This window comes from Hemiscyllium ocellatum, chromosome 12, assembly GCF_020745735.1.
Source record: "Hemiscyllium ocellatum isolate sHemOce1 chromosome 12, sHemOce1.pat.X.cur, whole genome shotgun sequence".
In the NCBI taxonomy this organism is placed as follows: domain Eukaryota; kingdom Metazoa; phylum Chordata; class Chondrichthyes; order Orectolobiformes; family Hemiscylliidae; genus Hemiscyllium; species Hemiscyllium ocellatum.
Genome location: NC_083412.1, coordinates 12,261,811 through 12,550,168, shown reverse-complemented (window position 1 = coordinate 12,550,168; position 288,358 = coordinate 12,261,811). Strand labels below are relative to the sequence as shown.

The 288,358-nt window shown below is 45.4% G+C and overlaps 5 protein-coding genes and 1 non-coding gene across 19 annotated transcripts; 3 read left to right on the top strand and 3 right to left on the bottom strand.

The window, feature by feature from the left end:
- The first annotated feature begins 17,788 nt into the window (after window positions 1-17,788).
- mtrf1 (mitochondrial translational release factor 1) lies at window positions 17,789-46,932 on the top strand. Of its 4 annotated transcripts, XM_060832893.1 has the most exons (10): window positions 17,789-17,824; window positions 20,445-20,910; window positions 22,661-22,752; window positions 28,656-28,737; window positions 30,803-30,910; window positions 35,944-36,116; window positions 42,580-42,697; window positions 44,221-44,357; window positions 45,906-46,004; window positions 46,708-46,932. In XM_060832893.1, exons 2-10 carry the CDS (start codon window positions 20,490-20,492, stop codon window positions 46,810-46,812), a joined length of 1,335 nt encoding a protein of 444 aa, XP_060688876.1. In that variant the 5' UTR covers window positions 17,789-17,824; window positions 20,445-20,489; the 3' UTR covers window positions 46,813-46,932. The 4 variants fall into 4 exon arrangements, with proteins under 4 accessions (XP_060688876.1, XP_060688878.1, XP_060688880.1 ...); XM_060832895.1 differs by lacking the exon at window positions 20,445-20,910 and having other exon boundaries at window positions 17,791-17,824; XM_060832897.1 differs by lacking the exon at window positions 17,789-17,824 and having other exon boundaries at window positions 20,880-20,902.
- A 4,234-nt stretch (window positions 46,933-51,166) lies between these two features.
- On the bottom strand, window positions 51,167-56,393 carry kbtbd7 (kelch repeat and BTB (POZ) domain containing 7). Its single transcript, XM_060832892.1, has 2 exons — window positions 55,929-56,393; window positions 51,167-54,059 (listed from the first exon to the last, which is right to left on the bottom strand). Exons 1-2 carry the CDS (start codon window positions 56,358-56,360, stop codon window positions 52,551-52,553), a joined length of 1,941 nt encoding a protein of 646 aa, XP_060688875.1. The 5' UTR covers window positions 56,361-56,393; the 3' UTR covers window positions 51,167-52,550.
- A 4,900-nt stretch (window positions 56,394-61,293) lies between these two features.
- On the top strand, window positions 61,294-61,366 carry trnar-ccu (transfer RNA arginine (anticodon CCU)). The gene has a single exon. It is a non-coding gene; the product is annotated as a tRNA-Arg (tRNA).
- Window positions 61,367-113,743: 52,377 nt separating this feature from the next.
- On the bottom strand, window positions 113,744-181,647 carry tmco3 (transmembrane and coiled-coil domains 3). Of its 3 annotated transcripts, none has more exons than XM_060833333.1 (13): window positions 181,394-181,647; window positions 172,181-172,697; window positions 168,564-168,743; window positions 163,772-163,963; window positions 157,973-158,101; window positions 151,545-151,637; window positions 150,288-150,474; window positions 147,339-147,456; window positions 144,676-144,871; window positions 137,432-137,582; window positions 134,487-134,566; window positions 115,844-115,993; window positions 113,744-115,727 (listed from the first exon to the last, which is right to left on the bottom strand). In XM_060833333.1, the coding sequence occupies exons 2-13, from the start codon at window positions 172,625-172,627 to the stop codon at window positions 115,614-115,616; spliced, it is 2,037 nt and encodes a 678-aa protein (XP_060689316.1). In that variant the 5' UTR covers window positions 172,628-172,697; window positions 181,394-181,647; the 3' UTR covers window positions 113,744-115,613. The 3 variants fall into 3 exon arrangements, with proteins under 3 accessions (XP_060689316.1, XP_060689317.1, XP_060689318.1); XM_060833334.1 differs by lacking the exon at window positions 181,394-181,647 and adding an exon at window positions 172,946-173,085; XM_060833335.1 differs by lacking the exon at window positions 157,973-158,101.
- Window positions 181,648-182,570: 923 nt separating this feature from the next.
- Window positions 182,571-200,453, top strand: wu:fc50b12 (uncharacterized protein LOC103911624 homolog). 7 transcript variants are annotated; one of them, XM_060832888.1, is made up of 5 exons: window positions 182,571-182,869; window positions 184,072-184,117; window positions 186,999-187,072; window positions 194,414-194,577; window positions 200,134-200,453. In XM_060832888.1, the coding sequence occupies exons 3-5, from the start codon at window positions 187,052-187,054 to the stop codon at window positions 200,360-200,362; spliced, it is 414 nt and encodes a 137-aa protein (XP_060688871.1). In that variant the 5' UTR covers window positions 182,571-182,869; window positions 184,072-184,117; window positions 186,999-187,051; the 3' UTR covers window positions 200,363-200,453. The 7 variants fall into 7 exon arrangements, with proteins under 7 accessions (XP_060688871.1, XP_060688872.1, XP_060688870.1 ...); XM_060832889.1 differs by lacking the exon at window positions 184,072-184,117 and adding an exon at window positions 183,843-183,990; XM_060832887.1 differs by lacking the exon at window positions 182,571-182,869 and having other exon boundaries at window positions 184,023-184,117.
- A 14,770-nt stretch (window positions 200,454-215,223) lies between these two features.
- Window positions 215,224-260,153, bottom strand: ptchd1 (patched domain containing 1). Of its 3 annotated transcripts, XM_060833332.1 has the most exons (5): window positions 259,531-260,153; window positions 237,911-238,571; window positions 223,205-224,610; window positions 219,829-221,002; window positions 215,224-215,839 (listed from the first exon to the last, which is right to left on the bottom strand). In XM_060833332.1, exons 1-4 carry the CDS (start codon window positions 259,933-259,935, stop codon window positions 220,946-220,948), a joined length of 2,529 nt encoding a protein of 842 aa, XP_060689315.1. In that variant the 5' UTR covers window positions 259,936-260,153; the 3' UTR covers window positions 215,224-215,839; window positions 219,829-220,945. The 3 variants fall into 3 exon arrangements, 2 of the variants coding, with proteins under 2 accessions (XP_060689315.1, XP_060689314.1); XR_009645258.1 differs by lacking the exons at window positions 223,205-224,610; window positions 237,911-238,571; window positions 259,531-260,153 and adding an exon at window positions 222,186-222,794; XM_060833331.1 differs by lacking the exons at window positions 215,224-215,839; window positions 219,829-221,002 and having other exon boundaries at window positions 222,893-224,610.
- Between the last annotated feature and the right edge of the window lie 28,205 nt (window positions 260,154-288,358).

The following is a 288,358-nucleotide window of genomic DNA, read 5'->3' as shown; positions in this document are numbered from 1 at the left end:
CCTTACCCCCTCCCCCTACCCTTTCGCTTTTATATATAAAAAAAATCAATGGGGCTCAGTGGTTAGCAGGGCTGCCTCACAGCACCAGGGTCCCAGGTTCGATTCCAGCCTTGGGTGACTGTGTGGAGTTTGCACGTTCCCCCCGTGTCTGTGTGGGTTTCCTCCAGGTACTCCGGTTTCCTCCCACAGCCTAAAGACGTGCAGGTCAGGTGAATTGGCCATGCTAAATTGCCCATAGCGTTAGCTACATTAGTCAGAGGGAAATGGGTCTGGTTGGGTTACTCTTCGGAGGGTCGGTGTGGACTTATTGGACTGTAGGGTCTGTTTCCATGCTGTAGGGAATCTAATCTAACTCTTTCCTAGCCACCATCAATTCTGAGAAAGAGCCACTGGACCTAAAACATTAACTCTGATTTCTCTCCACAGGTGCTGCCAGACTTACTGTGCTTTTTTGAGCGATTTCTGATGTTATTTGTGAGATTATGACCCTTTGATAAGAAGATTAGAGGCATAGATGATTTTCTAAATGGGGAAAGATTTTGGAAATCCGAAACACAAAGGGAATTGGGAGTTCAGCTTCTCTTCAGGTTAATATGGAGCTTGGGTTGGCAGTTTAGGAAGGGAACTGCAACATTAGCCTTCATTTCAAGAGGGCTAGAATACAAAGAGCAGAGATGGATTGGTGACGCTGTAAAAGGTTCTGGTCAAATTGCTTTGGGAATATTATGAGCAATTTTGGGTCCCATATCTATAGAAAATGCGCTGACATTGGAGGGGAAGTTTACAAGAATTATCTCAAGGATGAACACAGTTAAAAATCACACAACACCAGGTTATAGTCCAATAGGTTTAATTGGAAGCACACTAGCTTTCGGAGCGACGCTCCTTTATCAGGTGATTGTGGAGGGCTCAATCGTAACACAGGATTTATAGCAAAAATTTGCAGTGTGATGTCACTGAAATTATACATTGAAAAACTGATTGTCTGTTAAGCCTTTCATCTGTTAGAATACAGTGATAGTTTCACTTCTTTCATGTGTAAATCACAAAACCCTTTTTAAAGTTGCATTCTCGGGTTAGCTGTTAACAATGGTGATAGCTAGACAATATGTTGAAGGTGTTAGCCCCCTGTGTTCTCTGTCTATGACCTGATGTTTAGATTGATTCTAATCTAATAAGTGAGATAACAGTGTTTTACATAAATTCCTGCAGTTTTTGAGCTCAGAATTCTACATGAATGTATGCAGTTTTTTGAGCAAAGTACAATGTAACTCTGCAATACAAATTCACCACACAAAATATATGTGTACATGTGGGTCTTTGTCTGTCTGTGTGTGTGTGTCTGTCTGTCTGGGGTGGGGGTTGTGAGTGTGAGAATGTGTGTGTGTGTGTGTGTGTGTGTGTGTGTGTGTAGTGAGTGCAGAGTGCCTTAAGTCTGTGAGGGTGTGTGTCTATAAGGGTGTGTGGGTGTCTGTGTGTACCTGTGTCCGTGTGTATGTGAGAGTGTGTGTGTGTAGGAGTATCTGTGTGTGTGTGTATGTGTGTGCGTCGCTCTGAAAACTAGTGTGCTTCCAATTAAACCTGTTGGACTATAAGCTGGTGTTGTGTGATTTTTAACTGTGTACACCCCAGTCCAACACCGGCATCTCCAAACCCAGGGATGAAGGATTTGTCATATGAGGAGCAGTTGAGGACTCTGGGTCTGCGCTAAATGGAGATTAGAATGATGAGGAGGATCTCATTAAAACTTACAGAATACCAAACGGTTTGGATAGAGTGGACGTGGGGACAATTTTTCCAATAGCAGGAGTGACAAGGACCTGAGAGCACGGCCTCAGAGTAAAGGAGTGACTCTTCAGAACTCAGTTGAGGAGGCATTTCTTCAGCTAGATGGTGGTGACTCTGTATCAAGAACACAAACTAATGATCCAGTTCTGGTCACCCTGTTACAGGAAGGTTACTGTTAAGCTGGAGAGGATTCAGAAGAAATTTCCCAGGATGCTGCCAGGAATGGAGGGTTTGAGTTGTAAGGAGAGGCTGGAAAGACTGGGACTATTTTCACTGGAGTGTAGGAAATTGAGAGGTGATCTTATAGCATTTTATAACATCACAAGGGGTATAGATAAGGTGAATACCATATGTCTTTTCCCTAGGGTGGGTGATTTCAAGTCAAGGGGCATCTTTTTAAGGTGAGAGGATAAAAACTTTGAAAAGACATGAGGGGCTATTCTTTTTGCAGAGAGAGAGTGATACGTGTGTTGAATGAACTTCCAGAGGAAGTGGTGGATGTGGATATAATTGCAATGTTTAAAAGACATTTGGATAAGATCATGAACAGGAAATGTTTGGAGGGATATGGGCCAAGCACAAGCAGGTGGGACTAGTTTAGTTTGAGATTACAGTCGGTGTGGACTGGTTGAACCAAAAGGTCTGTTTCCATGCTGTATGACTCTATGATTCTATAACGGTTAATGGAAACATATAACGGATGAATGGAAACTTATTAGGTCAAAATTACATTGGGGGTGATGATGCATCTCAACCGTGTCCACCAGTCTCTATCATGCTAGCAGACACTGCATGCTCCCCCTCCACAGACACCCAAGCGCAGACAGAATCACAAAATAGGGGATTTTCATTTCTACTCTGAATCGAAGAGCTGTCTGATTATAACCAGCAGAGGAAATACCCATGGTGAGTTTTAACAAGAAGAGGCACTTGTCATACATAATGAGCCAATTTATTGCATGATCAAAATAGATACAAATTACATTAATGAGTTAATCATAATTACATGTGCTGTACTGCTCAATTCTCCACTCAAAGGCCACATGACATCATCAGATTGGGGGGGGGGGAGGTCAAAGCAAGCTCACATTAACTGTTTCAGAACCATTACCTTATAAAACAGGGAGCACTCTCAATAGCAAGTTTTGAAACAAAATTGGATAAATGCACGAAGGGGAATTATTGTAGGATTGAATGGTTTCCTTCTCTATTGCTTTAATAATTGCTCCATGGTATTAATTGCTGTCTGTGATTACACGGCAAGATTCCAATACTGTGTCACCGTAACCATCGTTGGGATCAGTGGCAGATTAGTTTGCCAATTCCAATTTTCTATTTGCTGTTTTAACCTTAAGTTGGAGTTATGTGCCTGACTTTGCTTCTTCAGTCACCTTGCACAATGTTGACCTTGCTTGCTTCTAGCCTTTGGAGAAGCAAGCAGGTAATGCTTGTTGGATCATGAAGAACACACAGTTGGTCAGTGATATGTATTGTGCCCACAGTTGTAATGATATGTCCGATTTTTAATAAACCTCTTTAACATATTTGTCATTTACATAAATAATTTGGATGCAAGCATAAGAGGTACAGTTAGTAAGTTTGCAGATGACACCAAAATTGGAGGTGTAGTGAACAGCGAAGAGGGTTTCCTCAGATTACAGATGGACCAATAGGCTGAGAAGTGGCAGATGGAATTTAATTCAGATAAATGCGAGGTGCTGCATTTTGGGAAAGCAAATTTTAGCAGGACTTATACACTTAATGGTAAGGTCCTAGGGAGTGTTGCTGAACAAAGAGACTTTGGAGTGCAAGTTCATAATTCCTTGAAAGTGTAGTCACAGGTAGTTAGGATAGTGAAGAAGGCGTTTGGTATGCTTTCTTTTATCAGTCAGAGTACAGGAGTTGGGAGGTCATGTTGCAGCTGTACAGGACTTTGGTTAGGCCACTGTTAGAATATTGCGTGTAATTCTGGTCTCCTTCCTATCGGAAAGATGTTGTGAAACTTGAAAGGATTCAGAAAAGATTTACAAGGATGTTGCCTGGGTTGGAGGAATTGAGCTATAGGGAGAGGCTGAACAGGCTGGGGCTGTTTTCCCTGGAGCGTCGGAGGCTGAGGGATGACCTTATAGAAGTTTACAAAATTATGAGGGGCATGGGTAGGGTAAATAGGCAAAGTCTTTTCCCTGGGGTAGGGGAGTCCAGAACTAGAGGGCATAGGTTTAGGGTGAGAGGGGAAGGATATAAAAGACATCTAAGGGGCAGCTTTTTCACACAGAGGGTGGTGCGTGTATGGAATGAGCTGCCAGAGGAGGTGGTGGAGGCTAGTACAATTGCAACTTTTAAGAGGCATTTGGATGGGTATATGAAGGATATGGGCTGGGTGCTGGTAGGTGGGACTAGATTGAGATGGGATATCTGGTCAGCATGGACGGGTTGGACCGAAGGGTGTGTTTCCATGCTGTACATCTCTATGACTCTATGACTCTAAATCAAGATCCTCGCCAGTCTTGAGCACTGTTTGTTGAGGAGAGATTTCTCAGGTATATTCCAGGTATGTGTGAGCAGATGGACAGCACCATAAGATATATTCTTACCCCCTCCAACCACTCTGTAGTCTGCATAGACTTCCTCCAGGTGCTCCAGTTTCCTCCCACAGTCCAAAGATATGCGGGTTAGTTGCATTTACCATGCTAAATTTTTATATACATCTATGTTAATATCATTTATCTTAGAGTTTAGATTTTGAACTATTGCCATGTGGGTTTTCACCTATGTGAAAAATGTTTAATAACAATTAGTCAGTGTTTCTGGAGCCATAATTTTGAACCAGCATGTATCAGAGATTTGGGTCCTCCTAGTCCAACAATGTGTATTTGTTTGCATTGTGGAGTTTTATAACTGGAGAGAGAAAACATTAATGGTTTAGGACAATCAATAATTGATTTTTGATTTGGAAAGAAATTTTTTGTTTCAATTTGTAGAAGATCTACCTGGAGAAAACAATTAGTTCACAACAGTTAGGTTCCTTGATGTAAAGGTTTTAGTTTGAAATCCAAGTCCAGAAATGTTGGGTTAAAACACTGAAGGAGTTTTTAGATTAGACTAGATTAGACTTACAGTGTGGAAACAGGCCCTTCGGCCCAACAAGTCCACACCGACCCGCCGAAGCGAAACCCACCCATACCCCTACATTTACCCCTTACCTAACACTACGGGCAATTTTAGCTTAGCCAATTCACCTGACCCGCACATCTTTGGACTGTGGGAGGAAACCGGAGCACCCGGAGGAAACCCACGCAGACACGGGGAGAACATGCAAACTCCACACAGTCAGTCGCCTGAGTCGGGAATTGAACCCGGGTCTACAGGCGCTGTGAGGCAGCAGTGCTAACCACTGTGCCACCGTGCCGCCCGGTGGCACAGTGGTTAGCACTGAAGCTAAGAAAATTTAAGCTCAGTTGTATCAAAAAGGAAAAGGCTATCAATTTCTGAAGACCAGAAATAGGAAGAAATGTTAAATAAAACCTACAGATTTGACAGAGAAGGGAACTATCTTGTTGGGATTTGAGTATGGTAGTGATAGTGACAGAAATGGATGGGATATTATTTTGCTGTGTGTTCTGACATCTTTTAAGTTGTGTTAAATAAGTAGCTGCATTTATTTTATCTTCAACTCTGTTGAGTAATGAACTTGTGTTTTATTCTCAAAATCAAAAATGCTGCATTGCGTGCTTATGTTTTGCTGAAAAAGCAACACATCAAATTTTTAAAAAAACATGATCTATCAAGCCAGATTTCTGTCTAGGCTCTGATTTGTCCAGTCATAGCATCAACTGGGAACATAACAGTATCCAGGTGCTGTCTGAGAAATAAGGAACAGAAGGGGCATGATACAAGCTGGGACAATCCCTTAAAATGCAGGACAGCCGGTCCCTCTGGAAAGAAAGCAAGGCTCCAGAAATGGTGCAGCCCTGTCACTTGAACTCTGCCTAGAATGATGAACCATCAAGAAGAAAAATTTTCAAATTGAATCAATTTTTATTAGCAGAAGTCTAATCATGTGCTGATATTTTATAAGTGTTTAAAATTGTGAAAGAATGGGACATCATAAAAGTAGCAGATTGTCTTCAGTATTTGAAAGGCCTAGACTGAGAGTCACTGATGCACGATTGAAGGTAAGAGTGAAGTATTAGCGCAGAGAGGTGAAACTTTGCAAGGCTGTGGAGCAAATTCCAGGGTTCGCATTTGAGATAGAAACTGTGTCAACATTCAAGGTTAGATTGTTGGGGTGGCTGAAAGGCAAGGGAATGATGGATTGTGGGTACAGGCTATGTCAACGTGATCAGGACTATTTGCTCAATTGGATGATACACAAAGGCACAGACTGATTAGTTTGTGTGTTGTGTGTTATAGGCCACGTTCAACGCAGCCTGAGCAATTACAGTCAGAGATTAGGAAATTAATTCAAGAACAGTTAGGAACACTTCCCCCTCTCTTACTTCTCTCTCGATCTCCTCCTCCAGTGGGCGGCATGTTGGCTGAGTGGTTACTGATTCTGGCCTTGGGCAACTGTCTTTGTGGAGTTTGCATGCCTCTCCCCATATCTGCATGCGTTTTCATTGGGTGCTCTAGTTTCTTCCCATAGTCCGAAGTTGTTCAAATTAGGTGAATTGGCCATGCTAAATTGCTCACAGTGTCCAGGAATGTGCAGGGTAAGTGGGTTAGCCATGAGAAATGCAAGGTTACAGGGATAGGGTAGGGGGTGGGTCTGAGTCGGATGCTCTTTGGAGGGTCGGTATGGACTTGGTGGGCTGAATGGCCTGCTTCCACACTATAGGGATTCAATGAATCTGATGTCTCCACCATTACAGATGCCAATCTAAGTCGATTTGCTCCACGTGATATCAAGAAATAGTTGGAGACATTGGATATCACAATGGCTATGGGCCCTGAAACATTCTGGCAACGGTACTGGAAACATCTGCTTCCGAATTTGCTACTCCTCTAGCCAAGCTGTTCCAAAACAGCTACAATGCTGACATCTACCCGACAATGTGGAAAAATACCAAGGTATGTCCTGCATACAAAAATTAGGAAAAATCCAGGGAAGACAATTACACTCTCATCAGTCTACTCTCAAAGATCAGCAAACTGATGGAAAGGATCATTGACAGAGCTATTAAGTGACAGTTTCTCAATGAGTTTGTGGTTCACCAGCGACATCCTGATTCTGAACTCATCACAGTTTTTGGTCCAAACAAAGTACAAAAAGCTGAATTCTAATGGTGAGGTGACACCCCCTTCTTGCAGCATTTGACTGAGTGTGGTGTCAAGGACCCCTCGGAAAACTCGGATCAATGGGATTGAGGGAAAATCTGTCCCCGGTGTGAGTCACAACACAAAGGAACATGGCTGTGGTTACTGGAAGTGTAAACCCTTGAGAGACACAAGGAATACCTTCAGCAACACTGAGCTTAAGATATGTTAACTGTACTTCCCCCAACATCCACTTACACGCCATATTTGCACAGACCATGCAAGATACTGAGACTGGCACTGAGAGAATACTGCCACTGAAGATGGGACGGGCTACCAAATCTGTACCTTTCAAACTAAATGGCAGCGCTGTCAAAAGCAGCGCATCAAAAATAAATCCTCTTTGGTTGTCAGTACAAAAAAATCTTGACAGTGAAGCTATAAAGATCCTTCCACCCAGATATCCTGTAGATAGAGTGTACAATTCTCTTTACTAACACCCTAGCAGGAGCCTGTAACCCATTGCAAAGAGCTGCTGTTTTACCCAGTGTCATTAAATTAGTGATAAAGTAATACTGTCTGTAATCCAGCTAAAGACACTGAATGAAATCAAACAGACAAGTTCAAGGCTGTGGATGAGTGTGTTCTTCTCTTACTGTGGTTTTTGGAGTGACATTATAATTTAATTGATTGGGTTACTGTTGTCACATGGAGTCATGCAGCACGGCAATAGACCCTTTGGGCCAACCAGTTCATGCCGAACATAATTCCAAATTAAACTAGTCCCACCTTCCTGCTCCTGGCCTACACGCTCTAAACCTTCCCATTCGTGTACTCATCTAAACGTCTTTTAAATGTAACTGTGCCCACATCTACCACGTCCTCAGGAAGTTCATTCCACACGCAAACCACCCTTTGTGCAAAACAATTGCCCCTCACATCTGTTTTAAATCTCTCTCCTCTGACCTTAAAAATATGACACCTTTTCTTGAATTCCTCCATTCTAGGGAAGAGACATCTACCATTAACTTAACCTATACCCCTCATGATTTTATAAACCTCTGTAAGGTCACCTCTCAGCCTCCTACACTCCAGTGAAAAAGGTCCTAGTCTTTCTTTCAAACTTAAACCTTCCATACCTGGTGACATCCTGGTAAATCTCTTCTGAACTCTCTTTAGGTTAATAATATACTTCCTACAACTGGGTCACCAGAAATGGACACAGCACTTCAGAAGAAGTTAAAAATCACACAACGAGCTTATTTGGAAGCACTAGCTTTCAGAGCACTGCTCCTTCATCAGGTGGCTGTAGAGTATAAAATCATAAGACACAGAATTTATAGCAAAAGATTACAGTGTAATGCAACTGAAATGGACAAACCAGGATTGGTAAGTCTTGCATCTTTTAGAATGGGTCGCAGGTTTCGGTTGCAGCCCCAGGAATCCTGATGAAGGGCTCTTGCCCGAAACATTGATTCTCCTGCTCCTCGGATGCTGCCTGACTTGCTGTGCTTTTCCAGCACCACATTGTCAACTCTAATCTCCAGCATCTGCAGTCCTCACTTTCGCCATGAAAATTCTAGAACTTCTTTAAAGTCACCTTCTTGAGACAACTTAAGGTTTTATAACAAAAGTTGACAGCTCAGTTCAGACAATGCATTGAAGGTGTGAGGTTAGAGTCTGTCTGTATCCCAATCTTGAGTCAGGCTGGTTCTATTTCCAAAATGGAATTTACAAAATAATACATGTATTGCCAGCCTGCATTGACTACCTGCAGATTGTGCATTTTTTGAGCAAAATAGAATGTATCTGCAAATGTAGTTCTGCAAATACAAATTCACCCCATAGACTTATAAGTGTGTGTGCCTACATGAGAGAGAGAGAGAGAGAGTGTGCGCATGTGAGTGTGAGTGCACGTGAGAGAGTGTGTGTTTGTATGTGTGAAAGCTTCGTAAAGTGTGTGTGGGTGTGATGGAGTATAAGCCTGTGAGAGAGTATGTGCGTGCGTGTGAGTGTGGGGGGTGTCTGTATGTGTGTGTACGAGAGAGAGCATGTGTATGACAGAGGGTCTGCGTGAGTATGTGTGTACGTGTGCTTGTGAGAGAGTGTATAGTGTAGTGGGGTCACCTGTAGTGTGACATGAATCCAAGATGGTTAGGCCATCCTCAATACTGAACTTGGCTATCAGCCTCTGCTTGGCCACTTTGCATTGTTGCCTGTTCCGAAGTCTGTCTTGGAGGATAGTCACCAGAAGATCAGTGGTCAAATGTCTTGGACTGCTGAAGTATTCACTGACTGGGATGGAACACCCCTGTCTGTTGATTATTGTGCGGTGTCCATTCATCCATTGTCATAGCGTCTGCTTGGTCTCGCCAATGTACATGCCTCAGGGCATCTTTGCCTACAGATAGGCAACATTGGCTAAGTCACATGAGTACCTGTCACGTACACAGTGGGTGGTGTCCTCACAGGTAATGGTGATACTCCAGAAGAGGCCCCACTAATGTTCTGTAAAACCTCAATTTGACTCCCCAGCTCCTCTACTCAAAGGACCGAGCAATGAAATCAAGCGTGCTAAATGCCTTTTAACCACCCTGTCTGTTGTGGTTCTGTTCGCCGAGCTGGGAGTTTGTGTTGCAAACGTTTCGTCCCCTGTCTAGGTGACATCCTCAGTGCTTGGGAGCCTCCTGTGAAGCCAAGCTACAAATCTTCTCCCAAACTTTGAACACCTACGGGCGGGAGACGCTAAGACAAACCACCCTGTCTATATGTGACGCAAACTTCAAAGAATTATGTACCTGAACTCCTAAGTCTCTCTGTTCTACAACACTACCCAAGGCCCTACCATTAATTATACAAGTGCTGCTCCTGTTAGTTTTACCAAAATGCATGTACTGAGATGCAACAAAAAGTGTTGGTTTGCGTGCTATACGGGTAAGTCATACCGTACAAAGTGCATTGGGGTAGCGCAGCATTGTGATCTAATTTTCTAAAATTCGATGGGGAGTTTGATGGTTGTATAGCAATGATTGAGGGTGTTTGGACATTTGGTGGGACAGGAGATGTATTGATGGTATTTTGGTATTCTAGATGCTCAGGTTCCTGGTTAGAAACTGGGTTCTATCTGTGGCTTGGCTTCCTGGAAAACCTTTAGAGGATGGCAGCATAGTGGTTAGGTCACTGTCACAATGATTGAGAGGCCCAGGCTAATCCAGAGAGAAGAGTTCAAATCCCACCAAGGCTACCTGGGAGAGTTTAACTCAATTAAGTAATAGAATAAACTCGTATTAAACATTAGCCTCATTATAAAACTACCAGATTGATTCGAAAACCATCTGGTTTTCCTCTAGTTCCCCTCATGTCCTTCAGGGAGGGAAATCTTCTGTCCAAGCCTAGTCTGGTCTTTGTGGGACTTCAGAGACAGGGCAATATGGCTGACTCTGAGTTACACTGCAAAATGGCGCAGAAAACCACTCAGCTAGGTAGCTCACTACCACGTGGTGAAGGTCAATTATAAACGTGGGCAATAGATACTGTGTTCACCCTGAATGAATAAGCCTGAGGAGCGCAAGTACCCAAAGCACTTTTTCAGTGATTCAGGGTTGCTTTGCTCACAGTGCCAGGGACCTGGGTTCGCTTCCACTCTTGAGCGACTGTCTGTGTGGGTTTTGCACATTCTCCTGGCACCTGTATGGGTTTATTCTGGGTGCTCTAGTTTCCTCTTACAGTTTAACGTTGTGCAGATTAGGTGGATTGTCCATGTTAAATTACCCATAGTACCCAGGGATGTGTGGGTTAGGTGGATTATTCGTGGGAAATGTAGGGTTACAGGAAATAAGGCTGGGGAAGCGGGGGGGGGGGGGGGGGGGGGGGGGGGGGGTGGGGGAGCAGGGGGATGGTTCTGGGTGGGATGCTCTTTGGCGGGCTGCATTGGACTCAATAGGCCGTATGGCCTGCTTCCCCACTGTTGGGATTCTATGAAAAGGTTCTAGGAGAAAGTGAGGACTGCAGATGCTGGAGATCAGAGCTGAAAATGTGTTGCTGGAAAAGCGCAGCAGGTCAGGCAGCATCCAAGGAGAAGGAAAATCGACGTTTCAGGCATGAACCCTTCTTCAGGAATTTTTTGCGGGATTAGTCGGTTCCGTAGGCAGGTGCTGAGGAAGGAGATGTGGCTGTGGTAGCGAGTCTGTTTGAGAACGTGGCTGAAGAGCTTCTGAGGAGATAACCTGGGGGGTGCAGCGAGAGAGGGACTCACTGAAATCCTTGTAGAGGGAGGAAGAGAGCTTCTTCAAGGAAGGCATCCTTGCAAGATTCCTGAAGAAGGGCTCATGCCCAAAATGTCGATTCTCCTGCTCCTTGGATGCTGCCTGACCTGCTGCGCTTTTCCAGCAACACATTTTCAGCTCTTCTATGAAAAGGTGACTGTTTTTGGAAAGAGGGCAGAGGAATCAAATTCAAATCTCTGAACAGGGCGGGGTTCCAACACTGCTCACAACTTACAGTAGGTTGGTTAACACAACACTGCTGTTATACTGAACTAAGTGTTGTCAAACTAAGTGGTAACTTCTGTACTCTGCATTTAATGTTACAGTGCAGGTGAACCACCTGTAAAATATGCTGTGGTTTTAATCAATCTGGAACAATGACATGCAAGATCAAACTAGAAGCTACAAAAAAAAACACTGGCTCTGTTTTGTGGGATCATTCTTCACACATGATAGAAATTTGGCAATAGTTTGACTGGCCTGAGGAAAGCTGCCTGGTTCATAGCCTAAACCTTCACACAGTGACTGCAGTAACTCAACAATTTGGTTTATTTAATGCTCTTTGTTGCCCTTTTCTCTAGCCCCTCCAGATTAATTCTGGACCAACAATCTGTCCCAGTCCAAATATGTCAAGACAACAGTTGAGAAAACACAACAATGTCTCCACTTCCTCAGGTGGCTAAGGAAATTCAGCATGTCCTAACAATTTTCATACATGCACCATTAGGATGCTTTCTCAGTGTGGTATGGCAACTGCTCTTGCCAAGATCGCAAGAAACATAGCGGGTTGTGAACATAGCCCAGTCCATCACACAAACCAGCCTTCCATCCATACTTCCCTGTGCCTTGGGAAAGAAGCCAGCATAATCAAAGACCCCTTCCACCCCAGTTATACTCTCTTCCACTCTCTCCCATCAAATAGATTCAAGAACAGCTTTTTACCCACTGTTATCAAACTTTTGAATGGATCTCTCAAACATTAACTCTGATCTCTGTCTGTCTCTGCACCTTCTGAACAGCTGGAACACTGTATTCTGATAACCCTGATGCACCTTGTACGGTGCGAGCTGCCTGTGTAGTGTGGAAAACAATACTTTTCACTGTATCTCGGTACATATAAAAACAATCAATTACTCAATCAATAATTGAAGCACCACTTTGAGATTTATTGTGAGTCATTAACACAGTTACTCTGCTGTCAGCCAAAATCTGTTCTATACTGTTCAATGTCCCAACCCATCAGATTCTAGTGCATGATTTTCTAAATCATCCATGCCCTACCAACCCAGTCCCCAGGAGCCTCATCTTCCCTCCACAAGAACTCATCCCTTCATCGCCAATCTACTTCTCCCCAGCCAATGCCCCCCCCCCACAAGACTGACCCAATCACTCCCCCTTGTCACTGACCCAGTCCTACTGTGTTGAGCCAGCAAACACCACTAGTCAATGAAAGCAAAAGATGCTGAATATTTGAAATAGAAACAAAAGTCTGCTGGAGAAATTCAGCTGGTCTGGCAGCCATTGGAGAGAGACAGGGTTAAGGTTTTGAGCCCAATGACTTTTCCTATAGATTCAGAGTGCAGCAAAGGGCGTTTAGCCCATCAAGTCAGAACCAACATAACTACCACAAAAATTGTGCTAATCCCGATTTTCTGCCCTTGTTCCATATCCTTGAACTTCTCATCCAAATATTTTTGAAGATTGTAAGGTTTCCAGCCTCCATTACATTCCCAGGCAGTGCATTCCAAATTCCGACCACCTGCTGAATGGAAAGGTTTTTTTCCCCAAACTCCTTGTGAATCTCCTGCCTGTTATCCTAAAACTATGCCCCCTTGTGATTGACCTCTCAATCAGCTGCTCTCTATTCACCCTGACTATACCCCCTCATAAACTTATACACCTCAATCATGTCCCCTGTCAGTCTTCTCTGCTCTAAAGAAAACAATCCAAGCCTATCCAGTCTCTCCTTATAGCTCAATTTCTCCAACCCATGCAACATCCTGGTGAACCTCCTCTGTACCCCCTCCAGTGCGATTACATCCTTCCTGTATCACATCCTTCCATCCTTCTTCTGACTCTCCATTGTCAAGCCAGCCCAGCAGAAAGCCACCTCCCTTTCTCTGATGGGCTAAGGGTCCACACATCCACTGCAGACATCCAGCTCGATAGCTCCACCATCTGCCTTGACCCATCAACTGCATCTACTGCTAGACAGCTGACCTGATATACTATTTTGAATGAATGGCAATTTCCTCCAATTAAACATTTGGAAAATCAAACCCATTACCTTAAATTCCCTGCCACCAAATTTGTAAAGTTGGAATCATAGTCAACATCGGGCTCAGTTAATTCAGATCTAGGATCTTGTCTGCCGTTAAAACAGCCTAATCCAAACACTATTCCGCCTCAGAAGTTTACAGCCCAAAGGCCTTAACATAGAGTTCACCAGCTTCAAAATCTCCCCACTCCAACCTCATCCCATGTCCAGCCTTCCATCTCTTCTCTGCCTCCTTGACTGGACCTAACCTGTCCATCTTCCTCCTCACCTATCCGTTCCAGCCTTCCTACTGACCAATCACAGTAACCCCTTATCTGCATCCACCCACCACCATCCCACCCACACCCCTCCTCCCTCTACTCATTTCTGAGCTCCCTTCCCCCTCCCCAGTACTGATGAAGGGCCCCGACTCGAAATGTTGACTTCCCCGCTCTTCTGATGCTGCCTGACCTGCTGTGCCTTTCCAGCTCCACATTTTTATCAAATTCAAACACTGTCACATTACATAAGTGGTGTTACCTTTAGATTTAGATTAGATTTAATCCTTATTGTCACATGTACTCAAGTACAAAAGTACAGTGAAGAGTTTTCAATGTCACCACACACGGCACCATCTTAAGTACAAATACCCAGGTTCAAAAACTTAGGAACAAGGTACAAAGAAATAAGGAACAAAGTTAAAAGTCAGCCTTAATATAGTGTAAAAAAAGTAAAGAAATAAAGTTAAAGTTAAACATTACAGTCCTTCTTATGATTTGGAGATGCCGGTGTTGGACTGGGGTGTACAAAGTTAATAATCACACAACACCAGGTTATAGTCCAACAGTCTTTCTTAGTGTTAAGTCAAAAAGTAAAGAAATGGAACTAAACGTTCAACCATTGCAGGCTTTCTGAAGTGCTTTGCCATGATGAGAATGCACTTCCTATGAGGGCTTGATCTCCTCTGCTTTGGTACGCTTTCATCTGCACCGGCTCAATCTCCCCTGCTCTTGTCATCGCTGCAGACGACTGGGGACTGCCAATGTCATGTTGGACCCGCTCGTGGGATCTCAGACCCGATCCAGGTGTTGTTCCCGCTAGGCCTCAGTCTCACCTTCAGTCCAGGCATCAGGAACTCACCAAGAATCCCGGGTCAAGCCCCCAGCTGCTGCCACCAAACAACCACCAGACAACCACCAAATTCAACAAGCCTGATACTGCTAGCACCATAGAATATATGGCACAGAAACAGGTCATTTATTCGACCAATCCATGCTACAGCTTGTACTGCACTAGTGTCTCCCATCATCTATAATGATTGCCATCTATTCCCTTCTCCTTCATGCACTTGTCTAATCTCCTGTCAAACGCATCTGTACTATCCACACGAACAGCTGCTCTCTCTTACCCACAAATCTTGGAGCCATTAAGTCTATTCACTGTTGTTCCCTGGTGTGAGAACCTCACACTTTGCTTATAGAAAGTCAGGCTTAATGTTGGTCAGAATTTGGAATAATCGCTTGACCCCCTTTTTTAAAGTCGAGAGTGTGGTGCTGGAAAAGCACAGCAGCTCAGGCAGCATCTGAGGAGCAGGAAAATCAACGTTTCAGGCAAAAGCCCTTCATCAGGAATTCCTAATGAAGGGCTTTTGCCCAAATTCAATATTCCTCTTCTTAGGGTGCTGCCTACTCTCGATTCTAATCTCCAGCATCTGCAGTCCTCATTTTCACTCCTTTTTAAAAACCTAAATTTAAAGTCATGGTCCAAATTATAACATCTCTTTAAATCTTAACATTAATAAAGCTTTTTCTACTGTTGAATGCATCAAAATCCCTCATAATTCTAACTTCTCTATAAATATCTTCAGAACTTTCTGCCAGGGGAGGTTGTGGAGGCAGGTATAATTCCAACCTTTAAAAGGCATCTGGAAAGGTGTATAACTAGGAAGAGTTTAAAGGGATAGGCCCATTTTCTGGAAAATGGGACCGAGTCAGATTGGGATGTTTGATTGGCATGGATGAGTTGGACTGAAGGGTCTGTTTCTGTGCTGTATGACTCTATGACTCTATTCAACCTCTTCAATCACTTCCTGTGGTTGTAAGTTCCAGATTCTCAACCATCTTTGGGTAACTGAGTTTCTCCTGGATTCCCTGTTGGATTTCTTGATGACTTTTATGATGGCTCAGTGGTTAGCACTGCTGCCTTACAGCACCAGGGACCCAGGCTTGATTCCACCTTGAGTGACTGAATGTGTAGAGTTTGCACATTCTCCCTGTGTCTGCGGGGATTTCTTCTGGGTGCTCCAGTTTCCTCTAGCAATGCAAAGATGCGCAGGCTAAGTGGATTGGCCACTCTAAATTGCCCATTGAGTCTAGGGATGTGCAGGCCAGGGGGATTAGCTGTCAGAATTGCAGGATTATGGGCATGGGGGGTGGGGTGCGGAGGGTGGAATGGTCTTTGAAGGGTTGCTGTAGACTCAAAGGGCCAAATACTGCTTCCATGTTGCAGGGATATTATGATTCTCTGGCTATCTTCTAATGAGGGTCTCCAACATCTTCCATTGCTGCCCTTGCCTTAGCTCTTTGTGTTACCAGTGATCACAATGTACCCAGTGGTTGCCTCCACTGGAAAATTCTACCCTCATCTCATTCCCAGTCCAGCTCACACAGCAATGCCAATCATACAACATCTTGAAGCTGTGAGAAGGATAGTGTCAAATTTTGAAAGGACATAAACAAGTAGGTTGAATAAGTGGCCAAGTGACAGCTTAATTTCAATGTGGAGAACTATAAGGTGATTCATTGTTGTAGGGTGAAAGTGCAGAGACAATATAGAATCATAAAATCCCTATAGTGTAAAAGCAGACCATTTGATTCTTTGAGTCCTTGACCCACTGAACAGCATCCTACCCAGACCTACCCCTTACCCTTTACCTGTAACCTCGCATTTCCCATAGCTAGTCCAACTAGCCTGCACATCCCTGGACACTAATGGGCAATTTAGCACGGCCAATCCACCTAACCTGCACATCTTTGGTCTCTGGGAGGAAACCAGAGCACCCAGAGGAAACCCACACAGACATGGGGAGAATGTGCAAACTTCACACAGTCACCCAAGGGTGGAATCAAACCTGGGTTCCTGGTGCTGTGAAACAGCAGTGCTAACAACTGAGCCATTGTATAAAGTAAAGGGCTGGCAGATCAGAAGGGGCAGGGTGTATACTCTTTCAAATAATTTAACAATAAAAAAAATCAGTAAACTATTCAATGCAAAAAGGACAGGAGTACAGAGGAACCTCGATTATCCAAACAACACGAGCGGGGAATGTTTTGTTGGATCATCAAACGTTTGGATAATCGAGTGCCAGATAACACAGTTTAGTCAACAAACGGGACCTTGTTATCTTGCAGGTTAATCCAAAATTCGGATAATTGAATGCCGGATAATCGAGGTATCTCTGTACAGAAATGAAACGAGAGCACGGTTAACAAAGTATACAGTATCCTGGGCTTTATTAAGTGGACATCGATTACAACATCATGAAATTCATACCAGCTTCTCTACGACAACTAGAGATAGTCAATAAATGATGGCACAGCCAGCCATGTCTACATCTCATGAATGAATGGAGCAACTTGAATTCAACTTCAATAAGATACTAGTTTGTCCTCAGGTGAAGTATCATGACTCCACACCCTCCAAGATGCTTTGAAGCTTCAGGAACTTCAGTATAAAGATAGGTCGGAAATGTTAGGACTCTTTTCCTTGGACGACAGGAAACTTGATTGACATATTCAAAATTACTGGACAGAAACAATTCCCATTTGTGTCTGAGACTTTGAGGCAGAATCACTTGAATGGTTAGGGTTTAGAATGTCCTGTCTGAGAGTGTTGGGGGGAGTATGGGGGTTGGTGTAGGTTTAATCGAGGCTTTCAAAAAGGAATTAGATTATTATCCAGTAAGAAGCAGAGTGTGGAGTTATAAGGAGTATATTGCTGATTCACTGATCTGGTGATTGATGGGTGTAGATCGCGTTCCACTTGAACAACACCCCAAATGTCACCATGGCCCTGCTCTCTCCAGGATCTCATTGACCTTGGCACTGCAGCCTCTCTGGTACTGCCATTCCTGAGAGGAGCTGGTCTGGGCTGAGGTTCCGGAAGTAGACTCCCGTCGCACGGCCTGCCGGGACATGTAGTTTCTGAGAACATTTCCCAGCGTGCTCCGGGCTTCTCGAGCTGTGCGCATACTCCTGAGGTAAGGAGCAGGGGGAGGGGGTCTTGGGGCCCTGTTGTGAAGGTGTTGACAGGGTGTCGGGTTTGAGTGTGTGCTGTATACAGTATTTGTTGACGCAGAGTCTCATTGTGTACACAAACAGTCACTATGATGAACTGCTGGTGCTTCTGTTCCCGACCTTCCCCCTAAAGTCACCCCCTGATGTTCCTTACCTCCTTCCCCTAAAGTCACCCCCTGATGTTCCTTCCCCCTAAAGTCACCCCCTGATGTTCCTTACCTCCTTCCCCTAAAGTCACCCCCTGATGTTCCTTCCCCCTAAAGTCACCCCCTGATGTTCCTTACCTCCTTCCCCTAAAGTTACCCTCTGATGTTCCTTACCTCCTTCCCCTAAAGTTACCCTCTGACGTTCCTTCCCCCTAAAGTTACCCCCTGATGATCCTTACCTCCTTCCCCCTAAAGTCACCCCCTGATGTTCCTTCCCCCTAAAGTCACCCCCTGATGTTCCTTACCTCCTTCCCCTAAAGTTACCCTCTGATGTTCCTTACCTCCTTCCCCTAAAGTCACCCCCTGATGTTCCTTCCCCCTAAAGTTACCCTCTGACGTTCCTTCCCCCTAAAGTTACCCCCTGATGATCCTTACCTCCTTCCCCCTAAAGTTACCCCCTGATGTTCTATCCTTCCTTCCCCCTAAAGTTACCCTGAAATTCTGTCCCTCCTTCCCCCTAAAGTTACCTCCAGTATTCCCTCTCTTTCACCATAGAATTACCTCCTTGGGATATGCACTGAACACATGATAAATTCAAGTTTTGCTCTCCCTCTCTATTATCTCTCATTAGGAAAACAACATTGGGAGTGTCAATCTGTAGTTGACTAATTGCACATGTAACTCCCTAAAAGCTCCTCATCCTGCTTTCACGTCAGTTAAAATCCAACACACTTGGTTAAGATAAAAACTGCCCATTTCTTAATACGTCTTGAGAACTCATTTTAAAGGTAGATCTTTAGGAATGGTCTTTAGGACATTTTTATTGACCATTAGTGGCCCTCCTTAAACTGCAGCAATTATCAGGACCTCCACAAAACTACATGTTATAGCAATTCCCAGAGTCAATGTGACACAACACCTACAAAATTTTATACTTTGGATAGTTTAATGGATCACAAAGCAGTTAAAAGATGTTAATAGTCAGGATGAAAAATTAACATGTTTTTCTGGTAAATTGCCAGTCTGATTTCAATTCATTATTTCTGTTCAGTTATGGTCAGATGAAAAATGAAGGACTTGCTAAAGTTCAGTAATTTTATGATTGAAATAATAGTTGTGCTGCATTTCAGTATTTAAAAAAAACACTTTCAATACTGGTATAATCCAGGTATTGGCAGAGTTTATTAGCAGAAAGGGATGGATCGATTTTATACAGAAAAATCTTCAGTACGTTAAAATGTATAGCTTTGTGTGCATTTTCACCTGCCTTATGCGTGGTACATTTTTGTTAAACATACTTGCCTTGATTATTGAAAAGAAAAATAAAATTTTTGACTCCTTGCTAAGGAAGGATATACCCACCATTAAAAAATAGCAATAGAAGTTCACAAAATCTCTTCCACGTTAAGAATGCCCAGTGAGGAGGTTTTGAAGAGAGTGGACCTGTATTTTCTGGAGTTGAGAAGAATGAGGAATTATCTCGTTGAAGAGTACAAAATGTTTGTAGGACTCGTAGGGTAAAGGCACAAAGGATGCTTCCCCGGCTTTGTGGTCTAGAACCAGATATATTGTCTCACAATAAGGCACAGGCCATTTTGGACTGAGGTGAGGAATTTCTTCATCCAGAGGAAGGTGAATCTTGGGAATTTGTGGAGGTTCATTTATTGAATGTACTCAAAACTGAGGTCAGTAGATATTAAGGGATATGGGTAAAAAGTTGAGGTGGGTCAGCCATGATCTATTTGGATGGTGGAACAGACTCAGGGAGCAAATGGCCAAACTATATTTATCTGGTCCCATGTCGATAGTTACTGTGTGAAACATACTTTCATTAGTGACTGCATTAAAGATCATAAGACAGTGGAGAAAAGAACAATAATTCTCCACTTAAGTGCTGACTTTTCGGGACTTGCACATTTGATACAGAGGTGGGCAGGTGTTCCTTCTCTCAGATGGTGGTGAATCGGTGGATTTCTTTACCACCGAGGGCTGTTAAGGTTGACTCATTAAGTACATTTAAAGCTGAGAGATTTTTAATCAGTAAAGGAATCCAGGGAAATGACAGGAAAGCGGAGCTGAGGATGATCAAATCAGCCGTGATCTCATTGAGTGGCAGAGCAGACTTAATGGGCGAAAGGCTTATTTTTACTCCAATCCCTGAAGATTTTTATAACTGTCCCTTCTGATTACTGATACTCTGGAAATGGAAACTTTTTCTTCTTGAATATCAACCCCCTTCCTTATTGTGAACAATGAGGTTAAATCTACCATTAACCTTCACTTTGCAAGGAGACCAACCCAGCTTCTCTTGACCATTTTGATGATAAACCTCCACTCCAATTGTGAGGTTTTTCAAAATGTTGCATGCCAGGTATATGTCAGTACGCTGTTTGCGTCCAGCCCGCAACTAATCTGCTATCTCTCCTGACTCTCACAGATGACCATACCCTCCTCTTCCTGAGCTTGACAGCTTGTTCAGATTATGGAACATGGACTCAGTTGGTTTATCATCAACTCCTTCCGGAGGCAGGGTCGCCTTGGGAGGACCTGCAGATGCTTTTGCCGGCTGACGCAAAACGTAACGGCGCGTAGACGGACCGCCAGATTTTGGTGGTGGCATCTCCCCAGAAATGTGCCAAGCCCCATTTACAAGCCCCAGTCAGAGAGGCACCATCATAATGACTTCAGTGAACTACTTCAGCTGGAAGCTGTGACGAAGTACATTGATGGTCTGAAAGATGAATACAAAGAAGTCAAGAACAGATTGAATTGCATCCAGCTACGTGGGGAAGATGGAAAGTTATTAAGTAGACGTCACGTCACCCTGGCTCCACTTGCTTCACTTTTGGAAGAGCTGCAGTCGTCAGAAAAAGATTTGTTCGAGTTGGAATCAATGTACAATAGTAATCAAAGTTCTACTTTTATATTTGGCATTGATATCATTTTGTCGATCTTTGGCATTTTTTTTGTGTTGCTTTTAACGACCTCCAAGTGTGGGCTATTTTAAACCAACCTGTGGGAGAGTCTAAAATGAGGTGCCACTGATAAATTCGATAGGGGATTAAAGAGGAAGTTGGAAGCACATAAAGTGTTTGATACCTCAACAATATGGTACAACCTCCCTTGAGAAGTTGTGCAAGTGTGGCATTTAATTTTCAACTGGCTTCAGATTCCAGAATGTGATCTCTGCTTGTGAAGTACTCCATATTTCTGTATCCCTGTGCCCATGGCCCATCGTCAGTACCAGACCCACCAGCCATCAGGTACTCCCTTCCTGAAACTCTTGTCCTTTTTACCCTTTGCTGTCTTTCCCAACACCCTCCTGACCAATCTTTTATCTAACCTTGCCTTTGTACGTCTACCTACCATTCCGACTCCTGCTGCTGAATGCCCATATCTCCTCAGGGAATTGCAAAGGCCTTTTTATTTTGCTTTGATTCAGACACAGTATGAAAGGTGGAACTTGAACCCAGACCTTCAGGCCTTGTGGTGGGAACACTACCACCATCCCACAAGACTCTTGGGTCCTCTCTTATTGAGGAGTCTATATAATTACAAATTGTCGCAGATTAATTGCTAGTGCATCAAAGTCAAAATATTCAACAAGAGAAGGCTGACCTCGAGACTTCATAGAGGGATCTATAAAACCATGAAAGGGTTTGATTGAATAGATAATTTACTGCAGAGACCAACTCGGAGTTTCATAAATATGAGATCGTCACAAAGTATTCCATTAGAGAAATCAGGAGAAATGTCTTTATCTGGACAGTGTTGAGAATGTGGAACTCGATAATGCAAAATAATTGAGGCCAGTATTTTAAATGTTCTAATCCAGGTCCTTTTTTTTGATAGAATAAAGATAAAATTGCTATAGAAGGGAGTGCAGCAGTGGTTCACCAGACTAATTCTGGATGGTGGGATTGTCCTTTGCAGAGACAGAGAGACTGCACTACCCAATTCTGTATTGGAATTCTCTACCCCAAAGGGTCTTGGAAACTCAAATCATTGAGCTGGTTCAAGTCAGAGATCAATGCTACCCAGATACCAGTGCTATCAAGGGATAAGCAGATAGCATGAGAAAATGGTGGAGGTAGGTGATCAACCATAACCTAGAATGGCAGAGCAGGCTCGTGGGACTGAGGCTTACCTCCGCTCCAGTGTTTGTATGAAAGGAATAAAGGGATATGAGATGAAGTGAGGTGGGAGGAAGCTTACATTGGTTAGTTGTGGAGTTCTGTGTGCAGTTCTGGTCACCACATTGTAGGAAGAATGTGTTTGCATTAGAGAAGGAATGGAGGAGATTCACCAGAATGCTATCTGGGCTGGAGGGCCTGAGCTATGTGGAAAGGTGAAGCACGAAGCTAACCTATGGTCTGAAGAGTTGGGTTCTGTGCTGTAAACTTCTGCTTAAAAGCTGAGGATGGTGACAATATGAGTGAGTCAAGCAGAAGTGAGTGAGATTGAAACATTGTGGGAAGATACTGAGCACTTCATGTTTGATATAGCCCTACAAATTTGTGGACTAGTTAGAACTGCTATATTCTGGCTATTGGACAATTTAATTAACCTGAAACTAAACAAAAAAGCCTCTGAATTTCTTGGGTAGTTTTAAAGTGTTTATTTATCACTAAGTTTTAACCAACTTGCTTTCAGATCTGAAGGCCCGCGATGACCAGGAGTTGATACCATTGGTCCTTGAAGAACGCCAGCGGCTGAACAAAAATATGACGGTTTTACAGGGAAATGTGAGTGTAACTGGGCATCCAGGAAATTGTTTAAAAACTGGTCCGGTTGATTTGTTGGATAGCCTGTCCAACTTCCACTATTGAAGCAGCAGAGGTTTTCTTTAACTAAGTGGATTCAAACACTTAGACCCCAGAGGAAGCCCGTTGGGCCCATTGTATCTGTGTTGGTTAAAGATCTGATCACAGGAATCCCATTTTTCAGCTCTTGGCCTGTAGCTCTGGAGACTATGGCAATACAAGTTAACATCTAAATACTGTTTAAATGTTAGGAGAGTTTCTGATTAAAACACCCTTACAGGCAGAGTTCTCTTTCACTCTCAGCATAGCCTTCTGCATTTTACTTTAAATCTATGCCTCCTGTTTATTGACCCCTCTACTAATGGTTAGATTAGATTCCCTACAGTGTGGAAACAGGCCCTTCGGCCCTCCGAAGAGTAACCCACCCAAACCCATTTCCCTCTGACTAATGCGCTTAACACTATGGGCAATTTAGCATGGCCAATTCACCTGACCTGCACATCTTTGGACTGTGGGAGGAAACCAGAGCACCCGGAGGAAACCCACACAGACACGGGGAGAATGTGCAAACTCCACACAGTCAGTCGCCTGAGGCTGGAATCGAACCTGGGTCCCTGGCGCTGTGAGGCAGCATTGCTAACCACTGAGCCACAATAATCGATAGAAGTGTCTTCCTATTCACCCTATCTATGCTCCTCAAACCTATATGCCTCAATCAAGACCCCTCCAAATTAGATTAGATTAGATTAAATTACTTACAGTGTGAAAACTGGCTCTTTGGCCCAACAAGTCCACACCGACCTGCCAAAGCGCAACCCACCCAGACCCATTCCCCTACGCCTAACCCTACGGGCAATTTAGCATGGCCAGTTCACCTAACCTGCACATTTTTGGATTGTGGGAGGAAACCCACGCAGACACAGGGAGAATGTCCCTGTGGGCAGCACGGTGGGCAGCACGGTGGCACAGTGGTTAGCACTGCTGCCTCACAGCGCCTGTAGACCCGGGTTCAATTCCCGACTCAGGCGACTGACTGTGTGGAGTTTGCACGTTCTCCCCGTGTCTGCGTGGGTTTCCTCCGGGTGCTCCGGTTTCCTCCCACAGTCACAAAGATGTGCGGGCCAGGTGAATTGGCCATGATAAATTGCCCGTAGTGTTAGGTAAGCGGTAAAATGTAGGGGCATGGGTGGGTTGCGCTTCGGCGGGTCGGTGTGGGCTGTTGGGCCGAAGGGCCTGTTTCCACACTGTAAGTCTAATCTAAAAGGTAGAATGTGCAAACTCCACACAGGGTCGCCTGAGGCAGGAATTGAACCCGAGTCTCTCACGGTGTGAGGCAACAGTGCTAACCACTGTGCCACCGTGCCGCCCAAATCTTCACTGCTGCAAGGAAAACAACCCGAGCCTATCCAACCTTTCCTCATTGCTCAGGCCCTCCAGCCCAGGTAGCATTCTGGTGAATCTTCTCCATTCCTTCTCTCATGCAATCACATCCTTCCTAGAATGTGGTGACCAGAACTGCACACAGAATTCCAGAACTAACCAACATTTTATACAGTTCCAGCATAACTTCCTGGCTCGTTTATTCTCTGCCTCAGCTAATTAAATAAAAGTATATTATATGCCTTCTTAACCACCTGATACTTTCAGGGATCTGTGGATATGCATCCGAGGTCTTCAGTACTTTCCAGAGCCCTATCATTCACAGTATAATCATTTGCCTTGTTAGCCTGCCCAAGTGCATTACTTCACACTTTTGTGAGTTGAATTTGATTTGTCACATCTCTGCCCACCTGACCAATTTGCTGATAGCATCATGCAGATTACAGTGGGTGGCACGGTGACTCAGTGGTTACCACTGCTGTCTCACAGCGCCAAGGACTGGGTTCGATTCCAGCCTCCAGCAACTGTCTGTGTGGAGTTTGCACATTCTCCCCGTATCTGTGTGGGATTCCTCTGGGTGCTCCGGTTTCCTCCCATAGTCCAAAGATTAGATGTATTAGATGTATTGGCCATAACAAATTCCACCCCCCCACGCCCCATGCCCAATAGTGTCCAGGGATGTGCAAGCTGGGTGGATTTAGTCATGGTGAATGTGGGATTAGGGGATAAGGTGGTGTTTGGATCTGGATGAATGCTGTTCAGATGTTCTGTGAAGACTCAATGGTTGAAATGGCCTCTTTCCACACTGTATGGATTCCATGATTCAATTCTATGCGATTACAGTCATCCCCCTCAATATTTACCACAATACCGACTTTCCTGTCATTCGCAAACTTATTAATCATATAGATTTAAATCCAAGTCATTAATGTACGTCATAGTTTTAAGCTGTTTGGCGGAAAGTATAGAGGGGATATCAGAGGTGGGTTCCTTACACAGAGAGTTGTGAGAGCTTGGAATGCGTTGCCAGCAGCAGTTGTGGAGGCCGGGTCATTGGGGATGTTTAAGAGACTCCTGGACATGCATATGGTCACAGAAATTTGAGGGTTCGTACATTAGGTTTACCTTACATGAGGATCAATAGTCGGCACAACGTCGTGGGCTGAAGGGCCTGTTCTGTGCTGTACTGTTCTGTTATCAGATAGATCCTGAAGGACCAGGATCTTGATCAGCTGGGGAATTGGGCCGAGAAATGGCAAATGGAGTTTAATATAGATAAGTGTGAGGTCTTACATTTTGGAAGGTCAAATCAAGGTAGGAGTTTCAGGGTGAGTGGTAGGGCCTTAACGAGTACACTGGTACAGAGGGACCTTGGAGTTCACATGCATGGTTATCTGAAAGTGGAGTCACAGGCAGACAGGGCAGTGAAGAAGGCTTTTGGCACTGGCCTTCATCAGTCAGGACAGAAGTTGGGAAATACAAAGTTAAAAATCACACAACACCAAGTTATAGTCTAACAGGTTTAATTGGAAGCAGTAGCTTTCGAGTGCTGCTCCTTCAGGTGGTTGGGAAGTCCTGTTGCTGTTGTACAGGACATTGGTGAGGCTGCACTTGGAGTATTGAGTTTAGTTCTGGTCACCTTGCTATAGGAAGGATGTTATTAAACTTGAAAGAGTGCAGATGAAATTTACAAGGATGCTGCCAGGACTCAAGGTTCTGAGTTATAGGGAACAGGTCGGACAAGCTAGAACTTTTTTCTTTAGAGCGTAGGGGATTCGGGTGGGGGGAGCGGAATCTTCTAGAAATTATAAGATCATGAGAGGCATGGATAGGGTGAATGCGCTCAGTCTTTCTTGCGGGGTTGGGGTATCGAGGACTAGAGGGCATCAGTTTAAGGTTAGAGGGGAAAGAATAAAAGGGAACCCAAGGGGCAAACTTTTTATACAGAGGGTGGTACACATATAGAATGAGCTGCCAGCTGAAGTGATTGAAGGGGGGGTTCATTAACAACATTTAAGAGGCATTTGGACAAATACATGGATAGGAAAGGTTTAGAAGGAAATGGGCCATGTGCAGGGAAATGGGATTAGCGTGGATAGACATTTTGATCAGCATGGACCAGTATTGGCCAAAGGACCTGTCTCTGTGCTGTAGGCCTCAATGACTCTATGACGGTGTCCATTTGTTCTTACAGACTATATTCTCTAGCCTTTGACCCAACCTCAGTCACTTGCTTCTGAATAGGACACGACATCATGTTTGGTCTAAAGATTATCTGGGAGTTCAAAAAGATATTTGCTAAGGTGCGATATAAAAGGTTAATGCACAGCACCATCTGATTTATTTATTTATCTGTGACATGTGGGCATCGCTGACTCGGCCAGCATTTATTGCCCAGAGGACATTACTGTGGGTCTGGAGTCACATGTAGGCCAGTCGAGATGAGTACAGCAGATTTCCTTCCCTAAAGAGATATGAATGAACCCGGTGGGTTTTATAATATTGACAGTGGTCACATGTTTGCTATTAGATCATTATTATTATTATTATTATTATTATTATTTATTATAATATTCAGATTTCTCCACATACCATGATAGGATTTGAAACTATGTCCTCAGGACATTGGGCTGGGGTTCCGGATTGTTAATCCAGTGATATTACCACAATGTCACTGCCTCCCCATGCATTGGGGAAATACGTTCGTGTGGATAGAGGATCAGCTTACACCAAACATCTTCCAAACTCTCAGCCAGTACCACCGAGAAGGGCAAGGGCAGCTGGTGTGGGAGATCACCACTAGCAACATGTTCTTGCCCAAGCCCCACACCATCCTGAATTAGAACAATAACACCATTCCTTAACTGTTGCTGAGTGAACATCCTGCAGTACCCTTCCAAACAGCACCATGGGTGTACCCATACCAGGTGGACTGCAGCAGTTCAAGAAGACAGCTCAGTGCCAACTTACCCAGGGCAATAAAGAGTGGGCAGTAAATGCCTACCCAGTGATACCGTATCCAATGAATGAAGAAATTAAAAAGAAAAGTTGGGATGAATTTGTTGTTTACACATTGACAACTTGTGGTCTGCTGCAAAGCTCGTTGCTCAGTCCTCAGCTATTCGTGACCGAAGTTGATGACTCGCTGAAGGGCTAGATTACATTGTAGTCAAAGATGGCACAAAGATCAGAAAGCATATGTTGAGGGGAGCACAGGATGTCTTCAAGTGGATATAAATTGAGGCTAAGTGAGTGGGGTAAAATGTGGCAAATGTATGAGATCCAATTTCTCAGGAAGAATAGAAAAGCAGAATATTATTTAAACAGAGAGAGATTGTAGGATGCTGTGGTGTGGAGAGATTTGGACGACCTTGTGCCTGACGTACAGTACAGGGGCAGTAGGTTATTAGGAAGGCAAATTCAATATTGGCTTTTATTGTAAAAGTTTAGAAGTAGGGAAGTCTTGTTACAACTGTACAGACTTAAGTCAGACTGCACATGGAGTACTGTGGACAGCTCCCTATTTGAAGAGGGAAACTTGAATATTGGAAACAGATCAAAGAACATTTATGCAACTGATTGCTTGGCTAAAGGGATTGTCTTATGCACTAAGGTTGAGATTAAACCTGTATCCATTGGAGTTGAGAAGGAGAGGTGTTCTTATTGAAACATTTATTTGCATTTGGCCTATATTCCTCTGAAGCTTTCGTATTTATGTACGTGTCTAAATGTCTTTTAAATGTTGTAACTTTACCTGAAACTACCACTTCCTCTGACAGTTCATTCCACTTACAAGCTACCCTTCGTGTGAAAAAGTAGCCCCTCAAGTCCCTTTTAAATATTTCCCCTCTCACCTCAAACCTATGCCATCAAGTTTTGGACTCCTGTAGCCTGGGCAAATGATTTTGGCCATTCACCTTATCAATGCCCCTCGTGAATTTTTTTAAACTTGTATACGGTCACCCCTCAACCGCCTTCACTCTGGTGAAAAAAATCCCAGCTTATCCAGCCTCTCCTTAAAACTCAAACCCTCCAGTCCTGGTAACATCCTTGTAAATCTATACTGCACCTCCTCCAATTTAATAATATCCTTTCTATAGCAGGGTGACCAGAACTGTGCACACTCCTCTAGAAATGGTCTCACCAATGTCCTGTCCCTGACCCCAACACCCTAATCTGAGGCCTGTACCTGACCCCTTCAGCCACACACACACACACACACACACCTCTCGATTTCCCCCGGTCAAGTCCCGAAACCTCTTTCCCTCCAGTGTGTCTGTGCACTCTATAGCAAGTTTGTGTGTAATTGTAGGATTGCTGATGTCTGCGTGTTACAGTGCGATCTGTCGATCAGAGGCTGAGGTGGAAATGTAATGATGTAACTACAATTTTTAAAGAGCATTTCTGAAAGCCCATCTTTCTGCAAACAAAATAAACAGCGTGTCAGTGATGTTTTAAGCGTCTTCATTCCTTTCAGCGAATTGCTTCCTGTCCTACACCTTTAGATCCTACGGATGCTGGTGCAAAAGGAGAAACATGACGAAAGCAACGTGATCCTTGAGGTGACAGCAGGAAGAACAACAGGAGGTGAGAATCTGTGCAATTTACAATTGCCATTAAATGCCTCACTGCATGGAGTTCCCTCTGACTCCACATTCACATGTGGTCAGAGACCTGAGTAACTACCACATGAGATGCTCCAGTCTTTGCTGTGCCAGCAGTTAAGGTACAGTCAATGCAGGCAGGTCCTCTGCCAGGAAATGTTGTCAGAGTTTGCTTTGACCACTCCTCCACTGACTGGTGTGCAGGGAACAGCAGACCCTGGGGTTGGGCACGGTCACAGTGGCACATACAGTGAACAATGTTTCAGCATTAGCTGATTAGTGTGATCTCCAAATAATATTCACCTAAGAGGGTGAATAGAGCCTGTGGAATCATGCAGTTGTGAATATTCATGCCTCTGGTCTAATATCTATCTTCAGTATTCCAGTCACTGGATCGGAGTGATTGAGCTACTGGGATAAGCTGAATAGTCTGGGGCATTTTTTTTCCCCTGGAGCATTGGAGGCTGCGGGGTGACCTTACTGAGGTTTATAAAGTCATGAGGGTCATGAATAGGGTGAACAGCCAAGGTCTTTTACCTAGGGTGGGGGAGTCCAAAACTAGAGGGCATAGCTTTAAGATGAGAGGGGAAAGATTTAAAAGGACCCAAGGAACAACTTTTCCACTCAGACGGTGGTACGTCTATGGAATGAGCTGCGAGAGGAGGTGGTGGAGGCTGGTACAATTACAACATTTTAAAAGGCATCTGGATGGATATATGAATAGGAAGGGTTCAGAGGCCAAGTGCTGGCAAATGGGACCAGGTCAGATTGGGGTGTCTGGACAGCATGGATGAGTTGGATTGAAGGGTCTGTTTCTGTATAGACTGACTGTATTGACTCTGCTGTAATGTTCATTATAAGTATTCCGGTCTTTATTGTGATGTACAATATGAAGATTTCAGTCAGTGTCCATCTGTAAATATCCAGTCTCTACAGTCCTGTGTTATGGGTCCAGTCACTACAATACTATCCAGCTACGGAGAAACAGCAGGAGGCTAGAGGCCTTTTGAATTGCTTTTAAGGCTTTAATATATTTGAACCTTTTCCCATTATTGTGAAGAGCTGGGAATATTTAAACCTGAGCAGAAGCAGTTTTTCTTCATGTCAGAGCCATATAACAGTTTGTGTCTTTGTGCTCATTTTTGAGGGACTAGTGGACATCTTTTCTCATGTGTTTTCAGTTTGGATCCAAGGCAATAAGTGAGGCATAAATCAAGTTCCCCCTCCTTTATGGATAGAGTTTATTAACTACTCAGTCCCACAGCTCCTTCTAACTCCTCCCTCCCCTGTGTTATAGGTGCTCCTAACACATGGGTATTCGGACAATTAATAGCCACAGCCTGTTATTTCTTAGCCTTAGATAATGACATTAATAAACTTTATATGGTGACCAGACATTAGTCCAAACAACAGTCTAATGTGGGTGAACCGATAATTTGCAGAAAAACGTTGCTGTGTTTGCAGTCTATGTCTATCTAAAGCACACAAATCTATTAATCATTTCACAGCTATATCTAGATGGAAGTTCAAGGAATTTTGTCCTTATTTGTCCACGACTTACATGTCCTCTCACTGAGTTTATATTTCCATTCTGTGCTTTACTTTTTCCCACAATGTCATCTTATCTCTCACTTGCTCAATTTACAGACTCTGATAGTTTACTGTTCTCTGATACCATTCATCTCCTCATTTGCATTGAAAAGTGACTGCTGGACATTCTCCCCATGTCAGTGCTTTGCTGCTGAACTATCGCATAATTCCACCAAATCAAGAGGTTTTGGATTTTGTTCCTGCTCTGTGCTTCACTCATATGGCAGCAATTGCAACATCCTCAAGCCCTGCATTCGAGATAAGGAGAATCACTGGAGGTTCCTAGACTTGATGTCCGTGCAGTGAGCTGTGCTGGAAAGTTCTAAATTTCTGATGGGACCACACCCTCTAGTAAACTGCTGTTGATTATCTTGGTTGTTCTCAGGTCAAAACTGGAGCAATTCTGCTGCGTGTGGGCTGCTCACAGATGGTGTTAACTCTTGATCTTATTTTTCCAGGTGACATTTGCCAGCAGTTTACAAGGGAGATTTTCGATATGTACAAACACTATGCAGGCTTCAAGGACTGGAACTTTGAAGTGCTGAACTACACTCCTTCAGACTATGGTAAAGTTTCTTCACTGTGTTTCAATTCTTGTCATAGAGACGTCCAGCACGGAGACAGACCCTTCAGTCCAACTCGTCCATGCCGACCAGATATCCTGACCCAATCTAGTCCCATTTGCCAGCATTTGACCCATATGTTTCTAATTCCTTTCTGTTCAAATACCCATCCATGTGCCTTTTAAATGTTGCAATTGTACCAGCCTCCACCACTTCCTCTGGCAGGTCATTCCATACACACACCACCCTCTGCGTGAAAACATTGCCCCTTGGATCTCTTTTATATCTTTCCCCTCTCACTCTAAACCTCCAGTAGTTCTTGACTCCCCCACGCAAAGGAAAAGACTGTGTCTATTTACTCTATCCATGTCCCTCATGATTTTATAAACTCTATAAGGTCATCCCTCAGCCTCTGACGCTGCAGGGAAAACAGCCCCAGCCTATTCAACCTCTCCCTACAGCTCAAATCCTCCAACCCTGGCAACATCTTTATAAATCCTTTCTGAACCCTTTCAAGTTTCATAATATCCTTCTGATAGGAAGGAGAGCAGAATTGAATGCAGTATTCCAAAAGTGGCCTAGCAAATGTCCTGTACAACCACAACATCACCTCCCAACTCCTGTACTCCATGTTCTGTCCAATAAAGGAAAGCATACCAAATACACTCTTCACTATCCTATTTACCTGCAACTCAACTTGCAAAGAACTATGAACCTGCACTCTATATTTGTTCAACTGATCTATGATCCTCTGGCTTGTCCTTACCGCCCTTCTTAAATAGTGGCACCACGTTAGCCAACCTCCAGTCTTCTGGCACCTCACCTGTGACTATTGATACAAATACCTCAGTAAGTGGCCCAGCAATCACTTCCCTAGCTTTCCAGAGTACCACAGGGTGATCAAGTCCTGGGGATTTATCCACTTTTATGCATTTCAAGACGTCCTCTGTAATATGGACATTTTTCCAGATGTCACCATCTATTTCCCCACATTCTTATCTTCCATGTCCTTCTCCACAGTAAACACTGATGCAAGGTATCTCCCCCATCTCCTGCAGCCTTGTTGATCTTTGAGGGGCCCTATTCTCTCCCTAGTTACCCTTTTGTCCTTAATATATTTGTAAAAACCCTTTGGATTCTCCTTAATCCTATTTGCCAAAGCTACCTCATATCCTCTTTTTACCCTCCTCATTTCCCTCTTAAGTATACTCCTACTGCCTTTATACTCTTCTAAGGATTCGCTTAATCTATTCTGTCTATACCTGACATGCGCTTCCTTCTTTTTCTTAACCAAACCCTCAATTTTGTTAGTCATCCAGCATTCCCGATACCTACCAGCCTTTCCTTCACCCTGACAGGAATGTCTTTTCTCTGGACTTTTGTTATCTCATTTCTGAAGGCTTCACGTTTTCCAGCCGTCCCTTTACCTGCAAACATCTGCCCCCCCATCAGCTTTTGAAAGTCCTTGCCCAATATCGTCAAAATTAGCCTTCCTCCAATTTAGAACTTCCACTTTTAGATCCTGTCTATCCTTTTCCATCACTATTTTAAAACGAATAGAATTATGGCCGCTCCCTCACTGACACCTCTGACACCTGCCCTGCCTTATTTCCAAAGAGTAGGTCAAGTTTTGCACCTTCTCTAGTAGGTACATCCACATACTGAATCAGGAAATTGTCTTGTACACACTTAAGAAATCCCTCTCCATCTAAACCCTTAACACTATGGCAGTCCCAGTCTATGTTTGGAAAGTTACCATAACCACCCTATTATTGTTACAGATAACTGAAATCTCCCACTGACTATTAGAGGGGTCTATAATACAATTCCAATAAGGTGGTCATCCCTTCTTTATTTCTCAGTTTCACCCAAATCACTTCCCTGGATGTATTCCCTGGAATATCCTCCTGAAGTACAGCAGTGATGCTATCCCTTATCAAAAATGCCACTCCCCCTCCTCTCTGCCACCCTCATCCCCACTTTGTGGGGTCAAATCTGCTAAGTCCTGATCTTGGAGGTTTTTGCTTAAATGCAGAACACATGCCCAAGGAATATATGTAAAGGGACAATGTTCTCCAATATTCCCTGATGTTCCAGAAAGATCATTTGAACTACATTATCAGGAAGAAATAAGTTTTGAAAAGGGTTAGGAGAAACCTTTGGCACCAGAGAGAAGAGAAAAAAGGTGAGGTAAGACGAAATACGGACGCATATAATCCAGGTTTACGTGCATTAAATATGACAAAGGAGGTTGATGAGCTATCAGCTCAAATAACCATGTGTAGCTATGATGGTCTCGCAATAACAAGGATCTGACTGAGAAAATAGGATGCTAATTATTCTTAAATACAAAGTGTTCAGGGAAGGTTGAGAAGGAAAAAGTGCAGCAGGAATGGCATTATTAATTAAAGAGAATGTGACTACTAAAGAGAGAGGATGCCGTAGGATGTTGGAAATCCAAGGCTTAAAAGGGAAAATGGATACAGAATTTGCCAAGTGGCGGGAAACAAAGAGTGGTGAATGGTTGCTTTTGGGGCTGCAGGAAACTTTACAGTCAGCCTTCCTAGGGGTTGTTATACAGAGTCATACAGCACAAAAACAGACCCTTCGGTCCAACCAATCCTAAACTCAACTAGCCTGCTCCTGACCCATATCTCTCCAAACCGTTCCTTTTCATGTATTTATCCAAATGCCTTTTAAAATTTTTAATTGTACCCGCGTCCACCACTTCCTCAGGAAGTTCATTCCACATGTGAACAAGCTGCTGTATAAAAGTGTCTCACGTGTAGATTAAATCTCTCCCCTCTCACCTTAAAAGTGTGCCCCTCCCCCACAGTCTTGAAATCCCTGTCTGTAAAACATTTGTCACTTACGTCATTTCTAAATCTCTCTCCTCCCAACTTAAAAATATGACCCCTTGTCTTGAAATCCCTCATTCTAAGGAAAAGACACCTCCCATTAACTCTATTGATATCTCTCGTAGTTTTATTTTTCTTTCACACACACTAATGACTTGGGTGAATACTGTACAATTTCAAAATTTGCAGCTGACAAAACTCGTCAAAGAATGGTAGAGCATAGCTTTAGACTCGAGTGATAGCTGGGCACATGGTAGATGAAGTAATGCAGAGATGACACATTTCGGTTAGGCAAACCAGGGAAGGCAATAAAACCTAAATGATACAATTTGAAAGATGTTGCTGGGACAACTTGAGTGCACATGGTGCACACATTCTTGGAGGTAGCAGGGTAGGCTGAGAAAATTGTTAAAAAGCAAGTTCACACATGGCCACAGACCCACACACTGGTTGAAGACTCTGGAATGTACAAGCATCAGATGAACACCATGGAGGAAGTGGAGAAGACAGCTCAGGCCACCCGATCCAGGCACCGTTCTCACAAGGCCTGACTGACAAAGATAAATATCACATGCATGGTGAACATTTATAAAACACGGGCCTGGCTTCAACTGGAATTTTGTGTCCAATTCTTGGCAAGTGGCAGTTCTTGACAAATACTTGGGTCCAGATGGGTTTCATCTTGGCGCTGCAAAAGAAGTAGCAAGTAAGACAGTAGAATTTTGCGAAATTCCCGAGAATCATGGCTCCATTAGATTGGAAATAGTGAGTGTAACTCCTTTGTTCTAAAGGGAGGCAGACACACAGCAGGAAGTGACATGCCAGTTAGCTTAATATCTGTCCAAGGGATGATACTAAAAACTTATTATTAAAGATTTTACATCTTTAAAATAGATTCAAGGTAACCAGGCAGAGTCAACATGGTTTTTGTGAAAGGGAAAACATTTTTCACCAATGTATTGGAGTTCTTTGATAATTTAAAATACTGCAGATAAACTGTGATGTGATGCTGTGATGTCCTGAACTTAGATTTCCAGAAGATATTTGGTAAGATGTCACATTAAAGGTAATTGCAGAAATAAATACGTGTTGGTATAGGTAAGAGATTGGCATGAATGGGTCATTTTCTGTTGGCAACATGTAAGAAGTCATATATAAGTTATATAAATGATTTGGATTGGGGATCGAAGGTATGTATGACTGCTAAGTATGCTGATGATACAAAAACAGGAAGGAAAATGAATTGTGAAGAGAACATAAGAAAGCTACAAAAGCGATGCAGATAGGTTAGGTGAGTCAGCAAAGATCTAGCAGACAGAATATAACGTGGGAAAATGTGCAACTCTCCATTTTGGAAGTAAGAATGAACAAGTGTATTATCTAATCAGTGAGAGATTACAGAGCTTTGACATGCGGAGGGGGGTCCGGATTTCTGAGTGCAGAATCACAAAACATTAGTATGTAGTTTCAGCAAATGATAAAGAAAGCTAGTAGAATATTAATGTTTATTCTAAGGGAAATTGAATACGTAAAGATTATGCTTCATTTATGCAGGGAATTGGTAAGACCACATCTGGAGAACTGTATAAGTTTAATCTCGTTATTGAGGCAAAGATGTAAAATGCCTTGTGAGTAGTTTGGAAAACCAGACTCGTACATAAATAGGAGAGTTTTCTTACGACGAAAGTTAGACAGGCTAGGGTTGTATGCTACTTATTTGTAAGATCACATGTATAGATACGTGTTAACATTCGTACGGACAAGAGTCTGCATATATCCGTGAATATCAGCACACATCCATGTACACACACGTCCACGTACATGTTCACACAAGGACACAGACATACTCCAAACTCGGAGTGGATTGTGGTCAGGCTTCAGAATGTTGGTTGATTTTCTTCTCCTTTGTCTTGCTAGTTGGGTTACACCAATCAATGCATTGCCTGCTCAGCTAATGCAGCAGGTTAGAGGCAGCACTGAAACTTCACCATGTTGCTAGTACAAACTGATTTCAAGTATTTCAGCAGAAGAATAGGGTTAAAAGTAGCATTTCCAATTTGGAATAGATTCCAAATCTTTGTCGCGCTTCATCCATGAATAAAACGTCCAACTGCTTCATCTCTCCCCGCAGTCGATTCTTTCATCCAAGCTCTTTTTTTTTGTGTTCTCCCTGTGAAGGAGGATTGCATCATGCATCAGCAAGTATTTCAGGGGAGAGTGTCTATCGCTTTTTAAAAAATGAAGGTGGGACTCACAGAGTTCAGAGGATTCCTGAAATGGGCCTATCATCGCGAATGCAACGGATCCATACTGGCACCATGACTGTCATCGTTCTCCCCCAGGCTGATAAGGTAAGATAGACAGCACATCGATTCTGTCAGCACCTGCCCTGCCACCACAGTTTGCCTGATATTGATGAAGAGAGGGAGAAAGTACCTCTGAAATGAACTGACAGCCAACAGTACTCTGTTTAATATACAGGAAACATAGAAACATAACAGCCAACAGTAGAAGTAGACCATTTGCTCTTCAAGCCTGCTCCACCATTCACTAGGATCATGGCTGATTCTCTATCTCAATGCCATATTCTCACCATCTCCCCATGCACATGAATGAACTTAAAGTCTAAAAACTTATCTATCTCTTGCTTGAATTTCACAGTGAAGAAAATTTTCCTCATCTCAGTCCTAAATGGTCCTCTCCAGATCCTGAGAGTGTAACTTCTAGTGTTAAACATCCTCCCTGCATCTCATCCGTTAGAATTTTGTATGTTTCAGTCAAATTCCCCCTCTCATCTTTCTTAACTCCGGTGAACACAGGCCCAGTCAAACCAATCTCTCCTCATAGGACAGTCCTGCCATCCATAGTATCACCCTGGTGCTACTGGGGGTTTACAGTCCATGAGATCTGGCACTACTCCCTCAGATATCCTGGCCTGATAACAATCAATGAGACCCAACTGGGTCTCGGTGATACCACATGCTCTGTGTCACTAATACCTTTTAGAACAAATCACGCATGAAGATGCCCTGGAGACATCCAAGATCGGTCTGGACTAGACATTATTTTCTGAACAATATTCTCAACACCTTGAGCTACCAAGCACTGGCTGTGATGAAGATCACTACCTAGTGTGCACCAGCATGAGGACACAACCCTGGAAATTAATTAATTCAAGGCAAAAATGTCATCCACCTATAACATCAGCCATACTGCCTTCCCAGATAAAATCCAGCAGTTCCTGGGATTGAATAGACACATTCTGTCCAGCAGTCCCACATAATTGCAGAAGTAAAATGGACCGGACTTCAAAACACTATCTACAAAGGAGCACTTCTAACATGTAATAAGCAAGAGGGGAAAAATGTTGACTAGTTTGAGGCCAACTCTGCTGTGCTGAAATCTGTCATCAGAACCAAGTTGTCTGCTGTCATCAATTACAAGAGAGATCTGAGCAAGAAGACTGAATGCACTAAAATGCACTTAAAGTAAAGTCCAACAGATATCTAGGTGGTGCACCAATGACTACTGATTACAACTTTGCCAGCGAGTCTGCCATGGCCACTCAGCTCCTGACCTCATTGCCAAATATGGACAGGAGCTGATTTCCAGAGGTGAGGCGAGAGTGACAGCCCTTGATGTCAAGCGTGCATTTGACCAGGTGTGGCAAAACTGGAATCATTGGGTTCCAGGGGCAAACGTTCTGCTGGTCGGAGTCATTCCTGGAACATAGGAAGATGGTTGTGGTTATTGGAAGTCAGTCGTCTCAGCTCCAGGACATCTTTGCAGGAATTCCTCATGGTAGTGACATAGGGGCATCTTCATCAATGACCTTCCCTCCGTCAAAAGATCAGAAGTGGGAATGTTCGCCAATGAATGCACAATGTTCAGCATAATTCATGGTCCCTTGAATGCTGAAGTCCATGTTTAACTGCAACAAGATCTGGAAAATATCCAGGCTTGGGCTGACAAATGGAAAGTAGCATTCATACCACATAAATGCCAGACAATAACTATCTCCAATAAGAGACAATCTAACCACTGCTCCTTGACATTCATCATCAGTGAATCCATGAAAAACATCCTGGGAATTACCATTGATCAGAAACTCATCTGGACTTGCCTTATAAATACAGTGGCTTCAAAAGCAGCTCAGAGGTTAGGACTACTGCAACGTGTAACTCATTCCTGACTCCCCAGAGCCTGTCCACCATCTGTCCTTAGACAGCACATTCAAACCCATGACCATTTCCATCTAGAAAGACGAGAGCAGCAGGTACCTGGGAACACCACCTCTTGCCAGTTTCCCTCAAAACCATCCTGAATCAGAAAAAAGTCATCATTCCTTCAATGTTGCTGGATCAAAATTTTGAATTCTGTCCCTAATGGCACTGTGGGTCAATCTTTAGCACTGGATTGCAGTGGGTCAATGTAACCTTCACAAGAGAAACTAGAAAAGGGCAATAAATCCCGACCCAGCCAGCAATGCCCACATTCCTTGAATTAATAAAAAAATCCAGATGTCCTTCAGCACAGGTAATGATAGTGAAGCGCATGAAGGGATCAAAACATATCGTGTCCACTAGCAAAGAAAAAAGAAAGTGCAGGGGAGGTCATCACCAATTGCAAATAACAGTCTGAAAAATGGATGGAATGTGTTGTCTTCCCTTCATAAAAAGCCCGCCTGTCATGGAAGTGCTGGATATCAAACCCACAATGAAAGAGCTTAGCAAAGCTATTGCCTCACTCACCTTGGGCAAAGCTCCAAATACTAATTTTACAATAAGAACGTGGAACATTACAGCTCAGTACAGACTCTACGGCCTTTGATGTTGCACCGATCTGTGGAACCAATCTGAAGCCCATGTATCCTACACTATTCCATTCTTGTCCACATGTTTATCCAATGACCATTTAAATGCCCTTAAAGTTGGTGAGTACTGTTGCAAGCACTACACTCTCAGTAAGGAAACTAACTCTGACATCTGTCCTACATCTATCACCCCTCAATTTAAAGCATTGTCCTCTCTTCCGAGCCATTGCCTTCCAAGGAAAAAGGATCTCTCTATCCAACCTGCCCAATAACTTAGAACATAGAACAGTACATCACAGTATAATCCCTTTGTTCCTCTATGTTGTGCTGGCCCCTACTCTAAGATTAGACCTAACCTGCATATCCTTCATTGTACTATCTTCGGTGTGCCTATTCAAGAGTCGCTTAAACATCCCTAATGTCTCTGACTCTACTGTTACTGCTGGCACCCACCACACTCTGTGTAAAGAACATACCTCTGACATTTCCCCAAACCTTCCTCCAATTACTTTAAAATTATGTCCCCTAAGACAGACATTTCTGCCCTGGGAATAAGTCTCTGGCTATCCACTCTATCTATGCCTCTCACCATTTTGTACACTGCTATCAAGTCACCTCTCATCCTCCTTCACTCCAAAGAGAAAAGCCCTAACTACCTCAACCTTTCTTCATAAATCATGCCCTCCAGTTCAGGCAGCATCCTGGTAAATCTCCTCTGCACCCTCTCCAAGGCTTCCACACTTATATTTATACAACCTAGAACTGAAACTGGTGTTTCTGCACAAACTTGTTTCTCTCTGCTTGGGGGGGGGGGCAAAAGAGGAATGGGGAGGATGTGGTGGTGGGGGTGTGGATGGGGTAGAGGGTGAGTAGATGGGGTGGGGTGGTGTGGGTCAGGTGGTGGGTGGGAGTGCTGAATGGAAAAACTGTGACCCTGTCAAAACACATAGGGGGTTGCAATACTCACAACCATTATCTCCCTGTTCATCACAAATGTGTGTGTTCAGATCTGCAAAATCTACAGTTAACATATCTCCTCTGTCCAGCAAGAATAAAAGAGACCACTTAATAAATCTCACTGAGAAAAGAGGTGATCTACTTTGGCAGATAACTGGTTGTCCACCAAAGGCTACACAATGCCATATCCTCCTACCATGATAACCTGATGGGTAAGGTCAGCTATAACAGGGCAACATTGAATCCCTTTGAAATTTGCAATGGGGTCAAATGTGGTTGTGATCTGTGATCTGACACCAACACTATTTGGCATGTTCCTTTCTATGTTGATGTCCTATGCCTTCAGATCTACACAGGCTGTCTACTCTCAAATCAGGACTGAGGGAAAGCTGCTCACATCATCAAGACATCACCGGAGATCCAAGTCCTTATCAGAAATTTACTGGTCACTGATTAGGTTGCACTAGCGTTCCATACTGACAAACACCTTCAGTAGCAACTGGACAGACTCTCTCAGGTCTGTCAAGAGTTTGGTTTAACCATCAGCACCAAGAAGGCACAGAAGATTGTCACAATGCCATGTATCAGCATGAAAAATGTATTGCTGCAGGTGCTTGATATCACACATATCTAAACTTTAGTCACCACCACTGTCAGTCAATGTTAAATTCTGCATCAACCATGAAAGCTGTAATTCTGTCCAAGTGAGACTGTGTTAAACCTGACTGAGAACTAAGTCTCCATAAACCTGTGTCCTCAGTGCACTCCTGTATAATGGCGAGACCTGGACAGTGTACACTGAGCAGGGGAAAAGGCTGCTCAGTTTTTTTTAAAATTCAGTCGCTGGTTAGGTCAGCATTAATTGTTTAAGAGTCAGCCATATTGCCATGGGTCTGGAATCACATGTTCATTTCCTTCCCTGAAGGGCATTAGTGAACCAGATGTGTTTTTCCAGCAATGGTTTCGTTTAGCACTTGATTCCAGATCAGTGGCTTTGTGCGAGGGAAATCATGTCTCACAAACCTGATTGATTTTTTTTGAAGAAGTAACAAAGAGGATTGATGAGGGCAGAGCAGTAGACTTGATAAAAATGGACTTCAGTAGGACATTCGACAAGGTTCCCCATGGGAGACTGGTGAGCAAGGTTAGATCTCATGGAATACAGGGAGAACTAGCCATTTGGATACAGAACTGGCTCAAAGGTAGAAGACAGAGGATGGTGGTGGAGGGTTGTTTTTCAGACTGGAGACCTGTGACTATTGGAGTGCCACAAGGATTGGTGCTGGTCCTCGACTTTCCATCATTCATATAAATGATTTGGATGTGAGAATAAGAGGTATAGTTAGTAAGTTTGCAGATGACACCAAAATTGGAGGTGTAGTGGACAGCGAAGAAGGTTGCCTCAGATTACTGTCTGTGTGGAATTTGCACATTCTCCCCGTGTCTGTGTGGGTTTCCTAAGGGTGCTCCAGTTTCCTCCCAGTCCAAAGATGTACAGGTTAGGTGAATTGGCCATGCTAAATTACCCATAGTGTTAGGTACATTAGTCAGAGGGAAATGGGTCTGGGTGGGTTATTCTTTGTAAGGTTGGTGTGGACTGGTTGAGCCGAAGGGCCTGTTCCACATTGTATGGAATCTAATTACAATGGGATCTTGATCAGATGGGCCAATGGGCTGAGGAGTGTCAGATGGAGTGTAATTCAGCTAAATGTGAGCCCAGAACTAGAGGGCATAGGTTTAGGGTGAGAGGGGAAAGATATAAAAGAGACCTAAGGGGCAATGTTTTCATTCAGAGGGTGGTACGTGTATGGAATGAGCTGTCAAAGGAAGTGGTGGAGGCTGGTACAATTGCAACATTTAAGAGGCATTTGGATGGGTATATGAATAGGAAGGGTTTGGAGGGATATGGGCCGGGTGCTGGCAGGTGGGACTAGATTAGTTGGGATATCTGGTTGGCATGGACGGGTTGGACGGAAGGGTCTGTTTCTGTGGTGTACATCTCTATTAATTAAAATTCCACTATTTGCTATCGTAGGATTTGAACCCATGTCCCGAGAACATTTAGCTGGTTCTCTAGATTAACAATCAAGTGATAAGGCAGAAGTGGGTACTGCAGATGCTGGAGATTAGAGTGAAGATTAGAATGGTGCTGGAAAAGCACAGCAGGTCAGGCAGCATTGGAGGAGCAGAAGAATCAACATTTCGGGCAAAAGCCCTTCATCAGGAATGAGAATCAAGTGATAATACCACCAGGTCATCACTATTTCAGTGTATCCTCATCATCCCTTGGCAGGAAAAGGTCACGAGTTCAGATCCTGCACCTTGCTAATTTTATCGGCAAACATTTGTTACTAAGCCAACGATGTCTGTACTGACTTGGTCATGTTCATCAGACAAGATGACAGCTGTACACCCAAAACCAAATGTTCACTAGGTCATAACCTCCTCCAGGGCATCCATATCTCTGCTCCAAGGATAAATGTAAATGAGATATGACGACTGCAGAGATTGACACTGCCAAGCAAGTGACAGTCGCTGTCACTGGACGCTGAAGGAGGATGTTGGAAGAACAAATGAGAAAAACACAGTGCCTGAGGAGAGGGCCTAGAGGAAAGAGAGGCCAGCAAATTGTGCAGCTCACTGTCTTCCTCTGCAGCAAATTCAACCGAACCTCTACGCCAGAGTGGGGCTTCTCAGCCACAACCAGATAATGCTTCCCATAGATCCGATCACCACAGCACTAACCATTATCTTATGAGACAGAAGCTACCACCACCACTTTCAAAACTAGTTAAATAGAAGGTGACAACAACTTTGCAAAGGGCAGGAGCAGATTGATTTCTTGCCTGTGTCCATTTCTGAGCACCTAGTTTTGCTCAGTGCAGAGATTCATGCATGACACTTGATAGAGTTCCTGATAATTTAAACAACTGCCAAAACGTGTATAAAGAAAACTTTTTGGGAGTATGCTGTAACTGGGATGCTACAGTCAATTCAGAACCACAAAGGGTTAATGTTTTGCTTTAATCTGTTACCTGTTTCAGGTCGACATTAAAGTAGATACCAACGATTTGAGGATTGATACCTTTCGAGCTAAAGGAGCAGGGGGACAGCATGTGAATACAACAGACAGCGCAGTGAGAATTGTTCATATTCCAACAAGTGAGTGACTGTCCACTTTACTTCTTTTAAGTGCACATGTTTATCTGTGTAACAATATGTGTTTACTCAGGTAACAAAGTGCCACTAATGTTACTGTCACTAGTGCCATTGACTTTTGGACGTTTTAACTATTCTCCCACACTGAGGTAGTGATGGGTAGGATACAGTCTTGGAATAAGGGGTTGGTTATTAAGGACTTAGGTGAGGAGGTGCTTATTCATCAAGGGGGAGATGAATCTGTGGAATTCACCATCTCAGAGGCCTTTGGAAACTCAAGTGTGTTCAAGATTTGCAGAGGGATAGTGCAGAGGAGTAGCGTTGACGTACAGCAGATTATCCATGATCCCATTACAAAATGGAGTGACCTATTCCTCCTATTATTCATGTTAAGGGATCAGATATTGGAGGTAGATGTTAACGTGTGTGAGACGTTCTGGTTTATGTTGAAATTCAGGCAGCAGTCTATTGACTCATTGCTCATGATATTTGGTGGTGGGTGAGGCTGCAACTATCTGAGAATCCCACTGAATTTAAACAGAAGGACCACATCCACACTTCCTGTTTCCATTTCTGGGCTGATTGGGTGCAGCCAGGAGGGGAGACCAGCAGCAGGAAACCACAACTGAGGACTATCGGTAAGGTTCCTGGGTTATCAGGAAGATCTACGATGTTGGGGGGCTTGGGAGATATCAGTTGAGTTAGGCTGGGCTAGGCAGCAAGACAAGACTATCCACAAGGGGCTGGGCTGATGTCAGAGAAGTAGACCAAGAAAGAGTACTCCTCCATCTCCTGAATTGGGAAGTTCTGTAAAGAACACTGGACTTGCGGAGCCTGCAGCACCCACTTCCTGTGGCACCTTTCCCAAGCCCTGGAATACCTGAACCGCAGCGGTTAAATTCCAGTTGGTTTCCCATTTGCACAGTGGAAGTCTGGTACACACTCAGTTGCCATTTTTTTTTCAACCCATCAGCGCTTCTGCTAGTGTTGGGCAGAGGGCTAGGGAAGCTCGACATTGAGGCTGTTAGCATGGTTCATGTTCAGCTGAGAACAAGCAGCTGAGCAAGGCAGAGGAAAGACAGCTGGCTTTGGCAGGTCTACGGAATAGTCATTAAATGGGGAAGATGATAATGAGAACATAGAACATTACAGCGCAGTACAGGCCCTTCAGCCCTCGATGTTGCACCAATGTCAGAATGTCAGTAAACCACCAAAGTTAGATTTTTTAAGAGTGCCTGTTACTCTCTGTTCCCAGCAATCTGCAAGACAAACTGTTTATACGAGGCCTCTGCTTACTGCGAGCAAGTTGGAGTTGGACATAAGCAAACATCCTGTGGTCCACCTCAGATTACAAGGATAACCTGGTGTTAGACACATGATGTGCCTGTTATGACATGCCAATCCTGAACATACTCAGTGATCCATACCATTACAGTGCCAAAGGGGATATGAAATTTGTAATGCTCCTGAAAAATGTGTTGTTTATGATATCCAAATTGTCATTAATTTCAGTGTGACCTTTCTAGGTTTAACAGTAGAATGCCAACAGCACCGATCACAGTTGGAGAACAGGAAGCTTGCCATGCGTATATTGGAAGCAAAACTATATCAGCAGGTTGCAGAGAGAGGGCTGGAGCAGAGGCAGAGTACTCGGAAATTACAGGTTAGTTCCTAAGGAACACAGTTCAGTCTCATCAACCAAATCATCAGTGGATGGCAGGTTTTGGATGAGTCCAGTTTCTTGAAATCTGACACTCTGGATTCACTCGAGTAATTACCTCAAGTTTCTGATTGTACTGCTTAAGAGAGTACAAACTGCTGGAGGGATAGCTTTTAACTTGGTCATTGGCTTTGCTGTGACTTGTCCTGTGTCTGAGGTCAAACCTCAGTTGGAGTATTGTGTCTAGTTCTGCCGCCACACTATAGAAAGAATGTGAATGCATTGGAAAGAGTGCTGAAGAGGTCAGTTCCAAGGATGAGAAATTTCAATCGTGAGGATACATTGGAAAGGTTGTGACTGGGATTTAGGTTTCCAAAAATATCGAGGGGGCTGCAAAGAGTCAATAGGGAGAAACTGTTCCCACTCGTTAAAAGGATTGAGACTGAGAGGGCCCAGATTTAAAGTTATTTGCAAAAGAAACGAGCATTTTCTTGCTATATATGGTTCAAATCTGGAATGTGCTGCCAGGAGGTGGTGTGGAGGCAGTTTCAATTGAGGCATTCAAGAGGGCGTTGGATATTGTTTCTATTAAAACAATGTGTAAGGCTGTGGAAAAACGGTAGGAGATTGACATTAAATCATAATGCTCATTGGAGAGCCTGGAGGTCAATCAGCCTCCTTTTTCACCATAACACCTGTTGTATTGATGGTGCAGGGATTTTGAAGTATCTCAAAGCATTCCCAATACAGGCTTATAGCTCAGCAAGTATAGCCTAGTTTGAGAACATGCTCGGCTTGGACTGGTTGTTTCGAAGGGACTGTTTCCACATCACAATGCTGTCACTTTAAGAGGGATTATTTTGTCCTGATTGTTTTTATTTAAAGAGAGTTTGTGAGGGCAGAGGCACCAAGCTGTCTCTAAGAAAATAAACAATTTGTGAGGCTTTGGGGTTATTTTTAAAGTTGGAACTATGGTAGCAGCCTGGGTGGAGCCAGGCTCAAAACAAAACTTTCTAGTTTTTTATAAGTTTTTAGGTTTAGTTTTGAGCAGAAGCCTTGGGTGTCTCAAAAAGTTGGAAGCTTCAGTGAAGTCTCCTAGCTGCTACTTTCTCTCAATTTTCTCTGTTTTTCCTTCTCGACTGGAAAACTGTATTTGAGGATCTGTGTAAGAATTTGCCTTTTTGCTGAGGGGTGTGTTCTTGGGATCTTACTATATTGAAACAATTAATTAGTAAGAGGTATTCTATCTATTATTTAGCTGTTTTCTAATAGTTGTTATTTTAAATTCTTTTGTTTGTATTTTTATAATAGTGTTTAAATAAATTGTATTTTGCTTGATGTCAGGTTGTTTGGCCAGTCGCATTGCATGTGGGACATGTATTTCACATTTACCTTTAAAATAAGACAATGTTAGGGTCTAGGCTCCTTCTTAAAATATACTGAGGGGGAAATCTGGTCCATAATACACGCTGTATGACTCTACAATTACTTTGATCAAATGAAATGAATCTTTCAGCTGGGAGATTTACTTGAACTGTGTTTTCACTATAGGTTGGAACAAGAGCACAATCAGAGAGAATTCGAACGTATAACTTCACCCAAGACAGGGTGACTGACCACCGGATTAACTACGTTATCAGAGACATTAAGGTGAGGGAGTGGTCATTAAAGCTTGTTTAAAATTGTTCAGGAAATAAATGTTTATTCCGACAGATTTTAAGTTAGAGGCCCCATATGAGATTTCTAGTCTTATCCTGTGCTGTCTTTCATCCATCCTTTAATTCGGAGTACGTGACACAATCTTACCCCACAGTTTCATTCTCTGCTGTCCTCACTGTCTGTTCACATTTTGATGTTGTCCATTTGTGTCTATCTCTGGTCTTCCTCGTGCAGATATTCCAGAGTGTTTTGTCTTGCAGAACCTCTTTTTCCAAATGGCTTGATTATATGTCCAAATTATTTGAGCTTTCTTGATATCACTACCTCAAGTAAGTTCCTCTCACCAGCGGCTTTGTTCATTTAGTTGGCTGTCCATAAAAAAAATGTAATAGGAGTCCTTTCAAATACCTAGTTTGTTGCCCCCTCATTTCAAACACTCGTTTGGTTTAATCACTCTTTTGGATTGGTCTGACCTACAGAACTATGAATTCTGTCTGCAGACAAAATTTTGAGTCTCCAGTTCCAGACTGAGTGCTGTTGTTTAATTGTTTAACTTGAACAATTTTAAACAAGATCCCGTAAACCATCGACTGAATTATCAGTAGCAGCATTTAACAAAGGGGTTCTTCAACACAGTTTTCAGTTACTTCAAATAGCACCATGTCCTGTGGCTTACACTTCTGTTCTGTTTTAGGAGCTTCTGAATGGTGGGAGACAACTGAATGAATTGATTAATAAGCTTCTGGAGGCAGCAGAAAACGAAGCTGTTCTGGAACTTATAGAAACTAGAAATAAATGAATTACTGATGCGAGGTAAAGCTAAAATAATTGTAGAATGAAATATTTGAAAGAAACAATGCAAACTAATGTATGATTTTCTAAAAGCAACCTCTTCGTATTAAAATTCAACTTCTGGCTATGTTGAGTTGTAAATTGTGGATGCTGTCATTTAGTTGAATCAATTAAAACCAGGCAGCAAGTCTGTTTGCAGTGTCCCGGTTCCTTTGACACGAGTTTCCTGGGAAGGATGCAGGAAGGAATACTTCAGTGACATTTACACTGACCCAGTACTTTGTATAAAAGTTAGAAATACCACATTTTCAAAAGTGACATGAAATATTACAACTGGAACATCAATGATGATCTAAAAGTGTATGTAATTATTCAAGCAGTTTTAAATGCCTTTCCATCTGAAACAATAGAAAAGTACCGTGTCCTCAGACTTCATTGTGTATCAAACAATGAAATAGCAGACTCAACAAAAAGGGACTAAATTAAGGGATTGAAGGAAAAAGATTTTGCAGGGATTTAGGGCTAATTGGATAGCTCTTCAAAACAGCCAGCATTGTTCTTCTATTCTACAATGTATGAATTGAAACGTAGAAACATAGCTAAGGGGGGTAATTCATTTGAAGCCTCAAGCCTGCTCCATTAATCAAGCATAATACCCTAATCCTACTCCCCCCCCCCCCCCCAATCACTGGATCCCTTCAGCCACAGTCTACCTCTTCCTTGCAAAACAAAAGACTTTGGCCTCAACTACTTTCTGTTGTGGTGAATTCCACAGGCTCACCATTGATGAGGAGAAATTTCTTCACCCAGACACAGTCCTTTAAACTGTGACCCCTGGTTCTAGACACCCTCACTATTGGGAGTGTCCTTTTCTGCATCTAATCTGTTCGAATTTTATAGGTTTCTGTGAAATTCTTCCCCCTGCCCCACACAATTCTTCTAAACTCCAGTGAATACAATTCTAACTGACTCAACCTCTCCTCATACATCAGTCCTGCCACTCCAGGAGTGCCAACTTCATCAGACCCATTTGAATCAAAGACCTCTTGCACCTTCTTCCATTGGGCAGAAGATTATAAAAGTTTGGATACATGTGCAAACAGTTTCAAGAATACCCTCTTCCCGCTGTTACCAGACTTTTGAATAGACCTCAACTGTTAATAGTACAGAGAGAAAACAACTTCTGCATTCTGTTGTTACCCTGATACACTTGTAAGGCAAGACAACACTTTCACTGTACCTCAATACACGTGCCAGTAATAAATTTAAGTACGGTGGCTCAGTGGTTAGCACTGCTGCCTCACAGCACCAGGGACCCAGTTTGATTCCAGCCTTGGATGACTGTCTGTGTGGAGTTTGCACATTCTCTGCGTGGATTACCTCCCATAGTCCAAAGATGTGCCGGTTAGGTGAACTGGCCATACTAAATTAGGTACATTAGTCAGAGGGAAATGGGACTAGGTGGGTTACTCTTCAGAGGGTCGGTTTGGACTGGTTGGGCCGAAGGGCCTGTTTCCACATTGCAGTGAATCTAATCTAATTTTTTCCAACCTTTGTTATGCCTTAAAGCCTGAAACCTAGATTTTTCAATTGAAAGAGAACAGTTTTGAGTATTTTACCATGTTGATGAAAGGTGCTGTACAAATGCAAGCTGTATATTTATTAAATACTCATGAGGTTAGAGGTATGGGGAAATGATGATAGCCTATTTATCATAAAAGCTGTTAAATGGCATTATCATATTACATGACAGTGTTGTAGAAAAACAATTGCTGGAAAAGGAAAGCAATTTGCAGGGCTTGATAAAGAAGGACGTTTGCTACTTAAAGCTTCCATTAAAAGGAACCACTGTTGGCCATTTTCTCATCACAAACACATGTATCCAAAGTCAGTTAAATATAAGTGCATTCAAACCACCACAATCAAATCTTATTTTCAAACTGTAGCTTTTCCTTAACTCGTACCCCAAAAGCCAGGATTAACTAACTCTTGAGTTGAATCATACACCCACAGGCCAGTAGCTAGCTGTCATACCATAAAGAAGATAAATACAATAGTTTTAGAACTAGATAATGAACCAGTCTATTATTACCTCCATGTTCACATGCACAGAGTAAATTGCAAAGAATTTGGGGCTGGAAGGCAGCGCATCATTTTTCGTCACAATTTTACAGCCATACATATAGATAATATTATTGTCTGTGAATAATAGACCTGGATATTGCAAACATTGAAGGCAGCAATGCCCATTTAAAATTGATGTGGAGGAGCTGATGTTGGACTGGGGAGGACAAAGTTAAAAATCACAACACCAGGTTATAGTCCAACAGCTTTATTTGGAACCACTAGCTTTCAGAGCGCTGCTCCTTCACCAGGTGGTTGTGGAGAATAAGACCATAAGACACAGAATTTATAGCAAAAGATTGCAGTGTCATACAACTGAAATTTTATATTGAACAAACGTGGATTGTTAAGTCTTCCATCTTTCAGAATGTTTCCATTCATAAATAAGTCTGGGATTTACATTATTAAAGTCACCTTCTCGAGATTAAGTTAAAGTTTTATAGCAAAAGGTGACATCTCTGCACAGACAAAGCATCAAAAGGTGTGAAGTTAAACTCAGTCTGTGTCCCAATCTTGTCAGACTGGTTTTATTTCTGAAGTGGAATTTACTAAATATTTGCAGAATTACATTAGCAGATACACAAAATAGAAATGTATCTGCAAATGTAATTCTGCAAATATTTAGTAAATTCCACTTCAGAAATAAAACCAGTCTGACTCAAGATTGGGACACAGACTGAGTTTAACCTCACACCTTTTGATGCTTTGTCTGTGCAGAGATGTCACCTTTTGCTATAAAACTTTAAGTTAATCTCGAGAAGGTGACTTAAATAAGTTCTGGGATTTACATTATTAATGAATGGAAACATTCTGAAAGATGGAAGACTTAATAACAATCCACGTTTGTTCAATATATCATTTCAGTTGCAGGACACTAATCTTTTGCTATAAATTCTGTGTCTTACGGTCTTATTCTCCACAGCCACCTGATGAAGGAGCAGCGCTCTGAAAGCTAATGCTTCCAAATAAAGTTGTTGGACTATAACCTGGTGTTGTGTGATTTTTAACATTTTAAAATTAGAACAGTTTATATCCAAGTAAGTTCCAAGTAAATAATTTCAATACTTGGACAAATGCAAAAGATAGTGTTTATTGAAAATATTACAAAAAAAGCAAAATTCTGAGTGTGGGTTAGCCATCTATCACGTAAACAATTTTACAGAATATAAAAACGTTGTGGCATGTCTTGCAAAACATTTGCTCCCTAATCTGTACTTTAAATATACTGCACATTACTAATATGTATTTTCACTCAAGTTATTTAACTCTCCAGTGAAACCTATGAAGGCTAGTGATGATTTTGTAAACCAGAGATTGTTTCTATCTTGTGGAGTGAGGGAGGATGCTTTCAGGAAACAGGCCTTTAAATCAGTTCACAAAGTTTAGTTCATTTACTGGTAATCAAAAGGCAAAAATGATTTATTTTAAACCCACTTGTCCAAAATGCTGACAGGATCACGTGCACAGAAAGAGGTCATATCTTCTGCTTCCATGTCTGTTCAGATAAATAAATGGAAATGACACTAAAATCAAATAGTGTTTAAATGTGTTGGGCCAGAAGGTAGTATTTCTAAACATCTAGAAAATTCCTTTTGTTCACTGTAATAGTTAACAAAAATATTTAAAAAGCCAGTTTGGAACATCACTTATTCCATTTGTCCAAATTTGAACATCAAGGTTTAGCAGAGGGGTGATTATGGTTTATTAGTAATGTCACTCAACTGATAAAGTAGAGGCCAAGGATAATGTTTTGGATGTGGAATCAAATCTCAGCATGACAGCTGAAAGTAGAGAAGGAAATTTGCCATCCTGCCCAGGCCAAGCCTACATATGAGGATAAAAAGTGAGGTCTGCAGATGCTGGAGATCACAGTTGAAAATGTGTTGCTGGTTAAAGCACAGCAGGTTAGTCAGCATCCAAGGAATAGGAAATTCAACGTTTCGGGCATAAGCCCTTCATCATTCCTGATGAAGGGCTTATGCCCGAAACGTCGAATTTCCTATTCCTTGGATGCTGCCTAACCTGCTGTGCTTTAACCAGCAACACATTTTCAACAAGACTACATATGACTCCAGCAACGTGGTGGACTTTTATTTGCCCTCTGCAATGATTACTCTTGAACTGAGTGGCTTGCTCAGTGAAGGACAGCTAGCAAATGCTGGCATTTTCAGTAACACCTACATCCCAAGATTAAGACAAGAATGAATGACAAAAATAAAAATCAACAGGTCAATCAATTGATTCAGCTATTTAATTCAAATTACCATAGAATTCAACTTTCTTTTTAAAGCATGGACGTGGCCTCGTCAGTTCTTTTATTCAAAAGAAGGGAGGTATCAATTCAGTTTCAATCCCACACAAATTTTTGAAGCTTTTTTTTCCAATGGCACAGAATGTAGTGACTGGAGAAATCCCTACTTTTGGTGACCAGCCTCACAGAATGTCACCCAGAAGCTAACTGAAGAGTTCTAAAACATTTTTTAAAAAATGTCTAGCAACTGATATCGCTGTTCTTTGTTCTTCCATCAATTTCAGAAATTTTTAAAATTTCAAATGGTCCAGGAAAGTTAGCAGAAATTAAATTACATGTGATAAGCTTCAAAGATCAAAGGGTTATCTCAGAGGACAGTGCAGACCTGAGAGAGTCAGCAGCGGGGGGGGGGATTAATTCTGAAGTGTCCTTGTGAAAAACAAATAGTGACACAACAGGCTTCTCCTGTGCCCTGATTATCCACATTTCATTACTTAGAACTTTATCTTTTGTTGTACTTCATGCAGCCCGGCTTAGAAGGACCAGCACCATTATCACTGGCCATCATTTACATTGTTACTTGCAGCAAAACAAAATAAAACAAATAGATAAATTTATACAGAAATACACGAAAAGATTTTCAAATGTGATAAATTTCTCAAGCATGTGAACACTACCAAAGTTTTAACGACCAGCTTTACAGAAGAATTCACATTGACGTTAGGGTATATGAAACACAACTACTCAACCCACCAAGTCTGCTTTCTTCCAATATGCACCATCATGAAGCTGCCAAGTTACTTAACCTCATTAAAGAGATGGCAAATAAACCAGAGGAAACTTGCAGGATAAAACTTTGGATTTCTTCGTGCTCTCAGAAATAAAAAGTTCTCCTTCAATAAGCCAGAGCTGGCAGTTCCTGTAGGCGAGTGCAGAACAATGTCACTCTGTCTCTTCAAATCAGCCAGTTGAAATTGCCTATTTAATTACCATCACTTCAGCAACTTCCAAACTACAATATATCTTCTGAGTTTTTTTTTAAAGATTTCACGAAGCAGTATAGCAGCTAAAAGACTGAACTCTCCACTGTTGCTAAGAAGAATACTGAATCTATTTAAACTACCCTAATCATTTCTTTAAAAAGTGAGGCCTACGTGCAGAAGGATAGAACAGAAAAAAAAAGTATATCTGCCAATGAGGGGAAAGATATTTTCAAAGCAACTTTTATTTTTTTCAGTTCCTCCAAAGACTTTAACACATACTGCAAAATATAACTGTCTATATTTGTCCAAAACTACCATATCTGCAACAATCAGAAAAAAAATACTAGTTTTCTTTTATGACTTTTGATTCGTCTCATTAATGGCCATTTAAGACGGCGCTCGTGAGTTTCCCAATTGGCCATTGATATGAGACACTCTGTTCTCTGCTGGTGCCAAGTGGCCATTTCGCTGTATTCTTTCAACTCGGAGACCTTCTGGTGGCTGCCAGTCATCATCTGAAAATGAACTCGAGCTCCCCGACTCAGAGTCAATATCACTGGAGCCTTCGAAATCCCAGTCTGCACTCGACTCACTGCGCACATCATCCTCCTCACTAATAAAACTTTGGCCCGGCTCCAGGCACGAAGGATATAGACGTGCTGAAAGACATATGAAGTCACTGTCATAGTGCAGCAGTCCCAACATGGTACCAACATTGACCCACTGATCCCCAGTTGTATCATACTGATGAACTGTCACCCTGTTCTTCTTCCACTGTGGAACAGTGGTGGTGATGAGAAGCAGTTTATTCCCGTGACACACAATTTGAAAGTTGTGGATGTTGGCGTCAATCGGGATATCGCTAATCCTTCGCCATTCTCCCTTGGAGGGGTTATAAACCTTGATAACTGGAATGTCACATATGCAATAGATTTCATCATTGAAAACACACGCCTCCTGGAACTCGCTCCGTTTGAGAGAGGCACAGTTCAGCCACTGATTCCTTTCTGGCACATAGCACAACATTCTCTTGTTATTAACAGCGTACAAACAGTCTCCAACTGTGATCAGTTCAAACAAGTGCAATGCATGAGGCAGGGGTGTCACAAATATCCACTGATTTCTCTGAATACTGTAACACTCAACCTCCTTAATTTTCAGGCCTGTAGATGGATCACGACCACCAAGGATGTAAATATATCCATTGAGATAAGCAACATCCATCCTCTCTCTTGCCAGCAGCCGCTCGGCCAGTTGTTGCCAGCTGTTCTGAACTGCATTGTACACCCAAAGCTGCTTGGTCGGCTGTGCTGCCAAAAAGACATCGTTGTCTGGTGAAACACAAACAGCCAGTGAACTGATGGACTTGGTAAGTGCAGGACTAGTCAAAGGTGAAGCCATTGTATAAATGTCACCAGAGTAGGGATCATAACAGAGGAAAGGTTCCTTCCGATGGCCAAAGAATATAACCATTTCCTTAGCACTGAATCCAATCCTCTTGGAAGAGTTTTGTATCGTCATGGGCACATCAGCCCCCTGGGATGCAGAAATGTCTTCTATGATGGAGCAGAGAGGCTTGTTTTTGATAAAGAGCTGAGATTTAAGATCATCAAGGTACATTCTGTCCTTCTCAGTGAAATGATGCCACCGGACACACTTAAGTACATCCACTGCATGTGCAGCACGTTCACTGGAATTTGCTTTAATCCACTGAATTGCAGCCATACACACTTTCCTCTCGTTGTCCACATCCAGCGTGTCCAAACTGAGGATTTCTTTTATCTGCTCAGGTGACAGCTCACACAATTCCTCCATCCTGCATAGATGTTGCAAGTTGCGTGCAATGAAAGCACGTGCCTTCTCTTTCAGTTCCACATTATCAAAGGCATCTGCAAACTAAGACACAGAATAGTTGAGTCGGACAAGCACTTCTCATGTAAGGAACTGTATGGGTAGACAGTTTTGAAATTGCTGTGATAAATACATGATACAACCTAACAAGTACTTTTTTGAACAGTAGTCACTGCTGTCACATAGGTGTGTCACTGGCACACAGCAAGGGTTCACAATGATAGAAATAATTTACGGTGGAGTTGGTAATTTGATGGAAAGATTAGAATAGATTACTTACAGTGTGGAAACAGGCCCTTCGGCCCAACAAGACCACACCGACCCGCCGAAGCGCAACCCACCCAGACCCCTATATTTACTCCTTACCTAACACTACGGGTAATTTAGCATGACCAATTCACCTGACCCGCACATCTTCGGATTGTGGGAGGAAACTGGAGCACCCGGAGGAAACCCACGCAGACACGGGGAGAACGTGCAAACTCCACACAGTCAGGTGGCAGAATTCTTCAGTACAGAGGGTCTTGGATATCCCAGCACATGAAATCATACACCACTACTGGGCAGGTACAGGAAGTGATTAGTAAGGCAAAGAGACTGGTCATTATTTCAAGGTGAATGGAATATTTAGATGTGCCTCTCCCGCCCACACCTTGCCACGCCCCCTCGACCTCCTTGACCATCCCTTGCCCCGCCCCCTCCTCTCCACGCCTCACCTGTGCCCCGCCCCCTCCTCTCCACGCCTCACCTGTGCCCCGCCCCCCTCCTCTCCACGCCTCACCTGTGCCCCGCCCCCTCCTCTCCACGCCTCACCTGTGCCCCGCCCCCTCCTCTCCACACCTCACCTGTGCCCCGCCCCCTCCTCTCCACGCCTCACCTGTGCCCCGCCCCCTCCTCTCCACGCCTCACCTGTGCCCCGCCCCCTCCTCTCCACGCCTCACCTGTGCCCCGCCCCCTCCTCTCCACGCCTCACCTGTGCCCCGCCCCCTCCTCTCCACGCCTCACCTGTGCCCCGCCCCCTCCCCTCCACGCCTCACCTGTGCCCCGCCCCCTCCCCTCCACGCCTCACCTGTGCCCCGCCCCCCTCCTCTCCACGCCTCACCTGTGCCCCGCCCCCCTCCTCTCCACGCCTCACCTGTGCCCCGCCCCCCTCCTCTCCACGCCTCACCTGTGCCCCGCCCCCCTCCTCTCCACGCCTCACCTGTGCCCCGCCCCCTCCTCTCCACGCCTCACCTGTGCCCCGCCCCCTCCTCTCCACGCCTCACCTGTGCCCCGCCCCCCTCCCCTCCACGCCTCACCTGTGCCCCGCCCCCCTCCTCTCCACGCCTCACCTGTGCCCCGCCCCCTCCTCTCCACGCCTCACCTGTGCCCCGCCCCCTCCTCTCCACGCCTCACCTGTGCCCCGCCCCCTCCTCTCCACGCCTCACCTGTGCCCCGCCCCCTCCTCTCCACGCCTCACCTGTGCCCCGCCCCCCTCCTCTCCACGCCTCACCTGTGCCCCGCCCCCCTCCTCTCCACGCCTCACCTGTGCCCCGCCCCCCTCCTCTCCACGCCTCACCTGTGCCCCGCCCCCCTCCTCTCCACGCCTCACCTGTGCCCCGCCCTCCTCCTCTCCACGCCTCACCTGTGCCCCGCCCCCTCCTCTCCACGCCTCACCTGTGCCCCGCCCCCTCCTCTCCACGCCTCACCTGTGCCCCGCCCCCCTCCTCTCCACGCCTCACCTGTGCCCCGCCCCCCTCCTCTCCACGCCTCACCTGTGCCCCGCCCCCTCCTCTCCACGCCTCACCTGTGCCCCGCCCCCCTCCTCTCCACGCCTCACCTGTGCCCCGCCCCCCTCCTCTCCACGCCTCACCTGTGCCCCGCCCCCTTCCACATGCCCCTCTCCCTCCTCACCCCTCACCTTTGCCCCCTCACCTTGAAGATGCCGGTGCAATTGTAGAGGTCCAGCCTGCGGGCCATGAAGGCGGCGCACGCCTGCCGGACATACTCGAGCTGCAGCATGTTGGCGGCGACGTAGAGTTTCTGGACGCTGGCCTCGGAGACGGTGACCCGGCCGGTGTAGCAGTAATCAATGATCAGGGCCATGGAGTCCGAGTCCACCTCGTGGATGGTGATTCTCTGCTGTTTACTCTCGAACAGGCCGCCGGTGAACATGCTCCTGAAATACGGGCTGGCGGCGGCCAGGACATTGCGGTTACACAGGAAGCGGCTGCCGCTCTCCACCTCCAAGGTCACATCCACCAGCAGCCGGGCGTCATAGAAGGATTTAAGCTCCCGGAGTAAGGCCCGGGCGTGCGCCGCGTCCTCCAGCAACTCCGGTCCTGACAGGCCGCTCACCGCCGCCATCTTGACCCTGTCCCTGCCGCCGCTACCCGGCAGACCCCGCCCCAGCGCATCGGCCACTGCCATTGGCTGACACCGCCGGGTAAGACGCGCTCTCGTCACCACCATTGGCTGACTCTGCCCGATAAAACCAGCCAGTGTCGCTCCCATTGGCTGGCTCTGTCAGCAAGCTCCGCCCTGTCGCCTCCATTGGTCCACAATGCCAGGGTTGTCCCTCCTCCATTGGCTAACACCGCCAGGTAATTCCCGCCCTTCTCACACCATTGGCTGACGTTGCCCGATAAAACCAGCCAGTGTCGCTCCCATTGGCTGACTCTGTCAGCAAGCTCCGCCCCATCACCTCCATTGGTCGACAATGCCAGGATTGTCCCACCCCTCCAGCCCCATTGGCTAACACCGCCAGGTAATTCCGGCCCTTCTCATACCATTGGCCGAAGCTGCCATGTAATCCCCGCCTCCCTCTCTCCCATTGGCTAACATTGCCAGGTAATCTCCGTCATTCAAACTCCCATTGGCTGCCACGTGAAAGGTAATCCCGCTCCTTTCAGCCCCATTGGCTGATGCTGACAGGTAACCCCGCCTCCATGGGCTCGCATGCGCCCCCTCATTTCCAGTGGTCGACATTCCTGAAGAAGGGCTAGTGCCTGAAAGGTCGATTCTCCTGTTCCTTGGATGCTGCCTGATCTGCTGCGCTTTTCCAGCAACAACTGATCTCCAGCATCTGCAGTCCCCACTTACTGAAAGTTTAAATTAGAGTGGTGCTGGAAAGGCACAGCAGGTCAGGCAGCATCCGAGGAGGAGGAAAATAGACCTTTTGGGCATGAGCCTTTCATCAGGAATAGAGGCAGAGAGCCTGCAGAGTGGAGAGATAAGCTCAGGGAGTGTGGGGGTGGGGAGGAAGTAGCATAGAGTACAATGGGTGAGTGGGGGAGGGGATGAAGGTGATAGGTCAGGGAGGAGAGGGTGGAGTGGATAGGTGGAAAAGGAGACAGGCAGGTAGGACAAGTCCGGACAAGTCATGGGGACAGTGCTGAGCTGGAAGTTTGAAACTAGGGTGAGGTGGGGGAAGGGGAAATGAGGAAACTGTTGAAGTCCACATTGATGCCCTGGGGTTGAAGTGTTCCGAGGCAGAAGATGAGGCGTTCTTCCTCCAAGCGTCTGGTGGTGAGGGAGCGGCAGTGAAGGAGGCCCAGGACCTCCATGTCCTCGGCAGAGTGGGAGGGGGAGTTGAAATGCTGGGCCACGGGGCGGTGTGGTTGATTGGTGCGGGTGTCCCGGAGATGTTCCCTAAAGCGCTCTGCGAGGAGGCGAGCAGTCTCCCCAATGTAGAGGAGACCGCATCGGGAGCAACGGATACAATAAATGACATTGGTGGATATGCCACGTAAACCCCACCCTATCCTTTCCATTGGTTGACATGGACGGGTAAATGAAAGCCAGAAGTGCTGGAGAAAGCCCTCCAGTCTGGCAGTATTTGTGGACAGAGACTCTATTTCTACCAAGCCAGGCAGCTCCTGAAGTGATGAGAAAACCTGTAAATGTCTCAGCGATGGGAAAATGTGACGGGTTTGACGTAGGAGAAACTAGAGAAAAGATCAAAAGGGCAGGTATCAGAGTAAAATAATTGACAATCAGAAACTCTACGTCACCACCAGGACCTATGTGACTACACAAAGCAATGCAGTTTATTTAGAGGAGAAGAGTGGAGTTGAGAAAAAAAAGTTCAATGAGAGAACAAGTTCAGCCAGGCAAAAAATAGATGGTGGTGGATGGGGAATGGTTGGACCTCTGTTCAATGTAGAAATGGAAAACTTTCAGACCATTCTTGTGTCAGTACCATTTGTGAGTCCTCAGAAGGTGAAGCGGTCTGGACAACATCAGGCCTGGCCAGATAAGTGGCAAGTAACAGGTCTGTCATTAGAATGCCAGGCAATGACCATCTCCACCAAGAGACAACCTAACCATTGCCCCTTGACAGTTAATGGCGTTACTCATGCTGAATTACCAACGATCAGCATTCAGAAACTGAACTGGACCAGCTATGACTATATGAATGGCCAGAGGCTGGGAATTATGCAATATGTTACTACCCTCCTTTCTTATCAATGCCTAGCTGATGCACAGTATAACTATATGCAAATGTAATCAAACAACTTACCAAACTTTCCCCAACACCAGCTTCTAATCCTGTGATATCTACCACCTAGAAGGAAAATACCAGCAGATGCATGGAACACATTCACATGGAAATTCCCTTGAATCAATGCTGCATTCTGACTTGGAACTATATTACTGTCACTTGGCCGTAATCCTAGAATCGTCTCCCTAATAGCACTATGGATGTAGTTACCCCTCTGTACTGCAGCAGTTCAAGAAAGTGATACTCCACTACCTTCTCAAGGGCAATTACGGATGGACAATAAATGCTGGCCTAGCCAATGATGTTCTCATCCCATAAGAACAAACAGGCGTTTTTGTAAAGTTTTACAAGTTCAAAGACAAGTGGTTAAACACGGTAGCAATTTGAAGGAGAGCATCCACCAAAAGGCATTCTACTTGCTTTTCTCTTTCAAGGTACAGTCATAGAGAAGGAACCCACCACTCATGTCATTCATTTATTGGAGGCAAAGTATTTAATCATTAAGTCATAGAGTCATACAGCACAGAAACAGACTTTTCAGTCCGATCCGTCCATGCTAACCATAATCCCAAGCTAAATTAATTCCATCTGCCTGCGTGTGGCCCGTATACCTCCAAACATTTCTTGATCATGTACTTTTAAATGTATTTGTACCTGCATCCACCACTTCCTCTGGAAGTTCATTCCACACACACTCCTTGAATTCTTGGATTTGAGCGGCACTGTCCTAGAATTGTCTACATTCACTTTTGAGGGGAATTAGATTTCACACCTTACAGTGTGGAAACAGGCCCTTCAGCCCAGCAAGTCCACACCGACCCTCCGGAAAGTAACCCACCCAGACTCATTCCCCCTAACTAATGCACCTAAGTCTATGGGCAATTTAGTATGGCCAAATCACCAAACCTGCACATCTTTGGACTGTGCGAGGAAACCGGAGCACCTGGAGGAAACCCACGCAGACACGGGGAGAATGTGCAAACTGCACACAGACAGTCGCCTGAGGCTGGAATCGAACCCGGGTTCCTGGCACTGTGAGGCAGCAGGGCTAACCACTGAGCCACCATGCCACCCAAAATGATTCCTTTTGAGGGGAATTACTAATTTATTAAAGAAATTATTTTTAAAAAGAGTTTAAGTTGTCTAATTATTTCACAAGAATTTTACTAAGAAAGTGCAGCAACTGTAATGACATTTAAATAAATAAGTTCATTCATGTAAATAAAAGTAAAACACTAAAGGCTTAGAAATGCGTAAGGAAGTAACCCAACTTGCAGAGCCACATTGGAACAGCTCATCGATTCTGGTTGTGAGTTATATTTCCTCACCTATTAGGATACAATTCTACCTTCTGATGGAGTTCCATAAATGTTCATGTTAACAGAGAAGGTGGAATTCTACTCTAACCTTGTCCGCATCCTACCTGATGACAACAAGGGAGTGCATACATCCTATATGTTCTCTAAGGGAGCTGAGTATGCTGTTGGAGATTGAGTTTGATTTATTGTTATCACATGTACCGAGACACAGTGAAAAGTGTTGTTTTGCATATTTGCATATCTGCAGGTAGATTTGACCATACAAAGTGTATCAGTGTGGCAGAACAGAATGCAGAATGAAGAGTTAGAGAGCAAAGAAGGATGCAGAGAGAGATCAATATTAAAGTTTGAGAGGTCAGTTCCCCATTGGTAACAATGGGGAAGTAGCTATTCTTGAATCTGTTCATACGTGTAATCAAACTTCTATATCTCCTGCCTAAAGGAAGAAGGTGGAAGAGAGTGTAACCGGATTGGGAGCAGTCTTTGATTATGTTGGCTATTTTCCAGAGGCAGCAAGAAATAAAGATGGAGTCAAAAGGCTGGCTTGCCCTATGGACTGGGCTGTGTTCACCACTGTAGTTTCTTGCAATCTGAGACTTTGTTAGAGGTCTGGGGTGGCTGGTAAGCCAGAATAAAATGCTGAATATTCATAGTTAAATGGGATACTGTGAAAGAACTTGGGGGCTGGAATGGAAATTTAAGGGTTAATTATATCTTTGAAAATAGCACCGAGTCTGTGCAAAAGGAGCTTTGTTGGTGATTTCAGAGTCTGTAAGGTTCCAGCAGGATGACCCCTCTCACCATCTCTAATAAATGGTTACGTTCAATAAAGCATGTTAATGTTCACTCATCAGAATGGACCTCACATCACTACAAAGGGAGGGAACATGTCCAGTAGTAGAACCCTAATCAACGTGGTAGTGTTTTTCAAAGTCAAAGGACAGCTGTTTAATGAGCTCTTTTTCCTAGTGATCATCGGTTGTAATGTTCACAAGAGGGTAAAGCTTATCATTGAACAAATGGCTTCCGAAAATTAGATCCATCCACACTGCTACAGTCATTGCTCCATGGAATTGGTGATAAGCTGCTGCAAATAAAGTGGGTGGTCACAAGTACAAGTGGGATTTAAAATGAACCCACAGCAAACACTGAGTGCACAAAGGATGATGTGTTCCTGTAGCTGAATAAATAAGGTACTGCCTTCAGGAGTGTTTGCATTTGTGAGGTTCAGCCCCACTGGGAATGTGGTTAATCTTTATTCTGTGAATACCTGCTCTTTATTCCTCATTATGAAACACACTAATGAAGCCCAGTTTCCATGCTGTAAGTGACTGAAACATTGAGGTGGGTCAACACTTCACATCCCATCAACATTTTACACAGTGATGAACAATGCCAATGACTAAGAATCTGGAACAAATTGAATCATTGTTTGGATCTTTGGTATTAATATAATGTGATTGAACTCATTGCTATGGCCTCAGTGGCCTAATGGATAAGGCACTGGCCTCCTAAGCCAGGGATTGTGGGTTCAAGTCCCATCTGGGGTGGTTTGTTTTGCTCTGAAACACTTTGTTACAGGAAATTTTTCTTGTCATGATGTAATCTTGACAGTTCCTGTTCAGCATCCCAATTCTCACTGACACTTCCTTTCCTAGATCACAATTATATGAATGGGGTATGGAAAATATATCATTTTTGGAGGATGACTTTCAAATTAGTTACAACTATCTTAGAAGATCGGGGTTCATTCATTCTAAAGCAGTAAAGACCTTTTAACCTTCACTATTCTTAACTTGTCGCTACTTAAAAATACTCAAAGCAATCCTGTTTGGATTAGCACATACTTAGGTGCAGTGAAGTTCCCCTGACACAGTCTTACCCATTCACTTGAGTTCGCAACATCTCTTTGCAATCTGATTGGTTTTTTGGTCAGCTTGCTGACATCACTGAAGCTCCATGTCTGGAATCCCCATGAATGAAAATGTGAAAAAGAGACAGAGATCACTAGATCTCTCAGAGACATATCTTCAAGGTCACTGGAGAGGAATCTGGTTTCATGACTAACCACAAGATTCAGACTGATATGGTTGCTAATAAAAGAAAACAACTGGCCCACAAAATGATATGAACGATGATCATACCAGTGCAAAGGGATGAGTCACAAACAGGAAAACTGCAACCAGAGCAGCTCTAGTGGCTTAATGGGCAGGGTAATAGCTTTGAGAACTGGAGCTCGTAGGTTCAATACAGTAGAGAAGATTTTGTCTGAGCTGAGGCTTTGGAAGAGCTAATAAACTCAAACCATTCCACTGTTTTTTCTCAATGACCCTCACATGTTTTTCAGGAGAACTCCTTATCCAGTTTCCTTTAAAATAATTCTGTTCAATCTGATCACCTCTGGTATACTGATTGGAGCAAGTTGACCTTAGACATCCCGAGGCAGTGCTGTTACCTCAGTGCAGCAGGTTTCAAGAGGTGGCTATAGCAGGTGACCCTAGCTCACTGATAACCTCAGAACTTCACACATTCTCCTTAGAAAGGACGACAGAGTGGTGTGATCGAAATTGGGTGATGTACTGACTGCAGTGTCCCAGTAATCTCTGCTGGGTGATGCAGTGACTGCAGTGTCCCAGTGATCTGTTATGGCTGATGTGCTGATTGCAGTGTCCCGATGATATCTGCTGGGTGCCTGAACTGACTACAGTGTCCCAATGATCTCTACTAGGTGGCTGTATTGACTACAGTGTCCCAGTGATCAATGCTGGCAATGTAGTGATTGCTGTGATCCAGTGATCTCTGCTGGCTGATGTACTGACTGCAGTGTCCCAGTGATCTCTGCTGGGTGGCTGTACTGACTGCAGTGTCCCAGTGATCTTTGCTGGGTGCCTGTACTGACTGTAGTGTCCCAGTGATCACTGCTGGCTGATGTACTGACTGCAGTGTCCCTGTGATCTCTGCTGGGTGGCTGTACTGACTGCAGAGTCCCAGTGATCTCTGCTGGGTGCCTGTACTGACTGTAGTGTCCCAGTGATCTCTGCTGGGTGCCTGTACTGACTGTAGTATCCCAGTGATCTCTGCTGGGTGCCTGCACTGACTGCAGTGTCCTAGTGACTTCTGGTGGCTGATGTACAGACTGCAGTGACCCACTGATCTCTGCTGGGTACCTGTACTGACTGCAGTGTCTCAGTGATCTCTGCTGGGTGCCTGTACTGACTGCAGAGTCCCAGTGATCTCTACTGGGTGTCTGTATTGACTGCAGTGTCCCGGTGATCTCTGCTGGGTGCCTGTACTGACAGCAGTGTCCCAGTGATCTCTGCAGGCTGATGTACTGACTGCAGTGTCCCAGTGATCTCTGCTGGGTGCCTGTACTGACAGCAGTGTCTCAGTGATCTCTGCAGGCTGATGTACTGACTGCAGTGTCCCAGTGCACTCTGCTGGGTACCTGTACTGACTGCAGTGTCCCAGTGATCTCTGCTGGCGGATGTACTGACTGTAGTGTCCCAGTGATCTCTGCTGGGAGACTGTATTGACTGCAGTGTCCCAGTGATCAATGCTGGGTGATGTAGTGACTGCTGTGACCCAGTGAATTCTCTGGGTGATGGAGTGGCTGCAGTGTCCCAGTGATCTCTGCTGGGTGGCTGTACTGACTGCAGTTTCCCAGTGATCTCTGCTGGGTGGCTATATTGACTACAGAGTCCCAGTGATCTCTGCTGGGTACCTGTACGGACTGCAGTGTCTCAGTGAACTCTGCTGGGTGTCTGTACTGACTGCAGTGTCCCAGTGATCTCTGCTGGTTGCCTGTACTGACTGCAGTGTCCCAGTGATCTCTGCTGGGTGCCTGTACTGACTGTAGTGTCCCAGTGAACTCTGCTGGGTGTCTGTACTGACTGCAACGTCCCAATGATCTCTGTTGGGAGGCTGTATCGACTGCAGTGTCCCAGTGATCTCTGCTGGGTGCCGGTACTGACTGCAGAGACCCGGTGATCTCTGCTGGAAGACTGTATTGACTGCAGTGTCCCGGTAATCAATGCTGGGTGATGTAGTGACTGCTGTGAGCCAGTGAACACTGCTGGGTGATGGAGTGACTGCAGTGTCCCAGTGATCTCTGCTGGGTGCCTGTACTGACTGCAGAGTCCCAGTGATCTCTACTGGGTGTCTGTATTGACTGCAGTGTCCCGGTGATCTCTGCTGGGTGCCTGTACTGACAGCAGTGTCCCAGTGATCTCTGCAGGCTGATGTACTGACTGCAGTGTCCCAGTGAACTCTGCTGGGTACCTGTACTGACTGCAGTGTCCCAGTGATCTCTGCTGGCGGATGTACTGACTGTAGTGTCCCAGTGATCTCTGCTGGGAGACTGTATTGACTACAGAGTCCCAGTGATCTCTGCTGGGTGCCTGTACTGACTGCAGTGTCCCAGTGATCTCTGTTGGGCGGCTGTACTGACTGCAGAATCCCAATGATCTCTGCTGGGTACCTGTACGGACTGCAGTGTCTCAGTGAACTCTGCTGGTTGCCTGTACTGACTGAAGTGTCCCAGTGATCTCTGCTGGGTGCCTGTACTGACTGCAACGTCCCAATGATCTCTGTTGGGAGGCTGTATCGACTGTAGTGTCCCAGTGATCTCTGCTGGGTGCCTGTACTGACTGCAGAGACCCAGTGATCTCTGCTGGGAGACTGTATTGACTGCAGTGTCCCAGTAATCAATGCTGGGTGATGTAGTGACTGCTGTGAGCCAGTGAACACTGCTGGGTGATGAAGTGACTGCAGTGTCCCAGTGATCTCTGCTGGATGGCTGTACTGACTGCAGTTTCCCAGTGATCTCTGCTGGGTGGCTATATTGACTGCAGTGTCCCAGTGATCTCTGCTGGGTGCCTGTACTGACTGCAGTGTCCCAGTGATCTCTGCTGGATGGCTGTACTGACTGCAGTTTCCCAGTGATCTCTGCTGGGTGGCTATATTGACTGCAGTGTCCCAGTGATCTCTGCTGGGTACCTGTACTGACTGCAGCGTCCCAGTGATCTCTGCTGGCTGATGTCCTGACTTCAGTGTCCCAGTGATCTCTGCTGGGTAGCTGTACTGACTGCAGTGCCCCAGTGATCTCTGCTGGGTACCTGTACTGACTGCAGTGTCCCAGTGATCACTGCTGGGTGTCTGTACTGACTGCGCTGTCCCAATGATGTCTGCTGGGTACCTGTACTGACTGCAGTGTCCCAGTGATCTCTGCTGCCTGATGTACTTAATGCAGTGTCCCAGTGATCTCTGTTGGGTGCCTGTACTGACTGCAGTGTCCCAATGAGCTCTGCTGGGCGGCTGTAATTGACTGCAATGTCCCAGTGATCAATGCTGGGTGATGGAGTGACTGCAGTGTCCTAGTGATCTCTGCTGGGTGGCTATATTGACTGCAGTGTCCCAATGATCTCTGCTGGGTGCCTGCATGGACTGTAGTGTCCCAGTGATCTCTGCTGGGTGGCTGTACTGACAGCAGTGTCCCAGTGATCTCTGCTGGGTGGCTGTACTGACTGCAGTGTCCCAGTGAACTCTGCTGGGTGTCTGTACTGACTGCAGTGTCCCAGTGATCTCTGTTGGGTGCCTGTACTGACTGAAGTATCCCAATGATGTCTGCTGGATACCTGTACGGACTGCAGTGTCCCAGTGACCTCTGCTGGGTGCCTGTACTGACTGCAGTGTCCTAGTGATCTCTGCTGGTTGCCTATACTGACTGCAGTGTCCCAGTGATCTCTACTGGGTGCCTGTACTGACTGAAGTATCCCAATGATGTCTGCTGGATACCTGTACGGACTGCAGTGTCCCAGTGACCTCTGCTGGGTGCCTGTACTGACTGCAGTGTCCTAGTGATCTCTGCTGGCTGATGTACTGACTGCAGTGTCCCAGTGATCTCTGCTGGGTGCCTGTACTGACTGCAGTGTCCCAGGGACCACTGCTGGGTGTCTGTACTGACTGCAGTGTCCCAGTGATCTCTGCTGGGTGGCTATATTGACTGCAGTTTCCCAGTGATCTCTGCTGGGTGGCATTATTGACTGCAGTGTCCCAGTGATCTCTGCTGGGTGCCTGTACTGACTACAGTGTTGCAGTGATCTCTGCTGGAAGTCTGTACTGACTGCAGTGTCCCAGTGATCTCTGTGGGGTGTCTGTAATGAGTGCAGCCTCACAGTGATATATGCTGGGTGGCTGTACTGACTGCAATGTCCCAGTGATCTCTGCTGGGAGGCTGTAATTGACTGCAATGTCCCAGTGATCAATGCTGGGTGATGGAGTGACTGCTGTGACCCAGTGAACTCTGCTGGGTGATGGAGTGCCTGTAGTGTACCAGTGATCTCTGCTGGGTGGCTGTACTGACTGCAGTGTCCCAGTGACCTCTGCTGGGTGCCTGTACTGACTGTAGTGTCCCAGTGATCTCTGTTGGGTGACTGTACTGACTGCAGTATCCCAATGATGTCTGCTGGATACCTGTACGGACTGCAGTGTCCCAGTGACCTCTGCTGGGTGCCTGTACTGACTGCAGTGTCCCAGTGATCTCTGCTGGTTGCCTATACTGACTGCAGTGTCCAAGTGATCTCTGCTGGGTACCTGTACTGACTGCAGCGTCCCAGTGATCTCTGCTGGCTGATGTCCTGACTTCAGTGTCCCAGTGATCTCTGCTGGGTAGCTGTACTGACTGCAGTGCCCCAGTGATCTCTGCCTGGTGCCTGTACTGACTGCAGTGTCCCAGTGATCTCTGCTGGGTGTCTGTACTGACTGCGCTGTCCCAATGATGTCTGCTGGGTACCTGTACTGACTGCAGTGTCCCAGTGATCTCTGCTGCCTGATGTACTTAATGCAGTGTCCCAGTGATCTCTGTTGGGTGCCTGTACTGACTGCAGTGTCCCAATGAGCTCTGCTGGGAGGCTGTAATTGACTGCAATGTCCCAGTGATCAATGCTGGGTGATGGAGTGACTGCAGTGTCCTAGTGATCTCTGCTGGGTGGCTATATTGACTGCAGTGTCCCAATGATCTCTGCTGGGTGCCTGCATGGACTGTAGTGTCCCAGTGATCTGTGCTGGGTGGCTGTACTGACAGCAGTGTCCCAGTGATCTCTGCTGGGTGGCTGTACTGACTGCAGTGTCCCAGTGAACTCTGCTGGGTGTCTGTACTGACTGCAGTGTCCCAGTGATCTCTGTTGGGTGCCTGTACTGACTGAAGTATCCCAATGATGTCTGCTGGATACCTGTACGGACTGCAGTGTCCCAGTGACCTCTGCTGGGTGCCTGTACTGACTGCAGTGTCCCAGTGATGTCTGCTGGTTGCCTATACTGACTGCAGTGTCCCAGTGATCTCTACTGGGTGCCTGTACTGACTGTAGTGTCCCAGTGATCTCTGCTGGCAGATGTATTGACTGCAGTGTCCCAGTGATCTCTGCTGGGTACCTGTACTGACTGCAGTGTCCCAGTGATCTCTGCTGGCTGATGTACTGACTGCAGTGTCCCAGTGATCTCTGCTGGGTGCCTGTACTGACTGCAGTGTCCCAGGGACCACTGCTGGGTGTCTGTACTGACTGCAGTGTCCCAGTGATCTCTGCTGGGTGGCTATATTGACTGCAGTTTCCCAGTGATCTCTGCTGGGTGGCTATATTGACTGCAGTGTCCCAGTGATCTCTGCTGGGTGCCTGTACTGACTACAGTCTTGCAGTGATCTCTGCTGGAAGTCTGTACTGACTGCAGTGTCCCAGTGATCTCTGTGGGGTGTCTGTAATGAGTGCAGCCTCACAGTGATATATGCTGGGTGGCTGTACTGACTGCAATGTCCCAGTGATCTCTGCTGGAAGGCTGTAATTGACTGCAATGTCCCAGTGATCAATGCTGGGTGATGGAGTGACTGCTGTGACCCAGTGAACTCTGTTGGGTGATGGAGTGCCTGTAGTGTCCCAGTGATCTCTGCTGGGTGGCTGTACTGACTGCAGTGTCCCAGTGACCTCTGCTGGGTGCCTGTACTGACTGTAGTGTCCCAGTGATCTCTGTTGGGTGACTGTACTGACTGCAGTATCCCAATGATGTCTGCTGGATACCTGTACGGACTGCAGTGTCCCAGTGACCTCTGCTGGGTGCCTGTACTGACTGCAGTGTCCCAGTCATCACTGCTGGGCGTCTGTACTGACTGCACTGTCCCAGTGATGTCTGCTGGGTGCCTATACTGACTGTAGTGTCCCAGTGATCTCTGCTGGGTACCTGTACTGACTGCAGTGTCCCAGGGACCACTGCTGGGTGCCTGTACTGACTGTAGTGTCCCAGTGATCTCTGCTGGGTGTCTGTACTGACTGCACTGTCCCAGTGATCTCTGCTGGGTGCCTGTACTGACTGCAGTGTCGCAGTGATCTCTGCTGGGTGCCTGTACTGACTGCAGTGTCGCAGTAATCTCTGCTGGCTGATGTACTGAATGCAGTGTCCCAGTGATCTTTGTTGGGTGCCTGCACTGACTGCAGTGTTCCAGTGATCTCTGCTGGGAGGCTATAATTGACTGCAATGTCCCAGTGATCAATGCTGGGTGATGGAGTGACTGCAGTGTCCTAGTGATCTCTGCTGGGTGGCTATATTGACTGCAGTGTCCCAATGATCTCTGCTGGGTGCCTGCATGGACTGTAGTGTCCCAGTGATCTCTGCTGGGTGGCTGTACTGACAGCAGTGTCCCAGTGATCTCTGCTGGGTGGCTGTACTGACTGCAGTGTCCCAGTGATCTCTGCTGGGTGGCTATATTGACTGCAGTGTCCCAATGATCTCTGCTGGGTGCCTGTACTGACTGTAGTGTCCCAGTGATCTCTGCTGGCGGATGTATTGACTGCAGTGTCCCAGTGATCTCTGCAGGCTGATGTACTGACTGCAGCGTCCCAGTGATCTCTGCTGGGTACCTGTACTGACTGCAGCGTCCCAGTGATCTCTGCTGGCTGATGTCCTGACTTCAGTGTCCCAGAGATCTCTGCTGGGTAGCTGTACTGACTGCAGTGCCCCAGTGATCTCTGCTGGGTGCCTGTACTGACTGCAGTGTCCCAGTGATCTCTGCTGGGTGCCTGTACTGACTGCAGTGTCCCAGTGATCACTGCTGGGTGTCTGTACTGACTGCGCTGTCCCAATGAGCTCTGCTGGGAGGCTGTAATTGACTGCAATGTCCCAGTGATCAATGCTGTGTGATGGAGTGACTGCAGTGTCCTAGTGATCTCTGCTGGGTGGCTATATTGACTGCAGTGTCCCAATGATCTCTGCTGGGTGCCTGCATGGACTGTAGTGTCCCAGTGATCTCTGCTGGGTGGCTGTACTGACAGCAGTGTCCCAGTGATCTCTGCTGGGTGGCTGTACTGACTGCAGTGTCCCAGTGAACTCTGCTGGGTGTCTGTACTGACTGCAGTGTCCCAGTGATCTCTGTTGGGTGCCTGTACTGACTGAAGTATCCCAATGATGTCTGCTGGATACCTGTACGGACTGCAGTGTCCCAGTGACCTCTGCTGGGTGCCTGTACTGACTGCAGTGTCCCAGTGATGTCTGCTGGTTGCCTATACTGACTGCAGTGTCCCAGTGATCTCTACTGGGTGCCTGTACTGACTGTGGTGTCCCAGTGATCTCTGCTGGCAGATGTATTGACTGCAGTGTCCCAGTGATCTCTGCTGGGTACCTGTACTGACTGCAGTGTCCCAGTGATCTCTGCTGGCTGATGTACTGACTGCAGTGTCCCAGTGATCTCTGCTGGGTGCCTGTACTGACTGCAGTGTCCCAGGGACCACTGCTGGGTGTCTGTACTGACTGCCGTGTCCCAGTGATCTCTGCTGGGTGGCTATATTGACTGCAGTTTCCCAGTGATCTCTGCTGGGTGGCTATATTGACTGCAGTGTCCCAGTGATCTCTGCTGGGTGCCTGTACTGACTACAGTGTTGCAGTGATCTCTGCTGGAAGTCTGTACTGACTGCAGTGTCCCACTGATCTCTGTGGGGTGTCTGTAATGAGTGCAGCCTCACAGTGATATATGCTGGGTGGCTGTACTGACTGCAATGTCCCAGTGATCTCTGCTGGGAGGCTGTAATTGACTGCAATGTCCCAGTGATGAATGCTGGGTGATGGAGTGACTGCTGTGACCCAGTGAACTCTGCTGGGTGATGGAGTGCCTGTAGTGTCCCAGTGATCTCTGCTGGGTGGCTGTACTGACTGCAGTGTCCCAGTGACCTCTGCTGGGTGCCTGTACTGACTGTAGTGTCCCAGTGATCTCTGTTGGGTGACTGTACTGACTGCAGTATCCCAATGATGTCTGCTGGATAACTGTACGGACTGCAGTGTCCCAGTGACCTCTGCTGGGTGCCTGTACTGACTGCAGTGTCCCAGTCATCACTGCTGGGCGTCTGTACTGACTGCACTGTCCCAGTGATGTCTGCTGGGTGCCTATACTGACTGTAGTGTCCCAGTGATCTCTGCTGGCTGATGTCCTGACTTCAGTGTCCCAGTGATCTCTGCTGGGTAGCTGTACTGACTGCAGTGCCCCAGTGATCTCTGCTGGGTGCCTGTACTGACTGCAGTGTCCCAGTGATCACTGCTGGGTGTCTGTACTGACTGCGCTGTCCCAATGATGTCTGCTGGGTACCTGTACTGACTGCAGTGTCCCAGTGATCTCTGCTGCCTGATGTACTTAATGCAGTGTCCCAGTGATCTCTGTTGGGTGCCTGTACTGACTGCAGTGTCCCAATGAGCTCTGCTGGGAGGCTGTAATTGACTGCAATGTCCCAGTGATCAATGCTGGGTGATGGAGTGACTGCAGTGTCCTAGTGATCTCTGCTGGGTGGCTATATTGACTGCAGTGTCCCAATGATCTCTGCTGGGTGCCTGCATGGACTGTAGTGTCCCAGTGATCTCTGCTGGGTGGCTGTACTGACAGCAGTGTCCCAGTGATCTCTGCTGGGTGGCTGTACTGACTGCAGTGTCCCAGTGAACTCTGCTGGGTGTCTGTACTGACTGCAGTGTCCCAGTGATCTCTGTTGGGTGCCTGTACTGACTGAAGTATCCCAATGATGTCTGCTGGATACCTGTACGGACTGCAGTGTCCCAGTGACCTCTGCTGGGTGCCTGTACTGACTGCAGTGTCCTAGTGATCTCTGCTGGTTGCCTATACTGACTGCAGTGTCCCAGTGATCTCTACTGGGTGCCTGTACTGACTGAAGTATCCCAATGATGTCTGCTGGATACCTGTACGGACTGCAGTGTCCCAGTGACCTCTGCTGGGTGCCTGTACTGACTGCAGTGTCCTAGTGATCTCTGCTGGCTGATGTACTGACTGCAGTGTCCCAGTGATCTCTGCTGGGTGCCTGTACTGACTGCAGTGTCCCAGGGACCACTGCTGGGTGTCTGTACTGACTGCAGTGTCCCAGTGATCTCTGCTGGGTGGCTATATTGACTGCAGTTTCCCAGTGATCTCTGCTGGGTGGCATTATTGACTGCAGTGTCCCAGTGATCTCTGCTGGGTGCCTGTACTGACTACAGTGTTGCAGTGATCTCTGCTGGAAGTCTGTACTGACTGCAGTGTCCCAGTGATCTCTGTGGGGTGTCTGTAATGAGTGCAGCCTCACAGTGATATATGCTGGGTGGCTGTACTGACTGCAATGTCCCAGTGATCTCTGCTGGGAGGCTGTAATTGACTGCAATGTCCCAGTGATCAATGCTGGGTGATGGAGTGACTGCTGTGACCCAGTGAACTCTGCTGGGTGATGGAGTGCCTGTAGTGTCCCAGTGATCTCTGCTGGGTGGCTGTACTGACTGCAGTGTCCCAGTGACCTCTGCTGGGTGCCTGTACTGACTGTAGTGTCCCAGTGATCTCTGTTGGGTGACTGTACTGACTGCAGTATCCCAATGATGTCTGCTGGATACCTGTACGGACTGCAGTGTCCCAGTGACCTCTGCTGGGTGCCTGTACTGACTGCAGTGTCCCAGTGATCTCTGCTGGTTGCCAATACTGACTGCAGTGTCCAAGTGATCTCTGCTGGGTACCTGTACTGACTGCAGCGTCCCAGTGATCTCTGCTGGCTGATGTCCTGACTTCAGTGTCCCAGTGATCTCTGCTGGGTAGCTGTACTGACTGCAGTGCCCCAGTGATCTCTGCCTGGTGCCTGTACTGACTGCAGTGTCCCAGTGATCTCTGCTGGGTGTCTGTACTGACTGCGCTGTCCCAATGATGTCTGCTGGGTACCTGTACTGACTGCAGTGTCCCAGTGATCTCTGCTGCCTGATGTACTTAATGCAGTGTCCCAGTGATCTCTGTTGGGTGCCTGTACTGACTGCAGTGTCCCAATGAGCTCTGCTGGGAGGCTGTAATTGACTGCAATGTCCCAGTGATCAATGCTGGGTGATGGAGTGACTGCAGTGTCCTAGTGATCTCTGCTGGGTGGCTATATTGACTGCAGTGTCCCAATGATCTCTGCTGGGTGCCTGCATGGACTGTAGTGTCCCAGTGATCTGTGCTGGGTGGCTGTACTGACAGCAGTGTCCCAGTGATCTCTGCTGGGTGGCTGTACTGACTGCAGTGTCCCAGTGAACTCTGCTGGGTGTCTGTACTGACTGCAGTGTCCCAGTGATCTCTGTTGGGTGCCTGTACTGACTGAAGTATCCCAATGATGTCTGCTGGATACCTGTACAGACTGCAGTGTCCCAGTGACCTCTGCTGGGTGCCTGTACTGACTGCAGTGTCCCAGTGATGTCTGCTGGTTGCCTATACTGACTGCAGTGTCCCAGTGATCTCTACTGGGTGCCTGTACTGACTGTAGTGTCCCAGTGATCTCTGCTGGCAGATGTATTGACTGCAGTGTCCCAGTGATCTCTGCTGGGTACCTGTACTGACTGCAGTGTCCCAGTGATCTCTGCTGGCTGATGTACTGACTGCAGTGTCCCAGTGATCTCTGCTGGGTGCCTGTACTGACTGCAGTGTCCCAGGGACCACTGCTGGGTGTCTGTACTGACTGCAGTGTCCCAGTGATCTCTGCTGGGTGGCTATATTGACTGCAGTTTCCCAGTGATCTCTGCTGGGTGGCTATATTGACTGCAGTGTCCCAGTGATCTCTGCTGGGTGCCTGTACTGACTACAGTGTTGCAGTGATCTCTGCTGGAAGTCTGTACTGACTGCAGTGTCCCAGTGATCTCTGTGGGGTGTCTGTAATGAGTGCAGCCTCACAGTGATATATGCTGGGTGGCTGTACTGACTGCAATGTCCCAGTGATCTCTGCTGGAAGGCTGTAATTGACTGCAATGTCCCAGTGATCAATGCTGGGTGATGGAGTGACTGCTGTGACCCAGTGAACTCTGTTGGGTGATGGAGTGCCTGTAGTGTCCCAGTGATCTCTGCTGGGTGGCTGTACTGACTGCAGTGTCCCAGTGACCTCTGCTGGGTGCCTGTACTGACTGTAGTGTCCCAGTGATCTCTGTTGGGTGACTGTACTGACTGCAGTATCCCAATGATGTCTGCTGGATACCTGTACGGACTGCAGTGTCCCAGTGACCTCTGCTGGGTGCCTGTACTGACTGCAGTGTCCCAGTCATCACTGCTGGGCGTCTGTACTGACTGCACTGTCCCAGTGATGTCTGCTGGGTGCCTATACTGACTGTAGTGTCCCAGTGATCTCTGCTGGGTACCTGTACTGACTGCAGTGTCCCAGGGACCACTGCTGGGTGCCTGTACTGACTGTAGTGTCCCAGTGATCTCTGCTGGGTGTCTGTACTGACTGCACTGTCCCAGTGATCTCTGCTGGGTGCCTGTACTGACTGCAGTGTCGCAGTGATCTCTGCTGGGTGCCTGTACTGACTGCAGTGTCGCAGTAATCTCTGCTGGCTGATGTACTGAATGCAGTGTCCCAGTGATCTTTGTTGGGTGCCTGCACTGACTGCAGTGTTCCAGTGATCTCTGCTGGGAGGCTGTAATTGACTGCAATGTCCCAGTGATCAATGCTGGGTGATGGAGTGACTGCAGTGTCCTAGTGATCTCTGCTGGGTGGCTATATTGACTGCAGTGTCCCAATGATCTCTGCTGGGTGCCTGCATGGACTGTAGTGTCCCAGTAATCTCTGCTGGGTGGCTGTACTGACAGCAGTGTCCCAGTGATCTCTGCTGGGTGGCTGTACTGACTGCAGTGTCCCAGTGATCTCTGCTGGGTGGCTATATTGACTGCAGTGTCCCAATGATCTCTGCTGGGTGCCTGTACTGACTGTAGTGTCCCAGTGATCTCTGCTGGCGGATGTATTGACTGCAGTGTCCCAGTGATCTCTGCAGGCTGATGTACTGACTGCAGCGTCCCAGTGATCTCTGCTGGGTACCTGTACTGACTGCAGCGTCCCAGTGATCTCTGCTGGCTGATGTCCTGACTTCAGTGTCCCAGAGATCTCTGCTGGGTAGCTGTACTGACTGCAGTGCCCCAGTGATCTCTGCTGGGTGCCTGTACTGACTGCAGTGTCCCAGTGATCTCTGCTGGGTGCCTGTACTGACTGCAGTGTCCCAGTGATCTCTGCTGGGTACCTGTACTGACTGCAGTGTCCCAGTGATCACTGCTGGGTGTCTGTACTGACTGCGCTGTCCCAATGATGTCTGCTGGGTACCTGTACTGACTGCAGTGTCCCAGTGATCTCTGCTGCCTGATGTACTTAATGCAGTGTCCCAGTGATCTCTGTTGGGTGCCTGTACTGACTGCAGTGTCCCAATGAGCTCTGCTGGGAGGCTGTAATTGACTGCAATGTCCCAGTGATCAATGCTGTGTGATGGAGTGACTGCAGTGTCCTAGTGATCTCTGCTGGGTGGCTATATTGACTGCAGTGTCCCAATGATCTCTGCTGGGTGCCTGCATGGACTGTAGTGTCCCAGTGATCTCTGCTGGGTGGCTGTACTGACAGCAGTGTCCCAGTGATCTCTGCTGGGTGGCTGTACTGACTGCAGTGTCCCAGTGAACTCTGCTGGGTGTCTGTACTGACTGCAGTGTCCCAGTGATCTCTGTTGGGTGCCTGTACTGACTGAAGTATCCCAATGATGTCTGCTGGATACCTGTACGGACTGCAGTGTCCCAGTGACCTCTGCTGGGTGCCTGTACTGACTGCAGTGTCCCAGTGATGTCTGCTGGTTGCCTATACTGACTGCAGTGTCCCAGTGATCTCTACTGGGTGCCTGTACTGACTGTGGTGTCCCAGTGATCTCTGCTGGCAGATGTATTGACTGCAGTGTCCCAGTGATCTCTGCTGGGTACCTGTACTGACTGCAGTGTCCCAGTGATCTCTGCTGGCTGATGTACTGACTGCAGTGTCCCAGTGATCTCTGCTGGGTGCCTGTACTGACTGCAGTGTCCCAGGGACCACTGCTGGGTGTCTGTACTGACTGCAGTGTCCCAGTGATCTCTGCTGGGTGGCTATATTGACTGCAGTTTCCCAGTGATCTCTGCTGGGTGGCTATATTGACTGCAGTGTCCCAGTGATCTCTGCTGGGTGCCTGTACTGACTACAGTGTTGCAGTGATCTCTGCTGGAAGTCTGTACTGACTGCAGTGTCCCACTGATCTCTGTGGGGTGTCTGTAATGAGTGCAGCCTCACAGTGATATATGCTGGGTGGCTGTACTGACTGCAATGTCCCAGTGATCTCTGCTGGGAGGCTGTAATTGACTGCAATGTCCCAGTGATGAATGCTGGGTGATGGAGTGACTGCTGTGACCCAGTGAACTCTGCTGGGTGATGGAGTGCCTGTAGTGTCCCAGTGATCTCTGCTGGGTGGCTGTACTGACTGCAGTGTCCCAGTGACCTCTGCTGGGTGCCTGTACTGACTGTAGTGTCCCAGTGATCTCTGTTGGGTGACTGTACTGACTGCAGTATCCCAATGATGTCTGCTGGATACCTGTACGGACTGCAGTGTCCCAGTGACCTCTGCTGGGTGCCTGTACTGACTGCAGTGTCCCAGTCATCACTGCTGGGCGTCTGTACTGACTGCACTGTCCCAGTGATGTCTGCTGGGTGCCTATACTGACTGTAGTGTCCCAGTGATCTCTGCTGGGTACCTGTACTGACTGCAGTGTCCCAGGGACCACTGCTGGGTGCCTGTACTGACTGTAGTGTCCCAGTGATCTCTGCTGGGTGTCTGTACTGACTGCACTGTCCCAGTGATCTCTGCTGGGTGCCTGTACTGACTGCAGTGTCGCAGTGATCTCTGCTGGGTGCCTGTACTGACTGCAGTGTCGCAGTGATCTCTGCTGGCTGATGTACTGAATGCAGTGTCCCAGTGATCTTTGTTGGGTGCCTGCACTGACTGCAGTGTTCCAGTGATCTCTGCTGGAAGTCTGTACTGACTGCAGTGTCCCAGTGATCTCTGTTGGGTGGCTGTACTGACTGCAGTGTCCCAGTGATCTCTGCTGGGTGATGTACTGACTGCAGTGTCCCAGTGATCTCTGCTGGTTGGCTGTACTGACTGTAGTGTCCCAGTGATCTCTGTTGGTTGCCTGTACTGTCTGCAGTGTCCCTCTGATCTCTGCTGGGTGCCTGTACTGACTGCAGTGTCCCAGTGATCACTGCTGGCTGATGTACTGACTGCAGTGTCCCAGTGATCACTGCTGGGCACCTGTACTGACTGCAGTGTCCCAGTGATCTCTGCTGGATGCCTGTACTGACTGCAGTGTCCCAGTCATCTCTGCTGGGTGGCTGTACTGACTGCAGTGTCCCAGTGACCTCTGCTGGGTGTCTGTGCTGACTGCAGTGTCCCAGTGACCTCTGTTGGGTGGCTGTACTGACTGCAGTGTCCCAGTAATCTCTGCTGAGTGCCTGAACTGACTGCAGTGTCCCGGTGATCTCTACTGGTTGAAGTTCTGACAGCAGTGTCCCAGTGACCTCTGCTGGGTGTCTGTACTGACTGCAGTGTGGCAGTAATCTCTGCTGGGTGGTTGTACAGATTGCAGTGTCCCAGTGATCTCTGCTGGCGGATGTACTGACTGCAGTGCCCCAGTGATCTCAGCTGTGTGTCTATACTGACTGCAGTGCCCCAGTGATATCTGCTGGCTGATGTACTGACTGCAGTGTTCCAGTGATCTCTGCTGGCTGATGTACTACTTCAGTGTCCCAGTGATGTCTGCTGGCTGATGTACTGACTGCAGTGTCCCAGTGATCTCTGCTGGGTGCCTGTACTGACTGGAGTGTCTCAGTGATCTCTGCTGGGTGCCTGTACAGACTGCAGTGTCCCAGTGATCTCTGCTGGGTGCCTCTACAGACTGCAGTGTCCCAGTGATCTCTGCTGGGTGCCTCTACTGACTGCAGTGTCCCAGTGATCTCTGCAGGCTGATGTACTGACTGCAGTGTCCCAGTGATCTCTGCAGGATGATGTACTGACTGCAGTGTTCCAGTGATCTCTGCTGGCTGATGTACTACTTCAGTGTCCCAGTGATCTCTGCTGGGTGCTTGTACAGACTGCAGTGTCCCAGTGATCTCTGCTGGGTGCCTCTACTGACTGTAGTGTCCCAGTGACCTCTGCTGGCGGATGTATTGACTGCAGTGTCCCAGTGATCTCTGCTGGGTGCTTGTACAGACTGCAGTGTCCCAGTGAACACTGCTGTGTGGCTGTACTGCCTGCAGTGTCCCAGTGATCTCTGCTGGGCGCCTGTACTGACTGCAGTGTCCCAGTAATCTCTGCTGGCAGATGTACTGACTGTAGTGTTCCAGTGATCTCTGCTGGGTTGTCTGTACTGACTGCAGTGTCCCAATGATCTTTGCTGGGAGGCTGTTTTGACTGCTGTGTCCCAGTGATCAATGCTGGGAGATGTAGAGAATGTTGTGACCCAGTGAACTCTGCTGGGTGATGGAGTGACTGTAGTGTCCCAGTGATTTCTGCTGGGTACCTGTACTGACTGCAGTGTCCCAATGATCTCTGCTGGGTACCTGTACTGACTGCAGTGTCCCAGTGATCTCTGCTGGCTGATGTATTGACTGCAGTGTCCCAGTGATCTCTGCTGGGTACCTGTACTGACTGCAGTGTCCCAGTGATCTCTGCTGGGTGCCTGTACTGACTGCAGTGTCCCAGTGATCTCTGCTGCGTACCTGTACTGACTGCAGTGTCCCAGTGATCTCTGCTGGGTGCCTGTACTGACTGCAGTGTCGCAGTGAACTCTGCTGGCTGATGTACTGAATGCAGTGTCCCAGTGATCTTTGTTGGGTGCCTGTACTGACTGCAGTGTCCCAGTGATCTCTGCTGGGTGGCTACATTGACTGCAGTATCCCAATGATCTCTGCTGGGTACCTGTACTGACTGCAGCGTCCCAGTAATCTCTGCTGGCAGATGTACTGACTGTAGTGTCCCAGTGATCTCTGATGGCTGATGTACAGACTGCAGTGTCCCACTGATCTCTGCTGGCTGATGTACAGACAGCAGTGTCCCTGTGAACTCTGCTGGGTGCCTGTACTGACTGCAATGTCCCAGTCATCTCTGCTGGGCGCCTGTACTAACTGCAGTGTCGCAGTGATCTCTGCTGGGTTGTCTGTAATGACTACAGTGTCCCAGTGATCTCTGCTGGATGACTGTACTGACTGCAGTATCCCAGTGATCTCTGCTGGCTGATGAACTGACTGCAATGTCCCAGTGATCTCTGCTGGCTGATGTACTGACTGCAATGACCCAGTGATCTCTGCTGGGTGCCTGTACTGACTGCAGAGTCCCAGTGATCTCTGATGGGACTCTGTATCGACTGCAGTGTCCCGGTGATCGCTGCCGGGTGCTTGTACTGAATGCAGTGTCCCAGTGATCTCAGCTGTGTGTCTATACTGACTGCAGTGCCCCAGTGATATCTGCTGGCTGATGTACTGACAGCAGTATCCCAGTGATCTCTGCAGGATGATGTACTGACTGCAGTGTTCCAGTGATCTCTGCTGGCTGATGTACTACTTCAGTGTCCCAGTGATCTCTGCTAGGTGTCTGTAATGACTACAGTGTCCCAGTGATCTCTGCTGGGTGCCTGTACTGACTGTAGTGTCCCAGTGATCTCTGCTGGCGGCCTGTACTGACTGCAGTGTCCCAGTGATCTCTGCTGGGTACCTGTACTGCCTGCACTGTCCCAGTGATCTCTGCTGGGTGCCTGTACTGACTGCAGTGTCGCAGTGATCTCTGCTGGCTGATGTACTGAATGCAGTGTCCCAGTGATCTTTGTTGGGTGCCTGTACTGACTGCAGTGTTCCAGTGATCTCTGCTGGAAGTCTGTACTGATTGCAGTGTCCCAGTGATCTCTGTTGGGTGGCTGTACTGACTGCAGTGTCCCAGTGATCTCTGCTGGGTGATGTACTGACTGCAGTGTCCCAGTGATCTCTGCTGGTTGGCAGTACTGACTGTAGTGTCCCAGTGATCTCTGCTGGGTGCCTCTACTGACTGTAGTGTCCCAGTGATCTCTGCTGGCGGATGTATTGATTGCAGTGACCCTGTGATCTCTGCTGGGTGCCTGTACTGACTGTAGTGTCCCAGTGATCTCTGCTGGCGGCCTGTACTGACTGCAGTGTCCCAGTGATCTCTGCTGGGTACCTGTACTGCCTGCACTGTCCCAGTGATCTCTGCTGGGTGCCTGTACTGACTGCAGTGTCGCAGTGATCTCTGCTGGCTGATGTACTGAATGCAGTGTCCCAGTGATCTTTGTTGGGTGCCTGTACTGACTGCAGTGTTCCAGTGATCTCTGCTGGAAGTCTGTACTGATTGCAGTGTCCCAGTGATCTCTGTTGGGTGGCTGTACTGACTGCAGTGTCCCAGTGAACTCTGCTGGGTGATGTACTGACTGCAGTGTCCCAGTGATCTCTGCTGGTTGGCTGTACTGACTGTAGTGTCCCAGTGATCTCTGCTGGGTGCCTCTACTGACTGTAGTGTCCCAGTGATCTCTGCTGGCGGATGTATTGATTGCAGTGACCCTGTGATCTCTGCTGGGTGCCTGTACTGACTGCAGTGTCCCAGTGATCACTGCTGGCTGATGTACTGACTGCAGTGTCCCAGCGAACTCTGCTGGGTGTCTGTACTGACTGCAGTGTCCCAGAGATCTCTGCTGGCTAATGTACTGACTGCAGTGTCCCAGAGATCTCTGCTGGGTGTCTGTACTGACTGCAGTTACCCAGCGAACTCTGCTGGGTGTCTGTACTGACTGCAGTGTCCCAGTGATCTCTGCTGGGTGGCTGTACTGACTGCAGTGTCCCAGTGATCTCTGCTGGGTGTCTGTACTGACTGCAATGTCCCAGTGATCTCTGTTGTGTGGTTGTACAGATTGCAGTGTCCCAGTGATCTCTGCTGGCTGATGTGCTGACTGCAGTGTCCCAGTGATCTCTGCTGGATGCCTCTACTGACTGTAGTGTCCCAGTGATCTCTGCTGGCGGCCTGTACTGACTGTAGTGTCCCAGTGATCTCTGCTGGGTACCTGTACTGCCTGCACTGTCCCAGTGATCTCTGCTGGGTGCCTGTACTGACTGCAGTGTCGCAGTGATCTCTGCTGGCTGATGTACTGAATGCAGTGTCCCAGGGATCTTTGTCGGGTGCCTGTACTGACTGCAGTGTTCCAGTGATCTCTGCTGGAAGTCTGTACTGACTGCAGTGTCCCAGTGATCTCTGTTGGGTGGCTGTACTGACTGCAGTGTCCCAGTGATCTCTGCTGGGTGATGTACTGACTGCAGTGTCCCAGTGATCTCTGCTGGTTGGCTGTACTGACTGTAGTGTCCCAGTGATCTCTGCTGGGTGCCTCTACTGACTGTAGTGTCCCAGTGATCTCTGCTGGCGGATGTATTGATTGCAGTGACCCTGTGATCTCTGCTGGGTGCCTGTACTAACTGCAGTGTCCCAGTGATCACTGCTGGCTGATGTACTGACTGCAGTGTCCCAGCGAACTCTGCTGGGTGCCTGTACTGACTGCAGTGTCCCAGAGATCTCTGCTGGCCAATGTACTGACTGCAGTGTCCCAGAGATCTCTGCTGGGTGTCTGTACTGACTGCAGTTACCCAGCGAACTCTGCTGGGTGTCTGTACTGACTGCAGTGTCCCAGTGATCTCTGCTGGGTGGCTGTACTGACTGCAGTGTCCCAGTGATCTCTGCTGGGTGTCTGTACTGACTGCAATGTCCCAGTGATCTCTGTTGTGTGGTTGTACAGATTGCAGTGTCCCAGTGATCTCTGCTGGCTGATGTACTGACTGCAGTGTCCCAGTGATCTCTGCTGGATGCCTCTACTGACTGTAGTGTCCCAGTGATCTCTGCTGGCGGCCTGTACTGACTGCAGTGTCCCAGTGATCTCTGCTGGGTGGCTGTACTGACTGCAGTGTCCCAGTGACCTCTGCTGGGTGTCTGTGCTGACTGCAGTGTCCCAGTGACCTCTGCATGGTGTCTGTGCTGACTGCAGTGTCCCAGTGATCTCTGTTGGGTGGCTGTACTGACTGCAGTGTCCCAGTAATCTCTGCTGAGTGCCTGAACTGACTGCAGTGTCCCAGTGACCTCTGCTGGGTGTCTGTACTGACTGCAGTGTCACAGTGATCTATGCTGCGTGGCTGTACTGACTGCAGTGTCCCAGTGACCTCTGCTGGGTGTCTGTACTGACTGCAGTGTGGCAGTGGTCTCTGCTGGGTGGTTGTACAGATTGCAGTGTCGCAGTGATCTCTGCTGGGTGTCTGTGCTGACTGCAGTGTCCCAGTGATCTCTGTTGGGTGGCTGTACTGACTGCAGTGTCGCAGTGATCTCTGCTGGGTGGTTGTATAGATTGCACTGGCCCAGTGATCTCTGCTGGCTGATGTACTGACTGCAGTGTCCCAGTGATCTCTGTTGGGTGCCTGTACTGAATGCAGTGTCCCAGTGATCTCTGCTGGGTGGCTGTACTGACTGCACTGTCCCAGTGACCTCTGCTGGGTGTCTGTGCTGACTGCAGTGTCCCAGTGATCTCTGCTTGGAGCCTGAACTGACTGCAGTGTCACAGTGATCTCTGCTGGGTGGCTGTACTGACTGCAGTGTCCCAGTGACCTCTGCTGGGTGTCTGTGCTGACTGCAGTGTCCCAGTAATCTCTGTTGGGTGGCTGTACTGACTGCAGTGTCCCGGTGACCTCTGCTGAGTGCCTGCATTGACTGCAGTGTCCCAGTGATCTCTACTGGCTGAAGTTCTGACAGCAGTGTCCCAGCAAACACTGCTGGGTGTCAGTACTGACTGCAGTGTCGCAGTGATCTCTGCTGGGTGGTTGTACAGATTGCACTGGCCCAGTGATCTCTGCTGGCTGATGTACTGACTGCAGTGTCTCAGTGATCTCTGTTGGGTGCCTGTACTGAATACAGTGTCCCAGTGATCTCTGCTGGGTGGCTGTACTGACTGCAGTGTCCCAGTGACCTCTGCTGGGTGTCTGTGCTGACTGCAGTGTCCCAGTGATCTCTGCTGAGTGCCTGAATTGACTGCAGTGTCCCAGTGATCTCTAGTGGCTGAACGTCTGACAGCAGTGTCCCAGCAAACTCTGCTGGGTGTCTGTACTGACTGCAGTGTCCCAGCGAACTCTGCTCGGTGTCTGCACTGAATGTAGTGTCCCACAGATCTCTGCTGGGTATCTATACTGACTGCAGTGTCCCAGTGATCTCTGCTGGGTGCCTGTACTGACTGCAGTGTCCCAGTGATCTCTGCTGGGTGCCTGTACTGACTGCAGTGTCGCAGTAATCTCTGCTGGCGGATGTATTGACTGCAGTGTCCCAGTGATCTCTGCTGGCTGATGTATTGACTGCAGTGTCCCAGTGATCTCTGCTGGGTACCTGTACTGACTGCAGTGTCCCAGTGATCTCTGCTGGGTGCCTGTACTGACTGCAGTGTCCCAGTGATCTCTGCTGCGTACCTGTACTGACTGCAGTGTCCCAGTGATCTCTGCTGGGTGCCTGTACTGACTGCAGTGTCGCAGTGAACTCTGCTGGCTGATGTACTGAATGCAGTGTCCCAGTGATCTTTGTTGGGTGCCTGTACTGACTGCAGTGTCCCAGTGATCTCTGCTGGGTGGCTATATTGACTGCAGTATCCCAATGATCTCTGCTGGGTGCCTGTACTGACTGCAGTGTCGCAGTAATCTCTGCTGGCGGATGTATTGACTGCAGTGTCCCAGTGATCTCTGCTGGCTGATGTATTGACTGCAGTGTCCCAGTGATCTCTGCTGGGTACCTGTACTGACTGCAGTGTCCCAGTGATCTCTGCTGGGTGCCTGTACTGACTGCAGTGTCCCAGTGATCTCTGCTGCGTACCTGTACTGACTGCAGTGTCCCAGTGATCTCTGCTGGGTGCCTGTACTGACTGCAGTGTCGCAGTGAACTCTGCTGGCTGATGTACTGAATGCAGTGTCCCAGTGATCTTTGTTGGGTGCCTGTACTGACTGCAGTGTCCCAGTGATCTCTGCTGGGTGGCTACATTGACTGCAGTATCCCAATGATCTCTGCTGGGTACCTGTACTGACTGCAGCGTCCCAGTAATCTCTGCTGGCAGATGTACTGACTGTAGTGTCCCAGTGATCTCTGATGGCTGATGTACAGACTGCAGTGTCCCACTGATCTCTGCTGGCTGATGTACAGACAGCAGTGTCCCTGTGAACTCTGCTGGGTGCCTGTACTGACTGCAATGTCCCAGTGATCTCTCCTGGGTGCCTGTACTAACTGCAGTGTCGCAGTTATCTCTGCTGGGCGCCTGTACTAACTGCAGTGTCACAGTGATCTCTGCTGGGTTGTCTGTAATGACTACAGTGTCCCAGTGATCTCTGCTGGATGACTGTACTGACTGCAGTATCCCAGTGATCTCTGCTGGCTGATGAACTGACTGCAATGTCCCAGTGATCTCTGCTGGGTGCCTGTACTGACTGCAGAGTCCCAGTGATCTCTGATGGGACTCTGTATCGACTGCAGTGTCCCGGTGATCGCTGCCGGGTGCTTGTACTGACTGCAGTGTCCCAGTGATCTCAGCTGTGTGTCTATACTGACTGGAGTACCCCAGTGATATCTGCTGGCTGATGTACTACTTCAGTGTCCCAGTGATCTCTGCTAGGTGTCTGTAATGACTACAGTGTCCCAGTGATCTCTGCTGGGTGCCTGTACTGACTGCAGTGTCCCAGTGATCTCTGCTGGGTGCCTGTACTGACTGCAGTGTCGCAGTAATCTCTGCTGGCGGATGTATTGACTGCAGTGTCCCAGTGATCTCTGCTGGCTGATGTATTGACTGCAGTGTCCCAGTGATCTCTGCTGGGTACCTGTACTGACTGCAGTGTCCCAGTGATCTCTGCTGGGTGCCTGTACTGACTGCAGTGTCCCAGTGATCTCTGCTGCGCACCTGTACTGACTGCAGTGTCCCAGTGATCTCTGCTGGGTGCCTGTACTGACTGCAGTGTCGCAGTGAACTCTGCTGGCTGATGTACTGAATGCAGTGTCCCAGTGATCTCTGTTGGGTGGCTGTACTGACTGCAGTGTCCCAGTGATCTCTGCTGGGTGATGTACTGACTGCCGTGTCCCAGTGATCTCTGCTGGTTGGCTGTACTGACTGTAGTGTCCCAGGGATCTCTGCTGGGTGCCTCTACTGACTGTAGTGTCCCAGTGATTTCTGCTGGCGGATGTATTGACTGCAGTGTCCCTGTGATCTCTGCTGGGTGCCTGTACTGACTGCAGTGTCCCAGTGATCACTGCTGGCTGATGTACTGACTGCAGTGTCCCAGTGATCACTGCTGGCTGATGTACTGACTGCAGTGTCCCAGTGATCTCTGCTGGGTGCCTGTACTGACTGCAGTGTCCCAGCGAACTCTGCTGGGTATCTGTACTGACTGCAGTGTCCCAGAGATCTCTGCTGGCTAATGTACTGACTGCAGTGTCTCAGTGATCTCTGCTGGGTGTCTGTACTGACTGCAGTGTCCCAGTGATCTCTGCTGGGTGATGTACTGACTGCAATGTCCCAGTGATCTCTGTTGTGTGGTTGTACAGATTGCAGTGTCCCAGTGATCTCTGCTGGCTGATGTACTGACTGCAGTGTCCCAGTGATCTCTGCTGGATGCCTGTACTGACTGCAGTGTCCCAGTGATCTCTACTGGTTGAAGTTCTGACAGCAGTGTCCCAGTGACCTCTGCTGGGTGTCTGTACTGACTGCAGTGTGGCAGTGACCTCTGCTGGGTGTCTGTGCTGACTGCAGTGTCCCAGTGATCTCTGTTGGGTGGCTGTACTGACTGCAGTGTCCCAGTGACCTCTGCTGAGTGCCTGAATTGACTGCAGTGTCCCAGTGATCTCTACTGGCTGAAGTTCTGACAGCAGTGTCCCAGCAAACTCTGCTGGGTGTCAGTGCTGACTGCAGTGTCCCAGTGATCTCTGTTGGGTGGCTGTACTGACTGCAGTGTCCCAGTGATCTCTGCTGAGTGCCTGAATTGACTGCAGTGTCCCAGTGATCTCTACTGGCTGAAGTTCTGACAGCAGTGTCCCAGCAAACTCTGCTGGGTGTCAGTACTGACTGCAGTGTCGCAGTGATCTCTGCTGGGTGGTTGTACAGATTGCAGTGGCCCAGTGACCTCTGCTGGCGGATGTACTGACTGCAGTGTCCCAGTGATCTCTGCTGGGTGGCTGTACTGACTGCACTGTCCCAGTGACCTCTGCTGGGTGTCTGTGCTGACTGCAGTGTCCCAGTGATCTCTGCTGGGAGCCTGTACTGACTGCAGTGTCACAGTGATCTCTGCTGGGTGGCTGTACTGACTGCAGTGTCCCAGTGACCTCTGCTGGGTGTCTGTGCTGACTGCAGTGTCCCAGTGATCTCTGTTGGGTGGCTGTACTGACTGCAGTGTCCCGGTGACCTCTGCTGAGTGCCTGCATTGACTGCAGTGTCCCAGTGATCTCTACTGGCTGAAGTTCTGACAGCAGTGTCCCAGCAAACACTGCTGGGTGTCAGTACTGACTGCAGTGTCGCAGTGATCTCTGCTGGATGGTTGTACAGATTGCACTGGCCCAGTGATCTCTGCTGGCTGATGTACTGACTGCAGTGTCTCAGTGATCTCTGTTGGGTGCCTGTACTGAATGCAGTGTCCCAGTGATCTCTGCTGGGTGGCTGTACTGACTGCAGTGTCCCAGTGACCTCTGCTGGGTGTCTGTGCTGACTGCAGTGTCCCAGTGATCTCTGCTGAGTGCCTGAATTGACTGCAGAGTCCCAGTGATCTCTACTGGCTGAACTTCTGACAGCAGTGTCCCAGCAAACTCTGCTGGGTGGCTGCACTGACTGCAGTGTCGCAGTGGTCTCTGCTGGCTGGTTGTACAGATTGTAGTGTCCCAGTGATCTCTGCTGGGTGTCTTTACTGACTGCAGTGTCCCAGTGATCTCTGCTGGCTGATGTACTGACTGCAGTGTCCCTGTGATCTCTGCTGGATGTCTGTACTGACTGCAGTGTCCCAGCGAACTCTGCTCGGTGTCTGCACTGAATGTAGTGTCCCACAGATCTCTGCTGGGTATCTATACTGACTGCAGTGTCCCAGTGATCTCTGCTGGGTACCTGTACTGACTGCAGTGTCCCAGTATCTCTGCTGAATGCCTGTACTGACTGCAGTGTCCCAGTGATCTCTGCTGGGTGGCTGTACTGACTGCAGTGTCCCAGTGATCTCTGCTGGGTGCCTGTACTGTCTGTAGTGTCCCAGTCATCTCTGCTGGGTGTCTGTACTGACTGCACTGTCCCAGTGATCTCTGCTGGGTGCCTGTACTGACTGCAGTGTCGCAGTGATCTCTGCTGGCTGATGTACTGAATGCAGTGTCCCAGTGATCTTTGTTGGGTGCCTGTACTGACTGCAGTGTCCCAGTGATCTCTGCTGGGTGGCTATATTGACTGCAGTGCCCCAGTGATATCTGCTGGCTGATGTACTGACAGCAGTGTCCCAGTGATCTCTGCAGGATGGTGTACTGACTGCAGTGTTCCAGTGATCTCTGCTGGCTGATGTACTACTTCAGTGTCCTAGTGATCTCTGCTAGGTGTCTGTAATGACTACAGTGTCCCAGTGATCTCTGCTGGGTGCCTCTACTGACTGTAGTGTCCCAGTGATCTCTGCTGGGTACCTGTACTGACTGCAGTGTCCCAGTGATCTCTGCTGGGTGCCTATACTGACTGCAGTGTCGCAGTGATCTCTGCTGGCTGATGTACTGAATGCAGTGTCCCAGTGATCTTTGTTGGGTGCCTGTACTGACTGCAGTGTTCCAGTGATCTCTGCTGGAAGTCTGTACTGACTGCAGTGTCCCAGTGATCTCTGTTGGGTGGCTGTACTGACTGCAGTGTCCCAGTGATCTCTGCTGGGTGATGTACTGACTGCCGTGTCCCAGTGATCTCTGCTGGTTGGCTGTACTGACTGTAGTGTCCCAGTGATCTCTGCTGGGTGCCTGTACTGACTGCAGTGTCCCAGTGATCACTGCTGGCTGATGTACTGACTGCAGTGTCCCAGTGATCACTGCTGGCTGATGTACTGACAGCAGTGTCCCAGTGATCTGTGCAGGATGGTGTACTGACTGCAGTGCCCCAGTGATATCTGCTGGCTGATGTACTGACAGCAGTGTCCCAGTGATCTCTGCAGGATGGTGTACTGACTGCAGTGTTCCAGTGATCTCTGCTGGCTGATGTACTACTTCAGTGTCCCAGTGATCTCTGCTGGGTGCCTGTACTGACTGCAGTGTCCCAGTGATCTCTGCTGGGTGCCTGTACTGACTGCAGTGTCCCAGCGAACTCTGCTGGGTGTCTGTACTGACTGCAGTGTCCCAGAGATCTCTGCTGGCTCATGTCCTGACTGCAGTGTCCCAGTGATCTCTGCTGGGTGTCTGTACTGACTGCAGTTGCCCAGCGAACTCTGCTGGGTGTCTGTACTGACTGCAGTGTCCCAGTGATCTCTGCTGGGTGAGGTACTGACTGCAATGTCCCAGTGATCTCTGTTGTGTGGTTGTACAGATTGCAGTGTCCCAGTGATCTCTGCTGGCTGATGTACTGACTGCAGTGTCCCAGTGATCTCTGCTGGGTGCCTGTACTGACTGCAGTGTCCCAGTGATCTCTGCTGGGTGGCTGTGCTGACTGCAGTGTCCCAGCGACCTCTGCTGGGTGGCTGTACTGACTGCAGTGTCCCAGTGACCTCTGCTGGGTGTCTGTGCTGACTGCAGTGTCCCAGTGATCTCTGTTGGGTGGCTGTACTGACTGCAGTGTCCCGGTGACCTCTGCTGAGTGCCTGCATTGACTGCAGTGTCCCAGTGATCTCTACTGGCTGAAGTTCTGACAGCAGTGTCCCAGCAAACACTGCTGGGTGTCTGTACTGACTGCAGTGTCCCAGTGATCTTTGTTGGGTGCCTGTACTGACTGCCGTGTTCCAGTGATCTCTGCTGGAAGTCTGTACTGACTGCAGTGTCCCAGTGATCTCTGTTGGGTGGCTGTACTGACAGCAGTGTCCCAGTGATCTCTGATGGGTGACTGTACTGACTGCAGTGTTCCAGTGATCTCTGCTGGATGCCTGTACTGACTGAAGTGTCCCAGTGATTTCTGTTGGCTGATGTACTAACTGCAGTGTCCCAGTGGTCTCTGCTGGGTGGCTGTACTGACTGCAGTGTCCCAGTGTTCTCTGTTGCCTGAAGTACTGACTGCAGTGTCCCAGTGATCTCTGCTGGGTGCCTGTACTGACTGCAGTGTCCCAGTGATCTCTGCTGATTGGCTGTACTGACTGCAGTGTCCCAGTGATCGCTGATGGGTGACTGTACTGACTGCAGTGTCCCAGTGATCGCTGATGGGTGACTGTACTGACTGCAGTGTTCCAGTGATCTCTGCTAGGTGGCTGTACTGACTGCAGTGTCCCAGTGTTCTCTGTTGCCTGAAGTACTGACTGCAGTGTCCCAGTGATCTCTGCTGGGTGCCTGTACTGACTGCAGTGTCCCAGTGATCTCTGCTGGGCACCTGTACTGACTGCAGTGTCGCAGTGATCTCTGCTGGGTGTCGGTACTGACTGCAATATCACAGTGATCTCTGCTGGGTGGTTGTACAGATTGCAGTGTCCCAGTGATCTCTGCTGGCTGATGTACTGACTGTAGTGTCCCAGTGATCTCTGTTGGTTGCCTGTACTGTCTGCAGTGTCCCAGTGATGTCTGCTGGATGCCTGTACTGACTGCAGTGTCCCAGTGATCTCTGCTGGCTGATGTACTGACTGCAGTGTCCCAGTGATCACTGCTGGCTGATGTACTGACTGCAGTGTCCCAGTGATCTCTGCTGGGTGCCTGTACTGACTGCAGTGTCCCAGCGAACTCTGCTGGGTGTCTGTACTGACTGCAGTGTCCCAGAGATCTCTGCTGGCTAATGTACTGACTGCAGTGTCCCAGTGATCTCTGCTGGGTGTCTGTACTGACTGCAGTTACCCAGCGAACTCTGCTGGGTGTCTGTACTGACTGCAGTGTCCCAGTGATCTCTGCTGGGTGATGTACTGACTGCAGTGTCCCAGTGATCTCAGCTGGGTGCCTGTACTGACTGCAGTGTCCCAATGATCTCTGCTGGGTGTCTGTGCTGACTGCAGTGTCCCAGTGACCTCTGCTGGGTGGCTGTACTGACTGCAGTGTCCCAGTGACCTCTGCTGGGTGTCTGTGCTGACTGCAGTGTCCCAGTGACCTCTGCATGGTGTCTGTGCTGACTGCAGTGTCCCAGTGATCTCTGTTGGGTGGCTGTACTGACTGCAGCGTCCCAGTAATCTCGGCTGAGTGCCTGAACTGACTGCAGTGTCCCGGTGATCTCTACTGGTTGAAGTTCTGACAGCAGTGTCCCAGTGACCTCTGCTGGGTGTCTGTACTGACTGCAGTGTGGCAGTGGTCTCTGCTGGGTGGTTGTACAGATTGCAGTGTCCCAGTGATCTCTGCTGGGTGCCTGTACTGACTGCAGTGTCCCAGTGATCTCTGCTGGCGGATGTACTGACTGCAGTGTCCCAGTGATCTCTGCTGGGTGTCTGTGCTGACTGCAGTGTCCCAGTGATCACTGCTGAGTGCCTGAATTGACTGCAGTGTCCCAGTGATCTCTACTGGCTGAACTTCTGACAGCAGTGTCCCAGCAAACTCTGCTGGGTGGCTGCACTGACTGCAGTGTCGCAGTGGTCTCTGCTAGCTGGTTGTACAGATTGCAGTGTCCCAGTCATCTCTGCTGGGTGTCTTTACTGACTGCAGTGTCCCAGTGATCTCTGCTGGCTAATGTACTGACTGCAGTGTCCCGGTGATCTCTGCTGGGTGTCTGTACTGACTGCAGTGTCCCAGTGATCTCTGCTGGGCACCTGTACTGACTGCAGTGTCCCAGTGATCTCTGCTGGATGCCTGTACTGACTGCAGTGTCCCAGTGATCTCTGCTGGGTGGCTGTACTGACTGCAGTGTCCCAGTGATCTCTGCTGGGTGTCTGTACTGACTGCAGTGTCCCAGTGATCACTGCTGGCTGATCTACTGACTGCAGTGTCCCAGTGATCTCTGCTGGGTGTCTGTACTGACTGCAGTTACCCAGCGAACTCTGCTGGGTGTCTGTACTGACTGCAGTGTCCCAGTGATCTCTGCTGGGTGATGTACTGACTGCAGTGTCCCAGTGATCTCTGCTGGGTGTCTGTACTGACTGCAGTGTCCCAGCGAACTCTGCTGGGTGGCTGTACTGACTGCAGTGTCCCAGTAATCTCTGCTGGGTGTCTGTACTGACTGCAGTGTCCCAGCGAACTCTGCTCGGTGTCTGCACTGAATGTAGTGTCCCAGAGATCTCTGCTGGGTATCTATACTGACTGCAGTGTCCCAGTGATCTCTGCTGGGCACCTGTACTGACTGCAGTGTCCCAGTGATCTCTGCTGGATGCCTGTACTGACTGCAGTGTCCCAGTGATCTCTGCTGGGTGTCTGTACTGACTGCAGTGTCCCAGCGAACTCTGCTCGGTGTCTGCACTGAATGTAGTGTCCCAGAGATCTCTGCTGGGTATCTATACTGACTGCAGTGTCCCAGAGATCTCTGCTGGGTGTCTGTGCTGACTGCAGTGTCCCAGTGACCTCTGCTGGGTGTCTGTGCTGACTGCAGTGTCCCAGTGACCTCTGCTGGGTGTCTGTACTGACTGCAGTGTCCCAGAGATCTCTGTTGGGTGGCTGTACTGACTGCAGTGTCCCAGTAATCTCTGCTGAGTGCCTGAACTGACTGCAGTGTCCCAGTGATCTCTGCTGGCTGAAGTTCTGACAGCAGTGTCCCAGTGACCTCTGCTGGGTGTCTGTACTGACTGCAGTGACGCAGTGGTCTCTGCTGGGTGGTTGTACAGATTGCAGTGTCCCAGTGATCTCTGCTGGCTGATGTACTGACTGCAGTGTCGCAGTGATCTCTGCTGGGTGTCAGTACTGACTGCAGTGTCGCGATGATCTCTGCTGGCTGATGTACTGACTGCAGTGTCCCAGTGATCTCTGCTGGGTGCCTGTACTGACTGCAGTGTCACAGTGATCTCTGCTGGGTGGCTGTGCTGACTGCAGTGTCCCAGTGATCTCTGCTGGCTAATGTACTGACTGCAGTGTCCCTGTGATCTCTGCTGGGTGTCTGTGCTGACAGCAGTGTCCCAGTGATCTCTGTTGGGTGGCTGTACTGACTGCAGTGTCCCAGTGACCTCTGCTGAGTGCCTGCATTGACTGCAGTGTCCCAGTGATCTCTACTGGCTGAAGTTCTGACAGCAGTGCCCCAGCAAACACTGCTGGGTGTCAGTACTGACTGCAGTGTCGCAGTGATCTCTGCTGGGTGGTTGTTCAGATTGCACTAGCCCAGTGATCTCTGCTGGATGATGTCCTGACTGCAGTGTCTCAGTGATCTCTGTTGGGTGCCTGTACTGAATGCAGTGTCCCAGTGATCTCTGATGGGTGTCTGTGCTGACTGCAGTGTCCCAGTGACCTCTGCTGGGTGTCTGTACTGACTGCAGTGTCCCAGAGATCTCTGTTGGGTGGCTGTACTGACTGCAGTGTCCCAGTAATCTCTGCTGAGTGCCTGAACTGACTGCAGTGTCCCAGTGATCTCTGCTGGCTGAAGTTCTGACAGCAGTGTCCCAGTGACCTCTGCTGGGTGTCTGTACTGACTGCAGTGACGCAGTGGTCACTGCTGGGTGGTTGTACAGATTGCAGTGTCCCAGTGATCTCTGCTGGGTGTCTGTACTGACTGCAGTGTCCCAGTGATCTCTGCTGGGTGATGTACTGACTGCAGTGTCCCAGTGATCTCTGCTGGGTGTCTGTACTGACTGCAGTGTCCCAGCGAACTCTGCTGGGTGGCTGTACTGACTGCAGTGTCCCAGTAATCTCTGCTGGGTGTCTGTACTGACTGCAGTGTCCCAGCGAACTCTGCTCGGTGTCTGCACTGAATGTAGTGTCCCAGAGATCTCTGCTGGGTATCTATACTGACTGCAGTGTCCCAGTGATCTCTGCTGGGCACCTGTACTGACTGCAGTGTCCCAGTGATCTCTGCTGGATGCCTGTACTGACTGCAGTGTCCCAGTGATCTCTGCTGGGTGTCTGTACTGACTGCAGTGTCCCAGCGAACTCTGCTCGGTGTCTGCACTGAATGTAGTGTCCCAGAGATCTCTGCTGGGTATCTATACTGACTGCAGTGTCCCAGAGATCTCTGCTGGGTGTCTGTGCTGACTGCAGTGTCCCAGTGACCTCTGCTGGGTGTCTGTGCTGACTGCAGTGTCCCAGTGACCTCTGCTGGGTGTCTGTACTGACTGCAGTGTCCCAGAGATCTCTGTTGGGTGGCTGTACTGACTGCAGTGTCCCAGTAATCTCTGCTGAGTGCCTGAACTGACTGCAGTGTCCCAGTGATCTCTGCTGGCTGAAGTTCTGACAGCAGTGTCCCAGTGACCTCTGCTGGGTGTCTGTACTGACTGCAGTGACGCAGTGGTCTCTGCTGGGTGGTTGTACAGATTGCAGTGTCCCAGTGATCTCTGCTGGCTGATGTACTGACTGCAGTGTCGCAGTGATCTCTGCTGGGTGTCAGTACTGACTGCAGTGTCGCGATGATCTCTGCTGGCTGATGTACTGACTGCAGTGTCCCAGTGATCTCTGCTGGGTGCCTGTACTGACTGCAGTGTCACAGTGATCTCTGCTGGGTGGCTGTGCTGACTGCACTGTCCCAGTGACCTCTGCTGGCTAATGTACTGACTGCAGTGTCCCTGTGATCTCTGCTGGGTGTCTGTGCTGACAGCAGTGTCCCAGTGATCTCTGTTGGGTGGCTGTACTGACTGCAGTGTCCCAGTGACCTCTGCTGAGTGCCTGCATTGACTGCAGTGTCCCAGTGATCTCTACTGGCTGAAGTTCTGACAGCAGTGCCCCAGCAAACACTGCTGGGTGTCAGTACTGACTGCAGTGTCGCAGTGATCTCTGCTGGGTGGTTGTTCAGATTGCACTAGCCCAGTGATCTCTGCTGGATGATGTCCTGACTGCAGTGTCTCAGTGATCTCTGTTGGGTGCCTGTACTGAATGCAGTGTCCCAGTGATCTCTGATGGGTGTCTGTGCTGACTGCAGTGTCCCAGTGACCTCTGCTGGGTGTCTGTACTGACTGCAGTGTCCCAGAGATCTCTGTTGGGTGGCTGTACTGACTGCAGTGTCCCAGTAATCTCTGCTGAGTGCCTGAACTGACTGCAGTGTCCCAGTGATCTCTGCTGGCTGAAGTTCTGACAGCAGTGTCCCAGTGACCTCTGCTGGGTGTCTGTACTGACTGCAGTGACGCAGTGGTCACTGCTGGGTGGTTGTACAGATTGCAGTGTCCCAGTGATCTCTGCTGGCTGATGTACTGACTGCAGTGTCGCAGTGATCTCTGCTGGGTGTCAGTACTGACTGCAGTGTCGCGATGATCTCTGCTGGCTGATGTACTGACAGCAGTGTCCCAGTGATCTCTGCTGGGTGCCTGTACTGACTGCAGTGTCACAGTGATCTCTGCTGGGTGGCTGTGCTGACTGCAGTGTCCCAGTGATCTCTTCTGGCTAATGTACTGACTGCAGTGTCCCTGTGATCTCTGCTGGGTGTCTGTACTGACTGCAGTGTCCCAGCGATCTCTGCTCGGTGTCTGCACTGAATGTAGTGTCCCAGAGATCTCTGCTGGGTATCTATACTGACTGCAGTGTCCCAGTGATCTCTGCTGGGTACCTGTACTGACTGCAGTGTCCCAGTGATCTCTGCTGGATGCCTGTACTGACTGCAGTGTCCCAGTCATCTCTGCTGGGTGGCTGTACTGACTGCAGTGTCCCAGTGACCTCTGCTGGGTGTCTGTGCTGACTGCAGTGTCCCAGTGACCTCTGCTGGGTGTCTGTGCTGACTGCAGTGTCCCAGAGATCTCTGTTGGGTGGCTGTACTGACTGCAGTGTCCCAGTAATCTCTGCTGAGTGCCTGAACTGACTGCAGTGTCCCAGTGACTTCTGCTGGGTGTCTGTACTGACTGCAGTGACGCAGTGGTCTCTGCTGGGTGGTTGTACAGATTGCAGTGTCCCAGTGATCTCTGCTGGCTGATGTACTGACTGCAGTGTCCCAGTGATCTCTGAATACTGATGTACAGACTGCAGTGTCCCACTGATCTCTGCTGGCTGATGTACAGACAGCAGTGACCCTGTGAACTCTGCTGGGTGCCTGTACTGACTGCAATGTCCCAGTGATCTCTCCTGGGTGCCTGTACTGACTGCAGTGTCCCAGTGATCTCTGCTGGGTGTCTGTAATGACTGCAGTGTCACAGTGATCTCTGCTGGGTATCTGTATAGACTGCAGTGTCCCAGTGATCTCTGCTGGCCGATGAACTGACTGCAATGTCCCAGTGATCTCTGCGGGCTGATGTACTGACTGCAATGTCCCAGTGATCTTTGCTGGGTGCCTGTACTGACTGCAATGCCCCAGTGATGTCTGCTGGGTGGCTGTACTGACTGCAGTGTCCCAATGATCTCTGCTGGGTGCCTGTACTGACTGCAGTGTCCAAGTGATCTCTGCTGGGTGCCTGTACTGACTGCAGTGTCCCAGTGATCTCTCCTGGGTGCCTGTACTGACGGCAGTGTCCCAGTGATCTCTGATGGATGACTGTACTGACTGCAGTGTTCCAGTGATCTCTGCTGGGTGTCTGTACTGACTGCAGTGTCCCAGTGATGTCTGCTGGCTGATGAACTGACTGCAATGTCCCAGTGATCTCTGCTGGGTGGCTCTGCTGACTGCAATGTCCCAGTGATCTCTGCTGGCTGATGTACTGACTGCAGTGTCCCAGTGATCTCTGCTGGGTGCCTGTACTGACTGCAGTGTCACAGTGATCTCTGCTGGGTGGCTGTGCTGACTGCAGTGTCCCAGTGACCTCTGCTGGGTGTCTGTGCTGACTGCAGTGTTCCAGTGATCTCTGCTGGGTGATGTACTGACTGCAGTGTCACAGTGATCTCTGCTGGTTGGCTGTACTGACTGCAGTGTCCCAGTTATCTCTGATGGGTGACTGTACTGACTGCAGTGTTCCAGTGATCTCTGCTGGATGCCTGTACTAACTGAAGTGTCCCAGTGATTCTGTTGGCTGATGTACTAACTGCAGTGTCCCAGTGGTCTCTACTGGGTGGCTATACTGACTGCAGTGTCCCAGTGATCTCTGCTGGGTGTCTGTACTGACTGCAGTGTCGCAGTGATCTCTGCTAGGTGTCAGTACTGACTGCAATGTCACAGTGATCTCTGCTGGGTGGTTGTACAGATTGCAGTGTCCCAGTGATCACTGCTGGCTGATGTACTGACTGCAGTGTCCCAGTGATCTCTGCTGTGTGCCTGCACTGACTGCAGTGTCTCCGTGATCTCTGCTGGGTGTCTGTACTGACTGCAGTGTCCCAGTGATCTCTGCTGGCTAATGTACTTACTGCAGTGTCCCAAAAATCTCTGCTGGGTGTCTGTACTGACTGCAGTTACCCAGCGAACTCTGCTGTGGGTCTGTACTGACTGCAGTGACCCAGTGATCTCTGCTGGGTGATGTACTAACTGCAGTGTCCCAGTGATCTCTGCTGGGTGCCTGTACTGACTGCAGTGTCGCAGTGATCTCTGCTGGGTGTCAGTATGGACGGCAGTGTCACAGGGATCTCTGCTCGGTGGCTGCACTGACTGCAGTGATCTCTGCTGGGTGGTTGTACAGATTGCAGTGTCCCAGTGATCTCTGCTGGCTGATGTACTGACTGCAGTGTCCCAGTGATCTCTGCTGGGTGCCTGTACTGACTGCAGTGTCCCAGTGATCTCTGCTGGGTGTCTGTACTGACTGCAGTGTCCCAGTGACCTCTGCTGGATGTCTGTGCTGACTGCAGTGTCCCAGTGAGCTCTGCTGGAAGTCTGTGCTGACTGCAGTGTCCCAGTGACCTCTGCTGGGTGTCTGTACTGACTGCAGCGTCCGAATAATCTCTGCTGAGTGCCTGAACTGACTGCAGTGTCCCGGTGATCTCTGTTGGGTGTCTGTACTGACTGCAGTGTCCCAGTAATCTCTGCTGAGTGCCTGTACTGACTGCAGTGTCCCAGTGATCTCTGCTGGCTGAAGTTCTGACAGCAGTGTCCCAGTGACCTCTGCTGGGTGTCTGTACTGACTGCAGTGTCGCAGTGATCTCTGCTGGATGTCAGTACTGACTGCAGTGTCGCAGCGATCTCTGCTGGCTGATGTACTGGCTGCAGTGTCCCAGTGATCTCTGCTGGGTGCCTGTACTGACTGCAGTGTCCCAGTGATCTCTGCTGGGTGGCTGTGCTGACTGCAGTGTCCCACTGACCTCTGCTGGGTGTCTGTGCTAACTGCAGTGTCCCAGTGACGTGTGCAGCGTGTCTGTACTGACTGCAGTGTCCCAGTAATCTCTGCTGAGTGCCTGAACTGACTTCAGTGTCCCAGTGATCTCTACTGGCTGAAGTTCTGACAGCAGTGTCCCAGTGACCTCTGCTAGGTGTCTGTGCTGACTGCAGTGTCCTAGTGATCTCTGTTGGGTGTCTGTACTGACAGCAGCGTCCCAGTGACCTCTGCTGGGTGTCTGTACTGACTGCAGTGTCCCAGCGAACTCTGCTGGGTGTCTGTACTGACTGTAGTGTCCCAGAGAACTCTGCTGGGTATCTATACTGACTGCTGTGTCCCAGTGATCTCTGCTGGGTACCTGTACTGACTGCAATGTCCCAGTGATCTCTGTTGGGTGGTTGTACAGATTGCAGTGTCCCAGTGATCTCTGCTGGCTGATGTACTGACCACAATGTCCCAGCGAACTCTGCTGGGTGTCTGTACTGACTGCAGTGTCGCAGTGGTCTCTGCTGGGTGGTTGTACAGATTGCAGTGTCCCAGTGATCTCTGCTGGGTGTCTGTACTGACTGCAGTGTCCCAGTGATCTCTGCTGGGTGTCAGTACTGACTGTAGTGTCGCAGTGATCTCTGCTCGGTGGCTGCACTGACTGCAGTGTCCCAGTGATCTCTGCTGGGTGGTTGTACAGATTGCAGTGTCCCAGTGATCTCTGCTGGCTGATGTACTGACTGCAGTGTCCCAGTGATCACTGCTGGCTGATGTACTGACTGCAGTGTCCCAGTGATCTCTGCTGTGTGCCTGCACTGACTGCAGTGTCTCCGTGATCTCTGCTGGGTGTCTGTACTGACTGCAGTGTCCCAGTGATCTCTGCTGGCTAATGTACTTACTGCAGTGTCCCAAAAATCTCTGCTGGGTGTCTGTACTGACTGCAGTTACCCAGCGAACTCTGCTGTGGGTCTGTACTGACTGCAGTGACCCAGTGATCTCTGCTGGGTGATGTACTAACTGCAGTGTCCCAGTGATCTCTGCTGGGTGCCTGTACTGACTGCAGTGTCGCAGTGATCTCTGCTGGGTGTCAGTATGGACGGCAGTGTCACAGGGATCTCTGCTCGGTGGCTGCACTGACTGCAGTGATCTCTGCTGGGTGGTTGTACAGATTGCAGTGTCCCAGTGATCTCTGCTGGCTGATGTACTGACTGCAGTGTCCCAGTGATCTCTGCTGGGTGCCTGTACTGACTGCAGTGTCCCAGTGATCTCTGCTGGGTGTCTGTACTGACTGCAGTGTCCCAGTGACCTCTGCTGGATGTCTGTGCTGACTGCAGTGTCCCAGTGAGCTCTGCTGGAAGTCTGTGCTGACTGCAGTGTCCCAGTGACCTCTGCTGGGTGTCTGTACTGACTGCAGCGTCCGAATAATCTCTGCTGAGTGCCTGAACTGACTGCAGTGTCCCGGTGATCTCTGTTGGGTGTCTGTACTGACTGCAGTGTCCCAGTAATCTCTGCTGAGTGCCTGTACTGACTGCAGTGTCCCAGTGATCTCTGCTGGCTGAAGTTCTGACAGCAGTGTCCCAGTGACCTCTGCTGGGTGTCTGTACTGACTGCAGTGTCGCAGTGATCTCTGCTGGATGTCAGTACTGACTGCAGTGTCGCAGCGATCTCTGCTGGCTGATGTACTGGCTGCAGTGTCCCAGTGATCTCTGCTGGGTGCCTGTACTGACTGCAGTGTCCCAGTGATCTCTGCTGGGTGGCTGTGCTGACTGCAGTGTCCCACTGACCTCTGCTGGGTGTCTGTGCTAACTGCAGTGTTCCAGTGACGTGTGCAGCGTGTCTGTACTGACTGCAGTGTCCCAGTAATCTCTGCTGAGTGCCTGAACTGACTTCAGTGTCCCAGTGATCTCTACTGGCTGAAGTTCTGACAGCAGTGTCCCAGTGACCTCTGCTAGGTGTCTGTGCTGACTGCAGTGTCCTAGTGATCTCTGTTGGGTGTCTGTACTGACAGCAGCGTCCCAGTGACCTCTGCTGGGTGTCTGTACTGACTGCAGTGTCCCAGCGAACTCTGCTGGGTGTCTGTACTGACTGTAGTGTCCCAGAGAACTCTGCTGGGTATCTATACTGACTGCTGTGTCCCAGTGATCTCTGCTGGGTACCTGTACTGACTGCAATGTCCCAGTGATCTCTGTTGGGTGGTTGTACAGATTGCAGTGTCCCAGTGATCTCTGCTGGCTGATGTACTGACCACAATGTCCCAGCGAACTCTGCTGGGTGTCTGTACTGACTGCAGTGTCGCAGTGGTCTCTGCTGGGTGGTTGTACAGATTGCAGTGTCCCAGTGATCTCTGCTGGGTGTCTGTACTGACTGCAGTGTCCCAGTGATCTCTGCTGGGTGTCTGTACTGACTGCAGTGTCCCAGTGATCTCTGCTGGGTGTCAGTACTGACTGTAGTGTCGCAGTGATCTCTGCTCGGTGGCTGCACTGACTGCAGTGTCCCAGTGATCTCTGCTGGGTGGTTGTACAGATTGCAGTGTCCCAGTGATCTCTGCTGGCTGATGTACTGACTGCAGTGTCCCAGTGATCTCTGCTGGCTGATGTACTGACTGCAGTGTCCCAGTGATCGCTGCTGGGTGCCTGTACTGACTGCAGTGTCCCAGTAATCTCTGCTGGGTGGCTGTACTGACTGCAGTGTCCCAGTGATCTCTGCTGGCTGATGTACTGACTGCAGTGTCCCAGTGATCGCTGCTGGGTGGCTGTAGTGAGTGCCCTAATTATGATGCAAAGTTAGGGCCTTCATTGGATTGCCATTTGTTGCATCTGTTTGAGAACGCAATTTCCGAACATCTCATATAGAAATCTATCATTGAGGATTTTACAGCCGCTCACTTACAAAATCTGAAGGCAATCACGCTGAATCAACATTGATTTCTGGAAATGATGTTGTCTTTGAGTGATTCATTACAATTTTTGTTTTGGTAGTGGTAGATTAGGGAGCCTGTCAATGTACTGTACTTGGATTTCCTGAAGGCTTTTGTCAAGGTGCCACATCAATGGTTACCTCGTAAAATAAAGTTACTGCATCCTATACCACTTGGTAAAACAAAGGTCAATTCACCAGTTTCAGCATGGTTTCATGAAGGATACATTTACTCCACAAACTTGTTGGAATTCTTTGAGGATGGAACCAGCAAGGTGGATAATGGGGAACTGGTGGATATGGTATATCTAGGCTTTCAGAAGGTATTTGACAAGGTGCTGTGTAAATGTTTGATTCTGGAGGTTAGATCTCTAGGGGTTAAGGGTAGATTATTGGCTTCGATCAAGGATTAGCTGACATACAGAAAGCAGAGGTTTGGGATAAATGGATGGTGAACTCTAACTAGTGGGCTCCCATAGAGGGTTCAGTTCTTAGACCTCAACTATTTCCAATTTAAGCATATGGTCTGCAAATAGGGCTAGTGTGTAACATAGCAAAGTTTGCAGATGATACTAAAATAGGGCATATGTAGGTTGGCACAGTGACTAGGAACCCAGGTTCATACTCCACCCTCAGGCAACTGTCTCTGTGGAGTTTGCTTGTTCTCCCCTGGTTTGCATGGGTTTCCTCCCACAGTCCACAGATGTGCGGCTTAGGTGGATTGTTCATGGGGATAGGGTGGGTCTGGGTGGAATAATCGTCAGAGGGTCAGTTTTGACTCAATGGGCTGAATGGCCTGCTTCCACGCTGTATGAGTTTCTATGACTCTATGACATTATAAGAAAGGCAAATGGAATCCTGGGATTTATTGTAAAACATCTTGATCATAAAATAGTGATCTGAAGCATTGGTGACACTCTATGTAGATTATTGTATCCAGTTTTGATCTCCTTACTTGAAGGATACATTGGCACAGGAGACAGTTCAGAGGAGGTTCACCAAGTTGATGCCAGGGATGAAAGGGTGGCACGGTGCCACAGTGGTTAGCACTGCTGCCTCACAGCGCCAGGGACCCGGGTTCAATTCCCGACTCAGGCGACTGACTGTGTGGAGTTTGCACGTTCTCCATGTCTGCGTGGGTTTCCTCCAGGTGCTCCGGTTTCCTCCCACAGTCCAAAGATGTGCGGGTCAGGTGAATTGGCCATGCTAAATTGCCCATAGTGTTAGGTGAAGGGGTTAATGCAGTGGTTGAATATCTTGGGCTGGTATTCCCTGGCGGTTAGAAGAATGGGGAGGGATATTAAATGCAGAAGGGGATTGATAAGGAGGACGCTGAACAGATGTTCCCTCTTGAGGGACAGTCTGAAACAAGAGGTCAGAGATGTGGAGTGAGAGGAGGTAGGTTCAAAACAGAGGTGAGGAGAAACTACCCCTCTCAGAGGGTTGTGAATCTGTGGAACTCACTGCCCCACTCACTGTGAATCAATCAACACATTCAAGAAAGAAATAGGTATGTTTCTGATGAAAGGTGAGATAAAGTTCCTACAGGAAAGTGGACTTGAGCCCAGAATAAGAGCAGCTGAGATCATGTTAAATGGCAGAGCGGACTCGAAAGCTCTGAATTGCTTACTCCCACTGCAAAGGGATATGGATAAATTACGCAAGTAGCAAAAGTGTGGCGGATGGTGCATTACACGGGTAAGTGTGAACTCTTCAGCTTTGACAAGAAGAATAGGAAAACAAGAATATTATTTAAATGGAGAGAGAGATTCCAATCTCTGATGTAAAAGTTTCTGGCTGTCTTGCCAAAAGAATCACAACAAGTATGTCCAATGTACATACAGCACATGGTTAGCAAGGCAATGGAATGTTCTCACTTACTACAAGGGAAGTACAAAAAGGGAAATAAAGAAGGAAGGACAAAACAAAAAGTCCCCAAAGAACTGCAGATGCTAGAAATCAGAAACAAAAGCAGAAAGTGCTGGAAAATCTCAGCAGGTCTGGTAGCATTTGTAGAGAGAAAGCAGGGTTAATGTTTTGGGTCCAGTGACCCTGCAGAACCGATGTTATCTGGGAAAAGCTGCAAAATACATGCTGAAGATAGGTTGGGGGGGGGGGGGGGGGGGGGGGGGAGTAAATGAGAGCCTAGAGAGAGCAGTTAGGTGGACAAAAGCAGAAACAGAAGTTGCTGGAAAAGCTCAGCAGGTCCGGCAGCTTCTGTGAAAAAAAAAATCAGAGTTAACGTTTCGGGTCCAGAGACCCTTCCTCAGAACAAGGTGGACAAAAGAATGGATAAAGGTCAGTCTGGGAGAATGAATAGCTACTAACAGGAACCATTAGTAGTAGCTGACAAGGGCTTTGTGGTAGCAGCCCACGTAATAACTGAAAAGGGTTCAGAAAATATTTACCAGGATGTTGTTGGGAATGGAGGGTTTGAGATTGTTATGGGGAAAATCACCATAGCAGAGTCAGCATCGTGATTCAGTGATAGAGATTATTGTACAAAGAAACCGGAGCTCCAGGGAGAGAGAGAGAGAGAGAGAGAGGTCCAGCAGCATGGCTGTCAGCTGCAAGCCTTCTCTCACCCTCGGAGCACATGGCATGATATTTTATACATTTCATGGTATAGTGGTCCAGGTACTGACTCTTTGTTTGTGCAGCATGGTTTGTTTACAGAGAACATTACAGAATCATTGTCAATTTCCGAGGAATGTTACAGAGTCATTGTCAGTTTCAGCAGCTACGCAGAAGTCCATAGAAGGTGGTGGCTGGACTCTCACACTTCGGCAGGCAGTAGATGTTACTAATGTGCATTCTCTACACCACCCACCTTAAACTAATTATCTATGTTCTGTGTCTATTGTGTTGATACCCTGTTGCCCTCAGGCAGTATCTGTGTATGTTTTGCTGTACTTTTCCATGTAATGGCTCGTTGGCCATCTTGTGTCTGCGTATCCAGTGTCAGCATGCGCCATGTCAACTCCCACTTTCAGATATAAAATTGGACTGGAAAGGTTTATAAAATAAAATCATAAGGGGTATAGGTAAGGTGCATGACAAGAGGCTTTTCTCTAGGGCGGCAGAGTTAAAACCAAAGGGGCATATTTTTAAGGTGAGGAGAAATATTTAAAAAGGTCATGGGGCACACAGTCCTATAGTCCCACAGTCGCACAGTTCCAACGGTGTGTGTGCAGAATTAACTACTGGTGAAAATGGCAGATGCAGGTACAGATAACATATTCAAAAGGCAGTTGGATAAGTTTATGAATAGGAAAGATTTGGTAGGATATGTGAGAAGCACAGGCAGGTGGGACTAGTTTAGTTTGGGAACAATGTCAGTGTTGACCGGTTCCATGTTGCATGACTCTATTTTCTTAGATTACTTAGTGTGGAAACAGGCCCTTCGGCCCACCAAGTCCACGCCGACCCGCCGAAGCGCAACCCACCCATACCCCTACATTTACCCCTTACCTAACACTACGGGCAATCTAGCATGGCCAATTCACCTGACCCGCACATCTTTGGATTGTGGGAGGAAACCAGAGCACCCGGAGAAAACCCACGCAGACACGGGGAGAATGTGCAAACTCCACACAGCGAGTCGCCTGAGGCCAGTCTCTTCCCTTGTCCAGTCTCCTCCCACTTTGATACAATGTCATTTTCAGAATTTCCAGCTCACAGGTTCTAACTGCCTCCTCTTTACCATGGATGTGCAATCTTTTTATACATCCATCCCCCATCAGGATGATCTCAGTGCTCCCCATTCCTTTCTGGAAAACAAATGCCTGAATCATCCCTAGCCACCACCACCACCACCACCACCACCACCCAGCTGAGCCTGTCCTCACTTTAAACAACATCTCCTTCAATTTTTTTTCCACTTTCTTCAATTCAAAGGTGTGGCCATGGGTACCCGCACAGGGCCCAGTTATACCTGTCTTTTTGTGGGGTATGTGGAACATTCAAAGAGCAGATAAGCTATCTATTTCCCTTGGCAGAGGTGTCAATAACATGAGGAATCAATAAATTTGATGTGATTTGAAAGAAATATGAAAAGAATCTTGAGAACAAATCTTTTCATCATCTAAATCCAAAGTAAATCTTACACTTCCAGAAATTGAATCCCAACAGCTGCAAATTTGCTAATTTTCTTTTTATACTGTGATGTGGGAATCTCAGATTGGGCAATACCTTCAAGAAGATGGTGATAAGCTGCCTTCTTGAACCACTACATCCATGTGGTATAGGGATGCCAACAGTACTGTTACAAAGGGGGTTCCAGGACTTGAACCTCATGCCATTTAAGGATTGGCGATATAGTTTGAAGTCTTGATGGTGAATGACTTGGAAGGGAACTTGCAAGTAGGAGTATTCCCATATATCTGCTGCTCTTGTAGTTTTAGATGGTAGAATTGGTGGGTTTGGAAGTTCCTGTTGAATTATGCTTGATGAGTTGTTGCAATGCATCTCTAAGATGCACCACATGTCAGTCAGGAAGTTAACATGTGGATGGGGTGCTGACCAAATGGGCTCCTTTATCTAAGATTCACATTGATGAAGGTAGAGCAGTAGATGTGGTGGATATGGATTTTAGCAAGTTGTTTGATAAGGCTCCCCATGGTAAGCTCATTCAGAAAGTAAGGAGGCATGGGATACAGGGAGGTTTGGCTGTCTAGACATAGAAAGAGATGGCCCATAGAAGACAGAGGGTGGTAATAGATGAAAAGTATTCAGCCTGGAGCTCGGTTACCAGTGATGTTCCGCAGGGATCTGTTCTGGGACCTCTGCTCTTTTTGATTTTTATAAATGACTTGGATGAGGAAGTGGAAGGGTGGGTTAACAAGTTTGCCGATGACACAAAGGTTGGTGTTGTCGTGGATAGTGTGCAGAGACTGAAGGTAGACTTTGAGAAAAACAGGAGGTGAGTTACTAAACTCGAATTCCCAGTCTCTGACCTGATCTTGTAGCCACAGTACAGTGATCCAAGTCAGTTTCCAGTCAATGATAATCCTCAGGAAGTTGGTGGAAAGAAATTCAGTATTGGCAATGCCAACTATACATGATTAGATTCTCACCTGTCAAGTCACAGGTAGATAGGATAGTGAAGAAGGTGTTTGGTGTGCTTTCCTTTATTGGCCAGAGTATTGAGCACAGGAGTTGGGAGGTCATGTTGCGGCTGTACAGGATTTTGGTTAGGCCACTGTTGGAATATTGCATGCAATTCTGGTCTCCTTCCTATTGGAAAGATGTTGTGAAACTTGAAAGGGTTCAGAAAAGATTTGCAAGGATGTTGTCAGGGTTGGAGGATCTGAGCTACAGGGAGAGGCTGAACAGGCTGGGGCTGTTTTCCCTGGAGCGTCGGAGGCTGAGGGGTGACCTTATAGAGGTTTACAAAATCATGAGGGGCATGGATAGGATAAATAGACAAAGTCTTTTCCCTGGGGTGGGGGAGTCCAGAACTAGAGGGCATAGGTTTAGGGTGAAAGGGGAAAGATATAAAAGAGACCTAAGGGGACAACTTTTTCACGCAGAGGGTGGTACGTGTATGAAATGAACTGCCAGAGGAAGTGGTGGAGGCTGGTACAATTGCAACATTTAAGAGGCATTTGGATGGGTATATGAATAGGAAGGGTTTGGAGGGATATAGGCCGGGTGCTGGCAGGTGGGACAAGATTGGGTTGGGATATCTGGTCAGCATGGACTGGGTGGACCGAAGGGTCTGTTTCCATGCTGTACATCTCTATGACTCTAAACGGTCATTGTTGACTGGCACTTATGTGGCTCAAACCTAATTTGCCACTTATACTGGAGCTGTTCATGGGTGAATAACTCAAGAATTGTGAATTATCTTAAACATTATGTAATCATTAGTGAATGTCCCTATTTCTGACCTTCTGATGCAGATAATTATACTTAACCTATGGTCCTTAGTAATGTGATGCCCTCATCTACATTACCAACGAATGGAAAAAGCTATAAATTACCTCAACTAGTTCAGCTCCATTGCGGCAGTTATTAGTTTCCATTTTTTTTTACACGTGTGAATTACTTAGTTTATTTTTAAGAGCTACCACATTAAATGGAAATGTGGCTGTCTGAAACCTGGAAACAGGACATTTTGGAAAAAGGTGTACCAGCCGAGATCTAGGGTCTGCATCAGTTTCAGTGTCTTTATGACACTCAAGCACTGCACAGGTGGAATATCGAAAACCCAGGAATATTCAAAATTCAGTATAATCATGATGCTACCAGTATCAGCTTTTAGATATCCAATCTGTACTTACAGTATATGCTACTTATGTCAAACTTGGTATATAATACTCCTTCAAAGCCAATAATAGATAGTGAAAAGTTGAGGTTCCAATAGAGATCTTTGGGGAACACTGCTTGTACACTCTGTCAAGCAGAGAAAATGGCTTTTAGCTATGCTCTTTCTGTCCAAACAATACTAACACAGCTAATTCTATCCTCTCAGTTTGCTTATTATCTCATGTGCAGGACATTATCAAATTCCCTCTGAGTGTATAAACAACCTCTGATGACTCTATTTACCAAGACGTTAAGCTCATCCGAATTCATTTATTCTTTACAAAGCCATGCTGAGAAATGCAATGGACAATCTTCGAATGCCAGGGAGTAGTTTACGGCACTAATAATGACAGGCTCCAGATTAGGTCTGCCCTCAAAATAGAAATCTCTTAATGGTATTAAATTCAACTGCACCATCTGATAAACTGCTTATGCTCCTCATTATAGCATTAACAAATAAGATACAAATAAAACAAATCTTTCAATTTTCACACCCTCCTGTCTCAAGTGCTAGTTGACAACAATTCCATTGATCACACTACCGACAAAGTTATACTGTTCAGATCTTCTGCCCCAACACATTCACTTCTTGAGGCCATCCAGTTGGTCACAGTTAGTCCTTACCTCGGAGCCAGGAGACTCAGGTCCAACTCCAACTGCTCCAGCAGTCTGTCATAACATACCTGTACAGGTTGAAGAAAAATATTGACACAGTATAGGGATTTCTGTTCTGGTTGAGATGTGCAGTGTTCTGGTGGAGCTTGTCTTATCAATTCAGGGCTTGACCTACTCAATTAAGGGAACTGAATTTGATCAGTGCCAAACTGAGCTTCACATAGATTACACTTCAGTGATCTTCCCTGGTCACAACACTGAGTACAGGAGTTGAGGCATTAGGTTGTGGCTGTACAAGGCGATGGTGTGGCCACTTTTGGAATACCTGTACTGCATATAATTCTGGACACTACTATAGAATGTTGTTAAACTAGAAAGGGTACAGAAAAGTTTGCAAGGGTGTTGCCAGGATTGAAGAGTACGGGCATAGACTGGGACCTTTTCCCTTGGAGTGTCGGAGGCTGAGGGGTGACTTTATAGAGGTTTATAAAATCATGAGGGGCGTGGGTAAAGCCTTTTTCCAAGATTAGGGGAGTCCAACATTAGAGGGCATATGTTTAAGGTGAGGGGTGCATTATTTAAAAGCGACCTGAGGGGCATTTTTGAAGAGGATGGTACATATAATGGAAGGAGCTGCCAGAGGAGGTGGCAGAGCTAGAGTACAATTCCAACATTAAAAGACATTTGGATCGGTGCATGAACAGGAAAGGTCTTAAGGGATGTGGGCCAAATGCAGGCAAATGAGAATGCTCCAGTTTAGGAAACCTGGTCTGCATGAATGTTTTGGACTGAAGGGTCTGTTTCCATGCTGTATGACTCTCTAACAGGTTTCATATGGTTAGAATGAGATTGTATTGTCATATGTACTCAAGGAGATACACGAGTACAGTGAAAAATGTACAAAGTCGCCATTCCTGGCTCCATATTAGGTACAAAGTCGGGAAAACTGAAGAAAAAGTTTAAGTTCAACATTAAAAGTGCTTTTGAAGTGCTTAGCGATGCTGGCCTCACAACCCCCACAAGGGTTTGATCCCCTCTGTGCTGGACTCCTCTACCTCAACTGAGCTCGATCTCCCCTGCACTCAATGTCACCACAGATGCTGAGAGACCTCAGGCTTCCTGCTCTCACTGCCGCTGCACATGCTGGGGGGTGGGGGGGGGAATCTCTCACTGGCTCAAACCCCTCCATGCTGCACAAACTCACTCTCCACCGAAGGCAAGTCTAAAAATTGCCAGGCAAACTGCACACATACATATTTATCAGGGCTGAATGGCCATTTACTCTGACTGTACCCCTCAGCCTAACCATGACGCTGGGGGATCATAATGAACTGGGGTGCCTGCTCCATTTCTGGAGTTGTCAGGGTGGAGGACAGCGCAGCCATCTTTGGCAGTCTATATCGAGATTAAGGGGAAGGATCCAGCTTTACCTAACTTTAGGCAGCGGTAATTAGCCTGAGCAGCAAGTGACAGAATATGTTGGATTGTGAAGTGTGATTCAGGAGCAGAATGGAGGATTCCAGCAATTTAGGTAGGGTCTTAGCTCATGTCACAGTCAATGTGGCGTGGATGGAAGAAGTGATCCTCTTTCTTTTTAAATAAACAGCTCCATCATGAAAGATTGCAGTGTGATTGTTCACTGGTTGACAAATTGAATGGTGGAAACCTTCAGGTTAATTTATGAACTGCTATCATGAAACATTAATCGCTTAGAAGTGTCATATGAGGGGGATCTAAGATGGCGGCGATCTGAGAAGATCACACTGCAGAGCTTTGCATTGCAGTAGGAGCAGGATGGTCCTTTAACCCGCCCAATCCAGGTCATCAGGATTTCTTGGGAAGTTGGAAAACATTGTGGAGCCCCAAGAAACATTTAAAAATTGACTTACCTGTATTTTCCAGAAATGCCTAAAACGGGAGGAGGAGCATCTGAGGCCGGGCCTGCAGCTCAGCCTGCAGCAGTCTCGGAGCCGACTACTCTCCAGGACCTGGTGAACCAGCTCTCAAAATCTCGCGAGATGTTGGGGAAACAGATTGAAGAGAAGCTGGCTCCTGTCTCTCTCATGCTGCAGAAGCATGAGCAGCAGCTAGGAGACCTGGAGAAGAGGTCGGATGAGGTGGAGCACAGGGTCACAGTGGTGGAAGCTGGTGCCAGTTCATTCAAGGAAGAGATCCAAGCCCTGAAGATGCAGGTTCGTAATTTGTGTGACCAAGTGGATGATCTTGAAAACAGGGGCAGGAGAAAAAACATTCGGATCATCAGTCTGCCCAAGGGTAAGGAAGGTGAGCGGCCTGCGGAATTTGTTGAAGATTGGCTTCCGAAATTCCTTGACTTGGAGACTGGTATGAGGGGATTGAAGATAGAGGGCTCATCGGGTTGCAGAACGGAGGTCAGGTCTGGGTCAACGTCCTAGTCCTTTCCTGGTGCGGTTCCATTATTACCGGGATAAGAAGAGAGTCATGGAGGCTTCCAGACTCCAGGGGAAGGATCCAAAGGCCCTAATTTACGAGCGGTCTAAGTTCATGTTTTTTTGCGGCGGTGATCCAGAAACGAAAATCGTATGATAGTGTCAAGAGAAGATTGAAGGAGCTTGGGATTCAGTACTCCCTGAGATATCCGGCAGTGCTTCGGATCACCTTAGATGGATCCATGCATCTCTTTGACACATCGGAGAAGGCAAGAGACTTTGTGGACAAACTAACCTAACTTAAACAATTGCAGCATGTATAAATATTGTTGCTTGGGTATGTGTTGATCATTCTGTAAAAGAAATGGATGAAATCCAGTTGGACCTTTGCTTTTCCCCCTTTTTTTTCCTCTATTGATAATAATTTGGTTCAAATTATGTCTGGCAGTGGTTAAGATGCACATTTTAAATTTCTAAGTTAGGACATACCAAAGGATGGGTGGGGTATTTATTCCCTTTTTTTTAATAAAATAATTTTTTTTATTCATATTGATATTCTATGGGGTGTTTATTCTTTTTAGCTTGTGCTTGCGATGCGGCTCTAGCTGGGAGAAGTGAAGGTGGTTGAGATGGTTAGATGCCTATTTATGGGCAGTTCGGGACAGGTAGTTGCTCCCTCCAGGCAGAGGGTGAGTTTCCCTACTCAGCACTATTGACGCTTTATATGTTGGTGTGTTTTCTGGTTTTTGTTGTTTTTTATTTTTAATAATTTTGTATGTTTGTTAAATGTAGTGGTTTTAGTTTATGTAGTTTTTATATTTGGTGGACCATGCGACACTAAGGCTCAGCAATTTGTGGTTCAGGTTCCTCCTCTCTGGAATTTAAATGTAATTGCAGAAGATGATGGCCAATGATTTGATTAAATGGTGTACCTGGAATATCAAGGGAAGTCACTTACCAATTAAGAGGAAGAAGGTACTTTTGAGTCTTAGAAAGGAGAAGGTGGATATTGCTTTGTTACAGGAGACGACACATTTGGATGACAAGGAGCATCTGAAATTACAACAGAATGGCTTTGACCAAGTTTATTTTCATCATTTAATACCAGAAGTAGGGGAGTGGCTATATTGGTTAGGAAAAATCTCTCATTTAAATTGTTGGAATGTGTTAAAGACACACACGGGAGGTTTGTAATTCTTAAAGCCTTGATAAATGGGGAAGAATATAGCACTTTAAATGTTTATTGTTCCCCAGCTCATCCTCTTAAATTCTTGGTAGATGCTTTTTCTAAACTGATAAGTCTCAAGTCTTGGCACATCATTATAGGGGGGAGATTTAACTGCCTCATGGACCCCACAGTAGACAGGTTGCCTAAAGGTCCCTCGATACCCTCTGCACAAACTAAACAGTTATTGGGTTTGTGTGGGGAATTAGAGTTGGTGGACGTCTGGAGGTGTCTCCACCCTACAGGTAGGGATTTCACATTTTTCTCCAATCCATATAGATATCACACGAGGATTGATTTTTTTCTGACCCTTGCAGTAATCCTGGTGGCATCCTGTACGATTGGTAATATTGCCATCTCTGATCATGCTCCAGTGTACCTCATGGTTAAGATTAAGGATGTTACAGTGGATTCAAGGTACTGATGAATGGACCCCTTTATCCTCACGGACAGTAAGTTTGTGGAGTATTTCTCCAGGGAATTTCAGGCATTCCTAGACATCAACATACGCTTGGTTGATAGCTCATCTGTTCTTTGGGAAACTGCCAAAGCTTATGCCAGGGGGTTAGTTATTCCATACTCCACCAGTAGGAAGCGGCAGAAGAGTGAGCAGCAACGTCTCCTTGAAGCACGGTTGAAGGCAGCCGAGAAGGCCTATTTGAACAGACCCTCATTGGTCAAACTAGAGGATTACGGCACTACGGTCTGCACTAAATTCCGTTCTCACGCAGACGGCAAAGAAGGAGCTGGCTTTTGCTAAGCAAAGGTTATACGAGCATGGTGTCAAGCCAGGCAGATACTTAACATACCTGGCCAGAAAGAGAAGTGCCCCACAAACCATTACAGCGATTAGGGAAGGGGCTGGGAACCTAACATGTGATTCTAAAATGATTAATGTAGCGTTCCAGAGATTCTACTCTAAGTGATATCAGTCTGAAGCTCCTGGGTGTGACTCCTGAACAACTGTCCTTTCTCAATGCCCCATTATCAGAGCAAGAAGTGCAGGAAGCTGTGAGGCAGCTTCAGAGTGGAAAGGCGCCCGGTCCTGATGGACTTCCCAGTGAATTCTATAAAGAATTTATAAGTATACTGTCAGGCTCGATGCTGAATATGTTTAATGATTCATACAGTCATGTTTGTCTCCCACCATCTCTGAGAGAGGCCAATATTTCACTTATCCTTAAAAAAAGGGAAGGATCCGGAAGACTGTGCTTCACACAGGCCCATCTCACTCTTAAATGTGGACTTTAAGATCCTCTCTACGGCTCTTGCGTTAAGGCTGGAGACTGTGTTACCCTCTATTGTTAAAGAGGATCAGACGGGCTTCATAAAGGGTCACAGATCCTCCAATAACATTAGGAGGCTGCTTAACGTAATTCAAACATGCCAACAACAGTCAATACAGAGACTGGTGATTTATTTAGATGCAGAGAAGGCATTTGACCGAGTTGAGTGGCCGTACCTTTTCTATACTCTAGACTGGTTTGGTCTGGGCGAAGTTTTCATAAGATAGGTAAAGGTTCTCTACGGTGTACCTCTCACAGCGGTCATTACCAATGGGGTACGATCAAGCAATATTTCTAGGTGCAGCCAGCAGAGCTGTCCCCTTTCACCATTACTTTTTACGTTGGTGATTGAACCGTTGGCAGAGACCATTTGTGGGGATCTCAGTATATCAGCTCCAGAAGTGGAGTCAAAATTACATAAAATCTCGCTGTATGCAGATGATGTTCTAATTTTCTTGACAAATCCAGCAGTCTCAGTGCCTTACCTGATACAATGCATTCACGCGTTTGGCACTTTTTCAGGGTATAAGATTAATTTTGCTAAATCAGAGGCTACGAAAGAGTTGGCTCTTGAGTGTGACTATAGATTCCCATTTAGGTGGTCACAGGGGACTTTTGTATATTTGGGCATATTCATTACTCCAGTTCTGGATTGGCTGTTCAAAGCCAATTTTACTCAATTATTTGAAAAAATTAAACAAGATCTCCAAAGATGGGAGGCACTTCCAGTCTCATGGTTGGTTCGGATAGCACTTATTAAGATGAATATTCTCCCTCATTTGATATACCCTATACGGATGCTCCCCCTGATTTTCAATAAACAAACACTCAGGAGACTGAACTGTTGGTTCAGCTCCTTTATCTGGCACCGTAAACGGCCCCTCATTAAATTAGCCAAACTGCAGTTGTCTCACAGATTGGGGGAGTAGACTTTCCGGACATTAAAAATTACCAAGTAAGTTCACTCTTGACCTACGTAAGTTGTGGGAACCCTCTTTCAATATGGCTAGATATCGAAGTCTCCCAGGCAAGGTGCCCCCTGACCAGTTTGCTGTTTTTGGACAAGGTGAGGACAGTTAGGGAATATTGCCATAACCCAGTAGTCATCAATACTGTTAAAGCATGGAGGGCAATTCGGCAGAGAGAAGGTAATATTGGCAAAACATCTTTGTTTACACCTTTAGTGGGTATGCCGAGTTTTCAACCCGGTATGATAGATTCAGGGTTTAAATGTTGGGCAGCTAGGGGTATATCTTGCATTGGTGAGTTATTTGAGGGAGATGTAATGATGTCCTTCGATCAGTTAGTATGGAAGTACGAGTTACCTAACAGAGACCTCTTTCGTTTTTTTCAAGTTAGGGATTTTATTCAAAAAAAAAGACTGATCCCTACAAATCTGACATAGAAAGAGGGGTACTAAGGGCTAACAGTACACTCTCTGTCAGTACTCTATATCACCAGTTGGGAGGTGCCACCTCAGATGAGTCTGATCGACTCTGCAAGATGTGGGAAAGAGAGCTGGGTGTTGAAGTTTCTTCAGAGGCATGGGAGGATATTTGGGAGAATGCAAGGAAGATATCAATTTGCAATAGGACCCATGCTTTACAGTTGAAGTTTACAGCATGTACCAAGTGCAAGGTCTGTACACGTACTCTTAGCCATGGTCTTTGGTCTTGTGACAGGCTTCAAACATATTGGAGCGCTATGGTGGGTGCAATGGAGAGGATTTTAGGTGGAGGGGTGGAGAAGGACCCTATTTCTCTCCTTTTTGGGCCTACCCATTGTATTTCCTGCAGACTCGCATAAGGAAAAACTTTTCAATATTCTTACATTCTGTGCAAGGAAGAATAGCTTGCTAGGTTAGATATCAGAAAATCCCCAGGCCTGTCGGGTTGGCGGAAGATTGTTATGGAGCATATTTCCCTGGATTTTCTCACAAATATGGTACACCACCAAACTGAGAATTTTTACAAGACATGGCAACCCTTTTTGAAATACCTGGACACAGATTTATCTGCCAAACTAACAAGGGCTTTTATATAGCTGTAACGATTGTAGTATCCAGGGAGGAGGAACTGTGAATGTATGAGTGTTTTGTTTAGCTGGGCTGAGTTATTACTATTTATTTGTTTGTTGTTAGGTATTTATTTATTTAGTTAAATAGCTAGTTTAGGTTTTTTTTAAATTTTATACTTCTCTATATATGTTTATACATTCGTATAGGAGGGTGGGTTGGGGAATTTTTTTCATTATTTGGGTTTAGTTTTGTACTATTTTTGTCCTGTTTTGAATTGCATTTTGTTGTAATATTTAAAAATCTATTTTTTTTCTTAATAAAAATATATCATAAAATAAAAGTGTCTTATACTGGAAAATAAAACTGACGATACAGACTTATCATATTTCTATTGTCACAGAAGTTCCACAGTACTGAAAGTTGCTCGAGATAGGAAGTTATATTACTTTATTTACCTTAACAATGAAAATGCAAACATTTACAGCCCAGAGCTTCCTCAAGGTTCTACCAAGTGGTCACAACTTCAACAGACAGTGCAACTAGGATTTCAGTCAAAGCTTCAGCAACCAATCAGAAGAACCAAAGAGGTACCAAGCAAACAACTTCAACGTCAGTGCAGTATTAAGAACTGGTGGTTGTCACTGGGAAATGGCATAGCTCAGTGCTTGCTAATACTAAATCAAAAGGAATTACTGAAGGTTACAATAGAGATGACCATTCAGCCCGTTAAGACTCCGTACAGGCTCGCCGTATTCACCCATTTGGTGCCACTCCCACTTTTCCCCCAAACCACTGCAAATCTTCCCTCTTCAGAAAGTCATGACTGAATTTACCTTAAGCATGCTCACAGGTGGTGCACTCCAGCTAAAACTAGATTCATACTTGATTCAAAGAGTAAGTGTATTAGGAACACTACAATTTGTTGGGAGTAGAATGATGATGCTGAAGAATGGTGTTTAAAGTGGGGTACTAAAGAAATAAGACATTACCCTATTATAATTTCTAGACAGAACAGATGCAGCTTGAAGCATGTCCACAACTTGACTTTGTCCACCAATGAGTTTTGGGCCCTTGAATCACATGATGGCTCCTTTAGAAGTGCCAGAGAGAGCAGCCTAAATCTCACACCTACCTTTCTACATGGAAGTGACAACAATACAATGGCCAACAATAAAATGAAGCTTCCAGGAATGTTTACGTAATTTCTTTACAGGGTATGGTGCTGGTCCCAAACAAGTCGAACAGCAGAATCTGTTCCTGTTGTTAAGTGATCGGATTTTGAAAGAGTATGTACCCATAGAAGTAACCTTCTCAGATAAACAACTAGCAGCATCACAGCGCACATGTAATTTTATGCACTGACCAGCTTCACCAAAGTACCAGGCTCCAAGACTTTCTCTGCCAGTCCCACACAGCCAAGGTATTCGAGCAAAGGCCCTGGGAGCTGAAGTCACTGCCACCAATGGTGGAACAATTAAAACCAAGGACATGTAAGAGGTCAGAATTCAATGATAGGAGGTATAGGAGGGTTTTTGGAGCCGCAAAAGATTATGCAGACGGGGAGGGGAGAAGCCATGGAAATACTTAAAACAGGAATGGGAATTTTAAAATCAAAAAGTTGTTTGACAGTGATATTCACTGTAATATTTATCCCTTTATGACAGAATACCAAAACTCTGCAGCATTCAAAAAACCTACACTAAAATGTACTGGGTCATGTCATAGTTCAGAAAGTGGTTGACAGATCGTTAGTGTGAAAGCCAGTCATAGAGATTTTTTTTTAAAAAACAAAGTGCGGAAAGTGGCCCTTTGGCTAATCAGTCATCAAGAACACATTTATTCTCATCCCATTTTCCAGTCTGAAATATATAGTTGATCTGAGGCACAGAGCACTGCCATCTCTCAATGGAAACATCACCCACTGATACTCATAAATCATCACAATCTGATCAAAAACTACATCTTAATTCATCCCTTCATTGTTTGCAAAGAAAGTTCTTATCTTGAAGACAGTCAATGCATTTCATGATCATTTTTATTCATCTGAATGCCAAAAAATTGATATGAAATGCTTTTGTAATAAGATTCAAAAAGTAATGAATGCCCCCCTTTCCAAATTCAGTTCTCAGTCAAAGGAAAAGGCATCAGGAGATAATGTAGAGTATAACTGAGCAAGTCTATTTAGTAGAGAAAACCAAGTTGTGTACATCTGTCAGTATGGCTTATTGAAAGGGTGAGGAATTAGGATTTCACACCACGTGGAATCTAATAAACAAAGTAACTGGCAAACCACCATCTTCTGTTAGGAGCTCAACCGCTTTTCCGGCTTTGGAACGCATTTCAGAATTGCTGCTCTCCACAATGCTGGGGCAAGTAGAAGGCTTAAGGTAGTTACACTAAGGATGAGGAGGTAGACCTGCAGAAAGAACGAGTATTATCTTAGATTCTGTGGCACAACACACCAGAAATGCATTGTGGAATACATCAAGTTGTAATGTTAACGGATGCTGAGCAATTACAAAGCGCCCTCACCTCTCGGGAGACAATCCCCGACTTACGAGCCCGACTACTCAGAACAAAGGAAAACTCACTGACTTGGGCTAACCCAGCAGAAACTATCCATCTGATGTACTTGCTGTTCCTTGGTAGGATCACAGAGAGGACAAGGACTGCCAGGATAAACTATAAGAGGAAAAAATTGCTCATTTTGTTACTCTCATTTCTTGACAATAATGTACATTCAGGAACATTCAATGAATGGCAGAGATTTCCAAAACTTATATCCCGACAATATCTATAGGCACAGAGGAGAATTTGTTTTATTTTAGTAACTTGGACAAGTGGAATTTATGGATTGGCAGTCAAATTACCACCTTGAAATCCCATTCAATTTTGATCATGCAGTGATATTACTCTGCGTGCAGTACAGTTAGTGTCAATGATTTGATTCAGTTGCCAAAATGGTCAAATTATCACTATGTATTACTGTTACCCAAAACAAGAGGTCACCATCAGATTCCTTCAATAAACTAAATTATAAACAAACCTTATCTTTTAAACAACAGCAAAACTGATTAACAACCAAGTATATTCTGGAACTAAACCATACTCTCTTATTTGCAAACAAACATTCACACGACAAACAATACAACTCAGATGATAATTTTTTAAAATAAAATTGAAAACTACTCAAAGAATAAAAATGGAATGATTTCTCACAGTTCTCCAAAACTTCTGTCAATGAATCATTATAAATGACTCTAAGTACTTCAGCCCAGACAGAGAAACTGTGCAGCTTGTTCTGCTTTCAGGCTTCCTCTTGGAAAAACTAAGAGTGGGAAATAGTTGGTCACTGAACACCATGATCTTCATTCGTCTAAATAAGGTCTCCAGGAAGGCTCTAGGAGAAAGTGAGGACTGCAGATCAGAGCTGAAAATGTGTTGCTGGCAAGGTGGAGCAGGTCAGGCAGCATCCAAGGAGCAAGGGAATCGATGAAGGGCTCATGCCCGAAGCGTCGATTCTCCTGCTCCTTGGATGCTGCCTGACCTGCTGCGCCTTTCCAGCAACACATTTTCAGCTCTAGGAAAGCTCAGCAAGTTTGGCAGCTTGTGTGGGGACAGATGCTGTCAAACCTGCTGAGTTTCTCCAACAGTTTCTATTTTTTTTATTTCAGATCTCCAGCATCCACATTCCTTTGTTTTTATTCCAAAACCGTGTTCCTAAGCAACCTTTAGCACACATAGGCCCCACCTTTTCCAAACCAAATTTATCCAGCAATTAAAGCCGTAAAGCTCATCTCTCATAAAAGCTTTGCTTGTGTATTTCCAGTTTTTTGACTTTTCAGCAATGAGCAAGTCACAGCTCATTTTACTTCTAAATCATTTTTAATAGATACTTTTATTAAATTTTTCTTTCTTTACAACATCATTTACAACAGACAATAAATTACAACACCAGCAGACTTTATTCTATATACATATGACAACAAAAATTAAAAAAAAACAACACCAACAACAATACAACCAAAACACTACTATACCCATGTGCAAAATAGACAAATCAGTAAAGGTAGTTAATGAACAAATAAACAACACAGCCCAGCACAACAAAACATTAGCTCTTGACCTCCAAGATTACCAAGTGTTACACACAAAATATTCAGAATTCTTCCTTCAACGATATCAAGTATGCTAAATCAGAGCGCCATGGCTACACGAAAGCCCGAGTTAAAATGGCAGATAAACCTGCATCCAAGTACTCCAGAAAGGGCACCCATAGCCTGTAAACATTTTCTGCTTTCCGGTGCAACATATTCGTAAGAAGGTCCAGTGGGATGTGTTCCATAATAAGTCTATGCCAACCCGACAGGCCCAGGGTGGTTACAGAAACCCAACATGTTAAAATATTTTTCCTAGCACAGAAAGTGAGGATATTAAAAAGATTTTTCCCGTGAGCATCCAAAGAGGGGATACTGGGTAGGCCCAGGAGGAGATGGATAGGGTCCATCTTAACCTTGGCTCCCAAGACCCTCTTAATAACCCCTGCCACAGAAGTCCAATTCAAATTCCTGTAGCAAGACCATAAACAATAAGAGTACCGATGTTTATTGTACACTTCGGATGTAGGGGGATGATCACACCTTAAAACTTTGAGACACTACCTGGGGTCAGATGGACCCTGTGCAGAATCTTTAGAAGTGTGGCATTGGTCCTATTACAAATCGATCTTCCTTGCATTCTCACAAAAGACCTCCATGTTTTCATAGAGATTCCTGAACCCCTAATTCCATCTCCTGAATCCTGCAAAGCCATTCGACATCTTCTGAAGGATCACTTCCCCCCCTCCCCCCAGCATATGATAAACCATACTAATAGAGAGAGCACTTTTAACATAATCTTCTCCATAATAGATCTGCAGGGGTTGGTTAAGAGCATGGTCCCTTTCTGAACAAAATCACTGACCTGAAAAAGTGGAAAAGGTCTTTGCCAGCTAGACCATATTTACGGATTATTTGGTCAAAGGAGATTATTTCACCTTCAAATAAGCTGCCCAAACAGGGGCTTTCCCTAGCTGCCCAAAGCTTAAATCCAGGATCCCTTACCCCCTGTTGAAAACCCAGCATACCCACTATGGGATAAGAAATAACATTTTGGACATATTACTCTCCCTCTGCTGCATTATCCTCCATACCTCAACAGTATTAATAACAATCGGACTTCAGCAATTTTCCACAACCATTTTCATTTTATCCAAGAAAAAATAATACTGAGAAGGGAACATTTTGTCTGGGAGCCTCAATATCTAACCACATTGATGCCAGATCTTTACAGGCCCAATCACTAACAAATGATAGAAGAGAACCTAACTGATATTGAGTCACTAGTGATTAGAATGGATGGCCTTGAGGTATGTAGGGAAGAGGTCTGGGGAATACTGGAAAGGATGAAAATAGATAAGTCCCCTCAGCCTGATGGCATTTATCCTAGGATCCTCTGGGAAGCTAGGGAGGAGATAGCGGAGCCATTGGCCTTGATTTTTATGTTGTCGTTGTCTATGGGAATAGTGCCAGAAGACTGGAGGATAGCGAATGTGGTCCCCTTGTTCAAGACGGGGAGTAGGGATAGCCCTAGTAACTATAGGCCAGTGAGTCTCACTTCTGTTGTGGGCAAAGTCTTAGAGAGAATTGTAAGGGATAGGATTTATGAACATCTGGATAGGAATAATGTGATCAAGGATAGTCAGCATGGTTTTGTGAAGGGCAGGTCGTGCCTCACAAACCTTATTGAGTTCTTTGAGAAGGTGACCAAGGAAGTGGACGAGGGTAAAGCAGTAGATGTGGTGTATATGGATTTTAGCAAGGCGTTCGATAAGGTACCCCATGGTAGGCTAATGCAAAAACTACGGAGGTATGGCATTGAGAGTGAATTAGAGGTTTGGATTAGGAATTGGCTGGCTGGAAGGAGACAGAGGGTAGTAGTTGATGGTAAAGGTTCATCTTGGAGTGCAGTTACTAGCGGTGTTCTGCAAGGATCTGTTTTGGGACCATTACTGTTTGCCATTTTTATAAATGACCTAGAGGAGGGGCTTGAAGGCTGGGTGAGCAAGTTTGCGGATGACACGAAAGTCGGTGGAGTTGTGGACAGCGAAGAAGGATGTGGCAGGTTACAGCGGGATATAGATAAGTTGCAGAGATGGGCAGAAAGGTGGCAAATGGAGTTCAATGTAGCTAAGTGTGAAGTCATTCACTTTGGTAGGAGTAACAAGAGGATGGATTACTGGGCTAATGGTAGGCTACTTGGTAGTGTGGATGAGCAGAGGGATCTTGGTGTTCATGTACACAGATCTCTGAAAGTTGCCACCCAGGTAAATAGTGCCGTGAAGAAGGCATATGGCGTACTGGGTTTTATTGGTAGAGGAATTGAGATCCGGAGTCCTGAGGTCATGTTGCAGTTGTATAAGACTCTGGTGCGGCCTCATCTGGAGTATTGTGTGCAGTTTTGGTCGCCATATTATAGGAAGGATGTGGAGGCATTGGAACGAGTGCAGAGGAGGTTTACCAGGATGTTGCCTGGCATGGTAGGAAGATCGTATGAGGAAAGGCTGAGGCACTTGGGGCTGTTCTCATTGGAGAAAAGAAGGTTTAGGGGAGATTTGATAGAGGTGTACAAGATGATTAGGGGTTTAGATAGGGTTGACAGTGAGAACCTTTTTCCGCTAATGGAGTCAGCTGTTACTAGGGGACACAGCTTTAAATTATGGGGTGGTAGGTATAGGTCAGATGTTAGGGGTAGATTATTTACTCAGCGGGTTGAGAGTTCATGGAATGCCCTGCCAGTAGCAGTGGTGGACTCTCCCTCTTTATGGTCATTTTAGCGGGCATTGGATAAGCATATGGAGGTTATTGGGCTAGTGTAGGTTAGGTAGGCTTCGGTCGGCGCAACATCGAGGGCCGAAGGGCCTGCACTGTGCTGTATTTTTCTATGTTCTATGATATCTCCTAGTATCCAGGAGATCCACCCCCCCAGTCCATGAGATAACTGTAATTTAAACAAAATGGTAACAGGCCACCCATGGCGCCAAATAAAAGAGCTAAACCATCCATTAAGTCTCTGGTACATTTTGCTTTGGGAAAATCAAAGGAAGCTTTCATATAGGATAGAGAAAATGGGTGAGAACATTCATTTTGATAAGAGATACCCAGCCTAACCAGAATATTGGAAGTGCTAAACCATTGCTGAAAATCTTGCTTAATCCTGTCAAGCAAGTGAGAAAAACTGGCCTTAAACAGTCAAAGGCAGGAGTAATAAAGATGCCTAAATCAGAAAAACCCTCCTGGGACCATTGTACGGGAACTGTAGTTCACCCTCCACCTCAGACATTCTCTTAAGACACCCCACAGGCATAGCCTCCGATTTAAAGAAATTGACCTTGTAGCCCGAAAAGGAGCCAAATAAGTTGATGCACTGTAGAAGGTGTGATATAGAAACCTGTGGATTTGATGAAGAAAAAACAGATCATCTGCATACAATAAAGTCTTATGCAACTTAGATCCTACTTTTGGGGCAGCTATATTAGGGTCCCTACAAGCCTCTGCCAGCAGCTCCATCACCAACATGAAAAGTAGTGGCAAAAGGGGACAACTTTGCCAACTGCCACTACAAATATCAAAATTGCTAGGCCTCACACCATTGGTGAGAATCACTGCCAGAGGATCAGCATAAAGGACCTTCACCCACTTAATAAAAACCTCTCCCAGTCCAAATCGCTCAAGGACAGAAGAGAGGTATGGCCACTCAACCCAATCAAATGCTTTATCAGCGTCTAAGACTAATCCCTGAACCAAATGCTGCTGACAAGCTTGAATCATATTCAGCAATCTCCTGATGTTATTGGAGGATCGATGGCCTTTTATAAAACCAGTCTGATCATCCCGAACAGTGGAAGGCCGCACAGTTTCCAATCTTAGCGCAAGAGCCTTGGACAAAATTTTAAAATCAGAGTTCAAAAGTGAGATGGCCCTTTGAGGGGCACATTCCTCTGGAGTTTTCCCCTTCTTAAGACGGGGAGAAATATTAGTCTCTCTCAGGGATGGTGGGAGACCATCATGGCTGAATGAATCATTATACATGTCCAAAGTTGGTCCCATCAATATACTTATAAATTCCTTCTAAAACTCACTGGGGAGACTGTCAGGGCCAGGCACCTTCCCATTCTGCATCACTTTGACAGCCTCCTGCACTTCCTGTGCTGTTAAACGGGTGTTAGAAAAGACACTTGTTCAGGAGTGAAACTTGGAAGATCCAAGTTCTTAAAGACAGACTCCATTTTAGCCCATCCATCCACACTAGAGCTTTGGAGGAAGAGGGGTGACCTTATAGAGGTTTACAAAATTATGAGGGGCATAGATGGGAAAAGATTTTGTCTATTTATCCTTGGGGACGGGGAGTCCAGAACTAGAGGGCATAGGTTTAGGGTGAGAGGGGAAAGATATAAAAGAGACCTAAGGGGCAACTTTTTCACGCAGAGGGTGGTACGTGTATGGAATGAGCTGCTAGAGGAAGTGGTGGAGGCTGGTACAATTGTAACATTTAAGAGGCATTTGGATGGGTATACGAATAGGAAGGGTTTGGAGGGATATGGGCCGGGTGCTGGCAGGTGGGACTAGATTGGGTTGGGATATCTGGTCGGCATGGACAGGTTGGACCGAAGGTTCTGTTTCCGTGCTGTGCATCTCTATGACTATGCTCAGACTGGTAGAATTTCTGAAATGCTGCATTGATCACTTCAGAGTCACAAGTGACCATCCTATTCCCATCCCCGATTGGAGCAATGGACTGAGGGGGAGGAGATTCTTTCTAGCAAGATACACTAGGTACCTACCTGGCTTGTCATCATGTTCAAACAGTAGCTGTTTAGCAAAGGAGAGTTTCTTCCTTGCTGTCTGTGTAAGCACAGAGTTCAAAGTGGACCGAAGAGCCATAACCTGCTGCAACTTAACTAAAGATGGTTAATCAAAATTCACCTTCTTAGCTGTCTTTAACTGCGCCTCAAGCGGGCGTTGATGTTCCCCTTTCTGTCATTTCTGATTAGCACAGTAAGAAATGATTATCCCCCTGGTATAAGCCTTAGCCATCTTCCAAATACTGACCATGTCAGAGTTGATGGATAAAAATACCTTAAATTTGTTAATAAATTATCCTATGAACCTACTATCCCTAAGAATAAAGGGATTCATTCGCCAACGTCGAGAGTCTACCACACTGCCCTTAACCTCACTCTCTAAATAAACCGCAGCATGATCCGAGGTAGTGATATTTCCAGTTACACAGGATGTTACCAAATCCAGGGGTTAGGAAAAAAGATTCAATCCTGATCGGAAATTTGTGCAAGTTAGAAAAGAACGTAAAGACACCTCCAAACATCCACCAATCCAAATTCTGTACTAAGTCTATCAGCTGTTAAGACTGTGAAGAATGTGTTGAGGGGCCTCTCGGTATTTTATCCACCGCAGGGTCCATAAGGCAATTAAAGTCTCCCCAATAATAAGCTGCCACAGTGTAAGAGCCATCAGCTTAGAGAGTGCGTCTGTCAAATCTTAGAGAGTGCGCCGGGGGACAATACACATTCAGGATGCCATCCTCTTCTCCATATAATGATACCTTAATGACAAACTGGGGATCCAAGATGGCGGCAACCCAGCAAGTCTGAGTCTACAGTGCTCCTCTCAAGACTTGGGCAAAGTGGGTCACCCACCCCCACCACACTCACCAAATCATTTAAAATAGTTGTTTAATGTAATTAGTTGTTTAGTATTGAATTTAAACAATTTAATCCCCAGTAAAAATGACTAGGGGGAAAGGAGCCCGCAGTTCTCATCAGGCAGGAACCCCTCCCCCACCTTCTCCAGCTGCAGCAGAGGCGTCCGCAGCCGCCCTGGGGGACTTACTTACGGTGGCGAGCCTCGCGGAAATAATCTCCAAACTGGATGCGAAGATCGACGCTTTTATTGAAGAATCCCGAAATCGATGGGACTCACACTCAGCCATGCTGCAAAAGCACGACCGAAACATTAAGGAAATCGAGTGCCGGGTCGGAGGGGCGGAGCTAAAGGCCGCGACCTCCGAAACTACGGCACAATCGGCCGTGGGTTGGGTCCGGACTCTCGAACAGAGAGTCTGGACCTTAGAGAATCACATTGACGACCTCGATTCTCGAGGTCGTTGAAAAAATATTCATTTGCTGGGCCTTCCCGAACGTGAAGAGGAAGGCCAGCTTACAAGGTTCCTTGAACAGTGGCTTCCACAGCTGTTAAATCTGCATGCTGGATCAGGCCAGGTAAAGGTGGAATGGGCCTACCAGGTTGTAATACGCAGGCCCGGCTCAAACCAGCGCCCCTGCCCGGTCCTGTTCTGGCTGCAGAGCAATAAGGAGAGGCAGATACTCCTAGAAGCCTCTAGAAATCTTGGAAAAGATCCCCAAGCCCTTGGAAAAGATCCCCAAGCCATGATCTATAAAGGATGCAAGATCATGTTTTTCCAGGAATTTTCCCCAGCTCTGGTCCAAAAGAGGAAAGCATTCAATGAGGCGAAGAAGTGTTTAAGGGACTTAAATACTCAGTATTCCTTACGCTACCCAGCGACATTACGCTTTAACCATGAAGGATCAGTGTATAACCTCGGATCGCCGGAAAAGGCTAAGGAATTTTTGGACTCTCTTAGATGAATTGTAAGAGATAATGGATGTTGGTTTGCCTTTCCCCCTACTCTGGTTTATATGCCCCTGCTTTTTTTTTTACCTTACTGTTTAATATTATCTTGGGGGGGTGGGGAGAGGGATTTATTTATTTGTTCTCTACTTAACGATTTTCTCCCCCCCCTTGGTTTTTTTTTATTATTCTATATAGGCCGGGGGGTCTAGTTTATGTTGGTGGGGGGAGGTGGTTACCTTATTCTATTTTACCTCTGTCTTTAGGAGCGGAGTTGTTTTCCCTTGTTATTTTGTATTACTATATTTAATTATTATTTGTTGAGGTTGTAATTTTATAGTTATATAGTTTTATACATGGTATTAACATTACCAAATATATCCAGGTGTGTGTGTGTGTGTGTGTGTGTGTGTGTGTGTGGGGGGGGGGGGGGTGCTCACTGTTAACTCTAGCTCTGTATTATATTTGAATTTTCCTCATCCTATTGAGGAGCACCTGGGTCAACAGTGGGGTACTGGTTGGGAGAGGATACAATGGACCTTTGGAAAGTAAGCGATACCCTCTGGGAACAAGGGGGAAAATCTCCATTTAAATACTTTTTTAAAATTTAGAAATAGTTTTTTATTATACTGTTGTGAGTGTATTAGAGAGCCTTTATTTTTGTGAATTTTATATGCTCCATGCTCGGGTTGTTCAGGATAGAGTTTCCCCTCCCGAGGGTTCTCGGATTTGCACGGACGATTATGGTTGATCAGTCGGTTAAGTGGTGCACCTGGAATGTCAAGGGGAGTAATTCGCCAGTCAAAAGGAAGAAAATATTATCAAATCTCAAGAAAGAAAGGGTTGATATAGTTCTCCTACAGGAGACACAATTGTTGGATAAAGAACACTTGAAATTACGACAGGGTGGATTTGATCAGGCCTTTTTTCTTCTTTTAGCTCAAAAAGCAGGGGAGTTGTTATTCTTATTCGGAAGAATTTCCCTTTCAAAATCCTAAATCAGATAAAAGATGAATCTGGACGATATATTCTGATTAAAGCCCTTATAAATAGAGAGGAATATGGGATCTTAAATTTGTATTGCCCCCCTGGCACATCCTTTTAAATTTATAACGGAAGCCTTCTCAAAATTGATGGCTCTTGGTGCCTGTCATACAATTATAGGGGGAGACTTTAATTGTATTATGGATCCGGAAATAGATAGGATCCCAAGAGTGCTGCCGGAGTATCTCCCAGATCTAGACAATTGGTGGATTTGAACAAAGAATTAGGATTAGCAGATGTATGGAGATGTCTTCATCCACAGTGCAGAGATTTTTCTTTTTACTCTAATCCACATAAATGTCATACCAGAATTGATATGTTTTTTGCCCCCTCGATTTTTTTAAATTCCATATCATCCTGTAAAATAGGTAGGATATCAATTTCCGATCACACTGCTGTATATATGGAAATCAAGGCGAGGAACAATGGGACATCCCCTCAGCATTGGCGTATGGACCCCTTCCTGATGAAAGATAGTAAATTTGTAAAGTACTTCTCTCAAAAATTTAAAACTTTTTTAGAAATTAATTTAGGTACACCTAGCAACCCATCAATGATGTGGGAGACCATCAAAGCTTACGCACAAGGTTTAATCATCTCCTACTCAGTGACCCAGAAAAAATTAAAGGGAGAACAACAGCGTCTGCTTGAAGCCCGCTTAAAAGCAGCTGAAACAGCATACGCTGATAGACCTTCTATTATTAAACTGCAAAGGATTACGGCCCTTAGGACAGCTCTAAACACTACGCTTACCCAAACAGCTAAGAGGGAAATATTATTTGCAAAACAAAGATTATACGAATGTGGCGACAAACCGGGTAGATACTTAGCAGTTCTTGCAAAGAAAAAAAGGCCCCTCAAACTATCACGTCTATCAAGGAAAGCATGGGTATTTTGACTCATGATCATAAAAGGATTAACGCAATCTTTAGAAAATTTTATTCCAAGTTATATAAATCGCAGGATTGTGAAGACAGGACTAGGAGGATGCAATCATTTTTTAAAAAATTTGACCTTTCTGGACCTAACTCCGGAACAGGTATCGGTCTTAAATGCTCCCTTAACAGTCTAAGAAATACTTGACGCAATCAGGCAACTTCAGAGTGGTAAGGCACCTGGCCCAGATGGCTTTCAAGCTGAATTCTATAAAGAATTTACAGAAATATTGGCTGGCCCACTTATGGACATGTATAACTATTCATACAGTCAGGGCTGTCTCCCGCCTTCATTGAAAGAGGCAAATATCTCTCTTATCCTTAAAAGAGGAAAAGACCCAAAAGATTGCGTGTCATACAGACTAATATCCTTGCTAAATGTAGATTTTAAAATCCTTTCTAAAACGTTAGCATTGAGACTAGAAAGGGTATTGCCACATATCATAAAGGTGGATCAGACAGGGTTTATTAAGGGCCGTAGATCATCCAATAACATTAGAAGGGTTTTGAATATGATTCAAGCCTGCCATCAAGGAAAGATACCAGGAGTGGTAGTCCCATTAGATGCAGAAAAGGCATTCGATAGGGTTGCATGGTCATATTTGTTTTACACATTGGAAAGGTTTGGCGTTGGAAAGGTGTTTACCAAATGGGTCTCAACATTGTATCGTGATCCAAAAGCAGTTGTGGTTACCAATGGATTAGGTTCGGATAGCTTCAGTGTGGATAGGGGCTGCCGTCAGGGATGTCCTCTCTCGCCATTGTTATTTACGCTAATAATTGAACCACTAGCAGAAGCTATATGGGCTGATCCGAATATAACGGCCCCGAGGATTGGTACAAATAAGCATAAAATTCCCCTTTATGCAGATGATGTTCTCCTATTCCTCAGTAATCCTCTGATGTCCGTGCCTTGCTTAATCCAAGTTATTAATACATTTAGTGCGTTCTCAGGCTATAAAATTAATTTCTCAAAATCGGAGGCTATGTCAATGGGTGGCCTTGCTATGATACCCCACTTAGTGGATGGATCCCACTTTCCCTTTCGATGGTCCCTGGAGGGTTTCTTATATTTAGGCATTTTTACTACTCCAGTATTTGGTCAGTTGTATAAGGCGAACTTTGTGCATTTACTGGAAAGGATAAGGCAGGACCTCCAGCGATGGGGAGACCTTCCAATTTCCTGGTTGGGTAGAATAGCACTAATTAAAATGAATGCTCTGCCCCGTCTCCTATATCCTATGAGAATGCTCCCGGTGATGCTGCCGAGACTGGCACTACGTAAATTATATGGCTGGTCGAGTTCCTTTATCTGGAATCATTGACGGCCCCTCATTAAGCTGAAGAAGCTACAGCTTCCACAGGCAAGGGGAGGATTGGACTTCCCAGACTTTAGGAAATATTAGTTAAGTTCCTATTAAGTTACATAGCTGATTGGGTCTTGTCTGATCCACAATCAATCTGGCTGGACATCGAAGCTTCTCAAGTAAAATGCCCACTTATTAACCTTTTATTTTCAGACAAGAGGAAAATCATTACGGATCACTGTAAAAACCCTATGATACTAAACACAATTAAAGCTTGGAATATAATGCGGCAAAATGAGGGTAATTTACATAAAACATCCCCCTATGCTCCGATAATGGGAGCATGGGGATTTCAACCGGGGTTTACAGATGCCACTTTTAAACTCTGGAGATCCAGGGGTATCTCCTGTTTAGGGGACCTATTTAAAGAAGGGGTCCTGATGTCTTTTGAACAGCTGCGTCAGAAATTCGGATTACCTAATGGAGACCTCTTTCGATACTTCCAAATTCGAGATTATGTACAGAAGACGACTACGTTATTAGAGAGTCTTTATAAATCAGATAGAGTGTAGAGTACTACGACCAATGGGGGTACCTTCTGTCAGTACTATTTATCATTTACTAGATGAAGTATCGGGAGATATGGACAATCTGCTTAAAAGATGGGATCAGGATTTGGGACTAGAAATCGCTATAGAAACGTGGAATGACATTTGGAAAAACGCCAGAAGAATCACCATCTGTAACAGAACCCAGGCTATCCAGCTGAAGATACTTCATACGGCCCATATAGCACCGCATCAATTGGCAAAATTTAAGGCAGGAACATCTCCAATGTGTCCCAAATGTAAAATAGAGGTGGGCACTCTTGTACATTGCCTATGGACTTGTCATAAGATCCATAGATACTGGACTAAAGTAGCAAGCACCCTGACTATTGTCCACATCCTTTCAGTTGTCCAATCCACTTTGTCATGTCCAAAAAATTTCACTTTTTCTGGGGAGTCAAAAGAATGCGTACATCCATCATACATAAAGCAAATCACTGCTGGGTACCTTAGGAAATACTGAATGCTAAAGTCTCTCAGTCTTCTCTTGGCTTCATCAAAAGGTCTTCCTTTTCCAGAGTACAGTTTTAGAGAAGTGCTGAAAGAACATAATTTTTTAACCTTGGTAGATTAAAGCCTGTGGATCTTTACCTTTTAATCTGGAGGCTTCCATAACTTTATCTTTATAGCTCGGGAGTCACACTAGGACCACACGAGGGTGCTGTTCTGAGCCAGACCTGCGCACAGCAACTCTATGGGCCTTTTCCACTTTAACCCAGTCGGACGCAACCTCCAGGCCCAGAAATCGAGGCAGCCAGTTTTCGAAGAAAACCTCCTTCCCCCTCCAGCAGCCCCACAACGCAGATGTCTCTATTGTGGAGGTCGTCGACCTGCTCCTGCAAGGTAAGTACCTGTTACTCCAGTATTCAAATTCTTTCTTTTGCAGAATCGATCTTAGTCTCAGAGATAGTGGTCCTCCTTTCAACTTCTTCTGCTCTTCGTCTTCGGCCGTCCAGATGCTCCTTGTGTTTCTGGGGCATGGCTGAGATCAGGTCCAGCCTGGTACAGAACTCCTCTTTGATCAGAACGCCTTGATCATCTCTTGCTGCTTTGGAAACTCTGCAGCCAGGGCCTGGTGACAGAATAACTCCGAGGGACTACAGGAAGGAGTTGCAGCTGCGGAAGCGGAGGTGTCAGATTCGGAGGCGAGTGTCCCGTGTATTAGGACTCCCTGGGGCAACCTTTAGTTGTGTTTCATTGAGAAAGCAAACTTTGTAAAAGAAATTGTACAGGATATACAGGCTCAGAAACTCTTTAAAGATGAAGTTATGATTTAAATGGGGAGGTGAGAGTGCTACTTTGCCTGAACTGAGATGCAGAGCTCAGCAAAGCAGTCCTCTCAGATCACCGCCATTTTGGATCCCCTTTAAACCATTTCAAGTAATCACATCCCCTTAAAAATCCCAAATAAACCCCTTTTAGTAAAGTGTCACATTCCAGCTCCTTGTGGTCCTTAAATACATATTCCTAACTCAAATTTCGATCCTGCTTTCCCTTATGGCAGGGACAGGATCACTAATATATGCCAACAATGCCTACCTGGCAACTTGTTGGTGAAAAGGTGTAGGAATTAGCAACAATTGACGATAGATCATACAGGTTTAAAGATGGCTAAAGACCAGAGAAACATGGATTGCATATGCACAAATCTTTGAAGGTGGCAAGGTAGGCCATGAAGCAGACAGGATCCTGAGCTTTACAGAGAGAAGCACAAAGTACGAAGAGCCAGCAAGTTGCACTAAATGTTTACCAAAGGTAAGTTCAGCCTAGGCTGGAGTATTGTGGCCAAGTGGAAAGCACCACCACTTAAGGATGGAAGTCAAATTCTAGGATAGAGTAGAGATTTGTTAGAATAGTACTAGGGTCATAGGACAGCAGAACAGACTGGAGAAACTCAGATTATTCTGCACAGGAACAGAGGGGAATTGATAGAGTACTCAAAAATCTGCAGAGTTCAGATATAATAAGTGTTTCTAACGATAAGAACAGTGTAGGGAGATGACAAAGAGCAGGACGAACTGGACAGTTCTTCAGAAGTGTACATATCTGATGGACTGGACAGTGCAGTACTATTCTCTGAATTGATCAGGCAGTTAGGTTGGAAGATAATACCACTGCTTTATCCACTTAAGACCATCAATTGCTGAAATTCTCTTTCCTGTTTACAGCCTCGAATCTTCCAATGCTCTCCCCAACCTCCCATCCTGTACTCTCCTTGAATAGGTCATTCTGCTATAATGCAGCAATTGTGTCCTTCTACATCCTCACGCTATAGAAAACCACTGAAGAAAATTGAACAGAAGATCGCTAATAGGAAATCGCTATATCCATTCAGTAGAAAGCTTGCGTTATCCAAACAGTGTCCACAATTCATTAATCACATTACAGCCAAAACACTTGCTATAGCGGAACAACCTGTAGATTTCACTTATATAAGTACAGCTTGCAATCTTGAGAGGAGATGACTCCTCCATATGATTACCTCCATAAAAAATTGTAACACCACAAGTTTGTGTCGATATTTTGTGCAGAACATTGCTGATTCATTGGGTCACACAATGCAGTATCTAGCTTCAAATCCAGGCTAGATGGTTGACTGTCTGAGCCCACATGAAGTGAGCTCTCTGTTCAAAAGTGAGACACAGCAGAAATATTGCCACACATGCACATAAAAGGAGAAGTTTCAAATCACAATACTAAAAAAACAAAATAATGCAAACACTGAAAATCTGAAGTAAATGTCAACTGCTGGTAAAACCCAGGTAATATCTGTGGAGAAAAGCAATTGCTGTTTCAGGTTAATGAGCATCCATCATAACAGTTCTGATGAATTCATTGACCTGAAATGTAACTGTTTTTCTCTCTACGGTTGCTTTCTGACCTGCTGGATATTTGCAGTATTCCCTTCATTGAATAGTTACAGACAAGCAGCTATCCAGACCTTTGTACCCAGGCTCACTCTACAAGAGCAATTCACCAAACCCCATTCCAGTACATGTTCCCCCCTTCCACAACCCCCCCACACCCGAAAGCCTTGCAAATTTTTCTTCTACCAATAATGAGCTAAATGTCTTTTGAAAAGCACAACTAAGTTTTCCTCCACCACACAGTGAACCAGGACATTCCAGATCACCTAAATAGTTGCAGCACAAAGATATTCCTCCTCATGCTGCAAGTGTCTCTTTAGCCAATTACCTTTACTCTGTGCCCTGTTTCCCAATCCTTCCGTCAATGAGAAAACTTTCTCCCTATCTACGCTATTCAGGACTTTTAAGAACTTCTATCAAATCTCCTCTCAACCTTCCCTTCTCCAAGGAGAACAGTTCACGATTATTCCAATCTATCTACATAACTAAAGTCCCTCTTCCCTGGAATCATTCTCATCATTACTTTTCTGCACTCTCTCTTATACTATTCACACCCCCCTCGGTGTGTGTTGCCTGAACTGGACCCATTGCTACAAAAAGGAGAAAGTGAGGACTGCAGATGCTGCAGATCAGAGCTGAAAAATGTGCTGCTGGAAAAGGGCTTATGCCCGAAACGTTGATTCTCCTGCTCCTTGGATGCTGCCTGACCTGCTGCACTTTTCCAGCAACACATTTTTCAGCCCGTTGCTACAAACTAATGTTTCATACGGGTTAACACCATAACTACCTTACTTTTGTACTCAATGTGTAAAAAGTGAGGTCTGCAGATGCTGGAGATCAGAGCCGAAAACGTGCTGTTGGCTAAAGCGCAGCAGGTCAGGCAGCATCCAAGGAGCAGGAGATTTGACGTTTTGTACTCAATGCTCCTGTTTGTAAAGCCCAGGTCTCCATACAATTTTAAAAAATAAATCACGCTTTCAAGCCACTACTGCTGCCTGCAATAATTTGTGCATATTTACACAGTCGTTCTGTTCCTGTAATCCCTTTAGAATTATACCCTTTATTTTATATGGTCTCTTCATGTTCTTCCCACTATTATTAATCACTTCACACTATGCTGCATTAAAGTTCAACTGTCAACCCATTCTATAAACCCATGTCCTTTTAAAGTTCACTAGCCTCCTCACAATTCACCATACTCCATATTTTGTTTAATTTGCATAGTTTGAGCCTGTACTCTGTACACAAGTTCTACATTCAGCCTCCAGACTGCAACAGAGAAAGTCTCTGTCTCTGCAGTGAAGTAACCAAAATCTGGAAGATGGCCAGCTATTCTCCCACCGTTTGCTATAAGCTGCTGCTTCTCAGCAGCGACTCAAAGTCTGAATAATTAATGCGTCAATTATGCCATATCTTTCGCAAAGAACTGAAAGAATCTGGATAGAAGGTGACTGGAGATCAGAAGGTCTTGGAAGAAGCAAAATGACCTCATCGAATCCTGTGGACTAGTAGTATCAAACTGCGTTTTTCTGGTTTTTTTCCCTCTACTCAGAACACCTTTGTTTTGTTTGTCTGTCTCTGCGTGTAGAGGACGAAGAGGGACTACAGCTTCAGTTGGGAGATAGAGTGAGGTCTGCAGATGCTGGGGATCAGAGTCGAGAGTCTGTTGCTGGAAAAGCACAGCACCGAGGAGCAGGAGAATCGACGTTTCAGGCAGAGCCCTTCATCAAGAATGAGGCTGGGAGACTCAGGGGGTGAAGTGATAAATGGGAGGTGGGGGGTGGCTGGGGAGAAGGTAGAGTGCAACAGTTGGTGAGGATAAAGGTGATAGGTCAGAGAGGAGCATGGAGCGGATAGGTGGGAGGGTAGATTGGCAGGTAGGACAGGTCATGAGGGCGGTGCTGAGCTGGGAGGATGGAACTGGAGTAAGGTGGGGGAAAGGGAAAATGAGGAAACTGGTGAAGTCCACATCGATGCCCTGGGGTTGAAGTGTTCTGAGGCGAAAGACGAGGCGATCTTCCTCCAGGTGTCGGGTGGTGAGGGAGCGGCGAAGGCGGCGGCCCAGGACTTCATTAAAACGTTCAGCCACAGGCAAGTGAGGTTGATTGGTGCGGGTGTCCCAGAGATGTTCTCTAAAGCACTCTGCGAGAAGGTGTCCAGTCTCCCCAATGTAGAGGAGACCGCATCAGGAGCAACGGATACATTAAATGATATGTGTGAAGGTGCAGGTGAAACTCTGATGGATGTCGAAGGTTTATTTAGGGCCTTGGATGGAGGTGTGGGTGCAAGGTTTGCAATCCCTGCGGTGGCAGGGGAAGGGCGGCTTATTAGGGGGCATGGACCTGGCCAGGTGGTTGTGGAGGGAACGGTCTTTGCGGAAAGCGGGTAGGGATTCAGTTAGTAGAGTTATAGGGTTGATAATTCATATTTGTGCTTGCCTTTGGTTAGAATGACTTATTTTAACAAATTGCAGTGCCTGGGAAGAACCAAAACCTCGTCAATGTTTCCTGCTAACATGAGTCTGTCAGACAGATACATTTAGGGACATTGAGTAACTTGCTTGAATTTGTGAATTTTGTGATGGCCCCAACAGTTGTGGGGCTCGAGTATCAGTGCACTTTCCAAAGTGAATCATGGCAAAACCAGGTATCCTAACATCATTTGTAGATCTGCCCCATAAACCCTCATCCAGTCTGAGAAACAACACTCACCACTCTTCTGCTTCCTGTTATTCAATCAACTTCTTTTACATTTATTTTTCTAATTATTCCATGAGCTTTAACTTTACTCAAATCTGTTAGGTGGTACTTTAACGTTTTTTGGAAGCCCACATCAAACAGCATTACCCTCATCAACACACCTTATCAAAAAGCTCAAGTGAACTAAACATAAGAAATAGGAGAAGTAAGCTATTTGATCTGTCAACCCTGCTTTGTCATTCAATAAAGTTTATGACTGTTGCGACTCGGACTTAAATACAATTTTTCTGTTTTCTCTTTTATAGACCAAAGAACTATCTCAGAACTGATTATATCTAACGGCCCAATCTTCCCTGCTGTCAGAGAAATTTATAAAAGTCAACAACTCGGAGAAGAAATTCTTCCTCATCTGAGTCTTAAATGGGAGACACAATTTTTAAACTACACCACACACACAGTTTTAAATTCTGCATCGGAGGAGGAATATCCTCTCACTATCTACTCTGTCAGTTCCCTCAGAATCTTATATTTTAATAATAGGACCTCACATTCTTCTAAATTCCAATGCATAGAGGCATAAATAGCTTTGTCCTACAATTCCATGCTTTTTTTAAAAAAAACCTTCATTTGTTCTGGAAACTGTTCATTAACAGTTTCCTGAAATTCTGATCTTAGACATTTTCCCATCACCACGGCCTCAAACTGACTGGGCTGTATTTGCTGGGATCTCATAAACCATTTTTGAACAAGGGTAATTCTCCAGTCCTCTGGTACCAATTCTAAGGAAGTTTACAAACTTAATGGTTGTGCCTTTGCAATTTCCATCCTTCTTTACTTCAAAAACAAACTTGAAAAAAAAAAGAGCTAAGTACTTTGGGCGCTAGAAGTCCAAACGAGAAGCTGGAAATACTCAGTGGGTCATTCCCACTCTGGAGAAACAGAAATCAGTCAGTCAACATTTCAGAACTATAGCGCCTTCCTTCCTCAAAAGTGACAGTAAGCACATTACCTTGGACACCACAACCGCCAGTGTAAGGCACATGAGGACTGTCAGCTCATAAAGCACAAATGTTGGGAAAACATGAAGACCTGTAAAGGGCAAAGGAATAATAATTACCATTCCTTAAAACACAGTAAATAGTAAAGTCAGCTCATATTAGGCTCCTGTTATCACGGAGACTCATTTGCCCATCATCTTATAGGGAGCAAAGGGATACAGATCCTTGGAAAATAGGCAACAGGTTTAGATAGGGGATCTGGATTGGTGCAGGCCTGGAAGGCCGAAGGGCCTGTTCCTATGCTGTAATGTTCTTTGTTCTTTATGAGCTAACAACTTCTATGTCCTTCGTAAGCAATCCACATTATCATTTGTGGATAGTTAACTACCTCACTGCTGACTCAGTGTGATCTGGACTGTGTTATTCTAATTTAAGTTATAAAATGTTATCCAGAAAATTACTAAAACCTGATTCACAAGGAAAACAAAGTTCCAAAAAGACAAGACAGGTCAATGCTTAACTGTATTTAAATGGCACTGGAGTACAAAAGTGAAGAAGTTATGCAAGCAAGGAAGCAAACCTTTGACCCCATCTGGAGCACTGTGCTCAGTTTTGGACAGTGAACTCCAGAACAGTTACACTGGACTTTGATAGGAAAAGTGCACTTTTTCACGACAACAATTTCAGACTTACAAAATGTAATTATAGGTACAAGTTGCATAAACTTGACGAGTTTAAATGGTGGAGGAGCAATTTCAAAAATATATCGAACTTGCCAATTATTGATATATGAACCTCTTGCCATTAGCTGAATACTGAAGGATGGATGGATCATGGTCCTGTCAAATGGCACCTACTCAACACTCAATGTAGGTTCCACAAGAAACACTCAGCTTCTGACCCACCAGGGTTTTGATTGAAGACATGGATGGTGGGCTAAATGATACAGGGTATAGAGATGTAACTACCTTGGTACCAATGCAACATTCTAAAGTCCAAAAAAAATCAAAAGTCAATAAGGGCCAAGGGATAACCTTTTTAACTGGTCAAATTGAACATGTGAAGAAACGGTGATCTGAGAGCAGGCCAGACTTCGCTGGAGAGACTCATCAGGGATGCATCTCCCACCACACCATTTTCAGCTGTTTCAACAATAACTTTCCCTTGGTCATAAAGAGGAACTGTTCACTGGGAAACACACCCAATAATGAGAAAGCTCGTGCTAGTTTATGACACCAAAGTTGGTGGCATAGTGAACAGCCAAGGTTATCTCAGTCTACAATAGGACCTAGATCAGGTCAATGGGTCAAGGAGTTGAGTTTAATTTCAATGTGAGGTGCTGCATTGGTAAGGCAGGTCAGGGTAGGACTAAGACACTTAATGATAGGGTCTGGGGAGCACTGCTGAACACAGAGAACTTGGGGTGCAGGTTCATAGCTCCTTAAAAGTGGAGTTGCAGGTAAACAGGGTAGTGAAGGTGTTTGGTATACTTTCCTTTATTGGACAATGTATTGAGTATAGGAGTTGGGAGGTCATTTTGCAGCTGGATAGGACATTGGTTAGAACAATTTTGGAATTCTACATTCAACTCTGGTCTCCCTGCTATAGGAAAAATGTTGTTAAACGTGAAAGGGTTCAGAAAAGATTTACAAGGATGTTGCTGGGGTTGGATGGCTTGATCCACGGGGAGAGGCTGAATAGGCTGGGGTGAATTGCCCTAGAGCTTGGGATGCTGAGGGGCGACCTTACAGATGCTCATAAAATCATGAGGGCACGAATTGGGTAAATAGCCACGAGGTAGGGGAGTTCAAAACTACGAGCCATAGATTTAAGGTGAGGAGGGGTAAGAGTTTAAAGGGATCGAAGGGAAAACTCTTTCTTGCAGAGGATGCTGTGTATATGGAATGAAATGCCAGAATAAGTGTTGTGGGTTGGTACAATTACAATATTTAAAACAAATCTGGATCTGTACATGAATAGGAAGGACTTAGAGGGATATAGGCCAAATGCTGGGAGATCAGACTAAATTAATTTAGTGTCTCCAGTCAGCATGGATGAATTGGACCAAAGGATCTCTTTCTGTGCGGAGCAACTCTGAATGTATAACAGAATCCAGTTTATAATGACTGGAAGAAGCTAATACTTGCATTTCTTAAGAGCTAGTTAAGGACCATCTTCAACAAGAAAAAAATCTACTTGCCTTCCTTCAATCTTCTACTTCACTGTAATGGCAGAATCAACACCAGAAACACGGATTATCAGTGACCATGGGAACAAGATAAAGTTTGGATACACGGCAAAGTATCTCTAACACTTACATGGTCCAAAGATGATGCCATACTCAACACTTGTTTGGATTTGATACAGCCACAATAGTGCTCAAACACTCAAAATAAATCAAGACAAAAGCACTTTATATAACTGACGTCTGTGCCATTGGGCTAATTATTCTAATTTGAAAGTACACCACTGTTACTACTTTGAAACTCCCGGCCTAACATAATTAAGCAATGCCATTGGCATACAGGGTAGAGTCGTTCAAGGAACAGTCCAATGTCACCTTCTCAATGCAACATGGGATGGACAAAAATATGACATTATAAGAGCGAAAAATGTGAACTTATTTTGGGAAAAAATTATTTTGCTGTAGACACTGATCCCAAGGAAGCAAATATTCAGGCTTAAGAAATCTAAGGCAAAGGTAAACCCAGTTCATGTTGTAGTCGTATTAATTTATAGTTTTATCTAAATGCCCAGCTTAATGGGAGTTAATATTTGTATCAATGAAGTTACTCTGGCTGATAAGAAATTTCCAAAATGCTGTCTTTATTGGGTCCACTTTTGTAAGGACTGGAACATTCCTTAAATTCCCATATAATTTATTTCCTCGAGATATAATGCATAAACCTTATTCGTACAAGAAACAATTCTCCAGCAGCTTCAAACTTTTAATTACCAATTGAAGTGAAGAAAATGATAGCCAGAAAATCCCGTATGGGCTCCATGCACAACATAACTTCCTCCGTAGCAACGTGGCCTTGTGATGAAATCAATGCCCCAGCCAAGAAACAACCCAGCTCCATGGAGACATCTAACATCTCAGTCGCCTGTGAAAACACAAAAATAAAATTAACAAACCATGAACACTGCAAAAAGATGATCTAAATACACATTAAAGTCAGTACTACAATCACAAATGATGAATAGAATAAAAATTGGAATCGCTGCACTGATGTAAACAACTCATACTCAAGGTAGTTATTCCCCCAGTATTTGTGTTGATGCTAAATAATTATTCATGTTATTCTGTTAAAGGCAACACTATTTTTATCTAATGAATCTCAACCGAGCATTTAACTTAATTCTTGACAGATTGGTATTAAAGGAGAAAGTGAGGACTGCAAATGCTGGAGATCAGAGCTGAAAATGTTCAGGAAAGTCCTGAAGAAGGGCTCATGTCCGAAACGTCGATTCTCCTGCTCCTTGGATGCTGCCTGACCTGCTGCGCTTTTCCAGCAACACATTTTCAGATTGGTATTAAATGCAACACCAAATATGACTGACAGATGAAGGACATTAATAGTCACGCTCTAGAAATGATCAGTTTGTGGAGTATGGATGCTGCTGATTATAGAAAAATGTATAATTTATTGACAAGAGTGCAGAATTTAATGTGTAAACAGGCATCATCTAGATGGGTGTACATTGCCATTTCTTTTGGCCAGAAGCTGCCTAGATGCGTGCCACTCCAATTGTTCAGACAATTCAATACCATTCAGGACAAAGCAGTCCACTTGATTGGTAATCTATACATCACCTTAAAAGTTCACAAATATACAAGACTCCTTCAACAGCACCTTCCACTCAGAAGAGAAGGACAACAGATACACGGGAATACCATCTCCTACAAGTAGCACAATCAGCAAGTTCTTCTCCATGCCATATTCTACCGTCACTTGGAGTGATATCACTGCTCCTTCATTGTTGCTGGATCAAAACCTGGAATTTCCTTCCTAACAGAACGTACACCACACTGACCTGCAGTGGTTTGAGAAGGCAACTTGCTTCCAAGATAATTAGGAATGGGCAACAACACCGAGCCAAAAATACCTACATCTCATGAAAAAAAATCAAGAACTCCTGAAATCCAGGAATACCAGTTGTTTAAAACCTTTCCAGTAGGACTAGCAGCACTCCAACCAATAGTTCACCTGTGACATCTTACATTACAATCAGGTTTAAATAATAAGTAATGACCTACATACTCTCCCAGATTTCACCCAGAAACTAAGACTAAAATTTTCTACATAACATGCGGTGATTATAAATTTTGTTTGCATGGCTCAACTGGGAAGATGAATTGTCAAACACTCCCAGAAAGTTTACTGCCGTGACCTTCCTTATGCCACAATGAGCAAATATGGCAAAGATCATCTCCACTTGCTTGGAAGAATTAAGTTGCCAATAAATTGAGATAGTGGTGATCTTAGGTAGGACAGGCAAAGCTATCCCCTAGGACAAGTGGACAGCATTTGTTCACTCACACGTTCAGACAGTCAATGGCGTATTTTCCCAGCAGCATCCGACAGAAGCACAGCTTTGAGGCAGCAATAGTAATAAACAGTTAATTGCCAGATAATCTGTAAACTCTGGGAACTGAGTATTGGTGAGGGATACCGTGTGTGATAGTACCTCCAGTCCCTATCCTATCATAGTAGAAGTTGAAAGTACACCAGTTGGCATTTTAGTACAGTGCATCACTTAGGAAACACAGAAGTTTCAGCTTTTGGATAGATGCTGCTTTATGTCAGAAGGATATAGTTTTAAATCCTGTTCCCACTTTATGGTTAGATATTCCATCGCTATTTTATAATCTGGAAAAATCTGAAATTCAGTAAGGTCTTCAGTCCAAACTAATGAGATTACAGCATAGTTGTATTGAAAGCAGTTCAGTTAAGGTTCACTGAGTTGATTCCTGGTGTGAGGGGATTTTGTTGAGGAATGGTTGAGCTAATACTCATTGGTTTTAGAAAGACTGAAAGGTGGTCTTGTTGAAACATAGGTTTCTGAAATGAGCTTAATTGGGTGGATACTTTTTTTTCAACTTCACTCATGAGAGGTGGGTGTTTCTGGCTAGGCAGCATTTATTGGCCCACCCCTAATTGCCCAGAGGACGGTTAAGTGTCAATCACATTGCTATGGGTCTGGAGTCACATGTAGGCCAGACCAGATAGGAAAAACAGATTTTCTTCCCTAGAGGATATTAGTGAACCAGATGGATTCTTCCAACAATCGACAATGGTTTCATGATTATTAGGCCCTTAATTCTAGATTCGTAATTGAATTCAAATTCCACTATCTGCCTTGGTAGTACTTGAAGCCAGGTCCCAAGAACATTAGCTGAGTTCCTGAACTAACAGTCTTGTGATAATACTACTACGCCATTGTCTCCCTAGTTTGAGAGGATATTTGCCCTCACGAGGGAATTTAAAATAGGCATACAACTTGGCAAGATTTCTTCCAATTTGGTAAAGCTTTTAAATCTACGTTTGTGGAAGAGATGGGAAAGGAAGATACAGTTTACACAAATTTTCATTCATATTGTTAGTTTTACATCTGTCAACATTTTTATCAATTGCAGGAAACAGCAATCACACACTCCCACCTCATCCCGGTTCACACAGCCCCTCAGACATTCCCACCGCCCCTCATACTCTCCCACCTCATCCCGGTTCACACAACCCCATATACTCTCCCACCTCATCCCGGTTCACACAACCCCATATACTCTCCCACCTCATCCCGGTTCACACAGCCCCTCATACTCTCCCACCTCATCCCGGTTCACACAGCCCCTCATACTCTCCCACCTCATCCCGGTTCACACAGCCCTCAGACACTCCCACCTCATCCCGGTTCAGATACTCCCACCTCATCCCGGTTCACACAGCCCTCAGACACTCCCACCTCATCCCGGTTCAGATACTCCCACCTCATCCCGGTTCACACAGCCCCTCATCCCGGTTCACACAGCCCCTCATCCCGGTTCACACAGCCCCTCAGACAATCCCACCTCATCCCGGTTCAGACATTCCCACCTCATCCCGCTTCAGACATTCCCACCTCATCCCGGTTCACACAGCCCCTCAGACATTCCCACCTCATCCCGGTTCACACAGCCCTCATACTCTCCCACCTCATCCCGGTTTACACAGCCCCTCAGACAATCCCACCTCCAGAATGGGATTTGTTTTCTTTTCCCCTCTCAGGCCAATCCACTTTTCTGAATCCAGAAGAAGCAAACAAAGTCAATAGTTCAGAATGAAGGGACACCTTTAAAAAATGTAAACAGCACATTCCTCCTCGACTTGCTGCCGTCCAACCTCCTCTCCCCCCAACCAAGAATGTCTGTCAATATATTGAGGTCACAGTAAATGTGCCATTAACTACAAAAGAAATTACAAAAAAATACTCTTTTTCCAAAGTGACTGTCATATTACAAGCATGTTACCTATTTGTTCAAGGAGGCAGCCTGTTTTTCTCTCCATCCTTGAAATAAAGGTGATGGTATTATTTTCCATCCTATTATACCCGTGGAAGTGGTGGCGAACTCTCTCCTTAAACCACTACAGTCCTCAGTGTATGGTGCTCAAGTAAGTATGTGTGAAGAAACCCAGGATTCTGATCCAAAAATAATGGAACATGGATAGATGTATATGTTAGGACTGTGAGACACGATGAAAACTCAGAGCTAATGGTAATTTTTGGTGCTAAAAGCCATGAGGCAGGAATTTATTTGTCAGCTGAGCTACGCTAGCAGTGTTTATGAAGTCCTGTGATAGGGAGTACTGATCAAGTGAACTGCTCTGTGTTGGATGATATTGAGGATCTATTACATCCTTTTGTTAGAAATAGTAAAGCCTTCTATTGCAATCCTACTGCAGTCCAACATTCTTAAAGATGGGATATTTATGAAAATGCCTCCTTTTGTTAGTCACCTCATTTCTGACCATTCTCAAGTAGATCTTTTACAGCTTGAGGGACATCTAAGTTGGTGACTGTCAGACCACTTTCTGGTTTTGCTGTCTTACACCTTCACTAGGCAATGTTACGTAGAAGTGAAAGTGAGGACTGCAGATGCTGGAGATTAGAGTTGAGTGTGCGCTGCTGGAAAAGCACAGCAGGTCAGGCAGCATCCAAGCAGCAGGAAAATCAATGTCGATTTTCCTTCTCCTTGGCTTCTGCCTGACCTGCTGTGCTTTTCCAGCACCACACTCTCTAATGTTATGTAGAGGACTGGAGCAATAATCCAGAGAAAAGTAGTTAAAAATCCATCGTGGCTGCTTGACATTGTTTTGCAATTGAAGGGGCATTCAGTAATAAGTGACAATGAAGCTGCCAGAAAGTTGTAAACATCCAACAGGTTCATTAACATCCTCTAAACAAAAAGACCTAGTGCTCGTACTCAGACTATACAATAATCCAATAATTCAATATATCCAATCCTATACCACCGCAGTTTTCTTCAAAGCAGTCTAGCAAGTCAGTTAGTTCCATCACTGCCTTCTCAGAGCATCCAGAGATGGACATGATCAACCTTGCCAATTACAGCTACATTCTAATAATAAACAAAAACCTAACTAGAACACAGACACTCCCTGCTAAACCAAAATTTGTCTTCCCGTTAGGTGATCAAAGACTGTGAGATACACTGGGTAATAAAGGTTAAAGATTGGGATGGTATGAAATTCTGATGTGGTTGATGGCTCCAGTGCCTCATGAATGGCAACTTTGAGCAGCTAGGTCTGTTCTTAGAGTCATACAGACGTACAGCACGGAAAGAGACCCTTCGGTCCAACCTGTCCATGCCGACCAGATACCCAATCTAGTCCCACCTGCCAGCACCCGGCCCATATCCCTCCAAACCCTTCCTATTCATATACCCATCCAAATGCTTTTTAAATGTTGCTAGTATACCAGCCTCCACCATTTCCTCTGGCAGCTCATTCCATACACACACCACCATCTGCATAAAACAGTTGCCCCATCGGTCTCTTTTATATCTTTCCCCCCTCACCCTAAACCTATGTCCCCTAGCTCTGGACTCCCCCACCCCAGGGAAAAGACTTTGTCTATTTATCCTATCCATGTGCCCCTCATGATTTTATAAACCTCTATAAAGTCACCCCTCAGCCTCCGACGCTCCCGGGGAAACTGCCCCAGCCTATTCAACCTCTCCCTACAGTTCAAATCCTCCAATCCTGGCAGCATCCTTGTAAATCTTATCTGAACCTTTTTACGTTTCACAACATCTTTCCGATAGGAAGGAGACCAGAATTGCATGCAATATTCCAACAGTGGCCTAACCAATGTCCTGTATAGTCGCAACATGACTTCCCAACTCCTGTACTCAATACTCTGACCAATAAAGGAAAGCATACCAAACACCTTCTTCGCTATCCTATCTACCTGCAACTCCACTTTCAAGGAGCTATGAACCTGCACTCCAAGGTCTCTTTGTTCAGCAGCACTCCTTACCATTAAGTGTATAAGTCCTGCTAAGATTTGTTTTCCCAAAATGCAGCACCTCATATTTATCAAAATTAAACTCCATCTAATCTGCCGCCCTTACCAGGACTGGCCTACGTGTGAATTTAGACCCCACAGTAATGTGGTTGACTCTTTTAATCCCTTTTGAAATGGCCAAACTAGCCACTCAGTTAAGAGGGTACTGAGGGATGGGTAACAAATGTTGGCCTTTGCCAGTAAAATGCACATCCCACTCTGCTGCTCCAAATCACATCGAAGAAATTCCCCTCTATGTTGCCATGAGCCCACACTGTGAAAATATAACGGTCTTCACAATGACTTAACAGGAATCACTTCTGCTAACACTGTCACAAATCTGCACAACATACTTGGGCAATGACGAATAGGTTGCTCCAAGTTTGTCTTATTACAATTTGAAGATGTTTATTCTGTAGTTGTATCTTTCAACCTCATCCAATCCACACAGTATATATTAAAAATTTCCCACCAAGAATCCATTTTGTGCTCTTAAAGAAATTCTGCCAGAGATATTTAACATGGCATAATGCCAACTGAAGGGAGAGGCTTTACAGGATCCAGAGTCCTTACTGAGGGCACCTATAAGCACAACCATGTAACTGCACTGCATTTGGTCAATGTCCATTTGGAATGTGGATTCTGTCCAGTATGACCAGACAAAGCCACTAACAGAAATAAGCTAAAAGTCATACAACACCAGGTTATAGTCAAAAGGTTTACTGGGAAGCACTCTCTTTCGGAAAGCTGCTCCTTCATCAAGGAGCAGTACTCCGAAAACTAGTGCTTCCAATTAAACCTGATGTACTATAACCTGCTGTTGTGTGATTTTTAACTTTGTACACCTCAGTCCAACACGGGCATATCCAAATCATGAGTAACAGAAATGTGTTTCTCACATAACTATCAGTTCGAAATAATGAAGTTCATCAGCATAGACAAGTGAGAGAGACACCGAAAGCACAGGGACACACGTTGAGAGAGAGCGAACGAGAGAGTGAGAGCGAGAGCGAACGAGAGAGCGAGAGCGAACGAGAGAGTGAGAGCGCGAACGAGAGAGCGAGAGCGCGAACGAGAGAGCGAGAGAGCGAACGAGAGAGCGAACGAGAGAGCGAACGAGAGAGAGAGAGCGCGCGAGAGAAAAGACAAAATAAAAGAGGGAGAAGTCCCAATTAGTGACTTTGATCAGGTATGGCTCAAGAGCAAAGTGTATTTAATCTTCTGCTTTGCCATTGCGGCACACTACTAGTGTCATCTTTACATGCTCTTTTTTCATTTTGAGGGACAAACATGATACAAAGAATATGGTGCTTTGAGAGATCTATTGGGAGCAAGGGGTATGATTCCAGTTGGCCCAGTCATTGGAGCATAGCCATATTGCAGAACTATGTTGATTGGGGAAGGTGGTCAGGATTTGTCCTGGGACAACTGAGAATTACCACTCAAACGTACAGTTCAAGATGAAAATATGACATGAAAGCAGTAGAATATGCAGCTGTAGGTGTGATCCAGGCATTTGGCTTTTGATGGAAGATTTAGATTGCATGACTCGAGACCGAAAATGTCACCATTTCTACCTTTTCCGAAACGAGTGCTACAGTGCTTTAGCTTGATTCAAAATAAATATATTATTACCATTAACATAAGAAAGATAAATGCTGAAATTCCTAGGACAAGTTTCTCTCTATTTCCTTTACCCTCTGTGTGTAGTTTTCTGTAAAATGGTCCAATGAGGTATGTCTTCACCACAAGAGATATCAGAAGAATTGCCGCCAACGAAAACAGAATTTGACCAATAAGAGCAAAAATCCGCAGTATTTCTAAAATTATACTGTAGAAAAAGAAGAAAGGCAATATTGTGAAAATATATCCCAAAATAATCTGAAACATGACACTAATACGTACATTACATTTATTAGCTTGGGTCTTATCTTTCAGGTAATGATTGTTAGCAAATTAAAATACGTTCATCTTTCTCATTTGTTCAACGTCCACTTGATGCATGGGATATTGCTGCTGGTCCATAGAAGACAACAAATTTACAACGGGCATGGTCACTGGTCACACAGCTATAACCACCCAGACAATTACAAAGCCTCATTCGGAGCCTTGCTGAGATCCTTTGTTATTACAATTGAGAACTGTGGCTTCAACTGAAAAATATGTTTAGACCACTTTCAATGGTTTCATTCATTCGCATGACCCATTTGGCTTAATGGCCATCAAATCTTCAGCATCAGTCTGAATTAAATCAGTGCTGTCCAAAATCAAACCTACCTCAAGTAATGAACAAACTATCAAACAAATTTATGATTAGAGCCATATGTTCTGCAATTGCACCGTCTGGTTTATTGAGAGTTGTGCCAATGGGATTTTACTCTTTCACATGCATACCCACATGCAAGAGTGTGTTTGGACAGTGATGCTGCTGAAATGCTGGCAAAATGTTGATCTGTGAAGAGTGCATTGCATCTAAGCAGGCAGATATAAAGTTGTCAAGAGAAATGTCCGAATTCTTGTATTTGCAGATGATCGATCCCACCAAAGCTCTCAATAGTATTTTCCTCATTGCCTGTTAGAATTAAGATGGACGACCATTTTGTAGAATACCTTCACAGAATACTCCTTACACTGAAAAACACCTCGACTTGTCTTCAGGTGAGACTGACCGTGCAAGAGTTTATTCTCTGTGCACAAACATCAAGTGTTTTTGATCACATAATTGCAAACCTTGCAAACTTATCCACAGGATCCTCATTTGCTAATCATGATTTGGAGATGCCGGTGTTGGACTCGGGTGGACAAAGTTAAAAATCACACAACACCAGGTTATAGTCCAACAGGTTTAATTGGAAGCACTAGCTTTTGGAGCGCTCCGAAAGCGGCTCCAATTAAACCTGTTGGTGTTGTGAGATTTTTAACTTTGTATATTTGCTCATGTTACCTACAGGAACTTCTCTGGGCAGAAAAGCATACAAATGAAGAAAACCACTATCCTTGAGTATATAAAATGAGCTCCCTAATTTTTGTGCAATGGGCGTTGCCCCATGTGGAAGCAAAGCGTGGAACGGGTTCTTCAATGGATGAGTAATGACCTCTCTCTGAGGGAAGGGGTCCAGTAGAAAAGCAGAGCGAGCCTCTTCAATCACCAGCAGCTCAGCATTCCGAGCAGCCGAGAAAGTTGTCTGAATGCTAGCTGAAGTAGTCCTTCCCTCTAACTTGCAAGAATGTCAAAAAGAAATCAAGAAACCATTAATTTGTAGAAAAAGCATTCATTTTCACTTTAAAAAAAAACAAAATCTGCAGAGTGCACAGGTACCTGAGATTTGTTTGGTTCAGAGTAGAATGTGGCCAAAGTGGCAATACTTAAGAACAGTTTGTCTATCTTTCAACACTAGTGACACCAGATGGCCTGATGCTAAAGAATAAAAACACAGCAACAAACAGAAAGAGGAGGATAGAAACAACCAGTACGGGAAGAGTAAATGAAGCAGGAATAAAAGAAAACACAGGTATCAGCAGATGATAGAGGGGGAGACATAACCTTAATGACTGTGGAAAGACGAAAAAAAAATCATGGCAACGCAAGTTGAGATGGAAACAGAGAAATTGCACAGCCCAGGTTAGGCAACTGCCATATCTACCACTTGCAGGGGGTGGCACAAATCAACAACACTTCTATCATGTGTCAAAGATAACGAAAAAGAAACAAACAGTGTCTAAGGTGACGAGTACAAATAAACCATGGAGCTGACAGTCTCAGCACGCTGGCCTGGAGACTATATAGACAACTTAGTGGAAGAAAAAGGAAATGGTAGCAAAATCCTGACTTGCTGCATACTTCTTAGTGCATGGAAACTATGAAAGAAATGGTATCAAACGTTTGAAAAGAACATGAACAAGTAAGAGTAAACTTGAATCAATCTACCATTTGTTAAAGTAATTAAATTATCACAATTAAGTTGATTATTGCCAAGGAAACACATCAATGTCACTGAGTCAAAATCCTGCAGCTCCCTTCCTAACTACATTGGTACCGACAACACATGGACAGCAGCAGTTTGCCATCAGTTTATCAAGCACAATTAAGGATGAGCAATAAAATTCTAGCCAAGAAAGCAATGCACATATACCATGACAGAATAAATTTAAAACAAATTTGCTGCTTTGCATTATCGCATTCAGTATCCACTTGGAAAAAAGATGTTGACAGTTACAAAATAACAAACTTTTGAAGGACAAAACGGAATTAAAACCATTCCAAGTGACATTCAATTTGGTAGCCAATAAGAATTTACCTGTTAGATGTGCTACTGCCTGCCTGAGTTAGCATGGGCATCACGGCAATGAATAAACTCAGCTGAACATCCTGCATCACCAGTGTTCCAAGCAGCACACTGCTATAATCTCCATCACCTATTCAACAATCAGAAAAATCAAATGGAAACTGAATATCCATGGGCAGTATCTACACAAATTGAGCAGATAGGTCAATGTTTTACTTTTAAGCTAAACTGAAAGCACATCAAGTGAATGTCAGTGTGAAAGTACGGTAAATAGAGAGCACCACTGCAATTTAACAAAAAGGAAACCCCCTTGTTACAGTAAATATTCTCCCTCTCTGTGATTCTGCATGGTACTGTGAAGCTGATTATTATTCAATTCTAGCTTCAAAACAGAGTCTGCACCCTGAAGCCGGCTATTTCCAAATCAAACTCCAGAAATCCTCAAGTACCCACGGGTCATTACGTGTAAATGTTTACATAAAATGTTTAAAATACCAATTACGCAGAAATCACAGAGCAGAGAGTATGGATTCAGACAACCAGTATTAACAAGTCATATATAGTCTTCATTGCTAATAACCAGGTATAGGTCTAGCTGCTGCAGTATGATATTTTCAGCAGAGTGGGACTTTCAATTGATCTTTTTTTATATATAATTTTTAACACATTGAATGCAAAATTTGAGTCTGCAGCTAAAATTAGCCTCACCTGCAAGGTCATGGCAACAGACATAAGTGTAAAGTTCAACATCAACCTCGAATCTGACATCTAACTCTCCACTATCTGTCCATCTGTATGTGTTGAAGAGATGGACAACAAATATCTCAAATCCCTGGAGTAATTAATTTCACGAGTGATGCCCCTGCAAAATCCTGAAAATCCACTGGCAGGGTTGATGCTCCACTATCCATGGCCTCTTTCAGGCCAAAATCCACAGTATCAAAGTACTGGTTGTTATCAACCAGATCAGACTGTCACATTTGTCAAGCATGCAGAGAGATTTTCAAAACAAGCTCTCTACTCACAACAAGTGGTTATCAGGAGGCTCAGTGAAAATACTTTGAGGAGACCCCAAAGTTTTCAGAAAAGAAAAATGCAATAACTCACTGACGCACAGGAATATCTTGCCCAATCCCACCCAGACTGGAAAAGCATCATCCACTAAGGTGCCAACAATCTCAGAAAGGCCCAGGTGGAGGCAAAGCATAAAGAGTGGAAGAAGTGTGCCAAAAACCCAAGCATTCCACTCACCCGTCACTTCAGATACCCCCTGCTCCACCTATGGCAGGGCATGTGGATGCAGCATTGAACTTTTTATTCATCACAGGGCTCAACCCCAGAGTAGAAGAAAGTCATCTCGGACTAAAAAGTAAGAAGGAAGTTCTAATACATAACGAGAGCACTTGCGGCAATTATTGGCAATCAGGGATCACAGTCCTTGGCAATGTAACTTGATGACATTAGCACTCACACTTCTTGGCTTCATTTCTTAATAAAATGTCAGCATTATTATGAAACAGACTGGGAGGATTGCACAGCAATTCAGCATCATTCTAGACTGCAAGAACGGACCTGAATGAGACTTGGGACAACATAAGGGTAAGATCTTTCGAGACAACAGTCCAATCTGATTCAGGTGTGAATTGGAGTGGCAGTGGAACATAGCACATCGGGGGCTGAAAGGTAGCAGCGGAGCTTCCTTATAAAAGCCTGAGGGGGAGAGCCCCAAACTGGGGAGCTTACTTGGAGTAACAGCTAAACCCCAAAAGGAATCCTGACAGAATTTTACAAGGTTGACAAAACACACATCAGCACAAAGCAGTGAACTTACTTTGGGTAAGGTTTACGTTGTTTTTGTCCACTTTAAAGATGCATGAAGGTCAGGCTAGAGTTGTAACATAAAACTTGATTCATTTTCTACTTGGCTTGAATTTAAGGCAAAATCTTTTTAAACAGAAGGTCTGGCGGGGAGCCCATTCCCGTATGTTGCATGGCTTGTTGTAGGTTTGAAGTCTTAAAAGTATCCGGCAGTCTGATTGACTACATTTGTAGGAAGTGCCACCATTTGATCAGTTTGAGCAACAGGACTGAGAATTATGTAATTAGCACAGACACTGTCACCCTGCAGCTTAAGGAAGTGCGGTCAGTGAAGGAATGGGTAGCCATAAGTCAGAAGAAAGGAGGTAGGCAGGTAGTCAGGAAAATCCCAGAGTGTGACTCATTCAAGAACAGATTGCATGTGTTGGAAACTATGAGAGTAATGGTACCTCCAAGGATTGCAATCAGACCCTATCTGCACAAGTGGGGATAGGAACAGGGAACTGGTGGGAGATTCAACAGTCCTTCTACAAACCAGGGATGAAATGCAAAGATGGTGTGCTGCCTACCTGGGGACAGAGTCAAGAAAGTCACTAAATGATGTCAGGCATTCTGAAGGAGATAGCGAGCAGAGATCATGGTTCACATTGGTACCAACTGGACTTACCCACTGGCATTACTGTCATCGTCACCACTGTCCTAGTTTAGAGGCATTATCCATGCAAATGGATTCCTGCCGCTAACAGAGAATATGCTGATGCCAGAGGGAAACATTAGGTATGCTGTAACATCTAGAAGAGTCCCCAAAGATCAACATTAAAAGTGGCGAGCATGAGTGGAACAAGAAATGGCCACCCTGCCTGCTACTTCCATTTGTGGCCATTAATACCATTTACCCAGCCTGTTAACATCCGAGGAACAGGGGTAACAGCCAGGCCAGATACCAAGCCACATCTAATATCAACCATCAGGCAGTAATTATCATAGGAACATTCACCGATCCCTCCTTAAATTGTTTGATATCAGTTCACTCTCCAGCAGCTCCCAACTAGTTTCTCCCTCACTTCAGCCCCAAGGGCAATTCGTTATCATCTTCACAAATACACAACAATTCCACATCGGCTAAACTGCTTAAAGACATACCTTCTTTGTCTCCTCTGGCACCAAGTGCAAGGAATCTGGATACTAATGGGGTACTTGATAGAGATAAACATGTGGAAATAAAAATACTTTGCGTTGGCCTGATATTCAACAGATGTCCCCAGAGTAATCCAAATATAACCATCAGAACTGTCATATAACTGGTACCTTGCAAAGAAATCTTCCAGACCTAAGGACAGAGAAAACAATGTACTTTAACACCAAAATAAAAACTATTAATGTTACAAATGTTTCTTTTCAAAGCATGACTAACTCAAGAATGTGTTTTACCGTGATTTAAAATGAAAACTGTACAAGGTATTCCGTAATCATGAGATCACATTCTAAAACATAGGAGGACCACTGATTGCAGTGTAGACACAACCAACTCAACCAATTCAAAAGCTTCAATTGTGGTTTTCTTTTTTTGGGGTGGGGGCGAGGGGGGGAAAGGTGCGCGGGAGGCATGTGCAGAGATTATGTTCACTTAGGGTATCAGGAGCCTGGATAGTATAGAAAGGAAGAATCACTTAAAGAAATGACAGAGACATCTGGGACCAGTTGGAAGTCTACAGGCAAGTCAGAATGTTCCAGAATCTAAAAGGAATTGAGAGAAATCAAAGAACAGGTCAAACTACACCATGCAACGGGTACATAGTCTTAATATATTCAAACTTCAATAAAAAAAATTGGACCTCCACATTTCAAGGGGGGAGAAAAGGGGGCAATGCTTGAATTAAGGTTTTGCATATCTGGATTCGACCCAGCAAGAGGTTCACTTTAATTTCGAGTGATATCTTGCTGGGCCTGTAGTCACTGGAATCTAGAAAAATGAGACCAGAATTTATTGAAATTTACAAGATTCATGGAGTGGGGATGGGGGGGGGGGAAAGAGAGCCTGACAGGGTCGATGCTAAAAGGTTGCTCCCCCTTATGGGAGAGTCAAGGACCAGAAGGCATTCTCTCAAAATAAAGAGTCACCCATTTAAGGAGGAATTTCTTCTCTCACAGGATAGTGAATCGGTGGAACTTACTGTAGAGGGCTGTCGATGCTGGGCCATTAAGAATATTCAAGGTTGAGATAGACAGATTTACTATAGTAACGGATTCAAGGGTTATGGGGAAAGGGCAGGAAAGTAGAGTTGAAGGTTTTCAGATAAGCCATGATCTCACTGAATGGCAGATTTGATGGGCTAAATGGCCTACTTCTGCGCCTATGTCAAATGGCCTTAATCTCTGAAAAGGGGTGAAAAGTCATACCTTTCTGAGCCGATCAGGAGAAAATTCCAGGCCAACAACAAACAGGGTGAAGAACACACCAAACTCGCCAAGTGTTTCTACTTGCACAATGGACTGTGGGGAAACAATTTTGCAAAACATGACCATCCTCTGAAATCAGAGCAATTAAGAAATATTACAAAGCACTTTCAGCAGAGGTAAACTTCATTCAGTCCAAAAGATCTAGAGTCACCGAGATGTACAGCACAGAAACAGATCCTTCGATCCATGCTGACCAGATATCCCAATTCAATCTATCCCACCTGCCAGCACCCAGCCTATATCCCTCCAAACCCCTCCTATTCATATGCCCATCCAGATGCCTTTTAAGTGTTGTAGTTATACTAGACTCCATCACTTCCTCTGGCAGCCCATTCCATGCACGTACCATTTGCATGAAACAGTTGCCTTTTAGGTTCCTTTTATATCTTTCCCCTCTCACCCTAAACCTATGCCCTCTAGTTCTGGACTCCCCGACCCCAGGGAAAAGACCGTTTATTTATCCTATCCATATGCCTCATGATTTTATAAACCTCTATAAGGTCACCCCTCAGCATCCGACGCTCCAGGGAAAACAGCCCTAGCCTATTCAACCTCTCCATAAAGTTCAAATCCTCCAACCCTGGCAACATCTTTGTAAATCTTTTCTATACCCTTTCAAGTTTCACATCTTTCCGATTGGATGGAGACCAGAATTGCACGCAATATTCCAATAGCGGCCTAACCAATGTCCTGTACAGCTGCAACATGACCTCCCAACTCCTGTACTCAATATTCTGACCAATAAAGGCAAGCATACCAAACACTGCCTTCACTATCCTATCTACCTGCGACTCCACGTTCAAAGGAGCTATGAATCTGCACTCCAAGGTCTCTTTGTTCAGCAAAACTCCTTACTATTAAGTGTATAAGTCCTGCTAAGACTTGTTTTGCAAAATGAAGCACCTCGCATTTAACTAAATTAAACTCCACCTGCCACTCCTCAGCCCGTTGTCCCACCTCAACACTAACTATACCTCTTATGCTCAATTCCAAACCATTTATATAAATGATGAAAAGTAGTAGACCCAGCAAAGATCCTTGTGGCACTCCACTGGTCACTGATCTCCAATCCGAAAAACAACCCTCCACCACCACCCTCTGTGTTCTTTCTTTTGAGCTAGTTCTGTATCCAAATGGCAAGTTCTCCCTGTATTCCATGAGATCTAACCAGTCTCCTACTGGGGTAACCTTGTCGAATGCCTTACTGAAGTCCATATAGGTCACATCTACCACTCTGCCCTCATCAATCCTCTTTGTTACTTCAAAAAACTCAAGTCAAGTTTGTGAGACATGATTTCCCACGGACAAAGCTATGTTGACTATCCCTAATCCGTCCTTACCTTTCCAAATACATGTATCTCCTGTCCCTCAGGATTCCTTCCAACAACTTGCCCTCCACCAATGTCAGGCTCACTGGTACATTGTTCCCTGGCTTGTCCTTACCATCTTTCTTAAATAGTGGCACCGCATTAGCCAACCTCCAGACTTCTGGCACCTCACCTGTGACTATCAATGATACAAATATCTCAGCAAGGGGCCCAGCAATCACTTCTCTGGCTTTCCACAGAGTTCTAGGGTACACCTGATCAGATCCTAGGGATTTATCTACTTTTATGCGTTTCAAGACACCCAGCACTTCCTCCTCTGTAAGATGGACATTTTTCCAGATGTCACCATCTATTTTCCTATAGTCTATACCTTCCACGTCCTTCTCCACAGTAAGCACTGATGCAAAACACTCATTTAGTATCTGCCCCACCTCCTGCGGCTCCACACAAAGGCCGCCTTGCTGATCTTTGAGGGGCCCTGTTCTCTCCCTAGTTATCCTTTTGTCCTTAATGTATTTGTAAAAACGCTTTGGATTCTCCTTAACTCTATTTGCCAAAGCTATCTCATGTCCCCTTTTTGCCCTCATTGTTTCCCTCTTAAGCATACTCTAACTGCCTTTATACTCTAAGGATTCCCTCGATCTATCCTGTGTATACCTGGCATATACTTCCTTCTTTTTCTTAACTAAACCCTCAATTTCTGTAGTCATCCAGCATTCCCTATACCTACCAGCCTTTCCTTTCACCCTGACAGGAATATACTGTCTCTGTACTCATTATGTCATTTTTGAAGGCTTCCCATTTTCCAGCCATCCCTTTACCTGTGAATATCTGCCCCCAATCAGCTTTCGAAAGTTCTTGCCTAATCCTGTCAAAATTGGCCTTTCTTTAATTTGGAACTTCAACTTTTAGATGTGGTCTATCCTTTTCCATCACTATTCTAAAAATAATAGAGTTATGGTCATTGGCCCCAAAGTGCTCCCCCACTGACACCTCAGTCACCTGTCCTGCCTTATTTCCCAAGAGTAAGTCAAGTTTTGCACCTTCTCTAGTAGGTGCATCCACATACTGAATCAGAAAATGTTCTTGTACATGCTTAACAAATTCCTAAACCCTTAACACTACGGCAGTCCCAGTCTATGTTTGGAAAGTTAAAATCCCCTACCACAACCACCCTATTATTCTTACAGATAACTAAGATCTCCTGACAAATGTGCTTCGCATTTTCCCGCTGACTATTAGATGGGTCTATAATACAATCCCAATAAGGTGATCGTCCCTTTCTTATTTCTCAGTTCCACCCAAATAACTTCCCTCGATGTATTTTGGGGAATATCCTCCCCTCAGTACAGTTGTATGCTATCCCTTATCAAAAAGGCCACTCCCCCTCCTCTCTTGCCTGTCTTTCTGTCCTTCCTGTAGCATTTGCATCCTGGAACACTAAGCTGCCAGTCCTGTCCATCCTTGAGCCATGTTTCTGTAATTTCTATGATAACCCAGTCCCATATTCCTAACCATGCTAAGTTCATCTGCCTTCCCTGTTCGGCCCCTTGCATTAAAATAAATGCAGTTTAATTTATCTGTCCTAACTTGTTCTCTGTTTTATCCCTGCCTGCCCTGACTGTTTGGCTTGCTTCTTTTTTCAACTGTACCAGTCTCAGATTGATTTCTTTCCTCACTATCTTCCTGGGTCCTAACCCCACCCCCCCCACAGAAATATTTGTCTGTGCCTCGGGCTAGAGAGTCCCCTAACACAATCGATCTCTTGAAACTCATTGTATTAGACCCAGTCTCGATAACAGAAACTTGGCTGTTTGTGCTACATTCCCAAGCATCCATCAGCCCCTACATTTTCCGAAACAGCATACTTGTTTGAAATGAGGATAGTCACATAAGACTCCTGCACTACCTGCCTACCCCCCTTACCTTTCCTGGAGTTAACCCATCTATGTAACTGTATCTGCAACTTTTCTCCCTTCCTATAGCTGCCATCCATCACACCCCCTTGCTCTCGTGAATTCACTCCAACTATCCCATGTGATCTGATAGGATTCACAACTAACAGCATTTATTAAGTATATAATCCTCAGTAACACGTAAACTCGCCCTAAGGTCCCAAATCTGATAAGAGCAGCATATCGCTCTACTAAGGGCCATTTTTGCTTCTTCCAATCTGCAGACTCAGAAAATAGCTCCATCTTATTCCTCTACAAAACACTGCCCCAGGCTAACTTAATACTTATGATTTATATTAAGTTTAATCAAGACACATATCTCAAGAAAACAATCAAGAAAAGAACCCACTCTACTCATGACTACAGTCTCCCCAAGGCCACACTTAAAATTATTCACTTATCTGTCTCTGTGCTGTGACCTTTCCAACAAGTTCCTCCAAGATCAGTTGTGGATTTCACTGTTTGTTAATTTTCCCAGATGCACTCCGATGTCCAGCGTTACATGAATTCAAAAGCAAAGGCAGTAACTGTGCAGGTTCACTGTCAGTTAGCAGTGTGGGTTTCTCTCTCTCTCTCGTGCTGACCTCACCACGTGCTGCCTTAATCTGTTCCTCTCCCTTTTAAAAGTGCCGTTACCAAAGTCTATCCTGAAGCCTTCTTTATATAATAGTATTGCCCATCAAATATTTATGTATTTTCTCCTTCAATGCATCTATGGTCTCTAACTCAACCACTTTCTGTCGTACAAGTTGCACATTCTATCAACTGTTTGAATAAAGACGTTGCACTGTCCTGAGTGCCATCCTGAATTTATTAGTGACCGCTTTATATTTTGTTCCTAAGTTTCATCACATCCGCAAATGCACAGCTACAGTAGTCCATTAAACTCTTTCATAAAGTTGAAAATCTTTAACAGGCCAGCCTTCAGCCTTCCCTTCTCTCAATACTGAAACAGCTTGTATCGAAGTTACAAATGACATCCTGAGATACTGGGATCGTGGCAAACTCCCTTCTTGGTTTGTCAGCAGCCTTTGATACAGCAACCAAACTGTCCTCCTCCACCCCCTCTCCATTGTCATCCAGCTGGGTGGTACTGCTCTCACCTAGTTCCATTCTTATCTATTTAATCTTGTTTCTCACCCACATCCTGCCCAGGCACCCATGTTCTGAAAACACAGCATCAGTTTTTATATCTAAGGTGAGACTAAACTAACGTGTTTGCACCATTAGAGCCATATTTGTTGAGCTTCAGCCACAATTTTCACTATTGCCAAGAGAGCCTACTCCCATCTCAATAGCATCAGCTAGCTTCATCTGTCTCAGCTCACCTGCTGCTGAAGCCTTCATTCATTCCTCATTTGCCAGATGAGTAAATTCCAAAACCCCCCTGCTTAGCTCCTATCTCTACCTTCTGTAGACTTCAGACCCCAATGTCTTAAAGCCCACCAAATCCTATTCACTTAAAACATCTGCACTCACTAACATCAGCTCCATCTGAAATAACAGCTTGATTTTAACATTTCTTACGTTTTCATTTATTTTTAAAAGAGAAAAGATAAATAAAACAAAAACTGCCTCCATTACGAACAGGAAAGGATGGCCGTAAATATATTTCAATTCACTGCTTCCTCTTGTCCAAGAGGCTCAGTACATTTTGCTCTTGTGAAGCTCTTTGGAATGCTTTGTTAACAACACTGTTGTCAATGTTGCTAGAAGCCTCAGCCTGTTCATGCTGACTGATAGCTATAACTACTCAAGAACATGATAATAGCATAAGCAACACATATTACATCACACTGGAAGTAGCAATTTTGGCACATTAGTTATGCTAGTGATAACCCCTTGATTGGAGCTGTTCACTCTCGGCACATTTGCCTAATCTTTCCCCACATTTTTCCTTTTCAAATACTTATGAATCACAATTTAAACAATGTTCTTATTCCAAAATGTCTATAATGTATGTTGTGCTGTATTAGTAAAATGAATTGGATCCCAAGGCTTTCAGAGCCTATGATGGATCAATACATTGGCATAGCTATGTATGTAAATCTCATTTAAAGGACTGGGCTTTTTGAAAATGAAGGTGCAACCTTAACAATACTATTCATGGCTGAAGGCTGTAAGTGAGCAGAATTAAAAAAAATTACACGACACCATGTTATAGCCCAACAGGTTTACTTGAAAACAGAAGCTTTCGGAGCCTTGCTCCTCCTTCAGGTGGTGTGTGATTTTTGACTTTATCCACCCCAGTTCAACACCATCACCTCCACGTTGCAGGTGAGTAGGGAAGCGTTTGGCTCAGTGTTTGGTGTACAATATGGCTTAAGGCAGCACACAGCCCATTTTTTTTCATTTCTCAGTCAGAGGAGAGAGAAAAAAAACAAGATAAATAAACTACTAATTTCCACAAGCAAGACTTCCTTGATGCAAAAGGACAAGGCATAACTATAACTTGTAAATATATATCATTAACCTAGTCAAATTGGCCAGCATTCATAGAGCATTATCAAACAGAATTTAACACTGAGCCATGTGGGAAGATACTAGAGAAACCGAACATTAATACAGCGAAAGGAGCAAGTTTTAAGGAGCATTTTAAAGAGGAAAGAAAGGAAGAGACAGAAGCAAATGGAGAACTCCAGAGCTTGGCTATCCTGGAGGTATAGCTACCAATGGTGGGACAATTAAAATTGGGATGATAAATGGCTAGAATTAGATTAGCACAGATAGAGATAAGACTGAAAGTCATTATTGAGTGAAATATCCACAACTACAAATGCATTCTGTGCTATATAAAAAGGAGATGGAGCAGACATGGTGGCAAATCTCACCACTAGCACTCTGTACCACAACTTCAAAAAGTTAAATTATTCAACCAGGGTTCACACAATAACAGACTAATTGCACTGCTACTTCTTTTACAACAACTTGCACATTCTTCACACTATAAAACTAACTGCTGTACATCTTATCAATTAAAGTGCACCACTCTCCTACGGTGTAAGATATATTAAGTTAGTGAACTGCTTGCTCCAAGAAAACTTCAGCTGAATACAGTGCCCGCTGACAGAAGTAGAATTCATACCTTGATGCGGTTTAGTCCTGAGGGACCCAAGAGAACCCCACAAACAATATAACCAAACATTGTAGGAAGCCCCATTAAGGTACAAATCCAGCCACAAGGCAGAGATATCACCACAATGGAAATTATATCCTGCAAATAAATTGAAAATTTAAATAAGTTTAAAAATTAAGGTATGAACACAATTTTGTCCAATTTTAAGCAAATTTTAATTTGTGTATTTACCTCAAGCATACATTTAAGGTTGTTGTTGAAACATGTGGTGCTGGAAAAACACAGCAGGCCAGGCAGCATCCGAGGAAATTTTAAGGTTGTTGCTCTGGCTCATGAAAATATTAATCCATTTTTAAGAGAGGAAGATCTCAAATTGTTTGGACATCCTTCAAACCTAATTTGAAAACTAGCACAATCTGCAAGAACGGGAAGTACTGGAATAAATGGGAGAACATTGGCTCCAGACCACTGGCTTGGGGAGTGGAAAGATCACTGATACACACAAAGACTGGTTATGGGGGAAACTTATATTTGAGTCCCATCTGAGGCAGGGAATACACACAATGTTAATCAATTCCTCAAGAGAAGCCTCCCTGTTGACAGGAAACTACCCTAAAAATGTGGACATGTGTGTGGATAAAAGTCTGTCCTATTCAACTGTAGCCTTCCTTGCAGTAATAGGAGTCATAAAACGTACAAAATGCCATTTGAGATGAGATGAAAGTGTCTGAAAGTTACTTGGAGGACTCAGTTCTGAGTCAATGAGGTAAAAGCTAGAAACTCAGATTCTCTCAAAGGCTTTAAGGCCAGGAGAGTTGGAATGGAGCCAAGTAGACTTTTCACAAGTATCAAGGTCAAACCAATAACTGAGAAAACAGAACTAACAAACTAAGGCTAATTCATCCAGTGCAAATAACTATGTTCTATGGGATATTATCAACATTTTTACAAAAGTTAGATTTGGTGTACTATCTTATCCATCAGACCAATCAGAGATCTTGGTCCTCAAATACTGGTTTTCCTCAGACAGCCATAGGCTGAGCTAGCATATTGGAAATGATCATGAATTTCATCATCTCCATATTCCTGAGACTAACATCATGCTTTACCAGGTAACAGCATCCCCCACATTCTTGCCTTCTTTAGACACTAAAGGAAGCTCCTCAAAGCATTGCACCTCAGCACTGCATGTGCAAGATCCTCTAAATCTTGTGGCAAAAAAGGGTCTTCAATGGCAACATACACTCCCAAGACAACAGCAACTGAGCAGGAACGGTTGCATATATGCCTGATACAATGCTCCTGAAGAAACAAATGTGTTAGCTGGAGTTCGGTTGGGGCAGGAAACCTGCAGGACAACAGATGTCCTCAAAGTGCCCACAAAAAAGTTAGAGTATCCATTGGGTAATCTGGTTTGGGAGTAACCAAAATGGAGAACTTTAATTTCAGAAAGCACCAAACAGATTGAAGAACTTAACTGAGAACATGCTACGGTGACATTGAGGCGTTGGACTCAAATACCTCACCGTTAAGTACTAGCTGCCCTATGTGTAGCACAGGCTGAGGGTCAAGCACTGAATATACCAGCCATCTCAGAACCCACTGAACCAGGGTGGAAGCAAAGCATCCCCAATCTCAAGAGACTGCCAGAGAGAGACTAGTTAGCAAGGTTAGATCACATGGAATACAGAGAGAACTAGCCATTTGGATAGAGAACTGGCTCAAAGGTAGAAGACAGAGGGTGGTGGTGGGGGTTGAATTTCAGACTGGAGGTCTGTGACCAGTGGAGTGCCACAAGGGTTGGTGCTGGGTCCCTGCTTTTATATAAATGATTTGGATGTGAACATAGGTGGTATAGTTAATAAGTTTACAGATTATACCAAAATTGGATATATAGTGGACAGCGAAGGTGTCCTCACAGTACAAAGGGAACTTGATCAGATGAGCCAATGGGCTAAGGAGTTGCAAATGGAGTTTAATTTAGATAAATGAGAGCTGCTGCATTTTGGAAAAGCAAATCAGAGCAGGACTTATACACTTAATGGTAAGGTCCTATGGAGTATTGCTGAACAAAGAGACCTTAAAGTGCAGGTTCACAGTTTCTTGAAAGTACAGTCGCAGCTAGATAGACTTGTGGAGATTTATAGGATTGAGAGGGGCATGGATAGGGTAAATAGGCAAGGTCTCTTCCCAGGTGGTGGGGATGTCCAGAACTAGAGGGCATAGCTTTAGGGTGAGAGAGGAAAGTAGAGCAATATTTTCACGCAGAGGGTGGTGTGGCTATGAATGTGCTGCCAGAGGAAGTGATGGAGGCTGGTACATTTGTAGAATTTAGGAGGCATCTGGAGAAGTATATGAATAGGAAGGGTTTGGAGGGATATGGGTCAAGTGCTGATAAATGGGACTAAATTAGGTTAGGATATCTGGTCGACATGGACGCATTGGATCGAAGGGTCTGTTTCCGTGCTGTACATCTCTACGACTCTATGATACTGAATAAAGAACAAGGAACATTACAGCACAGGAACAGGCCCTCCAAACCTGCGCCGATATAGATCCGCTATCTAAACCTGCTGCCTATTTTCTAAGGATCTGTATCCCTTGCTCCCTGCCCATTCGTGTATCTGTCTAGATACATCTTAAATTAGGCTATCATTCCCTCCCCTACCAACTCTGCTGGCAACACATTCCAGGCACCCACCAACCTCTGTGTGAAGAACTTTCCATGCATATTTCCCCTAAACTTTTCCTCTCTCACTTTGAACTCATCACCCCTAGTAATTAAGTCCCTTTGGGAAAAAAACATTCTTGCTATCCAACTTGTCTATACTTCTCATGATTTTGTAGATCTCAATCAGGTCCCCCCCTCAATCTTCTTTTTTCCAATGAAAGTAATCCTAATCTACTCAACCTTTCCTTATAACTAACAACCTCCATACCAGGCAACATCCTGGTGACCCTCCTCTGTACCTTCTCTAAAGCATCCACATCCTTTCGGTAACGTGGCGACCAGTACTGTATGCAATATTCCAAATGTTGGCGAACCAAAGTCTAATACAACTGTAACATGACATGCCAACTCTTGCATTCAATACCCTGCCCAAAGAACATATGCATGCTGTATGCCTTCTTGATCACTCTAATGACCTGCGTTGCCACCTTCAGGGTACAATGAACCTGAACACCCAGATCTCGCTGCACATCAATTTTCCCCAGGACTTTTCCATTTACTGTATAGTTTGCTCTGGAGTTACATCTTCCAAATGCATCACCTCGCATTTGTCCAGATTGAACTCCATCTGCCATTTCTCTGCCCAACTATCCAATCTATATATTCTGCTGTATTCTCTGACTGTCCCCTTCACCAACTGCTACTTCACAAATCTTAGCGTAATCTGCAAACTTGCTAATGACACAACCTACACCTTCCTCCAAATCATTTATGTATATCACAAACAACAGTGCTCCCAGCACAGATCCCTGTGGGATTTCACTGGTCACAGGTCTCCATTTTGAGAAGCTGCCTTCTGCTACTACTTTGTCTCCTGTTGCCCAGCCAGTTCTCTATCCACCTAGCTAGAACATTCGGGACCCCATGAGACTTCATGAAGGCAGCATTTAGTATGCTTTCCTTTATTGGTCACAACATTGAGTATAACAGTTGGGAGGTCATGTTGCAGCTGTACAGGACATTGGTTAGGCCACTGTTGGAATATTGCATGCAATCCTGGTCTCCTTCCTATCGGAAGAATGCTGTGACACTTGAAAGCGTTCAGAAAAGATTTACAAGAATGTTGCCAGGTTTGGAGGATTTGAGCTATAGGGAGAGGCAGAATACGCTGGGGCTGTTTTCCCTGCAGCGTCAGGAGCTGAGGGGTGGCCTTATAGAAGTTTTAAAATCATGAGGGATATGGATAGGGTAAACAGACAAGGGCTTTTCCCTGGAATCCAAAACGCAGAGGGCATAGGTTTAGTGTGAGAGGGGAAAAGATATAAAAGGAACCTAAGGGGCAACCTTTTCACATAGAGGGTGGTGCGTGAATGGAATGAACTGCTAGAGGAAGTGGTGGATGCTAGTACAATCACAGCATATGAAAAGCAAGGGTTGAGGGGGATATGGGCCGGGTGCTGGCAGGTGGGACTAGACTGGGATATAGTTGGACAGAAGGGTCTGTTTCCATGCTGTATACCTTTATGAATCTAAGAGGAGCAGGCAGATTTAGAAGATCCACCACCTTAGCAGAGCAAAAGAAAATGTATAATAAAATGCAAATTCACCCACATTGTTCACATCAAAACATGAAAATTAAAATATCATTAGCAATTCGCTGTGCACCTCTACATCATACAGAACAAGGTGCAAACATATACTGAAATCAGTAGCACTTTTAAAAATAAGTTCAGTGTATGTCTTGATTAACCTTACTGCAACTTTTCAAACTTGACTGGTCACCTCCAAAAAGAATAAGAATGATGTAACCTGCACAATGTTACTGAGTGGATGGAATATTGAGTGCCAAGCACCACACAATCTAGTATTGGTACCTGAAGACAGGGACTGAACCAATAACAGAATAGGTGATTTGAATTTCACTCTTACATCAATTTTAATTGCTTGTTTCAAATTCCTTTCCTTAGTAAACACTGCCCTCCTTCAGTCTTTTCCTCAAACAATACACAGTAGGATTGCATCATCCAATAGTTGATTGTTTGTCCCCAAAGAAATGAATACATGAATAGGAAGAGAATAGAGGGATACAGATCCTGTAAGTGAAGACGGTTTTAGTATGGAATGACAAAAAGCCTCAGCGCAGGCTTGGACGTCAAAGTGCCTGCTCCTATGCTCTACGGTTCTCTGTTCAAATGTAATGGCCTTGAAATGGCACCTTTAATGACGAACATCACAAATTAGACATTTACACCTACCACGCCACTTTAATATATTTCTGTTGAAAAGCAAAGTCCCTGTAAATGATTTCATTGGTTTTGATACTTCCCTAATTTTTGTTACCAGCCACAAATTAAGCTTTTGTTTTTAATAACCTGCTCTGTAAATCAAAAAATATAAATAACAAAGACAGCGCCAGGGACCTGGGTTCGATTCCCAGCTCAGGCAACTGTCTATGTGGAGTTTGCACATTCTCCCAGTGTCTGTGTGGGTTTCCTCCGGGTGCTCCGGTTTCCTCCCACAGTCCAAAGATGTGTGGGTCAGGTGAATTGGTCATGCTAAATTGCCCATAGTCAGGGGTGAATATGGGGAATGGGCGGGTTACTCTTCGGAGGGTCGGTGTGGACTTCTTGGGCCGAAGGGCCCGTTTCCATACTGTAGGGAATCTAATCTAACCTAATCCACTGGCAAACTATAAGACAGAATAAAGAACAACATTCACTAAAGGAATGTGGATGGCTTCATATGGCAGCATTAGCATGGAGACGAACACATGAAAACTAATGCAACAGTTGGAATGGGCATGAATTATTTCAGTTTATCTCTGGCTCTTTAATAATCAGGAAGTGTTTAAGTGGTTAAGAATGGATAACAATAACAAAAACAAACCAAAAGAAGTACGGAGGCTGTAAATCAGAAACAAAAACAGAAATCGCTGGAAAAGCTCAGGAAGTCTGGCAGCACCTGTGGAGAGAAATCAGAGTTAGTGTTTAGAGTCCAGAAATCCTTCCAATCCACCTTTACAGTCACCAAGAATCAATTCTTTCGAAAATCTAACCTGAAAAGTCTGAGATTTTAAAAAGACCATAAGTGAACATAAAGGGCCATGGTTACAATAATAAAATGCAGGCTTCAATTACCTTGATAAAGTGAATATCAGCTCGTGGGATTGTGGAGTCCCTGGGTTTGGTCAGGATGTACTGGTTGTTCTGAGAGTCAATGAGCATACTCAGCCCCAAACCACCCTCTACTTCATGCACAGAAAGGTTTTGCTTGTGGTCTTCCTGGTCCTCTTCAACTCTAATAACAGCTTCAACGTTTCCACCACGGACCTGAAAAGTACCAGATTGTAAGTCCACACTTTATTGTGGACCAATTGAGCTAATTGCAGCACTTGGCTCAGACAAAACACACTGATCAGCATGGTGCAATTAAAATCCAGTCTGCGTCAAAGTCAATGCATCAGCCCAGATAAACTCTAATAGAACTAAGACATTATAACTCTATGATTTGCTTAGTTGTTAGTGAACAAAACAAGTCCCAGTCATCAACTGCAACTTTCAATCTTGAGCTATTCCTTCAACTAAGCAGTTCAAGGATACTTGGGAGTGCAGTGAAATAGGATGTGAGCTGTTTTAAGAACCTGTCTCTCTAAATGTAATTTTTAATTGGAAAGCTGTATGTGAAATTGGCAATTCTTATCTGATTGGAAAATTACAATTTTTAAAAGGCTGACAGTAAGGTTTTCATTCAGAGGGAGTTAAGACCATAAGACATAGTCCATTTGACCCACTGAGTCTGCTCTGACATTAAATGTGATCATGGCTGATTTGATCACTTTCCTGCCTTTTCCCTTACACCTCTTGATTCCTGTACTGATTAGAAATCTCTCTCAGCTTTGAATATTTTTAACAATCCAGCCTACTGTGATAAAGAATTACACAGCTGCATACTCTCATGAAAGATGTTTCTCCTCAGCTGTCTTAAATGGGCAACCCCATACTCTAATTATGCCCTCAGGTCCTAGATTCTCCCACAAGGGAAACAACCTCTCCACATCTACCCTGTCAAATTCCCTCCGAATCTTATGTTTCAGTAAGGTCTCCCTCATTCTTCTAAACTCCAATGAAGAGAGGCCTGGACTCCCTCCAATACCAGTACATCTTTCCTTAGACAAGGGGACCAAAACTGTACAGTGTATTCCAGCTGTGATCTATCTAGTATCCTGTATAGCAAGACTACCTTATTTTAATGACTCTCTCAGTCATTCCTGAAGGGCTTTTGCCCAAAACGTCGATTCTCCCGCTCCTTGGATGCTCCCTGACTTGCTGTGCTTTTCCAGTACCACACTCTCGACTTTATTTTAATACTCCATTCTTTTCACAAAAAGACCAAGAGTAAAAATTGCCTTCCTTTTACCCACTGAACTTGGATGCTAATTTTTTGTGATTCATGCACAAATTACTCATTGTGAATTTCTGCTCTTTACCTTTTAGTGCACTTTGGTTTAACACCAGCAACAATCTTATACCTAACAAGCTATCTTTAAGACATACTTTAACAAATACTAGGAACCTAAACACAAACTAAAGACAAGCATTACTTTTTAAAAATAATTCATAATGGAATGTGGGTAATACTTGGAGAAAGTAGCAGTGTACTGCCTTCTATTTGGTGTCGGTACACTCACAGTGCTGTTAGTGTGGAAGTTCCAACTATTCATCCCAGCAATATATTTCCAATACAGGATGATGAGCAGCTTAGAGGAACTTGTAGCATTCACCAACCTTAAATGCAAGTTCACAAAGTCTGTTCTCATCATTCAATACAGACTGAAGAAAGAGGGACAGTATCAATTCAGAAAGTTGCCCTTTAATTATTAGGATGAGACACGCACTAAACCTGTGACACTCCCTGTAGCTGAGTGTTCTGTATCAGGTGAAGTCGAATTTAACACTTGAGATGTGGGGCACTGACTGGACAGAAGTAGCTGAGATAATTTACTTTTGGTTCTGAGACTGCCTTTGCCTAATTCAGCTGCAACCAACGTTAAGAACTCTACCTCACACCGTAATGGCAAAGCCAACCACACCTTAAGGCCTGAGTGTGTGCCATTGGATTCAAATGGCAATTATCAGACATTCTAGGTAGGAATAGTGACACTGTGCCAATGTGTCAGTGGAGATCACTATTTGATGGTTAAACACCATACCTCGCTGGAATAGTGCTTAGTGAGTTCAGAAGCAGGAATACCATCACTAAACCAAATCTAGGTAGCAGTATCTGATAAATGCTCTACATCTTTGGTGTATGTCCTAACAACAATTTTCTGTCTATTCTGAACTCCATTCTCCCAAATTACTATCATTTATACTCAAATAACCTAATTCCCCATAGTGTGCATGTTCCTCCCCAATTCCCACATCTACCTTACCAAATGAACAAAACACAAATTGAAAGTTATGTATTGTTCACTAACATTTCAATGTATCTAATAAGTTATCTTTCTGCCTTTCACTGTCTTCACTAAACTTTTTTTTAGTTGAAGTTCTCAGCTTTCCCCAAAGGCTCCAACCTGGATTTAATGCATTTCCCTTGCACTGATTGCAAGCAGTCAGTTGCGCTCACTGGACAATAGTATCTAACCCTCCACTAAAACCAAAAAGTGTATTCAACATAAAGTGTCTTTGCTGTTTAAAACCAAGCTCATTTTTTTTTTGGATTAGATTACTTAGTGTGGAAACAGGCCCTTCGGCCCAACAAGTCCACACCGACCCGCTGAAGCGTAACCCACCCAGACCCATTCTCCTACATTTTACCCTTCACCTTTACCACCCACCTTAAACTAATTATCTATGTTCTGTGTCTATTGTGTTGATACACAGATACTGCCTGAGGGCAACAGGGTATGTTTTACTGTACTTTTCCATGTAATGGCTCGTTGGCCATCTTGTGTCTGTGTATCCAGTGTCAGCATGCGCCGTGTCAACTCCCACTTTCAGATATAAAATTGGACTGGAAAGGTTTATAAAATAAAATCATGAGGGGTATAGGTAAGGTGCATGACAAGAGGCTTTTCTCTAGGGCGGCAGAGTTAAAACCAAAGGGGCATATTTTTAAGGTGAGGAGAAATATTTAAAAAGGTCATGGAGCACACAGTCCCATAGTCGCACAGTTCCAATGCAGGTTCAGGTAACATATTCATAGTCCCACAGTTCCAACGGTGTGTGTGCAGAATTAACTACTGGTGAAAATGGTAGATGCAGGTACAGATAACATATTCAAAAGGCAGTTGGATAAGTTTATGAATAGGAAAGATTTGGTAGGATATGTGAGAAGCACAGGCAGGTGGGACTAGTTTAGTTTGGGAACAATGTCAGTGTTGACCGGTTCCATGTTGCATGACTCTATTTTCTTAGATTACTTAGTGTGGAAACAGGCCCTTCGGCCCACCAAGTCCACACCGACCCGCCGAAGCGCAACCCATCCACACCCCTACATTTACCCCTTACGGGCAATTTAGCATGGCCAATTCACTTAACCTGCACATTGTTGGCTTGTGGGAGGAAACCGGAGCACCCGGAGGAAACCCACGCAGACACGGGGAGAACATACAAACTCCACACAGAGAGTCGCCTGAGACGGGAATTGAACCTGGGTCTCTGGCACTGTGAGGCAGCAGTGCTAACCACCGTACCACCGTGCTGCCCACAATAGTTTCTTTTGAAGGGAAGGAACCTCTAACTATCTCACCTAAGTTATTAAAAAATAATCAGCCTAATTTTTACCTGCTGGCAGAGTCAGAGATACCTGAATGTCTGATTTCTGACACCCTTCAAAAACATCCAGGAACTAAATTAGTTTGAGAAGTCAGTTATTGGGGAATCAGATGTGCAGAAATTTCTTCTTGTAAAAATTGTGATTTTCTTTGGAATTCTCCACTTCATAAATTCAAGTTACAGGTCAATAAATTTTTGGATTAGATGGTAAACAAGGGATTTGGGGTGAGCTCAAGGCATTTAATGCCAACTCTGAAGAAAAGTCACAAACCACAAGATCTCAACAATTCAGGCTTTCAAGAGGCTAGACATGCCCTTAAAAGTTGCTATAATCTGTCTCCTATATATGTTGAAAGAGAGACACTTGAGTGCATGAAGCATTTTTCGCATTTAGTCAGCCATCTCTTTCTGAAAATGCAAGACAAGGAATTCCAACATTGAGCCAACTGTGCCAACTCTGCCTTCTGCAAACTACAACAGTGAGCATTTGATTACAAAGATCTCCACAAGTCAGTAAAAGTATTCAGTGCACAGCAATGGCTGTCACTACACTTGTCCTGCAGTGAAACTTGGACTGCGTATCAGTGACACACAACATTAGAGGAATTCCATCAGTAATGCCTCTGTTACATATTCCAGATTCAACGAGAGGGCTGGCAAACATACATTAGTTAAATAAAACAAAGAATTATAGTTGAAGATCTGGAAAAAAATCTAGAAATGACTTAAAAACCTCAACAGGCTTGCCAGCATCTGCGAGGAGAAAACAGCACTAATGTTTCGAATTCAATGACTTCTTCAAAATGTTAATTAAATCCAACTCCACAAACACTCAGACAAAACTCCTGCAAACTCAACTTTGAAAGACTGTAAGCTAAGATGATATGAAAAGAAAAGCAAAAAAAATCCTGTACTTCAGAACCAATACCATTAGACCATGACTACATTGGAAATGCTGTGAGCAGATTTGGGTCCCCTATTCCAGAAAGACATGCATTGGAGGGGGCCCAGGAGAGGTTATCATTGAACTAATGGACAGCTGATGATGGGTAGTGCAGAAAATTGCAGCTGAGGTGAAAGATGTGAATGTTGGAGCAGATTCAAGAAGCTAGATAGCCGACTCCAATTACTGTCTCCTTATCCAGAAACTCACCAATTTGTTGTTGTCAAACACATGGTCATCAATCTCCTCCTCCAAGCGATCTGCAGCCTTCCGCACATCTTCAAGAATTTCATCCAGGATTGATAAGCTTCTGTTTGCATGCTGCATATTTTTGAGTGCCTCAGCTTGATGTTTCTCTGCAGCCAATAACTCCACATACTCCTTTTCCTCCTGCAGTTTACAGGGAGCAACAATATCAGAAACGGCTTACGTTTTCCTCTTTCCCTCCAAAGCTTTCCATGTCTCACAACTGGCAGTGATGCTTTTACTGACATCATTATCAAAGCACCAGAGAATCGGGGGAGTGCCAAGCAAGCTCATGTACCCCAGGCATAATTGAGGCCCATGTCGATACCCTTGGCCACATCTTTTGAGTTGAAGAAAACGAGAAAAGTTAAGGGGATCTTGTTCAAAGCGAGGGACAGCTCAGCCAGACTGAGGGTGGTGGTGGATTGGGACAGCTCAAACCTTTTTTCCAGAAATAAGAGTAAAGGGGATTGCACATCCATGGCAGCTGCTCCCCACGAACAGGAAAATTTGAAAAGGATGTAAAGCATCAGAAGAATTGTGGATGTATATGGGAAAGGACTGAACAAGGGGAGAGAGAAAAAAAAATCGAGTTGAGGTAGGAAAAAAATACATCCCCTGGACAGGGTACAGACAGAAACAATGGGTCAAGAACAAAGAACCCAGGAACAGGCCCTTTAGCCCTCCAAGCCTGTGCTGATCCAGATCCTCTATCTAAACCTGTCACCTATGTTCTCAGGATCTGTATCTCTCTGCTTCCTGCCCATTCATGTCTAGATACATCGTAAATGATGCTATTGTGCCACACCTCTACTGACTCCATTGGCAACGCCTTCCAGGCACCTACCACACATTTTCCTTTAACGTTTCCCGTCTCACTTTGTAGTGATTTTGTAGCCCTCAATCAGAGATCCAAACCTCCATCTTTCTAATGAAAATAATCTCAATCTACTCAACCTCTCTTCATAACTAGCACCCTCCATATCAGGCAACATCCTGGTGAACCTCCTCTGCATCCTCTCCAAAGCATCCACATCCTTTTGGTAATGTAGTGACCAGAACCGTACGCAGTATTCCAAATGTGGCCGAACCAAAGTCTTGTGCAACTGTAACATGACCTGCCAACTCTTATACTCAATACCCCGCCCAATGAAGGAAAGCATGCTGTATGCCTTCTTGACCATTCCACTGACTTGCGTTGTCACCTTCAGGGTACAATGGATCTGAACACTCAGATCTCTCTGTATAAGAATTTTCCCCTGGGCTTTTCCATTTACTGTACAGTTCACTCTTGAATTTGATCTTCCAAAATGCATCACCTCGATTTGCCCAGATTGAATTCCATCTGCAATTTTTCTGCCCAATTCTCCAATCTATCTATATTCTGCTGTATTCTCTGACAGTCCTCTTCACTATCTGCTACTCCCCCAATCTTAGTGTCATCTGCAAACTTGATAATCAGACCACCTATACCTTCCTCCAGAAGGTATAGTAGTCCCAACTGACGTCAGGCTCACCGATCTATAATTATCTGGATTAATCCTGCTACCATCCTTAAACAACGGGCAACATTAGCAACCTGGAATAGATCCCATCCGGACCTGGGGACTTATCCACCTTAATGCTATTTAGAATACCCAACACTTTCTTCTACCTTATGCCCACTTGACCTAGAGTAATCAAACATCTGTCCCTAACTTCAACATGCGTCACATCCTGCTCCTTGGTGAATGCGACGCATTAAGAATCTCACCCATTTTCTCTGACTCCACGCATAACTTTCCTCCTTTGTCCTTGAGCGGGCCAACCCGTTCTCTAGTTACCCTCTTGCTCCTTACATACAAATAAAAGGCTTTGGGATTTTCCTTAACCCTGTTTTCTAAAGCTATTTCAGGACCCTGTTTAGCCCTCTCAATTCCTTGTTTCAGATTGGTCCTACATTCCCGATATTCTTCCAAAGCTTTGTCCATCTTCAATCGCCCAGACCTTATGTATGCTTCCTTTTCCCTCTTAGCTAGTCTCATAATTTCACCTGTCATCCATGACTCCTGAATCTTGCTATTTCTATCCCTCATTTTCACAGGAACATGTCATTCCTGCACTCTCATCAACCTCTCTTTAAAAGTCTCCCACATATCAAATGTGGATTTATCTTCAAACAGCTGCTCCCAATCCACATTCCCCAGCTCTTGCCAAATTTTGATATAGTTGCCCTGGGAATTACAGACCAGACAGTCTTAAGTCAGTGATGGGAAAATTATTGGAGAGGATTCTGAGAGACAGGATTTATGATTATATGGAAAAGCATGGTTTAATTGGCTTTGAGAGGATAGGTCATGCCTTACAAGCCTTATTAAATTCTTTGAGGATGTGAAAAACACATTGACGAAGGTAAAGCAGTGGATGTGGTGCATATGGATTTTAGCAAGGCATTTGATAAGGTTTCCCATGGAAGGCTCATTCAATAAGTAAGAAGGCGTGGGATACAGAGAAATTTGGCTGTCTGGATATAGAATCGGCTAGCCCATAGAAGATAGAGGCTGGTAGCAGATGGAAAGTATTCAGCCTGGAGCTCGGTGACCAGTGATGTTCCTCAGGGATCTGTTCTGGGACCTCTGCTCTTTGTGATTTTTATACATGACTTGGATGAGGAAGTGGAAGGGTGGGTTAGTAAGTCTGCCAATGACACAAAGGTTGGCGGAGCAGTGGATGGTGTGGAGGGCTGTTGTAGGTTGCAACAGGACATTGACAGGATGCAGAACTGGGCTGAGAAGTGGCAGATGGAATTCAACCTGGACAAGTATAAAGCAATTCATTTTGGAAGATCAAATTTGAATGCAGGGTTAAAAGCAGGATTCTTGGCAGTGTGGAGGAACAGAAGGATCTTGGGGTCCACGTCCATAAATCCCTCAAAGTTGCTACCCAAGTTGATAAGGTTGTTAAGACGACGTGCAGTGGGTTGGCTTTCATTAGCAGAGGATTAAGTTTAAGAGCCGCAAGGTTATGCTGCAGCTCTATAATGCCCTGGGTAGTTGTGTTCAGTTCTGGACACCTCATTATAGGAAGGATGTAGAAGCCTTAGAGAGAGTGCAGAGGAAAGTTACCAGGATGCTGCCTGGACTGGAGGGCATCTCTTATGAAGAAAGGTTAACGGAGCTAGAGCTTTTCTCATTAGAGTGGAGGATGAGAGGTGACTTGTTACAGGTGATGAGAGGCATAGATAGAGTGATTGCCAGAGATGTTTTTCCCAGGGCAGAAATGGCTATCACGAGAGCGCATAATTTTAAGGTGATTGTCAGAAGGTTTAGTGGAGATGTCAGAGAGTGGTGTGTGCATGGAATGCACTGCCAGCAGTGGTAGCAGAGTCAGATACGTTAAGGACATTCAAGTGATTCTTGAATAGGCACGTGGATGATAGTAAAACAAAGGATATGTAGGTTAGTTTGATCTTAGATTCGGATAAAAGGTTGGCACAACATCAAGGGCTGAAAGGCCTGTATTGATTTATGTTCACGTTCGAAGCATAAGTCACACTTCTTAAATGATAAGTTATGACACGTAATGAGGCAAAAGCTTCTCACCTTAATAGCAGCTTCTCTCAAGGCTTCCAGACGTTGCTTGCTGCTTTCTCTCATGTTCACTATATCTTTATAATCCCCCTGAAGAACTCTTTCAAGCCCATGGACTGCCTGGAACACTGATTTCTCACTCTCATTCAGCTCTGCCTGGAAGATTTCGAACGTATGGACCTGAAAGATCTTCTCTGCCGTTGATAGTCTCGAGTCCGCTCCAACAGCTTTAATTGCTTTCTTCAATTTATTCAATACTACATTCTTCTGGCGAAGCATGCCAGACAACTTCTTACAATTCTCCATGATCCATAGTGTCCCTTTAGTGATTGTTGCTCCTCTCCCTCTGTGCAGTTTGATCGCATGGTTGGCCACATCTACAAACTCCGCTGCCTGCACTGCACAGCAGGAAGCCAGGATAAATACTATCCACAAAGTTTCAGAATTCATCTGTTTCATTTTCTGACACTTAATTCACAGCTACAGAAAGACAGGGTCTGATAAGTTTCCATTCTGATTAGTTACAATTCTGAAATGGAACAGATTTAATAGTGAGAATCACAGCAATTCAAACTACATTTAAACAGGCAGTGTAGTTTCTGTGTAACACAATGATCTCCTTTACTAACATAGTAAGATTGCGTTACTCGGCTGTTACAAGTTCACGGACTGACAGACATGATCAAGCATAATTATATTTTGACAGTAAAGGTTGATCATTCTTAGGATGAATCCCCTGAATCAACCAGTTATTCCCATTGTTCTGCCACTACTTACTCTGGTGTAGATCACAGATCATAGAAACAGGCCATTCGGTCCATCGAGTTCACAGACTCTGAAGAGCATCTTGTCCAGACCTGCCCCTATCCTATCTCTGTAACCCTGCATTGCCCATGGCTAATGTAACTAGCCTGCACATTCCTGAACACTACTGGCAATTTACCACGGCCAAGCTACCTAACCTGCTCATCTTTGGACTGGGGGGGAGGGGGGGGGGGGAACCTGTTTTACAGTACCATTGTGCGCTGTGGAATACCCTGTATTTACTGCAGCTCAGAGCAGCACTCAGAAAACAAACTCCATCTAGGCCAACAAGAATACACATTAACCGACATTACATTAACAACTTGGGAGTTCTTCATCATAAAAGGACTAGAGATTTAAAGATGGCTCACAATCTCAATGCAATCAGGCGATGGGTTGAAATCTGCATATGGCCACATATGGTAAGAAGAAAAAAAGAGCAAAACAGAACCTGGAAATGAGGGAGTGGTCAAGCACATTAATGGACTACACAACTGGAGTTGAATGGAGGACAAAAAGCCACTGGCTCCATTAACATAATTCTCAAAGCTCATCATCTTAATGAAGCTCAGTGTCAGGATTTTCTCACTATCTGTAAAGCACCTCCAAACATTTCATTTTTATCAAAGCTCTGAAAGTATGAAAGTTGAAGTTGACAAATGATCATTCTGTAAAATACCACAGTAAACAGAGTGTCATAGGGTGAGCCAACTACAGAAAACATAGCAATGTACTTCCATCATCTTTGCAGCATAAAAGCCAATTATTCAGTCTAACCAGTCCCTCTGGATGTCTGTGCCTGAGAGATGTCACCACCCATCTGACTTCATTTCATCCTATCAGAATTTACCTATTTATCCAGCTTTCCCTTGAATCCATCCACGTCACCTCAAACCACTCCCAACAGCAATGAATTGCACATAATGTCATGCACAATTTCATCCAAATGTTTGTTTTTTCTCTAAAATTCCAAATCTTTTCTAAGTTTATTAGATGTTTTAACCAGCTTAGCAACTACCCTGACAAGTTCAGTTGCCTTTGTTTCCAAGTCACTTGCACAACTTCAGTACAAGTACATGATCATTTTGTTCACCTTAGAATTTCTTGTGCAAGGTTACTGACTGCTCTTTAGACTCTCAATTACTCTTCAGATCCTTTGTCTGTTTCTTAAAATTTTCTCTTAGCTGCTCTTAAAGGCTCAATCTGTTCTCCCACTCTAACAAAGACATTTAACATATTAAAAACTAAGAAATGGAGCTTTAGGTTGACAACATAATGATTCCACAGAATGCCAAAACAAACAGTGAAAGAGTCATGGGTGAGTCAATTACAGTAAACACAGAATTGCAATTACCAACAACTATCTGCAGAATATCAGCTTATTCAGAATGACTGGCCCATCTGGATGTTTCTGCCCTGTATGAGTTTCCTCCCATCTTACTTCATCTCATTCTGTTAATGTTTACCATATTTATCCTGCTTCCCCTCAAATCTATGCCATCCAGCCAATGATCCAGACTGCAGAGTTCAAAAATGTTTAGTTTATTAGTCTTTCATAGTATATAGTACAGAAGACATCCTTTGGCCCATCAAAACCATATTGCTAAAGTTACACCACATCAATGCCAGTCCCACCTTCCAGCACTCACCCATCACTTGAGATGCTATTTCTCCGTTTATAATACTGAATTCAACCAACTGTTCTTATTGACCTTATTCCTGTCCAGTGGTTTTTTTTGCATAATACTTCATAGAGGCTTTGGACACGAAGTTGCCTGGAAAGCGATAGGTAGATGAAGGTGGAGAGTGATGGCGACAGGTCAGAGTGGAGGGTGGATCGGATAGATGGGAAGGAAGATGGACAGGATGGACAGTTCAAAAGGGTGGTACCGAGTTGGAGGGTTGGATCTGAGATAAGGTGGGGGTGAGGGGAGATGAAGAAACTGGTAAAATTGACATTCAAGCCATGTGGGTTGGAGGGTCCCTATGTGGAAGATGAGGCTCTGTACCTCCAGGTGTCAGGTGGCTAGGGTTTGACAGTGGAGGTAGCTAAGGACTTGCATGTTTTTGGCAGAGTGCGAGGGGAATTGAAATGATCGGTGATAGGGCGGTGGGATTGTTTGGTGCTTGTGTGCCAGAGATGTTCTCTGGGAGGCTCCCCAAGTTGGCAACCTGTCTCCCCACTGCAGAGGAGACCACATGAAAAGCAACTGACACAGGAGATGAGGTGTTTGGATGTACAGGAAAATCTCTGCTGGATGTGGAAGGACCCTTTGGGGCCTTGGATGGAGGTGAGGGAGAGGTGTGGGCGCAAGTTTTACACCTCTTGTGGTGTCAAGGGAAGATGCCGGGAGTGGAGGGTGGGTTGGTGGTGGAGGTAATGGTCTCTAAAGAATGCTGAGAGGGGTGGGGAGGGAAATATATCTCTGCAGAATGCTTTTGTGCTTTGAAAGTTGTTTCTCTGCACTGATCAACTTTTCCTTCAATTACTCATTATATACAAGATGGTTATGGTTGATCTTGATGTGGAGGTGTCAGTGTTGGACTGGGGTGGACAAAGTTAAAAATCACACAACACCAGGTTATAGTCCAACAGGGGTTTATTTGGAAACACTGATTTTCAGGCTCTCTCTTGAAGGACCATGCTCCAAAAGCTAGTACTTTCAAATAAATTTGTTGGACTATAACCTGGTGCTGTGATTTTTAACGATGTTTGGACACAATAACATTAGGGAGTTTGACAAGTTTAGCAGAAGTGAGCAACTGCTGCAACACAATTGTCACCATGGTATCATCTTCGCTGGCCAAATCATTGCCCTACATAAAAGAAATAGGCAAACCGAGGACAATTCTCTCAGTAACAATGTCAATTACAGTCACTTTACAAATTAACTTTACGCAAGGGAACAGAATTACATCAATAAATTCAATGAATATGCCCAATATATGGAACTACACAAATTACATAGCATAGAAGAGGACTATTTGGTCCATCTCGTCCAAACCAACGCGAAGAAATATGCTTCTTCATCAAAGTCAGCAGTTCATGAAGACATAGGAGTAAGTTACACAACACCAGGTTACAGTCCAACGGGTGGAGCACTGCTCCTTCCGCAGGTTAAGTCACTTCACCTAGAAGGAGAAGCGCTCCGAAAGCTTGTGATTTCAAATAAACCTGTTGGACCATAACCTGGTATCGGGCAAATTCTAACTTTGCCCATCCCAGTCCAACACTGGCCCCGCCACATCACCCCTTCAAATCATTTCATACCATATTAGCCACAATCAGCAACGAACTATCCGTGTGTCGCTCAATATATCGGGACTGGATGGAGCAGCTGCCTGAACTGCTGTGCTCTTCCAGCACCACTAATCCAGAATCTGGTTTCCAGCATCTGCAGTCATGGTTTTTACCTCAATATATCAGTACGCTTACTTGTTTTGTTGGAGGAGTAAGGGGATACTTAAAATATTCAAACACCTAGACTATTCTAAGCTCAAACCTCAGTAGGGACTGAGGGAACACTTTGCAATTGTACACAGACACCGTTTAATATCACAGTGCAGCCTGCAGCCTCCCTCCCCTCACACCCCGCAGCCCCTCCTCCCGTCATGCCCCGCAGCCCGCACCGCCCTCACACCCCGCAGCCCCCCCCCACCCCCCTCACACCCCGCAGCCCCCCTCCCCCCACGCCCCGCAGCCCCCACCCCCCTCACGCCCCGCAGCCCCCACCCCCTCCCCTCACGCCCCGCAGCCCCCACCCCCTCCCCTCACGCCCCGCAGCCCCCACCCCCTCACACCCCGCAGCCCCCACCCCCTCACACCCCGCAGCCCCCACCCCCTCACACCCCGCAGCCCCCACCCCCTCACACCCCACAGCCCCCACCCCCTCACACCCCAAAGCCCCCACTCCCCGCAGCCCCCACTCCCCTCATGCCCTGCAGCCCCCCACCCCTCCCCTCCCACAGCCCCCCTCCCCTCACACCCCACAGCCCCCCTTCCCCTTCACTCCCCGCAGCCCCTCCCTCTCCCCTCCCCGCAGCCCCTCCCTCTCCCCTCCCCGCAGCCCCTCCCCGCAGCCCCTCCCTCCCCACACACCCCGCAGCCCCTCCCTCCCCACACACCCCGCAGCCCCCCTCCCCTACCCCCACTCACCCCCCCTCCCCTACCCCCACTCCCCACAGCCCCTCCTCCCCTCCCCTCCCCCCACTCCCCGCAGCCACCCCTCCCTGCAGCCCCCCCACCCTCCCCTCCCACAGCCCCCACTCCACTCACACCCCGCAGCCCCCCCCCCTCACACCCCGCAGCACCGCTCCCCCCCTCACACCCCGCAGCACCGCTCCCCCCCTCACACCCCGCAGCACCGCTCCCCCCCTCACACCCCGCAGCACCGCCTCCCCTCCCACAGCACCCCCTCACACCCCACAGCCCCCCCTCCCCTCACTCCCTGCAGCCCCCCCTCCCCGCAGCCCCCCTCCCCCCACACCCCGCAGCCCCGCTCCCCTCCCCCACACCCCACAGCACCCCCCTCCCCTCCCCCAACCCAGCAGCACCCCCTTCCCCTCCCCTCCCACAGCCCCCATTCCCCTCACACCCTGCAGACCCCCTCCCCACCCGCAGCTCCCCCTCACGCCCCGCAGCCCCCCACCCCTCACGCTCCGCAGCCCCCCGTCCCGTCCCCTCCCCTCCCCCCCACCCCGCAGCACCCCCCTCCCCTCCCCCCACACCCCGCAGCCCCCCCTTCCCTGCAGCCACCCCTCCCCTCCCACCCTGCAGCCCTCCCTCACACCCCGCAGCCCCCCCTCCCCTCACTCGCCACAGTCCCCCTCCCCTCACTCGCCACAGTCCCCCTCCCCTCACTCCCCGCAGCCCCCCATCCCCTCACTCTCCGCAGCCCCCCCTCCCCCCACTCCCCGCAGCCCCCCCTCCCCCCACTCCCCGCAGCCCCCCCTCCCCCCTCACACCCCGCAGCACCCCCTCCCCCTCACACCCCGCAGCACCCGTCCCCCTCCCCTACACATCGCAGCACCCCCTCCCCTCCCCCCACACCCCGCAGCACCCCCTCCCCTCACTCCCCGCAGCCCCCCTCCCCGCAGCACCAACTCCCCTCACACCCCGCAGCACCCCCTCCCCCCACTCCCCTCAGCACCCCCTCCCCCCAGCACCCCCGCCCCCTCACACCCCGCAGCACCCCCCCTCCCCCCACAACCCGCAGCACCCCCCTCCCTCCCCAACCCGCAGCACCCCCCTCCCTCCCCAACCCGCAGCACCCCCCCTCCCCAACCCGCAGCACCCCCCTCCCTCCCCAACCCGCAGCACCCCCCTCCCTCCCCAACCCGCAGCCCCCCCTCCCCCCACTCCCCGCAGCACCCCTCCCCCACTCCCCGCAGCACCCCCTCCCCCACTCCCCGCAGCACCCCCTCCCCCCACTCCCCGCAGCACCCCCTCCCCCCTCACACCCCGCAGCACCCCCTCCCCCCTCACACCCCGCAGCACCCCCTCCCCCCTCACACCCCGCAGCACCCCCTCCCCTCCCCCCACAAACCACAGAACCCCACTCCCCGCAGCCCCCCTCCCCCCTCAGCCCCCCTCACACCCCGCAGCACCCCCCCCGCAGCACCCCCCCCTCCCCCTCACACCCCGCAGCACCCCCTCCCCTCCCCCCACAAACCACAGCACCACCCCCCTCTCCCCACAAACCACAGCACCCCCCTCCCCCCTCAGCCCCCCTCACACCCCACAGCACCCCCCTCCCCCCTCAGCCCCCCTCACACCCCGCAGCACCCCCTCCCCCTCACACCCCGCAGCACCCCCTCCCCCTCACACCCCGCAGCACCCCCTCCCCCTCACACCCCGCAGCACCCCCTCCCCCTCACACCCCGCAGCACCCCCTCCCCCTCACACCCCGCAGCACCCCCTCCCCCTCACACCCCGCAGCACCCCCTCCCCCTCACACCCCGCAGCACCCCCTCCCCCTCACACCCCGCAGCACCCCCTCCCCCTCACACCCCGCAGCACCCCCTCCCCCTCACACCCCGCAGCACCCCCTCCCCCTCACACCCCGCAGCACCCCCTCCCCCTCACACCCCGCAGCACCCCCTCCCCCTCACACCCCGCAGCACCCCCTCCCCCTCACACCCCGCAGCACCCCCTCCCCCTCACACCCCGCAGCACCCCCTCCCCCTCACACCCCGCAGCACCCCCTCCCCCTCACATCCCGCAGCACCCCCTCCCCCTCACACCCCGCAGCACCACCTCCCCCTCACTCCCCGCAGCCCCCCTCCCCCTCACACCCCGCAGCACCCACCTCCCCTCCCCCCACACCCCGCAGCACCCACCTCCCCTCCCCCCACACCCCGCAGCACCCACCTCCCCTCCCCCCACAACCCGCAGCCCCCACCTCCCCTCCCCCCACAACTCGCAGCCCCCCTCCCCCCTCTCCCCGCAGCCCCCCTCATAGCCCGCAGCACCCCCGCCCCCTCACAGCCCGCAGCACCCGTCCCCCTCCCCTACACCTCGCAGCACCCCCTCCCCTCCCCCCACTCCCCTCAGCACCCCCTCCCCTCCCCCCACTACCCTCAGCACCCCCTCCCCCTCACACCCTGCAGCACCCCCCCTCCCCCCACAACCCGCAGCACCCCCCCTCCCCCCACAACCCGCAGCACCCCCCCTCCCCCCACAACCCGCAGCACCCCCCCTCCCCCCACAACCCGCAGCACCCCCCTCCCTCCACAACCCGCAGCACCCCCCTCCCTCCACAACCCGCAGCACCCCCCTCCCTCCCCCCACAACCCGCAGCACCCCCCTCCCTCCCCCCACAACCCGCAGCACCCCCCTCCCTCCCCCCACAACCCGCAGCACCCCCCTCCCTCCCCCCACAACCCGCAGCACCCCCCTCCCTCCCCCCACAACCCGCAGCACCCCCCTCCCTCCCCAACCCGCAGCACCCCCCTCCCTCCACAACCCGCAGCACCCCCTCCCTCCCCCCACAACCCGCAGCACCCCCTCCCTCCCCCCACAACCCGCAGCACCCCCCTCCCTCCCCCCACAACCCACAGCACCCCCCTCCCTCCCCCCACAACCCGCAGCACCCCCCTCCCTCCCCCCACAACCCGCAGCACCCCCCTCCCTCCCCCCACAACCCGCAGCACCCCCCTCCCTCCCCAACCCGCAGCACCCCCCTCCCTCCCCACAGACCCCCATCCCTCCCCGCAAACCCCCATCCCCCCACTCCCCCTCCCCTCAGCCCCCCTCCCCCCACTCCCCGCAGCCCCCTCCCCCTCACACCCCGCAGCACCCCCTCCCCTCCCCCTACACCTCGCAGCACCCCCTCCCCTCCCCCTACACCTCGCAGCACCCCCTCCCCCCCCTACACCTCGCAGCACCCCCTCCCCCCTACACCTCGCAGCACCCCCTTCCCTCCCCCCACAACCCGCAGCACCACCCCCCTACCCCACAAACCACAGCACCCCCCACCCTGCAGCCCCCCTCCCCCCTCAGCCCCCCTCCCCCCTCAGCCCCCCTCACACCCCGCAGCACCCCCTCCCCCCACTCCCCCCACTCCCCGCAGCACCCCCTCCCCCTCACACCCCGCAGCACCCCCTCCCCCTCACACCCCGCAGCACCCCCTCCCCCTCACACCCCGCAGCACCCCTCCCCCTCACACCCCGCAGCACCCCTCCCCCTCACACCCCGCAGCACCCCTCCCCCTCACACCCCGCAGCACCCCTCCCCCTCACACCCCGCAGCACCCCTCCCCCTCACACCCCGCAGCACCCCTCCCCCTCACACCCCGCAGCACCCCTCCCCCTCACACCCCGCAGCACCCACCTCCCCTCCCCCCACACCCCGCAGCACCCACCTCCCCTCCCCCCACAACCCGCAGCCCCCCTCCCCCCTCTCCCCGCAGCCCCCCTCACAGCCCGCAGCACCCCCTCCCCCTCACACCCCGCAGCACCCGTCCCCCTCCCCCCACAACCCGCAGCACCCCCTCCCCTCCCCTCCCCCCACACCTCGCAGCACCCCCTCCCCTCCCCCCACTCCCCTCAGCACCCCCTCCCCCCACTCCCCTCAGCACCCCCTCCCCCCACTCCCCTCAGCACCCCCTCCCCCCACTCCCCTCAGCACCCCCTCCCCCTCACAACCCGCAGCACCCCCTCCCCCCACTCCCCTCAGCACCCCCTCCCCCTCACAACCCGCAGCACCCCCTCCCCTCCCCCCACAAACCGCAGCACCCCCCCTCCCCCCACACCCCGCAGCACCCCCTCCCCCCACTCCCCTCAGCACCCCCTCCCCCTCACAACCCGCAGCACCCCCTCCCCCCACTCCCCTCAGCACCCCCTCCCCTCCCCCCACAACCCGCAGCACCCCCTCCCCTCCCCCCACACCCCGCAGCACCCCCTCCCACATCCCTCACTTGCCTCCGGGCCCGATTTCACTTTCCGGTTCCTTCCCTGAGAGAGAGTGCGGTCTGCCCGCAGGCCCGTGTCCCTCCCCCCCGCCGGCGCCGCCCCGGGTCCCTCTGTCGGAGCCCATCAAGCTGAAGCCGTTGCCATGCTCCCTCAACCCGCCATGACGTCAGCACTACCGTGCAGTCCCGGTGACGTCACGCAGTCACCAGCCGGTTGCGGTGACGTGTTGCACAACCTCACCCCCTCCCCGAAACCGCGCAATTACGACATCCGGAGGCGGCGAGGTGCGCATGTCTGCCCGCTGGGCGGGGAGGCGGGGCCTAAACCCTTCCCCGCGCTGGGGCCCGTGCAGGAGGGTGGGTGTGGGGAAGTGTGGGCACCCACTGAGGGGCAGGAGAGTCCATGTTTCGAGCATAAGCTCTTCATCAAGAGCGAAACGTCGACTCTCCCGCTCCTCGGATGCTGCCTGACCTGCTGTGCTTTTCCAGCAACACATTCTCAGAGTCATAGGGATGTACAGCATGGAAACAGACCGTTCTGTCCATCATGTCCATGCCGACCAGATATCCCAACCCAATCTAGTCCGGCTCATATCCCTCCAAACCCTTTCTATTCATATACCCATCCAAATACCTCTTAAATGTTGCAATTGTACTAACCTCCACCACTTCCTCTGGCAGCCCATTCCATTCCATGTGTGAAAAGTTTGCCCCTTAGGTCTCTTTCATATCTTTCCCCTCTCACCCTAAACCTATGCCCTCTAGTTCTGGACTCCCCCACCCCAGGGAAAAGACTTTGTCTATTTACCCTATCCATTCCCCTCATAATTTTGTAAACCTCTATAAGGTCACCCCTCAGCCTCTGACGCTCCAGGGAAAACAGCCCCAGCCTGTTCAGCCTTTCCCTGTAGCTCAGATCCTCCAACCCTGATAACATCCTTGTCAATCTTTACTGAACCCTTTCAAGTTTCACAACATCTTTCCGATAGAAGAATTGCACGCAATATTTCAACAGTGGCCTAACTAATGTCCTGTGCAGCTGCAACATGACCTCCCAACTCCTGTACTCAATACAGCATCTGCAGTCCTCACTTTCTCCTAGGTAATTCTGAATGGACAAACTTTGCCCATTAACACCATAATGTTAAAAAAAGGCTTACAAATTATATTCCTGTACTCTTAGTTATCTAGCATCACCTTTGTAGATTTCAGTAACATCTATTGATCAGAACTAAAGAATGCTTACCTTTGCGGTCAATGAAAATCAAAAAAAAAACTTGGGAGAGAGTTTTGCCAAGGGCAGTGGATGTTTAAAACGGACTTGTGGATTTTGTGTTTATTCACTGTCTACATTTACAGTAAAGTGAGAACCATCTGATGGCCATGGCAATGCTTTTGGTGCTTCAAGGATAGGAAAACTAATTTGGGAAAGGTCACTTGGAAAGTTCATGTTGCTCCAGCACCTGCAGCACATTTTGCTGCCCAGGTACGTCAAAGGAACAATTGCCCACAATGTCAAAGTGACAGATCTTTGAGTAGATGGTTCCTTACCTAAGTTTAGATCAGAGTCGTGCTGGATTTTCCTGCTCTTTGGATGTTGCCTGACCTGCTGTGCTTTTCCATCACCGCTCTGATCTAAACTCTGGTTTCCAGCGTCTGCAGTCCTCACTTTTGCCTGGTTCCTAATCTAAAGTGATAGACAGTTATAGTGCAGAAGGAGTGCATTCAGCCTCTCAAGTCCAAACCGGTCTGCAACAATCCAACTACACTAATCCTAATTTCTAACGACTGGCCAATAGCTCTGGAGTTCTGGCAGCACAAGTGAATACCAAAATACAGCTCAAATGTTTCTGAATCAACCACCCTTTTAGGTAGCAATTTCCAAACTCTCACCACCCTCTGAATGAGAGCATTTCTCCCCAATTCTCCACTTTACCTTCTACTTATTGCCTTAAATTTATGCCCTTTATTAATTGACCCCTTTAGCAATGGAAAATGAGTCTCCCTTTCCATCCTATCTGTGCCTGTCATCAACATATTCACACCTATCAGGTCTTCTCTCAATCTTCATTGCTCCAAGGAAAACAACCCAATCTTTCCTCATAGTTCAGACCATCCTGCGGAATCTAGTGAATCCCTCTCGAGTGCAACCACATCCTTTAATGTGGTGACTAGACGACGCATAGTACTCCAGTTGAGACCTAACCAGCATTTTATGTAGTTCCAGCACAGCCTCCTTGCTCTTGTATTCTCTCACATAACACCAGGTTATAGCCCAACAGGTGAAGGGGCTACACTCCGAAGGCCTGTGATTTCAAATGTACCTATTGGACTATAACCTGGTGTCGTGTGACTTATAACTTTGTTCGCCCCAGTTCAACACCTCCACATCTGCTAATAAAGGCAAGTATTCCTTACACGTTCTTAATTAATTTGTCTACTTGCCTTGCTACCTTCAGGGATCTGTGGCTATGAATGTAACCACAGATAACCATTCAGATGATGTTTGGCAGAGGAAGATCCAAACAATTTACCTTCTTAAAGACTTCTGACACAGGAGCTGGACTTTAAGCAGAGTCTGAGTTACCGACATGAATGAAGAGTCAGGTTTGAAGATGTTATCTTTGGGCATGTATTGTGACAACACTGTGCCTTTAAGAGATATGTTCTGTCCTGTTTGCTTTGCAGAGGGGTCCTGGCTCAGTGCTACAAAGGTGTTTCCTTCCGGCAATTTGTAAGTAAATTCAGTTTTTTTTTAAAAAGTAAAGAATAATAACTTGGTGGGGTCAGGCTCATACAGACTCGGAGGACTTTGGTTGTGCTTTCAGTGAGTTTTTATTTGTTAGCTGCTGGAACAGATGCCGAGAGTTCTCTCTGCTGCCAGATTGAAGACTTAGAGTCTTCCTCTTAGAAATCAAAAGGGACCAGATTGTTTCTTTCAGTATTTCTCCTGGACTGGAGTGACTGTTTTGTGGCATTGCATTTTGCTAAAGGGTATGGTAATGGGATGTTGCCTATATCTTCTTGTGTTCCAGCTCTCGGAATGAACAGAACCCCTGCCATTCCAGTTTATTTTTTCCCCGCTAGTTATAGATTCTCCGAAAGAAGAAATATCCTCTTCTGTCAGGACCTCTCTTGAATGTTGTCTATATTGGATCGGTTGATGATTAGTGATTAAATTATACATTCCCCTGTTAATTATGTCAACAGCATAAAGTTATACTGAGTCTTCATTTTGTTGCATTTTAATTGCATTGTAAGGATTCAATCTTAGTGGTGGACCAATCGAATCATATCTGGAACACAGTGTCTTACTCTTGCTTTTAAGTTTAGGTCTTGGCTATCTTCATAATTTACTTCGGGGGGGGAGGGACTTGTCTTGTCCCTAGCAGTATTCTGTGAATAGAGAGCTTAGTGAGAATCAAGGCACCACAGTGACCTGATTCAGGAGGAAGGATGAAGCCCAGCCATTTGGTAGAGAATTATTACATGTACAAATGGAATCCTTTACGACTGATAAATCTGTCAGATTGGGGATGGAGTGTTCATGGCCAGCTAATCTGCCAGCAGTCGGTATTTCACTTTGTTCCCGAGGGAAACCTGTAACATGCGCGAATGCTTCACTCTGTCCTCAGTGACGGAGATGTAGGTGTTCTCTGCAATGTAAGGAGCCTCAGAATCTTCCCTGATTCTGCAGTGAAGAGGGAGATATGTCACCCACTGCTGGACAGTAGGTGTCCATGGTGTAAAAGTGAAGGAGCAAGATGACCTTAGACAGCCCGAGGAAGTGACGTCTGTTCACTGGGGCAGGGTTCGAGTGATGGCTGCAGCATGTGATCTGGTTCACTGATAACCTTCTTGGGGAAACTTCAGAACCTCAAACACCGCTCCTCAGAGAGATGAGGAATGGGATATGCCCCTTGAAGACCCACTGAGTCCTCCTGAACATTTCTCCTCCTCCTCCCTCTTCCCAGCTGTACCTGCCCTCTCCTATCTTACTTGTTCCTCCCAAGTGCTCAGCCAACTCCAGAGGCAGTGCTCCCAGAATACCTAGTTCTGAAACAGCCCAAAACTACAGAGAGATCTTCTCCGCTGTTAGAAGTAAGTTTTTTGAAGAGTCAGAAAATGTTTCACAAAAGACCCAAAGCCAAGTTAACAATCTCAAATGAGAAAGCAGCAGCTAATCTGAATGGAGTGATAGAGTGTGATGGACTAGGCCAGACCACTCAAAACATTCTTAAGCAGGCAGCCCCAGACCATAACTTTGCAATTTGTTTCGGTAAGGGTACAGCCAAAATTATCCAGATTAAGTTAGCCAGGTTGACTACTAGATTTTAAAACAGACAGGAATTTATTCACAAAATTACACAATGAAACATAACGAACAACTACAGAACTCAGTTGAAAATGTGTTGCTGGTTAAACACAGCAGGTTAGGCAGCATCCAAGGAATAGGAAATTCGACGTTTCGGGCATAAGCCCTTCATCAGGAATCGAAGGGCTTCTGCCCGAAACGTCGAATTTCCTGTTCCTTGGATGCTGCCTAACCTGCTGTGCTTTAACCAGCAACACATTTTCAACTGTGATCTCCAGCATCTGCAGACCCCTTAACTACAGAACTCAACCTATCCAACTAGACTTAAGTCTGCTGTTCCAAATATACATAACAGTTCCAATAAGCAAACTCTCTTTAACAACCAGTTTAATGGAATACATGCTTACAGGTTGAAGTTGAAGGGCAGAAAAGAGAGAGAGAGAGAGTTGACACACAGCTCCCTGTTGAACTTCCAACCCAGTTCAAGAATAAACTAAAACTGCTCAGCTCAGTTGGAGAGCTGACCACTCCCCTTTCATTATACACTTCTAAAATATGACCACTTTGGCCTGAAGTCTCATCTGTTTACACATAAACAAAAGGCCTCTCAAAAGCCTTTTCATCTCTGTACCAAACCAGACTGATTGGACCCTTTGAAAAACATCAAGGACAGAGTATCCATGAGCCAAGGAACAGCCTTTTAATTTTTTGTGATAGTGGGTAACTCAGCCTTTCTTTACTTCTTGCCATAGTTTCATAAATTACTGAGTGAGTTTATTGGTGAGTCATGCACTGTCTATTGACAAAGCATCCTCCATCCTCCATCATACAGAACAGTCCAAACCAATATGGCAAGCAGCCACATCTACCCACCGTGTTCAATGTTCAGGCACCCTCATTGCTGAATTTGATATACTGATGTATGGCCCTCACATTTTTTTGTGTTGTGCCTTCCTGGTTTGGGTTGTTTGTGTCACATATTGACTTAACATCCACTGCTCTATCTGTTAAAGAATGGCTGCCTTGTGAAGCGTAACTCATTTAATTTTTAACAACGTGGTCAGAACTGCTATGTTTTAGTTACAACATAGCAACCATGAATTCCTGTCAATTTACTGAACTCCCACCCGGATTTCTCCCATTTGGAAAGGAGAAGTGTTTCAGGGTTTGCCCTCGAGAGAACTATCCAGCGTAGAGGTTGGTTCACTTTGGTGATTTACGTTGTGGACATTCAGTGGTGAAATATGTGGCTGTATCTTACTCAGTGTAAATCTTCATCCCAAAATTCACTTCTCAACAGGGTCAACAATAAGGAGAGTCCCAGGCATCTACTGACTCCGATCACAAATAACTATGACCTGCCGAACACAGGAGGCAAGTAAAACTTACTATGATGGTCAAAAGATGAGTGAAATTATATTGACTTTTACAGCGCAGAAAAGGCCATCAGCCCATCTGTCCTGTGTCAGCACTTATTTCATTTCAGAGAGTGACTGATGCATTAAGATAGTGAAGAAAGTGTTTGGTATGCTTGCTTTAATGGTCAGAACATTGAGTATAGGGGTTTGGAGGTCATGTTGCAGCTGTACAGGACATTGGTTAGGCCATGTTTAGAATATTGTGTGCAATTCTGGTCTCCCTGCTATAAGAAGGGTGTTATGAAACTTGAAAGAGCTCAGAAAAGCTTTACAAGAATGTTGTCAGGGTTAGAGGGTTTGAGCTACAGGGAGAGGCTGAATAGGCCGGAGCTGTTTTCCCTGGAGCATCAGGGGATGAGGGGTGACCTTATCGAGGTTTATAAAATCATGTGGGGCATGGATAGGGTAAATAGCCAAGGTCTTTTCCCTGGGATGGGGGAGCCCACAACTAGAGGGCACAGGTTTAGGGTGAGCAGGGAAAGATTTAAAAGGAACTGAAGGGGCAACATTTTCATACAAAGGGTGGTGCACGTATGGAATGTGCTGCCAGAGGAAGTGGTGGAGGCTGGTACAATTACAGCATTTAAAAGGCATCTGGATGGGGATATGAATAGGAAGGGTTGAAGGGAAAATGGGCTGGGTGCTGGCAGGTGGGACTAGATTAGGTTAGGATATCTGGTCGGCATGGTTGGGTTGGACCGAAAGGTCTGTTTCTGTGCACATAGTACATTGTAAATCTCATGTATGTTTTTGTACTCATCATATAAATTGACCATCCACCCACATCATCACCCTTTCAATCATATCTTGCTATATAAACACACCACACACAGAGCCCCCATTTCTCACTGGATGTGTTACTTTCTGCTATCTTATGACAGGGTGCAAGAGATCATTAGGAAATTGGGGTTGTGTTGCAAAGATGTGTGTGTGTGTTTAAGACATCCCACGTCCTTTGCCAATGACATTTCAAAATGGCAAGCATCCACACCCACACTCCTGGTTCACTTTTATAACCAGAGAATAAGATGGCCTCTATTTTGGAGGCAATTTCGAGGCTTGAAAGTTCAGCTTCTGTATTGGTGTCTGTGTTAAGAGCTTTTATCAAATCATCCATTAGAGAGAGAGAGAGAGGAGAGAAAGAGCAAGAAAGTGTGAGAGAGAGAGAGAGAGAGAGAGGCCTTTTCGATCACCGTACTTGTGCTGGTTCCTTCAACAATTGTTCTTGCTGTTCCCTTATAGACCTGCAAATTTGCCCTTAAGGAAATTGTTCTTGAATGTGATCCCAGGCACTGCATTCCAGAATGTAAAAAACCGTAACATAGAACATAGAAAAATACAGCGCAGTACAGGCCCTTCGGCCCTCAATGTTGCGCCGACCGAATCCTACCTAACCTACACTAGCCCAATAACTTCCAAATGCTTATCCAATGCCCGCTTAAATGACCATAAAGAGGGAGAGTTCACCACTGCTACTGGCAGGGCATTCCATGAACTCACAACCCGCTGTGTAAAGAATCTACCCCTAACATCTGTCCTATACCTTCCACCCCTTAATTTAAAGCTGTGTCCCCTTGTAACAGCTGACTCCATTAGCGGTAAAAGGTTCTCAGTGTCTACCCTATCTAAACCCCTAATCATCTTGTACACCTCTATCAAATCTCCCCTAAACCTTCTTTTCTCCAATGAGAACAGCCCCAAGAGAACAGGTACCTCAGTCTTTCCTCATACGATTTTCCTACCATACCAGGCAACATCCTGGTAAACCTCCTCTGCACTCGTTCCAATGCCTCCACATCCTTCCTATAGTATGGCGACCAAAACTGCACACAGTACTCCAGATGAGGCCGCACCACAGTCTTATACAACTGCAACATGACCTCAGGACTCCGGAACTCAATTCCTCTGCCAATAAAGCCCAGTACACCATATGCCTTCCTCACAGCACTATTTACCTGGGTGGCAACTTTCAGAGATCTGTGTACATGGACACCAAGATCCCTCTGCTCATCCACACTACCAAGTAGCCTACCATTAGCCCAGTAATCCATCTTCTTGTTACTCCTACCAAAGTGAATGACTTCACACTTAGCTACATTGAATTCCATTTGCCACCTTTCTGCCCAGCTTTGCAACTTGTCTATATCCTGCTGTAACCTGCCACATCCTTCCTCACTATCCACAACTCCACCGACTTTTATGTCATCCGCAAACTTACTCACCCAGCTTTCAAGCCCCTCCTCTAGATCATTTATAAAGATAACAAAAAGCAATGGTCCCAAAACAGATCCTTGAGGTACACCGCTAGTAACTGCACTCCAAGATGAACCTATACCATCAACTACTACCTTCTGTCTCTTTCCAGCCAGCCAATTTCTAATCCAAACCTCTAATGCACCCTCAATGCCATACCTCCGTAGTTTTTGCATTAGCCTACCATGGGGTACCTTATCGAACGCCTTACTAAAATCCATATACACAACATCTACTGCTTTACCCTCGTCCACCTCCTTAGTCACCTGCTCAAAGAACTCAATAAGGTTTGTGAGGCACGACCTGCCCTTCACAAAACCATGCTGACTATCCTTGATCACGTTATTCCTATCCAGATGTTCATAAATCTTATCCCTTACAATTCTCTCTAAGACTTTGCCCACCACAGAAGTCAGACTCACTGGCCTATAGTTACTCGGGCTATCCCTACTCCCCTTCTTGAACAAGGGGACCACATTCGCCATCCTCCAGTCTTCTGGTACTATTCCCGTTGACAATGACAACATAAAAATCCAGGCCAATGGCTCTGCTATCTCCTCCCTAGCTTCCCAGAGGATCCTAGGATAAATGCCATCAGGCCCAGGAGACTTATCTATTTTCATCCTTTCCAGTATTCCCAAAACCTCTTCCCTACATACTTCAATGCCATCCATTCTAATCACTTGTGACTCAATATTCACACCAGCAACAGTGTCCTGTTCCTGAGTGAATACTGACGAAAAGTATTGATTTAGTGTCTCTCCAATCTCCTCCGCCTCCACGCACAACTTCCCACTACTATCCTTGACTGGACCGATACCTACCCTAGTCATCCTTTTATTCCTGACATACCTATAGAAAGCCTTTGGATTTTCCCTAATCCTACCAGCTAAGGACTTTTCATGTCCCCTTCTCGCTGCTCTTAGCTCTCTCTTTAGATCCTTCCTGGCTACCTTATAACTCTCAATCGCCCCAACTGAACCTTCACGCCTCATCTTTACATATGCCGCCTTCTTCCCTTTCACAAAGGATTCCAATTCCTTATTAAACCACGGCTCCCTCACAAGACCCTTAACTCCATGCCTGACTGGTACATACTTATCAAGGACACTCAGTAGCTGTTCCTTGAACAATCTCCACATATCATTAGTATTCTTCTCTTGAAGCCTGTTTTTCCAATCCACACATCCTAAGTCATGCCTCACCGCATCATAATTTCCCTGCCCCCAGCTATAACTCTTGCCCTGCAGTGCACACTTATCCCTCTCCATCACTAAAGTAAAAGTCACCGAGTTGTGGTCACTGTCCCCGAAGTGCTCACCTACCTCCAAGTCTAACACCTGGCCTGGTTCATTACCTAGAACCAAATCCAGTATAGCCTCACCTCTTGTTGGCCTGTCTACATACAACACACAATCCTCATTTGTTTTGCAAATCCTCTTAAATATGGTTGTGACTGCCCCCACCAGTGCTAACAGTGTCTCCTTATTTACTCAATCAGAAGCCTTCTTAAAGTTCTACACAATAAAATATCTCCTCTCTGCCCAAAGGGGATAAATTCCAGATTCTCTACGTCTGTTGAGCTGAAAGTCCCTTTTTCTTGCTAACCTTCTAGTAAATCAATTCTACACTCTCGCCACAAGCTTCATAGAGTCATACAGCACAGAAACAGGACCTTCGGCCTAATCCGTCCATTCTAACACAAAAACAGAAATTGCAGAAAACTCAGCAGGTCCGGCACTATCTGTCGAGAGAAAGCAGAGTTAACATTTCGTGTCCAGTGCCCCTTCTTTGGAACAGACGCTTCTTGTGCTTTCTAACTTGACTTTCTCTCCACAGATGCTGCCAGAACTGCTGTGGTCTTCCAGCAATTTCTGTTTTCGTTCCACCCCATTCAGTCCTCAGGAGAACTCATGTTTCAAAAAGATCTTCCCTCATCCTTCTAATGGTATGGGCCTAAACTGTTCAAACTCTGTAAGTGGAAGTTCTCCATCCAAGGAGATTGCAGATGCTCCGGCTCAGAAGTTCACCTGAGAACAGGAAGAATTCACCTACATTCAGGCATTCATTAAGGACCTCCCAACATAGAAACATTCTTTGGTTTAGTTATGATTGTCATTTTTGCTCTTCAAACACAGCAATTGAGAGCCTCAGGACTTGGGTTCCAATTTTAGATCTGATGCTCTTGGAAGGTGTAACCAGCAATGGAGGACCATGAAGCACACCACAAAGTAGGTGCACTGGAGCTTCAGCAGCGCAATTTCAGATCCCATTCCTCTGATCTGTCACTTGTGCCACATTCAGTTGGATAATATGTAGCAGTGCAAACTTTAGATCAGCAAACAGACTTAACACTCTCGTCTCAGGTTATTCTTACAGCCTTTATTGCTGTGTCCTTTCCATACTGAGCAGGCTGGCAAAGTCTGCAGCAACACCCAGGGCTGAGGGGGCACTGCACATCTTCACCTTTCTTACAAATTAATGACCGTGATACCCTTCCTAAAGTGCAATGCCCAGGAACACAGTCCGCCAACCGAGATTCAACTGAGGTTGAGGTGTGACCTTATAGAGGTTTATAAAATAATGAGGGGTAGAGATAAGGTGAACGGCAGGTGTCTTTTCCCTAGGGAGGGGGGTTTCAAGACCAGGGGTTGGAGGGGGCATTTTCTTAAGGTGAGGGGAGGAACATGGAAGCATATCTTTTACACAGAGCGTGGTTCATGTGTGAAATTAATTAATTTTCTGGAGAAATTGATAGATGCGGGCACAGTTACAACATTTAAGAGTCATTGGGATAAGTACAGGATAAGAAATGTTTGGAGCGATGTGGGCCAATTGCAGGTGGGTGGAACTAGTTTAATTTGGGATTATAGTCAGTATGGACCAAAGAGTTAGTTTCTGTGCTGTATTACTGTGTGACTTGGTGATGATTTATTTGTAAAGCTTTAGAATCATAGAATCCTAGCAGTGCACAGAGGCTATACAGCTCATCGAATCTGCACCGACACCTTGAAGAGTATCCCAACCCCTATTCTCTCCCTGACCACACCCTTCCAATCCCTTTAGCAAAATTACTTTATTTAAATGCACCACAGCTCAATTTCTGTAGCCAGGGATCCTCTATGCTTTAATAAAATCTTTCTGCTGCTTGATCTTCGACCACCAACGTCTCTTCTAAGTTTTTCAATTAACATTTCTTTGCCTCTCCATGTCCTTCCCTCTAAAATACATAATTTCATACTTTACCGCTGACAACGTAGTTTGGCAAACTGCCTATTTTATCAGAAGGTGACCTCCTGAAATCACTCAACACCAGGCTATAGTCCAACAGGTTTAATTGGAAGCACTAGCTTTCTGAGCTCTGCTCCTTCATCAGGACAACCACCCGATGAAGGAGCGTCGCTCCGAAAGCTAGTGCTTCCAATTAAACCTGTTGGACTATAACCTGGTGTTGTGTGATTTTTAACTTTGTACACCCCAGTCCAACACTCGCATCTCCAAATCCTGAAACCATATCCTCATGAGTTTTTGCAATTTCCATTTTGGGGAGGGAGAGAGAGAGGGATCAGTGATGAGAAGACATTTGAAAGGGTTAGAAAAGCAGTGATTGAGAACAGAAGTGCCTGAGAGGGGAAGGAATGGTGACTGAGAGGAGGCAGGTTCAGTGATCGGCAGGGGAAGTGAACAAGAAGAGAAAGGGCATTGCTGGGAAGTGGGAGTGAGGTAACCAAGGATAGTGTGTGCTGGGTGGGGGTAGTGAGGGAGAAGTTGACTGGAATAGGTTAAAACATAGAAGTAGGAGCAGGATTAGGCCATTCAGTCCTTTGGGCCTGTTCCACCGTTTAGTATAATACTGTTCCAACTCAGTACTCTACTCACCCTTTCGTCCCATGCTCTTTGATCCATTTAGCCCTAAGAACTATATCTAACTTTCTTGAAAACATTCAATGTTTGACCTCAATTGCTTTCTGTGGCAGAGAATTCCACAGGTTCACCACGCTCTGGATGAAGACATTTCTCCTCATCTCAGTCCTAAATAGCCTAACCCTGAATCCTTAGGCTGTGACCCTTGGTTTTAGACTTTCCGGTCATCAAAAACACCCTTCCCACATTTACCCCATCTAATCCTGTTAGAATATAAAAGAGACCTAAGGGGCAATTTTTCACACAGAGGGTGGTACGTGTATGGAATGAGCTGCCAGAGGAAGTGATGGAGGCTGGTAAAATTGCAACATTTAAGAGGCATTTGGATGGGTGTATGAATAGGAAGAGTTTGGAGGGATATGGGCCGGGTGCTGGCAGGTGGGACTAGATTGGGTTGGGATATCTGGTCGGCATGGACAGGTTGGACCGAAGGGTCTGTTTCCGTGCTGTACATCTCCATGACTCTATAATTGTGTAGGTTTCTATGACTGTCAGATGATTGGGGTAGAAGAGTGGGGTAGGTGATGGGACAGGAAAGTAAGGGTGGGTAGAGTGGTGGAGGGGGTATATATGGGAATCTGAGACTGTTGGGAGGTGGTGGTAGGTATAGGACTAGTCGCTGATCTAGAGCAGGGCTTCTCCAAGTAGAGATCAGGGCCCCAAGAAGAGTTTGGAGTCCAGAGTTCTGAGGCAGCAATGGCCATTATGGAACTCTCACCAAGGTATAACCTCTGTACTTCCGCTCTAACAGTTCCCACTCTCACATCCCCCTTACTCTGCTCTTCCAGTACTCACATAATGAGCCGTGACATCTTTCAAGTCTCAATGTGTGCCCATGGGAATAAAGTTTGGGAAGCAGTATTTTTAAATGTTTACATTATTCAGTCACTAACTCTGAAGAAACTGAATGATAACCCATAGCTCATAGGATTTTCACTGGTGCCCTTTCTCTATCCATGGCATTTTGTTTCAGATCTGGATTCAACATTCTCACTTCCCTCCCAATCTGCATTCTCTAAAGCCTGAATCACTGAAGGTTTTGATGTGTTTGTAACAGGTATTGCTGGTATCTTTGATATGTTGTTATTTGAGTGGTTTTGTTCTCCGATCCCTGAGCCAGGATGCAGTCATCAACCTGAAGTCTGTCCAGGAACTGGCCAAAGACCTCGGCTTTCAATGGACCATCGTGGCCTGTGAGCTGGGCTTCAGCAGAGCAGAGATCAGCCACTTCCACAGAGCCTCCCTGGAGAAAAAGGTGCAAGCAAGGAAAATGCTGGAGAGCTGGTACGTCAAAAGTTTCATTACTGCATCACGTCTGCTCTGAGGTCTTCTGTCTCTTGTGTTATATGCAAATGCTCGGAGTTAGAAGGGCATTGACCATCATAACATTCTGTCATTGTCACCAGTTCTCCAGAACTGTGTGCAAATGGACCAACCTGGTGACTAGATGGTGACTTATTGCACTGAGCATGAAGTCAAGACTTCACATCACTTCAGTGTGTACTTTTAATGTGTGATTATTGCTCTTTTTCAACTTAATTCTCATTCACTTGATTGCTGACCACTTGTCCTAGTCATAGAGATGTACAGCATGGAAACAGACCCTTCGGTCCATCCCGTCCATGCTGACCAGATATCCCAAACCAATCTAGTCCCACCTGCCAGCACCCGGCCCATATCCCTCCAAACCCTTCCTATTCATATACCCATCCGAATGCCTTTTAAATGTTGCAATTGTACCAGCCTCCACCACTTCCTCTGGCAGCTCATGCCATACACGTACCACCCTCTGTGTGAAAATGTTGCTCCTTAGGTCTCTTTTATATCTTTCTCCTCTCACCCTAAACCTATGCCCTCTAGTTCTGGACTCCCCTCCCCCACTTTGTCTATTTACCCTATCCATGCCCCTTATAATTTTGTAAACCTCTATAAGGTCACCCCTCAGCCTCCGACGCTCCAGGGAAAACAGCCCCAGCCTGTTTAGCCTCTCCCTGTAGCTCAGATCCTCCAATCCTGGCAACATCCTTGTAGCTCTTTTCTGAACCCTTTCAAGTTTCACAACATCTTTCCGATAGGAAGGAGACCAGAATTGCACGCAATATTCCAACAATGGCCTAACCAATGTCCTGTACAGCCACAACATGACCTCCCAACTCCTGTACTCAATACTCTGACTGATTAAGGAAAGCATACCAAACACCTTCTTCACTATCCTATCTACCTGCGACTCCACTTTCAAGGAGCTATGAACCTGCACTCCAGGGTTTCTTTGTTCAGTAACACTCCCTAGGACCCTGTATTTGGTCCTGGTTATTTTTTAAATGACGAAAGGTTGAGACAGAGGGATGCCAAGTATTCTGCTTCAAAACCCATAACGTAAAGAGCTGGTGAGACCTTGGTTCTTTTCTAGATTCAGAACAAGATGTTACGATATTGGAACAGTTACTGTTTAGTAGTTAAGTGATCTATTACTCTGTGAAGTTTTGCAGTAAAGTTACTCTAATTTCTTCTTCCTTTTGTTGTATTTTAACTATAGTGTATTAATAAAGTGTGTTTTACTTCAAGATTGGTAGTTTGACCAATCAAATTGCATCATGATTGCAATGCCAGGCAATTAGAATAAGGAAACATTAGAGTCTTGGCTATATTAGTATGTCTTGAGTGGGTTTGGTCTGGTCCATAACACATTTAACTCCCATTCCTGCATCTCGTGTCATTTCAATTCTCTCCCAGTGGTCGCAGTCCCTGTGTTTCTCTCTGACAAAGTCCCTGCCATTATCTCTCCCCTCGACAAACAACCCTTGACTTCCCGTCTACAGCCTTGCAAATGACCTGTCTCCGACACACCAGACACCCAACTGGACGACAGGGGAGAGGGGAAAGAGGAGGATGATGTGGTCACTGTATCTAAGGCTGCAGGCAGATCAAGAAGGGCAGGAGGGAAAAGTTGACCAAAGTCACATTGCAGGGCATATGTGATTTTGGTAAGGGTAGTTTTAGGACTGCAGCAGAGCAGAGATCTGATTGGAAGGCTTGAAACATAGTGTTCTGGGAAAGATCAGAGTCTCCCGAGGCTGGAATCAAACCTGGGTCCCTGGTGCTGTGAGGCAGCAGTGCTAACCACTGAGCCACCATGCTGCCCAGTGATAATGCCAGGTTTGAAGGCAAAGGAGACAGTACCTGGTGCGAGTAAGTCATTGACAATATGGGTCACCCTGGGGGCCTGAAGGGCATATTGGGTGGTCAGCGTTCTCGTGGGAAGAGTCATAGAGCCATACGGTAGACCCTTCAGTTCAACTTGTCAGTGCCAACAGATTAATCTAGTCCTATTTGCTAGCACTTGGTCCATATCTTTCTAAACCTCTCTTATTCACATACCTATCTTTTTAAATGTTGTAATTGTACCAGCCTCCACCACATCCTCTGGCAGGTCATTCCATACACACCATCCTCTATGTGAAAAGGTTGCCCCTTAGGTCCCTTTTAAATCTTTCCCCTCACCTTAAACCTATGCCCTCTAGTTGTACACTCCTTGTCTGTTTACCCTATCTATGTCCCTCATGATTTTATAAACCTCTATAAGGTCACCCTTCAGCCTCTAACATGCTAGGGAAAACAGCCCCAGCCTGTTCAGCCTCTCCCTATAGCACAAATCCTCCAACCTGGCAACATCCTTGTAATTCTTTTCTGAACCCTTTCAAGTTTCACAGCATCCTTCCTAAAGCAGGGAGACCAAAATTGCATGCAGTATTCCAGTAACAGCTTAACTGATGTCTTCTACAGCTGCAACATGACCACCCAACTCCTATACTTAGTGCATTCACCAGTAAAGGAAAGCATACAAACACCTTCTTCTCTATCCTGTCTACCTGCGACTCCACTTTCAAGGAACAATGATCTGGCACTCCCATGGTATCTTTGTTAAGCAATACCCTCCAGCACCATTACATGTGTAAGTACTGCTCCAGTTTGCCTTTCCAAAATGCAACACCTTGCATTTATCCTAAACTCCATCTGCCACCCCCTCAATCTATTGGCCCGTCTGATCAAGATCCCATTGTACTCTAAGGTAATCTGCTTTGCTGTCCACTATACTTCCAATTTTGGTTTCATCTGCAAACTTATTAACCATACCTCCTGTGTTCACATCCAAGCCAGAGAATCGTAGAATCCCTACAGTGTGGATACAGGTCATTCAGCCCAACAAGTCCACATGACCCTCTGAACAATGACCCATCCAGACCCATTCCCCTACCCTATTGCTATACATTTACCCATGACTAGTGCACCTAACCTACACATTGTTGAACACTATGGGTAATTTAGCATTGCCAATTCACCTAACCTGCAAATCTTTGGATTGTGGGAGGGAACTGGAGCACCCATTTATGTAAATGACAAAAAGCAGAGTCCTTGTGGCACACCTGTGGTCACAGGTCTCCAGTCTGAAAAGCAACCCTCTATAACCACCCTCTGTCTTCTACCTTTGTGACAGTTCTGTATCCAAATGGCTACTTCTCCCTGTATTCCATGCGATCTAACCTTGCTAACTAGTTTACCATACGAAACATTGTCAAACACCTTACTGAAGTCCATATAGATCACATCTACCACTCTGCCCTCATCAATCCTCTTTGTTACTTCTTCAAAAAACTCAATCAAGTTTGTGAGACATGATTTCCCACGCACAAAGCCATGTTCACTCTCCCTAATCAGTCCTTGCCTTTCCAAATACATGTAAATCCTGTCCCTCAGGATTCCCTCCAACAACTGGCCCACCACCGACGTCAGGCTCACTGGTCTATAGTTCCTTGGCTTTTCATTCCCACTTTTCTTAAACAGTGGCACCACGTTAACCAACTTCCAGTCTTCCAGCACCTCACCTGTGGCTATCGATGATACAAATATCTCAGCAATGGGCCCGGCAATCACTTCTCTAGCTTCCCACAAAGTTCTAGGGTACACCTGATCAGGTCCTGGGGATTTATCCACATTTAGGCATTTTAAGACATCCAGCAACTCCTCCTCTGTCATATGTACATTTTTCAAGACATCACTATTTATTTCCCCATGTTCTGTATCTTCCATATCCTTCTCCACAGTAAACATTGATGCAAAATACTTGTTTACTAACTCCCCTATCTCCTGCGGTTCCACGTGTAGACTGCCTTGCTGATCTTTAAGTTGCCCTATTCTGTCCCTAGTTCCTTTTTGTCCTTGATGTATTTGTAGAATCCCTTTGGATTCTCTTTAATTCTATTTGCCAAAGCTATCTAATGTCTTTTTTTGCCCTCCTGATTTCCCTCTTATTGCCTTTATACTCTTCTAGGGAATCACTCGATCTCTGCTGTCTATATCTGACATATGCTTCCTTCTTATTCTTGACCAAAACCTCAATTTCTCTCGTCATCCAGCATTCCCTTCCCCCAGCATCCTTGCCCTTCACCCTAACAGGTGAAGGGACACAGATCCGAAATTAATCCAGTCCCATTTGCCAGCATTTGGACCAAATCCCTCTAAACGCTTCCAATTTACATTCTCATCCAGATCCTTTTAAATGTTAGCGTCCACCACTTCCTCTTCATCCATACATGCACTACCCTCTGTGAGAAAACGTTGCCCCTTAGGTCCCTTTTAAATCTTTCCCCTCTCACCTTTAAACCTCTACCCTCTAGTTTTGGATGCACCTACCCAGGGGAAAGGACGTGGAACTATTCACCATATCCATGCCTTTCATGATTTTATAAACTTCTATAAGGTCACTTGTTAGCCTCTGACACTCCAGAGAAAGTACCCCCAGTCTATTTAGCCTCTCCATATAGCTCAATTCCTCCAATCCTGGAGGCATGCTTTAAATCTTTTCTGAATCCTTTCAAGTTTCACAACATCCTTCCTACAGCAGGCAGACCAGAACTGAATACAGTATTGCAAAGGTGGCCTAACCAATGTCTTGTATAGCCACAACACGACCTCCTGACTCCTATGCTCAATGCCCTGACCAATAAAAGAAAGCGTACCAAACACCTTCTTCACTACCCTGTCTATCTGTGACTCCACTTTCAAGAAACTATGGACCTGCACTCTAAAGCTCTTTGTTCGGTGGAGTAGGGTGGACAGAACAGTATTTGATATTATTGTATTAATCCAGAAACTCAGTTAATGGCAGATAGTGAAATTTGAAATCAGTAAAACAAAATCTGGAATTAAGAGTCTTATGATGACCATGAAACCATTGTCAATTGTTGGAAAAACACATCTGGTTCATGAATGTCCTTTCGGGAAGCAAATCTGCCATCCTTACCTGGTCTGGCCTATGTGTGACTCCACACCCTACAGCAATGTAGTTAATTCTTAACTCTCTCTGGACAGTAAATGCTGGCCTAGCCAGAGCCACTCACATCCCAGGAGTGAAATTACAAAACATTTCAATGTAGAGATGGATAGATTTTTAGAATCCAGCAACATCAAGGAATGGGAAAATGGCATTGAAGTAGATGTTCAGCCATGATCCAGTACAGGGGTGAAGGTTTGAGGGGCTGAATGGTCCATTCCTGCTCCTAGGTTTCTCTGGTTCATCCGTGTTGTTCACCCAACTTCTGTGCTCAGTTCTCAGGACTGAAGGTCACAATCTGTAGAGATCACAGATCACTGACCCATGCATAGCCCCAATGGTCAAGACACAGGGGAACCGGGGAATGTGAGATGCCAAATAGCGAAAGTTAAACCTAAATTTCATATTCACGCTTTTTGGTCAATGAAATTTTAAAATAATGCAATAATGCGACCTGTTCTTAAGATACAGATTCTGGTTTGATTAAAAATTTCTCCTTTGTATTTCAGGTACGAGAAATCCTGGAACAAAGTGAACAAAACAAAGATGCTGCAGGATGCTTTGGAAAGGGCTGGGCGGAAGGATTTGGCAGATAAGCTACAGTGTCTGCACTGGGGACACCAGAAACTCAGTCGGCGTGTGGAGCTCCCCTCTGCCTTTCCCTTTCTCATCACCATACACAAGACTATTAATAACCGGGAAGGGTTGCAAAAAATCAATCAACTCAGCCATAAATAATAAGGAAATCCATTCACTGTTGTGCCTTTTAACGGTACTTTAGAAAGTGCCTGGTGACATTGATCGACTTAAAATGTTGCTCCTGTTGTACTGGTGTGACAGACTTAGTAAAACCAAGTCTTTTATCTTGTTTGATTATTTCTTTATCCTGTCATGGGTTGTGAACAAGGCCAGCGCTTGTAGTTCATGCTTGAAGTGAGGGACTTACTCGGCTATTTCACAGGGCAGACCTGTATTTCATGGTCACCATTAAACTCTGAATGCAAGTTTTGGGGTTCGGGTGTGCCTTGTAGGCCAGACCAGATACTGATGGTAGATTTCCTTCCCTAAATGGCATTAGTAAATCAAATAGATTTTTACAACAATCGATGGTCATCATTGGTGTCACCATCCCTGAGACTATGGGGGAATCTTTTAGGGCCCTGAACAATGTGGTCCACGGTGAGAAATCTGAGGGAATCACGTGAGAAGTGGGTGAGACCTTTCTCAATGTCGGTAGTAACACGTAGCATTTTCCTACAGACTTCTGGGCATCGACAAGAGATTATTACCAGGGTGCGGTGAAATACCCATTCATGGGGATTATTGCTCATCATCATCTTCACTAACAACAAATCTCACTTCATTACTATGTGAATTCCCATTCTACCACCAATCCAGCAGGTGGGCATGTTGCTACACATCACCATGCCAAGCCAGTGTTACACCTACATTGTGTGCCAAGAGCTGGCGTAGCAGACACACTGTGTGCGCTTCAACCAAATGGCCATGTCTTGAAGTCAGAGGGGAGTAATGTACAGTCATGTCAAGGGAGACAGCCTTCAGTCAGGGGTCCTGACTGTTTGTGGGTCTGTGTTTCTATCTGTATGTAAGTCTCTTTATGATTGTAAATGTCAGTGTGATGTGTTTTTCTGTATACAAGTCTTTTTGTACATGGGTGTGAGTACATATTTGTGTGTATATGTTTATATGTCTGTGCGTTATGAGTATATGCCTCTATGTCTATGTATGAGTGTAGGTATGTCTTGTGCCTGCATATGTATTAGTGGCTGATTTGATTTGATTTATTATTGTCACATGTACCCAGGTACATTGAAACATTTCGTTTGGCATACAGTACAGGCAGATCATACGATGCAAAGTGCATAAGAGTAATAGAGCAGAGTGAGGAATACAATGTAATAGCTACAGAGAAGGTGCACAAACAGTGAGATAACATTAAATTAAAAATTTTAGAGGTCCATTCAGAAAAGTCTAATAATAGTGGGGAAGTAACCTGCCTTGGATCTGTTGGTATGCGTGTTTAAGCTTGTGAATGTTCTGCCCGATGGAATAGGTTGGAAGAGATTCTAGCCAGGGTGGAAGGGTTTTTGATTGTTAGCTGCCTTTCCAAGGCAGCGAGAACCATAAATGGAGTCAATGGATGGAAGATTGGGGACTGGGTTGTGTGCACAATTTCTTCTGGTCCTGAGCAGAGCAGTTGCCATACCAAGCCGTGATGCATCCAGATAGATTGCTTTCTATAGTGCGTCTATAAAAATTGGTAGGAGTCTTTCTGGACATGCTGAATTTCCTTAGCCTCCTGAGAAATTGTTGTGTTTTCTTGACAGTCGCGTCAACATGGGTGGACCAGGATGAATGAGGATTTGAATGTTTTTGTGCAGATATGAGTCTGTGCATGTGTGTTTGGTGTTGGATGACTTCATTTCTTTCCACTGAGCTGGTTACTTTCTCTCAGGACAAAGATGTGGCCTCTTGGGACCATGGATTGTGGTGATGAAGCTCCTTCTGTTGAAGTCTAACCTATTCCTCCCGGATCATTGTAGCAGAATGAGGGAAGGTGACAGTGGAGGACAGAGACTGAGGACAGTTAGTAAGTTTGCAGATGACACTTAAATTGGAGGCGTAGTGGATAGCGAAGAGGGTTACCTCAGCTTACCATAGGATCTGGACCAGATGCACCAATGGGCTGAGAAGTGGCAGATGGAATTTAATTCAAATTATTGCGAGGTGCTGTATTTTGGGAAAGCAAATCTTAGCAGGACTTATACACTTAATGGTAAGGTCCTAGGGAGTGTTACTGAACAGAGAGACCTTGGAGTGCAGGTTCATAGCTCCTTGAAAGTGGAGTTGCAGGTAGATAGGATAGTGAAGAAGGTGTTTGGTATGCTTTCCTTTATTGGTCAGAGTATTGAGTACAGGAGTTGGGAGGTCATGTTGCGGCATTGGTCAGGCCACTGTTGGAACATTGCGTGCAATTCTGGTCTCCTTCCTATCGGAAAGATGTTGTGAAACTTGAAAGGGTTCAGAAATGATTTACAAGGATGTTGCCAGGGTTGGAGGATCTGAGCTACAGGGAGAGGCTGAACAGGCTGGGGCTGTTTTCCCTGGAGCGTCGGAGGCTGAGGGGAGACCTTATAGAGGTTTACAAAATTATGAGGGGTATGGATAGGATAAATAGACAAAGTCTTTTCCTTGGGTCGGGGAGTCCAGAACTAGCGGGCATAGGTTTAGGGTGAGAGGAGAAAGATATAAAAGAGACCTAAGGGGCAACTTTTTCACGCAGAGGGTGGTACGTGTATGGAATGAGCTGCCAGGGGATGTGGTGGAGGCTGGTACAATTACAACATTTAAGAGGCATTTGGATGGGTATATGAATAGGAAGGGTTTGGAGGGATATGGGCCGGGTGCTGGCAGGTGGGACTAGATTGGGTTGGGATATCTGGTCGGCATGGATGGGCTGTACATTTCTATGACTCTATGACAAAGAGAGAGAAATGACAGCGAGGAGGAGAGTAGCGACAAGGCAGGATGGTAGAGAGAGGAAAACAAATGGTTTGAGAAAGAGCAAAAATCAGAAATGGCAAGAGAAAGTGAGGAACAGAAGGTGGAAATAAAAAGGTGAAGCAAGGCCAATGGAAAAGGTGGTGAATTGAGAATTAGAAATCAGTGACACATAGCAAGACTCATTGCTCCCAATCTCCTCGGCGAGAGAACATCAGAAGCTCAGCAATTGGAATTTGTAAATGTGGCAGAAAGTTCCTTCTCCAAAGTCAGCCTAGTGGGCCAATCCCATCAGCCCTCCCCATTATTAATAATATCTAACAGAAGAGTTGGAAGGAATTGATGCAGTGCTACCACTCGCCAGTTGTACCACCCAGCTTTGTCGTTCTTGTCCCTGTGTCTGATACTTGTGTTGGGAAGATCATCCTGGTGAAGATCCGATAGAAGGAAATCGATCAGTCTATTCCTCCTCTTCAGTTCAACAGAGCTATTCTTTATCACAATCCTATTTAACCAATTGGGCTCTGTAACCTTTAATACCCTTTGTTATATAAAAAAAGATGAACCTCAGGTTTCTTTTAAGATATTTTATTAAAAGATTTTTAAAAAATATTACTTTCTACCAAAAACAATACAAATCACAAAAAAATTATGTACATATATGTATAAAGAAACTAGATACACAAATAAAGAAATAATATAGCTCAGCGTGACAAAACAATCACTCTTGATCATCAAGAACACTAACTTGCACATATTCATATGTTTGTACTTCTTCCCTAGGGGGTTGGATTCATTAGACACAATGATCATGGCTATATAAAAGCCCTTATTCATGTGAGAGATAAATTTGTGTCCAGGTAATCCAAAAAGGGCTGCCATGTCTTATAAAAATTCTGTTTTATGGTGTACCATACTTGTAAGAAAATCCAGAGGGACATGCTCCATGACTAACTGACACGAACCCAACAGACCAGGAGTGTTTTCAGGCACAACATTGCAAAATGTTTTTCCTCTAGCAAAAAGTAAGGGTATTGCAAAGTTTTTTCCTGTGTGCGTCTGAAGGAAAAACGCTGGGCAGGCCCAGGAGAAGAGAGACTGGGTCTACCTCCAATTCTGACCCTAAGATCCCCTCTACAGCATTCACCACAGAGCTCCATTATGTCCGGAGCCTGCAGCAGGACCTAAGGCAACTAGTGATCATGCCCGTACTCATTTTGCATTTGGGACATGTTGACGATACACCCACTTTGAATTTTGAGGGGCGATCTGGGGCCAGATGGACCCTGTAGAGAATCTTCAGCTTTAGGGCATGGGTCCTGTTACAAATCAAAATCTTTCTTGCGTTTTCCCAAATATCCTCCCATGTCTCAGAGGAGATCTCAACTCCCAGCTCTCTCTCCCAGATTTTACAAAGCCACTCGACCTCGCCCAAAGGGTCATCCCCCAACAGATGATAAAGACTGCTGATAGAGAGTGTATTCTTAGCGCTAGGCACCCTCTTCTCTGTGTTAGACCTAGAAGGATCGATTAGAAGTGTAGTTCATTTTTGAATGAAGTCCCTGATTTGGGAAAAACAGAAGAGGCCTCTGCTAGGTAGTTTGTACTTCTGAGTCAATTGATCTCTTCCCCCACAAATAAGTCACACAGACAAGACACACCCCTTGCTGCCCAAAGTGTTGCCCTCGCTCTGCTGCAGTGCCCTCCATACTTTAACGGTATTGATAATGATTGGATTATGGCAATATTCCTTAACTGTCCTCATTTTGTCCAGGAACAACATTCTAATAAGGGGGCACTTTTCCTGCAAAGTTTCAATGTCTAATCATATTGAAGCAGAGTCCCCGCAGGCTCAGTCACTCACATAAGAGAGCTTTGATTTGGAGATGCAGTTGTTGGAGTGAGGTGTACAAAGTTAAAAATCACACAACACCAGCTTATAGTCCAACAGGTTTAATTGGAAGCACACTAGCTTTCGGAGCGATGCCCCTTCATCAGGTGATTGTGGAGGGCTCGATCGTAACACAGAATTTATAGCAAAAGTTTACAGTGTGATGTAACTGAAATTATACATTGAAAAATACCTTGATTGTTTGTTAAGTCTCTCATCTGTTAGAATGACCATGATAGTTTCACTTCTTTCATATGTAAGTCACAAAAGTCACATTCTCAGGTTAACTGTAACAATTGGTGTCAGCCCAGATAATATGTTGAAGGTATTAGCCCCCTTTGTTCTGTTGTCTGTGCCATAATGTTAAGACTGATTCTAATCTAAAAAAAAGTTAACAGGGTCTTACATGGATTCATGCAGTTTTTGAGCAAAGTACAATGTAACTCTGCAAGTACAAGTTCACCCCACAAACGTATATGTGTGTGTGTGAGTGTAAAGGGGTCTAAGTCTATGAGAGGGTGCATGGGTGAGTGTGTGAGTGTCTGTGTGTGTGTCTGTGTACAGGTGTGTTTGTGTATATGTGTGTGTATAGGAGTGCCTGTGTGTGTGTGTATAGTGCAATGGTGGTCACCTGTAGTGTGACATGAACCCAAGGTCCCGGTTTAGTAAGAGAGTTTGGTAGTTTTTAATATCTGGGTGGTCCACACCCTCCAGTCTGTGGGACAGATGCAATTTGATTAATTTGATAAGGAGTTGTTTACAGATGGAAGAGCTGAACCAGCCATTCAGTCTCCTGAATGTTTGTCTAGTGAAGGTCAAAGGAAGCGGTTGCATCGGGTATTATAGGTGAGGGAGGATACTTGTTTTAACAAGGGCTATCCGACTGAGCCAGGATATTGGAAGCGCCTCCCATCTTTGTAGGTTCTGTTTGATTTTGTCAAATAAGTGGACAAAGTTAGCTTTAAATAGCTGATCAAAGACAGGACCAATGAATATACCTAAATAAAGGAAACCATTCTGTTACCACTTGAAAGGAAGTCGAGAATTGCCCTCGACATCAGGTATTTTTCAGAGAACCCCATAAGCAGCATGGTGGCATTAGGGGGCAGCACGGTGGCACAGTGATTAGCACTGCTGCCTCACAGCGCCAGGGACCTGGGTTCAATTCCTGCCTCAGGCGACTGACTGTGTGGAGTTTGCACGTTCTCCCCGTGTCTGCGTGGGTTTCCTCCGGGTGCTCCGGTTTCCTCCCACAGTCACAAAGATGTGCGGGTCAGGTGAATTGGCCATGCTAAATTGCCCCTAGTGTTAGGTAAGGGGTATATGTAGGGGTATGGGTGGGTTGCGCTTCGGCGGGTCGGTGTGGACTTGTTGGGCCGAAGGGCCTGTTTCCACACTGTAAGTAATCTAAAAAGCATGGCCTCCCATTTTGTAAAATTGATCTTGTAGCAAAAAAAAGTGCCAAACGAATTAATGCATTGTATCAAATGATACACTGAAACTGCTGGGTTTGACAGAAAGATAAGGACATCATCTACATACAATGTAATCTTGTGTGATTTTAATCCCACTTCTGGGGCAGGTATGTTGGTGTCCCTATGAATGGCCTCTGTCAGCAGCTCAATCGCTGATGTGAAAAGCAATGGCAGGAGGGGACAGCCTTGTTGACTGCCCCTGTGGATACTAAAATTACTGACTTTTCTTAGGTTTCTCTTTAGGTCTTGCCTAGCTAGCTTGTAACTCTCATGCACCCTGAGCCTTCATAGCTCATCCTAACATAAGCCTTCTTCTTCCTCTTGACAAGAGATTCAACTTCTTTAGTAAACCATGGCTCCCTCACTCTACCACTTCCTCCCTGTCTGACAGGTACATACTTATCAAGGATGCGCAGTAGCTGTTCCTTGAATAAGCTCCATATTTCAATTGTGCACATCCCCTGCAGGTTACTTCATATCCTATGCATCCTCAATCTTGCCTAATTGCATCATAATTGCCTTTCCCCCAGCTATAACTCTTGCCCAGTGATTATATTCCTATCTCTTTCCATCGCTAAAGTAAACACAACCAAATTGTGGTCACTATCACCGACCTCCAAATCTAACACCTGGCCAGGTTCATTCCCCCGTACCAAATCCAATGTGGTCTCACCCCTTGTTCACCTGTCTACATAGTGTCAGGAAACCCTCCTGCACACATCTAAAATACTCGAACTATCGTATTTCTAGTCAATACTTGAAAAGTTAAAGATCGCCATAACAACTACCATGACTCTTGCTCCTATCCAGAATCATCTTTGCTATCCTTTCCTCTACATCTCTGGAACTATTCGGAGACCTATAGAAAACTCCCAATAGGGTGACCTATCCTTTCCTATTTCTAACCTCAGCCCATACTACTTCAGTTGACGAGTCCTCAAATGTCCCTTCTTCCACCGTAATACTATCCTTGACTAAGAATGCCACACCTCCCCCTCTTTCACCATCTTCTCTGTTCTTACTGAAACATCTAAATCCCAGAACCTGCAACAACCAAGATAGTTTCTCTTCACGTCGCCTTTCAATTCCTTTCATCATGGGGCCCTCGACAGATGGTTGCCGGTCAAGAACCGAAAAGGGTGGATCAATTTTCAAATGTCAATCCATGCTCTGTTAGAATAAACCTATCATTGTGAAGCGGTGAGTGTTGACTAGAACATCAGAGTAAACCACTTCTGCTGTTGTTCAAAAGAAGGGTATTACCAATGGGTAAATGGTGCTTAGATAGCTCAGCCGTTAGGGAACCAGAAATCCTGAGCTGAGATATCGCCATTCATAAGAAACAGTAAAAGCTGCAGATGGCACATACTGGTCTGACGTGTCCACTTCTAAATGGAACTCCAATATAACCAACATCTTCATTTCCAAGCGTGTTAGTTTACTGGTATTTCCTTCCAGAGATATTGAAATTGGGTAAATCTGCTAAGTTGACTCCTGGCAGCTGAATATATTTGTATAAAATTTGCAGTAAAATCAAAACCTCAAATAGTTTATCAATCTTTCTCACAAGGAAACCTGTCAGCATGACCTGGTCTGAACCACAAACAATTTCAGTCTCAAATCTCCAGGTCAACTTGAAAGGGGGTCTCCTCAAGTTGCTGAGGAAGCCACCCAGATGCAGAGCAAACTGCTACAAATCATCATAAAAGGCATCATTACAGTAACAGCATAATAACAGTCTAGTTAATTGCAAATGAACTAGGAATCCAAACTAATGCTCTGGGGACTAGAGTTCAAATTCTAACAGGAAATCTGAATTCAATTAATAAATCTAGAGTTGAAATCTACTGTCAGTAATGGTGACCATGACAACTCAGCCAGGCACTCGAATCAAGGGGCAATCAGGGATGGCCATTAAATATTAGCCTTGCAAGTCTTGCCCGCATGACAGAATAAAGCATGGAGAAGAGGCAAAGCCAAGATGTCATTTTCAGGACAGCAATGGATGGATAATTAACTGCAGCCTTGCCCACATTCCAGGGACAAAGTCAATTGCTGAAATACAATATTTAAACAATTTAATCTTGTGGATGGGAGACAGGTTTAAGTGCCAAATACATCAGCCGAGCAGCTCGCACTAACTCAGGGGAGGGAAGGGATCATCTCGGCAGTGGAATGGTGGGAAGTTGGAGAGCAGTGATGACACAAACTGTATCAAATGGACAGAATACCATTATTGAGTGAATAGATCTGAAGTATTTGCTCTATGGCACATGCGGGAACTACACAAAAGTTAATTGTCATCTCTCTGCCATGAACTTGATCAGATTGGTTGGAAGTTCACAAAAATCTCCTGAAGTGAAGCCTTCTCCTCTATCCTCCCATGGCAAACTGACAGGAATCTTCACATTATCCTTGATAATTGATAAATATAAAGAACTCAACGCCAGTTACAAACAGTGTCAATTTATTGGCCTTTTTCTTTACATAAAAGATGAGTACGTAATAACAACTATTTCAAAAGCTTCAAAAATAGATTTTTCTAAAACAAAACTTGTTGACTTAAGTGATGCCAGAAGCATTTGTTTTATGAACGTGAGATGTTCAGCAGGCTGACGGGATACAAGAATCTGCTCACCAATTCTGAGCCCGATCATTATTTACAGATTCTGTTTAGTGCACATCTCGATCAGCGCCAGGAAACATTAACAGCATTTCACAGAAAAAAAGTAATGACCAAGCAATGCAGAGAGTTTCCAACCCTAGGACTTCGGGTTGACTGGATGAATCCATTTCTTTTTTTCAGCTTAGTCAGCTTGTGTACAGATAGTTTGCATAGTAAACTGACTAATCCCACATTTCCATTTTGACACAGCTCAAAAGTGTACAATGTAAATTTTGTAGGATACATTTACAAAGAAAACCTGCTCACCCTGATCATAGTGGACAAGGGAATCGAAGCTGTTCATTAATATCCCTGGAGACAGCGCAGTCATGATATTGATCCCACTGCAGTAAAATGGACAAACTGGGAACGCTGTACTTCAGACTATGAGAAAGTAAGTACAATGTAAATGTTTTCTTGCAGAAAAGGGAAAACCTCCATGGAAGCAGATATTCAGCATAAACATAATTAAGAATAAACCCTCTTCACTGTGTACTTTCTGGAAATTTTCCCCTCAGTTACCTGCAGAAAAGAAGCTCATGTGGTAAGCAAGCCTGAAATGTAACTGCTTGCTGCATGACAGAGATTCATCCTCAAACAGAGCGATTTCCCCAGTGACAGTCCGAATCTCACGTATAAAACAACAGTATGGAGTTGTATCTCCATTAGCTTTGCAGGGGAAAGAGAGAATTGTTTAAAATGCTTAGAGTCCTGCGGGTAATCCTTTGACACATGGTTGTGAGCTGTAGCACCAGCAGTGCCTCTAAGCAATTCAAAATTCAGTTAAAGGCCTTCCAAAAAAAAATGATAATTTTACTTAAAAAGCAAAGCCCCAGATTGTAGCTTGCTTAACTCTCTCTGCAGAAATTTCTAGCTGCTCAGATGCTTAAAGGAACATGCTGTGCTGCAGTAACATAAAATGTGTTGGAGTACATAATGTTGGGTGGTTTATATTTACAAAAGTGATAAAAGACTTTAGTTTTCACCCCCACTAAAGCAAAATCTAAAAGAAATCACTAGCCACGTTTTCATGATGAGAATACCCATGTATTGCCGTGTCAGAAATCAATTTTTGAGGCTGTTTAATTTTCCCCTTGTTTCTCAACAAAATCAACTAATTAATTTGACCTTAGACTTGACACCACACACAAAGGCCATGAATAAATAACTCCATATTTCTGATAACACTCAACACTTACTATAATGTCCCTCAAGAAAGCACAGCAAACGTGAGTCTAAACAACAGGATCCTTCATACTGTTGAATAAGTATCATTTAACAAGGCAATGAGACCAAGAGGAAATGTCCATCTTTCTTGCTAAAAAACTTTCCGAGGTTAGACCGACTCAGGATTCAGAATGTGCAAAACTATTCCAAATACAACCACGAACAGAACATATGTTAATCAGTCAGCTTCATACTTTAAGCTAATTCTTTTCCTGACTTCAAAAAGAACTGCTGCCTTTCACATGCTTTCAGTCCATGTGCCAGGTTGGAATGATTACTGCCAGCAGGTTTTAATCACCCACTATCTATCTAACCATCCAAATATCCCTCCATCAGGCACCATCTGTCTGTCTAACCACTTCCCCAACTAGTTATGAATCCATTGACCATCGATTGTTTATCCATCCATTTTTGCAATTATCTGTTTTGACATTCATCCACCAGTTTTCCATCTATTGTCTATCAATTTTCCAATGAATTTGTAAATCTATCTGTCCTTCAATGCTTCTGACTCTTTATCTGTACAATCACCCGCTGGTATCTCTGTCTGTACACCATCCATTGGACAATTTGCCATCTATCTGTCTATTTCACCAAACTATCCATTCACAGTCTTTCCATCTATTCCATCATTTACCTATCCATTCTCCATCTCTCACCTAACTATATCTTCACCCAGCTATCTGTCCCTTCATCAATTGTCTTCACCTCCAACATCTACTTGTCTATTCACCATCTATTGTTCTGTTCATCATCTGTCCTTTCATTGCCTGCCGATCCCTTCACTACTAATCTCTCCATCTAATCTGCCACCATGTGCTTATCCATCATTCTATTTGTTTATTCATCATTCTATCTCATTGTAATACCCATTCACAATGGATTTTGCACCCATCATATTTCTATTCATGAAGCCACCTATCCATTTTTCTAAGCACACACTCATAAATCTTCCCACAAAGCCATCCGCACACCATGTAGTTGTCTAAGCACCCACTCAACCAAGTACCAGCAACCATCCATCTACTCATCCAACATGTATCTTCCATTTGCTATTGCTCCATCATTATAATTCCCTCCATGTCTCCAACAAACCAAATGTCCTTCTATCTACCTGTCTCCATTTCCGTTTGTCTTTCCATCCATCCATCCTTCCTTCCAGACAAAATCTTTTGTAATCCCATGTATCAAATTACCTGCACATCTGCTCACACATCCTTCCAACTATCTATCCATTCATTCCAACTACCTGTCCATCATTTTCCCATCTATCTGTATATTAATTCACATCTATCTTCCCATAAATTCTATCTGTCTGTTCACCCATGTCTATGTAAAGAACAAGACTGACAACTGACATGTTTCTGGCTATAACATGAGAAAGGACAGGGAAATGGAGAGCAGTGGGTAATTGCTTTGCAAATGAGAGGTGATGTACAGCAAAGAACAAGGTATAACTAACAGACGGTTAGAAAAACAATCCATCTGGATTAAAATGAATACAAATATGCGGTCAGATACACTAAGAAGCCCACTATACACCACCTAACACCAGAATAAATGTTCAAGAAGAAATATACATGCAAACACATGGAATGACTGAAAAGAGCTGAGAATAATAATCGTGGAAGATTTTAACTACCTTCAAATCAAAAACTGGGAACAGGTAACAAAAGAGGGACAGGGATAGTTATTACAGTGTGTACGGGACTCCTTCCTTCCTCTGCATCTGGAAGTCCCAAAAAGAGAGGGAATATTGCTGGATGTAATAGCAGGAAATTAATTACAACAGATTAGAGAAGCAAGTTAAAGCAATAGTAGAGGGTTTGAGATAATTATTGTGAAGGAAAAGAGCAAAGAAATAGATTGGAGCAAAACTGATTTTGAAGGGATAAACTAACAAAGGAAGAAATGGATGCCAATGGGAACAATACTGTAGGAAACATGTCACAGAAACAAGGTCAAGTTTGAAAATATTATGAAATAAGAATAATAATAAAATATCATAATATTAAAATATATTGACAGCTAAAATAAGAAAGAGAAAAGGAACATAAAGGTTAGCAGAAAAATAAAATAAAAAATTCAGAAGAATAGAAGAATCACAAAATTAAGAAGAAAAAATGAAGCATTCTACAGACACATAAATGAAAGAAAGATCAGGATATCAGGGTAAAGTCAATAAGGGATACAGACAATAAACTCACAGGTTCTGATTGTGAACCATTATCATATTGCAGTTGCACAGGAAGCTGGTGAGGCCACTTTTGGTGTACTGTATACAGTTCTGGTCACCCTGCTGTAGGAAGGATATTATTAAATTGGAGAGGGTTCAGAAAAGATTTGTTAGAGATGTTGTCAAGAGTGGAGGGTTTGAGGTATAAGGGGAAGCTGGATAGGCTGGAACTTTTTTTCACTGGAGCATAGGGGGTTGAGGGGTGACCTTTTTGAGGTTTATAAAATCACAAGAGGTACAGATAAGAGGAATGGCAGATATCTTTTCCCTTGGGTGGGACATTTCAGGGGCATATTTTTAAGGTAAGAGGAGAAAGATTTATAAACGACCTGAGGGGCAACCTTTTCGTACAGAAGGTGGTGAGTGTTTGGAACAAGCTGCCAGAGGAAATGGTATATGCAGGTACAGTTACAATATTTAAAAGTTTGGCCAGGTACATGAATTGGAAAAGTTTAGAGGGACATTGGTCAAACACAGGCAAATGAGACTAGTTTTAGTTTGGAAAACGTGGTCAGCGAGGATCGAAGGGTCTGTTTCTGTGTTTTACGATTTGAGAAAACAGAAGTATTAAACAGTAATCCTATAGTTACTGGGGAGACCAACTTGGCAGACAAGGCATAAGAAGGGGAGATTAATAAAATGGAAAAAAAACTCTTAAGATGGAAAGACGCAGAGGTCATTAATACATGAGGCAAATTTAGAGAAAGCATAAAAACTCCTGCGCTGAATTGTGTCTTTGCATATATTAAACCAAAATGAAGGAAAGGATAGCAGAGACACTATTCTCTCAGTCTCCCTTCAGTCTGATGCACTAAGAGGGTACTCATGACCATGGTCCTCTGTGTACGATCCATAGTTATTTGGGCAAAACATCCAGTGGTTTGTCATTGCCTCCTCCAGTATGACTGATCAGGAAAGAATTTATTCATTGATAATCAACTAAGCTCTAACCGAACCTTCCAGGGCTCTTAAGTCCGAGAAATTCTTGAACTCAAAGCTTCCAGCCCAGGAGTAGGGATGCTATCCCCCCGTGCCACCAGACCTCCTTTTTCAAAAACACTACTAAATGTACCTAAAAACTAATTACAAAGGAATATTAACAAAGTGGGCAGCCAATACAATTTAAAAAGGTAGATGGAATAAGTCAGTGAATGTGAGCATTGCTAGCTAGGCCAACATTTATTGACCACCTCTAAACTAGTCTGGAGAAAAATCATTCTGGTAGTAAGCTGCTTCTTGAACTACTACAGTCCTCGGCAAGTAGGGACAGCCACAGTGGCTGTTAGGGAGTTCCTGGATTTTGATTCAGCAACACAAAAGGCATGTTGATAAATTTCCAAATCAGGATGGCGACTGGCTTGGAGAGAAACTCGCAAGTGCTGCTGTTCCTATGCATCTGCTGCCCTTGTCCTTCTATATGGTAGTTATCATTAGCTGAGAAGGTGTTGCCCGGAGAAGGTTGGTGAGTTGCTGCAGTGCATTTTGTAGACGGTATATACTGTTGCTACTGAGCATCGGTGAATCATAGAATCCCAACAGTGTGGAAACAGGCCCTTCAGCCCAACAGATCCACACTAACCTTCCGAACAGTAACCCACCCAGATCCATTCCCCTACATTTACTCCTGACTAATGCACCCACCCTACACATCCATGGGCACTATGGGCAATTTAGCATGGCCAATTCACCTAACTTGCACATCTTTGGATTGTGGGAGGAAGTCGGAGCACCTGGAGGAAACCCACGCAGACACGGGGAGAATGTGCGATCTCCACACGGACAATTGCCCAAGGCTGGAATTGAACACGGGCTCCTGGCACTGTGAGGCAGCAGTGCTAACCACTGAGCACCGTGCCACCCGGTGGTGGATGGAGTGAATGTTGAAGGTGGGGTTGGAGTGCTACTTTGTCAAGGTTGGTGTTAACTTTCTTGAGTGTTGCTACAGCTGCACTCACCCAGACAAGTGAGGTGTATTCCATCATACTCCTGACTTGTGTCTTGTAGATAGTGGACAGGCTTTGGGGAGTCAGGAGGTGAGTTACTCGCCACAGTATTCCTAGCCTCTGACTTGATCTTGTTGCTACTGTGTTTATATATCTCAAACATAGTGAATGCTGGAGAAACTCGGAAGGTCCTGCAGCTACTATGGAGATAGAAACAGAGTTAACATTTTGAATTCGGTATGACTTCTTCAGATGCTTCCTCTCCACAGATGCTGCCAAACTTGCTGAGTTTCTCCAGCATTAATTGTGTTTATTTCTGATTTTCCGCATTGGTAATATTTTGCTTTTATTCCGGTTTTTATAAAGCTAGTTCAGATTATGGCCAATGGTAACCCACTGGGATGCTGATGGGAGGGGGAGAATTCAGCTACAGACTAATTACCTTGATAACAGTAACAGAAAGAATAGGTGAGGATGATGCAGTAGATGCAATATATTTGGATTTCCAAATAGTCTTTGATGGCGTTCAATGTCATTCCTGGTACAAGTAGAGTCAGGAAACAGACAGCATCCAAGGAACAGGAGATTCGACGTTTCGGGCAGAAGCCCCATAAGAAGGGCTTATGCCCGAAACGTCGAATCTCCTGTTCCTTGGATGCTGCCTGACCTGCTGCGCTTTTCCAGCAACACATTTTCAGCTCTGATCTCCAGCATCTGCAGTCCTCACTTTCTCTTCAGGGAACAGACAGCCACCCGGATTAGCAAAAAGTGGAAGTTGCCAGGACTATATGGTTATTTGGGGAATGTTGCCAAAATAATGCAATCATAGGCAAAAAAGTGCTATCTCCTTAAAAAGAAATTAGATTTCATCACTGAAGGAGAAATGGTCTCATCAAGAGCTGTTCACTTGCAGCATTTCCTTATCTTCTAACATGCTGCATTGGTCATTGTGAAGCCTTTATAGTTTACACGGTGATGAAATCAAATCCTCGTAAAATCAAAAGACAATTGTGGAACATCTTTGTACTTTTACAAAAAGCATTAAGGGTCCTCACATCAACTCTCATTTTCTGCATAAATATACTAACAAGCAGGAAGAAAATCTAATAAATTACCCAGTGGTTACTACATGCAACTTGAAGTAGCTGCTTTTGGGACAGCCTACCCTGTAGTTCTGGCTCAAGTTTACAAACAGTCATTTTCAGTAGTGTTTCGTGCCTTCGTTGTGTTCATGGGATAGCAGCTGCATCATCTGCCTAAGAAAGAAAAAAAGAACTTTAAGGCAGTGTCAAAGTGTTTCAAAGCCAGTTAAGTGCTTTAATGAGGTGCAATCAGTACATCAGTAAAGGCAGTCAATCTATGCAAGACAAATAAGACAAATCTCCAGAGAATCTGTCTGGGTTAAGAAACAAATAACTTCCAGGAGACAATAGAGAATACTCCTGCTGTTCTTGGGAGTATCATGAGGTCTTCAATATCCACCTGAGAAGGGCCTTAGTTTTACACTTCCTCTGAAAGATGGCACCCCTGACAGTGCAACACTTGTACTGCAGTGTCAGCCTTGATTATGTGGTCAAGACTCTGGAGAGGCAGTCAACTGGGTTCATGCCAAAGTTAGTACAAGCTTGTCATGGCATGGAAAAGCTTTTCTCGGTCACTTGCTTTGTATGGGCGAGAACTCTCTTGGCCCCCAGCAATTCTGTTGTACAGAGTGGCCCAGGAACAGCTGAGAAAATAACCATGAGGTTACAGTGCATCAGAAGTACAGGAATTTTTGACAATCCCTCAGGAATCCTAAATATTTTCCTAAACTGCAGAAATATTTTCCATTAGATTCAGAGAAACTAATTAATATTTTGTCACAAACCTTATAAAATTGCTGGATTTGTACTATTAAAATGTATTAATTTTAATCCTAATAATTTAGGGGTAGCAATTCATTTCGTAAGGACCCTGGATGACAAAATTTGTAGTCCTGACATCCCATTCAAAATTAAAAGTACACTATAGATTTTAAAATATTCTTAAACATACATTTAAAAATTGCTTTTTCCTTTTTCTCTCAGATTTTTTTTTCTGAATTGCCTAATCCAATCTTTCTTTCCAACCATTTCTCTCTCTGTGTCCATTTGATGCCAATTTTACCTGTTTTATCTCATTGTTTTTCATTTGACCTTCATACATAAGGAGATAAACATTGGGACTGATATTCACAGACATCCCAGGTTAATGACTGTCCTCACTCAGCCATTATCAAAACCTCGAAACTCGCAATGCAAAGTATGGTCTGAAGAATGAAGTCTAAAATCTAATTCGTAGCATCCAACTCCAGCAATTTCTGGACCAGAATATTATCTACTTAAACCTTGATCCAATTGCTTTCTGTCAGCCACAGGCTTTCCATGGTTAGTAATTAATGCAGCTTTAACTACTTCCCTTGAAATTATATTACACATCCTTGAGAAAAATAAATCCAATTGGGAGCAAAGCCCTTGTTCACAGTTAAAGTGTGTCGCTGGATCTTTGTACCTGGCGTAAAACTATTTTAATTACTGGATTTTCAGCTCTGATTTATGCATCAGGTAATTTTTATATATACAGTGTCATTTCAACCTTTCTTGTGATTTGATGTTCTACTGTCAATCTATCATCCAAAAAACTCCAGAATCCAGGAATAACCTTCCAAGCATTCTAGACTGGAGAGGTTACAGCAGATTCAAATGATTGCTCGCTGAACTGATTTGTAAAGCTTCCTGCTCTTAAAGACGGAGTCTCTAATTAAGCTGTCATAGGGAAAGGTGGTGTTGTGGATGCTAAACACAGATCTGTTTAACTTTGAGAACTGGACATTGTTAGACATGCAGAGGTCCCTCTGTCTATCACTCCTCTCCAACACAACTGGAAAGGGTAGTGGAAGCAGGTTCAATATTAACCTTCAAAAGACGACTTGAAGGGAGAACATTTGTATATTTCAGGGCAGCGCAGAGGCTCAGTGGTTAGCACCCTGCTTCCTCGAGTGATTGTCTGTGTGGAGTTTGCACATTCTCCCTGAGTCTGCGTGGGTTTCCCTGGGTCCTCTGATTTCCTCCCACAGTTCAAAGAGTGGAGGTTAGGCGGATTGGCAGTGTTAAATTGTCCATAGTGTCCAAGGTTGCGCAGGCTAGGTGGATTAACCATGGGAAAAGGAGGGGTGGGGGTACATGGTTGGGATGCTATTTGGAGGGTCAGTGTGAAATGGATGGACCAAATGGCCTTCTTCCATACTGTAGGAATTCAATGATTCAGTAAAGGAAAAGATCAGTGGATGGGTCATTGATGGGATAGTCTTTTCAAAGGAACAACATAGGTATGAGAATCCAATACTCCTCGATTCTATAACTGGGCAATCAGCTCTTTAATATCACCAACTTTTTCTGTGCTTCTGTGCCTCCCCATGCTGCTGGAAGATGTCTATATCCCCAAGCAGGTTCTACGTACAGGTAATCTGTCGAAAGACCTGCACTCCAAACTCAGATTCATGTCAGATATCCCTCAAAATCAATTACAAGTCCAGAACCAGAGGGCATAGGTTTAGGGGAAAGATATAAAAGAGACCTAAGGGGCAACTTTTTCACACAGAGGGTGGTGTGGGTATGGAATGAGCTGCCAGAGGAAGTGTTGGAGGCTGGTACAATTGCAACATTTAAGATGCATTTGGATGGGTATATGAATAGGAAGGGTTTGGAGGGATATGGGCCAGACTAGATTGGGTTGGGATATCTGGTCGGCATGGACAGGTTGGACCGAACGGTCTACTTCCGTGCTGTATATCTCTCTGACTCTAAGTGGGAAACACGAGCTAATAATCAATGCCAATGGAGCTGTGGCCAGGAAATGGGCACTGTGACAACAAATGGTTTCAGAAACCTGCTCTGCAGGCAAGTCATCAATGGAGATCACCCTGCACAACAGGTAAGGGATAACTTCACATGTGGCACTTGTGACAGACCTTCCTGTCAACCAACACATTCATCCACCAGAAGACATGGATTGGTTGGACCAAAGGACCTGTTTTTGTGTGCTGTATGTGTGACTCTTCAGTGCAACAGATTTTTGCATCTGACCTCACCATAGCTCTGAGGCTGCATTCCCGTCATCTCCCACTGATGGAAAGATGTGAATCAGTCACTCCAACAGAAATTATTATATGGAAGTTGAGCTGTCACTCCACCTCAGTTAGATTTCTGTCACTAATATTCTTGAATGCATGATGTCCAGGAGAGAAAATAGGGGAGTGATGGCATCGAGTATTGACAGCAGCACAGTGCTAGAGAGAAAGGATGTTCCAGATGGGTCAAGAATAGAATTGAACTGAGTTAAGCCAAAAAAAAAGTACAATTTTCAGTGTAGTCTAGAGGCCACAACTAGTGAGAAAAATGTGATGTAGGGGAACAAATTTGCAAGGACATTACAGAGAGGTGCAAATATTACAGAGTAGTGAGCACAGAGATCTTTAATTATCCAAATAGATGCTGGGACAGTAATGTTATGGCCTCAGTACCCCAGGTGGCTCCAAATAGGTCAAACAAACTCTGAAAGGGGTTCCCCAGGGCTGACATGTAGAGAAGGTATTTTGATTTCTGGGGCAGTCCAGAAATACAGGCCATAAAATAAAAGAGAGTCACAAATAAATCCACGAGATGGTTCTTTACTCAGAGATTGGTGAGAATGAAGGACTCACTCCCGCAGTGAGTGGTTGTGGTGAACTGAGGAAGTTGGATGTGCGTCATGTGGGAGAAAGGAATAGATGGGTTTGTTGATAAAGGTGGGATGAAGGTAAGGTGGGAGGAGGTTCATGTGGATCGTGGACTCCCAAGATAGACCTGTTGCTTCTCTCTCTCTGTGCCTCCAGGAGGTATCAAGTTTACTTCCCACTGACATCTTGTCTCCCTTTCTTCTTGGTATTCCTGACCAATAAATTTCGGACTAGCGAGGTTACAGAGTAGATACATTTGTGTGATTTTTAAAGTCCAGATTACATCTAAATCTTGAAAAGCGTGATTCACCCTGACGGAATTACCTTGATTTCCATTCAAGAAGGAATGAGATAGGATATAAAATTGTAAATCATTCAAACGAGTCACATTTTTTAATGAACTTAAAGGTATTTGTAGATGCCACCAATGTGGTCACACCTTCAAAAGCAGAGTTACATGTTTATAGACTTACTATAGGAACAATAGTTGTGTGAAGGAACTGGACTTACCTTTTTACATGGACAGTTCTTGGAGATATAAAAGTCACCCTGTACGTTCCTAGCAGCATTGTGAAGTACATCATTCACGTTTACTCTTTAGTAAAAATATTCAGCAGGTTGCTAAGGAGGCCAGTGTGTAACATTGATCAGTAATCACCAGCTGTGCTTTGTTCATGATTGGTGCCAAATACAATTTGCATTGACCCACGAGAGGATTCCTTGCCAATGAAATGTCAGCTCAACTAAAAAGAGAAGTATCGGCATGAGGCCTGTGCAAAACTGAGAATCTAGACTGAATACTGTCTCGGGATTTCTCCTCAATCTGTATACCGTCTCAAATCCAGGACAGACATTCCTTGCTTCTTGAGGTGTGCTTGCAGCGATGAGCAGGAGAATGAGGTAAGATACATTTAGCGAACAATCGAATTTGCTTGAGAATAGGTTGGAAGTTAAAGTGCCTGCCTCCTTGAAGTGACATCACCTAAGGGGGAAATCACCTTGCACACTGCTGGTAAATTATCAGACAAGGGCTCTCTCCAATCGCTCTTCTAGGAGCCCTGAGGGCCGACAGCAAAACGGCAAAGTGTCCCATTCATTTTACAGTCCATCCAGTCTCTGCCAGCTGAAGAGAGGAACCTGAGCCAGGTTTCAGGTCTGACCATAGCCTGAGACTAGATCACTGGGCAGTTCAGACCAAACTTGGGGAGAAGAGGACGAGGGAGGAGTGGGCAGGGTGTTCTTCAATAAAAGACCCATTGTCGAGCCTTGTATTAGCCCCTGTTTTGCTTTTTTTTTTGAATGGGCATTCATACTTTACCTTAAAATTGAACAGGGTAAATAATTAGCAGGAAGGGCAGGAGGACACAGGTTTAAGACAATGGGCACACAAAGCAGGAAGGGAGTGGAAAAAAAATTGTTTAACTCAGCAAGTTACAGTGATGAGGAAAGTACTGCCTTGAAAGGTAGTGGAAGCAGGTTTAACAACAAAGAGGAGTTGGAAAAAGGTCTGAACAGTAACCATTTGAAGGGACTTTAGGAAAAGGCCAGGGAAGTGCGATTAATTAGATAGCTCTTTCAAAGAGCTGGCATAGTCATGACAGGCCAAGTGGACAGCTTTCATTCTGAATCATTCAATAATCCAATGATCTTCCTGTGCAAGGTTCAAATTGATATTTAATTTTACCTGAAAGACAAAAAGTAGAGATAGTTCATAATTCAGTTTTTTTTCTTGCTTCTGTCAACCTGCGAATGTTGCCATTGGGGCTGAAGTTTCCAAGACTTATCTTAAAATACATTTTCTCAGGTAAAAAGCCCGAGACCCAAATGGTTCTTCGGGTAGAACCTTACCGAGGGAGCCGGCAGTCTGCAAAACACTTTTAATCTCAGGTAAAGAATTGCCCTGATAAATGGGGTGGCATGGTGGCTCAGTGGTTAGCACTGCTGCCTCACAGCACCTGGGACCTGGGTTCAATTCCAGCCTCAGGCAACCATCTGTGTGGAGTTTGCATATCCTCCCCGTGTCTGTGTGGGTTTCCTCCCATGTTTCAAAAGAGCCATAGGGAGAGGCTGGGCCGAGGGGTGACCTTATAGAGGTTTACAAAATTATGAGGGGCATGGATAGGATAAATAGGCAAGGTCTTTTCCCTGGGGTGGGGGAGTCCAGAACTAGAGGGCATAGGTTTAGGTGAGAGGGGAAAGATATAAAAGAGACCTAAGGGGCAACATTTTCAAGCAGAGGCTGGTACAGGTATGGAATGAGTTACCAAAGGAAGTGTGAAGGCTGTTACAATTGCAACAGTTAAGAGGCGTTTGGATGGGTATGTGAATAGGAAGTGTTTGGAGTGATATGGGCTAGGTGCTGGCAGATGGGACTAGATTTGGTTGGGATATCTGGTTGGCATGGATGGGTTGGACCGAAGGGTCTGTTTCCATGCTGTCCATCTCTATGACTCCATGAGCAGGTCAGGTGGATTGGCCATGCTAAATTGCCCATAGCGTTAGGTGCATTAGTCAGGGGGAAATGGGTCTGGGTGGGTTACTCTTTGGAGGGTCAGTGTGGACCTGTTGGGCTGAAGGGCCTGTTTCCACACTGGAGGGAATCTGATCCAACCAGGTTAGCAGATAATATCAGGTAAGAGGAGGAGGAGGTGATAGCCTAGTGGTATTATCGTTGGAATGTCAATCCAGTGACCCAGAGAATGTTCTGGGACCTGTCTTCAAATTCTGCCATGGCGGACAGTGGAATTCATTTTTTTTTTAAAAATCCCACTACTTTGGGAAATACCCTGGGAGAGTTCACAAAACCTATTGAGTTTCTTCCCTTCAACTTGCGCTTCCCAAGTGGAAAAATATTGAAACTCGCCTACCCAGAGAATTCTGATGATGCAGGTAACACCTAGTTTATCAGGACCAACACCGCCTTTAGACCATCCAGCTCTTGTATGGGAATCCCAGTTCAGCAGAGTGCAAATGGGCAGATGAATTATTCGAATGCATGCAGCTCCCTTGTTCCGTCTCCACAGTGTCCTCAAATGCTGAGCAGTGCACTCCTGTTATAGCCTCAGTACCCCGGGTGGCTCCAAATAGGCTGGGCAAACTCTGAAGGGGGTTCCCCAGGGCTGACATGTCGAGAAGATATTTCAATTTGTGGGGAAGTCCAGAAATACCGGCCATAAAATGTAAGGGAGTCACGAATAAATCCAAGAGGTGATTCTTTACTCGGAGAGTGGTGAGAACGAAGAACTCGCCCCCACGGTGAGTGGTTGTGATGAACTGAGGAAGTTGGATGTGTGTGCATATGGGAGAAAGGAATTGATGGATTTGTTGATAAAGGTGAGTTGAAGGTAAAGCGGGAGGAGGTCCATGTGGATCATGGACCCCAAAATAGACCTGCTGCCCCTCTCTCTCTCTCTGCCTCCAGGAGGAATCAAGTTTACTTCCCACTAACACTTTTTCTCCTCGGCGTATCTGCCACATCTCCTCCCACCCCTCCCCCAACCCCATCCATGAAGCTGCATTTCATTAGCCCATTTCCCCCATCCCACCTATACATTCACATGAATTCCCCCCCATCTCTTTGTCTCTTTCTCTCTCTCCGTCTCTCTCTCTCTCTCCGCATCGCCTGGCTGCATTGTGCCAATCAGACTGAGGTGATGTGGTCAACCACTCGGGTGCCATCCAAGTCCACCATTTCCATGCACTCGACCTCGCTGTGGTTTTCTGGGCTCTTCCTCTCCGCCTGCTTCTTAGAAGGTGGAACAAAGGTCAGGAGCACGGGCAGAATGGCAAAGCAGTGGAGAAAGGTGAAAAGGGCTATAAGAAACAGACACCTGAATAGTGTGCAGATCAGGTTCGAAGGCACCGAACTAAGGGGGATTATACCAACCATGTAGCAAAAGTTGCTCTGCAAAATGGCCACTCCATGCAGTTCCAAAGCATTCTTAACCCACTTCGTCCTTGTCAGGTCTTTACCCAGGACAAACGTCGATAGGAACGGTGCACAGTTGTCGATGGTGTAGTTTATCCCGTAAATTAAGCAGAGGACGGAGATACAGTCCAGTTCTACATCCCACAGGCTCATAAAGCCAGCGACTCCAAACTCCACTGAGGCCACGGTCAGACTGAGCCAGACGTTCAGCAGAGGGTTCACCACCAAGAAGCCGGAGAAGAAGAGGACAAACAGAGCACTGATGCACGAGTTCTGCAGAGGAGCTCCCACCGATGAAGCATACCGGTCCATGTATATAAACGACGGGTTGAAAATCATAAATTTCACCTTGTAGGTCAGGGACAGTTTCCTCAGTGTCTCCAGCAGATCATAAATCTCTTCCCTGGTGTTCTCTGCTGTCTTGGCCACGAGATACATGCGTGAGGCCACCACCTCCAGCTCGTTGTTGACCTTCCTCACCAGTATGATATCATCGGAGAATTGGGAATACTGTGGCGTCTTTAGGAAGGAATTCCGCAGGGTCTCTAGGAAGTAGCTGCGAGACACTGGAGGGGTAACATTCAATTTTTTAAGGTAATTCAAATACGTTTCGAACCAAGAAATTCTGACAAAGCCCCCGGTGATTTCTAACAAATCCTCCTGGACGCTGGCATTCCAGTATTCAATGGGTTCATAAATATAAAAGCCAATGACGGGGCTATAGCTACTGAAGTATCTCTGCTGGACGGTGCTATACGAGACAGTTCGAGACTCAGTGGCCACCACATTGCTGAGGTCCAGACCTTCACTGATCTGCAGGTAGCCCATTAAGGCAAAGGAGATATAAACCAGATAAAACAAAACCACAAAAGGCTTGACGTAAGTGTTTGTAATCCAATCACAATAATACTGCTTCAGAAACCAAAGCAGGAACTGACTTTCATAGGGGCTTGTGTCGTTTGAGCTGGCTGCCTCCTCACTGAACTTGGACATCATGATAAACCGATACCAGGCTGGTTTTGCTTGCAGATCATCTGGTTTGGGCACTTTTCTACAAAAGAGACTGTGCTGGTAATTATTTTCTAAGTAACCAGTGAAGACCAGATTGGAGCCATAGAATGCCATCAGGTAGAGGTAGTTAAAAAGCACGGATATGCATGTGTTCACACAGAACTCCTTCACTGCTTCTATATTGGTGAAGGGACTGGCGCCAATGCCAAAGGTCACCATGTACATGGCAGTGGTGAGTGTAATGGGCAGCATGGTGTCAGCATACACATTGGCAATCCTCTCCTTCACATGCTGATCCTCCATGGTCTCCCTCCACGATGAGAGCATTTCAAACATGCCGTAGAGTCCATGTCCTGAGGGAAGGAAGACAGACAGGTTTGTATTAACGTCAGAGAATTGGAAGCCAGCCAGAAAACCTGTTTGGTGCAGGGGGGAGGTCCCAGGCAGGTCCCAGCATACTGTGCAAACCTGATCTACCAAACCTACCCTGCAGGAAATGAGGCCTGTGCATGTGCCCAGGTTCTTACCCTCTCCCACATGAGAAGGCAGCTGTAATGCCTGAGTCTTGTCCTTTGCTTGTTAATCCTGCCATGCGCAGTGGTAGGTTTTGACCTTTGGCTGTCAGTTATAGGACGAAGTGCTCACCTTTCTCACCCTCACCAATAATTTTGAGAACCCACCCCATTTCAGAATCAGAAAATTATTACAGGGTTGTGCAAGGCTATTCAGCCCATTTTTTTCTGCGCCAAGGTCTCCAAATGATTGGTGCCATTGCTTTGTTCTTTTGCCCTCACAAATGCCTCAGTTAAACCTGCCTCCATCACCCTTCTTGGCATTGCATTCCGGACCCCAATTGCTTGCTGTGTACACTGCACTTGCTTAATTTACAAACTACTTTAAATCTGAGTGTCCTCTCATTCTTGATTCTTTTATGAGCGCAACAGTTTCTCCCTACCTACTCTGTCTCAGCCCGTTGTGATTTTGAGAACTTTGATCAAATTTCTCTTCAGCCTTCTCCTGTCCCAGGGAAACAGTGCTCCAAACTGAAGCTTCTCAACCATTCATTCTTCTGCACTCTCCAAAATATTCCCATTCTTCCTGGCATCCAGCATTGTACACAATCCTCCTTAGGGAGGAGATTTCTGGGATTGTGTCCAGGGAAGTTATTTGGCTGGAATTGAGAAATAAGAAAGGGATGATCACCTCATCAGGATTTTACTATAGACTCCCCAGCAGTCAGTGGGAAATTGAGAAACAAACATGTAAGCAGATCTCAGTTATCTTTAAGAATAATAGAGTGGGAGATTTTAACTTTCCAAACATGGACTGGGACTGCCATAGTGTTCAGGGTTTAGATGGAGAGGAATTTGTTAAGAGTAGACAAGAAAATTTTCTGATTCAGTATATGGATGTCCCTCCTCGAGAAGGTGCAAAACTTGACCCACTGTTGTAAACACAAAGCTGGGCAGGTGGCTGAGGTGTCAGTGGGGAGAGCACTTTGGGGCCAGCGACCATAACTCTATTAGTTTTAAAATGGTGATGGACAAGGATAGACCAGATCTAGAAGTTAAAGTTCTAAATTGGAGGAAGGCCAATTTTGATGACATAAGGCAAGAACTTTCAAAAGTTGACTGGGGACGGATGTTCGCAGGTACAGGGACGGCTGGAAAATGGGAAGCCTTCAGAAATGAGATAATGAGAGTCCAGGGACAATATGTTCTTGTTAGGGTGAAGGGCAAGGCTGGTAGATTTAGGGAATGCTGGATGATGAGAGAAATTGAGATTTTGGTCAAGAATATGAAGGAAACAGATGTCAGGTAATAGACAGCAGAGATCAAGTGACTTATACACTTAATGGTAAGGCCCTGGGAGTGTTGCTGAACAAAGAGACCTTGGAGTGCAAGTTCATAGTTCCTTGAAAGTGGAGTCACAGGTAGATAGTATAGTGAAGGGAGTGTTTGATATGCTTGCCTTTATTGGTCAAAGAATTGATTATAAGAATTGGGAGATCATGTTGCGGCTGTCTAGGACATTGGTTACGCCACTTTTGGAATACTACATGCAAAACTGGTCTCCCTGATATAGGAAGGATGTTGTGAAACGTGAAAGGGTTCAGAAAATATTTACAAAGATGCTGCCAGGGTTGGAGGGTTTGTACTACAGGAAGAGACTGAATAAGCTGGGACTATTTTCCCTGGCACATCAGAAGCTGAGGGGTGACCCTATCGAGGTTTATAAAATCACGGGCAGCATGGATAGAGTGAGGAGAACCAAGGTCTTTCCTCACGGGCGGGGAGTCCAAAACTCGAGGGCATGGGATTATGGTAAGAGGGGAAAGATTTAAAAGGAGGCAACTTTTGCACACAGAGGATGGTGTATGCATAGAATGGGCTGCCAGAGGAAGTGGTGGAGGCTGGTATAATAACAACATTTAAAAGGCATCTGGATAGGTACATGAATAGGAAAGGTTTAAAGGGATATGGGCCAATTGCTGGCAAATGGGACTAGATTAATTTAGGATATCTGGTCGGCATGGACAAGTTGGACCGAAGGATCTGTTTCTTTGCTGTACAACTCTATGACTCTACAGACTATACTCAATCAATCTGCACTTGCAAAGTTCAAAGCGTCCACTGTCAGATGTGATTCTGGATTGGGCAGCACATGCTGAACAATACTAAATGTGTTGACAGCTACACTGGCAAGCAATGTAAGGTCACCAGTCAAGTTCATAACATGGTTCATTTGTGCTTGCAGGAAGTGTACAAGGCTACAGAGAGAGTTATTCCCCCCGATGGCCTGTCTCCTTCTCATAGTTATCTCCGTGCCTGGCTGTTCTTGGAATGGGACAATTATGGGAAAGGCCCAGCTGGTTCACTGACCTTTTTTAGGGAAGGAAATTGGCCATCTTAACTAGTTCTGTCCTACATGTAACTCCAGATCCCCAACTGCCTGTTCTCCACAAGCTTGCCGTTGTTTACTTGGCTTGTCAATCATCACTGAGCTCAATCACCCAAGGCTTTTCAATGGCCCTCAGATTTGATTTTCAAGATGTGTTGCCACATGGGTACCAGCTTGCCACCACTGGCCTCAACTCCCTACTCAAGCCTCAAACGTTGATGCATCACAAGCCTTGAAAGTCAACTGGTCTCGGGTCTCAAACAACCACCAATCAGAGGCGTCATAAACAAATGGTCACAGGCTTCAAACACTACAGGCCAGAAAACACTTACACTGGCTTCAAACCGTAATAAGCCACAGGCCTCAACCATCAATGGGTTTTAGACCTCAGACACATGTAGCTTTTAAGCTATAAATAACCATCGGTCAAAGATATCAGACAACAAGGGGATAAAGGCCTCAAACACCAGAAGGCCAGAGGCCTCAGTGGTTAGAGGCCCCATTAATGCTTTCCAAATTTTCTTTCATATATCTTTTACAATACTTTCTAGCATTGTCTCCTCTACTGATGTTAGGCCAACTGGTCTGTAATTCTCTATTAGTTCTCTCCCTCCCTCTTTAAACATTGGGTTACATTTGCCAATCTTCCAATGTGTAGGGACTGCACTAGAGTCGAGAGAGTTTTGGAAAGCATTACTGGGATTAGTTAAAGCCAACATTCTGAACAAATCTACTGGAGTTTTTTTTTGACCAGATAACTAGTAGATTGGTAAGGGAGAACTAGAGGTGTATTTGGATTTTCAGATGGCTTTTGATAAGATCTCTCATAGAGGTTAGTGGGCAAAGTTGAAGTTTATGGAATAGGGCATAATTAGATTAGATTAGATTACTTACAGTGTGAAAACAGGCCCTTCGGCCCAACAAGTCCACACTGACCCGCCAAAGCGCAACCCAGCCAGACCCATTCTCCTACATTTACCCCTTCACCTAACACTACGGGCAATTTAGCATGGCCAATTCACCTAACCTGCACATCTTTGGATTGTGGGAGGAAACCGGAGCACCCGGAGGAAACCCACGCAGACACGGGGAGAATATGCAAACTCCACACAGTAAGTCGCCTGTGGCGGGAATTGAACCCGGGTCTCTGGCGCTGTGAGGCAGCATTGCTAACCACTGTGCCACCGTGCCGCCCACATGCCACCGTGCTGCCCACTACTATGCATAGTGTATTAGCAAGGACTGAGAATTACTTGACAGACAAGAAACAGGGAGTGAGAATAAATGGATCTCTTTCTGGGTGGCAGGCAGTGATGAATGGGGTACCATAGGGAACAGTGCTAGGCCTTAGCTATTCACGACGTACAGTCGGTTCTGCTATAACGTGCATTTCTTCAACGCAAATTGGCTATAACGTGATTGAAGAATTTAGACTATTATTTGTAGAAGGCGAACTTTGCTTACCTGAATTGGATATAACACGATTCAGGCCCCATTAATTTAAATGGTGTTGGTATTACACAATTTTCTTATAATGCGGGGTGACATGGGAGCGGAACTGTCACAATATATCAGGACCGGCTGTATTAAAATGACCTGGACGAAGGAACCAAATGCAACATTTCCAAGTTTCCTGCTGACTCAAAACTGGACAGGATTGTGAGCTGTGAGCAGGATGCAAAGAAGCTTCAAGGTGATTTAGACAAGTTGAGTGACTGGGGAACACACATGGCATGTGCAGTACAATGTGGTTAAATGTGAAGTTGTGAAAAACAGAAAGGCAAAGTATTGTTTAAATAGTGACGTATTGAGAAGAGTGGATGTATGACCTCGTCCATCAGGCAGAAGGTACAGAGGCTTGAACACACGCACCAGGTTCAAGAACAGCTTCTTCCCTGTCATTATAGACTGCTGAATGGACTCACTCTGTCTCAGCATCCTAAGATCTGTATGTCCTTGTTTGCTATGATCTGTCTGTACTGTTCGCAAAACAGAGCTTTTCACTGTACTACGGTACATGAGACTACAATAAACCAAATCAGATACAAGAGATCTGTGCTTCTTTTACAATGAAAACTGACAGATAGGTGCAGCAAGCAGTTAAGAAATCAAATGATCTATTGGCCTTCGTTGCAACAAAATTTGTGTTGAGAGTCATAGAGATGTACAGCATTGAAACAGACCCTTCGGTCCAACCCATACGTGCCGACCAGATATCCCAACCCAATCTAGTCCTATCTGCCAGCACCCGGCCCATATCTCTCCAAACCCTTCCTATTCATATACCCATCCAAATGCCTCTTAAATATTGCAATTGTACCAGCCTCCACCACATCCTCTGGCAGCTCATTCCATACACGTACCACCCTCTGTGTGAAAAGGTTGCCCCTTAGGTCTCTTTTATATCTTTCCCCTCTCACCCTAAACCTACACCCTCTAGTTCTGGACTCCCCGACCCCAAGGAAAAGACTTTGCCTATTTAACCTATCCATGCCCCTCATAATTTTGTAAACCTCTATAATCAAGTTTCACAACATCTTTCCGTTAGGAAGGAGACCAGAATTACACGCAATGTTCCAACAGTGGCCTGACCAATGTCCTGTACAGCCGCAACATGACCTCCTAACTCCTGTACTTAATACTCTGACCAATAAAGGAAAGCATACCAAATGCCTTCTTCACTATCCTATCTACCTGCAACTCCACTTTCAAGGAGCTATGAACCAGCACTCTAAGGTCTCTTTGTTCAGCAACACTCCCTAGGACCTTACCATTAAGTGTATAAGTCCTACTAAGATTTGCTTTCCCAAAATGCAGCACCTCACATTTATCTGAATTAAACTCCATCTGCCACTTCTCAGCCCATTGGCCCATCTTGTCTAGATTATGTTGTAATCTGAGGTAATCCTCTTTGCTGTCCACTACACCTCCAATTCTGGTGTCATCTGCAAACTTACGAACTCTACGTCTTATGCTCACATCCAAATCATTTACTGCAAATACACAGGGCCTTGGTGTTACACAGGGCCTTGGTGAGACCATGCCTGGAGTTTTGGTCTCCCTACCTAAGAAAGAATCTTCTTACTGGAGAGGGAGTATGCTGAGGTTCATTAGGCTGATACTGGGCTTGACAGGACTGTTCTGTGAGAAGTGAATAATTTGGCTTAACCTGTATCCTCTATAAGTTAGAAAAATGAGAGGAGAGCTGACTGAAATATACAAAATTCTAACAGGGCTGGCCAGACTAGATACAAGAAGGATGTTTTCCCGAGTTGTAAAATCTAGTTCTCTTATCCTGAGACTGTCTCAGGATAAGAGTAAACTATTTAGGGCTGAGATGAGGAAAATTTCTTCAAAGAACAATGATCTTGTGGAATTCTCTACCAGAGAAGGTCGTGGAGGCTAGGTCACTGAATATATTCAAGGAAGATGTTTGACATTCAATTGCATTATTATTGCTGAAACCCCTACCGTCAACATCCTGGGGGTTACCATTGACCAGAAGCTGAACTAGCCAACCATATTAACAGAGCGGCTGCAAGAGTAGGTCTGAAGCCAGGAATTCCAAGTTGAATGGCTCATTTCCTCTCTCCAAAGCCTTCATATAAGTTACAAGGCACAGGTCAGGAATGTGATGTAATATTCTCTACTTGCCTGGTAATAGTGCTGCAACAACACACAGAACGTGCTGACATCCTGAAGAAATCCACCATCTTCATTAACTCCTTTCCACCACCAATCTACAGATGCAATAGTGTGTACCATCTACAAGATTTAGTGCAGCAACTCACCAAGGCTCCACCGATAGCACCTTCCAAGTGCATGACCACTACCGCCTAGAAGGTATCACCTGCAAGATCCCCTCCAAGCTACTCACCGTCCTGACTTTGAATGAAATGACCATTCCTTCACTGTCTCTGGGTCAAAATATTGGAACTCCCTCTCTATACCCCAAGAACGGTAGTAGCTCAAGAGGGTAGCTCACCACCACCTTTCAAGGGAAATTAAGGTCGGATGATAAATAGTGGCCCAGCTAGTGACACCCATACGCATGAATTAATAACCTAAAGCAACTCAATATCAGGGACCTCCTGTTTGCTAACCACTGGGATAAAAGGATTGTTAATAAGATCTCATACTTTCTTTTCCCTCCCAAAAGTAGCTTGAATAGCAGGATCATTGTTCAGCAAGCGAATTTTGCAGTTTGATTTTGACCTTGGCAAAGGGAGCCCCTTTGGAAGTGACAGAAATCCCCCACACAGCCAGTGACCAAAATAAGAATATACAGTGACGGACAGGATTCAGAGGGGAGGTGCTGTGCTTTAACATTAACATGCCAAACCAAAATCATTGGAATACTTGGAAAGTTTCCCAGTACCAGCTATTGGCAACTGCAGTCTAGACAGGCCATCTGTGGACCTTCATTCACACAGATTCTTTTGCACTGCTTCACTGCCCATCTCAGTTCACTTTTAAACACACAACAGCTTCTGCTACAGTTACCACAGAAAAAACTCAATGAAATGAGTCATAAATTGTTTGACCTTGCTCAGGCAGAGGAATGGAATAAAATGATATCCGTTGACAGAACGTAGATTCCACAATGGCTGTTTCTACTTTGTAGATCCAATGAGGACACATGTAGCTTCAGATTAACTTACACTCTCACTTGAGGTAAGACAGTGGTAGTAATGTCACGAGTAATCTGGAGGCCCAAGTGATTGCTTTCAGGACATGGGTTCAAATCCCACCAAGGCAGCTGGTGGAATTTGTAACAAATGAATAAATCTGGAATGGAAATCTACTCATAGGGTCACACATACGGAAACAAACCCTTCAGTCCAACCAGTCCACGCCGACCATAAACGCAAACTCAATTAGTCCCACCATCCTGTGCTTGGCCCATATTCCTCCAAACATTTCTGATTCATGTACTTATCCAAATGTCTTTTAAACGTTGTAACTGTGCCCGCACCCACCATGTCCTTTGGAAGTTGGTTCCACACATGAACCATTCTGTGTGTAAAACATTTGTAATGGTGGCCATGACTATAAGTTGTGAAAACCTATCTCATTTCCCAATGGAAGGAAATTTGCTGTCTTTACCTGATCGGGCCTACATGTGATTCCACCAACTCACAGCGATGTGGCTTACTCTGGATTATGCTCTGAAATGGCCCTAGACAAGCCAGTCAGTTCAAGCTAGCTAGGAATTTGCGATAAGCTCTGCCCTTGCCAGCAGCACTCATTTCCCATGAAAGAATAAAGAAATAGAACAGAGAAATGCTAATGCTAACCAGAAATGTAGCAACTAGAATTAAAAAAAACGAAAAGAAAACAAACTGCAGATGCTGGAAGTCTGAAACAGAAATTGCTGCAACACTCAGCAAGTCTGTCAGTATCTGTGGAGAGAAAGCAGAACTGCGCTCTGAAGAAGGATCACTGGACTCAAAACATTAACTCTTTCTCTCCACAGATTACTGCCAGATCTGTTCAGAATCTGTAGGGGATGGGGCACAACTGAAATGTGGAGCTTATTCAAGGAACAGCTACTGCGTGTCCTGGATAAGTATGTACCTGTCGGGCAGGGAGGAAGTTGTTGAGCGAGGGAGCCGTGGTTTACTAAAGAATCTCTCATCAAGACGAAGAAGGCGGCTTATGTTAGGATGAGACGTGAAGGCTCAGTTAGGGCGTTTGAGAGTTACAAGTTAGCCAGGAAAGACCGAAAGAGAGAGTTAAGAAGAACCAGGAGGGGACATAAGAAGTCACTGGTGGATAGGATCAAGGAAAACCCTAATGCTTTCTACAGGTATAATAGGAATAAAAGAATGATGACAGTAAGATTAGAGTCAATCAAGGATAGTAGTGGGAAGTTGTGTGTGTAGTCAGAGCAGATAGGGGAAGCGCTGAATGAATATTTTTCGTCAGTATTCACACTGGAAAAAGACAATGTTGTCGTGGGGAATACTGAGATATAGGCTACTAGAATAGATGGGATTGAAATGCACAAGGAGGAGGTGTTAGCAATTCTGGAAAGTGTGAAAAGAGATAAGTCCCCTGGGCCAAATGGGATTCATCCCATAATTCGCTGGGAAGCCAGAGGAGATTGCCAAAACTTTGGCTTTGATCTTTATGTCTTCATTGTCTACAGGAATAGTGCCAGAAAACTGGAGGATAGCAAATATTATTCCCTTGTTCAAGAAGGGGAGTAGAGCCAACCCTGGTAATTATAGACTAGTGGTCCTTACTTCGGTTGTAGGTAAAGTGTTGGAAAAGGTTATAAGAGATAGGATTTATAATCATCCAGCAAGGAATAAGTTGATTAGGGATAGTCAACATGGTTTTGCGAAGGATAGGTATGCCTCACAAACCTTATTGAGTTCTTTGAGAAGAAGCGGGTGCTCCGGCTTCCTCCCACAGTCCATAAATGTGCAGGTTAGGTGAATTGGCCACGCTAAATTGCCCACAGTGTTAGGTGAAGGGGTAAATGTAGGGGAATGGTTCTGGGTGGGTGCGCTTCGGCGGGTCGGTGTGGACTTGTTGGGCTGAAGGGCCTGTTTCCTCACTGTAAGTAATCTAATCTAAAGACCAGACATGTGGATGAGGGTAAAGAATATGTGGAATTCAGTAAAGGCACTTGATAAGGTTCCCCATGGTAGGCTATTGTGCAAAATACGGAGGCATGGGATTGAGAGTGATTTAACAGTTTTGATCAGAAATTGGATAGCTGAAAGAAGACAGAGGGTGCTAGTTGATGGGAAATATTCATCCTGGACTTCATTTACTAATGGTGTACCGCAAGGATCTGTTTTGGGTCCACTGCAATTTGACATTTTTATAAATGACATGGATGAGGGAATAGAAAGATGGCTTACTACATTTGTGGAAGACACTGAGGTTGGTAGAGTTTAGATTAGATTAGACTTAGATTAGACTTACAGTGTGGAAACAGGCCCTTCGGCCCAACAAGTCCACACCGACCCGCCGAAGCGAAACCCACCCATACCCCTACATTACCCCTTACCTAACACTACGGGCAATTTAGCATGGCCAATTCACCTGACCCGCACATCTTTGGACTGTGGGAGGAAACCGGAGCACCCGGAGGAAACCCACGCAGACACGGGGAGAACGTGCAAACTCCACACAGTCAGTCGCCTGAGTCGGGAATTGAACCCGGGTCTTCAGGCGCTGTGAGGCAGCAGTGCTAACCACTGTGCCACCGTGCCGCCCACAAGTTGTGGATAGTAGATAGTGACAAAGGATGTTGTAGGTTACAGAGGGACAGAGATAAGCTGCAGAGCTGGGCTGAGAGGTGGCAAAAAGCATTTAATGTGGAAAAGTGTGAGGTGGTTCACTTTGGAAGGAGTAACAGGAATGCAGAGTATTGGGTTAATTGTAAAATTCTTGGTAGTGTCGATTAACAGAGAGATCTCGGTGTCCATGTCCATAGATCCCTGAAAGTTGCCTCCCAGGTTGATAGGGCTGTTAAGAAGGCATGGCATATGGTGTGTTACCTTTTGTTAGTAGAGGGATTAAGTCTCAGAGCCATGAGGTTATGCTGCAGTTGCACAAAACTCTAGGGAGTATTGTGTACAGTTCTAGTCACTGCATTGTTCCGAAGGATGTGGAAGCTTTGGAAAGTGTGCAGAGGAGATTTACTAGGATGTTGCCTGGTATGGAGGGAAGGTCTAACGAGGAAAGGCTGAGGAACCTTAGGCAGTTTTCATTAAGAGAAAAAGTTGATAGATGATTTAATTGAGACATACAAATTAATCAGAGAGTTAGGTAGGGTGGACAGTGAGAGCCTTTTTCCTTGGATGGTGAAAGCTAGCATAAGGGGATATAGCTTTAAATTGAGGGGTGATAGATATAGGACAGATTGCAGAGGTAGTTTCTTTATTCAGAGAGTTGTCGGGGCATGGAACGGCCTACCTGCAACAGTAATAGACTCGCCAACTTTAAGGGCATTTAAATGGTCATTGAATAGACATATGGATGAAAATAGAATAGTATAGATTTGATGGGCTTCAGCTTTGTTTCACGGGTTGGCACAACATCGAGGGCTGAAGGGCCTGTACTGCACTGTAATGTTCTACTATGTTTCTGTTTTTGTATGTAGTAACAAGAGTTGGCCATTCAGTCCTTCAAACCTACTCCACCATTAGAAACAAAGAAACTTAAGAGTCATCTTGACTCAAACTGTTAACTTGCTCTCTCTCTATGGATGCTGCCTGCCCTGCTGTGATCTCCAGCATTTGTTGTTTTCAGTACAGTTTCCAGCATCTGCAGTAATTTGCTCCTACATTAGTAACACAGGACTTAGGGACAGTTTTTAGCTATTTGGCCCTTTAAACCTGCTCCACTATTCAATAAGATCAGAACTGAACTATCCAGCTTCTCTCAACTGTCACTCTACACTTGTCTAACAAAACTTTACCAATCTTATTTTTGAAAACTTCAGTGACCGCCCCCCTCCCCAATAGCCTCAAAAGATTTACAGAGAAGTAACAATCCTTTAAGTGTAAGCATGCTTCCTAATTTCATCTTTGAGTAGTGTGATATTTTCCCAGGTGACTGCTGCTAGCACCTTGTGGTATTTGCCACCTTTAGCTGCTTACAGTACTGAATAAGGGTTGTATGCGGTAGTTTGCTTCATCAGATTGTCCTTTATTATTGTTTTGTCTCAGATCTATTTAGTGATTATTGGGATAGGACACACCCTGGGGAAAGGATACACCTCTATAGAATATTGACAGAAGAAGCTGTTCTTAGATAACAATGTCAACTGCATGAAAGTAATAAGTCCTTTACGTTTGGTCAGATATAATCACCAGGACGTTGGGGAGGTGGTACTGATGTACTTTCCACCTCCGAAACCTCAAGTAGAACTCCTTGCCTTTATCCACTGACCATGTGTGACTTTAGTACGATGGGTGGAGCTTATTAACATATATATTAACCCTTTCAGAACCATTTGTCCTACACAACAAATGCATGATTTCTAATTTTAAGGTTATGTCCCTATGTTCTGGTCTCTCCCACCAGAGGAAGCTCCTTTAATGAAGATACACAATTTAATCAGTGGTTAGCACTACTGCCTCACAGGACCTGGGTTTGATTCCAGCCCGGGGAAATGTCTGCGTGGAGTTTGCACGTTCTCCCCGTGTCTGCATTAGTTTCCTCTGGGTGCTCTGGTTCACTCCCACAGTCCAGAGATGTACAGGTCAGGGGGAGTGGCCATGCTAAACTGCCCATAATGTCTCATGGATGTGCAGTCTTGGGGGCATTAGAATGGGGAATTATGGAGATAGCGTCTGGGTGAGATGCTCTTGGGAGGGTCAGCGTGGACTCGATGGGCCGAATGGCCTGCATCCACACTGTAGCTATTTTCTGAGCTCAGACACTCAGACATTGTGGCTCTTCACTGTAATTATACTGACAGAATGACAGTTCCATTCCCTTATGCTTGTTAATACATACTCTTTGTCTTGTTTAAACTAGTGAATTTGCATTCATATTTGTGCAGCTCAAATCAAACTACAGCTCAATGGATTATTATTGAAGGGCAGTAACTGTTGTTTTGTAGCAAACCTGGCAGGTAAATTGCACAAAAATAGCCTCATACACAGACATGAGATCTATGACTGGTGTCTGGTTGAGCAGGGCTAATTCTCCCTCTATTCTTTCACTAACACCAAAGAATCTTTTACATTCAAGTGAGAGAATCAAAGTCAAGTAGGAAGGACAGCACCTATGCAAAATATTGCTCGAGTCCGAATAACCTATGGACTCAGAGGTGAAGGTGCAATCACTGGACCATGCTGGCATTATCATAGGATCATAGAATCCCTACAGTGTGGAAGCAGGCCACTCAGCCCATCGAGTTCACACTGACCCTTTGAAGAGCATCGCAACCAAATCTATCACACATCCAATTCCTGTAACCCTGCATTTCCCATGACTAACCCACCTAGCCTACACATCGCTGGACACTACGGGACAATTTAGCATGGCCAATCCACTTAACCTGCACATCTTTGGACTATGGGAGAAAATCGAAGCATCCAAAAGAAACCCACGCAGACACGGGGAGAACGTGCAAACTCCACACAGTCAGTCGCCCGAGGGTGGAATCGAACCTGGGTCCCTGATGCTGCGAGGTATCAGTGCTAACCACAGAGCCACTGCATTACCCCAAATTGTTTCTGTCTCTCCCACTACCTCGCAAATCTACTCATGAACAAGTATTTACTGTCTTCTAAATCTCACATCTCATTCACTACCTGTGGTCCCTCACACTGGGCCCCTTCATTTTCAAAACCAGTCATAGAGAACCATTGTGAACATCAAAACATCAAATCCCGATTTTCATTTTGCGCCAGATTTGTACCTCCAAATCCCAGTGAGTCTGTGTCATGTTCCCCCCTCCCCCCCCAAGGTCTCAAAATCCTTCCTAAATTAAGTTGTGCAACATCACTTTGAACTAAGAGGGGGTTGCCATAAATTGTGTTCCTTGTTCTTGAGAATAAAGTGGCTGCTTCAGTCCAGTTGCGAAGTTCAAATTCTTAAAGTTTCTGCAGAAATCTTGGGTGGGAATAGGTCGGTAAAAACTCTATGCACGTTATTAAAACTGGAAAAATAAATGCTTTGAGGTACAAATGAGTCTGTGACAGTACAGCTATTGATCAATTCCACACTGCAGTGACATTAATGTAACTAATCAAAGTGCAATTATGGTTGCATAATTACCTAATATAATGAACGGAATTCCCAGAAAGGTAGAGTTGTACTTCCCTCCCATCAAGTTGATAATCCCTGCTGATGTGAGGGTGGCCAGTGCCATTGTCACTAAGCCAAGGAGTCCAAGCCACGGCTTGCTACGAACACAGTCTTGCATGGAACAGCACAGCATGGCCAGTAGCCAAACCACCAGCAGGCTAGTCACCAGGTACCACTCTGAAACCTGGCTACTCTTTTGAAAATCTTCCTTCAGCGAAGACGATGTAAACGGATAGAGTTTCAGCTCCTTGTGAGATTTTTGGAAATTCTCGATGGTTTTGCAGAAAGCCGATTCCCATTTTTCCGCCACCAAATCATTCAAGGAGTTGCGTGTTTGCAGGTAATAGGTAATCTGTATCGCGCGAGCAGATTTCACCCGGTTCTTGTTCTGCAGAGTAACACCTCCAAGCTGGTGCCCGATAAACACCTCCTGGCCATCTTTAAGGTAGGTATTTGGGTAGTTGATGACAATCCCCGTGCCGTTGACAGTCCATGCAGCCCTCAGCTCCTCCAGCACATACACAATATCATCCAGGGCACACATCTTGTTGTCTTTTAGTATGCACATGTGTGCAAACGAATAGTTGAAGCCCAACATTGGCACCTGAATCCGTGTCACAGATGAATGCAACTGGAAAGAAGGAAAAAGAGGTTGCGGGATAAATTAACTGGAAAACAAATAGATTAGATTAGATTCCCTACATTGTGGAAACAGGCCCTTCAGCCCAGCAAGTCCGCACCAACCCTCCGAAGAATAACCCACCCACTCATTTCTCTACATTTAACCCTGACTAATACACCTAACACTATGAGCAGATTAGCATGACCAATTCACCTCACCTGAACATCTTTTGGAATTTGGGAGGAAACCCACACAGACACATGGAGAGTGTGCAAACTCCAGACAGTCACCCAAGGTGGGAACCAAACCTAGGTCTCTGGCACTGTGAGGCAGCAGTGCTAACCACTGAGCCACCGTGCCGCCCTGATACTTGACACAATTCTCCATTTATTACACAAGTTGTTTCATTTACATTTCGGGTCAAGTGACCGTACCTCAGAACTGAGGAAGTTCCAAGGAAGGGTCACCTGACCTGAAACATTAACTCTGATTTCTCTCCACAGATGCTGCCAGACCTGCTGTGTGTTTCCAGCAATTTCTGTTTTCGTTTCTGATTTACAGCATCTGCAGTTATTTCAGTTTTTGTTTGCTGACAGCAGGCATGCAGGTGCAACAGGCAGTAAAGAAACCAAACAGTATGTTGCCCTTATCGTAAAAGGATCTAAGTACAGGAACAAGGATGTTTTGCTGCAATTTTACAGGATATTGTTGGGGCCACACCTGGAAGATTGTACACAGTTTTCTGGGAACAGATGGTTTACTAAATCGATTCCTGGTTGGCAAGACTGACACATGAGAAAAGCTTGAATCAGTTAGGATTGGGCTCACTGCAGTTTAGAAGAATGAGGGAGGAGCTTATAGAAACCTTTAAAATTCTCACAGAATTAGACAGGTTAGATGCAGGAAGTAACGTAGAAATTGCTGGAAAAACTCAGCAGGTCTGGCAGTATTCGTGGAGAGAAATCAGAATGATTGTTTTGGTCCAGTGACCCTTCTTCAGAACTGATGGTAGCTAGGAGAAGGTTGGTATTTTTGCAGATGAGGCTTGGAGATAGACTCAGAGACAGAAAAATAGTTGGACAAAGGAATGGATAAAGGTCAGCCTGGGAGAATGAATATCTGCTCATAGAGACTATTAGCAGCAGAAGGTTGTGTTAACTCACTTCATAGAAAACATCTGACTTTTTACAACCAGGTTTATTTCCTTTTTGGTTTGAACAGTGATTTGCAGACTTCTGAGTTTGTCTGGCTTTTTCACTTGAGGAAAGCCTGCTAAGGAACAGGCTGCTCAGTTGGTGCCCTCCTGTTTCTGAAGCACATTTGTGGTAAATTCATTGTGAAACATGATTGTTATCTTGAATAGCAACTGGAAAACTTCTCAATACTGTTGTCGCTGAGCAAGCTGAATCTGACAAGATTCTAGAGATAACTGCCGACCTTCAGTGACACCTGTCTCCACATGCCAGAACGAAGGATCAACAGCCATCTGAATTTCTCAAACATTATCCTTTTTGCCTTTGAGAACTAAGACTTGTTGGCCGAAAAATGTTTTGCTGCAGAGTGGTTTATTTTTTCCCTCTTTACCTGTCCCTGTGTGTGTTGAGATTAGATTACTTACAGTGTGGAAACAGGCCCTTTGGCCCAACAAGTCCACACCGACCTGCCGAAGCCAACCCACATTTGCCCCTTTACCTAACACTACGGGCAATTTCACCTGACCTGCACATTTTTGGACTGTGGGAGGAAACCGGAGCACCCGGAGGAAACCCACACAGACACGGGGAGAACGTGCAAACTCCACACAGTCAGTCGCCTGAGTCGGGAATTGAACCCGGGTCTCTGGCGCTGTGAGGCAGCAGTGCTAACCCCTGCGCCACTGTGCCACCCCGTGTTTTGGGATGTTCAGAGAGGTATGCCTTTATATTTTCATATTAGAAACATGATTTATTACAGAAGCATTGCTAGTGAATCTTTTATTTTGAGCCTAACATAGAAAGTGTATGATTGGCCATATAACGAACCTTGCAAAAGCATTAGATTTGTGCATGAACCCAGACACCTATCTCAGTCATAACAGAACAAAATGGGGTTCTAGTAGGATATCCAATGCAGATAAGGTATAAATAATTAAAGCATGATTGAATAAAAGACAGCAATTTTTTGAGCATTATTCAATCAACATTGTTTTGGCAGTTGTAAAGATTGTTTCATAGGTGGAAGATTAATTCCTAAGTGAAATTACAAAAAGTAATTGGACAAAAAAATGACAGACTTCTTGAAATTAGGATGAAAAGCAAGGGCTAGGAAAGCAAATATAATTGAGCTAATGGCATATTTTAAATGTGCAGACAGACAATGCAAATCATTTGATAATTCAGAGTCAAAAAGTGTGATGCTGGAAAAGCTCAGCAGGTCAGGCAGCATCTGAGGAGCAGGACAATCAATGTTTCAAGCATAGGCCCTTCATCAGGAAGCGGGGAGGCAAGGGGTCTGAGAGATAAATGGAAGGAGCTTGGGGCTGGGGAAACGGTAGCTTGTAAGGTAGATGAAGGTGGGGGGGGTGGTGATGGTGATAGTTTGGAGTGGAGGGTGGAGCAGATAGGTGGGAAGGAAGATGAACAGGTAGGACAGTTCAGGAGGGCAGTGCTGAGTTGGAGGATTGGATCTGGGATAAGGTGGAGGGAGGGGAGATCCGCCACCTCCAAACGGACCCCACGACCAGGGATATATTTCCCGCCCCTCCCCTATCAGCGTTCCGAAAAGACCACTCCCTCCGTGACTCCCTCGTCAGGTCCACACCCCCCACCAACCCAACCTCCACTCATGGCACCTTCCCCTGCAACCGCAAGAAATGCAAAACTTGTGCCCACACCTCCTCCCTTACTTCTCTCCAAGGCCCCAAGGGATCCTTCCATATCCGCCACAAATTCATCTGCACCTCCACACACATCATTTACTGCATCCGCTGCATCCGATGTGTCCTCCTCTATACTGGGGAGACAGGTCGTCTACTTGCAGAACGTTTCAGGGAACACCTCTGGGACACCCAGACCAACCAACCAACCCAACCACCCCGAGGCTCAACACTTCAACTCCCCCTCCCACTCCACCAAGGACATGCAGATCCTTGGACTCCTCCACCGCCAGACCATAGCAACACGACGGCTGGAGGAAGAGCGCCTCATCTTCTACCTAGGAACCCTCCAACCACAAGGGTTGAACCTAGATTTCTCCAGTTTCCTCATTTCCCCTCCCCCCACCTTGTCTCAGTCAAATCCCTCGAACTCAGCACCGCCCTCCTAACCTGCAATCTTCTGTTTGTGGACCCAATATACCAACCACTACGGCGGACAGCTGAAACTGACAACAGGAAGCGGCAAGGAGAGACCACTATAAATACCGGAAGAAACATCAAAGAAGCGCTTCGCAGGAGGCTCCAAAGCACTGATGATGTCGCCTAGCCAGGGGATGAAACATTTGCAACAAAAACTTCCAGCTCAGCAAACAGAACCACAACAACGAGCACCCGAGCTACAAATCTTCGCACAAACTGCAATCTTCTTCCTGACCTCTCCGCTCCCACCCCCACTCTGGCCTATCACCATTACCTTGACCTCCTTCCACCTATCGCATTTCCAATGCCCCTCCCCCAAGGCCGTCCTCCCTACCTTTTATCTTAGCCTGCTGAACACACTTTCCTCATTCCTGAAGAAGGGCTCATGCCCGAAACGTCGATTCTCCTGCTCTTTGGATGCTGCCTGACCTGCTGCGCTTTTCCAGCAACACATTTTTCAGCTCTGATCTCCAGCATCTGCAGTCCTCACTTTCTCCGTGGTAAGCTTGCCACAAGGTATGAAGGCATGCCAACAATGCTGATAAGCAGTTCCAGGACTTTGACTCAGCGATACTGAAGGAATGGCGATATATTGCCAAGTCAGGTGAGTGGCTTGGAGGGAACTTGCCAGTGGTGGTGTTTCCTTATCCTTTGTTGATGGTATTGCCTGTGGCTTTAAAGATTCCTTAGACAATTTCTGCAATGCATCTTGTTAATAGTACACACTGCTGCTACTGAATGTCAGTAGTGTATCTAGTGCCAATTAAACAGGCTGCTTTGTCTTGGATGGTTTTCCGGTTCTTGAGTGTTACTAGGTTAACAGGGAGAATTCCATCGTACTTCTAACTTGTACTTTCTAGATGGTGGACAGGCTTTGGGAGTCATAGATACAAATACAGTATTCCTAGCCATTGCTGTGCAAATAGCCATATGTACAAATATGTATATGGCTATGCCAGTTCAGTTTATACAGTCACAGAGTCATACAGCACAGAAACAGACCAACTTGTCCATGCCGACCAGGTTTCCTGAACTGAAATAGACTCATTTGCCTACATTTAGCCCATATCCTTCTATATGTTTCCTATCTATGTACCTGTTCAAATGTCTTTTATATGTTGTAATTGTACCCATTTCTACCACTCCCTCTGGCAGCCCATTTTATACATGCACTACCCTCTGTGTGAAAAAGTTGCCCTCAGGTCACTTTTAAATCTTTCCCTTCTCACCTTAAACCTATACCCTCTAGTTTTGGACTCACCTACCATGGGTAAAAGACCTTGGCTCTTCAACTCATCTATGCCCCTCATGTCACCCCTCAGCTTCCTACACTCCAGGGAAAATAGTCCCAGCCTCTCCTTATAACTTATCCTTCTAGCCTCGCTAACACCCTTTTAGATCATTTTTGCACCCTTTCCAATTTAATAATATCCTTCCTATAGCAGGATGACCAGAATTGTATGCAATATTTCAAATGTGGCTTATCAAATGTCTTGTACAGTTGGCAGCCCCAACTCTTGTAGTCAATGCTCTGACCAATGAAGGCAAACATGCCAAACACCTTCTTCATCACTCGTGACGCCACTTTCAAGGAATTATATACCTGTACCCTGGGTCTTTCTGTTTCTGACCAAAGGATGATGATGGTGAGGGAATCAATTATTGTAATGCCACTGAATATCAAGAGGTGACACTTAGATAGTCTTTTATTGGAGATAGTCACTAAGTGGTATTTGTGTAACACAAATATTACTTGTCACTTGTCAGCCCAAACGGGGATATTGTTCAAATCTTGCTGCATCTGAACATGAACTACCTCAGTATCTGTGGAGTTGTACAAGTTGCTGAACATGGTGCAACCATCAGTAATGATGGCGTAGAGAAAGTCATTGATGACACAACTAAAGATAATTGTAGCTAAGACACTACTACCCTAATGAACACTGGCAGAGATGTCCTGGAGCTGAGATGACTAACATCTAACAACCACAATCATCTTCCTTTGTGCCAGGTATGACTCCAATCAGTGAAACATTTTCCTCTAATTCCCACTGTCTCCAGTTTTGTTTGAGCTCCTTGATGCCTCACTTAATCAAATGTAGACGTGATGTCAAGGGCTGTGACTTCCACCTCACCTCGGGAATTCAGCTCTTTTGTCCATGTTTGAGAGGCTAGGAGCTGACAGTTACACAAACTGGGCATCATGGAGCAGGTTATTGCTGAGCAAATGATACTTGACAGCACTGTTGATGGCACCTTCCATCACTTTACTGACCATTGACAGTAAAGTGACGATAAAGCATTAATTGTTGGGATTAGAATTGCTCTGCATTTTGTTTGCCTGGTCAGGAAGATACCTGTGTTGTAGCTGTAATGGAACAGTTTGACTAGAGCTGAGGCATGTTCTGCAACACATCTTCAGTAATATCCCCAGAATGTTGTCAGGTCCCATCGCATTTGCAGTACCTAATCCCCTAAAAATTTCTTAATATCATGTGGAGTCCTCAGTTCAAAGTCCTGTGATGTTGAGGACCACTGGAGGAGGCCAAGATGAATCATCCATTTGGTACTTCTGGCTGAAAATTGCAGCAAATCCTTCAGCCTTATCTTTTGCACTGAAGTGCTGGGCTCTCCCATCATTGAGAATGGGGATATTTGTGGAGCTTCCTCCTCCAGTAACTATCCACTCGCATTCAACTCTGGATGTGGCTGGACTGATTCATCAGCTGTGGGAGGGCTTAATTCTAAAACACCACGTTCCTGAAAATGGCCCTGTACTGAAGAAGTGCTGCTATTATGTGATTTTCTTATAACAGGGGATCGCACGGGAATGGAACTTTTTTTTTAGATTACTTACAGTGTGGAAACAGGACCTTCAGCCCAACAAGTCCACACCAACACACCACCCACCCATACATTTGCCCCTTACCTAACACTACGGGCAATTTAGCCTGGCCAATTCACCTGACCCGCACATCTTTGGACTGTGGGAGGAAACCGGAGCACCCGGAAGAAACCCACGCAGACACAGGGAGAACGTGCAAACTCCACACAGTCAGTTGCCTGAGGCGGGAATTGAATCCAGGTCTCTGGCGCTGTGAGGCAGCAGTGCTAACCACTGTGCCACCCACTGTCGTGTCATATCAAAACAGACTGTAACTGGTGGTACGTAAGTGCACATCAGATTGTGCAAAGGTAGTTACCTGATTGTAAGGGGAATGACTCTAAGAAGGGGGACATAGAGCTGATGGGTTAGGATGGTTGCCCAGTTACAAGGTGAGCTTCTCAGGTGGACAGAAATTTTGACCTTACCGGAGCTGGCACCTGGATGGTATTGGACCTAGTGACTTAACAGTTTAAGATGACACTGATAGTACTGGGGGAAGTACTGGAGCAAGTACCTGGATGGTATTAGAATGGATATCTGGATGGTGATACAGCAGGTACCATGACAATATTATAGCAGATATCTGATAGTCTTAGAGCGAGAGTCTTGGATGAGAGCAAGTATTCTGACGGTATTAGAGTGGGTTTCTGGATGGTAATGAAGCAAGTACCTTGATAGTATGAGAACTAAGAAGTAACTTGACTGCACTGGGGCAGGTACCTGGATTTACTTGGATGGTATTCTAGATAATATCTTGACAGCAGTAGAGCTGGTACCTGCACTGTAATAGAACACCTTGACAGTATTGAAGTGGATATCCAGATAGCATCAGTGAGTACTTTGACAGTATTTATGAAAAGTGGTAAAGATAAAACAGAAAACTACAGGCCATTGAGCCTGTGGTAGGGAAACTATTGGAATAATTCTACCAAATTAACTTCCAGTTAGAGAGGCAAGAACGAATCAAAGGTGACGAGCACTGCTTTGTAAAGGGTTTGATTTGTGAAGGGTAACAAATTTGATTGCATTTTTTGAGGAGATAATTTGGTGTGTAAATGAGGCTATTGCACTTGATGTAATCTACATGTCAGAGATTCAACAAGGTCTTGCTTGGCAGACTGGTTAAGAAGTTAAGAGCCCTTAGGATATAGCAATTTGGCAGACTGGATCCAAAATTGGTTTAGTGGCAGGAAGCAAAGGATGATTGTCAATGGGAGTTTCTGTGACTGGAACTCACAATGTTGTTTGAAGTGTACATTAATGATCTAGGTATTAATCTAGGTTTGATCACTAAGTGCACAAATGATACGAAAGCTGATGGCGTGTTAAGTAGCAAGGAAAGCCTTCAACAACAGGTAGTTCTCCTATAATGCAGATTTATTAAACACAACTTGTGAAGTGCCAACCTTTTGTTTCATAAAGCAATCTCCCATTTGCTGTTATGCAATGCTCATCTCTGGTACTAAGTGTTGCGGTGCACAGAGGACTGGGCTCCATGTTCGCAACACGTGATCAATCAGCTTATGCACTTTCACATGAAGAACTTTGTAAAAGGTATTGAAATGTTTGTGCCATTGGACTTGGAAAAGCATTGCGAAAATGTATCTACAGCCTGAGGACGCGAAACTGAGAGCAATCTGTTAATTTAAAAACTTAAAAGATTTGAGATAAGAGTGAAATTTCACTGGAATTAATTAACAGTAAAAGGACAGTGTTGAGAAGCAGTTTGAAACCTGGCTTTGTTGTTTGTAATAACAGCTTTTTTCTTTTTATGTTTAAAAAACATGTTTAGATGTTAAAGAATATCTGCAGACTTATGTGAATCTGGTTCAGTGACTAATTACTATGGTAACCAACTGCAAAAAACAACCAGTAACAGGGGCTTGGACACGGTCAGTCAGCTGCTCAGGGTGGTCAGAGTCAGGGAACTCTGCACATAGTGAATGAGGGAGAGAGAAGTGGGTTGCACACTGCTACTTTTGGGGCATGTGCACAGATATCCTGAAGAAGTGAGTAGGCTGTGTACAAGAGATTCAGGGTTAGTCAGGGTCCGTTATTAGCGAGCATGAGAGTGAGTGGGGAAGATGTTGCAGGAAATGGGTACAGTAGCAGAGATAGAGTGAATGTGAGGTATCCACAAGATGGTGGCACTTTCACTGGCCGAGTGGAGGAGGTCATTGATCTTCTTTCTACATTCTGTGCATTCCTTCAGATGGTTGAGACTGCACTGGCCTGAATGTTAATCCTGGTCCAGCTTGGTGTGGTTCCAGTAGAATGGCGTCCTCTGTTGGCCTGGAAGAAAAGGACATCCTGCCTCTGCATCACACCATCCCCATCAGCAGCATCTCCCTGTCCCTGCTCACAAAGAACATTGTCTGCCACATCCAGGGCCAATGTCAGGAACCATGCAGGATACTCCGGACTGATAGCTCTTGTCTGGGTGCAAAATATCTTTTCAAAGAAGGTGCTGCATCGCAGATGTTAACCTATTTTGGGATATCCAGAAAGTGGTGAGTTGTTTTGGAAATGACATATGGTTTGATGGTGCTAGAATGTGTGAAAGGGGCACCAAAGGGTGGGGCAGGTGATAAATCAGGCCGGTTTTCTAAAATAAGGTGATAGATGTCCCCAAGCATCCCGATGTGAAACCCTATTAAAAACTTGACACTAAGCAAAAGAAATTAAGATTCAGTCCTTGATCTACGAAGGCAGGTTTCATTCTGGAATCTGAGTTGTGCAGTGTTACCATTCGATGGGATCAGAAGACTGGCTAGAATGTATTGTAGTCAGCAGTTTTTGATGCCAATCAAGAATGTTGAAGATTCTGATTAATTGTACTATACAGTATCGTACAACAGGTAAAACTGACTTAGATTGTGCTATCGTTCATATTAGGCTAATATTTCTGGTGGTTAGCCTGTTTTTCCAATAGGCTTCATTATTTCTAATGCATGATTCTCTATAACATGGCATCGCATGGGAACACAACTACAGCATTACAGGAGCACTACCTGTACAGGACAATATAGATGAGCTGATGAGTGAGAAATGGAATTTAATCCTTAAAATTGTGAGGTAATGTATTTTGGGACAGTAAGTAAGGCAAGGAAGTTGAATGGTAGGACCCTTGGAAGTATTGAAGATCGGAAGGACCTTAGTGTGCATGTCCAAATACCCTTGAAGGCAGTAGTATGGGTAGATAGGTGGTTAACAAGATTTATGGGAACTTGCCTTTGTGAGTCAAGGCACTGAATACAAGAGCAAAGTGGCTATGATGGAATCGTGTGTAATGTTAGTTAGGCCAACCTGAAGTACTCTGTGCAGTTCTGGTTGCCACACTAGAGAAAGGATATGACTGCACTAGAGAGGATGCAGAAGAGATTCACCAGGTTGATGCCTGGGCTGGACTGGTTCAGCTATGAAAGACTAGATAGACTGGGCTGCTTTCCTGACAGCAAAGGGGGCTGAGGGGGGACCTTATTGCATAAAGTGCACAAAGTTCTGAAGGGCATAGAAATAAATAGGGAGAGGCTTTTCCCCTTAGCAGAGGACTGAATAACCAGTGGGCACAATTTTAATGCAAGAGCAGGTGGTTTAGAGGAGATTTGTGAAAACTAAATTCTCACAGAGGATCGTGTGTTTCTGGAACTGAGTGTCTAAAAGACAAATAGAGGCATTTAAGAGCTATTTAGATTAACACTTGAAATACTATAGTATACAAGGCTACAGGTCAAGTGCTGGCAAATGCAATTACAATAGATGGGTGTTTGATGACTGGTGCAGACATGATAGGCCAAACTGCCTTTTTCTATGCTGTAAAAATGCTATGACTCTTGACTATTAGGTGTTGTATTGATACAGACAAGTTACTCACTCTGACACCATCCAGATAGTCCATCCAATATTGTCAAAATACTTTCTCTATCACCATCCAGATATCCACTCCAATTTGTCGTGAGACTGGTTCTAATACTATCCAGATATCCACTCTCATACCAGCTTGAATACTGTCAGGATACTGTCTGTCATACTATATATTTCCACCCTAATACTCAGAGTCATAGAGATTCTACAGCATGGAAAGAGGCCCTTTGGCCCATCATGTTTGCATCAGTCATCAAACATCTTGACAGTATGACAGCAAGTATCTGGATGATATTACAGCAAATCGTATGAGGAAAGGCTGAGGCACTTGGGGCTGTTCTCAATGGAGAAAAGAAGGTTTAGGGGTGACTTGATAGAGGTGTACAAGATGATTAGGGGTTTAGATAGGGTTGACCATGAGAACCTTTTTCCACGTATAGAGTCAGCTATTACGAGGGGGCATAGCTTTAAATTAAGGGGTGGTAGGTATAGGACAGATGTTAGGGGTAGATTCTTTACTCAGCGAGTCGTGAGTTCATGGAATGCCCTGCCAGTAACAGCGGTGGACTCTCCCTCTTTATGGGCATTTAAACAGGCATTGGATAGACATATGGAGGATAGTGGGCTAGTGTAGGTTAGGTGGGCTTGGATCGGCGCAACATCGAGGGCCGAAGGGCCTGTACTGCGCTGTATTGTTCTATGTTCTATCTAGATTTTAATAGAGCAAGCAACTTTACAGTATTACAGTTGGGTATCTTATCAATGTTACTGCAGGTATCTGGATGGTGTTACCGTGGATATCTTAACAGTATTTGACTAGGTGTCTGGATGGTATTAATGTTAAGTATTGTGACTATTCGATCAGGTATCTGGATGTCACTAGAACAAGTATCTTGTCATTATTTGACCAATTATCTAGATTGTATTAATGTAAGTACCTTAAGAGTACAGAGGTCTCTGGACAATGAGCATCTTGACAATATTAGGCCAAGTATCTAGAAGGTGGTATTGGTGGAAGTATCTTGACAGTATTAGAGCAGATATGTCTATCATATTCAAGTGAGTTTCTTGACAGTAGTAGACCAAGAATCTGGATGGCATTAGCCTATCTTAACAGTATTAGAGCAAATATCTTTTCAGCGATCGTGTGGGTATCTGAACTGTAGATGATGATCAAATATCTTGACAGTATAAGAATGGGTCTATGGATGATATTAAAGTGAATATCATGTCAGTATTGAGTATGCATCTTGAAAGTATTAATGTGAATATCTGAATTGTACTGGATCAAATATCTTGACTGGTACGAGAGTAGTTATCTGAATGCTAATACAGGAAGTGTTGAGACAGTCAGGCTGAGAATTTGAATGGTAATAACCTGAGTACATTGACACATATACAGAATGTATCTTGATCTGGATAGTATTGGCACAATCATCTTATCAGTATTTGGATGGCATCCGATCAAGTATCCTGACAGTAGTAGAGTAGGTAGCTGGCTGGTATTAGAATGAGAATATTGACATTATTAGGCCGAGTATCTGGACATTATTGTCATAATTAGACTAGGTATCTGAATAGTAGAAGAGAGAATTTCTTGACAGAGTGAGTATCTTGACTGTATTAGAGAAGGCATCTTCACAGTATTAGAGTGCAGATCTGGCTGAAATTAGACTGAGAATGTGTATGTTATGGTATGAGCACAAGTATTCTCAGTATTAGAAGCTATTACAGCAAGTACCTTTACAATATTAGACGGTGTCTTAATGCCATTAGATCACTTTGTCAGTATTAGAGCAGGTATCTGGATGATATTAGACTGAATTTCTTGTCAGTGGTGGGTGAGCAATTATCTGGTTGGTATTAGAGTGGGTATCTTGACAGTGGTTATCTAGATGCTAATAGAGCAAGTGTTGTGACAGTATTGGGCCAAGAATTTGGATGGTAACAGCTTGAGTATATTGACATATTTAGAGCACATATCTGGATGATAGTAGCACAATCATCTTGTCAGAATTTGGATCATATTTGAACCATTCAGGAATCCTGAAGAAGGGCTCGTGCCCGAAACGTCGATTCTCCCGCTCCTTGCATGCTGCCTGACCTGCTGTGCTTTTCCAGCAACACATTTTCAGCATTTGTCACCTTGTGCCTGTTCCACCATTTAACACAACCATGACTGTTTTGAGGCTTCAACTGCACCTTCCTGCATTATCCGTTTATCTTTTGAATCCAGCAAATCTATTTATCTCTGATGAATTGTGTGTAAGCAGTTCCCTGGAGCAGAAAATTCCAAAGGCTCTCTGAGCGAAAACATTTCTCCTTAGTCCCAAATGGCCAACTGCCTATTCTGAAATCATGACTGAGTTCTTGACTTCTCAACAAGTGCAAACATGCTTCCAGAGGCTAACCTGTCATGGGTGAAGGGTTGTCTGATTGGGTGTGAGAGTAATTTAGCTGACTGAGGGAATATCTGATACAATGAAAGGGTTATCCAATGGGTGAGACAATATCTGATCAGATGAGATTGTATCCAAGAGGATGAGGAGGAAATCTGACCTGGTGATAGGATACTGAAGGCAAATGGGTAACAAATATGAAGGGACACCTGACAGTGAGGGGTTATTCGAGTAGATGAGAGGGTATCTGATGAGGCAATGGAGTGTTTAATGGGGGAATGTTGGGTACAGAATGTTGTGGAGGATGTCTGATGATGAGGTTGAGGGGATACTTGATGGGATGAGGATATTTGGTGGGATGAGGGGGTAATTGACAAGTGATGAGATGGTATTTGAGATGAACAGTTGGGCAGTGGTGAGCTAAGGGGTATTAGATGAAGGGCTATGTGAACCAATAAGGTAGCATTTGAGGGGATGAGTGGGTAACTGAATAGATGAGACTCTATTTCAGGAAATGGGGCAAGATGGATATTTGATGATATGGGAGTGAAGGTGAGGAGGGAATAATTTCATGACATGGGGTATTTGATGGGATGAAGATGATGGGGGTTTCTGATGGGATTTGGAGGCAATTGAATTTATGGAGGGTTTGGTGGCAGGGGAATATTTGATTGTGTGTGGATATTTGGTTTTAGGAGTTATTTGATGTTTTAGGGTTAGCTGATAAGAAGGGTTATTTGAAATGATAAATGGGTATTGATGGAATGGGGGTATTTAATAGTATGGGGTATCTGACGGAGTGAGGAGAAAATGATCAATGGGATGAGCAGCTGTGTGATTGGTTGAGTGAGGGGATAGCTGATATAACAGAAGCATTTGACTATTTCGGAGTTATTTGATTATTTTGGGGGGGGGTGCAGTTGATGGTTATGACGTTATCTGATGGGTAGGATCTGTCATGACCTGCAGGATGAGGCTAATACTTGAGGAGGGGTTATTTGATCAGGGTTTCCATTCTGACCTGCAGATGGGGATATTTAATGAGAAAGAGACAGTTTGATGAGGGGCTCTGTTCTAACCTACAGCTGAAGGGGTTATTTGATAATGAAGGGGGTATTTGATGGTGACAGTATTTGATGGTGAAGGTGGTATTTGTTGATGAATGGGTATTTGATGAAGGGGGTATCTGATGGTGAAGGGAGCGGGTATTTTATAGTGATGGGGTATTTGATGACAGCTCTGCTCTGACTTGCAGGATGAGATGGTATTTGATGAAGGGGGTATTTCTTGATGAGGGGATATTTGATGGCGTAGGGTGTATTTGACGGTAAAGGGCATGGTGATGAGGGGGGTATTTGATGATGAGGGTTTATTTGATGATGAGGGTTTATTTGATGATGAGGGGTTATTTGATGATGAGGAGTTATGTAATGATGAGGAGTTATGTAATGATGAGGAGTTATTTAATGATGAAAGGTTATTTAATGACAGCTCCGCTGTGAGCTGCAGGATGAACTGGATGTGTTGCGGTTCCAGCAGGTTCCTGGACGACATTGCAGCTGTCCCAGCGGGTGACAAGGAGCCAGCCATAATGCCCTGGGCTCTATAGGTGGAGGGTGGGGGTATTTGATGGTGATGACGGGGGGTATTTGATAATGAAGTGGGTATTTGATGGTGAAGGGTGGAGGTATTTGACAGTGAAGGGCAGAGGTATTTGATGGTGATGGGGTATTTAATGGTGAAGGGGCATTTGATGGCACAGGGGTATTTGATGGTGAAGGGGCTATTTGATAATGAAGTGGGGTATTTGATGGTGAAGTGAGGTATTTGTTGATGAGGGCGTATTTTATGGTGAAGGGGGCATTTGATGGTAAAGGAGAGGGGTGTTCCATGGTGATGAGGGGGTATTTGCTGGTGAAGGTTGGGGGCATATGATGGTGGGGGTATTTGATGACACTCCGCTCTGACCTGCAGGACAGGTTGGTATTTTGTGTATGGGGTATTTGATGGTAAAGGGTATTTGATAGCTCCACTCTGACCTGCATGATGAGCTGGTATTTGATAGTGAAGGGGGGTATTTGATGGCATGGGGGGGTATTTGATGGTGTAGAGCAATATTTGATGATGTAGAGGGTATTTGATGAAGGGGGTATTTTATGAAGAGGGGTATTAGATGGTGAAGGGGGTATTTGATGGTATAGGGGATATTGATGGTGAAGGGGGTATTTGATAGTGAAGGGGGAGAGGTGGGGGTATTTGGTGAAGGGGGTATTTGATGAAGGGTGCGGGTATTTGATAGTTCCGCTCTGACCTGCAGGATGAGCTGGTATCTGATGGTGTAGGGGGGTATTTGATGGTGAAGGGGGAGGGGGTGGGGTATTTGATGGTAGGTGGGGGTATTTGATGAAGAGGAGAGGGGGTGGGGGTATTTGATGGTGTAGGGGGTATTTGATGAAGGATGGAGGTATTTGATGATAGCTCTGCTCTGACCTGCAGGATGAGCTGATATTTGATGGTGAAGGGGGGTATTTAATGGGTGGGGGTATTTGATAGCTCTCTCTGACCTGCAGGATTAACTGGTATTTGATGGTGAAGGGTGTGGGTTTTTGATGAAATGGGCGTATTTGAAGGATGGTGGGGGTATTTGATGATAGCTCCGCTCTGACCTGCAGAATGAGCTGTATTTGATGGTGTGGGGGGTATTTAATGAAGGGGGAGTGGGGGTATTTGATGAAGGGGGAGGTGGTGGGCGTATTTGATGAAGGGTGGGGGTATTTGATGGTGTAGGGGGGTATTTGAAGAAGAGTGGGGTATTTGATGAAGGGGGAGTTTGGTGAAGGGTGGGGGTATTTGATGATAGCTCCGCTCAGACCTACAGGATGAGCCGGTATTTGATGGTGTAGGGGGGGTTTTGATGAAGGGGGAGGGGATGGGGGTATTTGAAGCAGGGGCATTTGATGGTGTAGGGGATATTTGAGGAAGGGTAAGGGGTATTTTATGGTGTGGGGGTATTTGATGTGAAGGAGGGTATTTGATGAAGGGTGGGGGGTATTTGATGGTGTGGGGATATTTGATGAAGGGTGGGGTTATTTGATGAAGGGTGGGGTTATTTGATGAAGGATGGGGTTATTTGATGAAGGGTGGGGTTATTTGATGAAGGGGGTATTTAATGAAGGGAGTATTTGAAGGGTGGGGGCATTTGATGGTGAAGGAGGATATTTGATGAAGGGGTATTTGATGAAGGGTGGGGGGTATTTGATGGTGTGGGTATATTTGATGAAGGGTGGGGTTATTTGATGAAGGGGGTATTTAATGAAGGGAGTATTTGAAGGGTGGGGGTATTTGATGGTATAGGGGTATTTGATGAAGGGTGGGGGTATTTGATGAAGGGGTATTTGATGAAGTGTGGGGGTATTTGATGGTGAAGGGGATACTTGATGAAGGTTGTATTTGATGGTGAAGGGGGTATTTGATGAAGGGGGTATTTGATGAAGGGTGGGGTATTTGATGGTGAAGGGGATATTTGATGAAGGGGGTATTTGATGAAGGGTGGGGTATTTGATGGTGAAGGGGATATTTGATGAAGGGCGTATTTGATGGTGAAGGGTGGAATTTGATGGCATGGGGGGTATTTGTTGGTGTGGGGGGGTATTTGATGAAGAGGGGTATTTGATGGTGTCAGGAGTATTTGATGGTATAGGGGGATATTTGAAGAAGGTTGGGGGTATTTTATGATAGCTCCACTCTGACCTGCAGGATGAGCTGGTATTTGATAGTGAATGGGGGTATTTGATGCGGGGGTATTTAATGCAGGGGATATTTGATGATAGCTCCACTCTGACCTGCAGGATGAACTGGTATTTGATGGTGAAGTGGGTATTTGATGATAGCTCCGTTCTGACCTGCAGGATAAGCTGGTATTTGATGGTGAAAGGGGTATTTGATGAAGGGGGTATTTGATAGTGAAGGGGTATTTGATGAAGAGGAGGGGGTGGGGGTATTTGATGAAGGGTGGGGGTAGTGGATGATAGCTCTGCTCTAACCTGCAGGATGAGCTGGTATTTGATGGTGTGGGGGGTATTTGATGGCCATGGGGATATTTAATGGTGAAGGGGTTATTTGATGGTGAAGGGGGTAATAATGGTCAAGGGGGTATTTCATGAAGGGGAGGAGGTGGTGGTATTTGATGAAGGGGATATTTGATGATAGCTCCGCTCTGACCTGCATGATGAGCTGGTATTTGATGGTGAAGGGGGGTACTTGATGACATGGGGGTATTTGATGGTGTAGAGGGTATTTGATGAAGAGGGGTATTTGATGGTGTAGGGGGTATTTGATGAAGAGGGGTATTTGATGGTGAAGGGGGTAATTGATGATATGGGGGATATTTGATGGTGAAGGGGGATATTTGATGGTGAAGGGGGTATTTGATGGTGAAGGGGGAGAGGTGGGGGTATTTGATGAAGCAGGGGGTATTTGATGAAGGGGGTTATTTGATGAAGGGTGTGGGTATTTGATGATAGCTCCGCTCTGACCTGCAGGATGAGCTGGTACCTGATGGTGTAGGGGGGTATTTGATGGTGAAGGGGGGAGGGGGTGGGGTATTTGATGAAGCAGGGGGGTATTTGGTGGTAGCTGGGGGTATTTGATGAAGGTTGGCGGTATTTGATAGCTCTGCTCTGACCTGCAGGATGAGCTGATATTTGATGGTGTGGGGGGTATTTGATGGTGAAGGGGGGTAATTGATGGATGGGGGCATTTGATAGCTCTGCTCTGACCTGCAAGATAAACTGGTATTTGACGAAGGGGGAGGGGGTGGAGGTATTTGAAGAACGGTGGGGTATTTGATGAAGGGGAGGGGTTGGGGTTTTGGTGAAGGTGCGGGTATTTGATGATAGCTCCGCTCAAACCTGCAGGTTGAGCTGGTATTTGATGGTGTAGGGGGGTATTTGATGAAGGGGAGGTCAAGGTATTTGATGAAGGGGTAGGGAATGGGGTATTTGATGAAGCAGGGGCATTTGGTGTAGGGGTATTTGATGAAGGGTGGAGGGGTATTTAATAGTGTGGGGGTATTTGATGATGAATGGTGGGGCATTTGATGGTGAAGGGGGTATTTGATGAGGATATTTGGTGAGGGGGTATTTGGTGAGGGTGCTATTTGGTGAGGGGGTATTTGGTGAGGGGGTATTTGATGAGGGGGTATTTGATGAGGGGGTATTTTATGAAGGGAGAATTTGAAAGGGGTATTTGATGGGGATATTTGATGAAGGGGGTATTTGATGAGGGGGGTATTTGATGAAGTATGTATTTGATGAAGGGGGTATGATTGTGAAAAGGTATTTGGAGGTATTTGATGGGGGTATTTGAAGGTGAGTATTTGATGGGAGTATTTGATGAGGTGAGTATTTGATGAGGTGAGTATTTGATGAAGGGGGTATTTGGTGAAGGGGGTATTTGGCGAAGGGGGTTTTGGATTGTGAAAGGGTATTTGATGGGGTTATTTGATGTGGTGGGTATTTGTTGAAGGGGATATTTGATGGTGAGGGGGTATTTGATGAAGGGGGTATTTGATGATAGCTCTGCTCTGACCTGCAGGATGAGGGTATTTGATGAAGGGGGTATTTGATGGTGAAGGAGGGTATTTGATGAAGGGGGTATTTGATGATAGCTATGCTCTGACCTGCAGGATGAGCTGGTATTTGATGGTGAAGCGGGTATTTGATGGTGAAGGAGGGTATTTGATGGAGGGGGTATTTGATGGAGGGGGCATTTGATGAAGGGGTATTTGATGAAGGGGCATTTGATGAAGGGATATTTGAAGGGGGATATTTGAATAAGTGGGGTATTTGAAGGGGGTATTTGATGAAGGGGGTATTTGATGGTGAAGGAGAGTATTTGAAGGGATATTTGAAGGGGGTATTTGATGAAGGGGGTATATGAAGGAGGTATTTGCTGACGGGTATTTGAAGGGGGTATTTGATGATAGCTCCGCTCTGACCTGCAGGATGAGCTGGTATTTGATGGTGAAACGGGTATTTGATGGTGAAGGAACGTATTTGATGAAGGGGGTATTTGAAGATAGCTCCGCTCTGACCTGCAGGATGAATTGGTATTTGATGGTGAAGGAGGGTATTTGATGAAGGGTGGCGTTTGAAGAAGGGGGTATTTGATGATAACTCCGCACTGACCTGCAGGATGAGCTGGTATTTGATAGTGAAGGAGGGTATTTGATGGTGAAGGAACGTATTTGATGAAGGGGGTATTTGAAGATAGCTCCGCTCTGACCTGCAGGATGAGTTGGTATTTGATAGTGAAGGAGGGTATTTGATAAAAAGGTGCATTTGATGAAGGGGGTATTTGATGAGGGGGGTATTTGATGAAGGGGGTATTTGATAAAGGGGGTATTTGATAAAGGGGGTGTTTGATGCAGGAGGTATTTGATGAGGGGGGTATTTGATGAAGCGGGGTATTTGATGAAGGAGTGTATTTGATGGGGGGTATTTGATGATGAGGGGGTATTTGATGTGGGGGGTATTTGATGATGAGGGGGGTATTTGATCACAGCTCCGCTCTGACCTGCAGGATGAGCTGGTATTTGATGGTGAAGGAGGGTATTTGATGGGGAGGGGATTTGATGTGGGGTGTATTTGATGAGGGGGGTATTTGATGAAGGGGGGGTTGATGAAGGTGATATTTGATGGTGAGGTATTTGATGATAAGGGGGTATTTGATAAAGGGGGGTAATTTATGAAGGTGGTTAATTGATGAAGGGGGTTTTGATGAGGGGGTATTTGATGAGGGGGGTATTTGATAATCGGGGTATTTGATGAAGGGGGTTTTGATGAAGGTGATATTTGATGGTGAGGAGGGTATTTGATGGGGGGCATTTGATGACGGGGTGTATTTGATGAGGGGGTATTTGATGATAAGGGGGTATTTGATGAGGGGGTATTTGATGATGAGGGGATATTTGATAATGGGGGTATTTGATGAACGGGGTTTTGATGAAGGTGATATTTGATGGTGAGGAGGGTATTTGATGGGGGGTATTTGATGAGGGGGTATTTGATGATGAGGGGGTATTTGATGAGGGGGTATTTGATGATTAGGGGGTATTTGATGATAAGGGGGGTATTTGATAAAGGGGGGTATTTGATGACAGCTCCGCTCTGACCTGCAGGATGAGCTGGTATTTGATGGTGAAGGAGGGTATTTGGTGGGGGGTATTTGATGAGGGTGGTATTTGATGAGGGGGGTATTTGATAATGGGGGTATTTGATGAAGGGGGTTTTGATGAAGGTGATATTTGATGGTGAGGAGGATATTTGATGAGGGGGGTATTTGATGATGAGGGGGTATTTGATGATGAGGGGGTATTTGATGACAGGGTGTATTTGATGAGGGGGGCATTTGATGTGGGGTGTATTTGATAATGGGGGTATTTGATGAAGGGGTTTGATGAAGGTGATATTTGATGGTGAGGAGGGTATTTGATGAGGGGGTATTTGATGATGAGGGGGTATTTGATGTGGGGTGTATTTGATGAGGGGGTATTTGATGATAAGGGGGGTATTTGATGACAGCTCCGCTCTGACCTGCAGGATGAGCTGGTATTTGATGGTGAAGGAGGGTATTTGATGAGGGGGGTATTTGATGATAATGGGGGTATTTGATGAGGGGGGTATTTGATAATGGGGGTATTTGATGAAGGGGTGTTTTGAGGAAGGTGATATTTGATGGTGAGGAGGGTATTTGATGAGGGGGTATTTGTTGATGAGGGGGGTATTTGATAAAGGGGGGTATTTGATGACAGCTCCGCTCTGACCTGCAGGATGAGCTGGTATTTGATGGTGAAGGAGGGTATTTGATGAGGGGGTATTTGATGGTGAGGAGGGTATTTGATGGTGAGGAGGGTATTTGATGGTGAAGGAGGGTATTTGATGAGGGGGTATTTGATGAGGGGGTATTTGATGGTGAGGAGGGTATTTGATGATGAAGGGGGTATTTGATGAGGGAGGGTTTTGATGGTGATATTTGATGATGGGGGTATTTGATGATGAGGGGGTATTTGATGATAAAGGGGGGTATTTGATGAAGGGGGGGGTATTTGATGACAGCTCCGCTCTGACCTGCAGGATGAGCTGGTATTTGATGATAAAGGGGGGTATTTGATGAAGGGGGGGGTATTTGATGACAGCTCCGCTCTGACCTGCAGGATGAGCTGGTATTTGATGATAAAGGGGGGTATTTGATGGTGAGGAGGGTATTTGATGGTGAAGGGGGTATTTGATGATGAGGGGGGTATTTGATGAAGGGGGTATTTGATAAGGAGGGTATTTGATGATAAAGGTGATATTTGATGATGAGGGGGTATTTGGTAAAGGGGGTATTTGATGATAAAGGGGGGTATTTGATGAAGGGGGGGTATTTGATGATGAGGGGGTATTTGGTAAAGGGGGTATTTGATGACAGCTCCGCTCTGACCTGCAGGATGAGCTGGATGTGTCGCGGCTCCAGCAGGTTGCCGTTGCCGGCTCCGTGCCCGGGCCCGGGCCCGGGCCTCCGGCCGCCGCTGCGGTGCCCGTTGCGGCGGGTGACGAGGAGGCGGCCGTACGGCCCGGGGCTCTGCAGGTGCGAGTAGAGCCGCTGCTTGCTCTGGTTGACCGGGAAGAGGCTGTTGACGAGGCTCCGCTCGATCTTGGCGAGGCTGTGTCTCGGCGCGAACAGGTACTCCATGTCGTCCTGCAGCCGGTAACGGCTGAAGCTCGCGCCCAGCAAGATGGAGAGCAGCACCGGCGCGGAGGCGAACAGCACCGGGTGGTTACCGATCAGCAAGCCCAGGCGGTAGAAGCCGCTCCGGAGGCCCCGGTGGAGCAGCTGCCGGAGCATGGTGCCCGGGCCTCGGCCTCGGCCCCCACCCCGGCCACGGCCTCACCCGCGCCCGCTCTCTCCAGAGTCCCTCCCGCAAGGCCGCAGGGGGGGAGGGGATGGGGGGCGGCGGCCTCAGAGCCCGGAGCCCGGCCGGCACCGCCGCTCCGAGCCGCCCGCCTTCACCTCCATCCCGCCCGGCCTCGCCTGCGCTCAGGCCCCGCTCCCGGAAAGGCGGCGCTGTCGGCCGGGGGGGGAGGGGGGAGGGAGAGGGAGGGGGGTGTAGGGGAGAGACAGACACAGAGAGGGAGGGAGGGAGAGGGAAGGAGGGACAGGCCGCTCCCCCCCCCCCCCCCCCAGCTCAGACCATCAGCAGCTCCGGGCCACACCCCCCCCCCAGCTCCGGGGAGGGAGAGAGGGAAGGGAAGGGGTGATGGAGGGAAGGAAGGGGTGATGGAGGGAGGGGGGGTGATGGAGGGAAGGAAGGGATGACGGAGGGAAGGAAGGGATGATGGAGGGAGAGAGGAGGTGATGGAGGGAAGGAAGGGATGATGGAGGGAGGGGGTGATGGAGGGAGGGAAGGGATGATGGAGGGAGAGGGTGATGGAGGGAGGGAAGGGGTGATGGAGGAAGAGAGGAGGTGATGGAGGGAGGAAGGGGTGATGGAGGGAAGGGGTGATGGAGGGAAGAGGAGATGGGGTAATGGAGGGAGGAGGTAATGGAGGGTGTGAAGGGATGATGGAGGGAAAGGGTTGACAGGGACAGGGTGGGGATGATGGTGGGAGGTGTAGAGATGTTGGAGGGAGGAGGTGAGGAAGTTGGGGGAGAGGATGTTGGAGAGAGGAAGCAGGGATGATGGGGAAGGGGAAGCAATGATGGATGGGACAGGGATTATGGAGGGTGGGGATGATGGAGGGAGGAAGTGGGGATGTTGGGCGAGAGGATATTGGACAGAGGAAGTGTGGATGATGGGGAAGGGGAGGCCATGATGGGGAGAGGGGATGATTGAGGGTGGGGTGGGTATGTTGGGGCAGGCAATGGTGGATGAGGGGCAGGGATTATGGAGGGAGGGGATGACAAGGACAGGGTGGGGATGATGGAGGGGTAGGAATGTTGGAGGGAGGAGGTGGGAATAATTGGGACACAGGAGGGGTGATGGGGGCATTGATAGATGCAGAGTGAGAGGTGAGGGTGATGGATGAAGAGACAGGGATGATGAAGTGGGGAGAGGGGATGGCGGAAGGCGGTTAAAATGAATGGGGGAGGATTTAATGGAAGGAGTTGTAGGGAAGGGTCAGGGATTGGTGTGGAGAGGGGAGCAGCTGTGGGTTAGTTGAGGGAAGGGAGTGGGTGGAAAGGATTATGGAAGCGAGTGAGGAGGACAGAATGTTGGAAGGGGGGAGTGGAAGGATGGAATAGTGAGGCAGAGAGAACGAGGGGAGACTGGATACTAGCCTAATAGCGACCATATAACTACTGTTAAAAATCTATCTGTTCACCAGTGTCCTTTAGGAAAGGAAATCTGCCATTCTTACTTGGTCTGTGACTCCAAACCCACAGCAATGTGACTGAGCTTTGACAAAGGGTCAGTTAGACTCGAAATGTCAGCTCTTTTCTCTCCTTACAGATGCTACCAGACCTGCTGAGATTTTCCAGCATTTTCTCTTTTAGTTTCAGATTCCAGCATCTGCAGTAATTTGCTTTTATTGACTGAGTCGTAACTGCCTTCTGGGCAATTAGGGACGGACAATTAATGCTGGCTCGGCTAGTGATACCTGCATCGTATGAAGTAATTTTTTTCAAAGTGGGGTGGAGCAGGGGGAAGAAGGGAATGCGGTGGGGGAGAGGGATTTGTGGAACTGGATAGAGGTGGGAGCAGGGAAGAAGGAAAAAAGAGACTGAAGATAGATGGGGGGTTTGTGGGAGTGAGGGAAGGTGGAGGAATCAGAGAGCTGTACCTCTCTGTCCACCGCCTCCCCCTGACATGGCAGCCCCAAACCCCAGCAGCCAGTCAGCTGGACTGAATGAGGTTGAGAATGTCTCCCCAGTGTCCTGGCCAGTGATTTGTTCAACATTACTTATAATTACATCACAATTCTTGGGATCTCTGTGTAATAAAATCAGCCTGTGTTTTCTCACATGGCTGTGGGCCTTCACTCTTCAAAAACTGATGCTGTGGCCACATCCTGAATTTATGCTGTAAATGTAAGTTCTTCCTTACCATGGTTACTTTTACAAGATGATTAGGGGTTTAGATAGGGTAGACACTGAGAATCTTTTTCCACTAATGGAGTCAGCTGTTACTAGGGGACACAGCTTTAAAGTAAGGGGTGGTAGGTATAGGACAGATGTTAGGGGTAGATTCTTTACTCAGCGGGTTGTGAGTTCATGGAATGCCCTGCCAGTAGCAGTGGTGGACTCTCCCTCTTTATGGTCATTTAAGCGGGCATTGGATAAGCATATGGAGGTTATTGGGCTAGTGTAGGTTAGGTGGACTTTGGTCGGCGCAACATCGAGGGCCGAAGGGCCTGTACTGCGCTGTATTTTTCTATGTTCTATGTTCTAAACAATCCATTGGTTGCGGACCATTCCATCAGTTGCAACAATTTGTGTTCACACGCCACCTTTAAATGATAAAAGAAATCAATCTTTTCATATCGGTCAAAATCAGACACCAAGGCACTTCAGAATATGTCAGGAAAGGTGATAGAGGTATATTCTAAGAAGCATCTTATGAAGCATCTGTCCTCCTCACTCCCTTCCATAACCCTTTCCACCCACTCCCTTCTCTCAACTAACCCACAGCCGCTCCCCTCTCCCCACCAATCCCTGACTCTTCCCTACAACTCCCTCCATTAAATTCTCCCCCATTCATTTTAACTGCCTTCCGCCATCCCCTCTCCCCACTCCAGAGCAGAGATATATGGGGGTAATCCCAGGTCAGAGAGCAAGAGAAATGATAAACATCAGGAATGCATGTGCGCATGAGCATTGATAACTCAGAGGGTTGGGTTGCAATGTTCAGAATAACTTTCCAATAGAATTTTACTGCCAGTCTGCTCTGCTATTTCTGTGCAGCATTGATCATAGAAGTACAGTACAGAAAGAAGCCCCATTGTGCTCATTTTATGATCTTCATGGATAATGTGTAGGAAGAACAGAGTGAAAATGTATCTTGATTTAGGTCCTATAATTGGAGACTGATTCTGAACTTACTGTGTCCTAATATTTGGCACTGGGAGGTTCACACGACATCTTTCTCCTTCACCTCTGTGCCATCCACAATTTATTTGGCAAATAGAAACAAGAAGGCAACAAGGCTTCTCTTGAGGAGAGAATCAGAATTTTGCAATTTTTAAATCTTCCTGAAAGATTTCTACAGCAATTGGCTAAGCTGATGCTAAAGATTAGTTTTATGAACCACCTGTTTTTAAAGAATTAATTTATAGGGGATCCAAGATGGTGGCGATCTGCCTTGCTGGGCTCCACACCACGACCCAAGAAAGTGGTACCTTTACCCTCCCTTTACTAGCTGTTTTTGTAAAACTTGGAAGTTTTAAGTCGCTAGAATCTCTTACTTAATTTTTTGCAATCAGGGAAGATGACCAAAGGAGAAGGGCTGTGTGGTTCGCAACAAGTAGGGCATTCCCCGCAGTGATGAATACACCCGCGGCCGCAGCGCTGACCTCTGCAGACACTGCTTTGAACTTGCCTGCTCAGCAGAGCCTGGTTTCGGAGTTCATTAAACTTCAAGAGAAGATCAAATCCGCGATGGAGGACACCCAGACTAGGCTAGAACCGAACTTGGCCATACTGCAAAAGCATGAGCAGGTGATTCAGCGTCTTGGGCAACGCCTGGTGAAGGTTGAGCTGAGGATCCAGGCCCTGGAGAAACAGGTACGGGCCTTAGTAGAGCAGGTCAACAACCTCACATTGAGGTCGGAGGAAGAATATCCGTGCTATTGGGCTGGTGGAATGAGTGGAAGGGGATCAGCCAGTCAGCTTCTTTGAGCAATGGTCCCTCTTCCTGGGTTGGGAAGCTGTGGTGGGCCGGGTGTGAGTTGAGCGAGCTGACCGAGTCGCAGTGCACAGGCCCAAATCAGACCAGAAGCCCTACTAAGTCCTAGTTCATTTCCAGCATTATAGAGTCGAGCAAATGGTATTGGAAGCTTCCAGAACGCTGGGGAAGCTTTTACAGGCTCTGATCTGCAAGGGATAGAAAATTATGTTCTTTCACGGCTTTTTGTGGCTGTGATCCGCAAGAGGAAGACCTTTGTCGAAGTAAAGAAGAGGCTGAGAGACTTGGATATTCAGTACTCTGTGAGGAACCCGGCAGTGTTGCATTTTAGCCATGGAGGTTCTATGCATATTTTTGATTCATCAGAAAAGGCAAAGGACTTCCTGGACTCTTTGAAATAGACTAGTTGGTTCAAGTAATATGGACAATAGTGTTTTCTTTGTTTTCTCTGTTGTTGACTTTGTTTACCTGGTTTTGACTCTTGAATATTTAGGGTTTTCTTTTCTCCCCTTTTATTTTTTATTATTCCCTTTTTTCTTTTTCTTGGTTTAGTGTTTTTTTTACCAGTAATAACTGGGGTCGATGTATGGGTGGGATGGGCTGAATGCCTACTTCCAATTTCCTTGTTTTTTTCTTTTGCCTGGGTTTGGGACGCAGCTTCAGCTAGAAGGAGCCATGTGGAGTTGTTAGTCGGTAGCATGAGTGCCCCCTATGGGTAAGGCGGAAAGTCTCCTATTATTGGTTTTTTGTGTTAGTTTATTGTAGTAATAGTTTCTAGAAGTTTTGCTTTAGTAGTTTTTGTAATTGTGTTTTCTAGACTTTATGAATAGTTTACTGTTTCCAGTCAGTGTGTTATGAGTAGGGTTCTTCCTCTTGGGGGGTCACGGCTGTTTCAGATGGCTATGGCTAGTTGCTCTTTTAAATGAAGCACCTGGAATATTAAGGGGAGCCACTCACCGATTAAGTGACAGTACTTTAGAGTCTTAGAAAAGAGAGAGTCAATGTTGCTCTGTTGCAAGAAACACATCTGGACGATAAGGAGCATTTGAAGTTACAGCAAGGAGGGTTCGGCCGGGTGTTCTTCTGATCTTTTAATTCTAAAAGCAGGGAAGTGGCTATACTCATTCAGAAGAATCTCCCATTTCAGCCATTAAGGACCAGATTAAGGACGAATATGGGTGGTTTGTGATCTTCAAAGCTCTAATACATGGGGAGGAGTACTGTATTTTGAATGTTTATTGTACGGCAGCACACTCACTTAAGTTTTTGTCCGATGCACTTTCCTGGTTGATGGACCTTGGAGTGCATCACACGATTATCGGGAGATTCTTCAATTGTCTTATGGACCCCGAGGTGGACAGGATGCCCAGGGGTCTCCCAGGCACCTCCCCATAATCCAAACTTGCATGGTGGACTTACATGGGGAGTTGGGGTTGGTGGATGTGTGGAGAAGCCGTCACCCTGAGGGTAGGGACTTTACCTTTTTCTCCAACCTGCACAAGTGCCACACAAGGATTGATATGTTTTTTGCTCCACCGGTTTTTTTTTTGGATTTGATACCGTCCTGTAAAATTGGGAACATAGTATTTTTCTGATCATGCAGCAGTGCATTTGGAGGTTAAGGCCAAAGGTAATGGGACAGGTTCATGGCATTGGCACATGGATCCTTTTCTCCTGAAGGATAGTAAGATTATTGAGTACTTTTCGTGGGAATTTAAAAATTTCCGGGGTATTAATTCAGGTATGGCCGTCGGTGCTCTGGGAGACTGCTAAAGCCTATGCATGGGGTATAATTATCTCTTACTCAGTGAGCCAGAAGAGACAGAGGGGCGAGCAGCAGCATATGCTTGAGGCCCTGGCTGAAGGCAGCCGAGACTGCATATTTTAATAGGCCATCTGTGACCAAGCTACAGCGGATCACAGCTCTCCGGGCTGCTCTGAATTCCCCGCTCACCCAGACAGCTAAGACAGAGATCTCCTTCACAAAGCAAAGGCTAGTTGAGTATCGTGATAAGCTGGGTAAGTACATGGCATATCTGGCCAGGAAGTAGAGCACCCCCCAATCTATCACATCCGTTAGGGAGGGTATTGGTACGGCGTTTAGGGAGCTTTACTCAGAGTTGCATCGATCGGAGGGCTGTGAGGACAGGTTGGTGAAGAACTTGGACTTTCCATGTGTAACTTTGGAGCAGGCGTCCCTTTTGGATGGCACTCTGACAATGCAAGAGGCAGCATTCCAAGCAAGTTTTATACGGAGTTTATAAATATGTTGGCTGGGCCAATATTCGACATGTACAATTATGCGTACAGTCAGGATTGCCTGCCGTCCTCTCTGAGAGAAGCTGATCTCTCCCTTATTCTCAACAGAGGGAAAGCCCCTCGAGGACTGTGCCTTGTATCGGCCCATCTTGCTGCTAAACATGGATTTTAAAATTCTGTCTAAAACGCTGGCGCTGAACTTGGAGAAGGTATTGCCCTGTATTGTAAAGGAGGATCAGACAGATTTTATTAAGGTCCACAGGTTCTTTAATAAGATTCGAAGAGGGCTGAACATGGTCCAGGTGTGCCAGCAGAGGTCGATTCCAGGCTTGGTAATCTCCCGAGATGCGGAGAACGTGTTTGACTGTGTGGAATGGCTGTACCTTTTTAATGTCCTGGAACAGTTTGGTTGTAGGGGTGTTTTTGCCAGATGGGTGGCAGTGTTATATAGTGATCCTCTGGCAGCCGTCCTTACTAATTGCATAAGGTCTGACAATTTTAGTATTGGTAAATGTGCCCCCTTTCACCGCTGCTGTTCACATTAGTGATTGAGCCGTTGACAGAGGCACCCCAGAGGGACCTATAGTTAGCCTTGAGGTGGGATCAGGGGGCATAAAATCACCCTTTATGTAGACAACGTTCTTCTTTTTCTATATGATCCGACAATAGCTGTCCCCCATTTAATACAAAATATTCATTATTTGGCTCTAGGCCATGCTTCGGGGTGGGGGGCGGGGTGGTTCTTGAGGGAGAACCCGATCTTGAAGCTGGAATTCGATTCCCTTTCAGGTGGTCACAGTGAGGCTTTTTATACTTCGGTCTTTGTATTACTACTTCCTTTAATCAGTTATCCAAGGCTAATTTTGTGCATTTGCTTGAGAAGATAAGTCAGGACCTTCAGTGTTGAGTGGTTCCACCAATATCCTGGTTGGGTTGAATAGCTCTTGTTCAAATGAATGTTCTTCCTCGCTTATTGTATCCCATGCTAATGGTCCCTTTGATTTACCTCGGCAAGTGTTATGGAGACTTAAATGTTCGCTCGGTTCTTTGATCTGGTGCCGCAGGTGACCTCTTATTAAATTTGCTAAATTGGAGCTTCCACAGAGAATGGAGGGGGGTGGGGGGCTGGGGGTGGGTTGAATTTCCACATTTTAAGAGATATCAAATAAGTTCCCTCTTATCCAAGGTGAATGACTGAGCTTGTCAGGACTGAAAAATGTGTTGCTGGAAAAGCGCAGCAGGTCAGGCAGCATCCAAGGAGCAGGAGAATCGACGTTTTGGGCTTAAGCCGTTCTCCTGCTCCTTGGATGCTGCCTGACCTGCTGCGCTCTTCCAGCAACACATTTTTCAGCTCTGATCTCCAGCAGCTGCAGTCCTCACTTTCTCCTGAGCTTGTCAGGACCCGAGGTCAATATGGCTGGATATTGAGGCCTCCCAGGCAAAATGTCCCCTTATTAATTTGCTGTTTATGGACAAGATGAGAGCTGTCACGAAGCATAGTAGAAATTCAATTGTCATTAACACGGTCAAAGTGTGGAGAATGACGCAACAAGACGAGGGCAATTTATATAAAGCCTCCCTTTTTTCTCCCATTGTAGGAATGCCAGGATTTTGGCCAGGGTCGATGGATTCTGGGTTTAGCTATGGGAGTCTAGAGGAGTCTCCTGTCTGTGAGACTTATTTGAGGGGGACATCAGTTGAGCCATAAATATGAATTGTCCAGTAGGGACCTCTTAATTTCAGATTAGGGACGTTATGTAGAAAAAGGCCACACTATTGGTTAATCCCTATAAATCTGATGTGGAGTGGAGAGTGCTTCGGTCCACAGGTATTCTCTCGAATAGTACCCTCTAGCATTTACTGGGAGGTGGTGCCTCAAAAAAAAAATTGAATGGCTCTGCAGGATCTGGGCTCAGGAATTGGGAGTGGAGATCTCGTCAGAGGCTTGGGAGAACATTTGGGAGAACGTGAGAAAGATTTTGGTCAGTAATAGAACACAGGCTAAGCAACTGAAGGTTGCAAGCCCTGGAGTGGCTCCCAAAATTTAAAGAAGGAACATCACCAATGTGCCCCAAATGCAAAATAGGCATTGGTATTCTCAGCCATTGCTTGTGGTCATGCCATAGCTTCGCATGTATTGGACACTATAGCAAATGTTTGGAAGGGATCTTGGGAACCAAAGCCAAGGTAGATCCAGTATCTCTCCTCTTGAGCCTGCAGAATCTACCTTCTTTAAATGAGCATGGGAAGAAATTGTTTGATATTCTTACAAATTGTGCGAGGAAGAACACTCTGGTGAGCTGGCTCTTGGAACGTCCCCCAGGGCTGTCGGGATGGCACAGGTGAGTTATGGAACATGTCCCTCTAGACTTCCTTACAAGAATGGTGCACCAGAAAACAAATTTTTTTTATAAGATGTGGCAGCCCTTTTTGAACTTTATAGACGCAGAAATGTCAGGTATATTGATTAGGGCCTTTGTTTAGCCATGAGGACTGGATCTGGTGAGCCAGGAGCCCTGAGAGGAAGAATCCTGAATAAATTTGGGTATGCTAACTGATGCTCCCTATCATCGGGAGCTTCGGTGGGGTTGCACTGAGTGGTGTAATTTAATTTAATTTATTGTGTTAATTATTTATTGAATTGCAGTGTGGGTAGATTGTTTTTCTTTGTTTTGTAAAGTAGCGTAGTAGTTAGTTTACTGTTGTTACATTATAAGATTGTTATACTACTTTTATTGTAATTTTATAATTCTGTAAAAAAAAAAGAAAACCTTTTTCAATAAAAACAGATTAATTTATGGTATTTTAAGTAGATTGAAGTTGATTTCTCTTGGCCAACTCGTGCTTCACTTTGAGCTATAAGGTCTCAGTTTTCTTGTAATGCCATATACTTAGTTAAGTCCCTATTCCCCAGATCGCTCATTCATCATTGACCTTGCTATAATGTATACAGATCAAAGCACCAGCCATCTGAAATGTTAGTGTTATTCAATCACAAGGGCAAATGCCATCAAACATATCTTTCCATAAAATTCAACCTTCGCACTACATTTAAATGGCTAACTTCTCGAACCCTTAAAAGGTAGTTGTGACATTTGCTTATCCAAGCCTGTTCCCCAAATAATACTTCTGAGTATTTCCCAGTTTAGTTCTGAATATTGGTCAAGGAATGAATGCAGCGTAGAATCACAGGACCATTACAGTGCAGAGGGAGATCATTCGGCCCATCAGGTCTATACTGGGTTCCTGGACGAGCCCCTTATCTGATGTCATTTCCTGTAACTCTACACATTGTTCCCTTTCAGACAACAGATTAATTCCCTCGTGCCACCTCATTTGAATCTGCCTCCACCACCCCTCCAGGTAGTGCATTCCAGATCCTAACCACTTTCTTCATGAAAAAGTTTTCTTTTGTATCGCTATTGCTTCTTTATGCCCTAGTGGTTCTTGATGCTTTACATTTCTCCCTGTCTGTACTTAATTGTGTCCAGGTGTCAGATAACAACAAACACTTGTACTTATTTAGCATACTAAACGTAGTCAAATGACCATTCACAGGAGTGTTCGAAAATAGGATTAAGAGACATTAGAACAGGTAATTAAAACCACATATTCTGCTCACTCTGAGAGCTGGCTCTTTAAGGAGCTGGATCAGTGTGTGAAAGGTAGGACACTGCTCTTTTCCCTGTGTTAAAAGAGGAGAAGAGACTGATTCTGTGTCCTCGTGTTAAGGAGGGAAAAAAAAGAAAAAAACACGATTACAATACTTAAAAGACATTTAGACAGGTAAATGGATGAGAAGGTTTAGAGGGATATGGACCAAATGCAGGCAAGTGGAACTCGTTCAATTTGGGAAACTGGTTGGCATGGATGAATTGAGGTGAAGGGCCTATTCCCGTGCTGTATGACTCAGAAAGGTAGGTTTTAAAGAACATCTTAAGTGAGGACACAGAGTTGGAAAGGTGGAAAACTTTAGAGAGAGAATTACAAACAGGGTCCTTGGCAGCTAAGGGCACAGTTTAGTTAAATTCAGAACTATCATCTCAACACCTCATTACCACTCAACCCCTCCACTACCTTTGATCTGTCACGCTGCTTGTCCAGAGACAATACTGTCTGGTGGAAATTTCCAGCAATTAAATATTGGAGAGTCTGAAGCCATTTTTAAAAATCTCCACCATAAACCCCATTGTTCAGCTGTCCCTCTCCTTGGCAACTCTTTTGAACCAAATCAGACTAATCGCAATCTTGGCACCCTCTTTGGTAAGGAGTCCAGCTTTCAACCCTTTCTCCAGTTCAACATAAAGACCACCTCCTGTTAGCTCCTAACCCCAGCCCTGCCTTATTTTATATGCTGTTCTAATCCCAATCCATTATTACTACAGTTCTTGGCTAATCCATCCTCCTAAACTCGAGTTCAAGTAGAAAATCAGCTGCAAATATCTTGGGGATTACTATTGGTGAAAAACTCAACTGCCAGATAAACACAGTGGCTACAAGAGCAGGTCAAAGTGTAGTGCAGTGAGTAACTTGCCTCCTGACTCTACAAAACCTGTCCATATCTATAAGGCACAAGTCTGGATTCTGGATGGATACAGCTCCAATAACACTCAAGAAGCTTGATACTATTCAGGATAAAGTAGCCTGCTTCATTGACACCATATCTACTCCTTCAATCACCGAAGCTCAGTAACAGCAGTGCTATCTACAAGATACACTACAGAAATTCATCAAAGATCCTCAGGCAGCACTTGCCAAACCCATGACCACTTCCACCTAGAAGGACAAGGGCAGCAAATACATGGGAACACCACCCCCTGCAAGTTTTCCTCCAAGCTACTCACCATCCTGATTTGGAAATAAATGACTGTTCTTTCATTGGAATCCCATCCATAATGGGATTGTGGCCCACATCACCTAGACTGCAGTGGTTCAAGAAGGCAGCTCACCACCATTTTCTCTAGGGATGGGCAATAAGTGCTTACCCAGCCAACAATGCCCCCATCCCCACAAATGAATAAAACAATTAATTGATTGGCAGAGCGGTCTTAAAGGGTGGAATGGCTGTTCTTTTTTACATCTTGTCATTCTGCCTTCCTTAAAATCAATGGCTATCGCAATTTTTCGAGATCGTGGCAGGCTGAAGTGAGACACACCATCCCAAGACGAATGTGGAAAATGGAGCACCAAGAAAAGTCAGATCAATTTGACCTGAAATGAGTGGTCTCCTGCAGTGCTCTTTTGTTCTGTTAACAAAACCGCTGCTGCCCCACAATTAGCACTGACAACACCATCCGCCTTAATCAGCAATTTAGTTGTTGAATGATGGACGCTTTGATTCTGCAGTCATACATCTGCAGCAGTGACATAAAATTAAACTCCAGATGTGTATTCAAAATGTTCAATATTATCAATTACCTTTCAAACTTGTGACAAGTATCTCAGCTAATCAGTAATTAGGTGACTCCTGTGTTGAAATCGGTAATGTCTAATCCATGGCATCTACAGTCGAAAATAGTTGGTAGTTGTCAGCTCTGTGTACGCAGTGTCTCTGAATTTATGCCTAATTCTTCTTAATGCAATTGACATTCTCTCAGCAGTCCGGCTCATAAAGACCAAGCTCGTCATCTGCCTCCTTGCTCCTTCCAAATCTGTTGATTTCCACGTGGCTGGGAGAGATCATTCGGCTGCTTGGGCTGCTCCACCATTCAGTAGAATCATGGCAGGTCTGACAATTCCTCACATCCACTTTACCGTCATTTCTCTGTAACCCTTGATTCCCCGACTGATCAAGAATCTATCTCAGCCTTAATTATACTCAAGGAATCTGTTCCCACAGCTCTCTGTAGCAAGGAATTCCAAAGACACAACCCTGTGAGGGAAGAAGTCCTTCCTCGTCACAGACTTAAAGGGAATATGGAAGTCTGGGGACTCACTGACTATGGCCAGGTGGAGGCGAGGAACCACTGGTCAATCAGCGTTCACTGTCACCTTCAATCGTGCTGGAATTCAAAGCTGTGCAATGCGGAAGAGCAAGCTGCTGCTACATGCATATCTTGGGTGCCCACACAGTAGGAGAAAGTGAGGACTGCAGATGCTGGAGATCAGAGCTGGAAAAGCGCAACAGGTCAGGCAGCATCCAAGGAGCAGGAGAGTCGACGTTTCGGGCATGAGCCTTTCTTCAGGCCACATAGTAGCCAGAAAAAGTTGAGGAAATGTAGCCTATGTGACTATGAAGTTATGCCTCCTGGTGAAACAGTTACATTCAGGGCTTCACAGAGAGACATACAACCAGATGTAAGATCAGAGCAGTGCCATTTATTTTAAAAAATGCCAATAAATGTGCAGTGCATAGTCACCTATGTGACAAAGTGCCCTCAATGAGTTTTCATTTTCCTTTCCCTCTCACTATGTATACTTCCTGGTTCCACAGCTGAAGTGGAGGGAGTCCGCTCAACTGTGAAAACCGTTAGCCTGGAAGTTTTGTCAGCCCAGAGTCTTCTCACAGCCTTCAACACTATTATCTCCTTGAGACTGATTACTAAACTTAGTGATCTCGGACTAAGCCCCATTCTCTGCAACTGGATCCTCAGTTTCCTGATCCACAGGACACAATCAGCAAAGATTGTGGTCAATATTTCATCCTCACTAACACTCAACACTGGAATCCCATAAGGGTACGTACTCAGCCAACTACTGTACTCACTGTATACCCATGACTGCATCGCCAAATACCAGCATAATGTCATTTACAAGTTCATTGATGATGCCATCATTGTCAGTCGAATATCAGATGGTGACGAAACAGACTACAGACAGGAGGTGGAAGACCTGGAAAGATGGTGCACTGAGAACAACCTAGCTCTCAAATCCGACAAAACCAAGGAACTCATTATTGACTTTCGGCGGGATGCTACTCATTCCCCCCTACACATTAACAGCACAGAGGTGGAACGAGTGGAGAGTGTCAAGCTCCTGGGAGTGGTCATCCACAACAAGCTTCCTTGGACCTTCATGTGGATGTACTGGTTACAAAGGCCCAACAATGTCTCTTTTTCCTCAGGCAGCTGAGGAAATTTGACATGACGGCAAATATCCTTGCCAACCTTCATAGATACGGTATCAAGAGTATTCTGTCTGGATATATCTCTACCTGGTATGGCAACTGTACCATTCAAGATTGGAGACGGTTACAGAGAGTGGTGAACTCGGCCCAGACAATCACAAAGGCCAACCTCCCATCTATAGAATCCATCTACCAGGCCCCGCTGTCAAGGAAAGGCTGTCAGCATTCTCAAAGATCCATCCCACCCTGACAATGCTTTTCTACAACCTCTGCCATCGGGGAGAAGGTACAGAAGCCTGAACACAGTCATCAGCCGGTTTCTTAACAGTTTCTACCTGACTGTTGTTAGAATACTGAATGGACTCACAAACTCTTAACATTCACCTGTACTTGTGCTTTTGTTTTTGCCTCTGTTTACCTATTATTTACTTACCTATGCTACTTAACTCTGTGATCTGCCTGTATTGTTCGCAAGATGAAGCTTTTCACTGTGCCTCAGTACACGTGACAATAAATTTAATTCAATTCAATGGATCCCCCTCAGCCAAGGCTCAGAGTGTGGAAGGCCGGGTGGACGGCCTGGCCACCCCGCAATGTCCTGAGAGGAAGGTACCAAGGAGCCTGTGTGTGTGGTTCCAGCTGGGTACCTTCTGGTACTGCCCTGTTTCTTTATGTGCAAGAGGTATCTGGAGTGATCAGCAGATTCCCCGTTCTCCTGTCACCATGCCTTCAGTCCTGAGGACCAATGGCTGGATGATGGAAAGTGTACCCCTCTCCAAAAGACCTTGTGGGCGCTGCACCTGGCTCTCTCCAGGGCAGCTACCAACCTGTTCATGAGGCAGACAGACTTGTACATGATTTACTAGCCTCTGGGCAATGACAGGCCATTGTGTCCGAATTCTCTGACTGCCGCTCCTCCCTGTGCATGCGAATGCTGACACCACAGGGTACTCTCCTCACTGGGCCTGAGCGCTTGCCTGGTTTCTGCCGGTCCCTCCAGGTGCCAGCGGCCTGGGGCATTTCTTCCTCGGCTGGCTGCGGAGCTGTGGCAGTGAGGTGGTCACCAGCTTCTGCTGCCACACTCTCTATGGCTAACCGTCCCACCGAGGTCTCAGGGTCTGAGCGGGTGGGGTGCCTTTAACACCTCAGCACTCTCGTCCTCACAGGGGGGAGGAGGATGCTTGTGAGGGAAATGACCACGTCACTGTGGGGGTGGTGGAGATGCTGCAAGACATGAGAGAAGACATCATGGCCAGGGATTAGTAGTGACATACAATGAATGGCCCTGACAGCTGGGTTACTGTCAGAGTTTCAAAGGACTGAAGAACATTACTTGGTTGGTGAGACATGGATGTTGCAACATCCCTGTGGGAGTGGTCCTGATTTCTCCTGTGAAGGCTAGGATTCAATCCTCACATGGGGTGAGGAACCTAATATCTGGAGCCCAACTGCCCATCCATGATCTGCCTACATTTGAGGCTGTTTCCTACCGGAATGAAAGAAAGGGAGAGATTGAGTGTGATAAAAATGCGTGGCACAGCTGTTAGTGCAGGTGCAAGAGCGGGAAGGGTGGTGAGGCGTCCTGAACAAGTGACTTGGCAGTTTAAAAGGCATGCAGCGTTAGTGGTGTTGGAGTGGATGATAGTGAGCGAGTGAAGATGTTACAACCAATGGTGAGAGTGATAGAGCATGAGCCTTGGTGGATGCAGTAGAGATATAGTGGGTATAAAGTAGCAAAACATGTGTGGCGCATATCCTGCCCTCATGGAATTAAGCTCCATTTTGCACTATCGGTGATCCTTCTGAACTATGGAGATGGCATTGAGCTGGGCAGCAACCTCAGACCAGGCTGCCAAGGTCAGGTGACGTGACCTCCTTTAGATTAGATTACTTACAGTGTGGAAACAGGCCCTTCGGCCCAACAAGTCCACACCGACCCGCCGAAGCGCAACCCACCCATACCCCCACACCCACCTCTTACCTAACACTACGGGCAATTTAGCATGGCCAATTCACCTGACCCGCACATCTTTGGACTGTGGGAGGAAACCGGAGCACCCGGAGGAAACCCACGCAGACACGGGGAGAACGTGCAAACTCCACACAGTCAGTCGCCTGAGTCGGGAATTGAACCCGGGTCTCAGACGTTGTGAGGCAGCAGTGCTAACCACTGTGCCACCGTGCCGGCCCTCTGTTGGTCCTTCAGGAAGAGGACTCCTCTCAAAGGTTTCCAGTCTTTCTGCAGATATCTGCTCAGTGTTGAGTTGTTCCAGGAGTGGTACGTGGACAGATTGGCGAGAATCAGAGATATGGGATGCAACAGGGACTGAGTAGGTAGTTAATGAGGCATGTTTGCCAAGATGTGATGATAAATTTAACTAGGCCTCGAAGCGGAAATCCCTCCAAAGAACTTGTCGCAACTTGCACAGTCAAAAAATAGGTAAGATCCAACCCAAAGAGTCTACAGATGGAAAAATACTGGGTGTAATTGAGTGCACAAAAACTTGGCAAATGGAATATAATGTGAGCACATGTGAGGTTAAATGAGCTGAATACGATTTAAATAGAAAAAGATCACAGCACAGAGGGATTTGGGATTCTCCAGCATAGATCACAAAAATCTTGCATCCAAGTTCATCATTTAATAGGGAATGATGGCATTTATTTCAAAGGAAGTGGAATACAAAAATAATGAAGTCCTGCTAAAACAATACTAGGCACTAGTCAGACAACACCTGGAATATTGTGAACAGTTTTGGGCCCCTTATCTAAAGAAAGATCCACTGGTATTGGAGGCAGTCCAGAGAAGAGTCATTAGGCTGACACCAGGTATGTAGGGACTGACTTATGAGGAGAAGTTGAGTAGTTTGGGCGTATATTCATTGGAGTTTAAAGAATGAGAGGTGACCTTATTGAAACATACAAGATTGTTAGCGAACGTGACAGGGCAGATGCGAAAAAATTATTTTCCCTTGTGGAAAAGTCTAGGACCAGAGGCATAATCTCAGAGGGTCACCCGTTGAAGACTGAGAAGACAACGATAGTGGATTTGCGGAATTGTTTATTGCAGAGGCTGGGATATTACATACATTCAAGGCTGAGATAGACAGATTTTTAATAAGAAAGGGTATAAAGGATTATGGGGAAAAGGTAGGAAGGTGGAGTTGAGGATTGTTAGATCAGCCATGACCTCATTGAATTGGGTCATAGAGTCCGACAGCATGTAGATAGGCCCTTTGGCCCAAACTGGTCACGCCAACCAAAATGTCCATCAACACTAACCCCATTTCCCTGCACTTGTCCCATATCCTTCTAATCCTTTCCTATCCATGTATTTGTCCAAATGTCTTTTAAATGTTGTTAATGTACCCACCTCAACCACTTCCTCTGGCAGCTCAATCCACATGGATACCATCCTCTGTGTATAAAAAGTTACCCCTCAGGTTCCCTTTTATTCCTTCCCCTCTAACCTTAAACTGATGCCCTCTAGTCCTTGATACCCCAACCCTGGGAAAAAGACTGAGTGCATTCACGCTATCCATGCCTCTCGTGAACTTATACACTTCTATAAGATCCTCCTCAGTCTTCTACGCTCTAAAACAAAGTCCTGGTTTGTCCAACCTCTCTGTATAACTAAGACCCTTGAGTCCTGGCAGCATCCTTGTAAACTTCTTGTGCACTCCTGCAAATTTAATAACATCCTTCCTATAGCAAGGAGACCAAAACTGAACACAATACTCCAAGTGGGGCCTCACCAACGTCCTGTACAACTGCAACAGAACTTCGCAGTTTCTATAGTCAATACCCTGACTGATGAAGGCCAGTGTCAAAAGCCTTCTTCACTGTCCTGTCTACCTGGGACTCAAATTTCAGAGAACCATGCACCTGAACGCCAAGGTCCCTCTGTTCCACTACATTCCTTAAGACCCTACCATTCACGATGTATCCCCTACCTTGATTTGACTTTCCAAAATGCAAGACCTCACACTTATCTATATTAAACCCCCTTTGCCATTTCTTGGCCCACTTCCCCAGCTTATCAAGATCCTGCTCAAATTTCTGACAACCTTCCTCACTGTCCATGATACCTCCTATTTTAGTGTCATCTGCAAACTTACTATTCATGCCTTGTACATTCTCGTCCAAATCATTGATATAGAATACAAGCAGCAATGGGCCCAGCAGAAAATTAGAGACAAAAAAACTGAAGATGCTGGAATCCAAAGTAGACAAGCAGCAGGCTGGAAGAACACAGCAAGGCAGGCAACATCAAGAGGTGGAGAAGTCAACATTTTGGGTATAACCCTTCTTCAGGATTGGAGGTAGGGGAAGGGGGAGCTGCAGATAAAGAGGGGGGGAGGGTTTTGGGTGGGGAGAGGGGTGGAATGGTGAGGTAGTGATTGGTGAACATGGGTGGTGGGTACGACCTGGTTGGTCAATGGCAGGGACGAATCCATTTGGTAGCTGGAAGGAAGGGTCAGTAGATGGAGTGGAAGGGATGAGGCCGGGCTGGAAAGGGAGTTGGGGGATGGATGGGAAGGATAGTTGAAATCAGAGAACTCAATGTTGAGTCCTCCAGACTGCTGTTTACCCAGGCGGAAGATAAGGTGTTGTTTCTCCAATTTGTGGTCTGATTCACTGTGGCAATGGAGGAGACCGAGGATGGACTTGTCAGAGAGGGAGTGGGAAGGAGAATTGAAATGGGCGGTGACCAGGAGATCAGGATGGCTCTTACAGGCCCAGCTGAGATTCTCAGTGAAACGTTCCCCAAGTTTATATTTGGTCTCACGGATGGAGAGCACCGGATGCAGTAAACTAGGTTGGAGGAGAGGCAGGTGAACCTCTGTATCACCTGGAAGGACATGTTTTGGGCTTTGGATAGAGGTGAGGAGCAGGTGGTGTGCCAGCAGATTTTGCATCTTTTACAGTTGCAGGGGAAGGTACTGGGGGTGGAGGTGAGGTGGGAGGGGGGTGGATGTGGTTGGTGGGGAGAATGGCTTGAACCAAAGTGTAACAAAGGGAACAGGCCTTGTGGAAGGCAAAGAGAGGTGGGAGGGGAAGATATTCTGGGTGGTGGGGTCTAATTGGATGACCTCATTGAATGGTGGAGCAGACTCGATTGGCGTATGGCCAACTTCTGTTTGTTTGTCTTGTGGTATGTAATCGTTCCAATATTGACTAATGATAAGGAATTGTTTTCAATTTTTATTATTATTGTTTAAAGGGATACTACCAAATAAGTTTAGTCCTGTTAACAAAATGAATTTCTAAGTATAATTCTCATATTTTTATTCAGTTTATTAAATTATCATTGCTGGAGGTAATCCTGTCCAATTAACTGAACACAAGTCTTTTTCCCATTCTGAGTTTTATCACATTACTTCAAATCTAGCTAATATGTTTACATGGACACAATTCAAACAAGAACTCCTGATACCTGCACCAGTGTGCTGCACTAGAGTAGAGTGTTCACAGGAAAAGGGGGGGGGGGCTTTCAAAAGTGAGATAATGAGAATTCAGATACAATATGTTCCTGTTGGAATGAAGGGTAGGGGTAGTAGGAGTGGGAATCAATGGAGGAATAAAAATTTTGAGGTTCTGATCAAGAAGAAAAGGAGGCATATGTTAGGTATAGACAACTAGGATCAAGTAAATCTCTTCAAGGGTGTAAGGCATGTTAGGGCATTCTTAAGATGGAAATCAGGAGGGCAGGCTGGAGTGTAGGAGGTTTAGAGGTGACCTGATAGAAGTTTATAAAATAATAATAGAATTGATGGTAGTTGTCTTTTCCCTAAGATGGGAACTTTCAAGACTGGGGGCAGATTTTTAAGGTGAAAGGAGAGAGATTTAAAAAAGACATAAGAGGCAAATCTTTACACAGAACTTCCTCAGAAAGTATTGGATGCGGGTACAATTACAATGTTTAAAAGGCATTTGGACATTTACATGAATAGGAAAGGTATGGGTCAGGAGTAGGGAGGTGGGACTAATTTGGGCTTATGTTTGGCTTACGGACTGGTTGGACCACAGGGTCTGTTTCCGCGCTGTATGACTCTATGACGCTATGACCATCTGATAAAGGCATAATCAAGTTGATGCTGTAAAGGTCAGAATAAGTTTATTCAGGGGCTTTAACCTTAACTGTAACTCAGATGTCAGTGAGCTGCATTTTAGCAAAAGCTATACAACAGTCCAAAATTGTATTTCTCAAGTTAACAAAATCTTATCTGCTGACTTGGATCAAAGCTGATAGTGAAGTGAGAGTCAGTGATGTGGTAAAGGACTGAATGTTCCCATCTGGTCCAGTGTTTTAAATGACCAAATGCCTGTCTCTGAACCAGTGTCTCTGAGGCAGCGGGGCGATGATTGACAGTATGTCTACAACTATATTGACAGGATCAGAACTTTTAAAACATTACTTTAAATAGCTGAATGAAGCCAATTTCTACATTAACTGTGAATGGCACCACTCATTTAAAGCTGTCACTCAATTACATAGGAGCATCGAACTACCCTGACAGAGAAATCTCAGCTTCCTCCATCAATGTTTGAATTGATTTTTTAAAAATCCTAAATTTCAGGATATTGAAAGGACTATATGTTTGACTGCAGATAGCATTCTTAACAAAACAGATGATTTGACAGATGATCTGGGGTGGCATGATAGCACAGCGCCTCACAGCGCCAGGGAGCTGGGTTTGATTCCAGCCTCGGGTAACTGTGTGAAGTTTGCACATTTTCTCCATGTCTGTGCGGATCCCCTCTGTGTGCTGTGATTTTCTCCCACAGTCCAAAGATGTGTAGGTTATACGGATTGGCCAGGCTCACTTGCACATTGTATCCAGGGTTGTGCATGTAAAATGGCTTAAATGTAGAAGATGCAGGGTAACAAGGATAAGGTGGCTGGGTGGGGGGGGGGGGGGGGGTGTGGTCTGGGTAAATGCTGATTGGAGAGCCTGCACTCTAGGGATTCTATACTACAACAGTGTAAATAAGTAAATGTATGATCTGATAGCAATAATAGAGGGGTGGTGACAAGATGACAAAAACTAGGACCTAAGTACTCCAGAACACATGACATTTAGGAAAGGCAGGAAGCTACGAAGAGGTTGAGGGTATCTGTGTGGGTAAAGGATGGTGTTTAATTTAACAAAGAGAAGTGACATTAGTTCGGGAGATCAATGTAGAATCAACTCAGGCAGAGATGGTACAATTGGATGGGGTGTACAGAAAGAAATAATGGTGATAATTATGAGAATTGAATATGACAATATAAATTGGATTAATCAGATTGTAAGAGTAGTCTAGATAATGAGTTCATAAAGTATCAGATCAGTTTCTTGGAGCAGTATGTTCTAGAGCAGGCAATGTACAATGAGAAAGGATAAATTAATAATTTAATTGTAAAGGCACCCCTAGGTTCAAAGAACATGATATGATTAGAGTTTGTACAGGTACATATCCCTTTATCCAAGCATCCAAAAACCGAAAAGCTCCTTTCCATGGAGCGTGCAGTATCAGTCGTGTCTGCGTAACATCGTGGGGTTTTCCTGGCGGGCGAGGGCTGCACCCACTTGACCCATGTGGTGGCGTGGCCCAGCATTCGGAGGCGTCAGTTGTGTATTGTATTTGCTGTGCTAAATTGTTTCACTTTAGAGTGATAGCAAGCCTTGTTACTTACGCACAAAATCTATCGGACGAAAGTGGAAATAAATTACATGAAGCTGACATCGAAGAAATGCTGAACATTGACAATGATGTGCCTGTTGTGCATTCCTTGAGCGATGGGAACATTGCTGAAATGGTTTTAAAGACGGGTTCCTGTCAAGATAAGTGTGAGGATAGCAGTGATGATAATGATGATGATGAGTTAGTGAACACAGTTGAACAAGTCCCCATTGACGATATGGTGAAAATGTGTGATCAGTTAATTGCTGGCCTTGAACAATGTTCATTTATCAGTGAGCAAAAGATTATGGCAATTTACTCCATTAAAGAGAGGTTGCTTAGACAGAAGCCTGTGTTAATGAGAGAGCTGGCACTTGAAGAAGCCTTTAAGATCGCCACCAACCATAGTGCTGAAACTGTGTACGTTTGAGTTTTACCGAATGTTTTTATTGTGATGTTTTTTCTGGAAATAAAATGTTGTCGAATATTTATAGTCGATGTATTTCATGAATTTGTATATATTACTCTACAAATAAGCTCTGTACACTTATGTTTTCCAGAATGTTTTTCTTGAAATGCTTTTTATGGAAATAAAATGTTGTTGAATATTTATGGTCAATATATTTCATTTACCAGTACACTCCTCTATAAATAAAGTGTGGTAGTACTTCTAGTCTTTATTTATCCCGCTTAGTGTCAGTATTCATATACTATTGCTGCACTACAGTATTTGTGTTTGATTATGGGCTGCTGCCCTGCCCCCTACAGGGGACACTACATCAGTTCTGAAAACCGCAAAATTCCGATTTCCGCAAAGCAGCTGGTCCCGAGCATTTCGGATAAAGGGATACGTACCTGTATTCAATTTGAGACAGTGGATTAAATACTTGTGTTTTATTCTTAAAACAATTATCAGGGTATGAAGAAAGCTGGCTAAAATGAACTATGAAACAAGGTTAACCACAGTAAACATACAGTGGCAGACATTTAAAGAGAGAGTTCAGAACATCCCAGAAAAATACAATCCAGTGAGAGAGAAAGATACTGGAGCTAACTGAGAAAAATTAAAGGTAGCGTTAAACAGAAGGGATGAAAGTATATAAATCCATCAACATGAGTGGCAGGTCAAAAGATTGTACAATACATAAACATTTAGATAAATGAGAGGTATTGCATTTTAGTAAACCAAACAAGGGCAAGACTTACACAATTGGAAGTAAGACCTTGACATGTAGACAGGTCGGTTAAAAAGGCATTTAGCACATTGCCTTCACTACTCAGACCTTTGAGTATGGGAGTTGGGACATCAACATGTTCAGGTTGTACAGGACATTGGTGAGGCCCCTTCTGGAATATTGTATTCAGTTACAGTTGGCCTGTTGTAGGGAGGATATTATTAAGCTGGAGAGGGTTCAGAAAAGATTTACCAGAATGTTGCCAGGAATAGAAGGTATAAGTTTTAAAGATAGGCTTGGACTTCTTTCATGGGGCGCAGAAGGTTGAGGGGTGACCTTATAAAGGTATATAAAATCATAAGGGGTATAGATAAGGTGGTTGGCAAGTATCTTTTCCCTAGGGCTGAGGATTTCAAGACTAGGGGCATATTTTTAAGGTGAGAAGAGGAAGAATTTAAAATACATGAGGGGCAATGTTTTACAGAGAGTGGTGTTTTTCTGGAATGGATTTCCAGAGGAACTGGTGGATATGGCTACAGTTACAATATTCAAAAGACATTTGGGTAAGTACATAAACGAGAAGTATTTGGAGGAATGTGGGCCAAGCACGGGCAGGTGGGACTATAGACCGAAGGGTTTATTCCCACGCTGTATCAATCTATGACTCTAATAGCAAAAGATTACCGAAAAAGAAAATTAACAAGGAAGAGGGAATCAGATTATGAGAGAAAGCTACCTTGAAAAATAAAGAAAATGTTTCTCAGGTTTTGTTTACAGGATTTTAAATACAAAAGACTAAGGAAAGTGAGCATTGGTCCTTTGGTAAATGAATCTTGGACAAAAACAGAACTTACAGAGAATCAGAGCAGGTCTGGCAGCATCTGTGGAGAGAGAGTTAATATTTCAAGTCCAGTGAACCTTCTTCAGAATGTCACCTTTGCTTTCTCCGTGTAGATATTGCCAGACCTGTTGAGTTCCTCCAGCGATTTCCATTTTTGTTTCAGATTTCGAACATCTGCAGTTCTTTATTTTATTGAATGAATCTGGGGCATTAGCAATGGGAACAGGGGAATAATGGAGGAATTGAACAGATATTTTGTATAGAATATAAATAACATGCGAGAGATAATTGTGACTCAGGAGATGACAGGGAGTGAGAAACTTATAACAGTCAGAATCAACAGGGAAAGGGTACTAAAAATGTTTTTAGAGCTAAAGAGCTAACCCTCTTCAGGTCCTCATTGACTTCACCTGAGAGGGTTAAATGACATGGCTACTGAAATAGTAGACATTACATTCAATTTTCCCAAATTCTCTAAATTCTGCAAACACTATAACAGGTTGAAAAACAGTGGAAGTGATTCCACTCTGCAAGGACTGCTTAACATTGGTCTAGTAGTTGTGTGAGGTGTTATTTTTCATATATATGTGCAAATTTGTGCTGTAGAGCCAGCACTTAATGAACATTGGAACAAACATTCAGGGGACAGACAGTTCTAAGAGGCTCTTCCAAGTCCCACTGCTGATATGTTATATTTTACTGCTCCAAAATATAGCTATATTCAATTTTGTCTAGGAACAAGGGTGAAGCTTATAACTTAGGTCACCCAATACAGTCCAGGGTCAGAGTTAGTTGGTGTACTTGATATAGACAGAAGCAAGATCCGTACAGGAAAGGACTGTTTAGTTGGTCTGCTGAACTGAACTATGCTGAGTCTGTGTAGTTGTGGTCCTGGTGAGAAGTCAAGGGCAGTTGGGTGGGTCTGTACTATTTAAACTCTGGAAGAAATTCTAGCAATTAGTAGGCAGCTGAGTCAGGGCTCCAGAAAAATATCACGGACTGTGACGGCTCCTAGGTCATGCGCCACTCAATTCAGTGTAGCGGCGTGGATTGGCGACAGAAACCTAAAAGCATTTTTGCTTTGTACAACTGAGCCTGATTAAACCTTCGGAGACAAATCCGGGGAAGTACTGGGATAGTGAAGCTCACTGTGTGTCAAAAGCGGGATGTTATGCCTGTTGGATAAGGGCTGGAATGTCATTTCAGGAATCCAGGAGAACAGGAAAGAATTGTGAACCAAGAGATCATGAGTGGTCATTGAGGCAATTCTAGACATAATGGGTCTTGAATGGATTTCAAAGCCAGATCACTAAGGGTGAGTGATTGCAATTCCTTGTGAAATTTTAATGAGATTTAGTGACCCACTGTATCATGAACATCATGGAGTCCAGACTTAGGTGCCTGAGAAATCCCTGGGACCCATTTTGATCACAATTGCTGCTTGATGTTTTACACGAGGTTTTCAACTTCAGTTTGTCTATCACCCACAATGATCAGTTTTCATGGAGAACATGATGACTTGTCTCCTGCAGAATTACTACATAGAGTCAGAGAGATGTACAGCATGGAAACAGACCCTTCGGTCCAACCCGTCCATGCCGACCAGGTATCCCAACCCAAACTAGTCCCACCCAGACCATATCCCTCCAAACCTCTCCTATTCATATACCCATCCAAATGCCTCTTAAATGTTGCAATTGTACCAGCCTCCAACACTTCCTCTGGCAGCTCATTCCATACACGTACCATCCTCTGTGTGAAAAAGTTGCCTCTTAGCTCTTTTCTATCTTTCCCCTCTCACCCTAAACCTATGCCCTTTAGTCCTGGACTCCCCAACCCCAAGGAAAAGACATTGTCTATTTATCCTATCCATGCCCCTCATAATTTTGTAAACTTCTATAAGGTCACCCCTCAGCCTCCGACACTCCAGGGAAAATAGCCCCAGCCTGTCCAGCCTTGCCCTATAGCTCAAATCCTCCAATCCTGGCAACATCCTTGTAAATCTTTCAAGTTTCACAACATCTTTCCAATAGGAAGGAGACCAGAATTGCACTCAATATTTGCACCAATGTCCTGTACAGTCCCAACATGACCTCCCAACTCCTGTACTCAATACTCTGACAAATAAAGGAAAGCATACCAAACACCGCCTTCACTATCCTATCTACCTGCGACTCCACTTTCAAGGAGCTATGAATCTGCACTTCAAGGTCTCTTTGTTCAGCAACACTCCCTAGGACCTTACCATTAAGTGTATAAGTCCTGCTAAGATTTGCTCTCCCAAAATGCAGCACCTCGCATTTATCTGAATTAAACTACATCTGCCACTTCTCAGCCCATTGGCTCATCTGGTCAAGATCCTGTTGGAATCTGAGGTAACCCTCTTTGCTGTCCACTACCCCTCCAATTTTGGTGTCATCTGCAAACTTACTAACTATATCTCTTATGCTCGCATCCAAATCATTTATGTAAATAACAAAAGGTAGAGGGCCCAGCACCGATCCTTGTGGCACTCCACTGGTCACAGGTCTCCAGTCTGAAAAACAACCCTCCACCACCACCCTCTGTCTTCAACCTTTGAGCCAGTTCTGTATCCAAATGGCTAATTCTTCCTGTATTCCATGAGATCTAACCTTGCTAATCAATCAGTCTCCCATGGGGCACCTTGTCGAACGCCTGACTGAAGTCCATATAGATCACATCTACTGCTCTGCCCTCATCAATCCTCTTTGTTATTCTTCAAAAAATTCAATCAAGTTTGTGAGACATGATTTCCCAGGCACAAAGCCATGTTGACTATCCCGAATCAGTCCTTGCCTTTCCAAATACATGTACATCCTGTCCCTCAGGATTCCCTCCAACAATTTGCCCACCACCGATGTCAGGCTCACTGGTCTACAGTTCCTTGGCTTGTCTTTACTGCCCTTCTTAAACAGTGGCACCACGTTTGCCAACCTCCAGTCTTCCGGCACCTCACCTGTGACTATCGATGATACAATTATCTCAGCAAGAGGCCCAGCAATCACTTCTCTAGCTTCCCACAGAGTTCTCGGGTACATCTGATCAGGTCCTGGGGACTTATCCACCTTTAACTGTTTCAAGACATCCAGCACTTCCTCCTCTGTAATCTGGACATTTTGCAAGATGTCACCATCTATTTCCCTACGGTCTATATCTTCCATATCCTTTTTCACAGTAAATACTGATACAAAATATTCATTTAATATCTCCCCCATTTTCTGTGGCTCTATACAAAGGCCGCCTTGCTGATCTTTGAGAGGCCCTATTCTCTCCCTAGTTACCCTTTTGTCCTTAATATATTTGTAAAACCCCTTCGGATTCTCCTTAATTCTATTTGCCAAAACTATCTCATGTCCCCTTTTTGCCCTCCTGATTTCCCTCTTAAGTATACTCCTACTTCCTTTATACCTTTCTAAGGATTCACTTGATCTATCCTGTCTATACCTGATATTTGCTTCCTTCTTTTTCTTAACCAAACGCTCAATTTCTTTAGTTATCTAGCATTCCCTATACCTACCAGTCTTCCCTTTCACCCTGACAGGAATATACTTTCTCTGGATTCTTGTTATCTCATTTCTGAAGGCTTCCCATTTTCCAGCCATCCCTTTACCCGTGAACATCTACCCCAAATCAGCTTTCGAAAGTTCTTGCCTAATACTGTCAAAATTGGCCTTTCTCCAATTTAGAACTTCAACTTTTAGATCTGGTCTATTCTTTTCCATCACTATTTTAAAATGAATAGAATTATGGTCGCTGGCCCCAAAGTGCTCCCCCACTGACACCTCAGTCACCTGCCCTGCCTTATTTCCCAAGAGTAAATCAAGTTTTGCACCTTCTCTGGTTGGTACATCCACATACTGAATCAGAAAATTGTCTTGTACGCACTTAAGAAATTCCTCTCCATCTAAACCTTTAACACTATGGCAGTCCCAGTCTATGTTTGGAAAGTTAAAATCCCCTACCATAACCACCTTATTATTCTTACAGATAGCTGAGACCTCCTTACAAGTTTGTTTCTTAATTTTCCTCTGGCTATTAGAGGGTCTATAATACAATCCCAATAAGATGATCATCCCTTTCTTATTTCTCAGTTCCATCCAAATAACTTCCCTCGATGTATTTCCGGGAATATCCTCTCTCAGCACAGCTGTAATGCTATCCCTTATCAAAAATGCCACTCCCCCTCCTCTCTTGCCTCCCTTTCTATCCTTCCTGTAGCATTTGTATCCCAGAACATTCAGCTGCCAGTCCTGCCCATCTCTGAGCCATGTTTCTGTAACTGCTATGATATCTCAGTCCCATGTTCCTAACCATGCCCTGAGTTCATCTGCCTTCCCTGTTAGGCCCCTTGCATTGAAATAAATGCAATTTAATTTATTAGTCCTACCTTGTCCCTGCCTGCCCTGACTGACTCACTTCTGCTCCCAACTGTACCAGTCTCAGATTGATGTCTTTCCTCACTATCTCCCTGGATCCCCTCCCTCCCCCCCTACCCACCTTACTAGTTTAAATCCTCCCTAGCAGTTCTAGCAAATTTCCCTGCCAGTATGTCAGTTCCCTTCCAATTTAGGTGCAAACCATCCTTCTTGTACAAAAGAGATTCCAATGATCCAAAAATGTAAATCCTTCTCCCATACACCAGCTCCTCAGCCATGCATTCATCTGCTCTATCCTCCTAGTCCTGGCCTCACTAGCTCGTAGCACTGGGAGTAATCCAGATATTACTACCCTTGAGGACCTCCTTTTTAAATTTCAGCCTAACTCTCTGTAATATCCCTTCAGTATCTCAATCTTTTCCCTTCCTATGTCGTTGGTTCCAATGTGGACAATGACCTCCTGCTGGCCCCTCTCCCCCTTGAGAACATTCTGCACCCTCTCTGAGACATCCTTGATCCTGGCACCAGGGAAGCAACACACCATTCTGCTTTTTCTCTGCTGGCCACATTCCCCTGAGAATCATCACCTCCTACATTTTCCAAAACACCATACCTGTTTGAAATGGGTATATCCACAAAAGACTCCTGCACTAGCTGCCTACCTCTCTTACCCTTCCTGGAGTTAACCCATCTATGTGAATGTATCTAAGACATTCCCCCCCTTCCTATAACTGCCATCCATCACATACTGTTGCTGTTGCAAATTCCTCATCACTTCTATCTGCCTCTCCAACCGACCCACTCGATCTGATAAGATTGGCATCCAACAGCAGTTACGGCAGATGTAATCTGCAGTCACCCTTATACTCCCTTTAAACTCCCACATCTGACAAGAAGTACATATCACTGTACTAAAGGCCATTTTTGCTCCTTCACAATCTACAGACCCAGAAAATAACACCGTCTTATTCCTCTACAAAACATTGCCCCAGGTTATGGCTTATATTTTAAGTTAAATCA

What these genes read in the sequence shown, in the direction of transcription:
- mtrf1 (XM_060832893.1), top strand. Translation starts at nt 20,490, where the DNA reads ATGGAACATGGACTCAGTTGGTTTATCATCAACTCCTTCCGGAGGCAG. An exon ending in TGACGGTTTTACAGGGAAAT is followed by an intron (nt 22,753 to 28,655) that starts GTGAGTGTAACT and finishes CTACACCTTTAG; the next exon opens with ATCCTACGGATGCTGGTGCA. An exon ending in ACGTTATCAGAGACATTAAG is followed by an intron (nt 46,005 to 46,707) that starts GTGAGGGAGTGG and finishes GTTCTGTTTTAG; the next exon opens with GAGCTTCTGAATGGTGGGAG.
- tmco3 (XM_060833333.1), bottom strand. Translation starts at nt 172,627, where the DNA reads ATGAAACAGATGAATTCTGAAACTTTGTGGATAGTATTTATCCTGGCT. An exon ending in CTCCTGATCGGCTCAGAAAG is followed by an intron (nt 150,475 to 151,544) that starts GTATGACTTTTC and finishes CTCTGTCCTTAG; the next exon opens with GTCTGGAAGATTTCTTTGCA. An exon ending in CATTTTCTTCACTTCAATTG is followed by an intron (nt 134,567 to 137,431) that starts GTAATTAAAAGT and finishes TGCCCTTTACAG; the next exon opens with GTCTTCATGTTTTCCCAACA.
- wu:fc50b12 (XM_060832884.1), top strand. Translation starts at nt 191,574, where the DNA reads ATGGAGGACCATGAAGCACACCACAAA. An exon ending in ACCATGAAGCACACCACAAA is followed by an intron (nt 191,601 to 194,413) that starts GTAGGTGCACTG and finishes TCCCTGAGCCAG; the next exon opens with GATGCAGTCATCAACCTGAA. An exon ending in AGGAAAATGCTGGAGAGCTG is followed by an intron (nt 194,578 to 200,133) that starts GTACGTCAAAAG and finishes TTTGTATTTCAG; the next exon opens with GTACGAGAAATCCTGGAACA.
- ptchd1 (XM_060833331.1), bottom strand. Translation starts at nt 259,935, where the DNA reads ATGCTCCGGCAGCTGCTCCACCGGGGCCTCCGGAGCGGCTTCTACCGC. An exon ending in ACATCCAGCTCATCCTGCAG is followed by an intron (nt 238,572 to 259,530) that starts GTCAGAGCGGAG and finishes CCTTCTTTCCAG; the next exon opens with TTGCATTCATCTGTGACACG. An exon ending in AATTCCGTTCATTATATTAG is followed by an intron (nt 224,611 to 237,910) that starts GTAATTATGCAA and finishes TCCTTCCCTCAG; the next exon opens with GACATGGACTCTACGGCATG.
- kbtbd7 (XM_060832892.1), bottom strand. Translation starts at nt 56,360, where the DNA reads ATGGCGGCGGTGAGCGGCCTGTCAGGACCGGAGTTGCTGGAGGACGCG. An exon ending in ATTGCACCGGCATCTTCAAG is followed by an intron (nt 54,060 to 55,928) that starts GTGAGGGGGCAA and finishes TCTGTGTCTTAG; the next exon opens with TTTGCAGATGCCTTTGATAA.